At 34.5% G+C, this 288,358-nt stretch overlaps 1 protein-coding gene across 2 annotated transcripts; it reads left to right on the top strand.

Moving 5' to 3' along the window:
* Positions 1-64,066: 64,066 nt before the first annotated feature.
* On the top strand, positions 64,067-235,762 carry CDH10 (cadherin 10). Of its 2 annotated transcripts, none has more exons than XM_032861911.1 (12): positions 64,067-64,513; positions 126,874-127,229; positions 181,067-181,361; positions 182,856-182,975; positions 183,420-183,587; positions 208,506-208,693; positions 210,438-210,691; positions 215,124-215,260; positions 220,565-220,686; positions 225,481-225,589; positions 231,834-232,085; positions 234,696-235,762. In XM_032861911.1, exons 2-12 carry the CDS (start codon positions 126,999-127,001, stop codon positions 235,184-235,186), a joined length of 2,367 nt encoding a protein of 788 aa, XP_032717802.1. In that variant the 5' UTR covers positions 64,067-64,513; positions 126,874-126,998; the 3' UTR covers positions 235,187-235,762. The 2 variants fall into 2 exon arrangements, with proteins under 2 accessions (XP_032717802.1, XP_032717803.1); XM_032861912.1 differs by lacking the exon at positions 64,067-64,513 and adding an exon at positions 117,792-117,819.
* The last annotated feature ends 52,596 nt before the right edge of the window (positions 235,763-288,358 follow it).

Here is a 288,358-nt window from a genome sequence, read left to right as displayed (position 1 = left end):
TATGTGTAAAATATGTATGGCAAATATCTTAGATTTGTCATGTTATGAAGATGTCAACATAATGCTAAAATAATAAACATACCATTAAAGATATCAATTTCAAATAGCATTACACTATAGCTAGTGGCTCAGAGTGATAAATAAAACACAGTCCTTGCTTTCACTAAGCTTAGAGTCTGTCTTCAAATAATAGGTTTATTCATAATTACCAAGCCACATCTTCCTTCTCTTTTAATTAGCTGCAATGTGATGTTCATTATTAGAACTACCACTAAGTTCATTGAAACTGGTGTGTACCACCCTGACTTAAAAAGAAGAATTATATTTTGGGGTAGAGAATAGAGACAAACAATTAAGGTTAGAAACTCAAAGTCTCTGTTTAATTCAGTAAATATCTATTTAACAACTAACTCAGAACTCTGATTGCTTATATTAAAAAATTAAAACATTATCACTCCTATCAAGAAATTTACAAATTATTTCAGAGTTAAAGAACTTCACTTTGCTTATGAGTGATTTATGTTCATGTTGAATTAAAGTTTTTGTTATTTGATTTTGGTTTGAGTTTTTTTGTTTTTTTTTTTTTAATGATGGATAGTCTGATGTATTTGAATTTGAATGACAGATACTGGCCTAATGATTTAATAGTATTTTAAAGCTTTAAATCAAATAAATCATAAAATTTTCAAACTCTTCAGAAGGCATATCTGAATTTTAAATACACAATACTGCTTGGTCTTTTTCTATAAAATTTTTTAAAAAATGGTTATTGACAGAAAAGCTTTTAAATTGTTTTAGTCAAACTCAAATAATAAAAGGATTTAAAAAATAAAACATGAACTAAAAAGAGTTTTACCAGAATATTGAGCTCTCCTTGGTATTCATAGAAATCAACACAATGTCCATTAGTGCAGAATAAAAGACATAAAACAATTCAGTGTAAAAAAAATGCCCTGCATTAATGGAACATTAAAGTTATGATTTAAACCCACAAAATTCAGGAAATTCAGAATTAGAACTCCCAAGGTAACCTTAACTGTGACCTCTTGTGCATGTACACTGTTTAAAAAAGTGAGATTTTTGCCTTCCTGATCACATATCACTATGAAAAACAATTCTGAAGGGGGAAAAAGGGCACTTCATTTCCTCAGAACCACTATATATGTTTAAAGTTTTATACCCACTTAGAAAATCAAACCATCCATCTTTTGCTACCAGATGAGCTAATTATGAAATAAGAAGGAGTTTTTAAAACACACTATAGAAAGCTGTGATAGCTGTGACATAATGTACACACACTTGAATCATAGGAATCTGGGCTTTTCTTTTAAATGTGTCTACCTATAAAAACATATTTATATTACAGAATGACAGTGGGGAACATTATGAAAATTGAACAGTACGTAAGGAAGAAGGGAAATAATTGAACAGAGAGTCAAAACTATCATGCTTCATATTTTTAAAATCTATGCTTTTCTGTGTAGATATTTGCTTTCTACAAATATGGCTTCCTCACTTGTAAATTGAGAGGACAGAGCTAAGTGACATCATAGTTTCTTCTAGCTTTAAAAGTATATGATCCCGTGACTTCACATAAACTTAACTTCTAGATGAGAATCATAAATTTGACATCACATTAATCCTTAAGTAAATCATATCAGGGCTTAGTGAGAGATGCCAAGAAAGAAGTTGATGTTGATAAACCACTGGGCTTCTTTTAAGTATGACCAGCCTCTCTCATTGATATTGCCATTTCTTTTGGCTCTTTTAGTTAAAAAAAAAAAAAAGTTAACTCATCTATCTATCTGAACATTAGTCTCTGTGACTGGGGTTAGGGTAGGTGTATTTTAGCAAATTGAAAAACATTCATCAGCCCTCCTGGGATGTATTCCTCAATGTAATGGATATGAGGTTAAGGACTGGAGAGAAAGCCAATAGTGAAGGAAGTCCCTTTCAGTGTCACCGTAGTATAGAGCTCTGCCAAGCAAAGTCACCATGGACCATTTTTTTCCATAAGGAAATATATTTATTGAAAAGACAACTAAAAAAAGCATACACGCTCTCACGCATGCACACACACTTACGGAGGTGTGTCTATGAACTGTGGCACAGCAGAACTATCAAAACTATGTTCCTTTCCCAGCACCCGGTACTTGCACCTGTTTGTCAGAGGGCTGCCCCCCAGGCTGCCAAAACCTGTTTTGCCTACATGCACAGAGTGTGTGTAAAATCCCAGAAGCTTCTTGGATTTGACCGTTCGCATGGTGGCTGTTACGTCCTAACTGGTGCGTGCTTATCAATACTAGTGCTTCCTTGTTTCTCATGTTGTGACCTCCACTGCCTTTTCGGTTTCTCTGCAAGGCTGAGGCAAAGTTATCTACCCTTCAAAGGATCTTACTCAGCTTCACATCTCATGCTAATATATTGCTGGGTTGGTTTGGGGAATCCTAGCATGAAAAGAAGCCTAGTTTTTAAAGATGTGCATATTTGAGAATTGCCTTGAAAGGATGTTGAAGAAGGCAATCAAAAGGCTAGAAGAAGTGGACATGTGAAGAAAGACCTCTTGTATAAATGCGAAGCTTTCTGGCCAGTCAACTGAGGTAGAATGGTGGTCTACTAGCCCTGTTCTACCATGAGTGTTGTAGCCCCTTGCACCCACTCGCCACCAACTCTATCTTCTTCCCAGACCGCCTGAAGGCACTTGAACTGTTGCTGTGATCTGCGCCTGCTTCCAGGAGCTTGCTCAGGACATGGGCCACACGTTACGCCCTCGATCCACTTTAATACACCAGTTAGCCTGATGCCCAAACAAAGGCCTATTAACTAAGCTGTCAATTTCTAAAAGCAAGAAACCACCAAAAAAATCATGACTTTTAGTTTTAGTTAGATCAAAGGAAGCAATTATGCTTTGTTTTTAATTGCATGTGTTTGAACCTTTTGTTTGGGTGACAATACGATTTGTTGCAAATAATATAGAATGATACAAGCAACATAGGGATTCTGTCTCAGGGCAACTCAAGCCTAATAACCATCCGTGAAGCTGAAACTTCGTGCCCAACAATTGTTTCACCCAAGAGCTGAATTCAGTCTCCAGGAAAACTGAAATATCTTTGGATTTCCTGTGGTAAATAAAGAATCACTGAGATCACTCTTGAAATCCTGGAGGGAGAGGTTTTTATGGCCTATTTACATGAACAAAAATGTCACTTATTGATGAATATACTATGAAGAAAATAATATTACAATGTAACCTAAAAACTACTTATGAAAAGCCAAGAATCCTCTCTGTTACATGTGGTACAGATTTAATTACTGAAAATTTTTTACTAGCTTTTTTATATACAGTGGAATAAGTTGGAACAATAGCCACTAAGGAGCCTATGGTATATCCTCTTCTTATTGAAAAACAAAGTGAATTCTGGAGAAAATAAAATATCTTATAAATCAAAAACATATCTCAACTATTTTCATGTTTGCTTATTATCTTCTGAATACTGTCAATAGGGATACTCATGTTTTATGGTTGAAATAGTAATACCTGAATTGTTCCATTTCTGCCTTTTAATGGAACTTCATTTCTTGTTTATATGACACAAAAATTTGTATGATTATTTGAAAGACAATAATATCCTACCATGTTAATGCACTATAATTTACTTAATTTTTTATTGTAAGACATTTTAGCTATTAGAGAATACACCTCAGGGAATAACCATGTGCATATTGCTTTGTTTTTTTTCTCTTCTTGACAAATTTCCAACATGAAATATTTATGACAATATACAAAGTGACACTGTAACTAGTTGAAGGTGAGGAAAGGAGTGTTTAAAATTTAGACTGCAGTTTTAACGGAAGTGACTGTCAATGATAAATTAGCTACTGAGGTACAAGGACAGAAATCCTGTCTCCTAATGGGTATGCAGACATTTAAAAGTAAGTTCCCATAGATGTCTGTTATCTAGTCAGCAAACCAACCAGTGGTTCCTGAAAGAGTATTAGAAATGTCTTAGATTTAAACATCCATGCAGTGTCACAAAATACTTTTAAGTACCTATGAAACCATTTTTATCACCTTAACCTTCAGATTAAAATATTAGGGAACAAACACTAGTACTTTCACACAGAAATAAAAATATGGATGCTACACATTTTAGCAGGGTAAGCATTAAAATTTTTTGAGTGGGCACTTCGTTTTGCACACGTAATAGAGTTGGGGGATATTGTTTCCTTATACAAAACAAGTGTTCTTACTCTGAAATACCACTGCAATCAAGGCTAATCCCATTTTAACAAATACCCTTCCACCAGCCTGAATGCCTTGTGGTGCTCTCCTTCTCTTTCCTAATACAGCCACATTTCTCTATGGAGGAACCAACCCCTTATTAACTTTCCTTACAATCACTTCTCAGCCTTTGTGGTTACTGACCCTACCATTTGACTGAAACCTCTCTAACAATAGGCAGCAATAATCTGTGGTGAAATCTGAAGAACACTTTCCAGTCTCTTCTTATTTGACCTCCCTGCTATATCTGATATTTTTTGATTACTTGCTCCAGGAAATTTTATTTACCCATGGCTTCCATGTTGAAACTCTCTCCTCATTGTCCTATAACTTTGCTATCTTAGCTATTTTTTTCCCCAAACTTTTAAGGTTGAGGCTCCCCAAGGTAATATCCTATGGTATTGCCTTCTCATTTGACACTTATGCCTGCTGAAAGCCTATTCATTTTCATTACTCAAAAATTACCTTCTCTACACTGATTCCATAATTCATATTTCCCATCCAAACCTATGTAGAGGTAATAACATATTGTAAAGTCAATTTTCTTTGTACATCAATAGCTTGGGTTTGTTTAAAACTGGACCTATTTCCTCATCCCAAGACCAGCTATTCTTATTTCAATATTTGTTCTGATAAGAGACACCATCATCTACTTAAACAGCCAGAATAATGTCCCCCTCCTCATCACCACTACACCACCTTCCTCTCTCCACTTACACAGTCAGTTAATTACTATATACTGTTCTAAATATCTCTGTAATCTTTCTTTCACTTGATACTCTCTGCTCTTCTTCCATAATGCCCTCGTTCCTAAGCTATTAAAGTGTCCTCCCAACTCATATCCTAATAGTTTCACTCTAATCTTATCTCTTTCTATGTTTCTGCCTCTTGCTCAACAAAGAGAATTTTCTAAACCACAGTTTGGATCAAGTTACATCCTGTTTGATCCACTGAACTTAAATCACCCTTAATTTGTATTTTATTTCATTTAGCTGTCTATCCAATCATACATCCATTCTTTGGACTGAGCCAGCAGTAAAGAGAATACAAAGGTTCTGGTCTCATGGAGCTTATAGTTGAAGACAGAAGACTAAAATTCAGCTAGCAATGACATATGTACCATAAAAATGAAAGCAGAGTTCCTGCGGAACCCTGTAAATAAGGGATTAGCAAAGCTTCACAGTCAGCCAAGGGCCTTGTGATCAACTGTAACTTGGAAGTTGCATGTGAATTTCCAAATTGAAGGTGGAGAAAATGGAGGCATTGGGTCATAGAGAAAATTGCGTGGAATGATTGTCCCAAACAGAGGGAACAACTTTAACCAGACTCTGAGGCAAAAGAGAACATACAGTTTTAGAAGAGCCTGATGGGGGGGTGGAGCACAAGTGTGAAAAGGGTGAGGGAGAGTAGGTACAGATGGAATGTAGGGGGTTTATTGAGATAAAAGGATGGTGACTTGACTGTCGCACTAAAGAGGTGATGTAACCACATGTATATTTTAGGACAAATAAGCAAGCAAAAAACCAGCTAACAAATCATAAACTCGCTGGTTGCAGAAGATCTTCATAATCAAGTTCCTGCCCACAGACCCTGCCTCATCTTCCCCTCATTTCCAGCAGCTCCATTCCTCGAATCCCAATCGTCTTTTACCGATTTAACATGGCCTTTTCCTAGCATCTGTAGTTATGGGCCTCCACATCTAGGCAAATGTCTTTTTTTTTTTTTTTAAGATTTATTTATTTATTAGAGAGAGAGAGGGAAGGGGCAGAGGGAGAGGGGAGAGAGAATCCCAGGCAGGCTCTATAGTGAGCTCAGAGCCAGAAGTGGGCCTTGAGATCCCCTGAGATCACGACCTGAGCTGAAACCAAGAGTCTGCAGTCACTTAACCAACTTCACCACCCAGGCGCCCCTTGAAAATGCCTTTTTTAGCTTCTAAAATTTGCTTCCTCTTTTCTCAAACTATCCCAATCCACCTCACCCTGCAAAGGGAGTTCGAGAATTTTCTCCTCTATGAAGCCATCCTTAACTCCAGGGTGGGGGCAGGGGGTAGGAGAGAGAAATTTATTTGATCAACTTGTGGTATTTTTCTACTGTTTCCATTACAAGAGTGGAATGCTGAAGTAGTAAAAAGGCTTCCCATGAAAGTAAGTAATCTTCTCTACAGAATCCCTGACAGATGGTCATGCAGACTTTGCTTGAACATTCAGTAACTTGAAGCCCATTCTTTCTAATCCAGGCCATTGTTTAAAGTGTTGAATTTTTAAGACTGACATTTGCCTTATAATTTCTGTCCATCATAACTAGTTTCTTTTCCCTGAGAGTATGTGAAAAAAGTGAAAGAAAATGTTCCTAGTTACTTTATGTTATTCAGTGCACTTCTCTGGACAATTGCTGTTTGATAAAGCCCAGCATAAAACAAAGCATTGATGAAACAAAATAGGAAAGCCATATTTGCAGCTAATTTTGTCTGATTATTACATTCACTATCTGATCTTATTTGAAGCATCTGTATTTGCCCTTACTTCTTAAAGATTTTGGCCCTTAGTTTGCTGACATTCTTTCTAATATTTCTTTTGTTCTGAACTGTGAGGATTTTAATATCCTATAGATGATCTTTCTAATACCCTTTACTTAATATTCTCTACAACAATGAATTACAACATATACGTCTCTGGCATCCACACTAAGCACAGCCATACCTGAAACCTCATTACCAATAACATAATCCTCTACAAACACAAATTCAAGAATTCCCTTCTCATATCTACTTGCTCCTCTTATTTCTCTGGATGCTAACTTCAGATTTTTCTTTTTACTCCAGTTAAGATGAACAATCCATCCATTGTTAGCACTCTTATAAGAAGAAGTACCAGGAGGCTTTCTTTCTTTTTTTTCCTGCCATGTGAGACCATACTACAATGTTTACTGTCTGCAAGCCAAGAAAAGAGATCTCACCAGAATCTTACCATACTGACACCCTGGTCTTGGAATTTCTGCCTTCAACTGCAAGGAAATAAATGTGTGTTGTTTAAGCCACCCAGTCTATTGTATTTGTTGTGGTAGCCTGAGTTAAGACAGTATAATTCTTTAAATAATATGGGGAGAAGAAGGAAAAAAAAATGAAAAAAAAATATGTTATATAACAATGCATAATTTTTCTCTTATGACATTATGCCACTATTTTATTTTTAATTGAACTTTTTAAAACATTGTCTTTCTTTCTTTCTTTCTTTCTTTCTTTCTTTCTTTCTTTCTTTCTTTCTTTCTTTCTTTTTCCTTCCTTTCCTGGCCTACTTCCTCAAAGATTTTCTCCATTTTATCTGGAAATTCTTCTTCTTTTCTCAAAGACTAGAGCATATGGTTGCTTATTTTAAGAACTTACTATTTCTTATCTACCCATGTGATCATTCTGCTTTTATTGCTCACACAATTTTTGACAATATCAGACAGGAAAACAGAGATAGCTGATTGAAGTTTGTTTTATTGCTTTCATCAGAATCTATACTGCTTGGATCTCAAATTGAACAATATTTTTCTGGGTCCATTCTGAAAACATCAATTGTAAATTGCCACTCTAAATTATCTACATTTAATATTTATTTTTTAAGAAAGACATTGTGAAGGTAAATTATTATATTTATGGATGAGTCTATTATCTGATTCATTCAGCAAAAATATTTTAAAACTTAAACAGTAACTCACTAACTGAAATATTATCATTATTTCTTTATATAAAAATGTGATGTTTATCTATAAGCAAGAATAAGTAATTCACCTTTCTTTCTTTTAGTTCCATGTAATTAAGCAGCACTGTTCTTGGATTCTCTGCTTGTTCTGTCTTCATGTTTTCTGTACCTAAAAAATAAGATTCACTAAGAAATATATTTCACTATGAAAACAGATTTTTAAAGATTTTATTTATTTATTTGACAGAGATCACAAGTAGGCAGAGAGGCAGGCAGAGAGAGAGGAAGGGAAGCAGGCTCCCTGCTGAGCAGAAGGCCTGATGTAGGGCTCGATCCCAGGACCATGGGATCATGGGATCATGACCCAAGCTGAAGGCAGAGGCTTTAAGCCATTGAGCCACCCAGGCACTCCTGAAAACAGTTTTTTAAATGCAATTCACCAGGATGTTAACATTATTTTTTTAATTTTAATTATTTCATTAAACTATTGTATCCAGTGCTTAAAGATTAATGAATTAAAATTACAATGTAGAATATGAAAAACTGACTAGATGAGCTTACCAGCAAATTAGACACTGCAGAAGAAAAGATAAGTAAACTTCCACAGATTAATAGACATTATCAAATTTAAAGCATGCTCAGATAAAATGTTTGCAAGCAATTAACACTGTCTCATTTTGCAAAATATCAAACATTACAATATAAGTGTAATTGGAATCCCAGAAGTGAAATTATGCAGAAAAATATTTGAAAACATACTAACTAGAAACTTTAAACATTTTTTGATAAACCTATTTATCCTAAAGTTTGACTGATGCTAATGGTAAATCCAAAAAAAAAATAAATAAATAAATAAAAAAGATGTGTAGGTATGTAATAGTTAACATTCTGGAAGCCAACATGTCAAAAGAAAAAAAGAGAAAAGAAAAAAAAAGAAAAAAGAGAAGGTAACTAATGCATAAACTATCTTACGTGTAACAAACAACATATAATGATGGCTTCATTTTCATTGGAAACAGGTCAGGAAACAATGGGATAACATCTTTGAAGCTGGAAAAAGAAAAAAAAAAAGTAAATTTAGAATTCTATATCACACTAACTGTAAAGTTCAGTATAATTCCAATAAGGGAAACTCAAGGAAATGTTATACCTACCAACACACACAAGAAGAAGTGCAAAATTTAAAAAAAAATCAGGTTATACTCCAAAAAGGGGAAAGGAAATAATTAAGGTAAAAGAAAGAAAAAAAAAAAAAAGAAAAGAAAATGAGAAAGAAAATCAATGAAATGCTAAGATTATTTTTTTAAATTAAAATCAACACAGGTTTGGAGGTCAAACGGGGAAAAGAAGAATTCTGGGTAACAAATATTCTCATCCTACATAATCTAAAGTAAAAAGAAACAATCTTTTTGATATGACAAAATTTAAGAGAAGAAAACCTTGTATTTTAAGAAGAACTGGAATAGTATAGTTTTAGAAGATCTATTTATTTATTTTGAGAAAGAGACAGAGAGAGAATTCAAGTAGGTGGAGGGGTAGAGGGAAAAGGAGAAAATCCTCAAGCAGGCTCTGTGTTGAGCATGGAGCCCAACCCATCCCAAGACCTTGAGATAACAACCTGAGCCAAAATCAAGATTCGGTCACTTAACCAACTAAGCCATCCAGGCACCCCTGGAATAATATTTTATTTAGTTATATATCAGAAAAAAGAAAGTGTCAACTAGCAAGTGATGCCTAAAATTAATTCGAGGGTAATCAAAATAACATCAATAAGAATTAATAACTAACTGTTGAGTATATTTGCTTTTGGAGATTGTTTGAAGAGGAAGAACATTGAAATAATTTTTATGTGGAGTAAGATACTTGCTTCTTGGGGGCGGGGGTGGGATGCCTGTATTATTTTAAAGTTAAAGAAAACCATGCAACAGTATTTCAGTAAACCTAAAAAAAAAAAAAAAAAAGCTAGATGGTGGTAGAACTAGAAGATATGCCAACCAGCCAATAAATATTAGAGTAACAACTGTCTTTTATTTTCAAGAGTCCATGTTAAAAGAAAAAAAGCATACAAAAATTATATTGAAGAATTGTTTATTGAAGGTTGCAACCTAACCCAGCAGGACATACATGTGCACACATGCAATTACACATAGGCACATCCTCACAAACTACATACAGATTGAATATGTATTCTGCCCTCTGAGTATATTGCCTCAAACAGAACCAGATATGTTATAGTACCTTATGACTATGATATTCTCAATGTACAAAAGAACCCCAAAAGCTTTCTGTGGAAAAGCTGTATATTTTTAATAATACATCTAAATATTAATTTACATTTAAAATATTTGAATATAAACATTTAAATTGCTGCTTTAGATGACAATTGCTAAATAACCTGAAACTATTAGCTTTTCAATTTTCACAAATCCTCAAACAAAATGCATTTTGATTATGCCCCTCTTAGCCAACTGTACAAAAGTGTATTGATAAAAAGCTGTGTTTCGTTTTTATTATTTTTTTACTAAGTTTTAAGTTTTAATTCCAGTGTAGTTAACTGGAATTAAATATAGCACTACATTAGTTTAAGGTATACAATATCATGGCTCAGAAATTCTATACTCAGTGTTCATTATGACAAGTGCACTCCTGAATCCCCATGACCTATTTCACCCATCTTCCCACCCACCTCCCCTCTGGTAACCAACAGTTTGTTCTTTATAGTTAAGAGTCTATTTCTTGATTTCTCTCTCTCTCTCTTTTGCTTATTTATTTTGTTTCTTAAATTCCATAGGTGAGTGAAATCATGTAGTATTTTTCTTTCTCTAACTTATTTCACTTAGCTTTATTTTCTTTAGCTCTATCCACATCATTGCAAATGGCAAGATTTCAAGACTTTTATGGCTGAATAATGTTCAATTGTGTGTGTATATGTATATGTATGTGTATATATATGTATGTATACGTATACCACTTTTTCTTTATCTATTCATCCATTGCTGCAATAAACATAGGGGTGCATGTATCCTTTCAAATTAGCATTTTCGTATTCTGTGGGTAAATAGCCAGTAGTGCAATTACTGGATCATAAGGTTGTTTTATTTTTAACTTTTTGGGGAACTCCATACTCTTTCCAGACTGACTGTACCAGTTTGCATTCCCACCAACAGTGCAAGAGGGTTCCATTTTCTCCACATCCTTATGAACACTTGTTACTTGTGTTGTTGATTGTAGCCGTGCTGACAGGTGTGAGGTGGTATCTCATTGTGGTTTTGATTTGCATCTGCTGATGATGAGTGATGATGAACATCCTTTCATGTATCTGTTGTCTGTCTTCTTTGGAGAAATGTCTGTTCATGTCTTCTGCCCAGTTTTTAATTGGATTATTTGTTTTTTGGGTATTGAGTTTTATCCGGTTTTTAAAAACATTTTGGAATACTAACCCTACAAAGCTGTTTTTTAAAAATTGTGACTGGGATTTTTGTTCATTTTGGTCAGATCAATGCTCTGAAGATTTATTTTATTTTTTAAGGAAATCTCAGAATTTCGGTGGTGACTTGCAAGTCGCAGAAATCATTCCACAACTAGTGTCTGCTTTTTAAAGAGATTTTTTCAAAGGCAAAAAAGTAGCTGAATTTTAAACAAAAGCTAATATGTTTTACACTAGCTAAGATATGAATCAAGTACAAAATTTACAAAAACATGACCCATTATTACAAAAAAAAAAAATAGTGGCTCCTTTATACCTATTAGATTTCTTTAGATAGTTTTCCCTATTGCTAATGTTTTGAGTTTTGGAAAGCATTTCATGAAAATAAGGGTTATATTGTTTCCATGCCTATTTATCATACAACCAGAAGATCATTCCAATATGGTTCCTGTCTGTAGAGACTTCTAGAATGATTTTTCACATCAGTTCACATCAAGAATCCATGTCCATTCAGTGCCTCCTTTCAGCATCCAAGTTCATACTTTTAATATATGGCTGTGTGTACTTAATGATCTCCTACCTGCTTTTCATTTTCTTTCTTGTTTCCAGCCTTTCTTAATATGCCCTTTCTTCCATCTAGGAGAATCGCTGACTCTTTCCTATTCCTAAACCTGGTAACTATGTAGCTCCTCATATAACCTGGATGAAACCGTGAAATTTGGTTTAGATTGTAGATGAGTATGAATGTTGGGTCAGGTTCAGCAAAATTACTTTCTCTGTGTTTTTGCCATAATTAACAAACTAGGTGCCCAAATGGTGAATGAACAAGGATACAAAGGAAGAGACTGTCACCCTATGTTCTCTTACTAAGCTAAAACTTTTAGACGTTTGGTATGAAAACTAAACAGAGAGACAACAGGTTTGTTGTTCTTCAAGCCCTAATGACTTTTGTATGATCTGTTAAAACAAATCATTTATTTACTTCCCCAGAGAGAAATTCATTGAGACCCCAAACAATTCTCACTCAGTATTTTTTATAATAAAATGTTTAACTGCCCACTTTACTTAACTACTCTAAACTTACTGAGCAGAGGGTAAAAGGGCCTACATTGGTATCTAGCAGAGTAGATAGCATTAGCAGGCACTCTACCAATATTTATTTATGTGTCCTAATATTTCTCATGCGCTACTATGTATCAAGTTGTTAATGGAAAATGAATAGAGAGTAAGAGAGGCAATATTTTGGTGAAATATAATATGGAGGTTTATCCCTCCCTCCCAAAAAAATGAATCACCTTCCAGGAAATAACAACAGACATACAAGATTTTTTTTTTTTTTTTTTTTTTTTTTAGTGGCCTTCTCATCTTCAAAAATAGAAGGTGGAAGATGAAGGGAGAACATCTATTGACTACTGAGAAGTTCAGACTGTGATTCAACTATCATGTCCCTGACCAAAATTTCAAACCTACCTGGCATTTGTGAACAACAACAAAACTTGAAAGAATGTACCTTTTATGGATCTATTGGAAGGAAATCATCAAACAGTATTCTTAATGAAAATATATTTGAATTAAGAACATGGATTTTAACAGGGAAGTTAAAAGGAGAGGGGAAGCACTGGTGGTGACCAATGAGTCTTGAAATACATTTAGTTGAATATAAATGGATGAATGTGCAATATTAGTGGAAAGGAAAAACTTGTAAATACCCTGAAACAAAAATAAAATAAAATAAACTATCCCCACACAAAACAAGCAATTGGGAGGAAGGGTTCTAGGAGGTGGGTGAGATTATTAAGGTTTATTTTCCTATAGGAAAACGTTGTCTTATTTCACAGCATTGCCCCCAATAACTTTTGCTTCTCATTAGTCACGCATAACCTTCACTGCTTAGAATGTGAGCTGAGTATTCTTGACAGAGACAATAAAGCTGAATAGTAGACACAACTTCTGCCTGCTGAAAGGTTGTCAGATGATGGTGGGAAAAACACATTTTTAAATAGAAAATAGAAAAATGCTCAGGAAGCTGTGAACTTTAGAATTGACTTTATGCATGCAAAAGGGAGACCAGGAAGACAGATGTTTTCTGGGAAGGGTTCCGTAGGAAGGGGGAAGGGTAGGAAGTCGTTAATAGGATTGAGTTTGTATTGTTGCAGGTTAAGTTTCAGCTCTCTGCCGTTTCCTGGAAGCCTGGCCATCAGAGAAGAACTACCAGCTGCCACCGCAGACTCCTGGAGCAACTGTGGAATAGCAAATAGCTAGACTGTCCCTGAAAAAGTGCCAGTTTGCGTCTCTCTCCCCAACCACCCCTCACGCGCGTGTACACACACATTCCCTCTCTCTCTCACACACACGCGCGCACAGAACAGATTCACTGCACATTTTTTTAATTGAAAGCATGCAAATGTGTCTTTTTCTTACTATCTCAAAGTTGAATATGTATCTGCATAAGAAAAAAAATCCCCCTTTTTAACAGATAAACTGAAACCCATCTCTGTGTAGAGAAAGGATTTAGGTCTCAATGCCCTGCTGCAAACACAGTCATTAGAATACGAGGATAATTAAGCAGTTTTCAAATCCAATGGGAAAGAGTGGGATCAAATGTACCCCCAGCTGGCATGGGGAGCTGGGAACTGGCATCTGTGGTTTATAATTCCAACCCTTATGTTGTAAGGGAAAATTCTCATATTCTATTAGGGTCTATTTTCAATTGATCATTGTCTCTTTCAGTTGTTTCATTTAAAAGCCTTGTAATTAACCTTTACCTAGAGGTTTCATTTGCAGAAAGGGATGGCATATTTTTGGCTGTGTTGTTTGAGGAGCAGAATGAGATCAATGTAATCAATAAGATTAAAATAGAATGTATTCAAATTGTTCAATGCAATTGGACACATTTGACATATCTTAGCATATTAAAGATGAGATTGAGGAAATAAGTTAATTTCAATTTAAAATAATAATGAAAGAGCAAACTAAATGGAAAATAAGCTACCCAAGGGAAAAAATCTTGCAGAGTTTTCTTTTGCCTTACTAAATTGAGTTGACAACTGTGCTGAGATTTCTAGTCCACTTGTTATCACTACCATCACTATCATTGGGTCACCTTGTCATACATCACATTAGTTACACACACTTCTGTAGAAACTGCAATAATCAGTATACATCCAGACAGTTTTCACTGTCATCTCTCCAAAATATTATTGACCAAATGGAAGCAATTCAATGTATTAGCCAGGATTAGGACCTTCAAAGTTCAATCAACAATTTAAAAAAATTAAAAAACACACATACTTGATGCTCTAAATAAATTGAGATTTTTAAAAACAGCAACATTTTCACAAAGTCAGATTCACTTACCTATTGTTCTTGTTCTCTCCTTTCTCTATCACTTTGGGAAAAGGTGGCATCAGAAACGGCATAACAGCCAACAAATAATTTCATGAACTAATGTTATACCAATTCATTAATTTTGCTAAATAGTCTTCTCTCATTTGTAATTTGTATGATAGCATTAGGGATAATACAATGCGGAGAGAGAAATGGAGAAAAGAAACAAAGTTCTGGATATAATTTGCAAATAACTAGCTCCAAATGAAGAAGATATTTCCATACTCTTCATCATGTCATATATGTGTGTGTATATATATATATACCATTTTTCTTAATTTACAAAATAATGCTACAAATACAAAAAAGAAAAAATAAAGTAAAAGAAAGCATTATATTTTCCCTGCTATTAGAATGAACTGGTTTTGTGTTATTAATAGACCCAAACAGCTTTTACTAGTATCACTCCCATGTCACAATGTGTTGACACATTATGTATTTTCTAACACATTTGGAACGCTAGGTTTCCCTAGTGAATCTCAGTATCTCGGAGGATGAAAACAAAATCTGAACACTGTCAGCAACATCCAAATCTGCTCTAATTTAGAGACTCAATGGACTGCCCAATTGCCATGAGATGTTCATTATGTGAGAAGATATAAACCTTTTTCAAGTTTTTACTTATTTAATTATTTAACTTTCATTTTTGGCATTTCACTTTCTGCTATTGTACTTGCCATCATTCTTGTTTGCTAGGTCACATATCCAAAATAAATAACAGGAAACAGGAAACTTTAAAAAATACTGAAATTATAATATATATTTTATATATATTTATAATTTATATGTAATATAAATCAATATAACATATAATAATATAATATAATATCTAACTTAATATATTAATCACTGCCATTAGCCTTTATGAACTTCGCTCCATCATTATATATCTCATGTGTATGGAGAGAGAAAAAATTAATGTATGCATATATCATCAAATAATCTTTGAACTCCTGATTCTCAATACCTACATTCTAGCCAGTATTTGGATTTAATAATTCTCTACAGTTAGATATTCGAATTGCTTCTACTTTTTTGCAATCAGGGTTGCCCAGTACATTCACAAATACAATTTATTGTCTCCACTTATTATTATTTCCTCAGTAGATATCCTACAAATGAAATAACATGGTCTAAATTACTGAAATCATTACTATGTATACTCTAATTTTACTTTAGAGAAAGACAATCTGCCAAAGTGGAAAAGGCACAAAACTCCATGAGTTAGGAATTTAATACCCAGTTACACTGTTTAACAGTTACTTTGGAAATTTACATGAACTATTTGAGCCTTTTTCCTTGCCTAGTCCAAGAAGAACATACATTTTCCTCTAGAAATTACTTGAGATATCTATCTATCTATCTATCAATAGATAGATATCTACCATAATGTCTGGCAAAATAGTGTTTATAACTGGTAAATATTATTACTGAAACCTACAAGCACTGCATTATGGTTGAGAACTTGTCCTCTAGTGAAGAAATTTTGAAAATGAATACTGGCTTTGCCACTCCACTGATTATGAAAACTTAAACAAGTTTTGAATCTCTCTATGTCTATACTTATTAATAATAATAATTCTTATTTCATAAGGATTTTATGAGGTTTAATTTGTGGTACAATATAATTAAGGTCCCAGAAAAATGTCCTGCACATAAGGTATGCTCGATAAATATGTGCTACTACATTATTTTTAATACTGCCAAGTTCACTTATCACCTACTTAAGGCATATATATATATATATATATATATATTTTTTTTTTAAGACATATATAAATGTTTTACTTAAACATTTGAGAGAGAGAGAAGGAGAGCATGGGCAGGAGAGGGCAGAGGGAGAAGGAGAAGCAGGCTCCCCACTGAGCAGGAAGCCCAACATAGGGCTCCATCCCAGGACTCTGGAATCATGACCAGTCAAAGGCAGACACTTAACCAACTGAGCCACCTAGGCACCCCTTAAGGTTATATCTTATTTAAAAAATATATATTTTGGGATACCTGGGTGGCTCAGTTGTTTAAGCATCTGACTTCAGCTCAAGTCATTATCCCAAGGTCCTGGGATCAAGTCCCTCATCGGGCTCCCTCTGCAGGGAGAAAAAAATTAAAAAAAAAAAAAAAAAAGAATAAAAAAATAAGAAATACATTTTTTTTGCAATTGCCCTAGTTATGAAAAGGTAGTTTCTTTCTATTTGTCTTATTTTAGTTACTGTGTATTGAATATCTCATTTATATTCATGGAATCGACTAATACTACATATTTTTCTCTATGTGATAGGAATTAAGAATGTTGCCTTTCATATTTTCTTGCAATTCCTTCCTAGTTTTATGTGTTAACTTTGTTGATGCTTTGTTATTGTCATATTTCCTTTGTAGATTGTCAAATCCAGGAAGTATCTTTTGGTTTTGCTTTTCTTTTATCCAGGTAAATATTCAGTTTAGAAGGAGTTTATTTATTTTTAATAGCAGTTAGAACATTGTATTTTGTAATTTTATTGGCTACATTTAACTCTAACTAGCGTCCTTTATGCACTTTATGTATTTATTAATTTGATACTATGTGCTTCGGACTGAATGTTTGTTTCCCCCAAAACTCATGTTGAATCCCTAGTCCTCATTTGGAGGTGAGGGCTTTGGAAAGCAATTTATTCATGAGAGTGGAGCCCTCCAGATGGGATTAACATTCCTATAAGAAAACAGAGAGGAAAAATTAACTCTCTCTCCACCATGTGAAAATACAGCAAGAAAGTATTCATCTGCAAACCAAGAAGAAGATCATCACTAGAAACCAAATTGGTTGGCACATTGATCTTGGACTTTTCGGGGTTTCAAAATTGTGAGAAATAGATGTTGCTTAAGCCATATAGTCCATGGTATTTCTTGTAGCAACTTGAGCTTTTGAAGACACTGGAGAAAGCTCAATATAAAATTTATATTACAAAGAGTCAATTTGTATGGAACCACAAAGGGCCCAGAATAGTCCAAGCAACCTTGTAAAAGAAAAGCAAACCTGGAGGCATCACAACTCCAGACTTCAAGCTCTATTACAAAGCTGTAGTCATCAAAACAGTATGGTACTGGCACAAAAAAAGACACATAGATCAATAGAACCAAATAGAAAACTCAGAAATGAACCCACAACTATATGGCCAATTAATCTTGGACAAAACAGGAAAGAATATCCTTTGGGAAAAAGACAGTCTTTTCAAAAAATGGTGTTGGGAAAACTGGACAACAACAAACAGAAGAATGAAACTGGACCACTTTCTTACACCATACATAAAACTAAATTCAAAATGGATGAAAGACCTAAATTCGAGACTTGAAACCATAATAATCCTAGAGGAGAACACAGGCGGTATCTTTTTTGACATTAGGCATAGCAACTTCTTTCTAGATATGTCTCCAGAGGCAAAGGAAATAAAAGCAAAAATAAAGTATTGGGACAACATCAAAATAAAAAGCTTCTGTACAGTAAAGGAAATAATCAACACAACTAACTGGCAACCTATGGAATGTGAGAAAGTATTTTCAAATGACATCTGGTAAGGGTCAGTATACAAAATATATAAGGAACTTATAAAACTTAACATCCAAAAACCATATAATCCAATTGAAAATGGGCAAAAGACATGAATAGAAGTTTCTCCAAAGAAGGAGGAGGGGCCAACAAACACATGAAAAGATGCTCAGTATCACTCATCATCAGGGAAATGCAAGTCAAAACTGCAATGATATTTCACCTCACACCTGTCAGAATGGCTAAAATCAACAACACAAAAAGTAACAGGAGCTGGTGAGGATGTGGAGAAAGGGGAACCCTCCTGCAAAGTTGGTAGGAATGCAAACTGGTACAGCCACTCTGGAAAACAGTATGGAAGTTCCTCAAAAAGTTAAAAGTAGAACCACCTTTTGATCCGGCAATTGCACTACTAGGTATTTACCCAAAGAATAGAAAAACACTAATTCAGAGGGATTCATGCACCCCAGTGTATAGCAGCATTATCTACAATAGCCAAATTATGGGAGGAGCCCAATTGTCCATCAACTGATAAACATATATATATGACTTCTTCTCGTCATATGTATACACACATACATACACATATGTGTGTATGTATGTGTGTGTACATATATATGTTTGTATATATATATATATGGAATATTACCCAGCCATCAAAAAGAATGAAATCTTGCTATTTACAATGACACGGATAGAGCTAGAAAGTATAATGGTAAGCAGAATAAGTCAGTCATTGAAAAAAAAAATACCATGTGATTTCCCTCATATGTGGAATTTAAGAAAAAAAATGAGCAAAGGGCTGGGAGAGAGAGAGAGAAAGAGAAGCAAACTAAGAAACAGAGAGAAACAGAGTCTTAACTATAGAGAACAATCTGATCATTACCAGAAGAGAGACAGGTGGGGGGGATGGGTGAACTGGGTGACAGGGTCTAGAGATGCACCTGTTGTGGTGAGCATGAGCATTAGGGGTTATAGGAAAGTGTTGAATCACTATATTCTGCACCTAAACTCATATTATGCTGTTAACTAACTAGAATTTAAATAAAAGCTTAAAAAAAAACCCCAAAGAGTCAATTTAATAAAAGCCACTTTTAAATAGTTATCTTCCCATCATGTATTTGTGATGATTTTTAAATTATATTGGCCCATCTATCCCATTCCATTGATTTCTCATAATTAAACAGTGCCACACTATTTTGCTTTTGTGGGGTTTATGTTTTTTATAAGAAGACAAGTGTCATAATTTGTTCTTCTGCTGTGAGACATTTAAGATACCATATTCACTTTTTATAAAAATATAAAAATGTGTATGTATATAAGTATAAAAATATGGTTTTTAATTGCAATCTCAATATCTATTTTTTGTCTTTCTATGTAATGATATTTGTATTAATTTTAATAATTCTGGAGAACAGTACATTTAAACTTTTTTATTAGTAAAATTGAAATATTTATCAAACTTCCACAAATCTTAGAAAAAATATATAGTTTGGCTAAAATTACTGGATTACTGGTTATCTTATTATGGTTTGACTCTCAATATGAAGAGTGTATTTATAACTTATTATAGAAATCAGATACTCAGTGAGCAAAGCAGAGTAATTTGTACCTTCCAATCCAAAGTATTATGAAAGACCCTATTGGGTTAAAGGCCTACACACCTTCTATCCAACTAGGAAGACTGCTAACCCATTTAATTAGCCTCAGCAGAAATGATAAAAGTAGAAGGAAAACTTCAAATTTATTTAATCTTGGATAAAGAGGAGTGCATAAGTTTTGAAAAAAAATTATATCTAAACTCTCTTGATATCATTGAAGGCAAATAATTTAGTGGTCTCAAAATCTCTAAATAATTATCACTTATCCACTTTACCTAGGAAGAAATATACACGAGAGCACTACATCAGATATAAATGATTTTTAAGGTTATTCTTGGATCATCTCATGCACAATATTTTAAAAAACATAATCAACACATAAGACTTTTGCTCCAATTAGTGCTAATTTCTCACTGAGAAAATATAGAAAACAATTATCTGCATAATGTCTCTAGTTTAATATATGATAATATTTAATGAGAAGAGTGTATTCACTCAACACTCATGAAACATCAATAGTCTTTTAGTATTAATGAATGCAACTTCACACACACTAACTTAGTAGTGAACATATTCAATTTCCTTATTTATGTTATCTCAAAATGCATATACTATATATACCCAACAGTAACTTAATTATAAACAGTGATCATGGCATTACCTATAAATGAAATACGTTTAACTAGAGATAAATTTCCTTCCAGAAACAAAATACACATAGTCTTACTTGCAAAATGAAAATTTTAAATTTTAATTTCATCTTTTCATGATTTAAAAAAACAAGTCTATTTAACCCTGTATATAAACATTTATTCCAGCAAATCAATAATCACTTAGCTAGAAAAATTGAATATGTCAGATGAACATATTCTAAAGCTTTCTTTTCACTTTCATGTTCTCATTTGGATTATGAATTATGGTTGTTTTTGCTTTGTTTTTTAAGATTTATTTATTTATTTGACAGAGAGAGAGAGAGAGAGAGAGCGCGCACGCATGCACAAGCAGAGGGAGCGTCAGGAGGAGGGAGAGGGAGAAGCAGACTTCCTGCTGATCAGGGAGCCTGAAGCGGAACAGGATCCCAGGACCTTGCGATCATGACCTGAGCTGAAGGCAGATGCTTAACCGACTGAGCCACCCAGGTGCCCCTGAATCTGACATTTTAGAGACAACGTTTAATTTTCTGTGTAACCATTTGCCAAACAGTATAATAATTCTGAGTCTTAGTGTAGAGAACTTACTAACAATAGCCAAAATCATAGCTCACTGAATTTCTAGGATTACTCTTTTTATATAGTCAGTCTATGGATAACATTGCAATGTAGTCCAAAACAAGGTTAACAGAGGAAAACACACAGTTTTCAAAGAAGAAAAAAAATGCCACAGTATACAATGTTCTTAGATATGAAGCTTAGTTCTTATGAATTTCAAAAGTAGATTTATTTACTACCCAGCTCATAATAGTTTTAGCTAATAATCTAAGATTTAGAAAATAATTTGCTGAGTTCACCTATAACCATTTCCATAATCTGTAATCAGAACTTAAATATAAATCAGTCTATGGGACGGAAGTTTCAATCCTCCTGACCCTCAGCGGTCAGACACTAGGGCGGAGAAGAAAGTTTTCCTTTGTAATAAACCATTCCATTTAGAGCACAGTGGCAAAACAAGGCTCCCTACTCTAAAGCAGGCATCAGGGACAGAATCTGTTTCTGAGAAGTAAATGGAACAAGCTGCTGATTATCACTCCCTGAGGCTATGAATTATTTGGAGGTCCTGGAAGAGGTGGTGATTGAGGGAAACCACCATGATTGCTGGTGCTTGATTCTACAATATCCGCTCTCATCAAGTGACAAGGTCCCCAAGCTGCTTTTGCATTTCTACGGACTGGAGTTAGTTGAAGTCATTGCCAAAACTTCTAGACAGAGGAAGTAAAACACAGAAAAGAGATGCAAAAGGGAAAGTTAAGCTACATCTTGAATGAGTCACAATCACAAAAACACATGAGTAAATACAACATCATAAAACAAAGAAAACTAGTAGATACAATTTACTCCAAATTAGTTGACTTACTGACATAAAATTAGTTTTTATTAATTATAATTTTAATTGTCAAAAAGAAATGGATGAATAATGTCAAAAAACACAGGGACAAAAATTATAAAACAGGAAAAAAATTAAAGATATATGTATATAATGTGTATATGTATACAAAATGAATATAGAAGTTACAGAGATGTTATTGTGTGTGTGCGTGTTTAAAACAAAACTAAGGCTGTGAGGGGACATATCTGACTCTTGATTTCAACTCAGATCATGATCTCAAGGTCCTGGGATCTAGCCCCATTTTGGGCTCCACGCTCAGGGACATCTGCTCGAAATTCTCTTCCTCTACCCCTCTCTGTGCTTGCTCTCTCTCTCTCTCTCTCTCTCAAGTAAGGGCTATAAGATAAACATAATAAGAATTTAAAAGACTGACAGTTGAGTAGCAGTATTTCAGCAGGAATAACTACACAATTTTAGAATTAAGAAAGTACACCAGTTCTCAAGTTGAAAAAATATTCTAACTCACTCTATTATACTCATATTCTTCTATGAGCCCTAGACTGAGTCAAGGAAAAGTTTAAAATTATTATACAGAAATATCCAAATAGTGAGGCCTAAGCAAGTGTCCTAAATTTGAAATCTTCTGCAGCATACAAGTAGATCAGCTATCCTAAAATATTTTAAAAATCACAATCAATACTGTGTTGCAACCTATTCTGCTGTTTGCTTAAAGGGGATTCCATCTTCTCACATTCAGACCAAAGGGATTCTGAGAACATTAAACATGAGAATTAAATATGTCAAAGACCATTTCATCTGAATACAGTTATCATTAGATAGTGAAAGTGAGACTATTAGTGGCCCTGCTGGTTGAAATTTATCCTGTTCAAGGAAGAAGAAAATGTAGTCGGGGGCGCCTGGGTGGCTCAGTGGGTTAAGCCTCTGCCTTCAGCTCAGGTCATGATCTCAGGGTCCTGGGATTGAGTCCCACATCAGGCTCTCTGCTCAGCAGGGAGCCTGTTTCTCTCTCCTCTCTCTCTCTCTGCCTGCCTCTCTGCCTACTTGTGATCAAAAAATAAATAAATAAAATCTTTAAAAAAAAAAGAAAGAAAATGTAGTCAGAAAAAAAAATGTTCAATCTGAAAGAAAAAAAAAAAGGATGCTCACTGTAATTTGTCAAGCCACATCCTTTTTTTTTTTTTTAAATTTTATTTATTTATTTGACAGAGAGAGATCACAAGTAGGCACAGAGGCTGGCAGAGAGAGGGAACGACAGGCTCCCCACTGAGCAGAGAGCCCGATGCAGGGCTCGATCATGACCTGAGATGAAGACAGAGGCTTTAACTCACTGAGCCACCCAGGAGCCCCAAGCCACATCCTTTTTTGAGATAATTGAGATATCTCAATTAACTCTTTTCTTATACTTCAATAATTTAGGCATATTTCAAGGATTTGAATATGATTCAGGACCACTGGAAAGAAGTTTATAAGGAGAGCAGTAACCAACTCAAGAGTAAATAGGGCCCATGTGTCCTGAAGGAATTAATATAGCTTCCAACTTTGCAGAAGACAGTAAGGCTTTTAGAGCTTCTGACTTTTCTATCCTGATGAAGGCCAAAAATCCTATTAATGTTACCATTTACCTCATCTTACAGCTAGTTCAGATTATTTTCTCTGGACAAAAGGAGAAATAGGAAGAAAACACAACCAAAAAATCATCAAGTGACTATCCTAAAGCAATTTGTCTCAAATATATAATGTGCATTGTATCTTTCCCTTTACATGGATCTGTCTTCTTTGAAGATATATATGTTTTGAATATTGAAATTAAATGGAAGAAAAATTTTAAAGTATAACAATTGTAAGAGAATATATTCAACTTGTAATCAATCATATTGAAGTGTAAGATGCTCAATTCAGTGGGAAAAGGAAGGAGAATTTTTGAGAACTCACAGCTATGTCCTGTTACTTAAATTGCTGACAGGGCCAAAAATATACCTGGGAAAATTGCTTAGTACAGCTGGCAAGTCAAGGGAGCAGATATTTAAGTGGTAAATAGTAGAAGGTCACACGCTAGTGACTGCACACACATATGCTGAAAACCAACAGGGTATCAGGGGGAAGCATAAAGTTTAGTGGAGTTAATACCACAAAGAATCTATATACGAGCATATCATTCAGCCTAGATTATCAACACTAAGTATTTTCTGATCCCTGTCTTTAGTTGATCTGTCCTTGTAAGTAGTGAAATAAAATATTTGAAAAATGGCTTTTCCTGGTATGACATTATTTATAGTATACAAGGGTCATCCTACACTTAAGCTGTACACTTTTAACTTCCTCTCTGCCATCGAGGGGTATTTTTCATATACGTAAGAGTTTGCATAATAATTGTGCTGTTTTCAATCCATTAGCTTTCAGCCTTTTTAGTTAACCTGTGGAGAATACCGATTCTATGTTCTTCCCTGTAAACCAATCGAATCCACAAATGAAAAGAGAGAGTAAGGAGCAGGAGGAGGCAGAGAGACAGAGAGCTGAGGAAACAGTAAAAAGTTTACTATGATGATTCCTGGGGCAGAGACAGATATAAATTCTGAAGAAAAGGTGCTCAGCATTCAATGTGGTGCCAGCAAGTGGGGTTTTGATAGACACGTCAAGACCATGAGTTATTTGTTCCTTACGTAAAGATTCTCATCTATACCCAAATCTTGTTTTATATTTTATATTTATATTTATATATTTGATATATAAAATTCAACATCTGTGGAGTATATTATCAATATTGTCTTGCAATGTCTTGCAACAAAACGGAATTATTTTAAGCTAGAGGACAGCTTACCCTGAAGCAAGACTATTATCATCTTCTGGGATCTATATGTTTATACTCCATCACTGAGAAAAATCCTACACCAGCTTCTGTGAAGTAAATGGAAGGATCATTAAACCATTAGCTCCAGAGGGATGCCAGCCCCCTTCAAGCATAACATACAGGCCTCCATATCAGAACTCTTTCTCTCACTCCACTCATTCTTCCAGTACATCTGCTTCTCATCGCTACTGGATCATTTACTGGACCAGCGGAGGAAGATCTAGGACAAGACTCGGCAGACACTGTCGCTACTGTTACTGCTCTATGTGGAAACAGAGGCGCTCCACTGGCAATCTAACAGTATCCCAGCTGATGTACTCAAAGTAGGCTTTATTTGGGGGTTAAATGTATTATTAACTTAAGCACGTTTGAATATCAGTTGAGTGGCAAATAATTAGTGAACACATTTGGATTCTTCTGGCTCAGGAATCAGCTTCTTGCTGGACCTTTTGTATTTTTCTCACACTTCTTGAACTTGGATTATGTTTACATTTTTGCTGTTGTTCTATGCCCTTCCATATTTTTCTGAGTTTTCATAATAAAGAAATCTGTGGTGCTATATCAGGGACCAATAATGTATTAGGAGAAACCGCTGGTCTTTGTTACTCTCCTTTCCTACAAATAATAGGCATTCATTTTAAGGGCACCTGGGTGACTCAGTCGGTTAAGTGGCTGACTTCGGCTCAGGTCATGATCTCGGGGTCCTGGGATTGTACCCCGCGTTGGACTCTCCAGTCAGTGGGGAGTCTGCTTCTCTTCCTATCCCTCTGTCTCTCCCCCCACTCATGTGCACGCATGCTCTCTCTCTCTCACTCAAATAAATAAATAAATAAAATCTTTTTTAAAAATAGGCATGTATTTTAAGGAGAAGCTTATAAGGCCTCCAACTTTGCAGTTTAACAGACTGATATTGTCATGACAGAGTTATTGATTCAAGTATCTATGGTGGGAGCTGTTTCTGTGAGTGAGTCTTATAATATTCTTATCTCCTCTTCTTATCACAGGCCAGATCATACTGTATTCATGGATGCATACTGCTCTCACACAAAAGATGATTGGTTTCAATTATTTTCCAATTAATACATTCCAATTATGAACCAAATATGACTAGAACAAAGGCCCCAGACACGTAGTTAAAGGTTTATTAGAAACAAATTTGTTCATTTCTTCAAATCTGATTCAGCCAACGATCTTGTTCATTCATTCATTCATTTGATTTAAAAAATGCTTCTCACACCTACAAGGTGTTAAGTCGGCCTCTAAACAGTAGGTATCCTCTATAGAACAAACCCTAGTCTCTTCTCCTAGGGGCTTCTAACGAACTAGGGATGGTTGTGGGGGTAGATAATAAGGCAAGGTCAAACGAGTCAAAAGGGGATTTTAATAGTGTGGCGATTTCAATGATGCTAACTCAATTCATATCTCACAATCCATATTCCACCTAGTTCAAAATTGCCTTTGATATGAGCACACACAGAAATCCTATTTTGACACCTACTCTATTAAATAGCTCAGAAAGCTTAAAGGAACCATTTCTTCCTTGACTTTAATGTATGATCAAATCACATACTAGAGTCAAGTCAAACTTCTTTCTCTTTAACCGAGCTGGGTTTTTTGTTTTTTTGTTTTGTTTTGTTCTTCTTCCAGAACCTTCACAGTAGTTCAAGTGCCCTGAATTGGGGTATTGGTGCATTAGCAGGGACTGTGCCTGCACATTTGTCCCAACTGTCCACTCTGAACTATTCTATAGAGAGGGAAGGAAGTAATACCAACTATCCAGTCCTGCATTATCCAAGCCAGACAGGGATTGTTCCTGAGGAAGGAAGTCACTAATGGTGCATTTGCTACTTGCTCCTCTGGAACCACTGATTCAACCGTACAAGCCCCTACTTATTTTTCATCCAAAGAGAATCAGAGCAATTGATTTCAGTCTCACAATATTATATAAATTGTAGGAACTCAAGTTTGTCAAAGTCAGAGCAGAACAATCACCTCAGTGCTTATGTCTCAAAAAGATGGTTATATCAGAAGCCAGACTCCACATGTATTGGCTCATTTCCTTCTAAGTTCCAGTCATAGAAATCAAAGTGAATTATATGGGTGACGTTAGTAAATCATGTTTTTTCTATGCCACATATGCAGCACCATACTGTGATATTACTGATTTAGTTTGAATTTTAAATTAAGATATTCTCAAAAATTAAAATTAAGTTCACTAAAACAGAGGTTCTGTGAGGGCAGGGGATTTTTTTAAATTATCAGTCATTTGCTTTTACATCCTTAGTACCTAGAAAAATGTCAAGCACATGACAGGTGTTTAATATGTTGAGTGAAAAAATAATTCTAAGTATTTTTTCTCCTTTTCATTCCCCCTCCATGAGACCGACAGCAGATTCTGAAGGAAATTCTTTCTCACGAATTTCCACTTTATTTCATTTCTTCCCATGTACCTCAAAATGAGGAAATTAGGAACACTTTAGGGAACATGAGATAAAATTACTACCAGTATGGGTTTATAAAATCCACAATGCTTACGGACCCTTTCAGCTGTCAGTAACAAAAATCCAACTTCAAAGATTTAATATGCAAGTAAATGACTGTTTCACAAAGCTGACAAAAACCCAATGATATATTCTTCAGACATGGCTGAATAGAAGTTTCTATTATGTCCTCAGGGATCTGACTCTCTCTCTCTTTTTTTCCCCTATCTCTCTCTCAGTAATGTTTTTCTTTTCACTGACTTTCTTCTCCAGCAGACTTCTGCATATGGATTCAAGATGCCAGTGGCATATCCAGGCTTACATGACATTATAGCTTGAGTTTCCATAGAAAGAAAAAGTGTGCTTCCTGATACATTGCTCTGATAAATGTCCAAGAAGAAATAAGATGGTCTCAACAAAATTTACATGGACAGCCCTGAACCAACCACTGGACTGCTAAGCTTGGGACTCCTGCTGATTTCTGGGCTGGAGGGAAAGTTCAGTAAAAATAACTCTACCCATGAACTAGGTAGACAGAAAAACATTGCCAACCATTCATAGACCACAAGACACTGAAAAATTTCATTCTTGCTTTCTTCTCTGCCACACGTCAGCTCACTTTATTTCTTATTCCTCATTATCTTTGTTTCAAAAAGATTGCTCTTATTTTTTTCTTTCCTAAATGCATCAAAGTGCATTCAGTTATGAAAGATTTTACACATGCTGTTCTATCTTTCTGAATATTCTTCCTTTTTCCATGTTTTACATCCTGACCACTTCATATTTGTCTTGCAACACTCGATTTAGTGACTACTTTTTCATGGAAGCCATCAAAGGTATTCTAGTTTAGACAAGATCCCTTGATCCATGCTCCCTGTTAGAAAATGTATATGGTTCTTTTCAGAACTTGTCACTATTGTAATTACATATTTTCTAAATATCTGTTGGCATTTAATCCCTTTACCTGCAGGAGGACAGTGCTCCAGACCAGTGCCTCCCTCAGTGTTGCTCCAGCTTATGACACACTGGCACATGGTAGGCATGAAACATCTTTATTAATGAGTCAAAGAAAATGAGTTAAAGAAATGATTCGATTAATTAAATGTGGACTAACTGGCTAATGTAGCGGGAGAATGTTGTTGTTGTTTTTATAAAGGGTAGATAATAAATGTTTTGGCTTTTGTAGCACATGCAGTTTCTCTCAAATATTCTTCTTTGTATTTTGCTGGTATGTCTTTCTGTTTGCTTTTTTACAATAGTTTTTAAATGTAAAAAACATTCTTATTGCCAAACCATATTAAACACTGACCAGATTCGGCCTGTGGGTCATGGTTTGCCCACCTCTGCATCAGTATGCTAGTAGTTACAATTTGTTTTGTAATTGCATAATTATAGAAAGGTTCTAATTCTATTCCTAATAATAATAATAATAATAATAATAATTGCTTTGGCTTTGTTTCTGAGATGAACACTTAACTTTCTACTCTACATAAATTTTGCTTCTGTTCTCAGCAGTACCCAGGCTAGGACCATATTGTTGTGTTTTCTTTTCAAACTTATTTGCTACCAACTTTTTCTTCCTACAAAATGCCTGTGAATTTCTTCTAATCTCCTGCTATCTGTGCCACACTGTGCCTTTTCCATTCTTCAGCCAAGTGTACCTGCTGTCCTAGCTTCTTGTGGCTGTTTCCAGGTTTTATGCTGCATCATCATCCCTTCTGCTTTCTGCTGTATACGGTATAATATTTCAGTAGAAGGAAGAATGTTTATTTAAAATAAACTGAGTAAAACAGACATTCTGAGATACCAACACCAGGGAAATAGGCGTGCCATCTGCCCTCCATAAGGAGCTCTTTGCCTGAGGGACATAACTGTATCACCCAGGTAAGCTCTTGCTAATGTGTAAATAGTACAGCAACCTACAAATCATGGTTGTCATTCTAGACCTTCTGTTCTTTTTCTGCCCTCAGTTCTATAGTATATTTTCAATCCTTTTTTCCCCCCACTATATATATTTTGACATCTCTTCCCCTGGAATAAAACAACCACTAGTCTTGTGAATGGGGAACTCAGAACATCTCTACCATTATTTTCTCGTGCCTTCAGTTTCTCAGTAGGAATTGTAAGATTTATTTTTTTTAGAAAAAAAGTGGCATTTAAAGTACTGCTGTTACATAATTAGAGGGTAATAAGGTAAAACTCAAAACATATGCATGTGTAAGTATTTTAAAAGCTATCTCTTGGGAATACATATTTATAAAAATAAGCGAGCATGCTGTGTCTTGCAAACTTAAAAAAAAAAGAATCTGTCATCAACTTACTCAAAAAAGAATCAAACTGTGGCAAAAATAAATTACTTCCCAAAACTTACTATGGGCAGCTATAAACAACACATAGTTTAATAGCTCTTCATCCAATATGACAAATGTTATATTGAGATAAATTTTACATACAATAAACTGCAGAGAACTTAATTTAATGAGTTTCTGTAAATGCAGACACCCATGTAAGCACCAAAACAATTAAGATGAAACATGTTTCCATCCCTCCAGAAAGTTCCTTTACGCCCACTTCAAACTAATCCTCATCTACTCATAAGTAAACCCTATTCTTATTCCTATCTGCACAGAATTAGTTTTGCTTATTCTTGAAGCATAGAGTATGTATTATTTTGTTGCTGACTTTTTTATCATAATGTTTTGAGATTTGTCTGTGTTTTGCATTTTAAAGGTCCACTCCTTTCGTTGCAGAGGATTGTTCCATTGTGTAAATAAGGGGTCATGAATACATCCAAATAGCTCATCCATTACCCAATTGGAGGACTTTTGAGCTATCAGTTTTTATCCATTATGAATAAAGCTGCTATAAACTCTCATGAGCAAGTTTTCTTTGGTGGACGTAGGTGTTTATTTTACTTAGCTAAATATCTAGAACTACATTGGCTGCTTTATAGGGTAGGTATATCTTTAAGTTTTAAGATATTGCCAAACCCTTTTCCAAAGTGGTTGCACTGTTTTACATTCCCATCAGCAGTGTCTGTGAGAGTCGATTGCTCCAATCCTTGTAAAAATTTGGTGCATACAGTACTTTTAATTTTATCCATGTTATTAGGCAGGAGATAGTTTCATATGTATTTCTTTCTGCTGATTCATGATGTTGAGTACTTTGTTGCTTCTTGGCTTTTCATATGATTTCCTTTATAATTTTTAAGCTACTTCATTTGTTATTATATTACTGTTAATATTATTATCAGCCTATAGGAAGTCGATATATCCTGAATATAAATATCTGTTTTACGTATTCTTGTCTGACTTATTCATTTCCTTAAGTAAGTTTCAAAAAGCAGTGAAAATCTTTTCTAAATAGGCTTTTTATTTTACTTTATTTTATTTATTTATTTTTTAAGATTTTATTTATTTATTTGACAGACAGAGATCACAAGTAGAGAGGCAAGCAGAGAGAGAGAAGGAAGCAGGCTCCCTGCTGGGCAAGAGCCGGATGTGGGGCTGGATCCGAGAACCCTGGGATCATGACCTGAGCTGAAGGCAGAGGCTTTAACCCACTGAGCCACCCAGGTGCCCCAGGCTTTTTATTTTAAAACAATTTTGTATATACACAAAAATCTCGGATAGTACAGGAAACGCAATATATTCCACATCGAGTTTCTTTTAGTAATAAGATCTTATAATAATATGGTACATTTGTTACTGTTAATGAAGCAATATCAGTGCACTATTAGTAACTGAAGTTCATACTTTTTGAGATAAGTTTACTTTTTGCCCTAGTATCTTTTTTCTGCTGCAGGATCCCATTCAGGATAAATAGTATACATAGTAGCTTTGTCTTCTTAGGCTCCTACGGGTCATGACTGTTTCTTAAGCGTCTTTCATGATCGTAACTGTTTTAGGAAGTGCTGGTCAAGGATTTTGTAGAATGTCTCTCGAGTGGCATTTGTCTAGCATTTTTCTCACTATGAGACTGAAGTTCTATATATTTGAAAGGAACACAGTGAATATCAAGTGCCATTTCATCCCATCATCAGATACATACTATCAACCAAACTTACTATTGTTGCGGTTGACCTCGACCAACTGGCTGAGGAAATATTTGTGAGGTTTCGCCCCTGTAAAAGTTACACACATCCCCTTCCCCTTCTCATTCCTTAATCTATTATTTGGAAGAGAGAGATTCACTATACACAACCCAAACTTAAGGGTTAAAAAGCGAAGGGTGCCACCATGAGGGAAATATTTGAATAAATGGTTTGGAATCCTTTGGCACTGGAGATTTGGCTTTCCCCCCATTCTTTATTTCCCCCATTATTTATCGATTCAATAATTTTATCAGTATGAACTCGTGGGTGTATATTTAATACTTTGGGTTAAAATACAATGGTTTGTGAGTTTTTGTAGCTCAAAATGTTCTAGTTTTGGCTACTGGGGAATTTTTCAGTTGACTGCTGTGTCCCTTTAACATATGCCCTCATTTTCTTCAAGTGTATGTGTGTGTGTTTATGATTTATTGATTTATCTATAGTTAATCCTGTTTATTTCTAGAGCAGTTTTAGAGTTAACAGAAAAAATGAGCAGAAAACAGAGAGTTCTCACATTTCTCCTTTCCCCATACCCCTAATTCTTAATATTTTGCTTTAATGAGGCATATTGTTTTGATTGATGAGCCAATCTTGATACATTATTACCTATAGTCCATAGTTTACAACAGAGTTTCCTTTTTGTGTTGCATATTCTATGGGTTTTGACAATTATCTAATCATATGTATCTACCATTACAGTTTCATATACAATAATTTTACTACCATAAATATTCCCTGTGCTCCAACAGTTTATCCCTACCAGTATCTTAACTAAGCCCCCTGCAGATTTTCCTCTGCTCTCTGAAGTTTTACTTTTTCTAGAATGTCATTTAGTTGGAATCATACAGTATGTAGCCCTTTCAGACTCTCCTCTTTGTTTTTTGTTTGTTTGTTTAAGATTTATTTATTTATTTATTTGAGAGAGTGAGAGTGGGGGGATGGGCAGATAGAGAGAATCTTTCAGACTCCACATTGAGTGCACATCCCAACATGGGGCTTGATCGCATGACCCATGAGATCATGACCTGAGCCAAACCAAGAGTCTGATGCTTGATCAAGTGAGCCACCCTGGTGCCCCTGGACTCTTTTCTTTCAGTTAGCCATACGCATTTAAGATTTCTCTATGTCTTTTAAAGCTTGATAGCTCGTTTCTTTTTATCACTAAATAACATTCTGTTGAATGACTAAATAACATTCCACAGTTTATCCGTTCACTTATTGAAGAACATCTTGGTTGTTTCTAATTTGGGACAATTGTGAATAAATGTATTATAAGCTTTTTTATGCAGATTTCTGTGTGGACATACATTCTCAACTCATTTGAGTAAATACCTAGAAGAATGATTCCTGTATCATATGTTAAGCTTATATTTAGTTTTGTAAGGAACTGCAAACTACTCCTAACGTGGCTGTTAACATTTTGCTTTCTGACTGGTAATGAATGAGAATCCCTGCTGTTCTGTATTCTTGCCAGCATTTGGTGATAGGAAAGTTTAAGTAACCTGGCTCTCACAGTCTGTCAACAGTATACTTATTTGTTCACTTGCAGTGTACTGTAGAGTGTATTGGAATTATTAACCAATAACTCAGTGTGAAACAACATTATTAGCTAGAGTGCAGTGCTTGTGTACAGCTGTGTTTGCTTTTAGTCCGACAGAATCCACTCATTTCCAAAATTATTTGTCAGTACTTTTTTCCTGACTCCCTTAAGGGAGGCTGTTTCATTTATTTGTAGTGCAACTAGATGGTTTCATCACAGTTCAGATTCCATTCTCAGATGCCCAGAACTCCTAAATGATGTTTTAAAATTTTCATACAAAAACATTTTACTTTTTGTACTGTAAAATTCTTTGAGTTTTGAAAAACGTGTTATATCATGTACCCACCATTGCATACAGAATAGTTTCATTACTCTAAAAAATTCCCTGTGCTTCACTTATTCAATCCCACTTTCTCTTCAAACTTCTAGAAACCACCACTTTTTACTGTCCTTATAATTTTCCTTTTTCACAATGTCTTATAATTGGAATCATACAGACTATAATGTAGTCTTTGCTGTCTGACTTCTTTCACTTAACAATAAGGGTTTAAGACGCATCCAAGTCTTTTTGTAGTTTAACAGCTGATTTTTATTCACTAAATATTAGTCTTTTGTATTGAAGCATTACAGTTTGTTAGAAGAATGTGTATTCTGCTGTTTGTTAGAAGAATGTGTATTCTGCTGTTGTTGGGTAGAATATTCTACAAATGTCAGTTAAATCCAGTTGATTGATGGTGCTACTGTGGTCAATTATATCTTTACTGAGTTTCTGTCTATTTTATCTATCAATTACTGGAAGAAGGTTGTTAAAGTCTGATTATAATAGTGGATTTCTTTTTCTCTCAGTTCTATCAGATTTGACCTTGTGTATTTTGATGTTTTATTGTTAGTTGGATAGATGTTTGGGATTGTTATGCCATCTTGGAGAATCACCCCTTTTTCAAAATATAGTATTTCTTGTTTTTCTTAATAATATTTTCTGAAGTCTGCTTCACTTGAAATTAAAATAGCTTTTCCAAGGGTTTGTGTGTGTGTGTGTGTGTGTGTGTGTGTGTGTGTGTTTTGTTTCTTTAGAGTTAATATGGTACCTCTTTCTCTATCCCATTTCTTTAAGTTGTTTTCATCTTTGTATTTAGAATGAGTTATGGGCGCCTGGGTGGCTCAGTGGGTTAAGCTGCTGCCTTCGGCTCAGGTCATGATCTCAGGGTCCTGGGATCGAGTCCCGCATCGGGCTCTCTGCTCAGCAGGGAGCCTGCTTCCCTTCCTCTCTCTCTGCCTGACTCTCTGCCTACTTGTGATCTCTGTTTGTCAAATAGATAAATAAAATCTTTAAAAATAAATAAATAAATAAAAATAAAATGAGTTACATACAGAAAACAACTGGTTCGTTCTTATTATTGTTTTATGCCCTTTGACAACCTACCTTTTAATTGGTCTATTTAGATAATTCACATTTTCAATAATCGTTGACATGGTTGGACTAATATCTATCATGTTGTAACTGATCCCTATTCATTAGTTTTTTTTTTTTTTCTTTGCCTTCTGCCCCTTCATTTTCTCCTTTCTCTGGTTTTGAGAATTTTATGCAGCTTCATTGATCTCCCCTCTTTGAATTAAAATAAAGAAAGTATTTGCCTTAAAGTTTCGAATATACATTTTTAACTAATTTAAGTCTACCTTTAACTAGCACTATTCCACTTCATATATACTTTTTAACAGCAGATTCTTAATTCCTTCCTCTAATCTCTCATGTCATTACTGCCATTCGTTTCATATACATATGCTGTAATCACCCAATACTTTGTTGTTGTATTCCTTTAAATGAACCTTTATCTTTTATATAAAGTAAGAATAAGAAATATAAAAGATTTATTTAATCTTCATTTATTTCTTTCCTGACATTACTCCTCTTCTGATGAAAATTTGAGTCCCTGGCTTATATTTTTTACTTTCCCCCGAAGAACTTCTTTTAACATTTCTTGCATAACCATGACTTCTACTACTTTTTGTCTGAGAAAATGTATTTCTCCTTTGGTTTTGAAGGGAAATTCTCCTTGACATAGAATTCTAGGTTGGCACTTTTTTTTTGCTTTAGTTTTGTTTTGTTTGTTTGTTTTTCTAACAATTCAAGTGTATCAGGTGTTTTCTATTATTGTTTGCATAGTTTCTGAGGAGAGGCCCATTGTAATTCTTATTTTTGTTCTTCTTTACATAAGGTTTTGTTTATCTCTGGCTTTCAAAACCATTTTTCAATGCTTTCTGAATTTTAAAAACCTAGATGTGATTTTGTTTCTGTTTTCTTATTTATTTCATTTGATATTCTCTGAACTTCCTAAATCTGTACTTTGATGTCTATCTTTAATTTTAAAGAGTTCTTGATCGTCAGTTCTACAAATATTTCTTCTCCTCCACTCTCTTTTATCTCCTTTCAGTGTATCGATTATATGTTACACGTTTTAAAATTGTCCCACATACGCTGAATGCTCTCTAATGTTTTTTATCCCCCCATTTTTCATCTTTCATTTCAGTTTAGGAAGTTTCTATTGACTTATCTTCAAGCTACTGGTGCTTTCTTTGGCTATGTCTGGGCTACTGTTGAGTCTATCCAAAACATTCTTCAATCTGTTACAGTGTTTGTAATTTCTAGAGTGTTTTTCTGATTCTTTCTTAGTTTCTCTCTCTCTCTCTGCTTGTATTTGAATGTCTTCTCTTCTTTCCATTAGAGCCCTCAATACATCAATCATAGTTACTATAAATTCCCTGGCTGATAATCCCAACATCTGTGTCATATCCAAGACTTGTTCTGATACTTGTTCTGTGTCCTCAGATACTTTTTTATTTTTTTTTTCTTGCTTTCTTGGCATGCTTTCTGATGTTTGTTGAAAACCAGACATGTTCAAGAGGCTCTAGAACCTTAGGTAAATAGGCTTTAAGGGCAAGAATTTGTGGTATTCGGGCTAGGGTTAGGTTGGATTTCATGTTTGCTAAAGATGTAAGTGCCAGAAGCTTGGAACCCCTCTTGGGTTTTTGTTGCCAACTTAACATGCAGCTTCCCTCACAGAGCCTGCTTCTAGCCCTCCTTTCAGCAGCAGTGCATTCTTATTATGCCAACGTCCTGTTGGTTTGGGGGAAGGGAAGGGAAGCCTTTTAAAATCTTATGGCTACATCTCCATCTTTTAGTGGGCCTCTGTCCCTGGGTTTTCACTTTCACAGTGTTTTTGTTGTTGTTTTTTGCTTGCTTTGTTTTTTAAAGTGGTATTGTCCCCTCCCCTTATCTGAAAGTAAGACCTTAATGGGAGATGAAAGTGGAGGAAATTCTTCTCACTGGGATAAAAAGCTTTAGTAAAATATTGTTTCCCTGGAGACTAGGCCTTTGTAATGGAGAATGCTTTAGGCACTGCCAGAGCCTTGAGGGGAACTTTGAGAACCTGGTGAGTTTTCCGAAGATAAAGTTCACAAATTTAATAAAGATTAAAGTTCACCCTTATCCCCAAGGACATACCTTCAGAAGTTGTTCACTCTCAAGCTAGTCCACATTCAAACTCCAAAAATTCATAAAAATTACCTTTGAACGTCCTTCAAGTTTATAGATTCTGTGTTTGTATTCCAGGTAAGCAAATCTCAGATTTGAATCTCTGGATTCACCTGTTTCTCCAGATTTCAAAGTGGAGATTTGCTTTGCAACCTCAGGTCTTTGATGGGACCAAAAAAGTAATTAAATTTCATTTGGTTAAGTCAATTATTGATGTAAATACAGATATGATAACCTATAAGCTTTATACATATTGGGAATAAACTCAAAATCTAAATATTTTAATTTTGAAAAAGTCAAATTTATAAATTTTTCTTCTATTTTTTTTTTCTACGTTCCCTTTTTTCCCCCTTTATTCTAAGAAATCTTTATCTACCCCAAGGTCATGAAGATTGTTTCGTACATTTTCTTCTGGAAGTTTTATAATTTTAACATTTATGTTTAGGCTTGCCATTCATCTTAAATTAATTGTTGTCAATGGAATTAAGTGAGGATTTAAGAGTTTTTTTCCCCCTACGTTTATTGAAAAGATATTCATTTGTTGAAAATACATTCATTGTATAATAAGTTACAAAAATGATGTGTACAGCATAGGGAGTATAGTCAATGGTATTGTTAATAGCATTGTATGGTGACAGATGGTAGGTGGTGGGCATGATGTACTGTATAAAGAAATGGGATCACCATGTTGTACACCTGAAACTAATGTAGCATTGTGTATAAGTTATACTCAAATTATTATTATTATTATTTAAGATATTCTGGACACCTGGGTGGCACAGTCGGGTGGGCTACTGACTCTTGGTTTTGGTTCAGGTCTTGATCTCAAGGTCATGAGGTTGAACCCTGGATTGGACTCCATGCTGTGTATGGAGTCTGCTCAAGATTTGAGATTCTCTCTCCCCTCTCCCTCTGCCCCTCCTCTCTCAAATAAGTAAATAAATCTTAAAAAAGAAAAAGACATTCATTCTGAATTTCTTGCACTCTTATTGAAAATCAATTGTCCATATAAATGTGGGCTATTATCAGTTTCTGTCTTCGGCTTCATTGATCAAGTTTCTAAAACTTAGGTCACTACCACAGTGTCTTACTACTGAATCTTCATAATGTTTTAATGTTTGTATTAAACAGTCATTTATTTTTAAAAATAATTTAAAAGAAACACAGGTATTACCTTTTGTATTTCCTCATATACTTACTTTTTGGATACTTTTCATTCTATAGATTCAAGTTCCTATCTTGTGCTCTTGTGCAATTTTCCTATTATAATAGAAGAATTTTCTTTAGCATTGCTTGTAGTGGCATGAATTTTCTCAGTATTTGTTTTTTTCTAAATTGTTTTTATTTTGTGCTCTTTTTAAAAGGAGGTCTTCATTGGATATTGAATTCTCAAATGACAATTACTTTTTCTTTTTGTTGTACTAGTTTTTTAATGATAAAAAGTCTACTGTCTTTCCTGTCATTGTTTCCTGGATATAATGTACTATTTTTTAAGCCAATTTCAAGAATTTTTCTAGTTCTGATTTTCAATGGTTTGCTCATGTGGGCCTTTCTTCACCCAATATATGTTTTTTTTTTTTTGCTGAGTTTCTTAGATTTCTAATATACTGTTATCACTAAATTTGCAAGACTGTCAGTAAGTACTTTTTCAAATAAGTTTTTTCCTTTCCCATTCTTTTTCTCTATTCATTCTGTTCTTTTAGTTAGATATGTACTAGTCCGGTTCATAGTTCTCACAACTCACTGAGATTCTATTCCTTTTCATTTTTCACTTTTTGGTATGATTTTTTTTTTATTTCATATTGGATCTTCATTAAATTTTATATTCTGTACTTGTCTCCAATCTGCTATTAACTCCATGCATTTTCCTTAAATTTCAGATATAATAGCTTTCATATAGAATTTTTATTTGATTCTTTGGTGTAGTTTCTACTTCTTTTTTGAGATAGTCTCTTTGTTTATTATGACCGCATTTTTTGTGTAAGTCCATGAACTTAAGAATTTAGAATATCTGCTAAGGAATGCCTAGCTGGCTCAGTTGGTAGACCATGTGACTTTTAATCTCAGGCTTGTAAATTCAAGACTCACATTAACTGTAGAGATTACTTAAAAATAAAATTAAAAAAAGAGAGAATGTATAATATCTGCTTTATATTCTTTTTATTACTCCATAGCAAATGACATAAACTTCACTGCTTAAAATAATATCCATTCATTATCTCACACCTTTTAAGATCATTAATCATGGTACACTCTATTAGTGTCTGCTACATGCATAGGCTCCCACAAGTCTGAAATCAGAGTGTCAGCTGCTCTGGGCTCCTGTTTCCTGGCTCTGGGAAAGAATCCATTTCCAAGTTCATTCCTGTCTTTGGCAAATAAATTTATTTGTGGTTGTAGGACCAAAATAACCATTTTCTTTCTAGCTCATGGCCTAGGGCTACTTTCAGTTTTTAAAGAACTCTCATTCTAGAAGCCACTTCAGGTTTTGCATTTCATCCCTCCATCTTAAAAACCAGTACTAATGTTTCACAATTTTTGTAATCCAAATCAATAAGAGAGAAGATTATCTGCTTAAATGTTAGTCTCATTCAAACATATTCTCCAAGTTATCAAGCAATATTGATCACCACAAGTAGTAATCTTAATTTTATCTGCTTTATGTTTTCCCCTGTTACATGATATGATCACGGTTGTGATAGCTCATGGTATTATAGTCCCAGGAATTAGGACAGAAAATCTTGTTAAGTCATTTTAGGATTCTGCCCACCATGTTTTAAGGTGCTTTTCTGTTCATTTTAATACCCATGTTAACTCAACTTCTATTTATATGGGCTGCTTTTTCTCTTGATCTTTGGTCCGGTTTCCTGTTATTTCATGTCTAGTTATTTTTCACTGTAAACTGGATAATGAGTATGATGGTGTGTAGAAAATGAATTTTGTTATCATCCTTGAAAATATGTTTATCATTTTTTTTTTCTAGTACAAAATCTAATTACTGGCTGTCAGCTTAAATTTGTGGACGCTTGGTGTCATCCTTTCTTTTTTTCAAGGAAAACTTCTTTAGTCCTGCTATACAGTCTTAATTTTAAGGTGTGGTGATTTTAGGTCTTAAATGATACATCTGAAATGTTTACTATGTACCTGCTAATGTTTTGAGCTCACCCTTCATACATTGTTTCTCCTGTGGCTCAGCAGTTTTAGCTTTCCAATAGTTATTTTCTGGCAGATTTCTCAAATTCTCCCTTTTACATATGTAAGTCAGGATCCATTCAAGGACTTAAAGGGACTTAAATGCAAATTGTAGAATTGCCCCTTTGGGAAGCCTTCTTTCTTTGCAGGACTTCTTCCTCAACTTCCAGCCAGTCTGGTAACCAGAACTCTTTCAACACCTTAAATCAACAAGACTGCATCTTCCTACTTGAATTCTACTCAATTTATGCCCCAGAGACTGAGGATGTCACTCAGGTTATAGTATTATCAGAATTTCACTTCAAAAAAAAAAAAACAAAAAACAAAAAAACCCTTCGTAAATTTCCTTTTTTTTTAAGTTGGCATATACTCAAATTTCTATCTGATTTTTTCCCTTGTACTTTCCTTTTAGTAATTATTCTATTTCCTTTCTCCCAAATAGTTAAGTTTTATTTGTTTATTCATTTAGTTAATTTTATATTTTGTCCTCTCTGTGAGTTTTGTCTAACACTGAGCTGTGTTGTTATTACTGAACTAGAACCTCCTATTGACATTTTATTTACAATGCTAGCAAATATTTAGATGATGAAGATAATAATAGTAATGATAATAACTCCTTAATTTTGGTTTGTCCATAAAATTGGAAATTCATTTTAAATTTATTTAATTTTGTATGCAAACATATATACACATAAATTTGCACATGTGTTCATATACATATACATATACATGTTTAGTAAAAATGGGATTTTCTGTACTGTACTTGGAGGATGTATTCAAGTCATTATATGCCATTTAATTTGCACTATTCAAAATATGTAGCACTGTGCCTTGCCTAATCATGCATCTTCTTCAAATTGTTTATTTCTTTAAGATCTAATTCAATTTTCGTCTGCCAAATAAAGAATTCTTCCACAACCGTTAACACTCACTGATATTTAAAACATGATTTAGCACTACTTTTCATACTGACTTGGCTTTCTCACTTTTTGAGTCATATACATTACTCATGACTCCTCAACTTGAAAGCAAAATTCTTCCAGATAAGTACAAAGTTAAAGGCTCTTTTTAAAAATGATTCATAGGAAATTGAACTTAAGATCTATATTCAGATAGATGTAACTTGTAGCTCTGACCTAACACTTGGCTGTGTGACTTTGACACACTTCTTAAATTTTCTGGCCTCATTTCCCTCCTCTGAAGATTGTAATTGAGAGTGTTTTCTGAATTTTAATATGGTTTATGTTATTTTTTTTCTAGAGTCATACATTAATGTTTCAGACACACTTCGTTTTCAATAATCTTTGCTGATTGAATGATAATTCTACTATCTTATTTGACCCAGTGTGCTGGGTCAAATAGCTAATTAGATCTGTGTGCTTCTGCTATTGCAACACTTTCAACAAGTAAAATATAACACTTTTTGATAATAGTCCTAAATGATATATCCCTGATATCAACAATAAAGATTGCATAGCTATTTTAAAGCATGCAGAAGACATCAAATTGGATACACCACTGTGGCTGAAAATTTCCAATGTGAAATGAGTAGGATGGTGAGAAACAGAATTTCTAAAACTTTAACTTTGATTTGAAATGATACCAGGCTTATCAGTTTTGTGCTTTGCCTCAACTATCTGGGTGAAATGCCTGTCTTTTAGTAAACAGATTTAGCACTGGAAAATTTAGAAATTTTTCCTTGGGGGAAGGGGAAGAAAACCAGGCCTCTTCCCCCTCCCCTGAAAATATTAACTATTATGCAAATCTCACTTTAAGTTGTGAAATCTCTAACAACTGTAATAATTAGATTGAAATCAGAAAAAAATAAGAGGTGGTACTCTATTTAGTATACCATAATAAATAAGCTTATATATGATACATTTTATCCCTAGATGTCAAATCACTCAACATCTGAAAAGTGTGAAATAATTTGCACAAACATATATTACAGTTAGCCTATGATTTAAATGAGAAATCTAAGACACTCAATTGATTTAGTTATGCAGTTATATTATTCTTCTATATTTTAGAAGAATATTATAAGCTATATTATAGCTCTCTGTTCATTGCAGCCATCTTATTGATCTATTTTTAGGTGTAAACAAATCTGGAAAAATTTGTAAGCCATGTCTTGACAATTATAGAGAGATAAAACAGATTTTTCACAGTCATGTCTGTGCTTATTATAATGGGTTAATTAATTATATTTTTTGGATTACTGCACCTTTAATTCTGTGAAATTCTAATCAAACATATTTGCAAGGATCCAGAATAAAACTTCAGGTAGATGGTTTTGATCAATGCAATTTTAATTGCTAAAAAACAGGTAGGGGACAGCTGAAATGGTTAGAACAAGTTATAATTTGAAGTTGTTAAATATAGTAAGTTTATTTTCTTCTTAAAGGAAAAGGTGTACTAAAGATGAAAAATTGACTGGATTTTTTAAATTGTCTCCTTACTTTTTGTTCCCATTTTTGTGATAAATGTGATTTTTATCAGGTAACATACTTGAAGTGTGCTGCATGAGCTCTGGCATAGGTGGGGAACTATGTAAAGAAAGGGTCATATTGCCATTGCCATTATTCACTGGACAATAGATGACTAAAGTTACATTTGGAAAAGAAAGAAAATAAAAAATGTTGATGACATTAATAGATGAAAACAAATGTAATTATTTTAATTTTATTATATCTATGCTAAGTTTTCATCTTTGGTTTGTAATACTGGTAATTTTCACATTTTGCATATGATAAAAATGGATTTGCATATTTCCCTTCTACTTCCATTAATTACCTTATTCTGAAGTGTAAATTACCTCTTTTAATTCTTAAAACAAATCTATGAGTAGGTCTATTATGTTCTCTGTTTCACAGATGAGAAAAATGAGTTGTAGAAGGGATAAATGACTTTCCTAGCATTGCATAGCTAGTTGACAGCAAAGCCAATATTTGGACTCTGGAATTTTGCTTGCAGGATCCATGTTTTTAGCCACTTCACCATGCTTCTGACAGTCAACGAGTCTTTCATAGATAAGAGCTCCAAATATTACAGACAGACAGGAAGCTGAAAGCTAAAATGACCATGTTGTGTGGTATTGAAGAAACTATTGTTTTCCTACTCCTTTAGTCTGTCATAGACTTTTCAGCTGCTGAGCTCATTAAAGGAAAATAAAGACTGTTATTTGATTCTTTCTATGGGGACATGGGTTCCTAAAACTGCTAACCATTAAGATAGATAGATACATGGGTTTTGTTTGTTTTGTTTTTAACCTGGAAGGGTCCTGGTTAAGTGAGAACATATACACAGCTTACATTTTAAAAAAGGGAAAATGCACCAGCAATACACTTAGTTAAAATATAAGGAAGATATTTTGGGGTAGAGGTGGATTAAGGGAGTAATGAGAGCATAGAGGAGTAACTACAGAGGATAAGGGCAGTTCATGAAAGAGAGAAAAAATAATTTGACAAATATTTCTGTGGACTATAAGTTTACTTTAGTTTTGATACATATATTTAAAAGAATAGAGCTATTGATAAATTATTACCTATTTTATAAAGGCACTCTGATCTTGAACTGCATAAGAAACACACACATACACACATTTGCATACATACACACTGAGAGCCCTAACCCTCACTCAAAAAAACCTCTGTTTCTGCTTTAAGCTAACACTGAAGAGTATATCTTAGCATTTTTCTATATGAAACGCATTCTACATGGCATTACTGAAAAAATGTTGATTTGAGTGAATGTGTTATTGTGTACACTAGCAATAATTCTCTTACAACACAAGAGAGAATTTCCTATCTAAAATCCCATTTCAACATCTACTTCAAACCAGCTCTGTCTTGGGAACCTTCCTCTAAAGAGATTGAAATGGGAGTCTTTGCCTACATTGTTTATTCCCCATAGGGAGCAGTTTAGCTCATTCTTAACCCCCTCAGTCCTAGGCTTTGTTTGAAACACTAGATTGGAAACCTCTTTGAACTACTTTAAAATGATAATCATCCCAAAATTAACTCCCTCCCTGGAAAAAAAAAAAAAAACTGCATTCCTATTAAAAAATATATTACATTTGGCCATATTGATAGCTAAACATAACCTGAATGCATAAGTAAATACATAAAAATTATTTTTCAAGGAAATACATAAGTATACACTATTTTTTAACCTAAATAATTTAACAATAACTATTGTTAACTCTAAGAAACAAAGTTTTATGGTTATATATTCTTTAATTAAATATTTGATTCACTTCAATGTGACACAATGCTTGGAGTAATTCTACATAACCTTTATAAGATAAAGTGAGTCTAATCCTTTTTAAATACTAATAATTCATTTTCTCTGATTAAAGCTATGTTTGATTTACTGATGACTAATATTCATATAGTAATTTTTAAAATAAAAAATACAGTTATATATGTGTGTGTTTTCAAGGATAACAATAGTTAACTTTTATTTTCCAGACTTTCTGAAATGAACACAAAGATATTTAAAGTAAGCCAAAATATTAGAAAGCTTTTGCTGTATATCATTGAAACAGTTGATTTTAAGGAAGACTAAGCCAGATTTGGCAAAGCACATTATGAAAGCAACACTGTTTTGCATTTATAAGGGAGATTACCTGGCGTATTCCCATAAAACTTTTAATGATTTCAAATGTATTTCCAGGCTGCTGTAATTTGTTTAAGTCGTATTTTACTATGGCAAGAACACTTAGCTTGAGATCAACCCTCTTAATAAATTTTTCTGGGCACGAAATAGTATTGTTAATTATAGGTATAATGTTGTACAGCAGATCTCTAGACCTTATTCATCTTGTGTAAGTGAAACTTTATGCCTGTTGATTAGAAATTTCCCTTTTCCCCCTTCCCTTGCCCTGGCAACCACCATTCCACGTGTGGTTCTATCCATTTGACTAGTTAAGGAACCTCACATAAGTAATCGTCTTTCCATGACTGGATTGTTTCACTTACATAATATCCCCCAGCTTCATCTCTGTTGTCTCGTATGGCAGAATTTCCTCCTTTTTTAAGATGGAATAATATCCCATTGTATGTACATATTCCATTTTTAAATCCACTCATCCGTCAATGGACACTTGGAACGTTTCCACACCTTGGTTCTTGTGAATAGTGCTGTAATGAATATGGGGCTGCTAACACCACTTCGATATCTCGATTTCAATTTCTTTGGATATACACCCTCACGTGAGATTGTTGGGTCACATAGTAGTGCAACTTTTGATTTTTTGAGGAAACTGCATGCTGTTTTCTATAGCAGCAGTTGTATATTTAAAGTATTAACAATACTGAGAGTAATACAGAAGGAGATAAAGGCATTTCCTCCCCACCTCCATTTTGTAGATGAGGAAATGAAGGTAGAGAGAATTTAAGTCATCTACACAATACCACACAGCCACTGAATGATAGAGCCATGATGTTATGGCAAGAACTGCAGCACACATTCTCTAATGTAAAGTAATACAATGAAATATTTTGTCTCTCATCCCATTGACAACACAAATTCTAATCACCACTGTTACATCACTGTCACTGACCCCAAGACGAAAGAGAAAAAAGAGACAAGAAAAAATAACATTCAGGGCTCTGCCCAATACACCCAGCTCTACAAATATACTGAGACTGATATCTTACCTCCCCCAAAATATATCTCAGTTTAGACATTATCAATGAAGCACCAAAGACACATACAAATGCTTCACTTAGACTAGAAGTTTCTAAATGAAACCATGCCTATTCCTCTAGATAGACACAGTCAGTATCTACATTCAATTGAAATTTGCTTAACTCAGGACTAAAAATCAGTGGAGTTTTTCCAAAACCTACCAAAAATATTATTTAACATTTTAAAAACAAATTGACTGCATTTTCAAAAAATTCAAGTAGTTGTATTATTTTGTTGATACAGCCACAAATACAAAGGCTGGTATATTTTAAAGCAGCAAAATATAGCTTTATCTTGCATAACATTTTATACATACTGTGCTATTTTATATATTCTCTCAGTCCCCTAGATGTGTCATTGAGTCAGTGAATGATTGTTTGGCAGTTTTACATTTATAATTGACCAATAGTGAAAATGTAAATGAGAGAAAAAATATAAGATGTTGTCAGATGGTGATCAATTTATAGTACAATTTTTCCATGTAATGTTCTATAATTGAAATGATATTTGGAAGACATTATCTTAGAAGAACTTTTTCCTGAGGGCATACATATGGAGCATTTTCCAAAACTGCCTTTGTTAAAATTTTATTGAAAACAAATTATTTAAAAATTTTATTAATATTAACCCTTCAAAACAATTAGTAGTACTTTTTCTTTTTTAAGATTTTATTTATTTGACAGATAGAACACAAGTAGGCAGAGAGGCCAGCAGAGGGGGAGGGAGAAGCAGGCTCTCAGCTGAGCTGGGAGCCCAACGTGGGGCTCAGTCCCAGGAACCTGGGATCATGACCTGAGTTGAAGGCAGCCGCTTAATCGACTGAGCCACCCAGGTGCCCCAATTAAGTAGTACTTCTATGATGATAATAATATCGAGTACACAAGCAACTAGAAATAATTCAGTGCTTGAATACGATTTGCTGTTAAGAATATGGTAGTGAACAATGGTTTTACATAAGTCTCTTTAATTCAAGTCTGTGTGGATTTTATTTTTTTTTTTAAGATTTTATTTATTTGTTTGACAGAGAGAGAAAGACATCACAAGTAGGCAGAGAGGCAGGCATGGGGTGGGGGAAAGCAGGCTCCCTGCTAAGCAGAGAGCCTGATGTAGGACTCGATCCCAGGACCCTGAGATCATGACCTGAGCTGCAGGCAGAGGCTTAACCCACTGAGCCACCCAGGTGCCCATCTTAAGTCTGTGTGGATTTTAAAATCTGAAAATGGACAAAACAAACAAACAAAAATAAACATCCCCAAGCCTATAAAGCTTCAGCTAATAATCTCCCATAGGTCTTCATTATAGCTCCTACCTTCATTCAGTACCACAGATTAGAAACTTTTAGAACCTAGGTTTAGATGAGGTTTCTCAGGAAAGCCATGAAAATGAAAAGAACTGGAATTAAAAGCCCTCGGCTGCTTTCCAGTTTATACATGAAAAATAAAGACCATTGACCGTCTAAACTCTTCATTTGCTTTTGTTGTTCTGTGTGTATTTGGTTTTTGAAAAAATAGATATTACCTTAAGTTAAAACTCGATATTATTTTGGTTTCTTTATGGACTTATTATTCTGTGCTCTACTGTACTTTTTGCAGATAAGGAGATAAAAATTTCTTTGGGGAATTGAAACATACCCTGCACCAAAAGTAATAATATTTCAAAACTCTATTTCAGAGAAAATTTTCATGATGAAAGCTTCTTTGTAGTCTGCGTTGACCCATGTGCCTTGACCTTTGTCAAATAAGTTACAGCCCACAGAGCCGCAGTAATTCTACATCGGACATAAAAACTGGTTTTTCAATTGGTGAGGTCACGGTAAATCAAAACAAAACAGCTGAGGTCATCAGTTTGTTTTTCACTGTCCCATTAATTCCATCCATCAGCCATAGGTTGGTACCCTAACCTTGGAGAGTGGTCCTGAAAATGTAAATATTTATTTTCTCAAACTTGGGGAGTAGCCTAAGACAGTGTAAATGGAAATATGCAAATAGAGAATCAGTCTTTCATTTAAAAAAGAAAGGATAAAACTGCTAATTCTGCGAAGGGGGTTGATGAGCAGTGTGGCCCACATGACTCTACCATAAAGGGGCATTATTTGCATAAATGAGTATTGTTGTTGATTTAATCTTCTACTTCAAACATACAGCTTCACGTTAACAAGTGCCTTAGTCTCCAAAAGACATGTGATTCAGTGTGCTTCTAATTCTGTGACAATATGCACAAGAGTAAATAAATGTTTAAGTATTCATTTGTTTGACGGATCCCAATTTTGCTAAAAATCAGCTTGTTAACCCTGAGCGAGGATTAATATTTTTCTGACACATTTTATTCAACTTTCAAACAATGATTTTGGAAAAGCTTACTTCCAAGGTTCCAACCAGACCCAGGATTTTATGATTTAGTAAGTTAGTTAACAATCAGCATGTCATAAAAGAGGTCACATAATGTAGTCACAGACTAAAAGTTAGATCATGCGGCAACCAGAGAACACTATTAAATATCACAGTTCATCCTTTCTGAAGCCTTTGCTATAGGACATCAAAAAAGTTTTCATTAACATGATAGCCAAATACTAAGACATAATGACTGGTTATTTAAATTATTATTATTTTTTAAGATTTATTTATTTGCGAGAGCGAGAGAGTGCACAAGCCAAGGGAAGGGGCACAGGGAGGGGGAGAAGGAGACTCTCCACTGAGCAGGGAGTCCTAGGGCTCAATCCCAGGACTCTGAGATCATGAGCTAAGCCAAAAGCAGAGGGTTAATCAATTGAACCACCCAGGTTATAAGTTATTTAACTTATAACTAAAATGTCATATAGCAAATGAAAGGCATATGTTAAAATTAGTAACTTTATGATTTCATTTGGTGAGAAAAAATAAGACCTATACAGAACAATCATTAATTAAATGTTTGGAAAGCATAACTGAACATTTTTATCTTGACATTACTAAATTTTATGTGCAGGAAAGAAAATAACCTTGTTGATTAATGATGATTTTAACATGGATAAAGTTGTGGTTTCCCTTGCATGGCTATAGATCACACCTCACGTTAATTTTTTTAAAAAACAATGAGGTTAACGGAAGGCATTCTGCCTTGGTAATTTCAGATGGTTTCAATAAATTAACAGAATAATAATTTAATACTATTATTTTCAAAATTCTGAATTTTGTAGAATATACACATTTTATTGTGAAACAGAAAGAGCCATTATTTTAGCTTTAAATGATTTTTTTTATATTTAGACACAAATTAGTGAGCATATTTTATTATTATATTATTAATTCAATAACTAGGTCATGACTCAGTTGGTACTAATACTTATTACCAGCTACTTACTATTTAATACAACATTTTTTTTCTACCTATGTGGTGCTCTATGTACTTATAAGAATCCACCCAGATGTGTATGCCTACATGACAGCATCAAAGGTCAGTATTAACACAGTAAATCTTGTAGGAACACAAATTAACCTGTAGAAAGCTCACATGTCCAGGCAAGAAAGAACTTTTTTTTTTTCATTAAGAAATTCTAAACTTGTGGTAATACTTCAGATGTTTGATGATAATCTACAAAGTACATGATCAAAATAATTTCATTACTTGGCATTAAACTTATTTTTTAGTGGATGTTTTCTTGGGGGTTTATGCTGATCAGTAAAGGCTTAAAAATACTACTTTACTGTAATACAATAAGAGATATACATATTTAAGTTACATCAAACTAAATACTTTGTACAATTTTTGAATTTATGGTAAATGTAAATTTATATACATCATATGAATTTTGAGAGTTTATTATTGAGATCTACTTTTCAACAAGATGGCAGTTAATGTAAGTGTTTTAATTAAATACAAATTATCTTTGACTTTATTCTGATTCATTTGCTTTTTTTCTTTCCAAATCATTTATTTCTGATTTAATATTTATTCATTCTTTAATCTTACTGTTTTTGATTTATTATGCTTTTTTGTTTTTGTAATTATGTTCAATTAGCCAGCATATAGTACTCCATTAGTTTTTGATGTAGTGTTCAATGATTAATTAGTTGAGTATAACACCCAGTGCACCACATGTACCCTCCTTAATACCCATCACCCAGTTATCCCATCCCCCCAACCCCTCCCTTCTGTAACCCACAGTTTGATTCCCAGAGTCCAGAGTCTCTCCTGGTTTTTCTCCCTCTCTGATTTCTTCCCACTCAGTTTTCCCTCCCCTCCCTTATGGTCCTTTGTGCTATTCCTTATATCCCACATATGAGTGAAACTGTATGGTAACTGACTTTCTCTGCTTGACTTATTTCACTTAGAATAATCCCCTCCAGTTCCATCCATGTTGATGCAAATGGTGGATATTCATCCTTTCTGATGGCTGAGTAATATTCCATTGTATACATGAAGCACATCTTTATCCATTCATCTGTTGAAGGGCATCTCGGCTCCTTTCATAGTTTGGCTATCGTGGACATTCTGCTATGAACATTGGGGTGCATATGCCCCTTATTTTCATTACATCTGTATCTTTGAGGTAGATACCCAGCAGTGCAATCACTGGGTTGTAGGGTAGTCTTATTTCTAACATCTTGAGGAACCTCCATACTGGAGTGGCTGCACCAGCTTGCATTCTCACCAATAGTGTAAAAGGGTTCCCCTTTCTCCACATCCTCGCCAACACTTGTTTTCTGTCTTGTTAATCTTGGCCAATCTAACTGGTGTAAGGTGGTATCTCACTGTGGTTTTGATTTGTATTTCCATGATGGCTAGTGATGTTGGACATTTCTACATGTGTCTATTAGCCATGCGTAGGTTCATTCACTTTTTAATTTAATTTTAAGAATCCACACCTAGGCCTCCTCATTCCTAATACTGTATTCTTCCAAAATACAATGCTGTCATTTTTTTTAATTAATGAAAACAATAGTAGCCATTTTTTAATGTTAGAAACCTGTCACGTAATAGGTCAAAGGTCCTCATTCCCACTTAACATCACCTGGGAACCAATTGTCATTGCTTAGAAAATCAAAGAGCAGAATCTTACTATACTGAGATCTCATCTCAATGAATTTGCACGTACTTTCAAAATATTCTTATTTGGGTTATCAAATTAGTTTCATCTAAAAAAATCATTAACCAGAATTTACAAGTGAAAAATGTATAGTCTGCAAGTTGGTTAGGAAGACAGATTAGAAGATACTGAAGATAGGAGCTTCTGGGTGAGCAGCACTGAAGTGGGGCATTGAGCATGAAAATGGTCTCTTAACTATTTTTCTGAAGTTTTTCAGTCAATGAAAACAATAGTAGTCATGTATGATGATGAAGGCAGGGTGAAAGAGAGATAAATTCAACATATGGGAAGTGTGGAAATGTAAGAAATGTTGGAAATCAGAAATGGAATCCATTCCTTTGTGTCTTCCAGCTTTTAGAGACAGAGGGCATACTTGACTCATCCATCCTCAAGGTCAGTAACTTAGCCGGGTCCTTCTCATGCCACCATCCCACTGGTTCTCTTCCTCCGTTTCCATAACTCTTTTTGAACTGAAAAATGTTCTCTGCTTTTAAAGACTTATATGATTACATTGAGTCTGCCAGAATATTGCAGGATAAAATGAAATACAGTTGCAAACTGTAATTTTTGAAATACAGTTGCAAAGCATCTCTTAATATATAAGACAATATATTCACAAATTTCCAGGATTGGGGTGTGTACATAATTGGGGGCCATTCTTCTACCTACAACATGCACCTCCTTACCCTGCTTTATTTTTGCATGTAGAACTTACCACCATCTGTGGTATTTTATGCTTGTTCATTTGCTTACTGTTTTTCTCCACTTAGCTGAATGCAAACTTCTGGAGAACAAAGACTTTGTATATTTTCTTTATCGATATATCCCCAAGGCCTAGAAGAGTCCCTGGGACATGGGAGGCATTAAAGAAATATTTGTTAAATGATGGGGCACCTGGGTGGCTCAGTCTTTAAGCATCTGCCTTTGGCTCAAGATCCCAGAGTCCTGGGATCGAGCCCTGCATAGGGGACCCTGCTCTGCAGGAAGCCTGTTCTCCCTCTCCCATTTCCCCTGCTTGTGTTCCCTCTCTCTCTGTGTCTCTCTCTGTCAATAAAATAAATAATATCTTAAAAAAATAAATATTTGTTAGGTGAGTAAAAGAAGTCAGGTGTATTTAATAACTAAAATAAATATTCATGACCAGGAATAGTAGACTTAATATTGAAATTAAGAAATATTGCTAAAGGGGAACCTGGGTGGCTCAGCTGTTTAGGAGGTGGACTCAATTTCAGCTCAGGGCATGATTTCAACGTTGTGAGAGTGAATCCCATCTCAGGCTCTTCTGGGCACGGACCCTGCCTAATGTTCACTCTCCTTGTCTCCCTCTGCTCCTCCTCTCTCTTTTTAACAAAAAAGAAAGAAAAGAAATATTGCTCAAGAAATCTGTGACTTCATTTAAATATAAGAATAGACTTTACAGGTTTAATGAAATAATATATGTCATATTTTTTTTTATTATAGCAATCTGTTTGCAAACTAACACATCTCCAAACCCATCCAAGGAACTGTAGGGTTAAGTAGATAAAAATGAACAAATCCTATATTGAAAGTTTATAACCAGTGACACTTTTATTCTTTACGAAATACAAAGCACACAATAGCACATTGGCTGTTAAGCTAGATTTCCTCCCCAAAATTCCAAAGTGTATGTGGCAGGGAGAGTTGCTGGAGAAAACAAATGAAGTCCAAACATTTGGATAATGAGTATTGCACATCAATGTCTTCTTTTTTTTTTAAATTTAATTTAATTTAATTTTATTTTATTTTCATTTTTCCAACATTCATTGTTTATGCACCACACCCAGTGCTCCATGCAATATGTGCCCTCCGTAATACACACCACCAGGCTCACCCAACCGCTCGCCTCCAACACCCTCAGTTTGTTTCTCAGAGTCCACAGTCTCTCATAGTTCATCTCCCCCTCCGATTTTCCCCAACTCACTTCTCCTCTCCATCTCCCAATGTCTTCTGTGTTAGGAGAGAGAGTCAATTATCATAAGGTTTCACTTATTTGTGGAGCATAAGGAATAGAACATCAATGTCTTCTAATGAAAAGTGTTAAAACTCATTGAAATAATGATCATCTGAATTTAATTCCCTTTGTCTATGGTCATAAATCTATCCTGATTGCTATCATTTTAATTTTTCATTATACTTTATTTTTGAAGGATTGCACATAAAAAATAACATTATATTTTTGTTTGCATTCAAACAAAAATCTACATATTCATTTTTACTGACTTCAAAAATGAGCACATGCCATGTCACCTGTACAAGTGACTGTAAACAAGGAGATAACAAAAGCGAAAAGATCATAATATCATGATAAGGATTTTCAAAGTTCTATTAATTCATGTCTGCAATGTACTCCCCTTGATAATATCACATAGCTATTTGTGTATGACTGTATATTATGAAAAATTTAAATACCTCCACCTATTACATACAGCTCATACAGCTGTGTCAATACTGCTAATATACTAAAGACTTACATTTTCTGATCTGTATGTGCTTATCAATTTCACAAATTTTGCAATGGCTTCTATTTGTGTATAATTTCTTCTTTAAGAAGAAAATATAAAAATTAACTAAATGACACATTACACTAATTAGAGAGACAAAGACAGAGACACTTAAGAATGTATGTAGAGGGGCACCTGTGTGGCTCAGTGGGTTAAAGCCTCTGCCTTCTGCTCCGGTCATGATCCCAGAGTCCTGGGATCAAGCCCCACATCGGGCTCTCTGCTAGGTAAGGGAGCTTGCTTCCCCTCTCTCTGCCTACTTCTCTGCCTACCTGTGATCTCTGTCTGTCAAATAAATAAATAAAATCTTAAAAAAAAAAAAAGAATGTATGTAGAACTTTACTAGGATAGTGAATCATAGAGTCATATTTTAGCACAGTCCACTTTACCCTCCATCCTGTTTTTTTGGTGGGGAAACAGCCCACTCTTTGTGATGACACCACCTATCCCAAGCCAGGTCCATAAGCCTCCAATGATGAGGCTGAGCTAGGAGGCCTCCCTATCCTGGGGCTCTGATTCAAACTCAGTACTTTCCCACTTCCAAGTGCCCTAATATCTTCTTCAGTTGAGGCCTTCTCTCCTTGATACTGCCTCTCCCAACCCCAGTGCAAAATGTAAGAAACTAAAACATCTAGACTGATTAATACTGGAGTGAGCGTGAACTAATTAAAAAAAAAATGTAAAATAGGACTGGATGAGTTACAAAAGGAGACATGAGTGAGAGTGCAAGGCAGCTCAGGATTAAGATGGGAAAAGGAATTCTTCTTGAGAGAAAGGGAAGCAAACCATAAGAGACTTAACTATAGAGAACAAACTGAAGGTGCTAGAGGGAGGTGGGTGGGGGATGGGCTAGATGGGTGATGGGTATTAAGGAGGGCACTTGTTTTGATGAGCACTGGGTGATATATGTAAGTGATGAATCATTAACTTTTAAAAAAAGGAATTATTTTTAATAAACAAGTAATAAGGTATAAACTTACTTTGAGGATTGTCATACCGTGTCTAGACAAACACATTTGAAAGTTTGGGGCACCTGGGTGGTTCAGATGGTTGGGCATCTGCCTTCACCCCAGGTCATGATCTCAGGGTCCTAGAATTGAGCCCCGCATCAGGCTCTCTGCCCAGCGGGGAGCCTGCTTCCCCCTCTCTCTGCCTGCCTCTCTTGCTGGTTGTGATCTCTCTCTCTGTGTCAAATAAGTGAATAAAATATTAAAAAAATAATAAAATAAAGTGAAAGTTCTAGGGTTATGTTATATGATATGAGGTAACATTGAAAGTATTGAGAGTATTACAACTTAAGTGTTTCCTATAGTTTGGAATTTTTTTTTTTTTTTTTTTTTTTAGATAGAGAGAGAGCGAGCGAGCATGCATGAGCTAGGGGGAGCTACGCAGAGGGAGAGGGAGAGAGAATCTTAAGCAGACTCCCCATCCAGTGAGAAATCCAATGCAGGGCTCCATGTAGGGCTTGATCTAATCACCCTAACATCATGACCTGAGCTGAAATCAAGAATCATTCGTTGAATGGACTGAGCTACCCTTGCCCTCTTAATGTTTGGATTTCTATGTTTAGCTCTTGTTATATTGTTAAATGATGTTCTCTTGTTTTTCTTAAATATTGATCATTTTCTTTTTACTTTCGGGGAAGACCATTTTACTCTACTGGAATGATGGCAAATAATTTTTCTTAAAAGTCGATAAAAGAATACACTTAAAAAATTTCCACTGCTGGAACAGTATTTATAGAAATCAACTCAGGAATTTGACAAGTGATCATTCTTATTCTTGATTTACTTTTTTTCTTAAATTTAAATTTAACATTTTGTTTATTTATTTATTTATTTATTTATTCATAGTGAGTGCAAGCAGAGAGTAAAGGGGTAGAGAGAGGGAAAGAGAATCTTAAGCAGGCTCCATACTCAGTGCAAAGCCCAAAGCAGGGCTTGATCTCACAATCCTGAGATCATGACCTGAACTGAAATCAAGAGTCCAGAAGCTTAAGATAGTGAGTCTCCTACAAGCTCCAGATCTAATATTTTAAAACAGGCAGTAATTGAACTGGTAATAAATTTTAAAAATCACCTAAAATTTGTGCTTGATTGTGTATTTTTTATAAAAAACTTATTTTTTTAATTTTTAAAAAATGATTTTATTTATTTATTTGACAGAGAGGGAAAAAGAGAGAGAGTACACAAGCAGGGGGAGCAGCAGAGGGAGAGAGAGAAACTGGCTTCCCACAGAGCAGGGAGCCTGATGAGGAACTGGATCCCAGGACCCTGGGATCATGACCAGAGCTGAAAGCAGATGCTTAACTGACTGAGCCACACTGGTGTTGCTTTACAAAGACTTTAAATCCATTTGTATTAAATGAGTTAGGATAAGAAATGCAAAATGTTAAGTATTATACCCTACTTACTCTAAGATCTTGTATGTAACTGAATAGTTACTGTACGAATCAAACAATGAAACTTATGAAATGTAAATCTTTATCTATAAAAAGAGACTCTTCTAAGCAAAGTGAATTTATTTTGGCTCTTGGTTTAACCAAAGGCTGAATGAGATGGTGTTTAAAAAAAAAATCTAAATATTAAAAAAAAAAAAATTTGATAAACCTTGGTGACTTTTCATCCAAAGTGTACTTTGATGCAGGGACCATGGTATAAAACGAGTCAATAAATCTTTACATATTAATTAAATAATTAAATAAATTTAAATAATTAAATAATAAAATAATCTTTACATTATTAATTAAATATCATGGTTTACTATATAAATGAATTGTTCCAAAACAGATTTTTCTCTCCCATGATTTCCCTAAAATATGGTCTGTTACCAAAGAATTAACAAATGGATCAATATATGTTATCGTTTTGCTTTTTCTTGTGCTGAAATGTGGCTGAAAAGTTGGCAAAGATTAAAGTACTTCCTCAGGGGCTAGACAGATGTGACTTTGAGGCATTGTAGCAGCTGAAGTATGTTTTTGTGCTATTCCAGTGACAGAGAGCATAAGCAACATGATGTTCTTAGGGCAATAAAAGAGGTACATATATACATAACGTGTCTGATAAATTAGGAATCTGTTGTGGCAGGAGTTATAGATAATCTGCAGTAATGGAACTGCTTGGCCAATTAGGTGTCAGGAGAGCATGATTTAAGTACAGCCAGACAAAACAGGAAATGATTTCTTCTCAAAGTCACTGGAATAAAGGACATTCCATCATGTTTCTAATTTCATCTCAAGCCTCACTTCATCTAGGAAATTTCTGTGACCCTCTTACCAGCCCCTCATCCTGTTTGCCCCCCTCCCCCCACCCCCAGTTAGGTCAAGACTGCAGTAGAATCAAGTGCCTTCCTTCAGAGCACTGACCAAAGTGAATAATAATATAATAATTCGTGAGATTAAATAATTATTCTTTTCTCCTGCTAGAGAGGGAGCTCTATGCAGTTAGCTATTTGAGCTATTGATTACCGTCACACCCCCAGTGCTCACCAAAATTATGCACATTGTAGCAGCCCAACCAGTAGCTGGTGAATGAACAACTGAATATATGAATGAATGAAATTTTACCTGTTTTCATTGAGGCCTTATGCCAATGCCTTGACACCAGAGATCAAATGTTACAGAGTCAAGTCCAGCTTAACACGAGCCAAGCACACTTTATTGTCCTTGTTTACTAATGACCGATTTATCGATGTGTTTGTCTGTTAAATGTCAACATTGATTACTGTTCAAACATTTGTCTATGACAGGACCTTTTTAGTCCATGGGTGACATCATTCTGCATCAGGGTTGTCAGCGGGTTACAAAGCAGTTCTGCTACAAGATCATGCGCCCTGATGCGAAATGAAATACGGAGCCTCTTGTCCAAAAGTTATTAAGAAATTCCCAAGTGTACCCCAACACATTAATCCAAGGGTGACCCCTTTTTAAGCACGGAATTGTGTGTGACTATACAGGTTGCATTCCCATAAATAGAACCCTGTCTATAAGAAAAAAAGATATTTTTTGGTTTTCTTTAGTTTCAGAATCTAATTTTATGAAACTCTCCCCTTCCTGTCTCCTCTCATTGTTTTATTCCCACTTCCTCATCACTTCCAATAATGTCATCACATGATTACACAGGAGTGAGTGTAATCACAAGAGGGGTGAGGAAAGACATTTGTATGCAAAGCAAACTACCACCAGCACTGGAGATTACAAGAAAGGAGTTCAGAACTCCTCCTCCTTCTGGTCTGTTCTCTTGGCAACTGTGATAGGACTTTGTTTAATCAACAGGCTGCTAGGATGAAGCATCATGGCCAGGAATTTTCATGGCCATTCTTCTCCTAGCATGTTGATTGCTGAAATGAAAACCGAAACTGACATTCATCAGAGTTGTTAACATTGTATTTTGAGATCATGAGAGTAACTACTTCTACATTCACAACACACTTGGCAAGATTCCCTTCATTCTTCCCCTTCATTTACTTTCGTGTATCACTTGTCTTCATTTCTGTCTCTCTCATTAGATGGTTAAATCCTTATTTAGCCAGGACCATGGTTATAGCTCTCCCCCACAATTTCATAAATAGCATATGTTTTGCAGTGATTCTGCATATATATACACATATATATGTGTGTGTGTGTTAAAAATAATAAGTGATTGCATAAACAAATCTCTTATTTGTAAACCATGAGTTTTAAGTCTGGGTTTCTTTCCTTTCTAGATTGCTTTAAAGCTACTGCAGCCCACGGACTCTCAAATTTTACCTCTCAGAATCACTTAAAGACATTTGAAAACACAGAATGCTGACCACTCCCGTAGTTTAGAACTGACCCTCTGACTCAGTAGTTCTGAGACCCCTCATTCAGAACAAAGTCCCAGGTGATACTAACATTGGTCTGTAGACTGCATTTTGAGAACCACTGTTCCAGACATTAAAGAAAAAATTATTCAGTGACACTGCTAAAGCACCGTAAGGAAGACTTTGTCCAAGGCGGCCATGGTAATTGGTGTAGGGACCACTGCAATGGGGTCTCCCTGTGGGAAAGAGAGATTCAGCTCTGAACACAGCACAGGCAAGTGGGAATTTAGAGCCAAGGAGCATGGTGGGGGTCAGTGGATGGAAAATTACTAAGAGGAAACATCAGGCCTAACGTGGGGGCAGAAGGGTATTTCTGGCTAATGTGACTGTAGAGGATTCTTGCTGAAGGCAGAAAACAGGGATTGGATATCATATGAGGGGTGGTGAAACAGGAAGAACCTCCTCGAAAACTGAGGAGGCTCAGATATTATTCACGGTCCATTATATAAAAGGTGGGATTCCCTATGCTTGGTGTCCCGCAGTTATGCTGCAGAGACACTGCATGGGCAACAGTCGTGTGAGCCCACTGCAGGCTTGTTCAAATGAGATGTGGGAGACAAAGGAAACTGACACAAATATGACAACCGTGCTGCTTCCTACGCCTTTTGTCTCTGACTTAGAAGTCTCACATTTTTCTGCTGAGTATCTGTGAAGCTGGCAAACTAATTTTATAGCTTACGAGCAGGTTAAAATACCACAAAATTAAGTTATTGACAAATAATGAGGGAAAGAAAGGAGGAGGAAGAATGAAATATTTTAAGAAAAAAATAAATAAAACAATAGATATGACTTGTCTAATCTTTCTATAATGATTTATTTAAAAATACTATCTTTTCTTAAAAAGAGTCAAAGAATTCTTAGAATTTTTTTAATGAGTTTATTAATTAAAATGCTATTTGTACCACTCAGACCTAGTCTTTGCATTAACAATACAACTTAAAATATAAAGTTAAAGATCATATTTTTAGGGGTGCCTGGGGGGCTCAGTCAGTTAAGCATCTGATGATTTCAGCTTAGGTCCTGATTTCAGGGTCATGAGACTGAGCCCGGAGTCTGGTTCTGCACTGGGCATAGAGCCTGCTTAGGATTCTCTCTTTCCCTGTCAGTCTGCCCTTCCCCATTCACACACTCCCTTTCTCAAAAAAAAAAAAAAAAGAAAAAAAAAAAGAGAAAAGAAAAAAGAAAGGTTATATTTGTGTTCATTAAATGCAATTGTAGACACATTATATTTATGATTTATTGTTTGTCACTATTTTTTTGTTTGAAATACTTTTCTTTCATTCACTTTTTTAGGCATAAGCTGAAATCACAACCAGACAATGGAAAATTCATTCCTGATTACTTTCACTGCACCAATTTTTGAAAATTTAAAATAAGCCACTAACCTTACTCTGGGATGGATACAAGCAATCAGATTGCATAAGTATTTACTTTTCAATCAACATGAGAAGTATTCAAACTTTTTTTTTCCCCCCCGTTTGGCTAAGAAGATGGGATTCAATTTACTTATAAATCTTTTCATATGTAACCAAATTTTTTGCATTAAAAATGGAAGGGAAAAAAATCAAGCAGTGTGATTCATGTTTGATCTAAGAAAATTAGGAGAAAACCAGTCCTGACTTTTACACCCAAAGTACACAGAACATACACTTATAAAGGGGAAGGGGCAAGAAGACGAAAGTAAATTTAAGATCAAATGTTCTTTCATTTACTCTTGATTGTTTTTCAAAATAATTACATTTTTAAAAACATAACTGGCTGTTTGATAATTTAACTTTTCCCTGGCTCAATCCTCCATCTTCCCACTTCCAAGTAACTTGATCTAAGAAATGTTGAAATATGATTAAACAGTATCAGTAACAAAAGTTACTTCTGTAACAGTAACTTCTGTTACTGTTAGAAACAGAGGTTTCAGTTAACAGTTCACTTGCAGATAACAGAAACCACTCTAGCCACTTTAGGTGATAACAATAAAAGTAATAATAATAATAATTGCATTTTTAATGTAGATGGTAGTTTACAACACGAATAGCAAGAGAAGGGCCAGCTGATTAGCAAATGTACTTCCAGCCCCAGAATCACAGGTCCCTTGCTGTGGTGCAAACAGCTGTCAATACTGCCTCAGGTAAGGGTGACTGCAAAACCGGGCTCCCTCCATGGTGTCCAAATCAATGTCTTCCACCTTCTCTTTCTCCTTATTTGACGCAATTTCTAATTTAAGGATCATGAGGACATCTGAAAAACAGCATATGAATCACTCCCCACCCCCACCCCGAACACTCACTGCCAGAGGAATGTAATTTTTAGTTTTCCAGACTCTACAGTCCATAAGGCAGACTGGAAGGAAATAAGAAAAGAAAAATGTGTCAAAAAGCTACGCAAAATTGTTTTTCCTCCAATGTATTTATGGAGAAGGAAGCAATGTAGACATTCTTTACATTCATCTCATAGCCATGGAAAGAGAACTAGGTTGGGTTATTTCCTGTTACATTGGAAATTGATGTTCTCTCTAATACCATTAGAAGGAACCCAGGAAAGGTTGGCTCAGAAGCTATTGATTTTAACAGGTATGTAGCTCTTTAGTAAACGACACCCTAAAGATGGACAGTTATGGTTTAGCAACAGCATGACAACTTCTAGACATCCAATTCCACACTAAATAGAAGGTTGTTTTATTTAATTGGTTTTAACAAAATTGAGTATTTTATGCTTGCTGAAGGGGGTCAGCCTTCACAGAGTGCCATTATTATAATGACAGAATGCTCTTCAATTTCTTGAGTGTTTTATGATTATAGTAAGGCATCTTCTGTGCAACTTCTCATTTAGTTTTAAAAGTACAGAAATACGGGCACCTGGGTGGCTCAGTTGGTTAAGCATCTGACTGTTGATTTCTGCTCAGGTCATGGTCTCAGTGTTGTGAGATAAAGCTCCGAGTGGCACTCTGCACTGGGCACAGAGCCTTTTTAAGATTTTCTCTCTCTCTCTCGTTCTGCCCTCCCCATCCCTGGCAAAAATCTTAAAAAAAAAAAAAAACTATATATATATATATAGACTGATGACAGCTATATATTTTATTTTATTTTCTTATAATGGACATGTGATCTCTCCTTACAATGAAGGACACTCATGAGTCACTGAGTCATTCATCGCATTCATACAGACCTTACTGCCTGTTTTTCTGACTTTTCATGAGCTACTATTTCTTAATATTGGTGACTGTAAGAGTTTATTTAATTTGCAGAACTAGTTTACATAGTATTTCTAGAAAAATACAAAAGAAAGAAAGAAATTAGCAGAATCCCAAGTTAACCCATTTACAGAGTGAAAAAAAGAAGGAATTGAAGAATGATATTTAATAAAACAGAACTCCTTATCAAAGATTTTAATTTTTAGGTAATGCTCTGTTCTGTATTTTAATTTTTATTACTAAAGCTTATATTCAATAAGGTAGCATATGAGTCTCTCTTTTTAAAGGAATGCATTAAAAAAATAAAAGGAATGCAATAAGTAAAATGGGATAAGTTTTAATACATTCATAGTTTGAATGCTCTCTCTCTTTTTTATATCTGTAACTTCTGAATCTTGGAATACATAGTTGTCTTGCTTATCATTTACCAAATACATTACCTGGTCTTAAAACAAAATGCAATACCAGGCAAAACCACTGTTTCATATTTTAAAGTTTTAAAATATTATTACAATCATTTTTGCAGATACCATTCTCCAATATCATGACAAATTTTAATTGCATTTATTTACTTATTTATTTAAAAGATTGTGTTTATTTATTTGACAGAGAGACACAGTGAGAGAGGGAACACAAGCAGGGGGAGTTGAAGAGGGAGAACCAGGCTTCCTGCCAAGAAGGCGCCCTATGCAACGCTCTATCTGAGGACTCTGGGATCATGACCTGAGCTAAAAGCAGACACTTAATGACTGAGACACCCAGATGCCCCAACAAATTTTAATTTTAGACTAGAATAACATTTTCATTTTTTTCTCCAGAAATCCAGAAAATAAACTACTATAAGATATATTGATATGGTGGCATTGTCGCTATTTGTATCCAATTCTGTTACCTCCTTCTCTGATAATATCAGAGATATTTAGATAATTAGCTGGGCATATGGCTTTCCAGAAAAGATACTACATTTCCAAGTTCCTCTCACAACAAATTTGTGGCCGACTATCTTGTTTCCAGCCAATGAAATCATAGAAGAATCCAACGTAAGAGGGCATCCTTTCCTTCTTCGTTTTATACCTCTTTCTATAAAGCAGATGTGGTGGTCACCTCTCTTGGATCATATATATGAGTTCAACTCCTAAAATTATTTAAGCATAAAAACAGAAGAAACCCGAGTTTCTGATGACTACCCAGAGCACCACAATGATATCAACTCAGAGATTTAAGAGAAGAACAAACTTCCATCTTGTTAAGAAGTGATTATTTTAGGAATACATCATCACATCATGTATTTTCATGAATAAAATAGCATTTCACATCTGATCTCAGCCTTTGGTTAGTTTTTAAACTAGATCCATTTAAATGTAATCCAAATAGCTCCTCACATCATGCAACCATTTATCTTGAAACTAACAACAAATATACAAAATAGTTAATCTAGTAAAAGGCCATCATGTACATACACACCAGCACCCCCACATTTAATCAAACACTGTATAACATATAGAGAATATGAGATTCTATAATATCTCTTGAAACCAACTTTAATATGTCCACGGCAATAGTATATCAAACACACATGTATATTAATGTATATTAACAAAGACATTGCAGGAGAAAAATGGAATACTTATTTGCTTATTTATTTCTTTAGCTGACTCTAAACTTAGGGCACTCTGTTGAAGAAAAAGAAAAAAAAAACTACGGGTAAGCAATCCAGAGATATATTTAAGAATCCTAACTCTATTGTCACACATATTACAATTTTCCAGATTCTTGTGCCCTCATCTGTGAAATCAAGAGTTTCTAAAAGTCTCTTTCTCCTCTATCATTTTGTTGAGCAGAAATATTTGTTATTTTAAAATATAAAACTAGTTGGGGACATGGGTCATATAACATTTGTTATATTAAAACTTTTTTGAAATATAATTTAATATCTCCCGCTCGTTCTCTGCTGCCCCCAGATTGAGTTTCTTTCTTTCTCATTATGCTGACTATATAAAGAGGCTACTGATGTTGCAATAATCAAATACGTACTTAGGATGTGGTATGACATCTCAGAAACAGTACTAAACTGGAATTATAAATATATGTAAATATGTATGTCTTATATTTATGTAAATGTAAATTATCAACTCATTGTAGTTTAACTCTTACTAATTAGCACTGTCATCTTAAGCAAGTCATTTAACATTTCTGAGCAGTATTATCTGTTCTTATTAGAGCCTTGCTAGACAAGATTACCTTCATTCCTCCTCGAGTTTTAAAATTATTTTATAATATATTATTTCATTCTTTGTGTAAAAAATGTATTCACTTTAAAGAGAAATCTACGTGTAGCCAGAAAAATATAAATGTGTTCTTTATTTTCTGGAGCTATACTGACATCCTTTGGTAAGGTTTTGACCGAATACAACTTAATGTAGAGATAGAAGAACAGAGAAATGGACAATTAGATGGTTGATAAATAAATTAGATGGTTGATAAATAAGTAGAATCACCCAGATGTATTTACATCTACCTCCACACACATTTGGGCGTGAAACTCAAATTTCTGAGAAAAAAAAATATATATGCATATATATATATATATATATATATATATATATATATATATATATAAAGGAGACTGTGACAAGTCCAAAGTCTAAAGATTGTAATGGCATTAATTGCATATTTAAGTTATGAATAAAATATTTTATCTGCAGAATATAAAAATGCAATGCATGTAAGATTAAGGAGACAGGACTGCCTCACAGACATTCCAAAACGATCAGTAAGGTATGATCTCGTATGGCAATAAGTAATAAAAATAAGGTATCTGGAGAATCAAAAAAGAAAGTTCACTGCAAGCAAAAATAAATAAAAATCATAAACCTCCACCCAAATCACTCTGGTAACGTATCAGATCTGGCTGCAACGTGACTTGGCACTCCGTTAATACTTGTATTTCAGTAGTCTGGTGTGAGGATGGTGCAGGAATATATATGTCAGAAGAAGAAGTGTCTATTAAAGAAGAATTGCAAGAAGCGGTCCAGTTCCTGAGATTGCGTTAGGGACGCAGCCGGATTAGATTGGGTTGATTACCTTAGCCTCGAAACAGAGAGTCTTTCTGCCCTGCGGGGGAGGGGAAGCCTTTCATCCCCAGCCCTCGTCTCAGATGCGCCCTCCCCTTCGCATTCACTTGCAAATAGCTGTGTGCTAGCAAAAGCCAGCACTTCCCCAGTCTCTAACCTTCCCATGGCGAGTACTGCCGCTCTATCAGCAGAACCTTTCTCTCCGGGTGAGGAAGGGCTTTTTTCCCCTCCTCTCCTTTTTTCCCCCCTTAATCAGAAGCCCTGAATGAAAGCCAATCAGAGAGAGCTCGCCCCCGTGTTCTTCGGTTCCCTGCCGTCCAGAGTTGAAAGTGATGCTGAGAGAAAGCTTGAGTTAGATTGAAGTAGCATCAGTGATAGAAAATAACAGCCGAAAACAAACAAAAAGGGGACGTAGTGACAATTTCTCCAGGGTGATTTTGGCTGGAACCAACTTCCGTTATCCAGAAGCTGATAAAAAAGGTAGGAAGACTTCATCTCTCAATCCCCCCCCCCCCCCTTTTTTTCCCCCTAACCTCCTTAAGGTCTTTTATTTTCTTTCCCTGGGGGATGGGAAATGTTTGTTTTTAAGTTGTATTTAACAATTATTTCCAAATAATTATCTTTAACACATGATGAAATCAATAAGCATAAAACTCTCTATATTAGATTCTAGAAACAACTGCTTTGAATATCTCTAAGAGGTAATGTAAAACTAGATAAATTATATATTATGCTCAACAGTGGGTCATGATATTAGAGTTTGTGAATTCATTCACTCTGAACAAATGCCAAAAATATATCATGGAGTGTAATTTGTCATGCTTATACTTGTTCGTCTTTATTTTAAAAATCAGTTGAAGAGATAACCTTGTTGCTGTGAACTCTAGCATCATCTAACATTACTTTGCATTCCATATGAATGGATCCACTCTGCACTTATTTCTGGTCATAGTTCATCATACGTTCAATATAAAGAGAAATGACAGGCAGAAGACAGATTCTTTGAAACTGTCAATGGCCACTAAGCATCTACATAAATAAAATAGATTGGCATTCATCAGAAATAGAAGAGGCATAATTCCTACATTCACATTGTGTATCTGAGTCAGAAGTGAGAGGGGAAAGGGGACGAAGGGGTCTAAATGCATGTAGTCAGCAATTGCAGCATTTATTGTCTCTGCTGCAATAAAATCCATATTTTATGTGGTGTTAAATTAATGCAGCACATTGCATGTCCAAATGCATGTCCCCAACAAGTAACTACTGATAACACTGTAAGTATGGGCAAAAGCAGTAGTCCGAAAGTGTTTTTACGTCGCTATAATAAAAACCTACCACCTCCTTATCATTAAAAAGGGGAAGGGGGTCTACAGGTGCAATCAAAGACAAACATCATTTTAAAACTGACCTATCATCTTTTGCTTAAAAAAAAAAAACCAAAAAACAGAAACCTCTTTCCTATAATAGTGGTTCTTCATTCCAGTAAAAGCTTCTGTTATCCAAAACTGCACATCCATTACTCTCAGCTGCTGGGAAATGCATTATTTTTTCTTCTTTTTTCTTAAAGGATCTATATTAAAAATCATCTGTCCCTCTGATGCTGACAACTGTTATACTTCAATGCATATGTTAGTAGACTTTCTCCCTCTACACCATCCCCCTCTCTATCCTTCTTTAAAATGTAGCTACAAGAGCTTCTCTGTGGTGAATAACACTTGGCAAGAGTGTGCTCATTTTTTTAGGTCTGGTATGGTGAGGATTTTTAATTAGTAGAACTTTCATGAAAACATTATGTCATTGACAAGAGCTCTAGGTTCATTTTTAGTTAAAGAGATGAAGAAAAAAGGAAGAGGTTGTGTCATAGAGAAGTAGGTAAATAAGTTGCATAAATCATTCACCTTGTCCCTGTTCCCTGCGGGGTAGTAAATGAGGCACATATGTATTCAGTGTGTAATGCATAAGGAAATAGTAGTTTATGGGGCGGGGGGAGGACACACGTATAAGCAGAATGTGTCTGTCTTAGGGACCCTTCAAATACGAATCCATTCTGATGATAAAAACATAAAGAAATGCTTCTTTCATTTGCTTTCACTTTTTTTCAGCTGTTATTAAAGTATGAGACAATGTCTGTTTTCATGAAATCAGATACTTTTTTGGTTTCAAATACTTGCTACTAACAAATTGACTTTCCTGGTGAATGCATATGCCTTCCCTGACTCCAATCAAAGAATAGAATTCCGTGCACTTATATGTCTTGTGGAGGAGAGTGGAGGGGGGGAGCCAGGAGAATAGGAAGGAACATATAGTGTGTATAGCATCCACATACATATGCATGTATGTGAGGTCAGTGGTTAAATTCCCTGGTACCTGAACGGTGCTTTAGGTGATATTCCTAGATGTTTATAAAAGCTAGCTATTTGGTGATACCAGTACTAGACAGGTATTCAATTTAATTTTACACTATTAGATTTTTTTTTTTTTACTATATGGAGATTTTTCTTTAAAAAAGAAAAAAAAGGATAGAAAATTGATTTTTCTACCTAGGGAGATATAAATTTCTGGCACATTATTAAGAAAGTATAATATGAAAGAGGTATGATTTTTTTTTTCTTGAAAGTATAATATGAAAGAGGTATGATTTTTTTTTTCTTGAAAGAGTATACTTGAAACTGAAAGGTTAATTCCAAAATATATGAACCCTGTTCAGGCTCTAGGATTCATTTCATGATCTTCACTTAATTTCTCATATAAACAAATAACTGAGGCAGAGTATATATTATCTAAGGGATTTTTGGACATATGACTTCTTTTCTATGTCTTAACCTACTTTGCAGCAAGTGATAACACTGTGTCCTCCTGGAATATGTCATTTTTATACCAAATCATTCCGCTAGGCTGCAGCACACGAGCAGCATTAGCAGCAATGATGCTGATTCAGCAGCAAAGTGAACCATATTTTTGTTAAGTGTTATTATCAGTAAGAGTGTTGTATAGTAAGCAATTAATACAACTCATGGATATAAACCCAACTATCTCCAGTCTATCCCTTGGGTTTTAAAAGCACCAGCCATAATACATTGTGATTTCGACTATGCAAATTGCATTCTAATACTGTTGCCACATTAGAAATGCTTGTAAAATACTGAAATAAAGTAACAAAGTATGAGTAGAGAAATATAAGCATTATTTGTATCAACCATAAGTAATTTTATGCAGAGATTTGACCTCCAAACTTCAGGTCTATGTTTGAAAACTCTACTTTTGTTTAACCTAAAATATTATCTGGTTAGGGTTTCAGAAAAGCCACTTTACTAACCATATTATATTTAGCAGTCATGTCTGAAATAGGCTGAAGTTAAAAACCAAGTAGCAAGAAAGGTGCCCTAATTCTTGTTAGGCTAATACTGAACAATGGTGATATTGACGAAGCATTGTACTAAGTATATATGGTCCCTCTTATGAATATTTTGGAAAGGAAATCAGAGCCCAAGGAATATCATCATGAACACATATTTGAGAAATGAAAGCAAATATAGGAAAATATATTTTCCCTTTCTTGACACTTTGTTCAGACCAGTGAGTTCACTGAGAAAATTTTCTTTTGTCATAATTAAAATAATTTGAAATATGCAGGTAGAAAGAAATGCCCTAAATTTAAACATTTTAAAATCTGCCTTCTTTTTTTTCTAGTTGAAGCAATTGGGCTATGTCCACAGAGCACTAATATAACATTCCCTGCTTTTATCTCTAATAAGTTCAATACTCAAAATTACAGATTTCTTTTTTTCACGCCTAAGAACGAGAAAATTTCAATCAACAAGGAGTGCCTGTTTTCTAAGATAACAATATCAGCTCAGGGTCACCTCTCTTCACTTCTTCCTTTCTTGCTAAACAGCAGCCTCACTTCACTTGATATTTTAGTATGAGACTTGGAGCCCTTTCAAATCCAGTTGTGTTGTCTTTCGTAAGGATATCTAAAGCATGAGGCCATTTTTGCCTTTGCCATACCTCCTTTGTCACTGCTCACTTCAACTAACTCAAAAGGCAAACATTGTAAGAAAGCATCTATCACATTAAAGTTGCCGATTGCTGGGAATGCATTATCCTTAATGTTATATTAACATTGATCAGTTAAATAACCTGAGAGTTTCGTAAAAAAATTGTTTCAAAATAACTTTCACTTAACTCTTTACTATCAATGCAACTTCTTGCCAAAAAAAAGTAACTTGATCTTTTAAAGAATAAAGATGCTATGTTTTCACAAATGTCTTTATATTTTTATCCCATTTTTCTCTTGAAGTGCATGTGATGATCTAACCTCTCCAGTACTAAGAGATGTTTGTTAAACATTACCACATTGGTGGTGGATTTAAAGAAAGGGGAAACTGGAAATTGAGTAAGAGTGAATAAAATAAAATTAGATTTTACCTCATTTTAAGGACTCAGATAGAGCATTTCTTGAAAATAATGACTGCCTTTGGGAGTTGAAATGCCCTCATAGAACAATCCCTGGTAGCAGAGGGATATAGTAGAGAGTTTGTCAGTAACATTATAGAGCACTTTACCAAACCATGTGCTCTCTGTATGCTCCCCCTTCTTTTGGAAAGCAGCCTTGATTCTCCATACTCTCCATGATGCACAAATACATAAAGTTGAGTAACATTTTGACTTCAGGACAGAATTTAGCAATAGGCTACAAGGTATAATACAACATTGCTTCACAACAAGGAATTCAGCATTAAATGACATGTCTAAGCACTTCAGAGCCCTGCTGATGCTCAGAAATTTTGCAGTGCACTCTCTCTCTCTTTCTCTCTCTCATACCCCCTCCTTTTCCCCCTCTCTCTGTCTCCCTCCCCTCCCTCCCCTCCTTTATTTATGGCAATTACCAAGGTCCTTGAATGAGTGTTCCATATGCTTTTTAAAAATATTACCCTATATGAAATAATATTTCTCTAAATCTTGTATTTTTTATAGCCAGTATTCTATCATCAATCACATTTTACATTTGATTTATTACATTATTCTTTGCATTATAGCATAAAGCGTATGACAGCTCAGTTGGCTGGTTCATGTCCTTTAAAACAAAAGCAATTCTTTTAGATGTTCTAACACCGAGGCTTTTAAGGAATTGAAATTGGCATCAATGTAGTTTACTGCACTAGCAAGCAAAGTGTGGGAAATTCAGCATTTATTAATGGAATGACCTCTCCAAAGTATCAGAATGTAGAGTGCATAGACATGAGTTATTATGTTCAGTACATCAGTTTATTGATTGGGAATCTTTGTTGATTTACTGTAACAGAAGATATTGAGATAATTTGACAGTCCAGGTTTTAAAAATAGATTAAACGTAAATTTCACTTTCCAGGAAGCAGTCTTTCATTAGACATGTTGATTCTTCTTTGTTGCATGATGCAAATATTGCCAGTTTGTAATGTAAGAATGTATAACTGATACATAAGGAGCAAACGTCTATTGTAGATATTGTAAAGAACTATCATTGCTCCTTCTCATTTTCGGTAGAAAATTTGGGAGACATAAACTGTAACCATAATCAAGTTAAGCAGAATATATGGAAAATTAAAATAATAAATTGAGTAAAGTAGGTTTCTTAACTTGGGTTATTCTGGTTAATTCTCTGCAATGTTCACACAGTACTAACAAATACAAGACTCAAAGTTGAAATTTGACATGGTTGTATGAGTAGATCAAAGATAATCAATGTATTTGCCTAGGTTATTGAGAACTTTTCTGCATAATGCTAATATAAATTTTTAAAATGTGATTGATTCGCCGTTTGTGTGTAACTCTACACCCAATAAAACCAAGTTAAATCAACTCCACTTGAAACCATGGTAACTTCTGGGATTTCTCAAAGTAATGAATGTTTCCATAATTCTTGAATCAGACTTCAAATTTAGATGAAGGACATAATATTTCTGGATAATTTAACTTACAAGAATTGATTTTAAATTATTAATGTTTTATTTAGGTAGATTTGCATATACTTATACTATCTGAGGGACTTTACTGATTTTGTATTTACCATGTAAATCTAAATGTACAATATATTTATTATTTTATTTTAAATATTTGCTTTAAATAAACTAGAATATTCAAATTTTACTACCTCTAACTCATTGGTTTAAATCTAAATAATATGAATCACTCTACGTTTAATACCAACAGTATAGTATTTATTTGTTGTGCTTTTAAAGAAAAGGGAAGAAGCCATTGGAATAAAATAATATATGTTGACTTATTAAATCAAATAAGCAAAAATTAAGTACACAATGACTAAAAATTAGCTTAATCAAGTGTAAAATTTTCTTCTTTTCTTTCTTCTTTTTTCCTTTTTGGATTTCTTCCTAAATCATGGTAAGTTGGAGGTTGTTCTTTCTCTGTCGTCTTGAACAGTATTTTGTCACCAGAGTGACTTTTTGATGTTTAGTCTCTGAAGAGAGAAAACCACCAACATGCACATTTATTCCTCTCTACATCTAGTTTCCTAAGTTTGAGGACAGTGGTCCTCCTTATCCATGGTTTTGCTTTCCACAGCTTCAGTTACCCATAGTCCACTGTCATCTGAAAGCAGATGATCCTCTTTCTGACATATCCTCACAAGGTCACTAGTGGCCTCATGCTGTGACACAGTGCTTACATCATTCACCTCATTTTATCCCATCACATGGGCATTTTATCACCTCACATTATCTTGAGAAGAAGTATTAGTACCCATATTTTGAGAGAGAGAGAGACCACATTTGTGTAACTTTTATTATAGTATATTGTTACAATTGTCCTATTTTATTATTCAGTGTTAATCTCTTCATGTGCCTATATAAATTGGACTTTATTACAAATATGTATGTATCAGAAAAAAAAAAAGAACTTTATGTATGGTTTAGTACTGCCTGAAGTTTCAGCCATCCACTGGGGGTCTTGGAATGTATTTCCAGCAGATAAATGGGTACTGCTGTAAAAGCCTTTGCCTATAAATAAATACCTATGGAAAGTCTTTATTTCTTGATCAATTCCTTCTCCAAGGCTTCAGCTATTTTTTTGGAGATTTGTTCAACATAGCATCCTAAATACAGGCATGGATCTAGAGGCACTCTTCCCTCTTTCTCCTTGACATTTTCTTCGCGTGTGTGCATGTGTATAATTGTGTGTGTGTGTGTGTGTGTGTGTGTGTGTATTCCCACTGAAGTTAAGAGTGGAGATTTTCTATAGAATGTCTCTGTGAAACAAAGGAGGATTTTTTTTTTCCTACAGACATAAAACTTTCTGGGTGGATGCAAGTAAAAATAAGAGAACTCTCCATATTGTCTAAGAATCTCTTCTGTTCTAGCTACTATGCCTTTTAAAATTTATGCCCAAATTTTCCACATTTAATACCTAGTTATTTCTACATTTTGAAAATTAATTTGTAAAATTCACTATCTTGGGAATAGACACAAATATTCTTTCCAATACTAAAAAATAAATAAATGCTGGGGAAATGAATTAGGCTTACAATCTAAGTTAAAATGGATCATTTCTTTTTTATTTTATTTTATTTTATTTATTTATTTGACAGAGATCGCAAGTAGGCAGAGAGGCAGGCAGAGAGAGAGGAGGAAGCAGGCTCCCTGATGAGCAGAGAACCCGATGCAGGGCTTGATCCCAGGACCCTGGGATAATGACCTGAGCTGAAGGCAGAGGCTTTAACCCACTGAGCCACCCAGGCGCCCCACAATGGATCATTTCTTAACTAAATTTTTTTTTTCTTAGAATTGGACTAGTGTCCATCAGAATATGAAATTTGAACAAAGTGGGGGGAAACAGTGTTTTCTTTTTTAGGACAAAGCCATGTGACTGTTAGGTGTACAACCTGTACTTGGCATCCAGTACATAATCTTGACTTCCAGTACATAATCTTGACTTCAGAGCAAAGACATCAATTCACTTCATTTTGTAGGTGGGATCTGTATCAAACTCATTTCTGGGCAGGTTCAAGGTTAAAAAAAATGTGTGAATTAGAAGAGCCTTGTCCTTTGTAGAAGCCAACTAAGATGTCCGATATAAGCCATTGTCCTAAAAAAAAATCCTTGTGAGAACTGTCAATTTTTAATTGTGGCAGCAGGTGAAGTATCATGATTATCTAAAGTTCACAATCATTAATTTAACTCTCTTTGGTTTTAGGCTATGATATTCTTTTGCATGTTATATTTTTCATTTTCATCTTTATAAATTTAAATAGTTTCTTGGAATCTAAACAATAACTTGTTCAATTTTCCCTCAGCTTCTAATTGATTTTATTCATTTTGGAGGAAGTTTCTATGAGCCGGACCCTTAGTGCCACATCCAGAGATATAAAGATGAATCCAGTGCAAATCTTGTCCTTGAGGAGAGGTGGTTCTAATGTAACATAGTCACAATAAATATACTCACAGTAAATATTAAGAAATATTAGACAGATATGTTTTAAATATTTCAATTTTCATAGAATAGCAGTGAATTAGGTACCAGAACATCATTTAGGCATTCACCCATTTCTCCACCTAACACAAAATCTTCAGTTTTGATTTTCTGTTGTTTAAATCACTGGAAAAAACCTCTCAGTATCTGGCTTAATTCATTCATTCTCTCATTCCTCCATTTGGCACATATTCTTTAAGTGCCTACCATAAGCCAGACACACTGCAAGCATCCAGAGATACACACAAGGAGAGAGAGAGAGAGAGAAAAACCCAACTAAAACAAAGAAAACCTCTGCTATAGTGAGGCATGAGATGAATAAACACATGATTTATAATTATTGCCCAGTTTTGGTAAGAAAGATGAGTAGAGTAGTACTGCATACTTTTGAAATGAATAATATGGAGCTCTAATTCACCTATTTAAAAAAAAAATTGTATTCAGATCCACATGGTATCTTTCAAGAAAATGTCAGAATGCGTTAGATTAGTTCACAATCCATCTTTGTGTACCCTCAGATTCATTCAGTGGATTCTGAATTGGTGTTTCAGTTAGGAGCCGCCCTCTTGGCTGGTGATGTATGTTTGTTTGTTGTTTTTTTTTTTAAAGATTTTATTTATTCATTTGACAGACAGATCACAAGTAGGCAGAGAGGCAGGCAGAGAGAGAGGGGGAAGCAGGCTCCCCACCGAGCAGAGAGCCCGATGCGGGGCTTGATCCCAGGACCCTGAGATCATGACCTGAGCTGAAGGCAGAGGCTTTAACCCACTGAGCCACCCAGGTGCCCCTGGTGATGTGTGTTTTACTTCCTTTTGGCGGTAGCCAATTGTCATCTTGCATCAAGGACTCAAATTTGATACCAATATGTGCATCACAGACAAGAAGCCTAATAAAAAGGTTGTAACTGAAGACCAAGTAGACCCCCAAAATCTATTGCTGAAAATTGTTAACAGAAGCTCTCACATCCCCTCAACTAATTAAAATACTCACTGCCATGGAAGCCATTGAGTTTGCAACTTGGTCACTCTGAGAAAAAGTTTTCCTGATACGGTATTCTGTTTTTGCGAGGACACCTGATGAAGGTTATATATAACAGAGAGCCTACGCATTCATAAGGCAACATGCCAGATGCATCGAGATTGCCTTTCTTGGAATGATAAGACTGGCAAGAGTGCCTTTCCTAGAATTTCTTTGATGGATAAAAGCATGGAGGGTGGCACCAAGGTGTCTGGCTTCAAATCCTGTCACTTACTATGTATTTAATATTTAATATTCCAGATAGTTTTTCATCTGGAAAATGAGGTGAAGAATTGTACTTACATAATAGTGCATTTGTTATGATTTTTAGAAATTATAAATGTAAAATACAATACACCTGAAAATAGGTGTTCTAGTGCTACATGTTATTGTTACCTATTATTTTGATTGGTATTGTTATTACTATATATAAATTCATGTGATCTATGCTTTTTTTTGAAAAAAATTTTAAAGATTTAATTTGAGAGAGAGGAGGGAGAGAGAGAGAGAGCACAAGCGGGGGTGGGAGGGGCAAAAAGAGAGGGAGGCGCAGACTCCCCACTGGGCGGGGAGCCAGCTGCTGGGACTACATCTCAGGATCCCAGGATCTTGACTGGAACCAAAGGCAGACTCCTAACCAACTGAAATACCCAAGTGCTCTGGACCTATGCTTTTTAAAATTAATATTGAAGGTGCTTTATTTTGAAATAGCATACAATATGATTGGGCTACCAATTTTTCAAAATTTTTAAAAATTTTAACTTATACCATATAATAGTAATTTTGTGCTTGAATGGAAAGTTCTTGTTGTTTTCGGTCAGATTCTGTCACTAATTCTACTGATAACATCACAAACTCTTTATTTCAATTTTTGTTTGTTTGTGAAATGGAAGTTTGAATCATATAATTTCCAAAGACAGTTTATCTATGGTTAGAATTCGAAAGGGCTCATATGATCTCCTGCGGTAACTGACAAGGGCTCAGTATATAAGTGTTATATAACTGTTATGCTCATCCCCTAATGATTATGAAAATGTTGGCTGCATAAAGAAAGAGTGTAACCAGAAAACTTGAATTACATTCTCAGAATTACATATAGTAATTGCATGAACTAGGGAATTGATGGATATGAATTTTGAAAATGATGCTAAGGACCTAAAAAGGGGACAGAGGAGGGAAAAAGCATTAGAAAGATAGAGACTTACAGTTGTGAGTTCCATAAGCCACATAAACTCGCTCAGGTGAAACCTGAACCATTTCTGAATACATCGTAGTAATGGTTCTTTTTACAGATTCTCCTTCTTGAGGTCAGAGTAATGAGAATTAGAACAAGAATGATGAACAGAGGGAGTGTATTATAGAAATAATCCCATTAAAGTTTGGATACTCATAAATCTCAATAATTCTGCAGTCTGTATTACAAGCTGAAAGGTCAGTGGACTACCGCTTTCTTACACTAGGTTCCAGAAACTGTCTGATGAAGATGTAGAATCTGCAGCAAAATGTGGAAATTTTAACAGGTTTTATTTAGATAATTCTTTCTTTTCATCCTTCATATTTAAGGTGGTATGAAGATCAATTTAAAATCACTTTTTTCCCTTCCTGTCTTGGGGCTCTATATGGCAATTTAAAAAGCATCTGAAATGAATTTTGTTAATGAATTTTATGAAAAAATTTTTAAAGATTTAATTTGACAGAGAGGAGGGAAAGAGAGAGAGAGCACAAGCGGGGGTGGGAGGGGCAAAAAGAGAGGGAGACGCAGACTCCCCACTGGGCGGGGAGCCAGCTGCTGGGACTACATCTCAGGATCCCAGGATCTTGACTGGAACCAAAGGCAGACTCCTAACCAGCTGAAATACCCAAGTGCTCTGGACTTATGCTTTTTAAAATTAATATTGAAGGTGCTTTATTTTGAAATAGCATACAATATGACTTGGGCTAAACAAACCAAACCAAAACATTAAGGTCATAAAAATACATATTTCTGTTAGTCCATAAATATCTTTCATTCTAAAACTTCATTTTTAAAATCCAGCATTATATCACAGTTTTCATTTTTAAAATTTTATTTATAACCCAGGACTAATTAATATACTTATTTTAGAAGTTCACATATTGAATGAATATACTTAGTACTTTATTATCCAACCACAGGTGAAGGAGAGGTGAGTCATCGTAGAGACTACAAAACTTAGCCAACTGATATAATTCTCTGGACAGAGTAAAGTTAGTCATTTTTGTCATAGCTATAGATTTATACTTATTACATATTTATTTATTTATTTATCTAATCAAATTCACTGTCTTCTTATGTCATCTTTATTATATGCTGAGATTATTTAATAGCATTCATTTCCCCCCCAATTTTATTATAATATTTGGCTAAGTGATTTAATCTTATGGCTGATTAAGATGTCTAACTTAAAATATGTTATTGTTAGATATTTTAGTTTACTAGATTTTCTCAAATCATGTACTTTTAGAATTAAGCCTTCCAAAGATTAAAAATTAGACAAGATTTCTCTTTATTTTTAAAATTCTTTATGTTAGAGAAAAAGTTCATTAACTTGCAGGTATTTTCATTTAGTTGGAAATCAGGTGAGAATCAAATTATGCAAAATTAAAGGCAAAATTAATTATAAAAGCCTAAACAAAAGAGATGTTGTTGAATAATTAATTATGCAGGCTAAATAATCATTTCCCTTCAAAATTCTTCAAATTTTTCAAGGTTTTAAACCATTTGATGTGTTGTTTTGAATAGCTGCATTTTAAAATACTATCAATTATATTTCAAAAAATTAATTGGAAGGTTGAAATGAGTTTATATATTCTGAAGTATTGTCCCATTTATTATTGCTAATATTTCTGGTAAAATTCTATTCACCTTTTAAGAGGTAAAATAATAATCTGCGGTCTTTGGAGCCACCTTGTGGTCATATCATAGCATATTAGGGAATGCTCTGGTTTCAGGTTCTTTTCCAACTAAACACTTGGAAACATTGAAATCAATGTGAACTTAAGGGCTAAGAAATAGCATTAAAAATGGATCTTTTTCGATGAATTCAATTTAATTTTTACATGTATATGTACATGTAAAGGTTATTATTTTGTAAAATCTAAACAAAATATTTTAAACAACACTTTTGAAGCAAGATACAATTTTTAACTTAAAATATATTTTGCTGTGTAGCTTCAAGTCAACCCGAATGACTGCTTAAATGTTCAACTTTCTCAAGCAAAGTGTCTTCTAACATCTTCTAGTGTACGTCACAAAGAAATCAAGGGCTCCGTTATTGCAAAACTTAAATGTAAATATGAAGATGGCATGAAAAGCAAACAAATGATCGTTACTGAATGTGCTTTTCAGTTGAGCTCATTGAAAGTTTAGGAAGACAAATTTGTTTGCATTCATTTTTCCGTAAATACTAGAATAATTTTTAGTTTGTGAGGCATAACCTAACCTCCAAACATCAAACCTTTTTTTACTGTTTTCTTCTTCTTCTTTTTAAATTAACCAAATAACATACTTGCATCAGAGCAGGACTCACAGTTACCACATCTCTTATTTACAATGAAATACCTACACTTAAAAACAAAACAATAAAATTCTTTTCCAGAAACTAAAAATAAGCTCTTCTAGATTTTAAAATCTGGAACGGTCATCCCTTATATGGTTTTACTCCTCATTGTTTAATTTATTCTCTATAGGTAAAAATAAAGAAATTTGATTAGAATAAATTTTCTTCACTCATTGCCCATAGCAAAAGATGAGGAAAAAATTTCCTTTGATTTATTTCTATGTCTAGAGCTATATCTATAGTTATCTCTATTTTTCTATTTGTCCATACCACTGGGCACATTTATGTTACCATCCTGAAATAACACTGCTCATCAGCATATCTTCATCATCATCATCCTCGTCGTCATCGTCGTCGTTGTCGTCGTTGTCACCTGACTAAAACTTCAGTTCCAAGACTGGACATGGGTTAGCTTAATCCCAATTACACCCCACAATGTGATCAGCTCCTGAATTGTCTCTCTTTGGGTAGGTGGGATGATTGACTTCAATTAAAAGAATAGAGCTCACTGGGAACTGAAGATAAACTCATAAAATTACAAAAAAATCTTATGACGATTATTGCCACGTTCTGTGTGAAAGCTATAAGGTGTCCACCTTTATAGAGCAAATAGTTTTCTGTCTCAATTTTGAACACACCAGGTTGCCTCTTAATGTAAAACAAGTGGTCGGGGCATGTTATTTCTCATGCACAGCCCGATAGACTGACTGAAAACAAAGATTACCTTGCTTCCCATTAAGCTATGTTCCCTCTGTCAACAGAAGTGCTTCTATTCTAAGAGGTATTACTATTGATTTGCTTTTATTCTCAAAAGACTGCTAGGGCTCTTTTTAATTTTTTTTCTGCTGCACACTGTATTATTTCAAACAAACATATAAAGTATTTACTTCAACTCCAAAAGGGAGAGAGAAATTTAAATATTAATGTTTAAAGTTTAGATGAAACCTTTCGATGACATCATTCTCACATTTAGGGCTATTGCTTTGGGCAATGTTTTGTTGTTTTTTTTTTTTTTTTTTTTTTTTTTGCAGAATGGATGGTAGGCAGAGTCATAAATATGGAGAGAAACTTATTAAAAACACTTGCCCTGGTGAGTAGAAACTCAGAAACAACCCAAAACACTTTGAGTTAAAAAATTTCTAGTTCCTTCACAGTTTTAGTTTAAAACATAGCATACCTATTTAGCCTCAAGTGATAAGAGAGATGTCCATCATTAACCATCATTCCTAAGACCATATTTGAACATTCTATCATTTTTACTTAGGGCTAAAAATGCATTGTTTGTACATTTCAATTCTCCCCCCCAATATGATTATTTGATTAATCTTTTAAATTCTAACCCTATAAAATTATAAAATTGATCATTTTTCTGATTCCAACTCAATGCTACCGAAGAGGTTCAAATTACATCTTTCCTCCTCCGTTCAACCATATATATTTTTTAGAGTTTTTAATATGTTTTGTAGAGTTTGCTAGGAACTTAGGTAACGGTTATAATTTGGTCCTTTCCTCAATGAGATGAAATACAGTAGGAGAAAGCAACATTTAAAGGTAAGTACAGGGGTGCTTGGGTGGTGCAGTTGGTTAAGCATCTTACTCTTGGTTCCAGCTCAGGTTGTGATCTCAGGGTCCTGAGACTGAGGCCCCATGTTGGGCTCTGCACTCAAGGCAGAGACTGCTTAAGACTCTCTCTCCCTGTACCCTGCTCCCACCCTGTGCTTTCTCTATATATAAAATAAGTAAATAAATCTTAAAAAAACAAAAAGGTAAATACAGTTTAATTATTTAGTGTTTTGCTGGTAGGATAAATGAGGTTTTAGGGGAATGTAGATGAGGGAACATGGAAATTTAATCATGGAGGAGATGAAGGGGAACTTGAAATGTGTTATTTCATTATTATGATTCATTATTTAATTGGTTATTAAAGGTGAAACTAATGAAATAAGAGACATGAGTATGTGCAAATCCAAACCTCCTAGGTGATTTCTCTCTCCCTGCTGTAATCGTTCCTAAAGTATATTTTTCTTAATTCATTTTTCATATAATTGTTCAGTTACTTATTGATTTTTCATTGTGAAGAAAGCAATAAATTGGGTACCAAGATGTGATGGAAAATAAGTAATATTCAAATTTCTAACCTCAAATGCTTTCTGATATTTTCCAGGAGATAAGCAAAACAGAGATTACAATATGGTTTGATACTTGCCAGAAACCATATAAGCACAGGGTACCATGAAGTTAAAGAGGAGGGCATATCCCAATGTTAGAGTCTAAGAAAGGCTTCCTTCAGAAATGAAGATTAAAACTGAACCCATAAATCTGTGTCACTCATTAGCTTAAAATTTTCCTGCACATTTCCATTTTGACAGATACTACTACGGAGTGGTAAATTATTCTCATTCCAGAGTTGGGAGTTCTCACTTCCGAGTTCTCACTCCATGGTTTCACCTCTGCCACCAAGCAGTGTGTGAATCTTGGCCAAGGTATTTAACTAGCTAAGGCTCAGTGTCCTTGGCTAGAACATGGGACAATGATGGCTACTTCTTAAACCTACTAAAAGGTTTAAATGTAACTGAACTTTGTAAAACACTGGGAGATTTGTTTTGCAATTATAAATTCCTAGTAAATATTATCAATATTATTACTGTTTGCAGGGTGAAGTCCAAATTCTTTAATCTAACCTGATCTATTTCTCTCTTCTTTTAAATCATTGTAGGTCCTTCTCCATGCCTCCACCCTGCCCTCACTTAATAGTTTGTTTCATTAATACAGACAAATTGACCAACTCTCAGTTCTAGATTTCTCCTTGTCCTATATATTATTTAATTATTATTAGTTTCCATCACTCTGGCTTTATTTATATTGCCATTCTGCCCCAAGGTTCTCCTTATTAAAACTCTCACATTTAGGTAGGCTCCAAATGTTACTTTTTTCTTGAGACGCTCTTTCAGTTCTCCTGCTAGAAAGTCTCCCTAAGCTTTTAGAAAAGTCTTAACTCTTTGTTTACACTTCTTTGTTACCATGGGCCATCATCTGCCTTGAGTTTTTTTTGTTTTTTTTTTTTGTATATGACTTCCTTCTTTTTTATATATAATTACTTTTTTAAAACCAGGATCATTTTCATTTCTATCCACAACACCAGCACTGAGCTCAGTAACTCCCACATAGCAGCAAATGTGTGATAAGGAAATTCATGCATCAGAAAAGTAGAACATGTATTACGGATCATAATTTAAAGATCAATATACTACCAATAACTGAAAGACTAACTCATTGAAGATGCAAAAGGTGTTTTCCTTTCCGGTGGACAATAGTCACTATCTTTGCTTTAATCACAGGCAACTTTCTCTTTTAGAAGCAAGAACTCTAAAGCAGTTTTTTTTTTTTTTCCTCAAACTGATTATCTTATTCATTTAATATGCACAACTGACCCCATCCCAGACCTACTGCATCAGAATTTTTGGACTTATGGTATGGCTTTTTATATTTTAAAATTCTTGCTGAATAATTTGAATGTCCACACCAGATAAATAATTGTAACTAGAAAATACTGTGGTGCTTTTATGTCTGAGCCCATAAACGGATGACAAAATTGGTTTAAAAAGGGAAAGTTTTATAAATACATTGAAAATAACAAGTATTTTTTTTCTTGAAACTAACCACATCGAAGGGGATAGTACTCATTTAGAAATATACACACTTTTATTTGATTCATTTTAATTTGATTCTTTCTTTATAGCCATTTATTGTTTTAAGCACCTTACAGAGCCTTGTGTTATAACTGAGATAAATATAATAGAAAAAATAAGAGACATTGTATGTTACTGAGAAACAAAGTAGCACAGGCAATACTTGGTCATATATAATTAAGCATTAAAATGACTCTAAACTACCAAGTATTAGGAATCATTAGTATAATTTCGAAAGTTGAAGTAATGGGGGAGTTAGGTTTGTAATTTGACCTCTACTTGGAGGATGTATAGGAAATATGCAAAGGGCAGTCACTTCAAGATTTTTATCACTATGAGCGAAAACAGGAACGAATATGGAAAATTGGCTGGTTGCTAAGGAACAAAGCTGGGTTGATGCTGAGAATACTATATGTATAAAGAAACTTGCAAACAAGTTAAGGGGTTCAGCCATGATTAAGAAGTTCACAAAAGACGTACTATTTTAAATCTCTTTAAAAAAAGGTGTTGCTTTATCCTGAATTCATTAGGACAAATGAGGCTAAAAAAATAATCAAATGTTATTCTTGGCATTTTGCATGCCTCGTATGGTGGTGTTAATATCAATTAAGTGCCTCAAAGTCAACCAGAAAGTGTTCCCTGAGCTAAGCCAACCTGGTAGTGCCAATGGAATTTTGCTGTTAAAGAGTATGTCCAAGTCTATCTGCCCGTTCTCCACCACCAGCAGTTTTCTTGTATGTGCTCTTGAACACACGCATGCTCTGGGTTACCACATGGCGTCTGTGATTTTCTCCACTTCGTATGTAGTTCTTTATGGCTTGATTACTGTTTAGCCCCTTCTACCACTGATGGAAGTATAAGTTTCTCCACTCTGTGTGTGTGCTGATGGGATCTGGTATTCCAATGCTATTAAAACTACTCATGGTGACAGTAATGAGTTAACATCTTGGATGTGCTGATAGCTTTTTAAAAATTCTGCTTCATTTGAGGCCCATTTGTGTGTGTGTATGTGTTTCTCTTCAGAAAACAACTTGTTGGAGTGCCTGGGTGGCTCAGTGGGTTAAAACCTCTGCCTTTGGCTCGGGTCATGATCAAATAAATAAATAAAATCTTAAAAAAAAAAAAAAAAGAAAAGAAAACAACTTGTTCTTTTTTTTTTTTTTAAAGATTTTATTTATTTATTTGACAGACAGAGATCACAAGTAGGCAGAGAGGCAGGCAGAGAGAGAGGAGGAAGCAGGCCCCCTGCTGAGCAGAGAATCGGATGTGGGGTGAATCCCAGGACCCTGGGATCATGACCTGAGCTGAAGGCAGAGGCTTTAACCCACTGAGCCACCCAGGCGCCCCAAAACAACTTGTTCTTAATCTGATAGCCAGTTATTGGCAAAATACAAAGTAGAACTTATGTCTTAAAATTCCCATCCCTGTGTTATTTCTACCATGCTCTAAAAGTAGTTAAGGTTTTCCTCACTCTAAAATGGAAACTCAGACAAAATTGATTACATGTGCTTATTTATTTCATGTGCTTATAGTTAACTGAGGTAACACATGTAATATGCTACTGTTATAAGGCATAGTGCACACAGGACATATTCTTTACATAATAATTAAAGCTATCATTGCGCTTTTACTAACACTGATTATTCGTAGGAGATGCTAGATCTGTTGTTAAAAAGTGTTAAAGCAAATGGCCGAATACTGATAATCTTCGTAATAATAATAACTGTCACTTACTGAGAATTTTATAAGTGCCAGACATTGTTCATAGTGATTTATATCTAGGGTGTTTCTTAATCATCATTAAAATGATGAAAAATATTATCTCCATTTTTCAAAGGAGAGAACCAAGGCATAGAAAGGTTAGATGACTTTCACAAATCCCAAAGGTAGTATGTGAGAGAGCCAGAATGAAAACTCTAATAATATGGTCATTCTGTTCTTACCATCTACCTCATGTTTACATGTATGCATAGTTGACAGAGAAAATGTATGACCTATTTTTTCCTACTCCTATTTTATTTTTTGTAAAAGTTCTATCTACCCATGACTATTTTTGTTGTTTCCTTTCAATGAGAGAAAATTGGCCTAAAAATGAGTGGGGTTTAGCATGTAAAAGTATAACGAATGTGCCATATTTTTGGTACTGCTTTATTAGTAAGTACAATTGAGTTATCAAGATTTATGAGCGATGAAGAGAAGGAAAAATAGGTATGAAAAGTTTTGCTAAAACATCTAACCTAAAAAGTAGCCATAAATTTCTCATGGATGTCATGCCATTCTCTTAACATACTAGTTTTTAACGCCTCTAACTAGAGAAATAAGGCCTATACTGAGGTTTCTGACCATAGAATATTTTTGAAGTAGAAAGAAAAATAGCCACAGTGGTTGTTGCCTCTAGGTATGGGGTAAGGGATGCATGTGTCTACAGTTAGAGAACCATCTTCAATTGTAAATTGTACATTTTTTTTTTTTAATTTGACAGAGAGAGAAACAGTGAGAGAGGGAACAAAAGAGGGGGAGTCGGAGAGGGACTAGCAGGCCTCCTGCTGAGCAGTTGGGGGCTCGATCCCAGGACCCTGGATCATGACCTGAGCTACTGAGCCACCCAGGCACCCCTGTACATTGTACATTAATTAATACATTGTATATTGTTTTATTAGAAAGTGTTACGAATATGAGTTACTTTTCAAAACAGTATTTAATTAAAAAAAAAACTTGTCAATCATCATAAAGCTTACTGAGCAAAAGAGACATGAAAGATTCCAAACCCTTAAACTCATCTTTGTAACATAAATTGACTCACTGCTTGTCTCCTAATACAAAGAAAAAAAATCCTGATAAGTGAATGTACATACAGACACTACTTACTGAGCTTTAATAAATTGAACAGTTATCACCAGGAAAACACTCAATAACATTGTTTTTTCCCATGTGGCTCCAACCATAAGAGGAATTTTATATTTCTATAAAGAATAATCATTAGAAACCATGTTGAGATTGTGACATAAACCAGTGTTTCTTAAACCAGATTCAGGTTATACGAATTTTGAAAACCATGAGCTTTCATAGGATAGTATGGATATATTTAATAGAATCATATATTGAAGGTGAATAACTATCTTGGAACATATGTTATTCCAGGACCCCACTTCTCCATTGTGCTCATTGTTACTTTCATGCTTCTTTTAAGTTTCTGAAAAAAGAACAGAGGTGGAAGTATTATAAATCTTATGAGTTTTGCCAAGTGATCTGTAAATGTATTGCATTGGAAATGCTATTTGGTGTAAATTGCTATATGAATAATTTGAAAGTTTTGCCACATAGAAGAATGGGAACCAAGAACTTACTTTGTTCTATATATTCTATCTCTGAACAATTCCCATTTTAATTCTTTGTGCCATATTCATATTCAATCAATTGGATTTTGGGAACCAAAATAATCTGTTCCATAAAATTGGTATTAATTCGAATGCTATTAATTATATCATTTTTCTTTGCAATTGCTACTTTTTGTGTTATAAGTACAAATGTTTGTCATTTTACAAAAAAAAAAAAAAAAAAAAAGCTCTCTTGCTTAGTTTTTACACATTCCAGTAGTTCCAGTAAGAGTATTCTGCAAGTCATTTACATCAATGTAACAGCAGGAATTATAAGAGAACACAACTCAGTGTAAAAGCCCATGACAAATCCAGAATTATCTCTTGATATTTAGTAGTTGCAAATCACAATTACTAAGTGAGAGTGATATATAATGGTGATACTTTTTTTCTACAGCGAAGATTAACATTTTAAAATGGGATGGACTTCATGACTAGAAAAGCTCATAGATTTCTAACACCAAGAAACTCAGATGTTTCAAAAGAGAGCCTTCTGCGTACCAAAATCTAGAGTGCATGTCTGGTAGAAAAAGAGCCTTTGATATATTTTCATGTCTGTGGATTTGTGAATATATGTGTGTATCTATTCCAGACCACACAGCTCTTGCTGCTACAGGTAAAGATTTAATCCCAACATTCAAAGAGAGCACACCTTCAGAGAGAGTTCAGTAAATCTAATCATGTTGTGATCTTGGTGGTTTGGAAATCTTATCTTGACTATAGGAAATTGATTCAGTCAACAGTTAGCTATTGAGTAGTTGTTATGTAAACAGCTGTGCCACATCAACTCTTGCTACTTAGCCCAGTTACCAAGACACCTGGCTCCTTAATTTCAGCGTGAAAATGTTCAAGCTTGATTACTTCAAATATAACTAAAGAGCAAGAAGAGCCCTGTACTTGGACAAAGATAAAAGCAGTTTTAATGGTATATTGGGCCACTTCCCTTAAATAGTCTACGATTGATTTATTGTCTGTTTTTTATCTAAACCTTTTATGAACCTATTATATTTTCAGCCCGTGTTACTTCCGTAAGCACTCTATCTAATAAATAAAGTAGTATGGCGCTTCCCATTATTTGTCCTAAATTTATCTCTTTTAAACTTCAAAGGATGCCCTTAGACCTTGTATAATTGAAATTTGTGGATAGCTTGATATCAACCTTCTTCATGATTTAATAGATGTCAGAGTATCCAGATTGAAGATCCTAATCTGTAACGTCTTCCTAGACAAAGCCTCTCCATTTCTTCAACAATAGTTTAGTTGTCTTTCTGTAAGAATTTTCCAGCTTTACTATATTTCTTGGAGGCGATGCAGTCAGCATTACACAAGAACATTCAGGCAAGTGGGCCATAGAAGTTCATAATAAAAAGAGTGAGCATTTCAGAATACGAGTTCCTGTTTTGCCCTTTCCACCAATCAAAGGATCTTTAACCCATGCATTTATACCTGTTGGGTTTATCTTGCTTTCCCCCAAAATTGGGCATTTAGAAGAGTTGACTTCTAATTTCCTTTCTGAATATAGAATCTCAAAAATGAAATTACAAAATTGTTTTTTAAAACAGAAAAGAAAACCTACTTTTGTATATGGTTAATGAGGCTGGGAGTACAAACGAAATGATTTAGGTTTCACCTTTGTGTGGTGATTACTATGGAATTAGCCACATAATTTTATATACTGACATAGAAACCTCATACCCCCATGACCACCATTCCTGGTCTCGTGTCACCTCATTATAGCTTTCTTTAAATGTCTCAGAATGTTTTCCTCCTTTTTGTTTATGTTACCTACCCTCAATTTGATTGAATAATTTTCAGTAATATTTGGTAACTTTGTATTGATTCATTTATATATTGATTGAAGCAGTGGGACAAAAATCCATATATAAAAATCTATGACCTCGTGGAATTCACATTCCAGGGTGGGGATCACACGATACAAATCTAACAAAACTGTTTAATAGGGTGATGGTGATAAGTGCTATGGAGGAAACAGTGCAGAGGAAGGGGTGTATTGGTCTAACAGTGGTTCCTTCCTCACCATAGGATGCTGTTTCTTTGAAGGCTAGATTTTTGTCCCTACTATACCTTAGAGCACCTAGTGAGCTCTCTAAAAACCCGTTGCTGTGTGGGTATCTGGCTACTTCCTGTTTTTTGTTTTTTGGTTTTTTTCCCTCCAACCTGCTGTTACACTGTGATTGTGAAGAAATGTTATAGGAATGTATTTCATAGGGGAAAAAAAGAGAACTTTCATTTCTCATTAGATAAGGTACAGTTCCGAAAATGCAAAAAATAGTTTTGAGTGATACATTTTTCATTTTCATCACTGATATAGTTGACAGTTATGTGAAGGGGAAAAAAAAGGCACATGCTGTGAGACAAATCCCCAAAAACATATATGCGGTTATTTAAAAGTACAGCTCACCCTGCTGCTGCATTTGGAATTCAGCATTGCCTTCTGCTTGCTTTGTTTTTGATAGCTTTCCTTTTCTGCAAGGTAAGAGATACTCTGACCAGAGGGTTATTTGATTTCGTAAATATTTTTGTTCACATGTTGCTTAAATGCTATTGAAAAACTCCTACCGGACCTGCAAATCTCTCGGTTTGGGGTTTTCTTATTCTCTCTTGCTATCTTTGCATCATTTTCCTTTCATGTAGCTTTGCGGTATTTGAAAAGAGAGGTTCTCTGATTGTTTAAATTATTTCTGATTTGAAAGAAATACTCCACCATAAGAATGCACTTTGCAATGACACTCTCTTTTAAAATTTGTTATGCAATTTACATGTTTTGGGCTGTCACTGCCCATTTGTTCCGTTATATATTGCAATTACCTTTTATCTTCATCGCATGTCATATTTTATATGCAGTCATCAGACACTTTCATGCTCAAGTGGTCATTAGCTGTGTGCTCTCCAGCTGTTCAAGACTGTTAAATAAAACTAGTCCCCCAATAGGGAGTGTGCCTGACTAGCTGCCCGGCATCTGTGGGAACCGCTGGAATGGAATTGACTGTGAATGAGCATGAGGAGGCTGCCCTAATCCAGTAGGTTCATTTTCCCCAATCCTCTATCTTCCTCCTGTGTAACACCAAGGGAGGGTGAAATAGTACTCATTTCTGGCAGAGCCATACTGTCTTTTTTCCTTCTCTTCCACATAGTTGGCATTATAAGTACAGCACTCTTTGAAGCTACCTCACATTTTTACATGCCCTAGAAAGTGCCAGAACTAAGGTCAAATATGCAAGTTGCAGATCTTTATTTGGTCTCAGAATCCTCTTTTTGAAGTGAAAGAATTAAATTAGATGATTTCTGTATTTTTCCATTTTTTTTGAGTTTTACAAAGGGGAATGATGCTAAGGAAAGATTTATTTTAAAAAAATATGTGGATGTGGGTAAAATATAAATGTGACATTAGAAGGCTCCCCCCACCAAGCTACCTGTATTTTTCTTTGTAGTTAAAATACATGAAGTAATGGTTGGTGTCTCATAAATACTGAGAGATCCCATAACCACCACCACAATCACTACCACCACAAATAAATGCCTCCTTTATCCTAGAAATTTTAAGTACGGGAGACCTGAAGAAGAGTAAGACATACTGTGTATCTCAAAGTTTATATTAGCAGATTTCAAATGCGTCATGATTATCGCTTTCAAAACCGACAGGGATTAGGAACGGTGATCCATCTTCTCATTAGAAGCAAGAGGGATTTGGCTAAAACCCATATCTGATTCTGCACATTCTCATTCATCCTAATGCATTCCAAATTTTATAGCCTCTCAGAACAAATCTCCTAATATCAACAGAGATCAGGAATCTTCTATGGTTAGCTAGGAGAATGTCCCCTCTTCCCTCATGCCCCTATCTTCTTCCTCCTTGCAGGTTCTCACAGCCCACATATGACACATACGCTCTTCATGCGTCACTTGTACTCTTGCTTACAAGAATCAAAAGCTGAAAAAATTTCACCACATTCAATGAATATGCTTTAGTTAGCTCAGTCGGTTAGTGCGTGGTGCTAATAAATGAACATGTTTTGTCAAGAGTCAGCTGTTTTGTGTGAATTTGTTTATACTGACATTTTTCTGGAGTCTTCATTCTAACTAAGTTGAGTGGCCTTCAAAAGGATCTCCTTGTTTCCATGCTTGTCCCACCTAAACCTACTCTCAGCCCCAGTACATGAGCTTATGTTACTCCTCTGTGCAAATGCTTCACGTAGTACAAAAGCCAAAGACTTTGCAAGAGCTGGCAAGGCCCCTCTAGGATCTGGTCCCCGTTCTCTTTCCAAGCACATGTCCTCTTTCCCAGGGCTGACCACCACCTCTACCATTTGGCTTCTAGCAGAGCATGTAACATTTTATCACGCCCCTGCTTTGGGTAGAGCTTCTGTATTTTTATGTCCCTTCTGCATGGAAAGATTTTAGGGACATAAATATACATACACATACACACATATATAAATATATAAATATATATATATATATATATACACACACACATATATATATACATGCACATAACATATCTATTTTACATATATGTTTTTACACACATATTTTACATATATACATATACATGTACCTACATATGTGTGTATATATATGTATATGCCAATTCAGGCTCGCCTTCCTTTCCTTTCCTCCTTTCCTTTCCCCAAAGCAGTCTTTACTCAAACATGACCCCTTCAGAAAGATTTTCCCTGATATCTCTATTTAAAATAGAAATCCTTCGGGGCCCTGAGTGGCTCAGGTCATGATCTCAGGGTCCTGGGATCAGGATCCGCATCGGGCTCCCTGCTGACAGGGAGCCTGCTTCCTCCTCTCTCTCTCTACCTGCTTCTCTGCCTATTTGTGATCTCCCTCTGCCAAATAAATAAATAAAATCTTTAAAAAATAAATAAATAAAATAAAATAGAAATCCTTCAACACTTCCTGAGCCATTTATCCAGTTTTGGAGTTTCCTAACATCCAACATCCAACATACTATATATTTAACTTATCCCATTTGTTTGTTATTGGTATCCTCCCAGTGAAATCAACCTTCCTGATGACTGTGAATTTGCTTGTTTTGTTTCTGGTGCATTACGTATTTATTGTGTTTTTTTGTTTGAATGCTACCAATAAAAATGTAAGCTCAGTGCTGGCTGAGAATATTGTTTGATCTGTCCAGCTCTGTGTCTTCTCAGTTCATATGCATGGTTGAATGTTTAAATAAGTGAATGGATATGGAGGTTCTGTAGGGTTTTTAGGTGGTGAGCAATCCTGGAGATTGCAAGGAGACCAGATCACTTCTTTGGTTTTCTTTCTCCCCACTGATGCTCTCACAGTCCTCCGAATGGTGAGCAAGGGCTGAGAGGCAAGGGCACTTACAGACTCCAAAGCATGGCTCCCCTGACCTGGCAGTTCTGACTGTCCTCGAGTAGACAGCTGATGGAAGGGGGGGGTCCTTCCTGAATTAAACTGCATCAAAGCTACCGGTTCCCACTACATGTTGGCAGATATAGCCCAGTTTCAACTTCACAATATAAAGTCAGATGCTGATAGGTGGAAATGTCTCGTAGATTATGCCGACAGCCAGACCTTGACAATAAGATGAACCTAAAAAGAATTTTCCATAAACCTTCAAAAGTTAAAATAAACTGTCCAGAGCTAGTCAGTCAGGTAAATTGATTGCTGCTTTCTGGAATTTGTATATTTTGTCTGCACCTCTTCTGTCAACATTCTTTATGTCTAATATGAATACTGACTGGTATAGGCACCACTTACAAAACTGTGGCAATGAGAAGGAAAAAAAAACAACCCTGCTTTGCCCCATAACTGTGGTCATATATAACTAGCATATTCAGAGTTGACTGCCTAGAGTAATTCTAAACAATATATAAAGGTCAGAAAAGTAGAACTTTGACAGGTATATGTCCTGTCCTTACCACCCTCCTAGAAAAATAGTTGGATTTATATGATTTTAAATCAAATGCAGAGTTAATGTGCTGCTTCATTTTTAGGGACCTTCCTTTATTCAAAGGCCAGATTTTGAGAACAAAGAGCGCTCAATCACATTTTATATGTCTTCTATAATTTTTTTTTCTTATCTTAATTGATTCATAATGAAGTCTTGTTAATTCTACACAAAATGAAGAACTTAGCTTCTTAGTACTACTCTTTCTCAGTATATTTGGACGCCTAGTTATTGAGGAAGTTATGCACATCTTAAAAACAATATGGAATCTTCTTTTAATATATATATATAATTTTGTCAAAATGTAGCAAGTATAAATAATTAACTGCTTTATTTTGAGCTGTCTGTCAAAAGGACAACAGGGAAATATCTATGTTCAGGAATATTAAAAAAACCTATTGTTTTGTTTATACTGATCAAAATTGTAAATATCTGTGAGAGATTAGAGCTTTATGTCTGAGGTCAGTATGGGTAAAACTGAAAAGGAAAGAAGTTAACAGGATTTTTCAGAGAAGTGTCTAGGCCAGTACATGTGACTATACCACATTCATTATACTGCTAACAGTATTCCTTTTTATGAAATCTCAGTGTAGCAAAAATTAAAAAAAAAAGTCCAGTGCTATACTATAAGAGCAGAAACAATCCAAAATTAAATTATGTGTTATTTTTGGATACACAAATTTTGGAAAAAATAAGCATCAAAAATACACACATGAATTTTTATGGCAGTGTTATATTTGTAGAGGGAGAAGAAAGAGAAGTGCCAGAATGATGCTTTTTTTAAAGAGAGACATTTGAAACATTTGTGATGCTTATTAGCATATCTAAAATTTCATTTTTGGTTATTTGAATTTCTCTTGCAATATTTTTATATTTTAAAATACAGGCATTAATATAAACATAGTAAAAAGAATGGACAGAGAATATCAAATTACATTTGTAGAACTTACTAAAAAGTTTTGAAAGGTTTTCAAACATTTTGGCTTGTGTTTAATTTTCTCTTCATGCAGGCTATTGAGAAGAAGGGTTCCCATTTCCCAAGTACTTATGGTTCCATATTCAAATATATTATAAAATTTTATATCAACATGAAACATAATTTTCTTTCTATGTACCAATGCACATCCCATATTTCAATATACAATTTTATCAGTATGTAACCTCTATATTCTGTCTGATACACTTTCTAATAATAACACTTTTTTTTCCTATTTAAAGACATAAAGGGAGAAATATTTATAATTTTTAAAAGTCTTGGAAAATTTTTGATTAGGAAGAATTCCTGATGCTTAAAAATATCAATCCCCTCAGTGAGTACTTTTTGGGGGGATTAAGGTTAAAATGATTGATAATGGAAAATTGTACCCTTTGTATTTAGTGAAATTTATTTGAATTTAACATGCTCAGTCTTTTCTCTCTGGACGAGGGAGGAAAGAAAAATATCATTCACTGTGAATGTATATGAAAACAGCTCCAAGATACTGTATGCTATCTCTTCTTGGCCTTCTGGCTAAGATCAAGTGAAGATACTGTATTCTATACTTTTTTGTTTGTTTTTGTTTTCTTTGTTAGATGTGGTGAGGAGTGGTATGGAGGTGGATAAAAAGATAAATAAACTACAATTAATCTATAAACTACATAGAAATTTTAAAAGCATATTCATATAAAATTATATATAAAGATGTATATAATTGGGTACCTAATGTATAATTCAGACCACAGACAGATTTATTACTATTTTTCTTGATTTATTTATTATTTATTATTTTTAATTACCATATAATGTATTATTTATTTGTTTCAGTGGTACAGGTCTGTGATTCATCACTATTGCACAACAGTCAGCACTTACCACAACACATAACCTCCCCAATGTCCATCACCCAGGCACATCATCCCCCACCCTCCTCCCCTCCAGCATCCCTCAGTTTGTTTCCTAAGATTAAGAGTATCTTGTTTGTCTCCCTCTCTGGTTTTGTCTTTTCTCATTTTTTCTTCTCTTCCACTATGATCCTCTGCCTTGTTCTTAAATTCCACATATCAGTGCGATCATATGATAGTTGTCTTTCTCTGATTGACTTATTTCACTTAGCATCATAATACCCTCTAGTTCCAACCACATTGTTCCACGTGGCAAGATTTCAATTTTTTTTGATGGCTGTGTAATATTCCATTATAGATATATACCACTTCTTCTTTATCCATTCATCTATCAATGGATATCTGAGCTCTTTCCATAGGTTGGCTGTTGTGGACATTATTGCTATAAACATTGGGGTGCAGGTGCCCCTTCAAATCACTACATTTGTGTCTTTGGGGTAAGAAGGTTCATTAGGACATTACTTTATTTCATCATTTTCAATATACCTACAAATCTAGTTAGCCACCTTAAAATCGGTTCTTGGTAATAGAGCTATACAGTTTTAGAATTATAAGGGATCTGCTATAGATTGAGGCTTTTATCCTGTCAGGATTTATGTTGAAACCTAATCCTCAATGTGAGGGTATTTGTAGGTGGGGCCTTTCAGTGGTGATTAGATAAGGAAGGCATAGCCTTGAATGAGATTTGTACCCTTATAAGAGGGACCCAGTGGCCCCCCTTGCTCCTTCCATCATGTGAGAACACAGCAAGAAAATGGTGGCCTAGGAACCAGGAAGTGGATTCTCGGCAAACATAGAATCTTCTGGCACCTTGATCTTGGACTTCCCAGCATCCACAACTATGAAAAATAAATGTTTTTTATTTAAGTCACCAAGTCAATGGCATTTTTATACCATAACAGTCCAAAGAGACTAAGAGTTTTAGCCATTGGTGTGTCTCCGGCCTCATTTAATACACCATTGTCAAAAATGTTTTGTGATTTTTCTGTATCTCCTGCAGTTGTGAAAAAGGTAGATTATACCCCCCAATTCATCAATGTCCAGTCAATGTGCATTCGGCAGGAGTTCATTCCTCCCCTCATCCATTTTGTATAGATCACAAGATGATTTATCATTTGTTTGTTCAAGAACCCATCTCAGAAAAAATAAACTGTTATTATAAGTGTAGTTTTGGATGACATTGGGTTAAAATAACTTGACATGGGCATGATGGCAGGAATTTTTTGTTCCATGGAAACTCTTTTGGAGTTTTTACTCTTTGGAATGTTACTGAAGGCTAATTAGTTATAAAGCAAAAGTTCAAACCAGTTAAGGAGACAACTGTGGTTGAACCATACAAATCATGAAAATTTTGTAAAGCTGGTTGCTGAGTGCTTTATTGATAGCTATATTTTACATATTTTCAATTAACATAGTATTTACTTAATTTAAATGTCACTATTAAGATTCATTTGACTATACTACTTTAATGCACAAATATTAAGTGGATAAGCATGAAATCCTTTTTCTTTTTGAATTTTATATTTTTATTAAAGTTCTAAATATGTACTAACTATATCTTTTAAACACTGATCTTAATTATATTCTGACATAGTGATTTTAAGGAAGTACTGGTTCTATCTAACTGAGAACCATTTAACTGTTTAAAACTTATTTAAACATTAACTGATGTTGACCACTTTATAGAATTATAGAAAAAATTTATAATGTATAATTATCTAAGTAATGCTTGAGTATTATAACAGTTTAATCAAATGTTTATTCATGACCATGAAGTTTTTATCATAATCATTTACTTTAATTAGACTTCTCTTTCCTTTGTAGAGGTTATTTTATACTGAAATTAAATGATATATTGAGAAGTATCTAGAGGTATTGCATAGTGTCAGTAATAAATTTCCTATGTTCTTAATTATCCTCAATATATATTTAAAATTTTATTCTTGATTTTTAAAATTTCAGTTATTTGCAGATTTCAAGAGCTTCTGTCAAAATTTTTTTACGTATAATTATTTATTATTTTAGTGTGTTCTGTGGGACTGGTCAGTAATCTACTCTTAAAAATAACTCAAAACATGAGTTTATTTTTGAATTAGTAAGAGTATATACAACAGTAATGTGAATTTCCTAATCCTTAAATATTTATGCAAGTATTAACTTACATCTTTAAATTGAAAGGGCAAGAACACAGAAAGGGTAACTCTAAGCACCCATTTACACATTTCAGCAAGATGTAAATTAGTTTCTTGTCTATAAATTTGAATATAAATTACGTGTGAACATCTCAATTTTAGGAAGAAAATGTATGCATGTTATTTAACTTTAAATACCTGACATTGAATACTAAATTTATGAATTAAATTAGTGAAGTTATAGGTTTTAAACTATTCACTGGGTAAATTTATAGTTTAGACTTAAGACCCAAATGTTCAAAGTTTCAAATCCATATGTCTTTTTAGAAACTATTTTTAAAACTTTTAAATAACAGGTAAAATCTATGGTACAACATTCATGAGTAAGTCCATTGATAAATTTTAAACCCCTTATGAAATGTCTTAGTGGTCCTAATGAATAAAATATTACCTGTAGAAAAACATACTCTTAGGAATCCAAATGGCAAATTCTTGGGAAGTATAAATTGCACTGAAGTGATCATTAAACGTCTTCTTAACTGGAAATTTATTTAGAAATATCTCACATTTCCAAGTGAGTAATGGTGTCACAGTGTTTTTTCCACATATAATATTAAGATTGCCAGAATTATTCTTGTTTAATAAAAAAATTGCTTTCCCATCAAGAAAAAATTAAATACCTGGGCTAGCAAAATTTCATAATTAACATAATTATAGTACATTGTCCTATATAGAGAGCTAAACCAACAAATACCATTGTATTTCCAGGTATGCATCTACACTAGCTAGTCACAGAAAGTTAGGATGATTTTGTTTGCAAATTTTAGTGAACTTCCAGTTAGTGAATATAGTTCCATCTCTAAAATAATTTATTGGTTCAGTTAATTAGAAGGCCAGAAATGGGTCAAACTTATAGTTGACTGATATAGGGATCTCACGCTGCTCAAAAACCTAGTTTCTTCTGGATCTATTCTCTTTCATTCACAGTTTTGAATTCTTCCAGTGATAAGTCCCCTTATGGTTGTAAAATAATGGTAATCTAGGTTACATGCTTTCTTCTTCATAACTACCATGCACGAAAGAGAAGGAGTGAGACAGGTCTATCATAATAACTAAAGAGGTCCTCTTAGAATTCTGTCCTTGAAGCAATTAAGAACAAGGAACATGGGATTGCTGGAATTTGTAAAATCAGATATGGTTAAGTCTTTCCTTTACATACATGAGCTGACAAGGTGGGGGTGGAGCATAAAAATCTGAATATGAAATTAAATATTTAAGGAAGAGAAAAAAGGAATGAATGCTGGCTATTCCAGCTATTGGGAATTTTCTTCCAGTTTCTGAACACGTCCATTTCAGTAAAATTGCCTAGAAACTGTGTACCTTGATATTGGATAAGTTTGAGGCTTCACTGAACTGATCATGAGATAAAATTAGATCAAAAGTCCATTTTAATGCTCATTTGTCCCCATTCTCTGTAGTGGATCAGAAAATCTTGTAGGTCCCTGAGTATTTTTATAAGCTTGAAAATTTTATCAAAGTTCTCAAAATGTCTAGTTATTTCTGTCCTCCTAACCCAGTTAACCCAAAAAATCTCATTTGGAAAAGTTAAGGAGAAGATATTTCTGCTGTTATCATAGTTATTACCCACGTATGGTCAAAGACTCAGTAATTCACTTGTCTCTGAGTCTTTGAAGTGAAGCAATTCTGGAATTTGGCTGAAGAGACAAATCTCTGTTGTAGTTGGAGCATCGTTTTTTCTGTCTGACCAACCTAAAGTATTTTCAGGTATATAATTCTTGCAGACCTTGGAGTGTTATGCATCTGTTTCAGTCATAAAGACTGTATCAATTAGTCACTGAAAAATGGTCTTTTGAACTGCTATTAATTGCAGAAATTACATCTTGCATGTGATGATCCATTAGCATTATGTGCTCTCAAATACTCTCACATTTACTCTAAAATACCAATACTCAGGGTCCCCTCTTGCGCATAGAAATAGGGAAGATTTTTAACTGCATAATCTCTTAGCAGCATTCTTAGCTAACAGGGAAAAACCTCAACAATACTTTTTGAAGATGAAGCTTTGCCACCATATATGCATTTCTTAATATTTAGAAATAGTTTAGAAAATAGTTTTATCCTTTTTTAAGATATGTAAGGAGTAAATTGAGTGAATTACATACGATAAAACTGGTCTACCATTCTCATTTTCTTAATTAAATGAATGCCTTTACACAAAAAATAGCAGAGTTTTGGGCATCTCAGAGTCTTCATTAAGCCCATATTTTAATTAGCTAATAAAACAACAAAGCAAACCCCATTATCATGTGCTGAAGTTAGCACAATGATTCTAAAGTTCATAGGAAGGGCAATGATATTAATAAATGTTGCATCATAAAATTATGTTCTGTAATCCTGGGTTTGTTACTTTCAAAATTTAATCCTATCTGTATTTTCTAGATTTTTGCTGATACAAATCCAAAAATTCTTGCAATGTTTTTATGCTTAATTGTGACTTCTAGAATCTGAATTTGTAATTGTCTCCCTTGGGCACATTGGTTTCTGATCCTAATTTAGATCAGGAGGTAATTAGAAATGGTGGACAATGGACATAATAAGAATAGTTTTCCCTTGTAAAGTACTCAAATGAAGTCCTTATTGGATTTTAAGCAAAAGCAAAATAAAGGGCCTTATTGCACTTGGGAGGAAGGGGTGCTTTTGCTAAGAGTGAAGAGTCAGGGATATTTGGGATTTTGGGGGACACTGAGCCGTTCGGAGCCTACCATATTTCCCTACTCCAATATTCAGAATCTTACTTGTTCTAAATTAATTCACTAGTTTTTATGCTGTGGTAGTAATGGAATTGTGTATGCAATCAACTTAACATTTTATAATTGGCAGGATCAAATTTTCAATTTGATCGAAATTGAAAATGTTCAAACCTAAACTCTCTGCCTTAGGTTTACAGTTGTAGATGATACAAGATTATTCCCATGGTTTCTCTCAATTTGAAACAACCAGTTCTTTCACAATTCACACATTCCTCATGCCTTATATATTGTTCTCTTGGAAAAGCCACCTGATTCCTCAAAGCCTTGTGCTCAGTGAGCATTTTATTGTAGGTTACCATAGGTCATAATTTAATCAGTTATTTTGCTACAGCAGACCATGGGATGATAAAAATTCATATTTAATTTCAGCTGGATTTTTTTTTTTTTGGAACCATCAGCTAGACTAGGCCTGATATTAAAGTCAATATTACCTTATTGCCCTGAGGTTCTTTTGCCTGTAAATGGTTTTATCAATTTGTGCAACGAAATTCACATGTGGGTTTCCTAATTGCACAGAGGATGAGAAATCTATTTTTTGGAATTCTGTCTTGGGATTCAGGAATTAAAAAGCAGGTCATTCAATCAATATTGAAAAGGTATTTCAAATAGACTTGTCAGCAAAAATAATGACAAATATATAATATACTGATTCTTATCTTTTTTGGACACATTGTCTATTCATTTTTTACTCAATTTTTATTGTGGTTATCTTTTTTTGTTAATTTGTCAAAGTACTTTGTCCCTTTGAATTATTAAATCTTTCATCATATATGTTACATATAGTTTTTCCAAATATGCATGTTGTCCTTAAAAATGTGTAGGTTTGTTATTATTATAGCTTTTACATTAACTGTATTTTTATCTTATTTAATATAGTCAGTTTTTTCTTTAAAGACTTTTTAAAAGCTCCTGTCTATAATGGTGGTGTGATATTTTTATAATTACCTTTCAGTTCATTTTGATTTAGATTCCATCAGGATTCTAAGTTGTGCTTTTTTTTTTCCCTCCAATTCTTGCTCAAAAAGTATCCAAATTATCTTTTCCTACTGATATGAAATCAATGCATACTTGGAAATACGTAAGTCAAAGCTTCTATTTGTCTGCTATTTCTTTGATGTTCTTGTGTAAACAAAACAAAGTCTTGCAGTCTTCTTGAACTTGAGGCTGCCAATTAGCTGGCCTAACCAAGTTACACGACCAATGTGAAAGGGAATGGAGTAAGGATGTGGGTGTCATTCACTCAAGTAGGAGGCTCTTCTGTTCTCTTTAGAGGTGGCGTGGTAAGGAGTATAGATATATAATCCTAACAGAAAGAGCAAATGAAGACTTAGAAGTAGTTATTTCATTATTTCTTGCTAATACCTTCCTTAATTTGTGGATGGATATTTCTCTAGTCTTCTGTTTTCCTTATGAGATATGAAAGATATTAAATGTTAGCTTTGCTTTTATATTTCCTCTTTCAGTCATTTGGAATTTATGTTGACATACCTAGGCTATGAAAATTAAATTGCATTTCACATAATCAATATATTCATTGATAAATTTGGTTAAATATATGTTTTTTCCCATATTTTAAATTAGCGCCAACTGTTTCTTTTTAAATGTGGAACAGTACTATACCTATCAGATAAGCCAAGATCACTAAGTCATCAAAAATTTGGAGTGCCTGGGTGGCTCAGTGGGTTAAGTCTCTGCCTTTGGCTCGGGTCATGATCTCAGGATCCTGGGATTGAGCCCCTCATCGGGCTTTCTGCTTGGCGGGGAGCCTGCTTCCCCCTCTCTCTCTGCCTGCCTCTCTGCCTGCTTGTGATCTCTCTCTCTGTCAAATAAACAAATAAAATCTTAAAAAAAAAACCCCACAAATATTTTATTGTCATTATTGCCTCTAAACCAAAAATGAAGATTTTCTTTCAAAAAGATATGTTGAATTAATGCATTCTAATGAAAATTAAGGGAAGAATAAAGGTAGACGGTTAGACTTCTGGGATAAAAACTCTAACAAATATATACTGTATGCTGTTTCTTACGAAAAGTGACTTTTTGAGATTCTCTGAACCTAAGCATTCTTTCCTCTACCTTCGCCCATATTCCTCATTTGCCAATTTTTCAGCTAGTCTCTGTGCCAATTATTTCAGAATTTACTAAGCCACATTAATTACATACTTTAGCATATAGGAGCTTTTTGATATTTTCCTGAGTTTTGGTTCAGTGCGTTGCAGGGAAAGCCTAAGTGTTCGCCTGAGAACATACAGAATGTGTTTGGGAATTTGCTGTGACTGGAATCTAGAGTTTTGGATTATTGGATTAGCTATGCCAGTATGAACCCTTAGGGAAATAAGTTACCCCTATGATGACTCATTTTTTGCATTTATACAGTTACTGATTTGGATTAGATGAACTCAGGTCATTTTGAACTTCAGGCTTTTATAAAATTAGTTTTAGAAATGGTAACACAGAATGATATTCTATAAAAAAATTGACTTACATTCTAAGTTTGCATACAAATTAATTAGCAAACATATGCACAATGCTTTCCTCTTTTCAGGACTTAGCTTCTAATTTCAGCCCTCAATCTTCCTTTCCTTTTTAACATACACAGTTTATTTAGGGTTTGCTTTTAGTCCTTAATTAAGTTATTCATTTAAATATAAATATTTCAGTCTTTAATTAAGTTATTCATCTAAATACAAATATTACAGGTGATGTTACCATTGTGTAGTTCTTAACTGGGGACAGTTTTGCTTCTATTTCCCCAAGAAACATTTGGCAACATCTGGAGATATTTTGTCTGTCACAATTGAACACAATTGTCTGTCACAGTGGAGCAAGGTGACATCGTTCCTGGAATTGGGTGAATAGAGGCCAGGGATGCTGCTAAACGTCTTACCTTGCACAAGATGCTATCCTTTTTTTTTTTTTAAATATAGAGAGTATTAGTTATGTCTAGGGTTTCCAAAATAATTGCAATCTAGTAATAGCCCCCAACTTTGAATTAGCTTCATTCACATTTATCAATGACACCATTTGTTTTATACCTATTTATTTTATGCTTTCTTCTTTTTATTGTCTCTTAGCTTTAAGAAATACCCGGCTGTAGAGCCCATACTCCATGCTCTTCTCTAAAAATGCAAGAAATCTTGAAAACCATAATGCTAATTATAATCCAAATTTGTTGCTTAAAAATTGCTAATTCTCATTAGCTTTGGGAAACACATAAAAATCATTTTAATTTTCTTATGAATTAAGTAGTGAACACTTAAATAATACTTGGCCTTTGCAGCAGAAAAATGAAATAATTGGTCTACTTTTCTTTTTCTTTCTTTTTTTTTAACCAAACCTAGATACATCTTGAAGATTACTACACATTGACCCTCCCTCTTCTTTTTAACATGCTGAAAAGCACTATACACATGCAATGTCATGAAATACATATTTTCTTTCAAAACAGCATAAGAAAATTACTATAGGTAACATTGCATGAATAGAGTATGGTTCTTACTGAAATGATTTTAAGAAACAGAAGGCATGCCAGCTTGACAATGTGGAAAAATAAATTACAAAATGCTATAGTCAAAATCATAACCTCTAATTGCCAGCAGATTTGGGTAGTGAACATCTGCCATGGCTAATCACAGTAAGGACCACTTCATGCTCTAAGGCGTAATTTCCAGAAGACATGCCTTGATCACTTTATGGAATCCCGTATATGCATTACTATATGGCATCACCAGGATAAAAAAAAGTCGGTCTGATGGATAGCCTTGAAAATTAGAGTCTAAATTGTACCTGGAAGTCAAGTGAAAGTTGGAGAGGTATGTTTATATCATTTGGAGCTTCGTGCTCATGAGAAGAAGCACAATGCTTGATAGATATAGAACACTTTAGGGAGGCTCCCTAGATTTAGAAAAGACTTAAGTTATTCATTCATTCTTTGTTTCATTCGGTTTGTTGCTAACAGAATATTGTTCTGCCATGTACTCGGTAAGGCTCTGTGTTTGTGTATTTAACAAAGAACAACAAATACTAGTTCCCTGGAATCATGTATTATGATGTATTTTAGGAATAGATGACAAAGAGTTAAGTAACGGATAAAAATAGCACTAATATCACTGTGTGATAACAGTCTACAAAAGAAAAGAATGAGGTGAACAGGAATATCTTTGAGGCCTAGTTTTAAGTAAGACAGAGATTTCTGAGGAGGTGATATTTGAGTTGAGACTTGAGAGTTGTGAACTGTGTTATATGCAAAATGTGAGCAGAGAGCTTTCCACACAGGAGGAGCAGCGGGTATAAAGATACTGATGCAGAAATGACCTTGATGTATCGGTGGAAATAAATGGAGGGAGAAGAAAACCAACCAAGAGAAATATATGAAAGATGACATTAGAAAAATAGAGTTAGTTTATAATGTATTCTGCGTAACTTGGGCAACTGGAGACAACATGGGGAAGAGGAAATGGGGATTTGGCATTCATTGGGTACAAAGTTACAGTTGCAGGAGATGAATAAGTTCTAGAGATCTGTTGTGCAACATAGAGCCTATAGTTAATAATATTGTATTATACATTTAAAAATTTAAAAGGATAGATCTCATGCTAAGTGCTTTTACCATATGCAAAAACAAGGGATGCACATAATCTTTTGGAAGTGATGGACATGTTTATTACCTTGATTGTGGGGATGATGTCACAGGTGCATGCATATATATCCAAACTCATCAAAATGCATACATTAAATATGTGTATTTTTATATATAAAGTATACCTGAATTTAACTTAAAAAGAAAAAAAAAACATAGTTAAGAATGTACATAAGTGGATTGGGGTAATGGCCACACTCGCTGGAGGCATCAGAACATGTGAATGCCTCCAGGTGCTGAGCTCCTGCAGTTGAAGATGGTATTAGGGTTGAAGCCAAAGCCCACACATTTAGTCAGCTACTATTTTAGGCAACAGAAAAACAGTGAGGGTGGGGGGTACATTAAAAAAATAAGCCCTGTTCTCTTGGATGCAGCTGGTAAACAATGAGCAAGCAGGTGGCAAAATGAAGAAAACCGAGATAAATATGGATCTTGTGCTCTGCCTCAATTTCAGTAGTGTCCAGGTTTCATCCTCAAATATCATTTTAGTTGGCAGAGGTAATTATTGCAGACATCAGTAGCCTGATAGTTGTGCCTAGATCTCTGCTTCTCTTGTTTGAAAAACACAACAAAACTAGCTTCATCAGATGGTGGCCAGGGCAGTGGGAAGGTTGTCAAAGGCAATGGCAGAGAAAACATTGTAGGACTGATTCCTCACCCATTTTGCTGGCTTCTGTAGCGTCGTGCTGGATCCGTTACCAAAAACTTAACAACCCTCTATTATCCCAAATTTTAAAATATATGTGTCCATCCTTGATCGCAGCGAGATCAGCAAATACAATTTCATGACTCTTACTTTTTCTGTTCCATATTTATATTGTCTAAATTCTATGCCATCCAATCAGAAGGAAGTGTGTCTGTTGTTGAAAGGGGGCAAACCAGAACGAATTTCATGACAGTAGTAGATATTTTTCTATTTCTCTATGGGCTTAGAAGGGGAATATACTGCCCGTTGTGTTATGCCAGTTCCCATTGTTTGAACGTGCCTTTCATCTGTACTTCTTTACATTTTCCCACCTCGTAAATTATCATGGCAATGATGTGGTCTGTCCTCATATCCAGTGTTTGTCCTATCAAGATGAGTCATTATTTTTTTTAACACTTTCAGATCCACTGAGTTTGAATTACACCCATACACTAACACCAACCATACAACCGAACCAGAAAACACCTTATCAGAATGATAAGACTATGTGCCTTAGCTGTCTGATCTGACTTTAGTCATACTCTTTCAGAACACATATTTTTACTCTGAAGACCATCTGTTAGATTTGGCTGTTTAGGTATCCCTACAAATAAATAATTCCTCAGACTTCAGGTTGCATTTGTAATTTTTCTATTCTTAAATGCTTCACTCAACAAACACCTACTTACTGAATAGTGAAGTCAAGGTGTTTTCAGTGGCGATGGGAGAACAATAGAAGCCCATTCACAAAGACCTTTCTGTTAGAGGTCTTTCTACTCTAAAGATAATGAAAAGATTTCCTCTGTACTATATACTGTATCTTTGCAAGAGACTGGTTTTTAATGACCAATAAATCATGTGCCCCCAAATTAGTTCCTGTAAAGCTTGAGACAATTGCAGCATGTCCTATATTGCAACATGGTTCCAATTCCTACTTACTGAGAACATCTTCACAAGCTGCCTCAAAGACTTCCAAGGACTTCCTTTAATTTTTATAATAAATGAAAGCTATACTTCATTTTTTTCCAGTGAAAAGGATGCTTGCAATCCAAAGAATTGGGCAAAGAATACAGTGGAAACAATGAACAAAATTTCGAAAACTGCTATACAGGAAAGTAAGAGGATATGTAGAAAATAAAGGTGATTTAATCTCTTTTTTCTGCTAGCAAGGCTATAAAAGTGAATCATACTGCTGTAAAAATGAGTCTTATCAACCATCTAGTTATTTATACTTGCTCATTGATATATTTACAGCAGAGAGTACAAATGCATTGTTTTTCCTGAGTTTTTACTTTTACGGTACTTTTGTTCACCACAACTATAGTCAAAATATGAAATAATAATAGTTGAATGCTGATACCTAGGCCACTTTCCACACGTTCTCTACTGCTGATGTGCACCTCAATTTTCCATTTTCAATTTTAGGAAGCAGATACCTCTAGCAAAAGTAGAATGAAAAACATTACATTGCACTCTTGTGTTTTTTTCCCATGTCAAAGTGGTCAAGGATTATTCTAGATGACAATGATATTCCTAAAGTTTGCCTCAGAAACAAGAGATGGGACTTATATCTCTGAAGGGTGTATCCTCATGCTTTGCAAATAAGGTACTGTACAATACGAATTCAAAATTCAATCATCCTTTTAAAAAGACTCAAAAATATAATAGTAATATTCCATCAGAAGCTGTTATAAACATGTACATTTTTGATGAGTGGAAAAATTATCATGCATTCCCAAAGTTCAGTTAGAGTCATACCAATTTCACTGTATTGATTAAAAGCAATAAACTTGGGGCATCTGGGTGGCTCAGTGGGTTAAGCCTCTGCCTTCGGCTCAGGTTGTGATCTCAGGGTCCTGGGATGGAGCCCCATATCCAGCTCTCTGCTCAGCAGGGAGCCTGCTTCCCCCTGCCTCTCTACCTGCTGCTCTGCCTACTTGTGATCTCTTTCTCTCTGTCAAATAAATAAATAAAATCTTTAAAAAATAAAAAAATAAAAGCAATAAACTCAAACAAATGAAAAAATAACTTTTTAAACTATTGTAAGAAATATGTGTATAAATTTTAGGGCTGTATATTTTCTTAGGTGACTTCTTTGAATTTCTAAGGACCACTGTATTCATGAGTCAGATTTTTTAATCCATTATTACAGATAAAAAAAAAGAAAACTAAAATTTTATACCTTAACACATTCATAAATTATTATGGTTTATCAATTTTATTAACACTGTTATTTTATATCAGTAAGAGAATAAACTTCTTTTAATTCAGCTATGTCATTCATTGAAAGATGTTTTCTCCTTTCAAAGGTGCTAAAATGTGAAAAAACAATGTATCTTTGAGTTGTTAAGTTAAGGTCATAAGAACTGGTGTATCTATCTACAAAAAACAAATGACAATTTTTGAAAAAAATTCTTTTTGAAGTACCTTATTGTGATTGGAACCAGATAAAATATGGCATTTATTGTAGTTCAAGTAACTATGCTTTTTTTTTTTTTTTAATGTTCAGTTAGCCACTGTATGGTACATAATTAGTCCTTGATGCAGTGTTCAATGATTCATTAGTTAAATATAACAAGTAACTATTCTTACTTCCAAGAGGCTTTAGGCAGTGCCCCTTAACTACTTCTATTTGTATGATTATAAGCAACTGATACCTTTTTCAGGAATATATGATTTTTTTAATTAATCTTTTTGAACTTAATCATGTTAGTTATATATTAACATGTCACAAATTATTAGAAAATTTAGCTGCTTAAAACAACATACTTTGAATATATCACAGTGGCAGTGGGTCATGAATCCAGGCATAATTTGGCTGGGTCCAGTATAGTATCTTTCTCACAGGCTGCAGTCAAAGGAGCCATGAGAGGGACTGAATAGTTGGTTGTTGGCAGAACTTAGTTACTCATAAGTTGTTGGACAGAGGGCCTCAGTTCTTTAATGGCTCTTGGCCCCCGGCCAGAGTCAGCTGCTTGTCACATGATCCTCTCCAACATGGCAGCCTGTCATTCGATCATGTAAGCAGAGAAGGCAATAGAGAGTCTGCTAGCAAGATGTAAGTCACAATCTTTCGAATTATTCTCTCTCATGCTTCCTGTATTCTGTTGGTTAGAAGCAAGTCACTAGGTCAGCCCAATGTTAAAGAGGAAGGGATTACACACGACTGTGGACACCAGGAGGAAGAGATCACTGGGGACCATGTTAGACATATACCTACCAGTTAACAAAAACTTATTCTGAAAAACAGGTGATAGGAACTTTTAAACCACATTTCTAGTAATCCTGTTTCATATTCTCTTCTGTAACTATGTTTATTGCTGTTTTACAAGTTGAACAGTCTTATTTATTATATGAACTAGATCATATAATAATAAAGAGGAAAGCAAGAGACTGTTCTAAAATCTTAGTTTAGTCACTTACTAGCTATGCCACATGAGACATGTTGCATAATTCCTCAGACTTGTGAGATTTATCAGTTAAATGGTATTAACAGTTTGTATGATCTAGATGTGGGTATCCTGCCAAGGAAAAATAATATGTTACTTTCCAATAATTGTTTCCAATAATTTATTGAGTGACTGTATATACAAGGATCCATGCTAAGTCTAGGGATTAAAAAAACGAAGTAATAAAGTCCTTTTACGAGGTGCATGGGTGGCTCGGTTGGTTGAGTGACCAACTCTTGATTTCTGCTTAGGTCATAATCTTAGGGTTGTGAGACTGACTACCCAACCCCCACCCCACAACCCGGGGTCAGTCTCTGCACTTAGTGGGTAGTCTGCTAGAGTTTCCCGCCCTCTCCCAATTCTCTGCCTGCTCTCTCATTCTCTCTCTCAAATAAATACATCTTAAAAAAAAAAAAAAATCCTTTCCCAGAGCAGTAAATAATTTAAAATGGGAAACAGTATTTAAACTATATAGAAATATGTTTGGCCTATAATAGTCACTTAGCCAATGTTGAGCCTTTGGAGGTTTTTTTTTTTTTTTAATTGTCTTTTAATAAGTATTAATTATTGACCCTTCAGAGAAGCTAAGCGGGGAATTGTCTTCCTCTCAGGAGCTCAGTAAAAGGGGTGGCATCCCTATTTTGTTCCGTACTCTCACCTGTTTACATTTCTTTACCTCTTTATCATTTCCCATCTTTCTTCTGTACCCCCAAATGCACATAAGTACAGGCACTTAAAATATTCTTGAAGATTTGGACTGAGAAAAATAAAATTAAGAATGAGAATATTGCCAGGAAATATTTATTGATGTTAGTATGAAGATTTCACCAGAAGTAAATTAAATCAATATATAATCTCTATATTCAGGGATCATAATTCCATTTGGTAGAGCTATTTAACATTGCCATCCAAAGAAAATGTAATGTTTTAATTATAAGTGTTTTTTTGAAATGGAGGCCAAACATTCATATTTATAATATGAAAAATATTAATATTTAAATATCTATCTCTAAATTTAATCAACTACAATTAGCATAGTGGAAATAAAAATACAGATGACCCCAGTCAATGAAATTTTTAAATGGTCTGTAAAACTACTGTTTATTGAAATTAAGATTAAAGAATTCAATTTATATTTAAGAAGCTATTTAATAAAATGTTATTTTCTATAGTACAACACATGCATCTTAAGTGTTTTTGCCTTATTTTTCTCAATCATATAATTAGAAATCTAATTCACAGTATGTTAAGAAGTAACAGCATTTGCGAGAGTACTTTGCTCAGTGATTGGAATGTAATAATTGGTCATATATGAAAGTCAATTTTCCAGAACTGTCTCAAGATAAAATTAGGCCCTACCAAAAAAAAAAAAAATCAACTAGCTAAAAATGTCCAGTGTATGTATATCGATATGGAATATTTCGGAGTCCAGGAACCCCTTAAAATATGCCAATAACTTTTAATAGGTTTGCTTCCAGTGTCTTGGCTCTGCACCACTGTCTTGCATTATGGTACTTACCAGGTGTTATTGTCTGAATTCTGGAAAAGATGAACAGACATATGACAGCTAACAGCATCGTTAGTAATTCTGATGGGTGTCTGATCATGGACACAGAGTCAAATGACCAGGGGAATTAGGAGATGGTTAGCAGTAGTGAGGATGACTCCAGCCAAGCTGAACAATATGTGTGTAGAAAGAAGTCTAATAGGGAAGAACAGAAAGCAGAACATTGCAAGGAAGCTCTCATAGTCTTCTGGTGGCAATGCCTGGTCTCTTGGATACCTGTTGGTCTCTGTTGCAATGTAGCTAGTCCTTAAAAAGTACACTGTAATCATTTCAGGGATGATTATTTTGGTAGATTCCTCCAAGGTTTGCCGGCCTTTGGTGTAGTATGGTTGGCTTCATATCTTCTGGTAGTGTCCTGTTGTAATCTTGTGACTGAAGTCTGTGGTCCCACTTCCTTGTCTTTTCTTCTCCCCCTTCTAATACTTGTGCTGGCTCATGAATTGATTCTTCAGGATGGGCTTGATTGTATGAGACTCTGTCGGTCTGCTCTCTGACTCACCCACCTAGACACATTCATCAGCCATTTCTATCTATCCACCCAGTCTGTGCTTCTAGCTCTTCCCCCCACTTCCACCCCACCAAGCCTTAAAGATGTTGACTAGAGGCATAGAAGAGGAAGAAATGGTCAGCAGCCAAGAGACTAACCCTCTTTGACCACTTGCCATTCTGTCTGTTTTCCTGAGAGCCCTTCTTCAGAATTCCTAGTGGTTTCCTCCTTTCCAGTGGAGTGAGAATTCTAATTTTATCCTTACTTCTCTCCATACTGAGAAGTAAGTATCCTTACTTCTCTCCATACTTATTAAAGCTTTACAAATTCAACAATTACTGACTTTCTACAGATACACTAAAGAAAATATAATTTGAAACTCACTGTGAAATAATAACCATTTTATTCTATCTAAATCCTGGGAACCTAACACCCAAAATCTCCAGCCCAAAGAATGGTGTTAAATTAATTGGAGTGTAGCAACTATCAACATATGCCATGAGAAATTTTTTAAATGCACAAATCTTAATAACTTTAAAAATGCTGTTTATTCAGTGAACATTAAGTTTGTTTGGTTGTTTAAGGGAGTTTTGTTGTACCTTTAAATACTCATTATATATCACAGTATCTGGTTCATACTAAGAATTAAATAATTGTTCACTGAATGGATTGATTAAGTGATGGGATAATAAAAAATTTAATTTTTTTCACAAATATTGAGATAATGCAATTTCCGCTGATATTTTATATTTTGAAATCTTTTGTTAAAATATTTGGAACATAAATAAATCAAACCATTAAAGAGCAACATATATTGTGTTGACAGGTAAAGTAAGAAAAGTCAAGAAAGATGGCTCATCTTGCTAATAGAATCTATTATTATTCCATATCTTTTTTCATTACCGCTGATTTACAATGTGATAATTTAATTTGCAGTCTACTTATTTTATAAGACTATCTATGTAATTATTAAAAATACAAAATATTGCATCACATACACTGTTTAGTGTACTTCTTCCAAATATTAACTACTTCTTGTCAAGGATATATCAGTGGCAAACAAATAATTCAATTTGTCCGCAGCTGAAATGTCCAGGTTGATGTTATCAAATTAAAAAAAAGGGGGGGGGGTTGTTTTAAATATAAAATTACCTTTATAATAATACTGACTTGATAATTTTTTATCACAAGATAATCTCTAATATTTAGGTTAGAGTAGGAGATAAAATATTTAAAGCATTAATAAAACACTTTTATGAAAATCATCACAGCATATTTGCTTTTGCTTCAATATTAACAAAACTGCCAATTGTACAATCTCAGATGAAAAATCCTTCCTAGCTTTGTGAATGATACATAATTCAACTCCTTTTGAGAAATCATTAATTTGGTTTTTTTGGATATAATTTTGAAAGGTATAGCTAATAGGCATCCCTAGACAGTAAAGTGTAAAATACAATATATGGAATTCTAACTCATGGCTCTTGAATTTCTCTGGGATTTACAAGAGATTGTTAAAAAGTTTAACATGTAAGTCATAAAAATATTATTCCTTACTTATAATTTATGTTAGAAATTTGTGTGGGAATAAAGTGGGAACATTGGGAGCCTGGTGGTGTAGTTCATAACTTTTGTTCTCACTTATAATGCAACTCTGTCTATTTCGTTTCTCTAGCTGGCTCTTCCAAAAGTGTACCCTTCCCTATTTTTGTTCTGTTTCATCAGATACTCGAAAATCTAACTCCCTTTGAGAATAACTTTCCCACCTTTGTGTCTGGCTCCAAGGGAAAATGGGATCTTACTTCAGTCATCTAATTAGCAGTAGGAGTCTCTGTGCTGTAGCCTTGAGACCAACACAAGTGTGATGAGCTAGGGCGCTGACATCAATGAACACTTTATTAAATTACACACTCCCATAAGCAGGCATGGACTCTCAGAGCCCGGATAATGTATGCACCATTGCACTGACTCCCTGTTTTCTGAAACTGTGAGTGGCAGGCCAAACTCAGGTTGTAAAGTCTTGATGAGATTACGTAGATTTTAAAAAGATCCTTGGCACACTGCTAGGTAATAGGTTTAGTCTGTTGTTTTGACAACTGGTAAGTAGCTAGAATTAAAGAATAAGAGGAAATAAGTTGGGGCATAGAGCTTAGGGCATCTTTTTCTTTGGACCACCAGTGTCTCAGAGGAGAATAAAGGATCCACTGATTTGAATAAAATTTCAAAATAATAAACCTTTTCTGGATACTGCCTAATTAGATGTGTAAATACCATGTAGTAGTTCATTTTATGGGTAATTTACAAAAGCACACATTCTCAAATGTTTTTAAAATTATTAAAATTTTTAATATTTGATAAAGATAAGTACAATGAAGCTAAATATCCTTTTTGAGAAATGACAGTTATCCTTCTATGTAATAAGCACTCTGACTGTTGCAAGATGAGATTTCATTGTGGTTTTGATTTCCATGTTCCGTGATGGGTAGTGATGCTGAGCATTTCTTCATTACCTATTAGCCATCTGTATGAAGATATAATTTACATAGAGTAAATTCATCCTTTATAGTGTAAAGTTCTACGATTTTGAGAAATGTATACACTCTCATGGCCATCCTCGCAGAAAAGATAGAGAACATTTCCATCTCCCCCAGAAAGTTCCTTCATGTCACTCTGTGGTAATTAGGTCCCCGCAGCCACTAATCTTTTGTGGTTTGAGTCCCCATATTTCTATTCTTTCAAGAATGTCATATAAATGGAGTTATACACTATATATGATTTTTAAGTCTTTTTTTTTAATACTTTTGAGATTCACTCGTGTTGGTGTGTCAGTAGTTCATATGTTTCTACTGACAAGGAGCATATCAGTGAACATTTGTGAGCACCTTTACCCAGCACCCATTTGAGGACATTCAGATCCTTTCCAGGTTAATGAATTGCAAAAAATGTGGGTATGATCATTTACATATACTGTAGTTTCATGTGAACAAATGTCTTTAATTCTCCTGGACAAATACCTAGAATGAGAAAGTTACGTCAAATGATAAGTATATATGTAACATTTTAAGAAACCTCAATTATGGCTAGAATATTTTGCATTCCCACCTGCAAAGTATAGAAGTTTCATATGCTTTGCATCCTTCCCACACTTGTTAATGTCTTTTTTACATTTTATTTTAGCTATTTAATGTAGTATAATGGTAAATATTGTGGTTTTACTTTTCAGGTTTTTATTAATGGTGAATGATGTTGAGCATCTCTTTATGTAATTATTTGGCATAAGTATTCTTTGTTACTATTGAGATGCTTATTCAAGCCTGTGCCTATTTTCAATTGGGTTGTTTAATTATTGACTTTGGTATTTTTTAACATAATAAGGATAAATGCTTTACCACATATGTGTTTGTAATTATTTTCCCTAAGTTTATGATTTGTATTTTCAGTTTATTATGTCCCTAATAAAAGACATACTATATATATCATATCATTGTATATTAAATATATATATATTTATTATGTGTATATATATGCTTTTGTCTCCTTAAGGTTAATTCTCCTTTTAATAGTCTATTTAAAAAAGCTTAGATAATTGATTTGACTTATGTTTCCTTTTACTGCAATTGATATTCAATGCTATAAATATCCCTCAGAACACTTCTTTAACTATACTCTACAAATTGTAAAATACATCATTTTTTGAAATTTTATTCAAATTAAAATCAACAACACAAAAAACAGCAGGTGTTGGCAAGGATGGGAAAAAAAAGGAAATGTCTTGTACTCTTGGTGGGAATGCAAAGTGGTGTAGCCACTCTGGAAAACAATATGGAGGTTTTTTAAAAAATTAAAAATAGAACTACCTTATGATCCAGCAATTGCATTAATAGTTATTTACCCCCAAAATACAAAAATACTAATTCAAAGGGATATGTGTACTCCAATGTTTATAGCACCATTATCTGCAATAGCCAAATTATGGAAACAGCCCAAGTGTCCATCAACTGATGAATGGATAAAGAATAATGAAATATTATTCAGCCATAAAAAAGAATGCAATCTTGCCATTTGCGATGATGTGAGTATATACACTAACATTATTTTTTATTAACCTCCAATATTAATTTTTTCCAGATGCACAATTTCAATTATGATTTTGTAATCACACTTTGCAGTTGCAAACTTAGGGTACACATTTGCACTACATACCAGACATATTGAATATTTGGGGGGATGGAATTGGAAAGGACCATTATGAGCTTTGTGATCTTAAATGATATTTTGTTTTTTTGTGTCTTGTCATACAGTTTTATCATCCTTTTCCCGGTGCTATGGATTCTTCTTTTTTAGAGCTTTAAAGTATATTCAGCATTAGACATATGAGTCCACTGTTGTGTGTGTGTGTGTGTGAGTGTGTGCACGTGCATGCATTCCCGTATGTATCCTGCTTGGTTTGCTTTAGAATCCATAGACCAAGAGTACAGGTTGAACTGAACAGTCTTTATAACTAAAGCTGAGGAGGGCAGAAACTACTGATACTTTGACTTAGGCACAGTGCTATGTTTCCCATCACACTCTGCTCTCTGTTCCTTGGATGTACCACAGATGTTTTATTTCTTCCCTGGTAGTTGTCCTACTTCTATTTTTAAAATTAAAATCGGGGATGTCTGGGTGACTCAGCTGGTTAAGCGGCCCACTCTTGATTTTGGCTCAGTGGGTGATCTCAGGGTCCTGGGATCACGCCCCATGTCAGGCTCCATGCTCAGCAGGAAGTCTGCTTGTGGATTCCTTCTCTGCTCTCTTTTTCTCAAATAAATTAATCTAAAAAAGTAAAAATTGAAGTCAGCTCTGGTTTTAGAGTTTTAATATCAAATGAAACTGCTATAATTAGATAAATTATGGAAGTGATCAATGTATTGTGCTTAAAAAGGTGAATGTTCATGTTGACAAAAGAAATCAGGAGAGATCTTGAATGAATATAGGAGACTTCCATTTTAGAAATTAACACTTGAGGTATATGCCTTCTTTGTGACCACTTATTCTCATTCCATAGCTGACTTATGAGAAAAACAAAACAAAACAAAACGTGAAAATTTAATCTACATTGAACTTCTTTTCTATATCCCCTACTTATCTCCCCACCCCCAGGTATTTATGATTCTTTCTTGGTGGTTGTAGGAGGCAGGAAAATAAGTTAAAACTCCTTAAATACAATGCTTATGTTGTATATTTCCTTTGATTATCTCAGTCCATTAAAAGCCATTCATGCACAAGAACACAAACACATACACAAACACACAAAACAATAAAAATATGCTTTTTTCCAAGATGTAGAATTCACGTTTGGAGGAATAATCCAAAAGTTAGGATGTGAGGCCATATACTAAGAATCCCCATGCAGAAATTCAGAATGTATCATGCACACAGAAGGGGTTGTATGCAGAACATCTACCACCCATCTAAGGGAGCTAGGAAATGCTGAGCAATTTGCAGTTGACTTGAGTCAATGTGATTTTATAGATTGTGTCTCAATGGTCCAGAATTTAGATGTACTACTTTGTTTCTGGCACTGATCTTAACTCACTAAATTCTTATTAAAATGATGCATCTTTCTAGTTCCCACAGTGATTGTGGCTGAATATGGGTCAAGTATATAATTTTTTCAGGAACCAGTTGTTTCCTTTAATATCTGAAAGCTTACAAATGTTATTGCCTTCAATAGTGTGGGTTTTTGCGATAGTGACTTTTTTGTATTACACTGGATTTAGTCACTAAATGATTCAGTAAAACAGACATTAAACTATAATACTTTCAAATGGTTAAAAATAATGACAGACAGGTGATGATTCCTCCATTGATGTTTGCACTAAAAAAAAAAAAGTCAAATACACATGCATGGAACAAAACTTTTAAAAATAGGTGGTCGTAAAACTTATCTCATGAAAAACTGAACGCCCTATTTCCATTAGAATTCCAAAAGACATTGCTGAGAATTGACTGGTTGATAGTGATGAGGCCAAGATCAGGGAATGTAAGTTAGTCAGAGTAAAGGACAGAAACTACTATGTATATCTATGTTTTTTAAAGAAAATTTTTAATATTTTTAATTACCTAATTTTCTGTCTTAATTCTAACTTTCCTTCTTAAAACACAATTCTTTAAAAAGAAAGACTGCTACTGAAACTTTGTTCTCAAAGCGACTTGAATTACAAATTTGTACTTAAAATTCAGCATTTCAATGACGTCTTTTTGTTTGTTTTTATAACTTTATTTAATTATTTGAGAGAGAGAGAGAGAGAGAGAGCACAAGGCGAGGAACAGAGGGAGAGAGAGAAAGAGAGAATCTTCAGCAGACTCCTCTGCACTGAACACAGAGCCCAAAATGGGGGCTCGGTTCCACCCTGAGATCATGAGCTAAGCCGAAATCAGCAGTTGGCTGTTTAACCAACGGAGCCACCCAGGCACCCCTGTCAATGATGTTTTAAGTCAAAAACAATCTGTGGAGTTTATATGTCCAAACACATTCTCATTAACATTGTTAATAGATATTCTTTATCCAGTAACTTACTATATATATATGTCCAGATAGTTCATGATCTGTAGTTCACACACTTCTTGCGCTGTCAGATCTCCCACTTCAAGTAGATTCATCTTTTCTGTGCTCAGCAAACTGGAAGCTAGCCAGGATGTCTTCTCGCTAACAGTATTTAAGTGTTAAGTTTTAATCATGATAACATCTCTTCATTATTAAATTATGCAAGACATTTCAGAACAGTGCAAGGGAAATCTGGTGACCTGAGTTATATTTGTGGTTATGACACTATTTGAAACTGAGCACATCGTGTAACATTACTCTTGAAACTGTTTCCATATCCGTCAGATGAAATTATGGGTGAAAAAGTTATTTCTGAAGCTCAGTTCAAAAGTGTTTGATCATATGTTTGCTGCTACGGTCAGGACCAACTTCTCCATTAGGCAGAGTATGTATAGAACTTAGGGTTCCTAGTACTTTTAGGGGAGGAACCCATCAAAATGGGTTTATTTCTTTTAAAATCAGAGGTAAAAATTGAACTTTTAGGTCAAAGACAATGCTTTAATATGTAATATTAATATATGTGTCTTTATATGAATGCCATTATAAAATGTTTGTTATTATTATTATATCGAGGAAAAAGTCCACAAAGGTAAACTACATAGGGCCCATGAAAGTCATAATGAAGCAGGAGAGTGGGACTCTTGCCTCACAGAGTTGAAGAATGAATCTCACAGACAAAGGAGAGTAAGGAAAGTGATGAGAGTTTTATTAAGCTAGGATACCGAAGAAGCTCTCCAGAGTGAGAGAGGTCTCAACAGAGTTGCCTGCGTGGGCCTCCACTGACGGTCTTTTATTTAGAACTGACCGGGAGCTTGTGGCCTTAACAATCTTGTGACATCTTGGTTTGAGTAAGGACTGGTGATAACATCTTTAATGGTTTACTCCCTTTTTAGGGCCTGGTAATTCTTTATTGGTCACAGGTGACTGTTATAACAAGAGCCCAGCTAAGGCAGCATGGTGTGGTTTGTTCCCTTATCTCTGGTTTCCTCATACCTCTGCATTTTTTGGTATTTCTGTGAGCCTGATCCCTTAGCCCTCTACCTGTCACCCCCTACCTAGTCCTGCCTATCAGTCAGTGAGACTCTTCAGATGTATATCAGTGGGTCATATACTTTGGGGATGATTCCCAACATGTATCTTGGGGTGGGGGTGGGGGTAGAAATAAAGGAGGTTTCCAAAGAAATTTTTATGTGTTAGAGTAGACTTACAGGATCCTGGGGATCAGGCTAAGATTGCCTTTTGCCCTTAACAAAGAGTCAGATAAGTCCCTAGGGCAGTGTCTCTCTGCCTATTTCAAGGATTTGTCAATGGGTGATAAATTATAAGGAAGTTTTATTTTATTTACAGTCCTTCTACCTTTGTTTTCCACATCAGTATGGATGGATGGGTGATGTTAGGGCTCCAGGAAATTGAGTCTATGGGTCTCGGGAAGTTAGACTATTGATAAGATTGATTTTTTTTTTCCTTCGGTAAATCACTAAGACATTTGTAAACTGAGGAACACTCCTGTCTTGCAGGACTATAATCCCTGTAAATTATCCATTTGTTTTCCCTTCCCTTAGCTTTAGCTCAGGCAGGAGTGCCTGAGGAGTGTCACACATATCCCACCTGAGGGGTGGGGGAGATTGCGGGGTGTCGGCTTGTGCTTTGTCCTCAGCTTGCCTTCTGCTTCCTCCTTGATAAGACAGACCTGACTGAGAGAAAATTGTGGTTGAACAATCAGATGACTTGGACTCTGCATCTTAACTGGCCTGGACCTAAATTTAGGTTTGAGCTTAGGCATCTGAAGAATTGTGTTGTAAAATCAAAGTGAAGTGTTCCATTTTGTCCATGAACATCCTCCTTGCCCCACCCCCAGAGCTTTGCACATTGTTTTTCCTGTTTGTGACCCATTACATATTCATGACCCATTATTCCAATTCATGGGACACCAGTCCATCCCACTGGGTTGCCAGAACTCGGTTTAACAACCACGCTAGTTTGCATACATCATGCACACATGTATGCACAAGGACACTGTTTCCTCTTCCCTATGTGTCATGTAGGACATGATATTCTGAAGAAAGCTTTCTCAGACCATCCATGTTTGGATTTGGTGCTCATCAACACTTAGTTCTTAGACGGTGAGAATTGTTTCAGCTTTGTTCACATTTGACAGCTTCCATACAGCAAATTGTATGGTGCATAGAAAGTGCTCTATAAACATTGCTGAGAGAACAATTCTGAACCTCAGTGACCCCATCTACATAGTGAAAATTCTAAGCACACTCCACTGAGATTGTGAAAAACAAAACAAAACACACCACATACAGCTATTGGTACAACTAGCATATTAGGGTGCTCATTATAATCTGGTTTAATTTGAACTATTAAATTAAACTACTAAAGTATTAAATTATTAAATTATTAAACTTAATTTGAACTATTAAAGTAAACTATTAAAGTATTAAATTATTTAATTATTTAAACTATTAAACTATTAAAGTATCTACAAATCTCATGCAATGTTTTAGAGTCTAGAGTCTATACTTAAGCATTGATATCTTAAAGACTTAAAAATATGAATAAAAAATAGAAAATAAAGAAATAAACCATATACTGTCTTTTTAGTTCAGTTGAAAACTATGATGAAAGTACTATTTAACATTGAGCCAGGCATTATGAAAAATAGAAAATAAATTACAATCTAGTCCTTTCTGCCCTCAAGAAGATGAAATTAAACACAATGCTATTCCAATTTTATATTTCAGCTACAGATGCATAATTTAGAAGTTAATCCTTTTTTATGTAATGGGCCTCCACATAGAGATAAGATAGGCTATCTACAAATGGGCTTTTTAGTATTGTGCAAATATTGAAGCATAATTAGAATTAAAAATTAGTGCTGATAAAATTGTCTGCTTCTTTTATTTAAGCCTGACTGTCTCATAAATGCATGCCAGTAAAGATCTGTCTTATGATTACTGTGCTTATCCACATGTAATAACTATATTTATAAATGAAGTAGATATTTTATGACCGATAATGTATCTCCACATTTGTACTTTTGAATAATTTTACAAGTTAATGTCATGTCTTTCTGCACTTTTAGGTTGAACAGCAAGAACACAGTTTTCTGTTGGTTGACCCCAATTTCATGCCTTTGCTATAAATTCACATAGTAGAACCACAGTGAAGTGCGTAGTGATTGTTTGCATGTTATTTATTAGTACATGCACAGGTCTTCACATAAATAACTTCGAAAGGAAGTTATCTTTAAGTGTTGTTTTTTTTTTTTTTTCTTCTAGCTATGGAAATTTTTGCTTGATGACCTACAAAGAATGCATTATATGAGGAATTGTGCCCTCTCTTGGGAAGGAATTCCTAACAAAACTCTCAAGCCTTCTCTCCCCATCTTTTCATTTATTGTTTTTCAGAAGCAGTTCAAGTCCTGGATCAAAGAAAATTGGGTAGCAGATGGCTTTTCTCCTAACATCTTTAAGTCACCCTGAGAGCATTCTTGCTACCAATTTCCACATAGTGAAACAAATCCTAGCTACAATAGAATGAGACTTCCAGGAAGCAGCAGGTGTAATGTCACAGCTGTATTAGCACTGCTAACTTGAGTGAAGATCACGTTACCTCTGGGACTGTCACTTGCTACTGAAGTTAAAAAGGCTGCAGAGAGCAAAGCAAGAACTCTTGGGTGCTATATTTTTTTTAGCTTATTAGCGGGGACCTTAGAGAAAATGGCCACACCAACTTATATATCTCACTAAACAATGCTCTCTTGACTCCTGCCACATGCTCTATCCACACACTGCCCTAAATTTATGTGCATCCTATCTGGTTTTACTAATTATCACGTTAAAATGTTAGCACGTAGTAGAGAAGTGTATTGCTGGTTTGTGTGCAGGTCACATTCCTGGGGAATAAAATTAATTTCAAATGGTTTTGCTTGAAGGGGAATTTTAATCTGAGGAGAATAGCAAGGAATCGAGCTTCTTGGAATTCTGTCTGCATTGGTAAAAATCCTAGCAATGTTTGATAGTTTATCTGATACTAGCAAACCTTTGTGTTACGTATTTCATTCAAAAAGGATATATTGATTTCCAATTCGACTAATGTTATGTGTGAATTCTGTGATGTTATGTTTAAATAGGATGTGAGTATAAAATGCTCTAAAGGGCCCTTGATACGTTGTTGTGTTTTTTTTTTTAGAAAAATAAACCAAGTTTCCTTCTCATTGAAATGTTTTTGAAAGAACAATAATATTCAGTCCAGTTCCAAAAATGTTTAATACTTTGTGCAGTCCCTTTATTTTAACTTGTGATTCAAGACATGAGACCCTGTTTTAAACTTACAGTCTAAACAGAGATACATATGCAGACACATACTTAAGATAGAGTGATAAATATTCAACGTAGAATTATGCATTTCCTGTGACATTAGAGCACAGTAGGTAACGTGTAATGAACTCTTGGAAAATATGATCAAGCATATGGACTCGTATTATTTGAATCCTTAGTGTAGTACTTTGATTCAATTATCTCACATAGTGCTTTATACTAGATGCATAAAATGGTATCAGCTGCATAAAAAGGAAATATTTAGTATGCACTGGCTCATTTAAATTGTATAAACACACCTGAAAAATGTTCCTTTAGTTCTCGATCTTGAAATGTCATTAGGCTGTATTGGTGCTATGAAACTCTAAAAGGATTAAAATTGTTCATCCATAGAGGCTTGGATTTGGTGTTAATAATCTTTAGGATTTTCTATTATGATTATAAATGACAAAATTAAAGAAAAATTTAAAAGCTAGTACATTAAGATCTTAATCAACATACTCAACTGACTGAAGAATAACTAATTCCTTTTATTAGCCAAGGATGGATTATAGCTTAATTGATCATCTGTGATGTGTGGAGACCTAATTAATAATTGAGATGTGTCAAAATGTCTATTATACTATATTCTATAATCTGCCATTCTTGGCTTACTATTTATAAATAAAATTAGCATATTTTAGAGAAAACAATGGTTTTGATAAATATGTCAGAAGAATAATGAAAACTCTCTGGTTGTAAAAATGAAATAAAATTCAGACAAAGATTTGAAGGTGTACATATAAGGGAAAACAATTTCTAGTATGAGCAGATTAATTATTGTAGTGCGCTGACTTGAATCAAACAGTTTCTTCTGATTAAAAAAGAATCTGGAAAAAAGCTGATTATTTGGAAATAATAATGATCTTCCTGTAGTCACCTTATATTGTATTTTCCCATCATTGTAACATGCTACATTAAACAGGAAAAAGTCATGAACGTGTTCTGAAGATGATTTAGGTTTAGAGAGGTCTTTGGGTTTTTCTGTTCAAAGTCTGTGGTCCAGCCTCATTGGCATTACTGGGGAGCTTGTTAGAAATGCAGAAGCTTGTGCTCCACCCAGACTTACTAAATGAGAACACTGACATCTAACCAGAGTCCTAGGAGATGTGAATTTACATCAAATGTTGCCAAGCACTGATCTAAAGGAATGACAGGAATGCAGAATGCTAAGAGATGGTTCAAAAATTTTTAAACTTCATGTGATATTCATACTAAGTGATTTTTGAGATTAAAATAAGGTACTGTGGTGTTGAAAAGATTTCTTGAAAATAAATTTGTTAACTGGAAATGAATATAGAATTTCATTAATTTTTAACATTTTCATATCAGGAAATAGTTTAACGGTTGTCTCAACACACTTAATTGCTTCTAATTATAATTCTGTTTACAATTTCAAACTAGTATCACTCCCTTATATTATATTTTCATATTCTAAAATTTAGCTTTTATTTTTCACCATAAGTAATCTAACCTATTCAGAAAAACTCTTACATTTATTGCTTAATTCAAGAATGTTCGGTTATGCATGTAACAATTCACTAGTGAGGGAAATTCAACAGACTATAAATATCTAGACATGATTTGGAATTATGTATTAGTGAGGGAGTAGTTTATGTATGTAAAAAGTTACATGTCAGACTTTAAATGAAATAAACAATTGGAAATAATGTAATATATTTTTAAAAAAAAAATATCACCTGGTTCCAGACATTACAATGAACTGTAAAGTTCAGATGTTATCTTCCCGGTAGTTAGACATGTTAAAAATTTTAATTGATTTGAGTCTTGGTGAAGTGGGTTTTGGAAAATTAATTTAGCTAACACCCTGTAGGATATATTACAAAGTAAAAAAGATGAAGGTTAAGAAAATTTGTTAGTTTGATAGTATACCCTTTCTGCATGAAATAATGATGATTTAAATAGTGTGTTGGCATAGGGCGCCTGGGAGGCTCAGTGGGTTAAGCCTCTGCCTTCAGCTCAGGTCATGATCTCAGGGTCCTGGGACTGAAGCCTGTGGGGAGCCTGCTTCCCCCCCCCACCCCTCTCTGCCTGCCTCTCTGCCTACTTGAGATTTCTCTCTGTGTCAAATAAATAAATAAAATCTTAAAAAAACTATTTAAATAGTGTGCTGGCACATAGTATGGGGGTGGAAGAGCTGACAGCCAGGAAGAAAAAACAAAAGCAAGAGTGTATATTGACAGACCATGTTGGAGCTATACTTGATTTAATGAAAGTGTCAAAGATGCTCTGTATTTTGAACCAGGTTAGTGGAAGAGTAATTATTTGTGGCATCTATAATGAAGGAGCAATATTTTGAAAATGCTAATAACTGGGCTTGTAGCTACAAAGAACATACCTAGGAAGAATTAACATTGGGCAAATTAACTGTTGGTTTGTTTCCTATAATTTCCTATTTTTATTTTGTGTGTGTGTTTATAAGTTCTTTTTTTTTTTTCTTACAGTATTTTTAGGTTTCTAAGAAATTTAAGATGAAGGTACAGAGATTCTTCAAATACCCACTGCCACCACACATTCATAGCCTCTCCCATTCTCAACATCACTTACCTGTATGGTGGTTTGGGTTTTTTTTGTTTGTTTGTTTGTTGTTGTTTTTTTTGTTTTTTGTTTTTTGTTTTTTTTTTTACCAAAAATGTCCTTGGACATTAAACCATGTCCAATCTACTAATAAGCCTATCAAAGTCCTTTTTAATTTGCAGTACAGTGTTTTTTATCTCTTCTATTTCATTTTAGTCCTTAGGATTTCTATCTCTCTGCTTACATTACCCACCTGTTCTTGTATGCTATCTGCTTCATGCATCAGAACACCTAACATGTTAATCATAGTTGCTTTAAATTCCAACTCTGCCATGTCTGATTCTGATGCTTGCTATGTCCCTTCAGTTTGTGATTCTTTGCCTTTTTGCCTGCTTTATAATTATTTTTGGTCCTAAGTGGACACATACGGGGAAATGGAACTGCTATAAATAGTCCTATAGTAATGCGATGGGTTACGTGCAGGGTCAGGGGAAGCCTACTATAGCCTGTGGTTAGTACTCTCACTTAGTGAGCCTGTGAGCCTATGCCCTTGTATTGTGAACTTCACAAACATTTCTCATTTTTTTTCCTTCTGTAGGTGAAACGTGATGACTAGATAGAACTGAACCATATATTTCCCTTCCCCCAGGTCAATTAGGCTTTGATAATACTCCAGTAAATTAGGCTCTGGTTAACTAGTTTCACCTGAGGGCAGACCTTGTTAGGAAAAGAATGATCTAGGCATTTCAAAATGTTTTCTGCTCCTCCAGTTGAAAACATAGGGGATTTTTCCCAGATTTTACTGTAGGAAACTGGTCAAGCTGCTGCAGGTAAATCTCGTAATATTGAGGAGACCCGCCCCCATCCCTAGATGGCCCTGGAGGTTTTCAGTTTTAGAGTTGTGTGCCGTAAGCCTCCAGTAATTTGTCAGTTACAGTTCAGGTTTCCTGTATAATTACTGGTTCCAAAATGGTTTCTGCTCTTGAGTCTTTGCTGCTAAGTCTTGTTTCCTTTATTCATCCGTCTGTCTCTCCAATCTCAGGAGTATGAGTTTGCCCAGAGTCCTCCTGTGGATCTCACGGATCCAGAAGAGTTGATTTTTCAGTCTGTTCAGCTTTGTGTTGTTACGTTGGAGTGGTAACCTCAGGCTCCTTACTTGTGGAACAAAAAAGATTATTCTTTTTGATTGCTAAGTAACATTCTTTTGTACGGAAATACTATAATTTGCTTATCCATTCACCTGTAATGTTTGGTTTGTTTCTAGGTTTTTTGCTATTACCCATAAATTTCTATATACCTTCATATACAATGTTTTAAAGATCTATTTATTTATTTGAGAGGGGGGAGGGGCAGAGGGAGAGAATATTTGAGGGGACTCCCCACTGAGCTTGGAGCCCATCCTGGGGTGGGGGTTGGGGACTAGATCTCACAACCCATGAGGTCATGACCGAAACCAAAACCAAAAGTCGGACACTCAACTGACCTGAACCACCCAGGTTTTAGATGAGCACATACTTTCATTCCTCTTTTATAAATATCTGGGGGCAGACCAGATTATATTGTAGATGTATTTTTATGATTTAAGAATCTGCCAATCCTATTCCTGTGTAACAATTTAGCACAAACTGAGTGGCTTACCTCAACATAGATGTATCTATTGCATATCTAGAGGTGAAAGTCTAAAATTAAGTTGTCCAAGGGGCTATGCTCCATCTGGAGACTCTTAGGAGAATCCACAGGTTTCTTTTTTTTTTTTTTTTTAGCTTCTAGGCTTCTTGCATTCTGGCTACTGCCCTCTTGATCAAGACACTGACCTCTTCTTTGATCTTATCTCCTGCTCTTGACCCTGATCCTCCCGCCTTCCTCTTACAAGGATCCTTATGATACAACGATCCCACCTGAATAATCAGAGGACTCTGCTGAATCTCTACAACCTTGCAGTTACTACCATCTGCAAAGTCCCTTTCACCTTACAAAGTAATATATTCACAGGTTCCACAGGTTCCAGGGATTAGAATGTGAATATCTTTGAGGGGCCATTATTCAACCTACCACTTTATCTGCCAAGGACATTGTACTATTTTACATTCCCATGAGTAGTGTAGAATAGTTCTACTTTCTCCACATCCTCACTAACACTTGTTAATAGTTAATCATTTTAGTTTGCTTTTCTTAAATAATGAACAATGTTGGATATATTTTCATGTACTTTTTGTTTTTTATGTTTTTAGGTAAAGTATCAGCTTAGCTTTTTTCCCCATTTATTTATTGGGCTTTGTGCTTTTATTCTTGGATTTTGAGCATTCTTCGTATATTCTAGATATACCTATAGTCAATTATGATTTGCAATCTGTTATTAAATATTTCTGGCTTTTCCCCCCTAAAATATATTTTAGACATATTTTAATGATCTTAAATCAGTATTAAATAATGAATTTTATCATGTTCAACCTCATCACGTTGTATATGTTAAACATGTACAACTTTTTGCATCTCAGTCATACCTCAAGAAAGTGGTTTAAAAATAAAAATAATATAGCAACAAAAACATGAAAATATTAGTGTTATATTTCACAAAAAATGAGCAATATTTGTATACTGAAATCTAGAAAACATTACTGAGATGAACTCATCAATATAGAGATATACAGGGTTTATAGGTCAGAAGAATCATGTTGCTATGATGTCTGTTTTCCCCAAATTCATCTAAAGATTCAATGCAATCCCCATCAAAATCCCCACAGGCTTTTATATAAAAATTTCAAGGTAATTATGATTTTTTAAAGATTTTATTTATTTAGTTGCAAGAGAGAGAGCATGAGTACGGGCATGGGCAGAGGGTGAGGGAGAAGCAGACTTCTGGTGAGCAGGGAGCCCAGAGTGGGGCTTGATCCCAGGACCCCAAGATGATAACCCAAGCCAAAGACAGACGTTCAACTGTTTAACTGACTGAGCCACCCAGGTGCCCTCAGGTAATTACAAAATTTAAATATAAAAGGCAAAACAACTAAAATAACAAGTACACACACACACACACACACACACACACACACACATTAAAAGAGGGGCAAATTTGAAGCACTAACATTATCTGATTTCAAGATTTATAAATTACAGTAATCTGTGTGGCTCAGTCAGTTGAGTTTTTAGGCTCAGGTCATGATCCCAGGGCCCCATCAGCTTCTCCCTCTCCCTCAGCTACTTCCCCTGCTTGTGCTCTCTCTCACAGATAAATAAATAAAATCTTTAAAAAAACAAATTACAGTAATCAAGAATAGTATGCTATTGATATAAAGTTGGGCAAATAGATGAATGTAATGAACTAGAAAGCCTAAAAATAGACCCACACCTACGTAGACATACTGATTTTTGACTAAACCACAGAGGCGATTCAGTGGAGAAAGAATGGACTTTTCAACAAATGGAGCCTCCAGTAACTGGATATTCATAAACCAAACGAAGAACTTCAATTCATATCTCACACCATATACAAAACTTGATTTAAGTTGGATCATAGACTTAAATGTAGCAACTAAGACTATAAAACTTTGAAAAGAGAACATAAGAGATAAATTTTCTTGACCGTAAGTTAGGCAAAAATTTTAGATAGGGGACCCAAAGCCCAATGTACTGAAGAAAAAAAGTTCATAAATCAAAATAATCAAAATTAAAAACTGTTGTTTTTTAAAATTTTACTTAATCTTGTTATTGTTTGAAATGGCTTTATCAAATGATATTTATGTATAATATATTTTAAACATATTTTAATGATATTAAATCAGTATTAAATAATGCATTTCATGATAGACCCTTCAGGCATTCAAAGATAGAAACTAGAGCAATGATGAAAAAAAAAAAGATCCCATTCCTATGTGGAACTCCAATTATTTACCCACAGCTTTTATAGGTAGCCTCTCCACCTACTCCTTCCCCAAAATATTGGTGCTTAAGCTTTTAAAATTATAGATAATGTTATAATTGCATTAAGAATGTTCACCAGTATATCGTATAGTTGTTGAGATTTTTTTTTAATGAATAAAAGAGAGATGAGAATGATTGTTGCCTCAATAAATGTTAAAGCTTTGACAGAAAAGTGTAGGTAGTCTGAATGACACACTTTCTTCCAACTCTTAGGAGCAGTGTATGTTTCTGGAGAATACCACCTATCGTGCCCCATTATATAAAAAAACAGACATTGCTTTGGTAAATGTTCCTCTTACTTAGAATCCAATCAATTTAAGTTTCTGTAAAGTCAGTGCTTCATAATGTAAAATCATTTTATGTGTCAGATAATTTCTATACTCAAAGTGTAGCATGACATGTCGTTGCTTTAATAGTTTACATCTGTCCTGTCGAATGTTCCCCATGCTGTCAAGAGCTCCACTGTCATTTAATACACTCAAGGGAAATACTACTTCACCATTTATCTTATTTGTAAAAGCATGTTTGCATTAACCTTTAAATCTTCTTAATAAAACAAAACCAAAAAAAGTAAACAGATTGCTTACAGATCATCGTGGATGAGAGCATAAATGTCAGTGCCTATTCTGGATCCTTAGAATATGTTGCCATGTTAGAGAAGAGGAATTCAAGCCTTTTGGTCCCCAAATCACTTTTTTATAACAAATATTTTATCATGTGCTGAAATAAAATTCATGCCTAACAGAAAACAAACAAAAACAATCTATAGAGAAGATTTTGAAATAAAAATAATAATGTTAGGATTGGCAATAATGTAAATGAAGAATAAAATAACTATGATTTCAAAATGTGTGTTTCCACACATAATATAGAGGTATAGCCATTTAGAAAAGGGGATGGTACTTATATTTTTGAGTCAACTTACAGTGTATTCATTCATTCAATTCAAATGTTTATTGATCATCTTTGTGCAAGAGTCTGTTGAAGACACTTATTACAGTAGCAAAACAACCCATGTGATTATAGCAGGGAGACAGAATATATCCCCAATCAATAAATAAAGCACTTGTAGTATATTTCTGTGTATGGAATATGACAGGAGGTTTCAAGAAATTCCTGAAGGAGGCAGGAAATAGAAATACAGTAGCAAAATAAAACCAAATAAAATCACATGCCCCTACCTCTACTTCCAAACTTTCTCCCTCACCCCTGTCTAAAATAAATAAATAAATAAATATATAAAAATTTAAATACCCTTGCATTGCACAACAGATGCATGTTTTCTATAGTTTTTTAAGTCACTATTTTGTTTTCAGTGTTTTAATTTATGTAAAGTTACTCTGAAAAAATTGGCATGCAAAATTAACGACATCTCCACTTTATATTGGTATTATAATTCCTGAAAACAGTTATGACAAAAGACAAAATAAATGAAAGCCTAATATGTCCCTTCCTTAGAATTTGCTTGAAAGAAGTTATTTACCGTTATCTTTTCTTAAATTTAAGATGATACAAGACAAGTAACATCTCCCAAAAACTACTCAGTATTTTATATAAAAGAGGGAAAGTAAATATTTTGGTTGCTATTAGTTAATCTTTATCACTTTAAGGTTGAAGTGACAGGTAACATTCAAAATGTTGTCCACTGACTTTTTTTATTTGTTTGTTTGTTTGAAGCTTTTGGAAACATGTCCAAAACGTTGATGAGATGTTGGAAACCAGTTGAAACACAGTAAAATTCAACCCAATAAAATAAGACTGCTTTCTCTTCATCCACGTTGGAAGTTTTCAAGAAGTGAACTATGACAATATATCAATTTTTGGTACTATTTCTACTCTGGGTATGCCTGCCACATTTCTGTTCTCCAGAGATAATGTTCAGAAGGACTCCTGTGCCCCAGAAAAGAATTTTAGGTGCACGGGTGCCTAGGAGTGATGGCAAAATTCTGCATCGTCAAAAACGTGGTTGGATGTGGAATCAATTTTTCTTACTGGAGGAATATACAGGATCTGATTATCAATATGTGGGCAAGGTAAGTCTGCATTGAAATGGCAAATATTTAAATTCTTTTTTTATTGTGTCTTAGGAAAATTTGAGGGTTTTAAAATCATCATTCTCATGAATTTGATTCTCTAATCCTCAATTATTGTTTATAGAATAGAAATTATAATCTGAGAAACTAGAGGATACATAAATATAGCATGCTAGAATTAATTCTGTCCATTTCCTTATGGACTAAAGAAGTACTAAAAATTGCACTTTTAGAATTTGTAGTTAGATATCAATGATAGTGAGAAAACTATATGTCGATGTAGCCATTTAAAATGACTATATTTCACACTTCTCTTGATTTCAGCGAGGAAGAAAAGACATTTAGGAATTGTTTAATATTCTACAGAATGAAAAAGCAAATGTCATTAAAAGTATGACCAATGCCCCCCAAAATAGCTTTTTTATAAGGAAACTTATTTCAGATATGAGTATTATTTTTTTTTCTCAAGTGTCACTATGGGCACATTTATATAAAGGAAAAATAAGTAGAAGACAAGCAGGTAGAAGTAGCTTACCTATTGTGATATGTGCACAGAGACAAGTTTTCATCTTATTCAATTATAAAAATTAGTGAGGAAAATTAGTTGTGGTCGGGAGTGGAATGAAAAATAACAATGGATGCTTCTATATACTACATTGTATTCATTTTCAGTTTTCTTTTTTGGCTCTCTCTGAATGTCCTAGAAGTTAGATAATGTCTTAAGAAAGAATTCATGTCCATAGTCATGGTTACTTTTATGGACCATATGAAAATATATCAAAGAAAACAGAAAAATACACTAGCAAAATGAAATCAAATACAGTCACATGTTAACACATCATTTATTAACACTGTAAAAGTATGATCTATTACCATGAAGAAGAACTTTGTATTAACCTAAACTTTAATGGCTTTGTTCAAATAATTAAAATTGTGCTAAAAGTTTTTATCCTCTAAGAAAAACTACTTTTAAACTATTTTTAAAAACAATTTTGAAAGTATTTTTCATTGATTTTAAAACACTTGAATATGTTTTTTCATGTTCTAATTATTTCAGTCCTTTTTAAATGTCTGGCAATATGACAAAGATGACATTAAATGTTAAATGTTACGTTAACTAGAAGGAGAAGGAAAAGCACCAGCAATGTGACAATCTTATGAGAAAGGCCATCATAGCCAGACTTATCACAGGTCCCATCTGACAGGATGCCTAAAATGAGAGGGCTAAGGTACATTTTATGGTTGCTATGATAGGCAACTTTAAGTTTATGAAAACAATAATGTGAAAACGTAGTAACATAAATCTAGACCAAAGAAGCTATAAAGTAAATAGTTTCCTTTGGTTCTTCATGAACATAGGACTTACTTGGCATATTTGCATGTGTTTTCCATCATCCAGTTCATTTTCATGAGGATTTAGTAAGTGTTGATAAATTACCATTACATTATACACTCTCACATGACAGTCAGGTGACTTATGTCCTTTCATTTCTTCTCTCCCAGAAGAATGTCAACACCTTGAGATCAAAGACCTTTGCTTCATACTTCACTTTCTCTCTAGCTCTTTGAGTAGAGCTTAATATTTAGTTGGTTGAATTGATCTGAGTTGCACTGAATTGAATTCCCAGGATCATATGGTACTACTTGGCTCTTCGTTGGGGAAAACTAGTCTAGAATTTAAGTCCCTGTGGGCAATTAAAGCTGGTAAATACTTGAGATATATGCATCTTGATACACAACCCAAATTTTATTCTTCCTTGCTCTGCTTGATAAAAGCAAGTTAAAGACCTTAATTTAGATATAAACATACAGATCTGTATATGTCAAAAAGGCAATGTACAATACTATAATAAACATACATTAAAATGAATATAAAAAATTCAATTCCCCTAAATATTCTTTCTAACAGTACTTATAATATATTTATTATATATTCATTCTTTCTTTCAGAAATTTCACTGCCAGTTTTTACTACCTTTAAAGTAGGAATGTAATACTAATGCTAAAGTGATTCAGTGTCTAACTAGGTTAGTTTAGATGTAGTAGTAATGCATGTTCTAATTATTTGACATATGGGAAGACGATAGACACCCCATTGTAGTGGGGAATATTTGAGGAACTCAGAATAAGAAGAGAGAAGAATTATACTGATGGAGTGAAGACAAGACTGAAAGCACATATGTGAAAAGAAAGAACATTTTTTTAAATACTAAACAATCTGGGGCACCTGGGTGGCTCAGTCAGTTAAGCATCTGCCTTTGGCTCAGGCTCAGGTAGGTCATGATCCCAGGGTCCTGGGATCAAGCCACATCAGGATCCCTGCACAACAGGGATCCTGCTTCTCCCTCTCCTACTCCCCCTGTTTGTGCACACACTTTCTTTCTCTCTGTCAAATAAATAAGTAATCTTAAAAAATATATATTATACAATTTGACAACCAAATCCTATAAAGAATGGATGGCATATAATTTCTCATATAAAAGCCCATTACTACTTAAGGGGTTAAAACAGGGAAAAACCAATTGTTTCTCTCTGGGTAAAAGCAGAGGGAAGCTTAGGAAAAGCATGTAACCAACAGTCAGAGGAACTGAGATGTAACTTCATTTCTACCACTGTTTGTCTCAGAGTGATTAAGAAACCAAGCCAACCAAATCCAAAAATGAACTCAAAGCATTTCATCGTTCAGCTTTCAATGATCAAAATTTTCTTCTACATCATTCAGTCAAATGCACTTTAAACCAAAATATATTTGTTGTAAGTATTTTTACTTTTTATTTTCAGTGAGATAATCACAAAATTGTCTTTACCTTCCATAGCAAGGGGTTTAAAACTTGAACTTCAAGTAATCTACTTCGTGTACTATATTGCTTTCATTTTGCAACCTTCTATAGTTGTATTGCTGTTTTCCAACTTAATATTTGAAAAACATTGTGATTATAAATTATTTTTATTAGTTTAAGCACAACTTATAATCACAGCTTCTTATGGTCTGATTCAGTTGCTCTGGACAAATAATTTTGAATCTCTAGTTTTTAAATATTCAAATAAAATAAATAATGACATTAAACTAGATACTCTTGAATTTACTTTAAGCTGTAACAGATATATAGTTTTAAGAGAAATACTAATTTTATTTACTGCAAAAATTTTGTCTGCATTTTATATAATTATTCTTAAATGGAGAAGAGCATGTTAAAATTAGATTTTTAATCAAAACCAGATACAGAGAAAAATCCCCAAACACCAAAAATTTAATAACGTACTTGGTAACAATAAACCTGATTCTGAGTCAGCATAGTTAGTAAGGCAATTCACTCCCGGAAGTGAAAACACAATAATACTTTAAAAGTAATTAGAGTAACTGCCTACATTTCTTGATTTAATGAAAACAACCAGGTGGTGGCAGGTGAGGAGGGTGTGACTGGCATCTAGTTGGCAGAATCCAAGGTTACTGCTGAAAAATCCTTCAATGCACAGGACAGACCTCCATAGAATTTTCTAGTTTGAAACGTAAATAGTGACAAGATGGAGAAATCCTGTCCTAGTTTGCCAGTCATTTACATTTTCCTAAACAGCTCAATTTTTATTTTAGTTCTTTCTGGGTTCCTGCTTCTGGACCTACTCTCAGTTATAATTTTATTTCTTCCTTCCAGAGTTGCCATGAGTATTTGCTTTGTGAAACTTAGATTTCTTTCATGGTCTCCTCTCCTTCATGTCCTATCTAATCCTTAGGCACACATTTGGCTCCAGCTTCTTGATCATTCTTCTCCATAGACTTGTGGGCTCCACAAACCTACTAGGGATAAAGTATGCATTCATTATTTCAATAAATGTGTAGAAGGCATACTTCTCATGTACTCCTACTCTGTTACTGAGTACATGATGGCAAAAATAAGATTTCTCTGCTCACCAAGTATCCGTCTTTCAGAGAAGAGAAAATAATAAAGCTGACAGCATTTTATGGGGTCTTTTAATCTCTAATAAAGCAAAGAACCCAAAAGCCAAGAACAGAAAAATTAGTACCAAATATCGCCATGTTCTATGTCTGCAGGACTTGTAAGTAAAGTGGAAATAAAACAGTTTTGGGATTTACATGACATAAATCAATGTTATTAAAAGTTGAGATTGGAGAATCGAGGTATATACTTCTATTTTTTTTTGTTTATCTGTTTATTTTTTTGTACAATGCCTCATAAAAATTGATCACTGGAAATTTCTAGAAGAGAGATCTTCCAAAAACTGAAAAAATGTAATCCACGAAAGAATAACCCAACTTTAAACAGAATACCAGAAATGCCAACTGTGCCCACCATATCGGACCATGTTCCTTTTGCCATATACTTACAAATGAGTCAAACCTGGTTAAAATGGAGATAGAGTAGTAGGGACTAGGATAGAGACAAGAAGCTGCCCCACCCTCCCCACTGCAGTCTTTCTGGGGTGAACAGATCTGAATTGAGTATGTGGAAAAACTTAATGCTACATAGGAGTTCAGAGAATTGCAAACATTTTAATGGATTGAATGTTCTCTTCAGAGAGTTGGATATTCTAATAACTGTAATGATATTGTTCTTGAAACTAAAAATTTCAGGTGACTCCTTTTTTAAATTTAAACATGACCAAAAAGACCTTATATTAAAAACAAACAAAAACAACAACAGAAAACTGTTTAACTGTCATATATATATATATATATATATATATACCTGATTTTAGTGTGGGATGGGGGCTGGAGGAGTGTTGGTAGACAGTTCTTTTCTATTTGGACCTTATTAATTGCAGCCATTGAAAGAATGAGGCATAAAACAAATAGTAGTAATTTTAAACAGAAAAAGATCTGGAAGAAAATTAATCAGGATGAGTTGATAGACATTGGCATAGACTCCTTTAGATGACATGGCTATAGACCTTCCTGACGAAGACACATTTGGACTTTTGGATGAATAGAGACATTATTTCTCTGATACATAAAGACCACGAAATGAAACAAAAATGCAGTGGAGTTTTTAAGACCTTTTTATACTACTCCTCAAGCAAGAAGCAATAAAAGTATTTTTAAATAGAGGCATGCCCTGCAAAACATTGATAATGTTTTCCAGGCAGACCACCTCTTGGTTTTTAATTCTCAAAATGCATACAATATTTATATCTCTCAATACAATGATGTTTCAGCCAGCAGTTATATAAGGAAAATATGCTTACATTGTCAAAGCTCAGTATATTAACAAAGCAATATTTAGGAAGGTATTGAGTTGCATTCCAGATACACTTGCATTGAAGATAAAACTTCAAAATCACACATAGATGGTTTAAAGATGACAAAGGCTGTCAAAAAGAATGTATATTCAAGATTTATAAACACACAGAGAAGCTATGTTCATTCATATTAACCTTCAGATGATTAGGTAATACAGGTTTAAGTATTTTACATATTAACATTATAGCTTGTTATTCTTATTATACAGGTCTTTGGTTACTTTTTAGGAAACTGGTTTTGAGTTTAGGTGCCATGTGTGAGTATTCTGTTGCTATTGTTTTTCCCATTTAAAATAATAGGAAAAAGGATCCCTTTTAGCAGTTTCAAAATATAGCAAAAATAGCAAAATGTCAAGTGTCAAATGTTAAAAAAGAAAGAACAAGATAAATAGAATTAAGTGTGAGATACTCATATATAAATAACCATAATCATCCTTTCATTTATAAGTTCTTACTGATAGTAGTGAAAACATATTTTTACTACACTCTCCCATGAAGTTATTTACATGACGTGTTATCAAATATCAAGGTTACTCATGTAAACATGTCATGACTTCATTTTATAACCTTCATAAAACAACACACACACACACTTACACAGACACACCCACCACCTAAACACATGTTACCACACTCTGCTGCTCATACTGTCCTCGAGGGATTTGTGGGAAATCTACCCTCCCATTCTACTTTTTTTCCCATTTGAGTTACTAACCCCGAAATGCTATGAATGTTGTGATCTCTTCTCCCCCACCACAACCTTCCTTTTGTATATTCCTGTCTCATGTTCACCATTTTATTAATCCCTTCCCACAGAAGCTGCTGCTTCTCTTCCTGTTTCTTCAGCTAGTCACATAGCATCTTTTAAAATCTACCTCCCTATGTTATATCTCTTGAACTAACTTTTATTAGTATATGTTTTAGATAAAAGATAATTATGGATTTATTTTCTAAATCTTTTTTTTTCTGTGATGTTAGGCCAATGAATTCGTGAAGTCTAGTAATACTTAGAAGTAGATACAATTAGATATTATTCAAAACAATAATAGACTGATAATACAGAATGACTAAAAATTTGCCTGTCAAATAAATTTTGAAAAACTTTACCTATTATATAAAAATAGTCAAATTCAAATAAAAATTTAAATTACAATTTGACCTGTAATTTTTCAAATATAAACTTTTAAGAAACATAATTATTTTATAATGAAGATTATATGAGAATTGAGTCGATTACTTTTAGCAAAAACACGAGAGAAATCTCTGTAGATGAAAACATGTATTAAATCTCACATAAATCTGCTCAGCAGAAAGTATCTCAATGTAATTTATAAGTAGCAGGTGCGTGTGTAATGGTCATGAAGCATGGGAAATTATTATTATGGTATTATGAATTTCTACCAAAGCCCTTTCATTTTCTTTCTTGGAGACAATACATAATTATATATTCAATTAAATTTTGTCCCCATTGTACTGAAGAATAATGTTCTTTTCAGTAGAGAAAATGAAAAAGTGGGATGGTATGTTAATGTTTGCTCATCAGTGTCTCATACTCGGGTATACGTTCACATCCTCAAATTCTCAGTTGCTTCTTATTAAAGCATGAAAAGGAAGGGACACTTTAATAAATTTTCTGAACTGAATTCTTAAATTTTCACATACTATAGTTACATTTTTACATTCATTTTATTGAAGAATGTTATTTAACTTTAATATTTTGTTTTATTATTACTACTAATGCCATTATTATTATTGTGATGTTAATTGGGTAACTGTTCCATGGCTTCTCATAATTGTGACTAAAAGCTAAAATAAAGAACAGTATGAACAGTTAAGTTTCCATGTAGAGAGACTAAATTTAGAAAAGGGAGGAGAGGCCCTGGATGGCTCAGTTAGTTAAGGATCTGACTCTGCATTTCAGCTCTGGTTATGAGCTTGGGGTCCCTGGTCAAGCCACGTGTGTGTGGGACTATGGCTCAGCAAGGGTCTGCCTCTCTCCCTCTGCCGCCCTCCAACATGTGCACTCTCTCTCTCCCTCTCTCTCTAGCTTTGAAATAAATAAGTAAATCTTAAAAAAAAAAAAAAAAGAAAGAGAAAAGGGAGGAGTAATTTGCTGGGATATGATATGATATATACACCTTTGGTTCTCTCTTTAGAACCCTAATCTTTAATAGGCAAAGGGTATTTTATGTAAATTTCAGATTCCCTCTTTAGGTAAAATTCTTTAACTTCACATGCTAAACCATACTTTATGTGTCTATAGATTATATAAAACTATTAAATTTAGAATTTTAAATTAAGATGTTAACTCTCAGCCCAGTACTAAAATTATTTTACCAAGTAGGAAATTCTACCAAGTAAGAACATGTACTATTATAGACATTTTTCTCAAGGAACATATCCCATTTTGGCTGCTGTTTAGCATAAATTCCATCAGTGAACTTCTGAGTTCAGTGTTGTGTCTTCCAAGTGCCCCCAAAAAGCTCTGAGACCACTGAGTTTTCCAGTTTTCCTTGATACCAATTTTGTCACAAACCTGCATCAAATCTAGCACCAAATTTAGTTTGTACATATGTGTTTGACTATTCAGAGTCTAGCAGAGCAGAAGGATAGAGTTGTGAGTTGTGAATGACCCAAGCTTCTGCATCCTTGATGGTCAAATTGAAGGGAAACAATAAAGAGATAAAATAAAGATCAAGGACATGACTTTTGTTAAGAAATAAAGTAACATAGAGGTACAGGCAGAGGAGGAGAAGCTGGATGGTGGGGAAGAGAGGTAAGACTAGGATTATTATAAAGGCCAAAGGAGAGAAAAAGCTCCAAGGAACAGGTGACTAATCTTGTTGTGTAAAGCAAAAACAACCAAAAGACAAGTGTAGCAACTTAAAAACAGTGTGGACCGAGGAGAGAGTTACTCTCATAATCTGAGATGAATGGCAGTCCGATAGACAGCCTTGGTTTAGAAAGAAGAAGGCAACACACCGGTTTCTCATAGGCATATTATCAACGAGACAAAATATGTGAAGAGTGAGATATATTTTGAAATGAGGAAGAGCTGGAGATAAGATATTATGATGTGGACAGAAAGAGTGGGTGTGAATATGCACAACAGATACGCTCACTTCCCTTATTAAAAGTTAGGATTGAAGGGGCAGTAGGCTAAGCATCTGCCCTCTGCTTGGGTCACCATCCCTGGGCCCTGGAATCAAGTTCCACATTGGGAATCACTGCTCAGCAGGGGGTCTGTTCCTCCCACTCACTCTCCCTCTGTGCTCTCTCTCTCTCTCTAAATCTTAAAAAAATTTTAAAAGTTATAATTGAAAATATCTGTGAAACTGACAGCATCACACATAATCATAATCACCAACCAAAAAGAGTATTCTCACTTAAATCACCAACAGAAATGAAACAATTAAAAAAACCCACCTTTCTTGCCACTAATATCTAACACACTTCTGAAACCAAAAAAAAAAAGGTGTAAATGTTATCACATATTGTTTTATGATATAATTTATAATAATCTGAAAAATCCTAAAATATCCTGATAATGATAATTATAAAACTTATTTTATTTATGACTATTTAATATTCTAATAATCACATCAGGTAGTTTTTTTTATCTCTCACTTACAAGTAAGAAAAATATGTCCTTATTGTCTAAATAAGTTGCCTCAGGGCACCAATCAGGAAACTTGTAGAACTGAAGTTCTAACCCAGAAAGTATGACTCCAGACTATATGCTATCCCCTATTACACCTCATTACACCATTCTTGTTGTTATTAATATTATGTGTGTTACCTCGCCAAAAAAAAAAATGTATTCTTATTTAAGGAGTACAATGATGAGTGTGTTAGCTGAGTTTTCTGAATGATATCAACAGAAAACTACAATTGTGTATGTAACAGGGATATTCCTTTTTCTTTCTTTCTTATTGTAAGATTCTATTTATTTATTTATTTGAGAGAGAGAGAGTATAAGCAGGGGGAGGAGCAAAGGGAGAGGGAGAAGCAGACTCCTCACTGAGCAGGGAGCCCAACGTGGACCTGGATCCCAGGACCCTGCCAAACCAACTGAACCACCCAGGTGCCCAGGGATATTTCTACTATGTCATAGAGATGTCAAATTTATTTTGTCATGTGTTTATTATTTAATTTATGTATGGAATTGGTAATGCATTCACCTTGTATAAAATTTAAAGGGCAAAGTAGAGTATTCTGTTAAAACTAAGACTCCAACCATGATCCTTATACATCCATAGTTCTCTTCCTAAGAACCAATTTCATTTACCAGATGCTTTTTGGCAGTGGGTATATGTTTCAAGCAACATTATAGAATTTTATGTAAACACACATGTATGATGTATGTTTTTACATAAATGGTGATGTACTTTATGCAATCTTATATACTATGGGTTTTTTTAACTTAAAAATATGACTTGAGAAGTCTCAGTTTCAGTACATAATGCTTTGCTTCATTTAAAAAAATAAAACTTCAATTTCAGCATAGTATTCTTTCTTGTATATGTGTCTTAAGTCATCATTTTCCTTTTGATTGGTATTTAGTTATTTTTTAAAAATCATTTAGTAATAATATGAACTTATTTTAGACATTGCAGGTAAATCTTTGGGAATATGACTTAAAGTGGAGATGTTGAAGCAAAGTCTTGAGAAATTTTAAACATTTGTAGGTATTGCAAAATTGCTCTCCAATAATGTTTCAATTTATCATACCAACCACAATGGTAACTATTTCCCCACAATCATATGAAATATCTGAATTATCATTTTTAAATTTTTTCAGTCTTATGAATGAAAACATTTTTTCTCTTATTTTAAATAAGGATGAGTATTTCTTCATGGGTTTAAAGTGTTTTCCATTTATTGAAATGAGTGTTTATATATTTTACCAATTTTTCTACTGACAAGATAGGGTTTTTTTTTATTTCTAAGTTCTTCTTATTAACTGACCTTTATTTTTTAAAATTTTTCAATGTAATCCATACAGAAGATTAAATAAAACACATATCTACACTTTAATGAATAAATATAAGTCAATGGAAATGGAAAACTTCTAGCCTTATGAAACCCTGTCTATGGCTCTATTAACACCATTTCTCCCTTATGAAGGCGTCTATAAGCTTCATTTAGTGTCAGTAATGCCTTGCATTTCTTTACAGTTTGAACTTCTATGTAGCCATTCCTAAACCGAATAATAGAGCTTTAAATATTTCTGAAATTAGGTATAATCATTGTTCATATATTCTTCTGTGTCTTTCTTCTTTTACTCATATAGGTTTATGAAATTAACCCATACTGTTATGCAGAGGATCTCTTTATATGAATATGTTTGGATTTACTGATATATTATTAATAATGAAACTACAAGTTGTTCCTTCCTCCTAGCTTTGCATATTACTAGCAATGCTTCTTTAAACATCTGAACATGCATCCTGATACATATGTATATTGAATAAGTTTAGAGTATATAATTAGGGGTAAAGTTGCTGATCTATATACTATGTGTCTAGCTTCAATTTTTCCAGATGGTGCCATCTTAGTTTCCTAAATTTTAACCAATACACACTCCTACTGAGAGTATATGAGAGTTTCCATTACTCTAGACATACTTGTTATTTAACACCCCCACCTTGGGCGCCTGGGTGGCTCAGTAGGTTAAAGCCTCTGACTTCAGCTCAGGTCATGATCCAAGCGTCCTGGGATCAAGCCCCACATCGGGCTCTCTGCTCTCCGGGGAGCCTGCTTCCCCATCTCTCTTTCTGCAGGCCTCTCTGCCTACTTGTGATCTCTGTCTGTCAAATAAATAAATAAAAATCTTTTAAAAAACAATCCCCCCCAAAAAAATCTAGTGGTTTAACTTGCATTTTCCTAAATAATAGTGAGATTTCATTTCTGTGAAAATGTTTTTCAAGTGTTTTACCAATTATTTATTTAGGTCATCTATTCTTTTCCTAGGGATTGCTTCATCCCCAAATCCATAATGGGTGTGGAGCAGGCACCTAATTATTTCACTAGGTCACATCACTATGTCATGAAGCTCATATTTTTAGTGGAAATGTGGGAAAGTTAAAATAAACATAATAAATACATTACTCTGACAATATGTTAAAAGATGAAGAGCTATCAGAAGAGATAAAACAAGGGGTGAGGTAGAGGGTGAGACACAGCAAGTGGTGGTGGTCAGGTATTTCCTCACTGAGAAGGTGATGTCTGAGCAAAGGATTCGAAGGAAGTTAAAAAGGTAACTAAGCAGTTATCAGTGGAGATATATATATATATATATATATATATATATATATATATGCATATACATATATTTATTTATGTATTTTTGCATAAAGAAGAAATAGTTCTTGCAAACATGCCAGTCAGGAGGTTCCTTGTGAATATTCAATGAGGAGGACAAGAAAGTGAGTGTGGAACAAAAGAATCTAGAAACAGGTGGTGGAAAGGGAAGACTGAGAAGTAATGAGATGCCCAGATCTTGTAGAGGATGGTAGACAGAACAATGGCCCCCAAAGATATCCACATCTTAATTGTCAAAATTTGTGAATATGTTATTTTAAATAGCAAAACAACGCTACGCAGCTATAATGAGATAAAGGACATTGAAATTGGGAATGTAGTCTGCTTTATTCAGGTGATCCCAGTGTAATCATATGGAAAGAGGCAAGAGGGTCAAAGTCAAATAAAAAGTGTAACAGTGGAATTCGAGGTTAGGGTGATGAGCTTTGAACATGGAGGGAGTGGTGCAAACCAATGAGTGCAAAAAGCCTCCAGAATCTGGAAACTGTGAGAAAGTACCTGAAGACTCCAGTATGAATGGAGCCCTGCCAACACCTAGATTTTAAACTTCTGATTTCCAGATCTATAGGAGAATTACTTTGTGTGGTTTTGAGCTACTGAGATTGTGGGAATCTGTTACAGCTGCAATAGGTAACCGTGGGTGGACAGGACCCTGTAGGTATTCTGACTTTTATCCTGAATGAAATGGGAAGATCTTGTACAATTTTTATCAGAAGACTGTCATTACATGAGTTACATTTTAAAAATATCATTCTGGCTTCTGGCTTTAAAGTTGATACAAGAGACATTTCTGCAGTGTTTGTGATACATGGAGCGTTAGGGACTGTTCTGTATGACTCAAAAAAATTTGGCCCAAGCAACTAGAGAGATGGATTTTCTTTTACTTGAAGTAACAGAGCAGTAGGACTAAGAACTATGTTTATCTTTAGATGCATTGAAACAAATGGAGTTTGGGGAGTTTATATAAGTTCAGGAAAGAGTTTTAAGCTGGAACCTCTTAGGAGTCATCAGCCTATAGGTGATATTTAACAGAATGGGACTGTGATATCAAGAAAGTGAGTGTAATGAGAAGACAGAACATAGGGCTGTTTTCAGGGGCAAATCCACTTTGAGATGAATGTGAGGTAGAGGAGGACATGCGGAGAGGGATGAAGAACCAACAATACAATGGAGATGATTATTCCGTGAACCGGAAGGAACACTAAGAGCCTGGGGGGTCTTAGAATACACGTGAAGAAAATGTTTGGAGGAGAGAATATTTTAACTGTTGACAGTTGCTGGAATATCAAGTATGCTGAGAGTTTTGAATACTAACTTTGGAGATTATAGGTGAACTTGTGTTATGGTTTTGATGATATGGTTATTCCGAATTCTTATTGCAATGGATTAAAAAGGAATGAAGTGAGAAAATTGGAGTAAGTACATGCCAGCAACTCTAGAGAGTCTTTCGATAGAGGAGCAATGTGTGGAACAGTATCTGGCAGGAGAAGTGTTACTAGGATCAAGAAAAGAAGAAAGGAACTTTTCTTTTGTCTTTCTGCAAGAAACCTCTGATGATAGATTGAATAAATGATATGAAAGGGAGCATCTTTATTTTGTTCATGATGTTTTTTTAGAGTTCAACATTTTACTATTAATTGTGAAGTTTGTTAGGGTTGTTTTGCAAAATATTTTTATTATGCCAAAGACTGCTTTATGTTCCAGTATGATTTGTTTTTAAGTCATACATGAATATGAAATGCTATCAAATATATTTATATATCTATTGAATTGTTGATATTGTTGAATTGATATGATAGCTTTCCATTATTGTATTCCGTTTGCTCTTTTTTTTTTTTTAAATTCTACTATTATAAATCGTGTATTTTTAACTAAGATATCCTGTGAAATTTCTTTGGATCTATTCCTACCATATTTAGATATCAAAGTTATGATAATCACATAAAATGAGATGGGAAATACTATAATTTTCCATTACCTTAAATAATTTATGTGTGATTGAATTATTGTTTTCATGAATGTTAGCTAGAATTCATTAAAAATACCCTATGATAAGTAGTTTTATTGTAAAAAAAACCTGGACTCTTATTTTCCTTAACCCTCATAGGGATACTCAGTTTCTCTTTCCTTCTTAGTTTCTGTAAGTTGCACTTTTGCTATTAAATCTTTCTTGGAAGAAATAAAATAATGCAGGAAGGAGTCTCCAAAAGACTTTTAAAAATATATTGTTTTATTTAAAAACTATTTTAGTTTTACGGAAGAGTTGTGAAAGTGTAGAGAATTTCTATTAACTGCACACTCAGATTCTTCTATTGCTAAGATTTTAAATTACTATAGTATGTCATAAGTAACAAATAATATGTATACATTATTATTAACTACACTCAATACTTCATTAAGATTTCATTATGTCTTTCCTAATGACCATTTTCTTTTTCAGTATCCTAGGAGGAGACCCTATTTTATTTGATTATCTTGTATTAGGCTCCTCTGGACTGTGGAAGCTCTTATGTTTCTTTTGATTTGATGACTTTGACATTTTTGAGGTGTACTAATCAGGTATTTTAGGATGTCTGTAGAATGTCAGTAGAATGTCTAACAATTGAGTTATCCTGATATTTTTCTCAAGAGTGGACTCTGGTTATGGGTTTTGGAGATACTGATGACCACAGAGGTCAAGTGTCATTCTCAACACCATATCACAGCCTGGACAAATGCATAATTTATAAATTATTAATTCCAAAAAATAAAAAATAAAAATGTTTACAGAAATGCTATTTACAAAACAACATATGGGAGCCTATCCAAACCCCCAATGACTGTATAATGACTAAGTGATTAAGATATCTCAGCACCATATAGGTTTGAACAAGTCTTAACAAATATAAAGATTATAAAAGCACATGGAAATGTGGCTGGGAAACACTATTTCCATTGTGAAAAATAATGATGTAAAATAGAGTGCATGCACTATTTACAATTAAGTGAATATCTATGTCTGCTCATTCATAACCATTTATTCAATCATTTAATAAATGTGTACTTCCTTGAGCACCTACATTCTTCTCATCATATACATGATAGAGGGTGAGCATCTTTTATGCTGTCAGGTTCTCACACTCTTTCCTGTTTGTTGTTGTAAAATATCTTTAAGAATTTCTTTATTCTGTAAGTAAACTAGAGGCTGGTTGTACAAGTATCACAGAACACGTTAGTACTCTCCATCTCCAATGTGAATTATACTATCATTGTCTTTTATGTTCCTTCTTTGCTTTAGATTTATGTATTTTGCATTCTCTTCACTGTTTCTTCTTAGATCTCAGACATTCATTTAGGAATCAGTTGCCCTAATATGTATTAATACAAACAGTGGTGATGATATCTTCAGCTTTGTTTATCTGATGATACTTTTCTGGCCTTGTGCTAACAAGTCAGTTTTTGTGGGTATAGATTTTGAGAATGGCAACCACTTCAGGTAACATTTTTTCTGTCTCCTGCATTATTAATGAATTGTTGCTATTGAGAAGTCAGCTGACAGTCTGCCTCCCCTTTGAAGATAACTAAATTACTTTAGTCTGAGTGCTTTGAAGTTTTTACTCTGAGTTCTCTGGCTTACTTGCGTATTTTTAATCTGGCTCAGAATATTGGTGAGGACCAGCCTGTAGTCAAAGCTTCTCATGGTCAGTTGTTTTATCTTCACCTTTACTATTTATGCATTGACTTTCCTTTATTCCTAGAGCTTCATTTAAGATAAATATCTCTCCAGTTCCAAAGCATGAGCAGCTGTTCATAACTGTTTGTTTTTTGCATGTTATATCTATGTCTTTGGCCTTGAATGGTGTGCCTGTTACCCAAGGTGGGCCACAAAACTGAAAAGTGAGTTTTCATGTATAAACATATTCTCATAGAGAAAAGAGCTTTGTGATCTGTTGTTCTACTAATTGATCTAGGTTTCTACTTTCCATTAGATTTTGTTGCTACATCTTGTCTTCATTTCTTTTACTGAACTACTGTTTATATTCTCTCCAGCATTTTAAATCGTTTTCAACATGAGTTTTTCCAAGCAATTTCTCTACTTTTACCAGTATATATTGTATTTAGTCATTTGAATATGTATTTATACATCTGATTGATTTGATTACTTTTACAGAGTTAATGTATTTATTTGTTTTATCTAAAATTTCTCCCTGATTTTCTTCTTGGAAACAACTTCTTTTGTTCTTTTCCTTTTTTTTCTTTCAAAATCTTTTTATTCCACATTCAAAAATTTAGCAGTTCTTTTTTTTTTTTTTCAAACAAAAGCATTGTCTTACACAGTTTCCTTATTTTAGTGGTTGTGTTGTGATTAACACTACTACATTACAAACATCTACCTCAGGTCCCACTCAAATTTTGCCAGTTGTCCCAGTAACATCCTTTAAAACAAAATGATGCAGTTCACAGTTCTACATTGCATTTAGTTGTCATGCTTTTTTGGTTTCCTTCTGTCTTCTGACATAGCTCTCGATCTTTGACCTCATGACTTTGACACCTTTGAAAAATACAGACCAGTTACTTTGTAAAATGTCCTTCAGCTTGGGTTTGTTTGATATTTTCTCCTGATTGGATTTAGGCTATGCATCTTTGGCAGGAGATCATAGAAAGGATGTACCATCCTATCAGATGGTACAAGATTTCATCATGTCCCCTTACTGGTGATAACTGAAGATTGGATTAAAATGCATCTCCCCTACAAAGTTATTCTTGTTATTTATTCCCTTTCATATTTTAATTTTTAAGAGCAATTTTAGGTTCAAAGCCAAATTGAGAATACAGATATTTCTCATAGACACATACACAACTGCCCCATTATCAGAATGGTATGTTTGTTACAGTTGATGAACCTGTATCAACACATTATAATAATCCAAATTCATTGTTTACCTTATAGTTTACTCTTTATATTGTACATTTTATGGGTTTGGACAATGTGTAATGACATGTATCCACCATTATGGAATCCCAGGGACTATGTCACTGCCCTAAGAACCCTAGCGCTCCACTTATTTATCTCTCCCCATCCCCTAACACTGATAACCAATGATCTTTTCGTGATAGTTTTTACCTTTTCCAAACTGCTACATATTTGGAATAAAACAATATATAGTCGTTTCAGATTGGCTTCTTTTATTTTGTAATGTACATTTTTTAAAGTTTCACTATGTCTTTTCATAGCTTTACAGTTCATTTCTTTTTAGCACTGGGTGATATTTAATAGTCTGAGTATACCACAGCTTATTTATCCACTCATCTATGAAAGGCCATCTTGGTTGATTCTAAGTTTTGGCAACTATAAATAAAGCTGCTGTAAACATCTGTATATTGGGTGGACAGAAGTTTTCAACTCCTTTGGGTAAATACCAAGGAACATAATTTCTGGACCATCACATTAAGAATCTGTTGTACAGAAACACTAAATTGTCTTCCAAAGTGGCTATAACATTTTGCATTCTCACCAAAATTGTGAGAATTCCTATTGTTTCACATTTCACCAAACTTGGGTGTTGTCAGTGTTCTGCTGAGTTTTGGCCGCTTTAATAGATATATGCTGGTATCTCGTTGCTGTTTTAATTTGCATTTCCCTGATGGCATATGAGGTAGAGAATACTTTCATATGCTTATTTGCCATGTGTATATCTTCTTTGGTGAAGTATCTTTTAAGGTCTGTTGCACATTTTTATTTAGGTTGTTTGTTTTCTTAGAGCTCTTTGTATATTTTGGTTTTTTTTTTCAGAGCTCTTTGTATATTTTGGATATCATTCCTTTATTAGATGTGTCCATCTAATATTTCTAATTCATTTTGTTTGCTTTTCTTTGTCTAGACTTCTCTTTTGTTTACTGTTTATAGAAAGTTCTGTCTCTTTTGTTGTTTCCACTGTTACATTCTTTTTTTTAAATTTTATTTTTCCCATTTTTTCCTTAAATTTTGTTTATATTTTAACTTTCTTCTGTGTTATTGGAATATCTTCTATCAACTCTCATGTCAATGATTTGGACTTTTTTAATAGAGAAGCACATTTTCCTTCTTTCTTTCTTTCTTTTTTTTTTTTAAAGATTTTCTTTCTTTCTTATCTTTATTTATTTATCAATCAGAGAGAGAGAGAACACAAGCAGGCAGAGTGGCAGACAGAGGCAGAGAGAGAAGCAGGTTCCCTGCTGAGCAAGGAGCCGGATGCAGGACTCAATTCCAGGACCCTGGGATCACGATCTGAGCCGAAGACAGCGGCTTAACCACTGAGCCATCCAGGCGTCCCAAGAAGCACATTTTCTTGCTACAATTTTTAATAATTCACTCCTGTTATGCATGTTGTGCTTATCATTTTTATGTAGCTTTAAAAAACACTATATTAATTAGTTCCTGTATGATATTTTTTAATTCCATATAAATTATGTTACTCCATAAAAAAATTTCATGCTTCTTTCATCGTAATTTTCTGATGACATTTTTTGGGGGGATATATCTTTTTGTCCCTTTTTTTTTTTTTGGTTTTTTTTTTTTTTTGGTTTTTTTTTTTTTTTTTTTTTTTTTTTTCTTATTCTAGTATAATTAAATAGATTCTGAGCTGGTCCCTTTTAACTCCTTACTAAATAAAATGTTTTTTCTGGTCCGGTTATTTATATAAAATAAATGAATCGGAGGCAAGAATGCAAGGAATTCTCTGATTATGTGGATATAATGTGAGCTAGACATGAATGTGGTATAAATAAGAGGCTAGATTTTTGAAATCTTCTTTGGAGCCATTCAAGTTGGTTACTCTGGGACTGTTAAAAATGTAGATTTGTCTTATCTTTCAGTCTCATACTAACATAACTTCCTGCAAATATCACTCTTCTGTTTGATTCATTTTACCCTGCCATGCATGTGTCAAAACAGCTTCTTTACTCTTGCCATCAACCACATAACCATTCCTTTTTTTCTAAATAAGAGGGTGTTGATTTTTTTTCTTGTCATGTAATGTCAAATTCTTTGTCAAATTGAATTCTACCAGTGTTTTTATAGCTCTTCAGCTCCAGCCATTCTCTCTTGGTATTTTTTTCTCCTGCCATTTATAATTCACTGCATTTGGTTAGCTTTGGCATATCACTTGGTTTCTTCAAAGATGGGGCGGGTGTTTTTCCATCTACATCTCCTAAATTCCTTTAGATGTTTTGAGGATGAGGAAAAGGGAAATGCCTTTATGTATTGTTATTTTTTAACTGGAGTTAAGGCAAGTTTCAAAAACACCATTCTGGATGTGCAGAGAAAGATTAACTTCATTCCTTTAGCTCTGACCATTGGGTCCTTTTAAGTTCTAAATTAATTTTAGCTTCTGGCCCAGCCAGATCTCTGGAATTGTACTGACTCCTCCATAGCGACACAGACAACAAGGATTTTTTGTTTTTCCTTATGTCTGGTTTAGTAAAAATAGCATGGATTTTTGAACTAGAGAAGTCTATATAAATTTGAGTCTACCCTTTCCTGGACTTATTATTTGTATTAGTGTCTTTGTTTCTAGGCTATATATAGTGGCAGTGGTGTGGTAGAACCAGTTCATGCCTGCTTGCAAGAACCCATTATTAATTTTTCAGGATGTTTACATGTCAGTTGATGCCACGGTGGTAGTTTTGTTATTTTTGTTTTGTTTTGTGTTTTGTTTTGTTTTGCCGCAGTGGTAGTTTTAAACTAAGTATAATGTGGCATTTACACAACAGAAATTGGCAGGCACTACAAATCAGGCCTCCCGCCACTGGAGAGCTGGTTATTAAAAAAGAGTTGCCCATTCACCACTATATGGCAGCATTTTTCTTTTCCCCAGGAAGATGTCCCTGGAACTGAATATAATAATTTGTGGAATACATTAGGTAAGTTTTCTAGCATATTGCAAATACTCAGTAGATGTTAATAATCTCTTCCCCTTTTTGCCTTCTTGCTACTTTACTCTAGCCAGTTAGTTCTCATGGGCTCTTTTAATTACTTTACTATTCTTTTACTGATCTTGACTCAAAACTGAATGATAATACTTTTCCTGGCCTCTGACTTAAATTAATTTATTTTTTTGTCACATAATTCCTCACTTAGTCCTTTCTCTTAGGCATTTTCTTTCTGCTGACCCCTGCAGCTTATAGCATTAATAAATCTCTTCTTAGTTTGTCTGTTTATTCTTTTAGTTTAATTGAAGCCATTTCTATTATTTCTTACACCTTTTTTTTTTCTAACTTCTTAAAATCTTTCCCTTTGTCTCTGTAATCTTCAAGGTTCCTCATGAATCTCACTATTAAAATTCACTGAAGCATATAAATTATTAACATATTTACCCTGCATATAACATCCACAACTGACTACCAAAGACGCTGATTATGGTGGATGCCACATAAAGTGAGAGAGGATTGATTCTCTGTAAAAACTCTTAAATTGGATTTTAACTGATACAAAATTCTGAATAACACTCAGTATCTAAAAGAAGGAATGAGTTAATGGACTGTCTTTCTTTTCTTTCTTCATATCATGTAACAAATCTTTATTAAAATAGATTGTCGGCCAGCAGGACTTCAAACCAGCAGCTGCTAACACACTTGTCATCTCACGTAACTGTAAGCTTAATCAGGTCATAAATTTCTTTGGAAAAACCAAAGTGATTTCAAAGCATCTACAAAAGTAAGCTTATAATATTGGTAAAAAAAAAAAAAAGTTCCAGAACAAATTAAGTAAAAATTATGAAGCATAAATGTATTATGAGCAGAATTTTCTAGATTTCTCTAGAGGAGACTGGTTTTAAATCTTGAAGTCTGATGAGATAGAAATTCAGGGAGCATTTTACTACCATAAATTATTTGCAGGAGTGGATAACAAGCAAGTAGTGTGTTTGTTTTGTTTTGTTTTCAGGTCTGGATAATTCTATAACTTTGTTTGTTCCAAGTTTTTATATAAGCTCTACTCAATTACATATTGTGTAATATTGGTAGCAGGAGTAGAATTGGGTAATTCTTCATTTACATATGACATGCAGTGCTCATGACAAATGTCAAGTAGTATGTATTTCAAGTGTTGCATGATGTAGCCTTTTAGAATATGTATTAGCAAGTTCCTTGGCATAAACACCTATGAAAGAAGGTGCAAGAATTAGAATTGAACAAGGAGAGTTAGTCAGTGATGCATGCCTTACAGTCAGCTCACCTCGTCGGTGTCTGGAGCTTAAATATCCTGTCAGAATCTTCTTTCACTGAATGAAAATGGCCATATCCTTATACTTTTACCCATTTTCAGTTAAAACAAAATTGAGTAGAAATATTTTATCACTGCTAAGATCATCTGCAGATGTTTCTACAAATTAATATCTCTAAGAAAATAACAGATCCCCAATGTGATAGAAAACTGGAACATTTTCAGAAAAATATCTCAAGGAAAGCACACACTTGCTCATACAAATACACACAGAGATGACAGCTTTTTCCCAATGTAGAATAAAGATCTGAAAAAAACTGTATATATTTGAAATAAATTTACTAGGCCCACCAAAATTTTATAAAAACACGAAATAATTTAAAGTAGGAGAAAGTATAGAGTCATTTTAAATATAAATTTGCACAGATTACTTTAGATACGACCTTAATGACTCCAAGGAAAACCTGTGTTTTTGACAATAGAAATTATTCTGAAAATATTTAGTGAGTCTTCAGGGGCATGGATTTATTGAATTTCTTCTAGTATATGTATAAAAAGCATTACACGTCACATATATTAAAATTAGTATGCTAATAAAGTTCCTAAAATTATTTATTTTATTCATTCCCAGCAGCAATGTGAAAGTGTTACAGTTTCTCCACATCCTTGCCACAGCTTTATTTTACTTTGTTTTTTAATAGGCATCCTAATGGGATCTCACTGCAGTTTTGTTTTGTATGTCTCTCAAGACAAGTGACAGTGAATGTCTTTTCATCGGCTTATTGGCCATCCACATGTCTTTTTTTGAGAAATTGTCTATTAAGTGCTTTCCTCATTTTTTAATTGGGATTTTTTTTACAATTCTTTCATTTTAAATGATTTTGTAAAATGTGAATTAAGAATACATTTTCTATACCCAATATTCCTTTATAGAGGTAATATGTTCAACATATTAATGTTTTCCCTTTGATTCCCATTCTATAGTTATTTCTTTTAATAACAAGTCCACATAAAAAAAATGTTTGAAGTTCCTTATGCCTACATCTAAAACTAAAAATAAATAGTTAAGGCAAACAGTCTTATAGATATATTTTCTGGAGAGTAGATTACAGCACTTGTGTTGAATACCATGCTCTGCCTCTAATTCTGTTTATAATTACGAGCAAATATTGACTATCTTGGGTTTCTGGCTTGACTATCACTAAAAATCGAGTATTTGGGTGAGACCAAATTTGAGATACCATTGCATTTTATAATTCTATATTAACATAGCTGATAAAAGGCAAAGAGAAAATATACACACATTTACAAAGTTAGAGAGAGTGGATATACTATTTGTTGGCATAATTCAATTTTCTCAAATCTCTTCAAAAAAAGCATTTTTGAATGTTTGTACTATAATTTACCTATAACAAAACACACTGATCTTAGGTATAGTCTAATGTGTCTTGAAAAATGCGTATACCTCTGTCATCACATGAAGCCTAAAACATTTCCATCATCCTAGAAGTTCCTGTGTTCCTTCTCAGTCAACCCCTTGTTGTTGCCCAACAGGCAACCACTGTTCTCATCTCTTTCAACAGAGATTAGTATCTCTTCACTTAGAATTTTATAAATGAATTTATAGCAGACGCTCTTATGTGTGGTTTCTTTTTCTCAGAATATTTTTTGAGGATTTTGTGTGCTATTTTATTTATCAGTGGATCATTCCTAGTTATTGGTGAGTGGTGTTGTGTTGGATTAGTATGCCACAATTTGTTTATCCACTTTCCTGTTGATGGCGATTTGGGACCTTTTGTGTACATGTATTTCCTATCTTAATTCCTACTTTCCTTCCTTCCTGTAAATGCATAGATGCATAGAAATGAAACTTCTGGGTCATGAGCTATGTACATAGTAAACTTAATGAGGAAATTCTGGTTTTCCAAAGTAGTTATCTGTATCATTTGATACTCTTACTTAACATATGAGAGCTCCTGGTTGGTTGTTCATCATCTTGAATAATATTGAGGGTTAGTGTCTTAAAAACTGAGCCATTCCACAGAGTGCATAATGGTTTCACAATGTGGTTTTATTTGCATTTCCCTGATGACTAATGACATTGAGTATCTTTACTATAATTCCATAAAATAGCTAATGGCCATTTGTAGATATATCTTTATGAAGTATCTTTTTGAGTTTTGCCTAATATTTTATTGGGTTTGGGGGCTTCTATAATTGAGTCATAGGAGTTTTTTATGTATTTTGGATATAAATTCTTTATCAGATATATAGTTACTGTGAATGATTCCCCCCCCCCCCCCCTTTTTGGTTTTTTTATTCTTTTTTTTTTTTTTTTTTGGATTTTTTTTTTTTTTTTATAAATATTTTTTTATAGATATATTGTTTCTGTGAATTTTTCCCCCCCCCCCCCAGTTTTTGGTTTGCTCATTCATTTTCTTCATGTTGCATGGAAGGTTTTAATTTTAATAAAGACCATTTTATATATATATATTATTTTTTTTTCCTTTTATAGTGCTAACAGAGACTCTAGTCTAACAAATGTTTGTTTACCATAAGAGCATGAGGTTTTTCTTCCCCTTATTTCCTTCTGGAAATTTTAGAGTTTCATATTTTCTATTTAGACTCACACACATTTTTGTGTATGGTACAGTGTATGAATAGAGATTCCGTGGTTGGTGCTGCTGCCCTTGCTCTTCCATGTAGAGAATCAGTGGTTCCAGCACAATTTGTGAAAACGTTTTCCTATTCTCACTGAAATCCTGTCATGCCTTAGTCAAAAATCAGTTGACCCTGTCATTATAGTCTAATTATGAATGATTAATTCGTTCCATTGATCTACTTGTCTATTATTATGCCATTATGAGGTTATCCTGCTTACTGCAGATTTGAGGTAGGTTTTGAAATCAAGTAAGTGCAGCAACCTTGATTTTATTTATAGTATTTTTTTCTGAGTGGAGGGCAGAAGGGGAGGGAGAGAGAGATTCTCACGTAGGCTCCACACCCAGTACAGAGCCCTACCCAGGGCTTGATCTTAAGACATGGAGATCATGACCTGAACCAAAACCAAGAGTCAGATGCTTAATGTACTGAGCCACCCACCTGCCCCTATTTCAAGTATTTTTGACAATTCCATGGCACTTGTATTTTAAATATATTTTAACTTCACCAAAAATATATTTAATATATACTAAGTGTTATTTGGATATTAATTGGATTTATAAATAAAGTTATATAGAATTAACACCTTACATTAATCTGCTTGGAGTGCCATAGCAAAATAACATAGACTGTTGGCTTACACAACAGAAATTTATTTTCTCACCATTCTGGAGGCTAAAAGTCCCAAATCAAGGTCCAGCAGACTTATTTTCTGTTGAAAGGTCTCTCTTCCTGGCTTGCAGGTGATTGTTTTCTCACTATGTTCTCACATGGCCTTTCTTCAGGGTGTGTGCTCATGAAGGCAAAAAGATAGTGAGTTCTCTATGTCTCTTATTTATTTTATTTTATTTATTTATTTGACAGAGAGAGACACAGTGAGAAAGGGAACACAAACAGAGGAAGTGGGAGAGAGAGAAGCAGACTTCCTACTGAGCAGGCAGCCCCATGGGGGGCTCAATCCCAGGGTCCTAGGATCATGACCTGAGCCAAAGGCCAACACTTAATGGCTGAGCCACCCTATGTCTTTTAAAAAAGGGACTAATCTTGTAGGATCAGAGCCCCACACTTATGACATTTATGACCACAGTTACTACTCCTTAGAGGCCACATTGCCAAGTACAGCCAAACTGGGGATTAGGGTTTCAACATCATTGCAGGTATGGGAGATTTATTACAAACAGGTTTTATTAAATAAGGATAAATATTAAGGATTGTAGTGAATATATAAATCAAGTTGGGAGGAACTAACACATTAACAATATTAAGTTTTCCTGTCCATGAACTTGGATAGATCTTATATATATTGTAGTAAATTTCTACCTAAGTATGTTATTTTGGGAAGTGTCAATGTAAATGGTATTGGGTTTTTAATTAGAAATTAAATTTGTTTATTTCTCTAGGTAATTGATTGACTTTTATATTTTAACCTCATATCCAACAACTTTACTATATTTGTTTATTGTTTCCAATTTTTTGTTGATTCAGATTTTCTATGTGGATAATCATGTTATCTGTGAATAAAAACAACTTTTTCCTTCCTAATCAGGATACCTTTTATTTCCTTTTCCATTTCTTGTGTATTGAATTAGCTAGAGATTCCAGTGTGATGTTGAAAAGGAATGGTGAATGGGGATGTCCTTTCTACTAGGATACCTTTGAGTTTCTTATTATAAATAAAGTATGCATTTAGCTATAGTTTTTTGTAGATATTCTTTAACAAGTTGAAAAAAATTCCTCTATTTCTTGTTTACTGAGGGTTTTTAACATGAGTGGGTTTTGGATTTGTCAAATGGTTTTTGTCTTGATATGATTATGTGACTTTTTTCAGCTTGTTGATAAGATTGATTATTTAATTAAATTTTTGAGTGTTGGACCAGCCTTGCATACCTGGGATAAATAAATCACATTTGGTTGTGATGTATAATTCTTTTTATTCATTGGCTTCAGTCATAATATTTCATTGAGGTATCTTACATTTATGTTTTTGAGATATTGACCTGCAGTTTTCTTATGATGCCTTTGTCTAGTTTTGGTATTAAGGTAATGGTGGCTTCATAGATGAGGTACAAAGTGTTTCCTCTGCTTCTATCTTCTGGCAGAGATTGTAGAGAATTGATGAAATCTGTACCTTGAATTTTGATAGAATTTACCAGTGAAGCCAACTGTGCCTGACACTTTCTGCTTTGTAATGTGATTAATTATTCCATTTCTTTGAGATATATATATATATATATACACATATACCTATTGAGATTGTCTTTTGCTTGTGTGAGGTTTGGCTGATTATGTCTCAAGGAATTGAGCCATTACATCTTGGTTATCAAATTTGTGCACATAGAATTACTCATAGTTTCCTTTATTACACTTTGGTGTCCATGGGATCTGTATGATGGCCCCTCTTTCATTTATGATATTAGTAATTTGTGTCATCTTTTTTTTTTTCCTTTAGTTAACCTAGCTAGGAGCTTATCAATTTTATTGAATTTTTTCATAAAACCAACTATTTTTTAGTTGATTTTCTCTATTGACTTCCTGTTTTCAATATCACTCACTTCTGCTCTTTTTTCTCTTCTACTGCTTTATTTTGATTAATTTGCTTGCTCTTCTTTTTTTAAGTTCCTAATGTGGAAAATTAGATAATTAACTTTAGATATTTTTTTCTTTTCTACTTTGCTTTCAGTGTTATAAATTTCCAAGCATTGCTTTCCCTGCATCCCACTCATTTTGATAAGTTGTGTTTACATTTTCATTTAATTAAAAATACTTTTTAAAATTTATCATAATATTTTTATACACATGTGTCATTTAGAAGTAGGTTGTTTACTTACTGCTTACTTGGGAATATTCTGGTTATATTTCTGTTATTGATTCCTAGTTTGTTTGTTTGTTTGTTTTTTAAGATTTTATTTATTTACTTGACACAGAGAGAGAGAGAGATTAGAAGTAGGCAGAGAGGAAGGCAGAGAGAGAGGGGGAAACAGGATCCCTGCTGAGCAGAGAGCTCGATTTGGGGTTTGATCCTAGAACCCTGAGATCATGACCCAAGCAGAAGGCAGAGGCTTAACCCACTAAGCCACCTGGGTGCCCCAATTTCTAGTTTAATATCAATGTGTTCTGAGACCCAACATTGTATAATTCTATTCTATTAAAGATGTTAAACTTTTTTATAGTCCAGATTGTGGTCTATTTTGATGAATATTCCATGTGAGTCTAAGGAAACTATGTATTCTGCTGTTGTTGGATCAAATGGTCTATAGATAATCAGTTATATCCAATGGATTGATTGTGTTGTTGAATTCACTATGTCTGTATTGATTTTTTGCCTGCTGATCATGTCTATTTCTTGTTTTTTTTTTAATTTTTTATTTTTTATAAACATATAATATATTTTTATCCCCAGGGGTACAGGTCTGTGAATCACCAGGTTTACACACTTCACAGCACTCACCATAGCACATACCCTCCCCAATGTCCATAACCCCACCCCCCTCTTCCAACCCCCCTCCCCCCAGCAACCCTCAGTTTGCTTTGTGAGATTAAGTGTTATTTATGTTTTCTCTCCCTCCCAATCCCATCTTGTTTCATTTATTCTTCTCCTACCCCTTAACCCCCCATGTTGCATCTCCACTTCCTCATATCAGGGAGATCATATGATAGAAGAGTATTGAAGTCTCTCTGATAGGGGATTCATTCATTTCTCCTTGTAATTCTCTCAGTTTTTGCCTCCTGTAAGCTGATGCTCTCTTGTTAGGTATATACACATTATAAATTGTTCTGTCCTCTTGGAGAACTGACCCTTTTATCATTATGTAATGCCCTCTTTTATCCCTGGTAACTTCTCTTGCTTTGAAGTCTTCTCTGTCTGGAATTAATATAGCTACTCCTTTCTAATACAAACTAAAACTGCTTTCATTTGATTAGTGTTAGCCTGGTATATTTTTCCACACTTTTACTTTTAATCTATATGTGTCTTTATATTTAAAATGAGTTTCTTGTAGATAACATATACCTAGGTTTGGTCTTTTGATCTACTCTGATGGTCTCTATCTTTTAATTGGTCGATTTAGACCATTTATGTTCAGAGTGATTATTGATATAGATGCTATAGATACCATATTAATTACTATTTCCTATTTTCTACCATTGTTCTTTGGTCCTATTTTAATCTTCCACTCTTTTTCTGCCTTTTCTGGTTTTAACTGAGCATTTTAAATGATTCCATTTTCTCTCTTTTTCTTAGCATAATGGTTATACTTTTTTTGTTTGTTTCAAATTTTTTTCTTAGTGGTTGATGTAAAGTTTGCAATATACATTTACAGCTAATCCAAGTTCACTTTCAAATAACACTCTACCACTTTCCAAATAGTATGAGAATCTTATAATAACAGCATAATTTCCATTTCTCCCATGCTTCCTTCGTATAATTGCTGTTATTTATTTTACTTCAATATAAGTACATATAAACATTTACATAAGACACATGCATAATCATGCACAATCAAATACACTTTTGGTATTATTATTTTGAAAAAAAGTTATCAGATCAAATAAGAATAATAAAATCAAAAAGGTTTCATTTTACCTTCAAGTATTCCTTCTCCAGGGCTGTTGTTTACTTTATATAGACCTAAACCTATACTATTTTCCTTCTTTCTAAAGATATTCTCAACATTTCTTGTAAGGCAGGTCTACTGGCAACAAATTCCCTCAGTTTTCGTTTGAGAAAGTCTTTATTTCTGCTTCACTTTTGAAAAAATAATTTAAGAGTACAGAATTCGAGGTTAGTGATCTTTTTAAATTTTCTATCAGCACTTTATTTTTTATTTTATCTTTTTCTATCAGCACTTTAAATGTTTACTGCCACTACCTTCTTCTTGGATAATTCCATTCTTTTCCTTTCCTTTCCTTCGCTTTCCCTTTCTCTTTCCCTTCCCTTCCCTTCCCTTCCCTTCCTTTCCCTTCCCTTCCTGTCCTTTTCCTTTCCCTCCCTTTCCTGTAGCCTCCATGCCCAACATGGAGCTCCATGTAGGACTCAAAGCATGACCGTGAGATCAAGACTTGAGCTGAGATCAAGAGTCAGATGCTTAACTGGTTGAATCACCCAAGCACCCCTTTCTTCCATAATTTCTGAGGAGAAGCCAACATAAATCATAAAACTTATCTTTATTCCTCTATAGGTCAGATTCCTTCTCCTTTTGGTATTCTAATTAAATACACGTTACACCTTTTGTAGTTGCCTCACAGTCCTTGAATATTTTGTTCTGCTCATTAAAATCTTTGCCTTTGCTCTCCAGTTTTTGAGAATTCTGTTTTTGTATACTGTGACTCAGAGATTTTCTCCTCAGCCATGTACAGTCTGCTAATCAGCCCGTCAAAGGCAGTTTTCATATTTGTGACAATTTTTTATTTTTATTATCTCTAGCATTTCTTTTTGGTTCTTTCTTGAATTTTCCATCTGTCTGCCTACATTGCCCATCTGTTCTTGCATGCTGTCTACTTTCTCCATTAGAGCCCTTAACATATTAATCACAGCTGATCTAAATCTCCATTTTGATAATTCTTACATCTCTAATATGTCTAGTTCTGATGGCTGTTCTCTCTCTTCATATTGTGATTTTGTTCATATTGTTTGTTGCCTTTTAATATGCCCTGTATCTTTTTTTTTTTTTTTTCTTGATAGCTGGACCTGATTTACTGGATAAATAGTCCTTTGTTAATGTGATGGTGAGGTTTGAGGGGAAGGGAAGCATTCTATAAGTGATCCTTTACCTCTGATCTGTGAACCTTACAAGTGTTTCTCAGTTTTTTTCTCTACTACCCAAATGGATAGAATGGCTAGAGGATCCTGGAGTTGAGTGATTAAACTCTCCCAAGTGGAAGATTAGAGTGGCTTGGAGTTGGGTATTTCCCTTTCCTAGGAAAGTTAGGTTCTGTTAATACCCAAGCAGGTTAGGCTGTACTTAACTAGTTTCTCTGGAGGACAGGCTTTATTAAGAAGAATGCAGTTCTTTGGCATATTTCAAAATGGTTCCTTTTCCTCTCCCTCTCCTGGGAGCCTGAGAGGACTTTTCTCAAATATTTACTGTGGAAACCTGTTCAAGCTCCTGGAAATAAGTTTCACAGTATTATATAGTACCACCTATAACTGAGTCCCTTGGTGTTTTTAACTCAGAGTGGTCTTCACTGTGAAGACCCTGGCATAGTTTCCTGTGTTGGTTTCAGCTCATGAATCTCTGGTTTGTTAAGCTGAATCCCTGTGATTGCCTTTCTGCCTCTAATCTTGTGGATAGTATTTTGCCCTGTGTCTTTCCCTCACTTATGGACCCAAGAAGAGCTGTTGATTCTTCAAACTGTTCAGCTTTCTACTTCTAGTTAAGATGGAGGGAACCTGTAAGATTTTCATAGGCTGAACTGTAAACCAGAAGTTCATTTTTAAATTTATATTTAAAATATTTTTTTATTATGAAATAAATGCAAATTTATACCAAGCACATATTTATGAAGTAAATAGTAAATAGTATGAAATTTATGTTGAAACCTCTGATATTTCTGCTTTCAAATTCCGTACATATTCTGTTGCATTTGTATATTTTACTATCTATAAATTTAAATATTAAATGATAAAAATAATACCGGTTACTATTTATTAGAAGCATAATGTATGCCAGTTATTGTTGGGTCCTTTAAATGCTAAATTTACATAGCACTTTGCAACACAAGGATTGCTATTTCTACTTTGCCAAGCAGAAAGTGAGGCTTACAGAAGCTAAGTATTAAAGCTACTTATTTAGCTAGTAAATTATATAGCTAGAATTCAAATGTAGTACTCTATTACCAGGAAACTTGGATTATTTAACTATAGTGTATTAGTCAATTATGTAAAACATCACAGAGAAAACATAACTTTTTATTTTATTTTTTGTGGATAGGGTTTTTATTGAATATGTAAGTTTATAAGCATTAAATAGTCAACCTGAAATTGCTTTACTCTCAAAATACTGACAACTACTTATAGACGAAAAACTCCTGAGTTTCAACTTCAGTGCACATTAGCAGCCAAGATTCCTTGAAAACATGATCTAATCTCCTAGAGAGCAGTTTTCATATTTTTAAAGGAAATAACAACATCTGTTTATGCAAGATGTAATTTTGAAAGTCAAAATTAGGTAACGAATATGCAAACTTTTAAAAATCTATCAAACCCTCTCCAAATGTCCAACATTATTACAATTTAGGGCACACATCAGTGACAAAACACAATAGCTTATTTAACTCAATGCAAGTTTAATTACATAAATGAAAAGAAGTCTCTAAAGGAACTATTCAGAAATGGAAGGGGAAGTATAAGTAAAGATTACATGCCGGGATGTGCTATGTTGGTGGTAGGGCTTCTTTCCTAACATATTTTCCTATTGGCCTGTTTAATATGCCAGAAATATGTAAGCCAAAGGGAATTGTGGAAATTATTGCACACAGATACGCACAAACAGACACACACAGGGAACTGGAAATATTTCTAAAGGAAACATAACTATCTTATTTTAATTTAATCAAAAAGCTAAAGAAAATCTTGCTCTTATTTTTATTTTTCAAAGATTTTAGGGAGTTATTCCTGTAGGAATAACGGTGTTATTAGGTTGTTAACGGTGTTAATAGGGTGTTATCTCTACACCCAATGTCAGCTTCAACCTCACACCCCCAAGACTGAGCCAGTCAGGCATCCTTAAGAAAATCTTGCCTTTAGGGGCACCTGGGTGGCTCAGTGGGTTAAGCCTCTGCTTTCGACTCAGGTCATGATCTCAAGGTCCTTGGATCAAGCCCCACAACGGGCTCTCTGCTCAGCAGGGAGCCTGCTTCCCCCTCTCTCTCTGTCTGCCTCTCTGTTTACTTGTGATCTCTCTTTCCCTCTGTCAAATAATTAAAAAAAAAAAAAAGAAAGAAAGAAAAGAAAATCTTGCCTTTAGCTGAGCAGCTGGAATCCTCGTTTGCTAAAGTATAATCATCAAAAAATGTTAAGTTAAAGAAACAAATAGATGTACACAATTTGGAGATATATTAATGGAAACTGATAAGTAATTTAAGGGCAATGATATGGAAGTATCAAAATATTTTTAAAAATCACACTTTAAAACATGGGAAGTATAATCACACATTTAATTTATTCTCTGGCCTAAAAGAATATTAAAACTGAAATCTGGCCTAGTGAATAAACGGATTTTTTTTCCATTTTAATCAGTTAAATAGTTCTAAAAGAAAATTTTCAAACTTTGTTTTCTGAATAATGATATTAAACTAGGCTATAACATTTCTCTCTTAGGAAATTTGATCTATGTCCTCAAAGTGTCATTTTGCAACTAGTTTTTTTTTCTTCTTCTTTAAAAACTATCAGTTACTGTTATAACTTGTTCCATCGTCAGATGTATCCATTTCTGGTAATATTTTCACCACAGATTTTCTTGTATTAGAACAGACTGTTTTTCTCTTCCTTACCCATGATATATTTTCAGTAGACCAGAAATTTTGAATTTTCTCTTCCAATAAACACATTTCTCAAAACAGAGTACTGCAGTATAAATCAGTCCAATAGTGAAATGTTTAAAGAAAGTGTTGATTGGATATTGATCTAGGGTCAGTTTATGTATATTATAACTATGCATTCATTGGTTATAAAAAGTAATTCATTAAGAATATTTCTTTTATGTGTCTAGATATACATTTGTATATGCAGATTCATAGCTAAAAAATGTCAGAACCAAATAATAAATTTCAACAGATGTCTATTCATTACTAAAGTTGGCTGTGGTATGCCACTTGGCTAAAGAGTTTGTAAAATGATTTTCTTGAAGAGTAAAATAACCACAGTTTATTTTCTTTATCTGTTTATTTCTATTAAACAAGGGGAGAATAATTGCTTTGATATTTATTTCCTAACAGTATGTTTATTTGTGTGGGCTAATAAAACAAAATAAGGAATCAAGTGAATGTTTTTACAGGAATAACTCTCTAAAGGGACCAGTTAAAATAAGTAATTCATACTATGCAATACTCTCTCCTTCCTCCTCCTTCCTCTCCCCACTAAGTCACCCTAAGCAAATGTGTGTTTAAGGGATAGGATACAAAAAAAATTCAAAAATTTAAAAATCAGGACACTGAATGATATAGGATTAGGCATATGCAAAAAGACACCAAATCTTAAAACACATTAATGTAAAATATTTCAGTAACTAATATGATACATTACATTTCATATCAGCAGGTCACAGCAGGGTAAAAATCAAGACTTCTTCAATAATGAACCCCAGATTCTAACATAGTGTATATACTTGTAAGTGTATGTTGAACCAAACTCATTTAAATTATAATAATCTGGATGCCCCTCCTTATAAATTTTCTTTAACTTTTTCTTCTCTGTTCCTTTTTCTCTTTGTATTTCTATGCTGACCTCTTCATTTCTTGACTTTGACTATTTTCTTTGTTCAAACTCAAAAGCATACCCTGAGAATGGTCATGCATTTTAATATATCTTAAAATATATACTTTCTCCTTTTGAGGACTGGATAGTTTTCATCCAGTAGGCCACTGATTGTGTGGTCAACTAAAATAAAAAATGTAATATTCTAAATTAGCTCTCCAGACTAATTAGGATTTTTAAAATTTTCATTCCAATAGATTTTATTACTTTACTTATTTTCTTATATTATTTTGTCATAGTTTACTTGCTAAACATAAATAATAGTTTGGGAGAATATTTGAAACTATGAATGTTCTAGAAAATTCAGAATCCCAATCATAGCTTATAATGAATTACTAAAGAATTATAGTTACCTAAATTCTCTATGCAATTTCTAAATAACCAAATTTTCTGAGGTGATAAAATATGCTGGCATTCTATTAAACAAGTTCAATTACAGAAAATTTGCCCCAAAACATAGTAACTTTCAACATTACTTAGGGAAAGTCTTACAGATTTACAACATTTAAATGGTCTCTGTTTTAAAATATCCTTATTTTATTATTCTTAATTTAAAGCATACATTTTGCCTTTTCTTTCTATGCTAATGTTGTTTAATATTTCATAAAACTATAATAAGCATACAAATGTTCTTGAATTCTAGGGTTATTAAACATTTTAAGCAAAATGTAAAATTTCTGTCATGATTTCTCAAAAGAGTTAAAAACAATAAATTCGATTCTTGCTTGAGAAAACTGCTATGCATCATTAGTTACATCTTCAATCCATTCCATTCATCTTATTTTGTTTCATGACTATGCCAGTTTTAAAGTAATTGTCAAATTCAGCACAGTGCTTTTTGGAACATCATCAGTTGCTAAAGAAGCTGAAGTAGTTATTTGTTCTTGTGGACAGAGATACGTCTAGGCGCCCTCAGGCCATTGCCATCACTATCGTCGTTGTCTTCTTCTTCTGCTTCTTCTTCTGCGTCTTTTTTTTTTCTTCTTCTAACTGACTGGAAATTCATTTCATTTTCTTTTTCCTTGACTAATGACTGAAGAATGCAAGCAGACAACTTAGTTGAAAAATGAAATTAAACTATGAAACATTAACGGTGTGTTATCTTTATTTTTATGTGGAGAGGATTCCAATTGAAATTAAGCATGGAATTATATGGAAATATATTGGACCTTTTTTTCCAGCCAGCAATAGGTTCTATTTTACTACAAACAGAGAGATACTAAAGTAATTACAAAATAAAAAAAAGAGATTTTAATAACCCCACTTTTAGCTGTCTTCAAAGATGTAGAATACAGTACTAATAACAGAAATCATCAACACCCCCCTTCCCACATTGCCACCACACACACACACACACACATTAATGTTTTTCAAAGAATTTAGGCAAAGGAAATGAGGTGGTCTAACAAACTTGAGAAGAAGAATACCTTAAGTTATAATTTATAGTTATAATTTATATAGAAGAAGCATGAAAAATCTGTGATTCAAATTTATCAGTTTGGTTTTAAGTAATTTCAAATGCATGAAAATATATGCAAAAATATTTTTGTGAACAACTTTCGAATACAAGTGAATGTTAATAGTCATCAGTGTGTAATAAGAAGGATAAAAATTATGTGCAATTAATTTTTGCTGTTATAGGCTGTCATATATACTGTCATACATTGGTCTCTATTATAGACCAGAGGACTGCTTCTTAATAGAGATGTATTAAATATTTTATTAAATTTTATTAATATTTTAAACTTATTCCTTATAGTTTTCTAGTCATTACATTTAAAAAGTCATCCAAGAAATTACTGTTTAATGGTTAGTTCAATCAAAAATTTTGTTTAATCATTAAAGGTAAGAGAACCCTTAATGGATTTTTCAGTAAGAATGGAGCTTTGACTTAATCATTTTAATTAAGCCTTATAAAGAAGGCCTACTGAGCTCATTAATCCTAGAGAATAGCTACATTTTATAGACTTTATTTATTTTTTAAGTTTTTATTTTAATTCCAGTTAGTTAACTTATATTAGTTTCAGGCATATACTATAGTAATTCAGTGCTTCAATACATCACCTGTGCTCATCACAAGTGCACTCCTTAATCCCCATCACCTTTTAACCGATTCCTGACCCACCTCCTCTCTGGTAACCATCAGTTCTCTATCATTAAGGGTCTGTTTGTTGGTTTGTCTCTCTCTTGCACTACTAATTATTTACTCAAAGAATATGAAAACACTAATTCAAAGGGATCCATGTACCCCAGTGTTTATAACAGTAATAAGGGTCAAACTACAGAAACAGTCCAATTGTCCATTCACTTACTTGCGGAGCATAAGGAATAACATGGAGGACATTGGGAGATGGAGAGAAGTGAGTTGGGGGAAATCAGAGTGGGAGATAAACCATGAGAGACTGTGGACTCTGAGAAACAAACTGAGGGTTTGGAGGGGAGGGGAGGGAAGTGGAGGGTTGGGTGAGCCCGGTGGTGGGTATTAAAGAGGGCACTGGGTGTGATGCAGAAACAATGAATGCTGGAACACTGAAAAGAAATAAAATAAAATGAAAAAAAAAAAAAAGAAGTGGTATATATACGTGGAGTATTATTCAGCCATAGAAAGGAATGAAATTTTTCCATTTGCAACAATATGGGTGGAACGAGAGTATTATGCTAAGTGAAATAAGTCAGAGAAAAACAAGTACTATATGATTTCATTCATATGTGGAATTTAAGAAACAAATGAGCAAAGGGAAACATTTTATAGATTTTAAATATTCTAGAAATCTGGACATTCTACAGCAAAAAATTAAAATTAGCACAACCTCCCCAACCTGTTATATTTTATTATATTATATATTGTATTATATTAATTATTATTTAATGGATTTATTATATTTTATTTAATAATGTAATTTAAACCACACTTGTTTATAGAGCAGTGAGAGCCTACAGTTTCAATATGACCCAATACAATTGCACTATTGTTTTTTTGAAGGTAGGTTTTGTTCAACATAGTAACCTGGTCACTATTTGTTACTTCCTTTCCCACCTAAAAAAGAAGAAAATGAGAAGATGTGTACAGATTAAAAACAGGGAATGAATGAGACTTCAGTTGAACAAAAATTGTGAAAACTTTATGGGCAACTAAAAGTGGATTGGGTCCACAGTGATAGCTACACCCTTCACCAGAATAGAAGTAAACTTTTAATGAGAGTAGTAGAAAAGAAAGCTCAGATGGAAGTATTAATTTCAACTTTAATTTGTACTCATTGGCTATTTAGTTTAATTCCTCCTTGACAGTCAGCTGTATTAATTGACTTTTCCTTCCTACTGCCCCTCCTCCTACCTCTACCAGCATAAGCAAAACTGTCAATCAGGTATCCTCCTAGAAGTGGTTACGGCTCTCAAGAGGGTATCACTAATACCCAAAATTTGTGCATGGTATAGGCGGTGGGAGCTTCACTTCCTGTTTCCCATTTGCACAGTTCATTTTGAAGTTCTTAATCCCGATAGAAATATTCTATCATTGTTGGAAAACAACTTTTCATAAATCTCCTACTTTTCTGCACTTCTAGGTATTAACAGCCAATTTGCCTATATTAATTTACACTACAGAATAGTACAAATAGAAAATAACTCACTCCCCAGTGGTATTTCAGAATAGTAGGTAGAAAACTGTCTGTCTCTCTTTTGCTTATTCCAGGGCAATAAAGGTAATGCTAGAAATTTCGTTGGGGATTTCCTGGGCTGGTGTCTTTCAGCTGTGATACAAATCCACTCTGATTCTGCATCACCTCCTAGGAACTGGGGAGCAAGGGAAACCAGAACAAACATGAAGTTTAGTCAGGCTGCTCTGCTTCAGAGTAATAAACTGTCTAAATCTGTTGGCCTCAGTTTACCTTTAATGGCCACATCTGCAGAAGCATGGCAGGCTAACCAACAGCTGCCACCAAGCTTTGCTTAGGAACTGCTCTGCTGCTTGAGGACCTTATTCAGACAGGCTGCTCTCCTCATGCTCATTTAACAGTCAGCCTTGTAAGGAAGGAGAAAAGCCATTTAAAGCCTCTAATGAACCTTTTACACCAACGTAGAAGAATAACAAAATGTCACTAACACTTTAGGATTTCCTGTAGCACAAAAAAGGAAGCACCTTTTTAATAAATAGAGCATCACTCTCTAAGAGTAAACGTAGAGTAAACAAGAAATAAGTCATAGAACAGTTAGGAACTTTAGAATAATTAAACTGTATCTCCTAAGAGAATGGGAAAAATGTAGGACTTTTTTTATAAAAAGAATCATTTGAAACAAGTTTTATAATAAAGCAAATTTTAAAAGGGGGTCATAGGGATAATACAGTCAAGGATAAATTCTAAAGATCTAATAAGCTATTACAAACCTAGAAAAAGATGAACAGGTAAAGGTGAGAGAGAAAAAGAACACACACACACACACACACACACACACACAATGAGAATAAAGATCAGAAAATGCAGAGATAATCAAATATTAAACAATACATTTTTTTCCCCAAAGCTGAGGTCAGACATCAGTGATTAAGTTGAAAAGACTCCATAAAGGATTAAAATGAAGGCACTTAATTTCTAGAACTATTATGATGAGATTTTAAAACTGTGAGGACAAGAATTTAGGATTAAATACACCCAGAATATCTTTTTAAAATTATTTTATTATAATCAAATAAAAAGCAGATTCTGTTGATTTCTTCCACAGCCAAAAATGGGTGTTAGATAAAAATGGCACATTTCTAAAATTTTCTGAGGAAAAAGTTATTTGGGACATAACATTATATATCTAGTTAAACTATCAAGACATTTGAAGAGAGCTGTTAGTGTAAGTCATAGTGAAAAAATACAAAAAGCAATTTGAAGGAATTAGAGAATATGTGCAGAAAAACCATAAAAAAACTTCTTCATTTATTTAAGATTAACATATATTTATATATAATGTATATATAATACAATGTTAATATGTATAAGTGCATATATGTTAACATTAAAAAAAATTAAAAAAATAAAAGATTATTCTATGGTTAGCCATTGCTGCCTAACACCACAAAATGTAATGACTTGTCACAACAAGAATATTTTTATTTGTCATGGTTCTTGTCTCTGTTTGTTGGTCTGTCTCTTTGTCTGTCTCTGTGCTTCTCTTCCTGTGGTTTCTCCACGTGTAGTAGGGATTCCTTAGAGCCCCATGGCTCCACAACTGGATTGCTTACACAGTGACTCAGGGTCATAGTCCACGTGTTACATTTAGAAGGCAGTACATTTTTCACTTTTTATCCCCCACTTTTTCTAACACAGTCTAGAAAATTATGCAGCACTATCTTAACTACATTCTGTTCATTACAAGAGATTCAAGGGAAAGGGATTAGACTCTGCTTCTTGATGGGGATTCCAAAGAGGAGTGTGGAGTTATTTTTCTTGGTTATGCAGTGGCAAGGTTTCAGAAGGGGAAAAAGTCTAGAAATATTGTTGCAACCACCAGTGGAAAATGTTATGTGCTACATGTATATAATTTTTAGAAGTGAATTCACATAGAAAAAAAAAGTTGTTTTCAGAATGTAAAGATATCATATCAGCTGTAAAAATTTCAATAGATGGCATAGAGAAAAATATTAAGAATATAGCAGTAGAGCAACAAGACCGCAAATTGGAAAATCAGAAAGGAGTCACAATAAAAGTAAAAGAAAAAACAATGTAGACGATATCCAAATAAAAGGAGTTCCAGAACAGAGAAAATGGAGTGAGAGGGGATATCAGTGAAAAGTTTATTAGAATCTCCCAGAACAGAGCGATAGCAGAATGAAAACACTTGGTAAGAATCCTGTGATTTTGATAGAAATATATAAATACCAAAGAACAATACCATGCATTTTTAGAAATCTAGACAAACAACAGATTTAAAGTTTCCAGAGAAAAATTAGATCAGATATCAAAAAGACTTCAGATTTTTTTTTAAGAATCAATTTTTTTTTTTTTTATCTGTACGTGAGAAAGAACAAGCTGGGCGGGGGGGCAGGGGCAGAGGGAGAAGCAGACTCCCCACTGAGCAGGGAGCCTAATGCAGGCTCAATCCCAGGATCCTAAGATCATGACCTGAGCCTAAGGCAGATGCTTAACCAACTGAGCCACCTAGGCATCCCTAGACTTCAGATTTCTTAATAGCAATATTGCTAATAAGTTGTTGATGGAGTCATGTATTTCATATTCTCAAGAAAAATAATAGCCAGCTTTGCCTTCTTTGCCCAACAAGAAAAATCCATGTACATCCAGTATTTGGATGTCACCTCAAAATCGTATAGTAACAACAACAAAAAAAGAGGGACGCATACAGGAGATTGGAAAGGCAACGAATTCTGGTGAAGAAAGATCTGAGGTTAACAGCTGTAAAGAAAGTGAATCTCAAACAGTCCCTTTTGGAACCTGGCAGGGACTCTGGGGGATTGTCTTCAGAAGGATGAAAACTGTTTTAGCCTTAGCAGCTTGAGAGGAAATTCACACAGTTGTGGAAGAGTTTGTGGTTGAATTAAAAGAAAACACACACACACACAGAAAACTAAGGATTTCAGCAAATTCTATTTGTGAGGAAAAGAGAAAAATATGAGTGGTAACAAAGATAATATGTTGGAAAGTAAAATTAATCATCATGCTGGAAGAATACACCTGAAATCAACTCAGTGTTTTAAGAGTCGATCTTAATTATATTAACAAAGAGAGGTTGAATATAATGCGTGGAAAAGTGCTAACAAAATACAGAATGATTAACAGTATGACAATAGAAAAAAGAATTGCTAAAGATACAGTGAGATGGTGTAATCAGATTGTAAGACAGACAAAAAAATTATGAAATAGGGTTCAGTAGAAAACTTATTATATTGCTTAAAAGTGATTGTTGCTGAGCTGCATATATAATGAATTTTCTTCAAATTACTATAATTCAAAATAACAGTTTTGGACACAAGGAGGAACTACATGAATTTAAAAAGTACATCGAATGATCTCACTTGATAGTCTCTGGAAACTTCAAAAGAAGTCTCATGAATTCAGATGGCAAAAATGAGCTAAATGTCAAAACAAAATGTAAAATTATAATGAAGGGCATCACTATGCCATTAATGTATGCAGATAAAAACAATATTTGAGAATAGGAAGTGTTCTTATGTTTAAGATTACACTGTCTCCAATTTAACCTATAAATTGCAAACCCAAACAAATACTTACCAAGGTTTCATGTTTTTTTTTTTAATTTTGTGTTTTTTTTTTAAATAGAAAGGAACATGCTAATGTAAAAGTATATGTGGTGAAGACCAAGAATCCCAAGACAATTTTTTTTTAAATGGATAATAAAGGGTACTTATTTAAACAGATATCAATCTTTATAAACCTTCGGAAATCGAGTGTGTTTTTAAGTACTTATTCTATAATGGTGACAATAGACAAATAGAACAACCTACTTGTGGTTATCTAGAAAAACGTTTTTTTCAGAGAATCATTGGCTCTGTTGGTCATTTGTGCTTGGAAAGGTGGAGGCTTTCATACCTGAGGAGGGTGTTGGGGCTCTTTCTAGTCACTGCTGGTGGAGGGCCCAAAACCAACCAGCCGGTTTCCTCATGATGTTCAAGAACAGGGGCGAGGCCCTAACTATGACCAGGGTGGCCTGACTGCGTCCAGCTGCACATGCTCAGCGGGTTTATTGCCGGTTGTACTTCTCCAAGAAGGTGAGCAGCAACCCCATGCAGAGCTGCAGCGAAGGGGAAGCCTTCTAGCTTCTAGCTAGAGGGCATTAACCCTCTGTAGCTTGATGTCCAGCAAGCCCTCGGAGGTGCTCTTCTTGTTAGAAAAAGGGTAAAAATAAATAAATAAAAAGCAAAACATACACGTCATTATATAGAATAACTTTAGGTGATAGAATTAAAATCAATGATTTATGATATCTACTGTAAATCCTTACTAGAAAAAAAACAGATTTATTACTAACACCACACACGCGCACGCGCTCACACACACACACACACACACACACACACAGTATTCAGATGATAAAAGTGAGCTAAAATTGTCCAAAAAAAAGCTTTAAAAATATTAAAAATGAAGAGAGAAGAGACCGTATGAGGCCATTACGTGACTTTGGGTTAGAAAAATGTTTCTTGAGTAAGACACAAGAAGAAATTACCGTGAAAGGAATGACTGATAAATTTGACTCCCTTAAAATTAAACATTTTCCAGGACAAAAGAAACTATAACCAATGTTAAAAGAAGCACTAGAAGAAGACATTTGTGATGGCTTAAGAACAAATTACTAATATTCACATATATAAAGAATTTCTTACAAATTGAGAATATGACACACTGTGCAAGAGAAGCAAAGGAAAAAAGGTATGAAAACACAAGAGATTAACTGAATGGTCTATAAAATTTAAAGGAGGAAGTGTGTCTCATTCAAAGCAACAACAAGTGCAGAAGCCTGAGGTAGAAATAAACTTACCGTGTTCAAGAAACAGGAAGGTTAGTATGAGTTCAAGTGGCTAAAGGGAAAATGGAAAGAGATGAGATCAGCATGACAGGCAAGGGCTCCATCGTTAGGAATATTGTAAATTAGGGTGTGGTGTTTAGTGTTCTAAACGGAATGGGAAGCCATTGCTGAATTTTGGCCAGAGTTGTTATATGAATCAATTTGCATTTTTCAATAATCACTGGCTAGAGGGGGAGAGTGGTAACCTTGAAAGGACAGAAATAGAGTTGGGAGATGGTGTGGAAGCATCGTGGCAGAGTAAGGTGATTTTTATTGAGATAGCAGCTGTGGAGGCCGTGCGAAGCAGTCGGAGATAGAGTTTGAAGTCAGAAAGGATTTGCTTATGGAATAAATGAGTAGTTGGGAGGAAAATCAATGACCCCTAGATTTTTAGTTTGAACAACTGGTTTGGTAATTATGCAGTTTCCTAAAATGAGAAGAGTTGAAGTGTTGGGAGGGTGGAAAGAAAACATTCTATTGAGGACAAGCACTATTACTCAAATTGTAGACATAAAACGTGGAAGAAAAAAGGTTCTTCAGGGTGGTGGCATGGGTGAGGATATAAGGAAAGGAGCAAAATGACACAGAATTCTTCAATTGTAGGAACTAGAGTTTATTTTTTTTTTCTGCTTAAAGCAAAAACGATCTGACATAATTTGGCAAAATATTGACATTAATGGAATCCTGGCACTCATGTGTTTGGTTTATTATTCTCTATACTTTTCTTTATATTGTACTGAGGTGGATCAGATGGAAGGTGGGAAGACATCAAAATAAATTATGCTAACTCTGTATTGAAGTATAATAATCAGGAAGAAAAGTGTGCATATCAAAACTTCACAATTCAATGTATTGTCACGAACTGATTTAAATTTAGAATACTCTAAAATCCATCCCCTCTTCTTTATTTCTATTATGTTATTGTCATGTGTTTTATTTCTACATCCAAAGACATTACTATTTGTACTTTGTAAATTCAGTTAATCGTTATATTTACCATATAATTCCAGTTCTGGTGTTTTCATTCCCTTCAGAAGTTTTATTTGAGATCATTTTCTTCCATCTTGAAAACTTTGGTTTTGTATTCCTATTACTGAATGCCCGGTGGGATAAATACCTTCGGTTTTGTTTTTTGTTTTGTTTTATTTTGTTTTTCTTAACCTGAAAACATACTTATTTCACTTTCCTTTGTGAAGCCTATTTTTGGACAGTGTAGAATTTAGGTTGCTAGGTATTGCCTATCAATGCTCTAAGATGTCATTCTGTTGTGTTTTGGCTTCCATCATTTCTATTAAGAAAACAGCACTTGGGACTACAGCTTGCTGCTTTGAAGTTAATGCATCTTTTTTTTTTCCCCCTGAATACTTTCATAGTTTTCTCTACTTTTTAATTTGAAAATGTGACTATAATGGGATTCGTTTGCTTTTACTTTTATTTGTCCCATTAGAGTTTCTCAGATCTTACTGTACCTATTAGTAGATATCTTACTCAGTTTTAAAAAATTCTTCACCATTTTCTCTTCAAACATAATTTGTGCTGCATTTCTCTCTTCTCTCTCTTTCTGGGAATCCAGTTTCATGTGTGTTGTAACTTTTGATTTTATTTCACAAGCATCCAATGATCTTATCTATTTTTTCTCATATATTTTCTCTCTGCATTTCAGTTTCTATATACCTAACTCCAAGTTGACAACCTCTATTTACCTTTGAAAAGACTAATCTTGTGTTTTACTATACCCAATCTGTTGTAAAAACTCTCTATTGATTTATGAAAGCCAGACATTTTACTTTCATTTTAGAATGCTCTTTTGATTCTTGTTCATTTACATTTTTCACCTGTTTTTTCCATCTTTCCCTTTCATTTTCAAAGGTACATAATTACCTTTCAATTTGTCTGTTAAGTATGTTAATTCTTTGTAGTCTCTATTCTGTTTTTACTCTTGCGTAAGTCATATGATCTTACCTTTCTGCATGTAGAATAACTTTTATTCTTATTACATTTTATATATAAAGAATTTGAAGCCTCCAGAATGGGTTATTTTTCACTGGAAAGTCTTCTGTGTTTATTGGATTATTTGGTTATCATCCATGATCATTGATTTTATGTATTAACTTGACTAAAACATGATGCTCAGTTGTTTGGTCAAACACCAGTCTAGACGTTTCTAGGAAAGTAATTTTTTAATGTAATTAACCTTTACAATCAACAAACTCTAATTAAATCAAATTATTCTCCATGATATGGGCAGGCCTCATCCAATCAGCTGGAAGCCTTAAGAGCAAAAACTGAACCTTTTATAAAAAACTTAAAATTGTAACATAGAAACCTTGCCCAGTTCCTACCTGCTGGCGTGACTGAAGATTACATCGACTCTTACATAAATTTTGAGACTTCTATCCTTCCTTAGCAATGTTAGATTTTCTGGCTTTCATTCCCATGAGCCAATGCCTTATTCTCTCTCTGGATAGAAAAGATAAGATAGAGAGGTTCCTGCATGGCTTAGTCAGTTAAGCGGCTGCCTTGGGCTCAGTCATTGATGCCAGGGTCCTGGGATCTAGCCCCGCATTGGGCTCCCTGCTCAGCAGAGATCCTGCTTCCTCCTCTCCCTCTGCCTGCTGCTCTGCCTGCTTGTACTCTCTATCTCTCCATCAAATAAATAAATGAAATCTTTAAAAAAAAAAAAGATAAGATAGAAAAATTTATAGATATATATCTTGTATTGGTTCTGTTTTTTGGAGAACCTTAATACATGACCACAATTCAATCAGGGATTGAGGAAGATCAGGCTAGAATAGCCATTTGGTAAGACTATTTCTACTACAGTTTATTTCTTTTATGAGAGGGTGAACCCTTCAAGTAAGAGTGGCTCCTAACTCCTCCACCACAGAATTCCACAGTTCTACACTTCAAAAAAAATTTGATCATTTGCTTGAAGCTGCTTCAACAATTGACAGAAATCTCTAGGAGAATAAGCTATATTTTGCCACTTAAGCTTTGCATGAAAAACAATACGTGTCCTGTTTTCTTTTCTCCCTGTTTGTCAAGGATTCAATCCGCACTTTTAGCCTGTAGAGGCACTGAGAATTACTGTATGCCCCAAAATGAAAAATTCCTGCATTTCCTCGGGTTCAATTTGACATTCCCTGGGAGAACTTCTTTTCACCTAATCACTGTTGTTTTTCCTTTCAAGTCTTAGAACCTCAAGTCTCTAGGAATGTGGACAATTATATTTTGGCTCTGAGGCTTTCAGCCTGGACGTTCAGCTATCTACAGACCCACAATTCAACAAATGTCTTACAGGAAGTCATTTGAGGACCTCCATTTCTCCAATGTTCTTACTCCCGTTACCACAGGAACTCTAAACTCTTTTTTGTTTTCTTCTTACCCCAGAGGTATCCTCTTTGGACAATCACAGATATTTGCCTCCAAATCCAGCTCAGAGTAGGCAAATTCCCACAGGGAAAAAGCAGCTGCCCGTCCCCAGTTCACTTTTCTACTATTTTCTCCTCCCAAGTTTTAGGCCATTCAGTTCTTGTTTACACAGCATCTTGGCCTTGGCAATCCATTTTCTTTGTAATTTACCTGGTTGTTCTATATACACTGTCAGTGGGAATATTGTCCTGTTATTATTACCTAACTACCTCATCCTACTTTTAAGATAAATTACAGGTGTTTACAATGACTTACCATACAGTTTCAGAGACAAATTTGGTTTTACATTTCTATCCTGGCTCTTCTCTGAAAAGCTTAAATTTGTCCCCTGGTAATCTGTGTATAGATCTTATATCACTGATCCAATCTCATAGTTAACTGGAATTTCTACTAGCTTACAGCTCTAACCTTTTTCAATATAAAGAATGCAATTTTCTTTATGGGCACTGATAATGTGGAGTTTTCATTATGGACTTCTACTTCCATTTCACTCCATTCAGAATATTTAGCCTTTCCAAGAAAGTAGTACAAAATGAACTCTTTATTCCTCATGACTGTGGCATTTGGTGCTGATGTTCATTTTCTTCCACAAGTAAATAATTATGTATTATGTTCTGTGAAATGTTAAGAGTCCAAAGGAATAAAAACTTGGTTTTTATCCTCAAAATAAATATATTTGTAGTATATTTAGTTCCATAAAGACTTATAAAAATAATAGTTGGAAATTTCTATAGATGTTATGAAATTTCACACACACACGTATAAAATACATATATCCACATATATCCACATATATATATATATACACACACACATAACATATACATACAAATTATAATTGGAGCACAAAGGAAAAAGAGGTTAATTCAGGCTTACAAAGGAATTTGAAATGACTATGAATCAAAGAAGTAGGGGAGGAAACAGTTATAGAGGCATGATATTGTCTGGGAACTAGGTTTCCTCATTTGATGAAATCGAAGTCTTTCAATCAAGTGAGCAATCCCCTTTCTTGAAGAGAACATCCATACTGATTTCTCAGTTCCTTTTTCTGTGTGTGAAAAACATAGAAAGTTGACCTAAAATAGGAGTTTTTAACTTAGTGATCTGTGGCCATATTTTAGAGGATATTTGCACTCTCTGATACTGCATATAACATTGTTTTTGTATTTTACACACATACACAGACGCATGTATCTAATTTCTTTTATAAGATAGCACTCATAACCTTTTTAAGACTCTCACTTAAGCCAATGCTTCAAAAAATCCAATGCATGTAAAGATCCAAACCCCTTTTCATTTTTCTTGACCATAGCTCCTAGAGACAGCAGGCAGCTGCCTGGTCCCTCTCCTTTGGGCATCCAATCATGTACTTGTTACTCTATAGCTTTCAAGATGAAAGTACCTTTACAAGTCTTAGAAACCCAATAGCTTCAAATACTGCCTCTGTAGCAAAATCTCCAAAATTTCTAAGTCCTATAATATCACACTTATAATTCTCATCATTTCCTTCAATTTACATTAGTTCAATCCAGTTCAAGAAATACTTATTTAAATAAACATATTTGATGCATAACTATGCCTAACCCTTTCCTTACTTTACACCTCCTATTTTCAACCCTTTTTTGGTGAAAAGGAGGCAGGAAGATTTCTCAGCTGCCCATGTAGCCCAGAGAAAAGAAGTGATTGTCCTTTATTAATTCTTCTCTAATTTCTTTTCACCTTATTGATTGAAAATGAAAATCTCTTAGTTTTAATTATTTTACATTTCCTTAACAACTGTTTAGACATGTGTTTATATATATTCCTATATTATAAATCCACGGTGTTTAAGAAGACTTCTCCAAGTTTCAGGGGAAAATGAGGTGTAAAATGTTTCACATAATTTTCACACCACAAGGGGATACATTGTGTAATTTCGTGATTTTCAAAACTATAAGCAGGAAGATGCCAGGCTTCTAAAAGAATATGAACCTCTTCAGGGCGCCTGGGTGGCTCAGTGGGTTAAAGCCTCTGCCTTCGGCTCAGATCATGATCTCAGGGTCCTGGGATCAAACCCCACATCAGGGTCTCTGCTCCGTGGGGAGCCTGCTTCCCTTCCTCTCTCTCTCTGCCTGCCTCTCTGCCTACTTGTGATCTCTGTCGAATAAATAAATAAAAATCTTAAAAAAAAAAGAATATGAATCTCTTCTAAAATATTTCCCCAATAATTCTCTTTAGAAAGAATAAACTAATACATCAGAAATAATATGATTACTGTGTATTATACATATCATTTAAAGTCCTGAAGCAGATAATATCCTGTAAAATTATGTTTGTGGAAAACTTAAATAAATCCCTTCAGCATAATCTTGGTATCTTTACAGTACTAGTAAAGCAATGCACCCAAGTTGAGATGTTTTAAGATGTGAGTTAGCAGTAGTTCTAACTGATGTCTTCTTGAATTTTAAAACTCTCTCTGCTAGAAATCTGACCTGTGGCAGGCTCTTGACTAATTTCTAATGGCTTCAAAGAGTGCCCCAAAACTATAGGATGATGCCAGATTAGACTCACCAGTTAGGGTGGTCCATAAGCAAAAATAACAAAACACAACAACAACCACCCCACACAACTTTCGACAGGCTGAACCCTTGGAAGACCAAATGGGAAAAAGAATCCCTAGTTATTGACTCTAGACCCCGGTTGGGATTTTCTTCTTAGAGGACACTCTCTAGAGAACTCTCTCAAATGTGGAAAATAAACCACTTTTCTTTTTTTTTAACCAGACCCAACGCTAAGCAGACATCATTATCCATCCATCATTTAATCCTCTGTGCTTGCCTCTGGCCCCAGAATAAGATTGTTCAAAAAGTATTTGCCAATCTAAATCATATATTTGGGGTATTTTAAAATGATCATAATTTTTTTTTTTACAATCCATTTCATTGATAAGCTTTAATTTCTCCTCTCCATTTCTGTTTTTGAAGAGAAAATTGTTTCGTTGGGATTCATAAATATTGGCTTTATTTTTCTATATCATTAATATTAAAATAATGCCCGGTCTCAATCCGTAAGCTTCACATCCTCCAGTTCAAGATTTACCACTCCTCTTTCCTTTTTTTACCCATTCTCAACAAAATGAGTAACTATTTCTGACCAGACTGTGTTTACTTGCTTTAACATGCTTTCAGCTGCTTTCTGATGCTAGCCCATCTTTACTAATATTTTTTTTATTGGATACAAATTTGTAGTATTTGATTCAATGTCTTATTTTCCATTTGATATTATATTACAAGAGCAATTTGAGCAAATTGCTGATGATGATCCTGCCAGAACACCCCAGCATATTTGCCACATTCTGGATTTATTTAAATAAATATAGACTAAATCGGCTGTTTGAAAGAATAATGGTCATAAAATTATCACTGTGCATTAGAACATCTATTCAACAGTTTCTGATATTTTAAAGTTAATGTACACACACAAAAAATTCTTAAACTCAGGTGGTGAATGTTATAGACCTTGTGACTTGTTCATCAAAATGTATCCTTCAAAGAACTATTCTAGGGATGCCTGGGTGGCTCCGAAGGTTAAGCAGCTGCCTATCCCAGAGTCCGGAGACCAAGCCCCGCCCCCCGCCCCAGGCTCTCCGCTCAGAGGCAAGCCTGCTTCCCCGCTCCCTCTGCCGCTCCTCCAGCTTGTGCTCTCTCTTGCTCATTCTCTGTCTCTCAATAAATAAATAAAATCTTAAAAAAAAAAAAAAAGAACTAGTCTAGGGGCGCCTGGGTGGCTCAGTTGGTTAAATGTCTGCCTTTGGCTCAGGCCATGATCCCAGTGTCCTGGCAACAAGCTCAGCCTTAGGCTCCCTGCTCAGTATGGAGTCTGCTATTCCTCTCCCTCTGCCTGTCCCCCATCCCCGCCCCCCTGCCCTCTTGCTCTCTCTCTCAAATAAAAAAGTAAAATAAAAAAAAAAAAAAAGACCTAGTCTATTATGAATAAAATTATGAATGATTTTATAAACATAATTCAAATGTTCTCTTCTGCCTTTTTCCAGTTTTTGGAATGGAATTAAATATTAACAATTACCAACATCCAAAAAGATATCAATATTCTGAATAAGAAAGAATCTCATACAGCAATACAGATTCCTCTGAGCAAGTAGTAATTAGTTTTCTTGGCAGTTTTTTACTTTTTTAAAACTTGTTCTTCATTTTCTTGCAGCCACAGGTGAAAACACAAGGTAAAATCTTTTATCAGTTATTCTTTTGGTAATGTTATTTAAATTTCCTGTACTTTACAGATAGATTCTTTGATTTTTTTAGATAATATTTCTTAATGTGAGGAACTGAAAAATTTAAAAAAAGAACTAATATTGAGAGATAAAGATTCCACCAACCTAACAGCTGTCCTGAGGTATAATTTTAATTTAACTTCTGTGTCATAAAACAAACAAAAAAACAAAACTGATCATATCTCGGTTTTTTCATCTTAAAAAAAAAAAAAAAAGATGGCCTTAAACTAGATAAGCTATGAGACCTCGATTAGGTTACAAACTTTGTTTTGGACAAATATCTTAAGATGACACTTTACATGAAATGTAAATTTATCAGAAATTTGTCACACTCAAAATTAACAGGCTTTCATTAAGTAATTTGTGGTTCAAGCATTTCTTTAAAATCAATGGGTTATTTAGTTTTAATTATTAAGCAAGCTACTCACTACAAGCAAATGGGTAATATAATTAACCACATCTAAATAGAAAAGTTAAATAATAGGAAAATGACTTTTAAATGTGCAGCACAGGACCAAGTTGTTCTATTTTCATTAATTGTCATGTATCTTGCCATGTCCTTTATCTGCTTGTGAATTTACAAGGAACACAGCAGGTTGTGAATTTTTAATAGGCTTTCCTCAAGGAAAGAAAAGGTCAGTATTAACATAAAATTCTTCTTAAAGATTTGTGGCACAAATGTTTCACACTGGAGAACAGGTGTTACTGAGGAACTAAAGCCACAATATTCTGACAATTTTTTCTCTGTTTAAAGAAAACTTAATGTCTCACATAATAAAATAGCACAAGGTCAAATCAATACAAAAGTTATTTCAAAGTGGATGCTGTAAGATACTTGGCACATGATCCATAATCGTATTTCTCGGTAACATAAACAACTGGTTTTGTTCAATTAAGGATTAATAAATCCAAGTATTGGTACCTAACACCCAAATTTAAAAGAGAGAGAGAGAGAGAGAAGAGTAATGAGAAAGCTATTATTAGAAGGACTAACGAACCCTGGTCTGATCTTTACTTACTTAGTAAATGAGTCAGAAGTGAAATAAAATTTTATCACGCATATAAGGAATGAGGAGCAGAAATATTGTACCAGGGTAAGGGTGGGAAAAATATACAAAAGAAGAGATAATTAAAATAATAAAGAGCAAGTTAAAAAGAAGAGAGAACACTTAAGCTGGAGAATATAATTCAAGAATTTTGTCCAGTGGTCTTGTTCTGTAACCCTTAAGAAATCAGTATTATCCGCATACCTGCTGAGTTAGCTCTTGTCTTGGGACAGTTTCAATCAGAGTTTCAACTCCCCAGGTCTCGGGGGTCTAGAAATACATCTTTCTGCCTCATAGTAAATACCTGTTGCAGTTTCTTTACCTGTCTAGTTCCCAAACATGTTTATTTAAATAATATTTTAATAAACACAGGGCAGTGGTAAGTCCCCAAATGTGGTCCTTTGGGTCCCTTATTCTAGAATTAGTGCTCCGTGAGAAAGGAAGACATGTTTGTTTTGTTTTGTTTTAAATTTTACACAAGCTCTAATGGTTTAAGAAAAATGCATTATACATTTTTCTTTATTGCATTATACATTTTTCTAATGGCTTCCCCCCCTTTTTTTTTATTATGTTATGTTAGTCACTATACAGTTTTAGTTTTGATGTAGTGCTCCATGATTCTTTGCATATAACATCCAGATCTCATTTTCAAGACCAAAGCTTATAAACGTGTATGTCTCATTTGTTTCCCTTAATTATAAGGAAGTAGAAATCCTTTCATTTCTTAGTTGGCCTATAACACCTAGCGCTCATCATAACACGTGGCCCTCCTTAAGACTCATTTCTGGTTCCCCACAGCCCAGATTTTAACCCTCATCTCTCTGATTTCGTTCCCCCATGTGCAACTTTCTAATCTCACGGAAACTTCCACAATTACACGACGCAAGGTTCTCTTGCTGTGTATAAGTGAGGGTAAAAATCCTGCTGTGATTCATATTTCAAAACTAAACTTTATAATAGTTAGATCTCACCATTCTAGCGATTTTTTTATTTGCATGTCTAACTGTTTAGAATAGCAGAACTGGTCTTCATGATTCCCATCTTTCTCTGTATCCTTCCCCACTCCAAATCTACATTCTGTATTCATCTAGTGGTCTGTATGATTTGTAAAATGCAAAAATTTCCCAAGTTTAAACCTCTACATATTCTTTATCTGGTAGTTTAAGTGTTATGTACTGTAGGAAAGCCGCGCATTCTGCTGTGAACTAGCTTTAGAGATGTCCTGTGAATTTCTATTACACACAGCACTTAATTTTCCATAGCAGAGGAATGGAATTGTTGATTTACTTTTAGAACTACTTGATTCTTATGAGAATAAACACACATTTCTCAATTAAAATTGTTGAATGAATAAACAATAAAAGTCATAACTGTTTACTACAAACCACAGTTATCTGATCAAATGATTGATAATATCAATAATCTTTTCTTGAATTATTTTGATTCCCTGACAGAATAAGAAATATGCAGTGCTTATTATATTTGCCATTTGGAAAATTGCCACAGTTGCACATTCATGTAATTGGAAAGTTTCCTGGCAACTATGTGTATTTTCAATAACTAAAAAGCATCAATCTTATGACTTTTTTAAAGTGGTTCCCTGGACAACACAGTCATATGTTTCTTCTGAGCACTTTTAAGCTAAAAGCAGAGAGTTCTGGAGTTTCTCAACCTTATCTTGTTGTTTATGAATAGCTAAAAATGCAGTAAAAAGCTACTTGTTACGTGACTTCTCTTTTTCTTTAAAGAACATATCCAGTGGGTTTTTTTTTTTTGCCCCTCATTATATCTGTAATAGTGAGTTATTTGTCCAGAAATCAGAAAAATTGAGTTTGATCCAAATTGGATGGCTTCATGCTAAGTATTAAAAAACCATTAACTAAAGAGTAGACTGCTTTTATAGACCCAACAATAACCAATAATACAACATCTTAGTCATAGGTGTGTATTTCTAACATGTATTTATTTTAAACAGTTTCATGTTCATGTAAAAATGTTTCCATAGCCAAGTTCACTGACATAAGCTTCAAAAAAGAAAAAGAAATTTTAAATAAAGAAGTAAAATTCTGTATTAAATAGAAAGTAATCAGTTTAAATTTCTATATGCAATTAGATGAAAATGTCTGTTGATGAAAATAATCTAAAGCAAAACACCAAACCTTATTTAGATGAATATCTAATTCTGTATTTTTTTGTATAATTGAAGGATATTGTCTTCAATTTTTAATTTTTAATTATGCATCAGTGTGCCCATTCTGATTTGTGACTACATTTTACATGAATTATTTAAAAAAAGTTTTCATTGATGTCTAACTTATAATAAATGCCTTACAGAAGTTTAGAAAATCTACACATTGTTTTCATATTTCTTATCTGATAAAAACCCTCAAATTTTAAAGACATAATCTCTTATTGCAAATAATTAAACTATGATCCCAACATAGAAAATGTTTATTGGTTGGATGGTACAATTAAAGAAAAACTTACAATCTTTGTATTTTACAAAGCCGTGCTCTGTCACTCCAACCCCTAAGCCCCACTGTTCAGGGTAAGAATTCCATGGAGTGCAGGGGATATTCATATCTGGAATCTACACATCAGTTTCCAGATCATACTCAAGATACTTGGGACCCATTATTCCCTGCCCAGAAATCCTTGAGCTTACTTTTAGGTCCAAGGAGGCTCTCTTCTACATGTCAGTTGCCCAAAGGCCAGACATAACCACTGTTATATACATCCTTAATCCTGGGGGCAGGCCTAGTGAACATCTGTTAAAATACAACATAGATAGAATTTGCCCGTGAAAACATGGAATCCTGGGTAGCATTTGCACTGGGATGGGTGACACACTGGGCTGAGGTGTCCACATGAATGCTTGCAAAGCTCTTCGACATGATGAGTGAATTCTGGAAGATTAGTGTTGTGGGCATAGGCAAAGGGCAAGAAACCGACATGCTTTGTATTTCCTTTTTTCTGTACAAAACTTGCTTAAGGTTATTAAGAAGATAGACTTCACAAGGTAAATAGGAGCCTATATAGAGCACATTTTATTGTAGAATTTATTAACTTGATTTATAATTTTAAAATATAGACATCTGTTTGTACTCTTTCCCTGAGTCCCAGATATATCTGTGGGGCCATCAGTTTTGTGGTATGTGTGTGTCCGTGTGAACCAAAAATTAATACATAGTGTTTCTAACATAGGAGCTATGTCTCTTACATCTTTGCCTGTCTTACAGTTAAGACATCACCAATTCTCCAATGGAAATGCAATAACAAGTTTATAAGAATTTCCTCAAAATATAAAAGAATTTTTCACTCACCAAAAGAGATGAGAGAAGTAATGTTTACACAAGCATGTCAAGACTGATGACATACGTCTTTGTCAGGAGTTAATTGCCTATGAGAATGGTTACCAAGCAAAGCAAAGAAGGGAACTGTGTTTATTTTTATTACTTTTTCCCATTTAGAGTAAAAATCATACTGATATGTGAGATGCTAGTCTCATTGTTTAAGATATATGGATGAGTGTGTTCGTACTTATTCAACTCTCATTTCAGGAACTAAGATAACTGACCCCATTATTCAGTGATGGGACACTAGAGACTTTGAATTCTTTCAGCATTATGTACCTTTAGACATTATCATGGATGTGCTCTTTTTTATTTCCCCTAGCTTCATTCAGACCAAGATAAAGGAGATGGATCACTCAAATATATTTTATCTGGAGATGGAGCAGGTACTCTTTTTATTATTGATGAAAAAACAGGTGACATTCATGCCACAAGAAGAATTGATAGGGAAGAAAAGGCCTTTTATACTCTGCGTGCACAAGCTATTAACAGAAGAACTTTGAGACCAGTAGAACCAGAGTCTGAGTTTGTGATCAAAATCCATGATATCAATGACAATGAGCCTACGTTCCCAGAAGAAATTTATACAGCTAGTGTTCCAGAAATGTCCGTTGTGGGTAAGTTCATTTATAAAATTTATCATGGTATCCCAAAAGTATAAAAAATGATTATCAAGAAATTGTTAAAATACTATCAGTCAATTGACATTTTCTTTGATCCCCTCCAAAAGTACTTACTTAATTTCCTCATGTAGAAAATGAGTGAGAAAAAAAGATTAATAATTTCTTACATGCTATGGACTTCTAAGTCTTTACAAATAAGTAGATACTTCCCTCAAAAACCCAAGAAAATATCATTGAACTTCAGTAAAAAAACTATGGAAATATATCCTTGTCACACAGATTTGTATAGCAGCTGTATAAAAATCTGACTTCAAATACAAACATTCAGAACACTATAGTTGTAGTCTTTGCATCCACAGCCTAGTTATAATTTATCTAAAGAATTTGTTATCTAGATAATACAAAAGGTGGAATTGATTAGATTATCTGATTCTTTCATACTAAGTATCTTGAAACATCTTTTAATTATAATCGTTATATGTAAAACTCTGCTGCTATAAATCTGTTATTCAAATAACCCAATTGAAATTCCACAATCACATACTGATACAGAATTTAAAAAATTAGGTTGTAGAATCTGTAAAACAGAAGGCGTGAAAAACCTGTAAGTATAACGTTCGAGATAATGGAATTTTCTTTTTTATTGGAAATAAATGAAAGTTGTATTTGTAAGCAAAAAAAGTTCAGACTGCTTTTTTTTTATTAAATAGAGATTGACAAAAAGAGTAAATATCAGGAAACAATGATAACATTTTTTAGAGATGTATATTTAGACTTAGTAAATAGATATATTTCTCAAACGTGGGAGAGGTCATATAAACCGATGAAATAATTCTGATACTTTTCTTTTAACAGTTGTAGCAGCACATTTTCAACTCTGCATTTCTCAAAAGCATTGTTCTGGGATTATTATTTAATATTTACTTCACTAAATCCCAAGGACTTTGGCAATTGCTTTATTGTAAAGCCCTTTTATATTTCTTGAACTTTATTAAATAGCTTTTAATAGTTCATGGAACTTGGGATCATCTTGGATTGTTTCTAAATTTAGAATTTAATCTATTCATAAAATTGTATTCTAGAGCAGATGTTAATTATTTTTATAGTTAATTAGTGGAGAGGAGGAAAGAGGAGCACACCTACTCCCTTGTGATCAGATATGCCCTTTACACTAAACAAATCTATTATGTGAAAATGAATTTAAATATCAAACCTTAGCATTTGTAAAGTAACTGCATTTATTATAATCTGATATATTGTAGCATTATCTATGCGTGCATGAAAATATACCTGCTGGCTAACTCTGTAGCTGAATTCACAGTTTTCCTGTAATAACAGTATAAACATGATTTTCATGTCAATTATACATAAATATTTCTTTAAGAGGTCATTATTAAAGCCAAAATCATTCCAGTCTTCCATGAAAACCAGTGCTTTTGCTCCTCCTTCTGGTACTGTGCAGAACTAAGCTGAATTTGGATACTTCAGGTACTTCTGTGGTGCAAGTCACAGCTACAGATGCCGATGACCCTTCCTACGGAAACAGTGCCAGAGTCATTTACAGCATCCTTCAAGGGCAGCCATATTTCTCTGTGGAGCCTGAAACAGGTCAGGAGTCATGAATCAGTGTTTGTTAATTTAAATCTTTATGATCTTTATAAGTAGAAAAAAGGTGGGAAAATAAGAACAAAACATTAACTGTAATACTTCCAGAAGAGTGATGATGCCACAGTTAAAGATTTAAGAATTTGAAGTTGAATGACTGAGGTGATGGAAATATACCTGTTTTTATGTTTTTTAATCTATGGGTTTAGGTCACTATATAGCGCTTATGGCCCTCTTCAGGTGATAGAAAACACACACACACACACACCCCCAAAGGGTAAAATATTTACATTGAACCACTTTTGCAATTTCTAGACAATTAAAATTAATAGCAAAAAATATATACTTTGTCTTTCAAAAATCACTATATAGATAATTTGTGGTCTTAGTCAGCTACTAGCTGAGATTTTAATGATGATAACAAAAGTTTTTTATATTTTCTTCAAGGTATCATCAGGACTGCTTTACCAAACATGAACAGAGAAAATAGGGAGCAATATCAAGTGGTAATCCAGGCCAAAGATATGGGTGGCCAGATGGGAGGCTTATCGGGGACTACCACGGTGAACATCACGCTGACAGATGTAAATGACAACCCGCCTCGCTTCCCCCAGAGTAAGCTGCCTTTCATGGTCTTTCCACAGGGCAGAAGCTTTGAACTGAGAAGAGAAAGTAAAAAGAAATTGTCAATCATTTAATTTTAAAAGCATTGAAAATGGGCTACAAATGTGAAGGAAAAGTGTATCTACTGATGAATTCACTGTTACTAAAATATAAAAATTAAACATTGCCGACATATTTCATTTGGAAGCAGGGGATCTGTGATCACAAAACCCGCATCTATGACTGTAATCCAAGAACTATTTCTTCTAGTTAGTAAAAGGAAATAATGTGTTTGTTTGTTTTTTTTAAACAAAGCCATACTTCTACTATGAATGTGTTTATTTCTACTTAGAATTTAATAAGAAAGATTCTAACCTGAGGGTAAAATTTTTCAATAAAATGTCTAATTTGTCGTAATATGAGGACTCAGCCAGAAATGGCAATATAAGCCAGAACTTAACAAACTAATCAGACTTGTATTTAATATCAGTGGGTCAGACTTGAAGTTACTATTTCTGTGTTTGGAATGGTAATGATACTAAAACATTTTTTTTTAAATATTGAAACATTTTGTATTCCTGACATATTTAGTTCTAAAACACTGAATCTATTCAGTGTTACTGTTTTCTATTTAGATCTATTTTTGTTATAAAATGAACTCTTCAAATTCTCAAAGTAGATCAACAATAGTTAAGAACCATTAGCTTCTGACCATATAATACATGTATTTATTCTCCCTTTTTATACAAATTTGGTAGATATGCAACCTGAGAGGGTGATGTTGGATCTCAGACCCTTGGGAGTAGAGAATCTCTCACTCCCAAGAATCAGACAATTTCCTACTAACCTGAAAGATCCTACACTTCAGGGTAGAATTATATGTTGTTAGAAATGTAGCATAATATAAAGGCTGTAGTAGGTTATAAGTCCTTAAGTTTAAACATTTGCTGTGTATTAACTTCTAAATAGACCCTTCAATTTTAGTTTGGTTTTAGCTTACTTTTGTTATATCATACTAAAATATAGCTTTTTTGTGATATTTGTATTTTTATACTAAAGACTACAAAGCAGAAGAAATTAGGGTTATTTTGACTGTTTAAAAGTATTTTACCTCTCTTTTATGCTATTTTTATCTAACTTTGATTATTAATAATAGTGATAATTTCAATTGAATTGTTTAAAATCATGTGTGTAGATCAATTATAAAATTCATATGGAATGTTTTTGAGCACACTAATTTTTTGCTTATTATTTATGATGATCCTTTTGTTAGATATTAAGTTATATGTCCATTAGGTCTGCTATTATGGTGGTTGGCCCCAAAACACAGAGAAGAGTATTCATTTATGCTCTTTTCAAATAACTAGATTACAGCTCCAGATTACCTATAGCGTGGGCAGGGAAAAGAAAGCCAATAATAATCTTTAATAGTTCTTTTAGAATACATCTCAAGACCAGGATTAATCTCAAGACTAATAAATCTCATGCTTAGTTGCTTTAAAATTCAAATTTCACATTGTGCGTGAATGTGTGTGTCATATTTCTGACCACCTCTTAGCATGAACTTATTACGAGGAGAATGAACCATAACTAATTAATCTCATTATTCACAATAATAAAGGTATTTCTCAAAAAAGTACTTTGTCAATAGTAAATGACCATTAAGAGCAGTATTATATTTTAAATGCTCAGGAACAAAAATGCAGTTTATCTAAAAATGGCTCATCCAATTAAGCAAATTAGTAACTCTAATTAAAAGCAAAGATTAGATATTTGAAAAATAATAATGTCCAATGAAAATTATATATTATTTCATATACTACAATACATTTATTAATTCATTTCATAATTATTTCCTTTACTTTTGTGAACTCAGAATTTATGATTGATAGCTGATAGGAACATTACACAAGCCCTGACATAATTATAATAGTCGTAGCTCTGGTAATAATAATAGTAATATAATGATGATAATGAAAGGAAACAGCAACATAACTTATTTTCTGAATAACATTTTTTGGGAGACATTGTACCAAGTTATTTATTGACCTATTGTATTTAATCCCAATAACTAATTCAGCTCAGTGTTATGATCTCCATTTTAGAAATGAGGAAACCAAGGTTGTAGATGTTAAGGCCAAACTATAAGTAATGAAAGAGGTGGGTTGAAATCCATGTCCAACTCCAGATGTACAGTACAGTACATTTAGAGGGATTTTAGAGTACCTTGTATCTTGTCTCATTATTTTTTAATTATAGACAGAAACATAATTTGTGGATTTTTATTTTCTCAATTATCTTTTCTGCTATGAATATTTGCATCCATACCTTACTATTGGGAACACTCGGTCATCACAATTAGAATGTTACTTGATAGTCTAACATCCCAAGAACTAGTTTTTAATTTCTAATCATTTTATTAAAAAACCAATGTTTGGAGAGAGTTCCACAGTTTATGAAGACCATATGCAGGATAACATTGAGAACTCAGTACTAACCTGTATAGACTCCTTGTTATTATTATTATTATTATTATTATACCCAATGTATGGAAAAAGTGAAGGGGATTCAGAGTGGAAATGATAAGGACAACAAACCAGTGCTGCCTAATAGAAATACAATGTAAACCAAAAAAGTGCATGCCACGTATGTAATTATTATTTTTTTATCGACCATATAAAAAAGTTAAAAGAAGCAGAAGATATGTATTTTAACCATCTATTTTCTTTAGCAATATTGTCCTTTCTACATATCAATATGAAACTTATTCAGATATTTTGATAATCTTTTTTCCGTGTAATTCTTTGGAATACCCACTGACATCAAGTATTTTCTAGTTGGATCAAGTCTCAGTTCAGACTAACCCCATTTCCTGTCAATAGCTACATGAGGGGGAGTGGCTTGACCAGTGGCTGCCATGTAATAGGACCTTGACAGAGCAGACTGTGGGGTCATTCTGCATGAGTCCCAGTGCTGTCCTCTTCACTTAGTAGCTTTTTCCCATTGGTCAGTTCGATTGAACCCTCTGTTTTTCAATGCCATTCAGTAAACCTGGATAGCAGTGCACACTCCATGGAACAGTGTAAGACTAAATCACTTGATATCTATGAAGCACTTGGCTCAGTGGCTGGCACTAGCGTGTTTATGGGTTCGGTAGTGTTGATTTGTGCAAGTGCTGCTCTATTACTATTGTTAGTCAATATTATAAAAGTAGCCTCAGAACTTAAGTTTCCATGTAGATTGGCTGATCCAAACTCAGCATTTCCCAGAATGCTCATCTGTGGAAGATAAAAATCTCAGTCATTTGGAACAACAGCTAGAGGTAGAAACTCAGATGTCTTGCCTCGTTGTTGACCTTATATTATTGTCTGGATCTGTAGCAGTCATTCTCGGTCAGGGACAATTTTGCCACCCAGAGAACATTTAGCAATGTCTTGAGACATTTTTGCTTGTCTCAACTAGTGGCTACTCCTAGCATCTACTGGGTAGAAGATAGGAATGCTACTAAACATCCTTATAATTCACATGAGAAAGAATAACTTGGCCCAAAATGTCAATAGTGCTGTGACTGGGAAACTTTGATATGTTATATGAGGATCTGTTCAAGTGAAATCATGAATTCATTTACCTAAAAATATTTTTTAAAAACATGCTTGTACCAAACACTACTATAGAAATGAGATATATGAATTTTGTCAAAAAAAAAAAAAAAAGAAAGTCCTGGTTTTTGTCACTATGACCTTTCATTACAGTAGGGGAGGCAGATCAGACATAAGTAAAGACAATACGTACATAGAAGGTCTTGGCTCAGTCATGAATAAAAAGACAAACCTGTGTGTGCCAAGGGAAGAAAAAGGGAAGGTCTTGTTCAAGAGGTAATATTTTATCCAAACTTGGCAAGGTGGAATAGACCCAGCCATAGAAAGAGATGGGAAGGGGCGCCTGGGTCGCTCAGTGGGTTAAAGCCTCTGCCTTCAGCTCAGGTCATGATCCCAGAGTCCTGGGATCGAGCCTCACATGGGGCTCTCTGCTCAGCAGGGAGCCTGCTTCCTCCTCTCTCTGCCTGCCTCTCTGCCTACTTGTGATCTCTGTCTGTCAAATAAATAAATAAAAATCTTTAAAAAAAAAAAAAAAAAGAAAGAGATGGGGAAATCCACCAAGCAGAGGTAAAGGCATGTGAGAAACGCTAAGATTAGAAACTGAGGGATGTATGTCAAGAACTAAAGACGTTGTGGCTGAACCTGCAAACACCAGGAGGTTGGTGAGGGATTAGACCAAAGAGCTCTATACTCACAGGGACTTTGACAATAGTAAATTTTTATTGGTATTAACAAACTTAGGTCAGGACTGCCTGATGTAAGTTAACATCACGGTTTTGTGCTTTTGGGGGTGTATGGACAGGTGACATTAATATAACATGGGCACCCACCTTTAGTATGATTCCAAAAGAGAGACAATGCATTAGAAGCTTAGGGAGCACCTGAAAACTGAAGTCCCCAAAGCATTTTCTGCTGTTTTGCTCTAGATACTAACTTTGTATTTTTCAGTCTCAAAAAAGTACCTCTGTTGAGGTTGCTTCATAGTCCTGGGTTACTTCAAGTGACATAATTTATTTTTAAAACAGTAAGTAAAGAACAAAAATCTATTGCTTACCTTCCACTGGTAAGCACTGTGTTTGCACCTAAGCACATCAAGATTAATGTCGGGATTCCTGATTATGAGTGGCTTATTGTCTAACAGGAGAGAGAATATTTCAATAGAAAATCATGTGTGATAAACGAAGCTTGCAGACAATGCAATAGTTGGAACACAAGAGCAGCACTTATCCAAATAGAGGGGCGAGGGTCTGAGTGCATCATTTACAGTGGAAGCTTTTCTGGAGAGCTTTTTTACCTCTCTTTTATTGAAAGGTTTGTTTATTTTAGAGAGGGAGAGAGAGAGAGAGAGAGAGCACAGGCAGGGGGACGGGCGGAGGAAGGGAAGGAACCTCAAGCCGACTCCACATTGACTGTGGATCCCAATGTGAGGCTCGATCCCAGGACCCCAAGAGTATGACCTGAGCCTAAACCAAGAATCAGATGCTTAACGGGGTGAGCCACCCAGGAGCCCTTGGAGAACTTACCTTCCGATTTAATTATTTTCTTAAAACTCCTGAATGCCATAAAGAGAGGTAAAGAAGAATTCACAAAGTTGGAAATTAGCAAATTTCTGATTTATGAAAGGGCTTATTCTGTTCAGGGGAAAAAAAAAGATAAATGCTTCAAGGTGGTTTTGGAGATTTTTTGGTGATGAAATAGTAGATGGTTTTAATGTTTGCTTTTCTGTATTTTTTATTTTTATATATTTTGTAACTTAATGCTAAAAAGCCCACAGAAAAATAGAATGGGAAGGACAAAAGTGACAGTTGTCTCCAAGAAGTCCAAGTAAATGAGCACAGGATAGCCGCTATTGGAATTTACATAATGGGAGTAATCGTGGATAATCTTTTCCAATTGGTTTTAGTTGCAATCATTTGGAAGAAACTGGAGGATATTAAGTTGAGGAATAAAAGAAAAGCAGGAAAAAGGATTGAAGAAATAACGCCTATACTTTAAGAAGCTAAGATGAATAAGAAAATAATATGGAAAAAGAATATATTGTAGTAGTTAGAAAAAAATCTTGAATTAAGGGTGGCTTAGTAGGTAATTTCTGAACGCCTCCTTTCCGCCAGCCCCTGAGTGGGAATTAGGCTACAGTGGTGAACAAGAGACCTGAGCTCCTGGTTGAAGGTTTAGCCAATAAAGTGATAAGGACATGAATATAGTGTGAGGGCCGGTGGTGTGGTAAGTGCTGTGAGGAACATAAAGCAGTTAAGGGGCTAGAGAATGGCAGGTGTACTCTTTTAAGGGGTATTATGTTGGGGGGGGGGGCTTGTCCTGCATAATTTCAGAAACCAGGTGTCCTGCATAATTTCAGAAACTAGGTGTCCTGCATAATTTCAGAAACAAGGTGTCCTGCATAATTTCAGAAACTAAAAATGCATAAAATTAAGTAATTTGGCTTTTCTAGACCTTAGGTCTGTACAATACTGAGAGTGTCGCAGTTAAGAAATAAGGTCACATATGTAAAACATCTTCGGTAGTAAAGGCAATATATAATAGGTTCTTGATAAAAATGGATTTCCTCCCCTTCCCTTTTCCTTCTCCAGGAGTATATCTAATATTTCTGATCTTACTATTTTCCTGTCTCTGCTGCTGTGCTGCTGTTCTCTTGTGGCCAAAGATTAAATAGAAACACCTTAAGCCTGGAGAGACCTATAACCTCACTGGCCACAACAAAACGAATGTGCTTGCCTCACAAGAACAAATAAATACTTGCATGAATGCGGACTCCAGAACACCTTTTCCCACTTGTCAACCAGTCAAATGTTCAGTGGTCCTTGAGTGTTGCTGTGTCACCGTGCTAACACAGAGAATGTCACACTTCCTCACCTGCAATCTGAGCTCGTGGTATCCTGCTTGAATAGTTGAGTGCCTTTCGTCCCATCTCCTTTCTTCTTCCCCTAAAATTGGAAAAAATAGGCTTCATGGAACAGGTCTATGAAAAGATTTAAGTTGCTGAAACTTGATCACCATTGGGCTTGGCAAAAACAACTGGGATGAGATTTGTGTCCAATGGCTTTTTTGTTTTTTTAAAGATTTATTTATATATTAGAGAGAGAGAGAGAACGAGCAAGAAGAGGAGCAGAGGGAGAGGGAGACAGAATCTCTGTAGACTCCCCCGTGAGGGCAGAACCTGACCTGGTGCTGGGGATGAAGGATCTCATGACCCTGAGATCATGACCCCATCGTGCCTGCAGCTGCAACCAAGAGTTGGACACTTAACTGATTGAGCCACCCAGGTGCCCTGTTTTTGTTTGTTTGTTTGTTTGTTTGTTTTGTTTTGTTTTCTTTAAGCATCTCTTGGAAAATGTTATGATAACTGACTTTCATCCCACCAGAGTAAGTGATTAAGGAATATCTGATCTGCAGAGGCCAGGCTGATCCCACTAACTTTGCCTTAATAGAGCAGAGAATGCTGTCGGATAAGACTCTCAAATCCATTAAAAACAACAAAAGAGACATCAAGAAGGAAGATCCAGGCTTAGAGAAAAAGTATTTACAAAAGCACTTATGCAGATGGCCAGGGTCCTATCCTGCAAGTTGGTACCTAGGTCTTGGCTCTAGTTTTTTGATGGGCGATATTTTATTGGGATTCAAGAAGAAGGAAGGAAACTAAATATCTGATACCCTGGCAAGAAGCTCCAAACCACAAATGAGCCGGCTCAAGGGCATAGTTCAAGACCACAGCTCTTTACTCACATTTAGATGATTTCCCACACATCCTATCACAAACAAACGACAGAGAGAGTAGATTATTTTCTCATCATCTTAACTGTGGGTATGGGCTCCTGAGAAAACCAACTGTCATAGAAACATGCCCCTCTTCCACTCAGTATTGAGTCACAGACATGTTTGTACCAAACTTAGGTGGACAGGTGGGAGTGAGGGAGCAGTAGCTGTATATTTATATAATGTCAGCTAAGCTGAGACTTTATGGGGGGGGGGATTTATTAAAATGCAAGTAAACTGAGTGATAGTTTTATTTGTGTTTATTTATCATTGACTCTCTTAAGATAAGTTTTAGGACATTATGTATGTAGATAATCATCAAATATATGAGACTTTGACATAATATTTATTACATAATTTTTCAGAGCTATCCCAAGTGAATTCATTGCTGTCTATGGTATTTTTGCCATGAATTATTAAGAATAGTAACAAAAATCAGTCCTTCATAGGTTATTAGTTCTGAAAATTAACACAGATTTTCCCCTTTATAGGACAGTTTCTATGAATATAAATTACAGGTAATGGGACACTTTGGGTGTGCAAATAAACTTAATGAAACTCTAATTTTCTGACTATTTTAATACTATCTCTTTATATTCCCATCAAAGTGTATCTAAAGATTATATGTAACTATACCTAATTTAGAAGCAATAGTAAACAATTCCAGAATCACTCAGAGTCTACAAAAAGATTTCATATGTATATTTGCGTGTTTTATCTGAATGACCTAGATTAGTCACTAACCTTATTTCACATATTAAATTATATAAATATGGGTTACCTGGTTTGCCTAAATTTAAATAAAATAAAGCAGCATTGTAAAAATAATAGTAATAGAAACAGTATTACAGCATTTACTAAACACTATAAAATATAATACAAATATTAATTCACTAAAACTGCCCATTTTTGTAATTATAATAACAATATAATTGCCCATGCCATTTTATTAGTTTAAAAAAAAAAAAACAGAAACATGTCAACTTAAGTTACTTGTTCAAAGTTCTACAACTGGGAAATAAAAGTTAGATTGGGGATCAAGCTTCTTTGGTTCAAAAACTGCTACACCAAGAAAGAAGTTGGTACAGCAAAGATTCTCTTTATCCTCCCTGGAGCATTTTGCTTTTCATTAATTCCATGATTCACTACTTATATATAGATTATACAGACAACTTTAGATAGGGTATACTAAATTCTTAAAATGTCTATGCATTTTACACAAACAGGGAAATGAAACCTTTCTTGATTGGTGCATTTGCAATACTCAGGGACCACACATGACTGACTTTTTGCTGGGATCCTTCTACTCCTTGGACAGATAAATAAACAAGTTTGCATGAGACAAGGTCTTTCAAGGAAATGTCTATATGATATACATAGGGATTTAAGGCCCGTAGATTCAGTGAGCTGTGAGACTACCATAATCCCTGCCTCGTACAAGAGAGATTTGATTTAATAAGTGCTGATTTTCGCTTTGTAAATAGAGTCAACCTCTCCTCCACTGGGGATTCCAAGGTAATGTAGGCCTCGGGCTGATCTGTGTATTTTAAAATTATCAAGCACACTTCAACTAGAGCAAGAGTCAGGTATGTCCCAAGAAAGATGCTCTAGCATGAGAAAGAAGGAATGAAATTGAAAATGCTTCTTTTTCCCTTTTTTATTGTCTAGAAAAAATTGAATATCTTTATATTCAAAAGATACATAATTTATATTGTTCTGTAATTTATATTGGTTAGATATACCTGTGATTTTTACTGGGACCACCAAAATATTTGTAGGATTCTTCCCCATGGTCCTAATATCTATAGTTTATAAGATTACAAAGAAATTATATTATAAAAGCATTCCTTGATTTATAAAACACCAACTGAAGCTCTCTAGTGTGGGCAAGAACTATGCTAGGAAATATTAATAAATGAATAAAGAGGGATATGAGATACAGGATACATCCATAAATTGTTTGTATTTTGAAAGGTTGTATAGACACAAATTCTCTCTTTCCCTTCTCTCTCTCTCACACACACATACATACATATACCCCCTTGTTTGTTACGTTGTAGTTTCTCTCACACCCATTGTCTTCTTCACTTCTCTTCTTGCTTTCGTGGTAGACATAGATTATGTGTATATACATATGCATGAGTATACGTATATATACACAAGTATGTGTTCATATGTATATGTTATGTGCACACATATTATTGGGGAACGATGCAGTAAGATTCATGCTATAATTGCCGATTCAAGTCTAAATCATAAAATGATGAACTCTTTAGATGTAAGTGGATCAGGAAAGAGACAATTATTTAGGAGTTTTCTAGATGGGAAAACAAGGGGCATTGAGGGGAGGGCATTTTTGTTAGGAAGGACAAGAAGAAAAAAAGGTCGTATCAGGAAAATGAGTACAATTTGGTGTGTCTGGACCCCAGGGTTAGCAGCGGGGATGGGGAGATGAGAAGGCAGGGTTAGCATCATGAAAAGGGATGGATATAAAAATAAAATGCCGTATATATTAGCCGAAAGAATATTTTTTGAGAGAGCCCCAGGCACAGTTCTTTCTTTTGGCTAATTATTCTGGTAGCAATTAAGCTCACTGCTTGGATCACAGAAGCAAGCGTGGATGAGGGTCTGAACCAATGCTGAGAGAGGAGGGATTAGAGATCTATCTAAGTGGGCAAGCCACAGGACTTAGTAATTAGGTTGATAAAAGGTCTGAGGGAGAGAGGAGAGCAAAGGAAAAAGCTATTTTCTAGCTTTCTACCACAAGAACTTCTTTGAAGAGAGAGAGTGATTTCATTTTGATTTGAACATTTTGAATTACGATGCCTGTGGAAAGACAGTAGGTTTTAAATATCTAGGAGTAGTGAGATAATGCGGATCTGAGGTACAGGCGTGACATTCAAGTGAGAACAGACATGTTTCATCTCAGCTAAGCTCAGTGTTTAGAGTGACGGAACTGGGGAAATGCACAATATTCCAGATGAGATCGGGCGTGTCCAGGGTGGTATGGCTGCAGACAGTGCACAGTATTCTTGGTGTGCTGAGATATATAAATCCTTCAGAGAAATAATGTGCATGGAAAGTATACAAAAATTCACTTGAAACTCTCCTGTTATTCCGTGGAAAGTTGCCTTAGACTAAGCTACTTGGCATTTTGCAAAATGGGATTCAAAGTTCCTTTGGATCCTCCAGAGCGAAGCTGAAAAATATCCCTTAATAGGTATAGATATACTTAGATACACACTAGCTGTGCAAATATGTTTAGCTGTTACAGAGTTTTATTATGCCTTCTGGGAAACACATTGCAAACAGAGGGAGTATCTGATACAATGTAATCTGTTTATGAATGACTAATTTAAGGTTATCTTAACCTCCCCAAGTCCTATATACATTCTTGTTTCTATACATTGCAATTGTGTGCATCTATGGATGCCAGGTACCTTGGAGACAATTTCCAAGATATGTATCAAGATGGATTTCCTACACTTTCGGGATCAATGGCAGCTTCTCTGAAAGCTTTGTCCTGTGGCTTTCCTCAATGAACAGGAAACTAAGACATCACCCAGCATCTCGTTTTGCTCTAATTTAACTTCAATGCCCTAAGTGAAGTTGGTGATCACGTCTCCAGCGCTCACAAATTTAGGTTTCCGTCTTTCCTCTGGTGAGGATCTTCAGTTGCAAAGCCTCATTCCTTTGTCAGTCTCCAGTGTGACTTTCAGCTCTCCTCTCCTTTCTCCTAAATGCCCATTTAGCATTGCATAATTTCCTTAACTACTGTGCAGTTTCCTCCAAGGAGCTTTATCTTGTTTTTAATTTCTTCCTGTTAAGCTCATTAAAAAGCATCTTTTAAACATTATACAATGGAATGGTTTATAAACGTGCATAATTGTGTCATTTTTCTTAAAGCAAGTATTGTTTGAGATTATTATGCAGCATAGAGATATTACAATAAGATTACACACAAAGCAAATAAAAAAATTAAACTAATGTTAAATTATTTTGTTGATTCATATATATGGTGCTTTTTTTATCACAATGCTGGGAATGTAGAGAGTTCTTATGTAAATGTGAATAGAAACAAGGGCAGGAAACAGAGGAAAAGATAAATTATATCTCTTTGAACCTTACTGTTTTTTTATCAACAAAACAAAACAGCAGCTCTTTGTTGCCAAGCTCAAAACCCAACTTTGTCCTTTTCACCCTCCTAATGTTTCCTGGCACCTCTTCTGTGGTTTCTAAGGATGTCACCTTGTCACAGCTCTTACTTTGCCTGTCTTATGTCTTTCCTCCAAAGGTTCTCACATCGAGCCATCAATTATTTCTAATTCTAGTACACAAATCTTCAGTGTCTTTAATATTCAAATGCAAAGGTCCTATTGATCAAAATTTTGGTAAAATAAGTGACCTGAAATGTTTAGACTCGAATCCTAGAAAACCAGAAATACATTGAAATTGTTTGAAATCTTTAATAGTGAAAATTCAGGCGTTGTGTGAGGTTGTCAATAATGGTCTCAAAGTGCACTTACTGTGTATTTTTGCCCAGTCCTTGGGAAGTCTTTGCTGCAATACTACCTTTTAGGTTGTACTTCTAAATGTGACTTCCCCTATGTGTTACAGAAATGGCAGCTCCTCCTTGCATTCTGCCTTTGTGTTTAAGTCGATAACCAAACTAAGAGCATACTCACCAGGAAGAAGCATTTATCTGCTCTAAACATTAAAAGAGAAGCAAATGATTCAATCTGACACCTGGGAATGATTTTAAAACAACTATAAATTGGAATTGATAGGAAAGCGTACCACATAATTAAAGCTCCATCAACTGTAAGATAAAAAATAAGGAGCATGCAAATAGATGTCTTTAAGGAAAAATGAAACGTGAGATGGGTGACAGGAGCTACTTTGCTTTTGTAACTGTATGCATAACAATCTGTCTCCTTTCCGATGCCCCTTCCGCTGCTCCCCCTACCTGGTAAACACCCTTGCAGGCTCTTCCTAGTGAAAGTAAGTAATTTCAGTTTGTTTGACAAACTAGGATACTTGCGTTCAATACACCACTCTTGGACATGAATTAGGAAATGTGAATGAATAGCTCTTTCATACATTTAAAAAATAGAAATGTAGTCTATTAACTTTAAAATAGACCAGATCAATTTCCCTAAATAGGTTTATGAGCATTAACATAATTCCAGAGAAAGCATTATCAAATTATATATGTTGGGCACTGAATAAATAGTTCTTTTTTTAAATTTCTTTTTCTTTAGTGTTCCAAAATTCATCGTTTATGCACCACACCCAGTGCTCCATGCTATATGAGTCCTCCATAATACCCACCACCAGACTCACCCACACCCCTACCCCCCTCCCCTGCAAAACCCTCTGTTTGTTTCTCAGAGTCCACAGTCTCTCATGGTTTGTCTCCCCCTCTGATTTCCTCCAACTCACTTCTCCTCTCCATCTCTCAATGTCCTCCATGTTATTCCTTATGCTCTACCAGTTGAATAAATAGTTCTTGAACAAATTAATTACTTAAGTTGCCATATAATTAAAATAATCATGAGTGTGCATATTTTATGTGTGTATACAACATATCTATCTTTATAATACAGCTGTTGAATTACTTAACAGAGAATTAAATATATACTATTTTGATGAATGGGCTTGATCTTTATCGTGACCTCTTTGGAAAGTATGAGACACCTTGAAAACACTTTTATTAATATTTCTGGGATAAAAAAAATATATATGTATGTGCATGTATGTTACACACACATTCACAACTCACCTATATGTTTGTGTGAGTGTGTGTTTGTGTGTCTCTTCCAACAAATTATTGTGGAAGAGAACTGATATACGTATGCATATATGCATATATATGTAATATATAATTTAGGCTTATGATAATGTGAATCAATGGAACGTGATTGCTTACCCTGTAAGTCTCAGAAGGTACTGAAAATTAACACAGATAATGCCTACTCTCTTCAAAAGGAAATAAACTTTGCGGTGGAGATAAATCCTGCACCAACTAAGAAATAAAATGAAATGATAAATAATTTTGGATCCTTGACCAGAACTATAATGACAAGTTTAAAGCAGACGGATTTTCAGAATCTAAGCATGTGCCTAAAAATGCAAGCAATCTCAAAAATGTCCAAGCTAAAAATAAAAAGTGGGAGAACAAATTCCCAGAGACAATACTCAGTAAAATCTATGTGACAGTAAAATTAATGAAACAATAAAACCTTTTGTTCTTTTGTTCTTTCTCTATTTGTTGAAAGAAGATCCATGATATGGAAACCTTTCACCAGAACCGGATAATCCCTAATATCAGGAACATTTCCTACTGAATTTTTAAAAAAAAATATTTTGCATCAAAGTATTGCTTATAGATTTAAAAAAAAAAAGGAAAATGAGACACCTCTTCCATTCTTCCTTACGTATAGCTCTAATCCTTACAGAAAACAACTTTAAACTTACTTTTTAGTTCATCTAGGTTAAGCTGCAATTATGTAAGCAATATTGTATTATTTGATGAAATATTTTTATATATATCGTCTGTGACTTCCTTTCAGCTCTGATGAAAACGAAGCTCAGCAACATTTCAATCTATTTCCCCCAGTTATAAATATATCAGTGGGTTTTTTTTCCCATTTCTCTATCAGTTATTTTAGCAAATTTAAATAATATGTAATTAATTATTTTTATTTCCGCCATTCTCACTCTCTCTTTTATCTGTCCCAACAGCATTTTCATGGAAGCACTAGCTATATATAGATTTTTTAATTGTCTAAAAAAATCCCTGCGATTTTCACGATGATCCTATCAGAATATGATGCTATTAACTATGTAAAATTTTGGTCTTGTGCGCCAACATGTTTGATAGAGGATGCACTAGCTCTCAGGTGTCTCAGGCAAAGCCAGACATTTGATTTCCCATGTAATAATTTCAACTATTGAATATTAGAGATCCTCTTGAACAACGTTTTATTTTTCCAAGATACTACAACTTGTCTTTTCAATGTGCTGTGTGGACAGCTGCTCAGAATTTGTCGGTGAGCAGCTTTTGCATTTAGCTTCCTTTTGCCAGCAGTCAGGGTTGCACACCTAGGGCCCTTGTATTCTCATTCCAACACGGGCGGCTAATCTTTAGAACTCAGAAAATCCTGCCATCCCAGACTCCTTGCTTCTGTAATTTGGATACAAAGCCATCTAGTTCTCATGTATTCCCATATCTCGATTTAGCCTCTTATTTTCCTGGAATACATTCTTCATTAGGTTTTTTGAAAAGACTCAAAGACAGAGAAAGTTGCTGAGTCTGAAAGTATCCTTATCAGGTTATCACACTTGATTAATAGGCTGGCGAGGTACAAAATAATTTCATCATCAAATTTTGATGACATTGCTCAATATTTTTCTAGCATCAGGGGTTAGCTTGTAAGGTCCATTGACATTTTAATCCATATCTTTTTTTTTTCCCCCAACCTCACGGTTACATCTTTGTTTCCAATGGCGTATACGTGCTTCCATTTATCCTCTTGCTCACAAAGTCCCCTTTGGATGATCATGATCTTCAGTTTAGCTCATCCATTAATTTTTAACTTCAACTATTATACTGTAAATATCTATTTCTTGTATTTGGCTCTATAACAGCAAAGCCCAGCCACTTTTTATAGTTATTATATGGTGAGATTTTTATAACCACTTTTACTTCTTAAGGCACATCGAATATACTTTAAAATGTCCACATTAATTGTTTTGTTATCTGATTTAACTACAGGATTTTATTTGTTTCATTTTCTTGCTTTCAGAATTTTTTATTGTTGTTACTTTTTAGTGCTTTTCTTTTGTTTTCCTGTGATACTCATGTTTCTTTGTATTGTTTTTTATACACACACACACACACACACACTTACACATATTATTGTTACTATATATAATATTTATATTACTTAAATTAATTAATTTATATTAATATCATATAGTACTATACAACTTAATATATAATTAATATTTATAAAATATTATATAATTATATGGATAATATATAATTCTCAAATATATTTTTAAATATATGACATGACATAAAATGATATGTTATTATATAATATATTATTTTAATAATATGTAATATATACAATATATAATTTATAGATCTGGGATATATAGTTGAAATTTGTGAAGCTTGCTGTTCAATCCTAAAAGGGTGTCTGCATCTGTCAAGTGCTAGGAACACTACCAATACTTCTAAGTGCTGCTTGACTTGACTATTTGTGGTGTGTATGGGTTTGCTTGTTTGTTTTAAATTTTCACATAGTGTATAATAACTACAAGAGAATATAAGTAGTACCACTTTAAATCATTCAAGGACTTTAAAAATAGATGGCATTAACATGTATGATGCTCAGATTTAATGTTGTTTGATATATATATTTATAGAGAGAGATTATAAATATACATATAGCATCTATATATCACTGAACATACTGTTTTCTGATTGTTTATGGTTTACGAAAATGATATCACACTGTTTATAATTTTCTGATACATTCCTATTTCCACTTATTATGTATCTAAGATTCATCTGTATTTTTCCCACGTAACTGTAGCTCACAGTTTTCACTTTTGAATTATGTAGGAATGTGAGTTATGTAAAAAGTTTATTTACCTATTCTCATGCTCTCTGATATTTGGGTTCTCTTCTCTCTCTTTCTCTTTCTCTCTCTTTTTTTTTTCATTTTATAAATAGTAATTCCATATGGCATTTCTGCAACTATTCTCATATGCACTGCTGGATTTTGTTTATGCTATTATTTAACTTCACATTATGTAATCCCATATTGTTTCCTGTTATGGGTTGAATTGCATCCCCTAAAATTTTTTTCCCTTTCTTTAAACATTTATTTATTTATTTGAGAGAGAGAGAGAGAGAGAGAGAGAGACTCAAGTTGGGTAGGGACAGAAGGAGAAGGAGAGACAGAGAATCTCAAGCAGATTCCCTGCTGAGTGTGGACCCTGACACAGGTCATAGGGCAGGGTCTCACAAACCTGGTCATGACCTGAGCTGAAACCAGGAGTCAGACACTCCACCAACTGTGCCACCTAGGTGTCCCTAAAAATTATATTTTTAAGTGTAAAATCTCAGTATATCAGAATGTGCCTTTATATAAAAATAGGGTCTATAAAGAGGTAATCAACTTAAAAGGAGGTCTTTAGGGTTAGGCCTTTAATCCAATATGACTGGTGTGCATATAAAAAAAGGCAATTTGGGCATAGAAATATTCACACAGGAAAGACAATGTGAACAAACAGGCAGAAAATAGCCATGTAACTGGACTGATGTACTTATAAGTCAATGAACACCAAAGATTGTTCTCAAACACCAGAAGCTAGAAGACGGAAAGAAGGATTCTTCCCATAGCCATGATGGAAAGCATGGCCATGCCAGATACCTGGACTTCAGACTTCTAGACTCCAGAACCATAAGACAAATACTTATTGTTTTAAGCCACCTACTCTTTTGTACTTTGCTAAAGCAGCCCTAGCTAATTAATACATTTCCTAAAGTCATTGCACCAAATTTAACACCCATCAGCTCTGCATAATAGTTCCCATTATACCACGCACTTTTAATACTTGGTTTTGTCAGCTTTAATTTTTTCCAGCTTAGTAGGTATAAAATGGTAGCACATCATGGCCTTAATTTGCATTTGTTTGATTAAAATCCAGTGTATTTTTATTTGTCTTTTTGTTTCCTCTATTATAAACTGTTCATTGATCATATCCTTGACTAATTTTTCTGGTGGCTTATCTGTCTTTTCTTATGACTCTTTAGAGATACTATGTTTGTCAATATGAAATTATTCTTTTTTTTAATATGTTTCACTATCTCTATATTGTCTTTTATTTATAGAGATTGTTAATTAGGACATAGATTGATTTACAACCTTTTATTTTATGCTTTGTTAATCATTTGTCTTATTTTAGAAATATTTCCCTTACTAAAGATTGCTAAATTATTGGCCTACATTTACTTGTAAATTAAAGTTTTAGAAGCAGTGTGTGTGTGTGTGTGTGTGTGTGTGTGTGTGTGTTTTGAGGATTGTTGTGGAAAACCAAAAAGATCTGGCTCAGAATTTTTACTAAAACTTTTGCATATGTGAAGGAAATTAAAGAACAACCTTTGCAGGATAAAGTTGGAACTAAACACATCTCCATGTCATCACCCTTCGATGTAGGTTAAAGCTGTCTTTAGCAATAAAATAATTTAATTAATATGCAGGTATGACTTAATATTTTATAGTTCAAGAATTATTCTGAAACATGAAGGAAGAAGAGAAGAAACTTACGATGTTAATTCAAAGAAGTAATCTTGTCATAATCAAGGCAATAATTCCTGCAACCCTCTGACAGGGCTGAATTAATTTTCATTAGGAAATTTCAAAAGCTTATTTGTAAAGACTGCTGATAAAATATTCCATTAAAATGTTAAAGAACTATTTTTTTGCTAAGAATATGTATATTCATATAAGTACATATGGAGACACATATCCATATGTATATGTTTGTATATCTATATGTATTTGTGTGTGTGTGTGTGTGTGTGTGTGTGTGTGTGTCTCAGGAGACATTTGAGGCATTTGATATGTTGTCCTCTATGTTATGGCATCTAACTCCATCATTTTCCTTCCTTTGTATCTTTATGAGCCAAGTATTTATAACTATATTTTCATGGAGCTATGACATATCTTTTGTCTTAATGTCTCTCCCTTTTCTAAAAAGCACTTGAAAAAGAAAGAGATGGCAAGAGGCAGTGAAGAAGTGTCCTCCCACGTAGCATAATTTCAGTGCTTTTCTCATCCATACACTGAGTCTCCTTGAAGTCATTGCAGACTGCCTGATGACCCTCTCCCTTCGTGTTAATGGAGGCCATGGTGTCAGCTGTCTCCCCTAGTGGTGAAAGCTCTTATGTCTGTAAAAATATAGTTCTTTAGGGCCATTTGAACCCATAGTATGAATGTAAAAGTTTGTAAGGGTGGTTTGTGCCTAGACCATGTTTCCATGCAAAACACGAGTCTTACATTATTGCGGAGACTAGTTGCTGTTGTATAACTAGTCTGTGGATGACTTGGAGGGTGATATATGTCCTCCCTATTTCAAGAGGCCATAAAAATAATGATCAATTTTATGGAAATAGCAAATATCCTCAGGTGAAAAGGTGACTTCAGTTTTCTATTTACTTTTGTAGGTTTTTATTTTCTGTCAGTTTGGGGCTTATACATTTTTAATAACTTCAAATGTATATTTCTATCTCAATTTATGATCCATAGTTACTGTTTATCAGTCGAACTGAGTTACTTAGCTTGCATTGCCAGGAGCCTGATTTAATGTTTTTTAATCAACTAAATTATTATATTATTGATGATCAAATTTTCAAAATGATGGACAGTAGTAACAAGTTGATTTTCGTGTTTTTCTATGATCCCATTAATCTGATATCTCAATTTCTGTCTGAGGAAATCCTAATCTCACTTTCCTTTCCATTCCTCCAATTTGGAACAGCAAGTCTCCAAGAAAATTTAGCTCATACTATAGAAAACTCTTGTGACCAGCATTTGCGCATTAGGATTGTGTTTCATGCTGGTGAAATAAAATTCTAGACCTTTTCAGAGACAACAATTAAAATAAAAATAAAAATACAGCTAGTTTCTAAGTGTGAATTTATAAAATCAGTTTTAATATTATAACAATATTATAATAACAATATGAAATTTTTTATTCTATTATAATACAGGATTTTCCTTTAGGCTGTAAAAGCTTAATGCTAATATTATAAATCATAGCATCTAAATTCCTTTTGAAGGATATGGATGTTTTATTTTTAAAACAAAGATCAATTAGCAAGTTGCAAGACAATAGCTTATTGTTATTTCTATTTTTATATCAAAGGTATAATTAGGTTTCTTATTTCAAATACAAATAGTTACCTTCCTTTTGGCTTTTTGACACATTTCACATTATGAATCAAGACTTATTCCATTTATTATAAGTCTTTGAATACCACATAATACCCAAATTATGGTTCTATTTCTATTAAATGGAGCAAGGACTTTGAGATATAGCTGATTTTAGGGTTTGGTTAAAGAAAATATAAGATGAACCTGTAACATTTTGTGATGCCAGATATTAAGGGAAATACTAAAAAAAAAAAAAAAAAAAAAAAGAAAGAAAGAAAAGAAAAAGAAAAAGAAAAGGAAAAAAAAAGTGATGGGGCACCTGGTTGGCTAAGTTGGTAGAGCATTTGACTCCTGACTTGGAGTTGTGATTTCTTCCCCATATTGAGTGTTGAAATTAGTTTTTAAAAAAAGTGATGGAGCTATGTTGGAAAGACATCATAAACAACCTAAAAGATCACCCACTGAAGAAACCTGTAAGAATTTACACAAAGCAATATATAGGATATTATTGGATTAAAATACACAGTATAAAATAAAATGTCTTTGAGTCTATACTGATTGAAATGTATACTAATATTAATAAATACAAGTGGAGAAGGAGCATATCTTCCTTTCAGGAGAATTCCAAGTAGTAAATGTGAAAAGAATCAAAAAAATAGAAAATCACCATTAGAAAATCACAGTATTAATTACTGCAGAGGAGATCACTGATCAGTACTAAAATTGATGGGCAGATTTTTGAGGAGAAACAGAACATTTGCATAATCTTACAGTATATCTCCTAAGATATACATTAATTATTTTAAAAATTGCTTATTAATAATGGTGGAAACTGACAGAAATACCTTCTTAACCAACAGACTGACATCATTTCTCCCTGATATATGATACACTGAGCGTTGAGGTCATTTCTGTGTACTGTTGACAAAAATGCAAAAACTCAATCTAATCATGAGAAAATATAAGACAGACCCATATTGAAAGACATTTTACAGAGTAACTGACCAGTATTCCTCAAAAGCGTCAAGATATAGAAGATACTGAAGACAAGGAAAGACTGAAAAGTTCTCACAGATTTGAGGGAGTAAGAAAACATGACCACCAAATGCAAAGTGAGATCTCTGAAAGGCTTTATCTATCTATCTATCTATCATCTATCTATCTATCGATCGATCTATTTATTTTGAGGGGATTTGAGAGAGGCAGATGGAGAGGGGAAGAACAAATCTCAAGCAGATTCCATGCTGAGTACAGAGCCAAATGCAGGGCTTGACTTCATGACTCTGAGATCATGACTTGACTCTAACTCAAGAGTCAGATGCTCAATCAACTGAGCCACCCACACACTCCTCTGAAAAGGCTTTAATGGAAAAGCCGGTGAAATCCAAATTGGAATTAGTTAATAGTAAAGTGATTAAAATAACATTTGCCAAAAACTGAACTCAAGTATGTTGGTGAAAACGAACTCAAAATGTTGGCAAATGTTGGTGGGTCAAAAATTTAAAAAATGAACTTGCTAAATGTTATTCAATTAGGTGTGGTGGATCTTGAATCTTAGTCCACACTATATAACCATTGACTCTTGTCTGGTGTTGGTATCAGGGTTATATTGATCTCAAAATGAGCTCGGAAAGAGTCCTCATTTTTCTTTTATATAGGAAAATTTACATAAGAACTGATAATAAGGAATTTTCGGCTCCATGAATGTTCCTTAAAAATATTTGAGCTGATAAAGGCGTTTGGGTGGTTCAGGAGGTTAATCCTCTGCTTTTGGCTCAGGTCATAATCCCAGGGTACTGGGATCTAGTCCTGCATCAGGCTTTCAGCTCAATGGGCAAAGACTGCTTCTCCCTTTGCCCCACCTCCCTGCTCATGTGTGCATGCTCTCTCTCTCTCTCTCTCTCTCAAAAATAAATAAATAAAATCTTTAAAAAAATATTTGAGCTGCTAGTATTTAGAAGGACAGATCATTTAAAATCACATATCATATATTAAATGATATTTAATCATGTATTAAGTTGTATTTAAAATCATACTTTATTTCCTCTTTGGTAGCATTGGTATATTTTTAATTATCTTTAGGAATTTTATTAGTTTAGCTAACTAGTTAATTTTATTGACATATAAGTGTTCATAATACTCTCTAATCTTTTAAATCACTACATTTTCTGTAGTTGCATTTCTTTAAAATAATTCTTAATACTTTTTTTTGCCCAATCTCCCCTTTCTATGAACCAATTTTGTCATATATATTTATTTTGAGAGTTCTTTAAAAAACTAACTTTTGACATTTTTATACTCTTTTTTCTGTATTTGTTTTTTCATTCATTTTTCAATTATTTTTTGGTCTCTGTATTTGTTTCTTATTTGAACCATTAGTTACATAGGAATTACTTTTAGTTTTCTTTTAACTTTTCAGGACTATAAGTATTTAGGAGTGCTCTTCTTCATATTAACCTCTGCTTTAATTGTAGCATGGTCAGAGAGTTGGTACTGATTTGTTAAAATTTATTCAAACATATCTAATAATTTAATTCTTCATCAAATAAGATTCAGTGCTTAATGTTCACTTTAAAAAAATCTATATTCTCTAGATGGTTTGTGGAGATTTCATATGTATATCAATCAAATCATTCATATTATTTTTATTTATTTTGTTAAATATTCCATATATTCCGTATTCTTGGTCTAGTTAACTAATCACTAATTGAAAAAAATTATGGCTATATTTCACATACACTCTAGATCTGAGAATAGATAATCAAGATACTGAAGATTTTATCAGAAGGCAACTTTTAGGGGCACCTGGGTGGCTCAGTGGGTTAAAGTCTCTGCCTTCAGCTCAAGTCATGATCCAGAGTCCTGGAATCGAGCCCCACATCAGGCTCTCTGCTCAGCGGGGAGTCTGCTTCCTCCCCTCTCTCTCTCTGCCTGCCTCTCTGCCTACTTGTGATCTCTGTCTGTCAAGCAAATAAATAAAATCTTTAAAAAAAAATAAAAGCAACTTTTATAGACATTATAAACTAAATAATGAAATTTTTAAAAATTATCCCAACATCAATACTAAGTGCTTTCAGTAGAGAAGTGATATTATTTTTGTATTTTAGAGAAGTTATTTCTGCTACAATATAATAAATTTATTTATCGAAGTGCTGCTTCTATAAAATTTAATTTTTTTAAAGAAAGTTCTTGCAGTAAATAGGTTGAGTTGATGACGTTCTGCGATAGAGGCATAATAAAATAGATATTTTCAAAAGAAAGAGTCAGAGGAAGCCAGGCAAACAGTTGAAAATCTTAAAGTCAAAATGAGAAAAGTCAAAATAAGAAAAGCATAGTGTTTCGAGAAACCTAAACCTAAAAAAGACCAGCGTTGTAGAGAATATTAATTAAGAGAAAGGATGACAAGACAGAGAAGCCAATTTATGGAGGACAAGCTTATGTATGCTTTATTTTAAGTATAATGGGACCAATCAAAGAAGTTTGAAGCTCTGAATAAATATCCATAAGAGCATTGTTTTCAAAATGATACTATGGCCACAGTGTGTGATGAGAGTATCTGAGATTTGACTGGATTTAGTCGAGTAAAGCTGGGGGTAGGTAATTTAGAAAGCTTCTCATTTATCCAATACACAAATCAGTATATAGTGGCTACTACATTCAAAGAAATAGAAAGAGAAAATAATGGCAGAAAAATACCAAGTCCCTGTTTTGCATTACATCTTCATGGTACATATAAATAAATAAGTAAATAATATAACAACTAACTGTTGCAAGTATTAGGAAGAAAATAGGATTTTTTCAATACGGTTGCTTTTTTCAGTAAGGTTATTGATGAAAGCTTCTGAGAAGGTCACAGTTGAGTGGTCATCTGCACGAAGGGAGTGAGAGCCATCTGAATATTTAGGGACAGGGACTTCTAGAGGAAACAGCAAAGGTAGAGAGCCAATAAGACACTAGCCAAGGAATGAGTCGGGAGTTGCTTTTAGTAACATGTTACCAAAAATAGATGGAGAGGAAAATGTTAAAACAAACAAAAAAAGAACAGGCTGAGACTAATTGGGGTGTAGCGGAAGCCACGTCTTACTGATGTCTCCTAGGAAACAACTTCCCAAACTGAGCAGATAGAGAGATGTGCCTGTGTGAGGTTGTTAGGGCCGCCATAACAAGGTGCTCCAGATTGGGTGGCTTGAACAACAGAAGTTTGTTTTCCCACAGATCTGGAAGCTAAAAGTCCAAGATTGAGGTTCAAGAGCAACAGGGTCAATTTCTTCTGAGGCCTCTGCCTGGCTTCTAGATGGCCATCTTTTCCCTGTGTCTTTGCACGGTCTCTGCTCTGTGCCTGTGTCCAGATCTCCTACTCTTGTAAGGACACCAGCCATATTGGATTAGAGCCTACCCTAATGACCCTATTTAATCTTAATTACCTTTTTAAAGACCCTGTCTCCTAATGCAGTCACATTTTGTGGTACTGAATGGGGGTTCTAGCATCAGTATATGAGTTTTGAGGAGCACAACCCCCAAACACTTACTGAACACTCTAACAGCCATTTCCTAAGATCTGATAAATTGTATTGTGATTACGAGAGGATAGTGGGGGAAGAATTTTACGTGAGTGAAGTAGCATGTGAAAAACATAGAGATTTAGGAAATTAAGTTTTGACTAGCACACTTTGAAAAATCCAGCATGGTGCAAATCTTTCAGAGAAGTGACTAAAGGAAAATACACTGGGAAAGATATACTCAGGTGAGAGCATGACTAGGTAAGAGGTCTGGGCTTTATTGTGTATATTAAGGAGAATTACTTAGGGTTTATGAGCATGAACGTGCTATAATCAGAAGTGTGCTTCAGGTCGATTAATCTGTCAGTAATATGTAGTTTATGATCAGGTGTTAGAACATAAATCTCATTAGCGGTAGAGGTTGTTCCCACTGGAAGCACATCTAGGTGCACTAGAGGCTTAGCTAAATTCTCGTTTTGCTGTGGAACAGAGAGGAGTTTGTCAGAATTGAGTGTTTTCACAGTGACACCGTGAAGGGCCTCCTTGTATTTCTCCTACAGACTATCCTTTGTTTCTTCTGTCACAACTGGAAAATAGGCTTCCTCTCCATTACAGCTCAATTCATGGAATTTTGTAATGTTCTGTCCTTCAGCTCAAATAACCTAAGGGTAGTTAATAACTAAATACAACAAAAGGGAAATAATGAAATTTAAATATTCACTGTATATCCTGGGATTTGTTGTGATGGTATAAGCAAACATAGATACCTCCCCGCACTCAAAGCTGATCTCTAGTTATTTGTGCAAATGCAAAAAAAAAAAAAAAAAAGACAATGTGCTCATTTTCAAACCAGAATTCTTAACACTCTTAGAGATTGGTACTCAGTATTTGTAATATGCACAGACCCAAGACTCCCAAATTCCACTTTTTCCATTCCTAAACCTTAATTTAATGTTATCCATACTGTGTGTATTCAACTCATTAATCAGTCAACATTGATGTAGAGCTCTAGATTTGGAATGTTTTCTCATACACAGTTTACTCTTGAATATTCTATTGACATATCTCAATCTCTCTCCCCCTCTCCCTTTTCTATATATTTTGCAGACACCATCCACCTCCGAGTTCTCGAATCTTCCCCAGTTGGCACAGCTATTGGGAGCGTAAAAGCAACGGATGCTGACACGGGGAAAAATGCAGAAGTAGAGTACCGAATCATTGATGGCGATGGGACTGATATGTTTGACATCATAACTGAAAAGGACACACAGGAAGGCATCATAACTGTGAAAAAGGTGCCCAACCTCAGTATAAATAAGCACCTGCCCATTTAGTAAATAAAGATTTCATTATGCGCTGTCCACTCGCACATTATCCATTAGGAGACGTCAGGATCAGTCCCAATGTGATGTATGTCGTGCACAAGTATGAGAAACATAAAGCCAAAGATCTTGGACATTTTGACCAAATACTTTTGTTGGTTGAAGCGCGAAACCTGAGTTCTTACAAAGTTTAAAAGGCAAATTAATAGATGCGTGACTCTATTTCTGAGTCACCTGAATAAACCCCCCCCATAACAACATTATATTCTAAAGCAAAAAGCAGTTAATAGCTAATAACGGCAATATATCATCACAGTTGGAGGCATAAAAAGTAGCATGCCATCTATGCAGATGTATGAAGCAATACTTAGAGTTGCTAATAAAAAGAGACAGCGTATTCTGGAAGATAATTTAATTGTTCACATTTTCCCTTCTGCTACATAAATTAAACTTTTCTGCTAACATATGCTCAGTGATACAGTTTAAAGGTAACTAGTTGTTTTTTTTTTTTTTTTTTTATGGTAGAGTCAATACCACCATTATAAGGAAAAAATAAGGCCCAGGGAAAGATCCCAAAGAAATGTGCTAGAAATTCTATTGCATGAAATAACCACTGAGAACACTGAATAATGGCAAAGCTATCTGGAGATTCTGTTGCAAAAGCCAAGATACACAACCAAAGGGTTTTAAATGGACAGTGACCAACAAAGGACGATGCGGCTTCTTTGTTGTTTTTCATGCCTGGAAAGTAATAGTAATGCAAATAGAATCTACAGTTTATCAGATTAAAAAAAAAAGAAGAAGGTTGAAGGACTGTGAATCAACAATGTCTTTTTTTCTGTTAACAAAACGTACCTTTTAGAGACGTGAGGGGGAGGCGCTTGATTTTTATATTTGTGACGGTTAAACTACATCAATATTTAAGTTCCAGAATTTTGTTTCATAATGTAACCTAATTACTAAGTTTTTCTCTGTTCTCTTTACTCAAGGTTTACCTTATCTTCGGTGTTTCATACAACTGTTGAGAGTTTTTTTTTGTTTTTTATTTTATTTTATTTTATTTATTTGACAGAGATCTCAAGTAGGTAGAGAGACTGGCAGAGAGAGAAGGAAGCAGGCTCCCTGCTGAGCAGAGAGCCCAATGCAGGGCTCGATTCCAGGACTCTGGGATCATGACTTGAGCCGAAGGCAGAGGCTTTAACCCACCGAGCCACCCAGGCACCCCAACTGTTGAGAGTTTTATATTAGTTTTCAAAATTTTATAATTTATGTAGTACCATGTCATTAAACTGAATGGAAATATCACAACATAAACATAAAAAGATAACTGAATTTTTTGCTTACAAACATTAAGCAATAGCCAACACCTCAGCCCACACACATGCACACGTAAAACAACACGGTGTCGCAGTTCATTTTTTTATAACTAGTCACCACATTATAAGATGGGTTTTAATATCCTTTCCAATGGGTCCAAGATTTAAAATCTAATTTTCCTATGTTCTGAAGAATTACACATTGAATCCATAAAAAGTAAAAATTGAACCCTATCCAATATGTAAAGGTTATATTACTATTTTTTATTGCTTTTAATTATTTACACTTAATGAACAACCTGACAGAACTCAACCAGGCTTTAAAAATCACACTGTGACTTGAAAGGAACATATAATCCAATTTCCCTCACTCTAATTTGATGATTTACTTATTTATACAGCCTCTTGACTATGAGAGCAGAAGACTTTACACTCTGAAGGTCGAAGCAGAAAATACCCATGTGGATCCACGTTTTTATTACCTGGGACCATTTAAAGATACAACAATTGTAAAAATCTCTGTAGAAGATGTGGATGAACCTCCTATTTTTAGCCGATCGTCCTACCTGTTTGAAGTTCATGAAGATATTGAAGTAGGGACGATCATTGGAACTGTAATGGCAAGGGACCCAGATTCTGCTTCTAGCCCCATTAGGTAACTATGTCTTTGTTTCAGATGAAAGGATGGGAATTAAAATAAACCTAGAGATCATGAAATTCTATTTATATCATTTAATGCAGTGATATACATGAATCTCTCCTTAGCTGTACATGAATTTGAGGAGCACAGGTGTTTGAAGTAAATTGTCTCTGAATGTTTTGGGGCAAGGCATGCATAGCTTTGTCATCTGGTCCAGTTTAAATCATGAATTTTAGCCTAAAACCTAGCTGGCTTCATCTGTCTCTTTAAGGAAGGTATTTGTTCTGACCCCGGTAGAGATAAAAGGCTCTGTGTCAGCTGTGCATTTACAATGTAACCAATTCACTTTATCTGTGCTTTCAGTTAAATGAATGAAACTTAAATGATAAGTTCAGAGTCGTAACAGTTAAAAGAATATAATTACAGCACTGTCATAATGCAGTTGAATTACATTTTAGAGACTCATCTATACTCCTACCATCAAAGAAGGGAAGGTTTTGTTCACTTGTTTCTGTTTTGGCTGTATCAAAAAATATTTTTAAAAAATCAGAGCATGCCAGAAAGATCACAGTAATTTCAGTTTTGTGTGTGTGTGTGTGTGTGGTTTTTTTCTTTTGTTTTTTGATTTGCTTTCTTATGGCAGCTTAAAAATGTATGAGATATGAATAAATATACAAATGAGAAAGACTGAAAAGTTTTTATTGACATCTGTTCTATCATTTTAAAGAAATACAGAGATCTATATATAATACTGACCATCAAAATGACTGTTCATTTTAAACTGTTAGTACATCACATGTTTTGGATTTCATTCCCTTCCCTATTCTCAACAGGTTAATTTTGTCTCCTCCTTGTTCCACATGGACCAGTCAAGTAAGAGTTTAAATGATGTTTAACAATTTCCAAGCACACTCTTCTCTGATTTCTAAGAATACAGCAGCAGGATGTAGAGAATCTCTAATTTTGTATGCCTCGCGACTCTAACTCAAGTTAAAGTTAAAAGTGCTATAGTTTCTACCACGTCTTCAAGTGAAGTTATATCTTCTATATATTAAAATTACTATTTGACTTATATAATTTTATCTAAATATTTTCTTTTTGTTCACTTTTATGTGTTTTTTTTTTTTTTAATTCCAGTGCGGTTAACATACAGTGTTATATGTTTCAGATGTACAATATAGTGATTCAACAGTTCCGTATGTTAGTCAGTGCTCATCAAGACAAGTGTATTCTCAGTCTCATCACCTGTTTCACCCAATCCCCAACCAGCTCCCCTCTGGTAACCATCTGTTTGTTCTCTGTAGTTTAGAGTCTGTTTTTTTTGGTTTTTGTCTTTGTTTTTGTTTTGTTTTTTGTTTTGTTTTTTGGTTTCTCTCTGTCTCTGTCTCTCTCCTTTTCTTTGCCCATTTGTTTTGTCTCTTAAAGTCCACATATGAGTGAAATCATATGGTGTTTGTCTTCCTCTGACTTACTTTGTCTAACATTATGCTCTCTAGGTCCATCCATCCACGTAGAGCATCACAGGTTACATATATGGTAATGATATACAGCTCCCAGCTGCCAGCATGACTTCCCCATAATTGCCTCTTCCCCAGTCCATTTGTCTTCATTGAAATTGCTGTATTGCTTGGATTTTTTTTTCCCTTTGGATCTTTTATAGAACCAATATACATGTTTAATTTTACCTATTCAATACTTACCAAACATTTTCCTGGCATAGCTCCTAAAAAACTTTAGCAGGCTGTGTGCTGTGTTCCTGGTTTTAAAGTGGCCTTTTTTTGGTGAAATATAATATTTTTTAAAAAAAGAGTTCAATTTAAATCCAGTGGTGTTATAAAGTGGCAATACAAAGATACTCTTCACACAATGAAATAGATTTTACATCCTCTTATAGACTGGTGGTTATTATATGTCAAAATATGTCTGTGGATTTTTGAAACAAAAATAAAATGTTTAATCAGAATACAAATCTAAGGGAAGAATTCATTTACCTATACTATATGGAAACAGAATTAATGCTTACTAATGACAAAATCTATGCCAAAAATGTTGTCATATAATTGAATTTATGCTGACTTGATGTAGAAAATGCAATTGAATATTTTTAGGTGTTAATAATGATAAAATCAACTGATATAAAATCAGGGATAAAATAGCTTTACCAATGCAAGTATTTATGGGATAGATAATATAATACTGGGCATATTATAAATTATTTAGGTCATATTATGGATGTTAATGCGATAATCAAAGGAATTTACTTAAGTGCTTGTTCTGGAAATGATCTAAAAAGGAAAATAAAAATTAGCACACATAATTTGCCAACAGAGAATTGGAAAATATAATTACATCATGTTTGTAAAAGAACCGGGGTCTGTCTTTATCTTTAATATAATTTTGCATAATCCTCTAAATGGTGTCATTAGTTTTTAAACTAAAGTATAAGAAATAAGACAAAACACATATAAGATGATTTGACAAGGACAATAATGCTTTATATTGATTTATATATTGCAACTTCACATCAAGTTTCTGTAGAAATGAAAAAACTTATTTGCCAAAATACCAAAGAATTCAGTTGTTCTTTCTTTCATTTAACAAATATTTGTGGATCACCATATCAGATATTAACATATTTCTCAAGAAGTTCTCAGTCTGTTAGGGAAGATGACCCAGTATGAGAAATAATATTCATTGAGTGCTTAATATACTTCAAGAATGTTACTTGTTTTTTTCATGCTTGATTTCCTGGTTGAAATGTAACTCACATTTTGATATTGAAATGAATTCCTAATACAATGTGGTAAATGGTACACTTCGATACTACATTTAGAGATGAGTGGTAAAAGGTACTTTGGGGGAAGGAGACAAATAAGCTTCTATGCTAGGTAATCAGGAAACACTCAAAGGAGAAGGTAAATTTATGTTGAGTCTTTCAGAAGTAAAATAATTTTGTCAACTTGAAAGAGAATTTGTGAATTATTCCAGAGATTGTATTTTGGAAGCTTATGTGTGAAGGGTAAGACATGCAGTTTAAATGCAAAACTGAGTTTATATTGTATTAATAGAGAGGGCTAGGGCTTATTAAGGTAATTCGTTAATTACTGGTCTGTTCCAGTTAAAACTGATTTAAAATAAAAATCTAAATTAAGCAGTCCTTCAAAGTAGAATCACATTAGCTGTATTGATGGCTTAAGTTGTTCTTCTAATGCAATTTATTCAAAACCCAGCATAAGGATTATACATTTCAACTGATTTTTAGAACAGGTTTGGAACATTAAAAGAGAAAAGAGTTTTATGGCACTTAAACATTATTTTGTATTATTATTCAAAACCACAATTTAAAAATAGTATTTCATGAAGTTTTCCTAATGTAAGTGACAGTTGGGGCTTGGGAAAAGATATGCCATTACTGGATGTTACTCCCAGACTTGTCATCTTTGTTTTGCGTTACTTTTTTTTTTTTAATGGAACATTAAATATTACTTGAGGATTATGCTTGCTAACCCAAGGACTATAAAGCATTTGTAAGCCACCAGGACTGTGAAGTGGCAGGAACTGATGAGGGATATAACTATTTTAAACCTTGCCTGACAATCTCCCAAATAATGGGATTTTATCCCAACTTTAGCAACCTGATTGATAAACCTGACTTTAGAATGATATCCAACACAATGACTTTGATTTGCAGCATAGCTGGTTTCTTATACATATGCTAAGACTTTATTTTTTTTACTAAGACTTTACTTGGCACAAATGTATGAAAACTCTAACATCAACTTTTCTGTTTTTAAAACATCTTTAGTTAAAATGTATACATTTTTAAATGATATATATGGTTAATAAACTGAAGCTACATGAGTATCATACCATGGAGTTACTAAACAGCATCATAAATTGATAACATACTAGTCTGTTGTAACTAATGTTGGCTCCAATTGTATAACTATGAAAAAGACTTTGCTTCTGGGAATGCTTTTTTGCATTTGATCCTTATAGTAAATCCTTAACAGAATTTTCAGCTTCTAGGTAAGGTCAGTTGGTAATGTAACCATCTGTAATGCCAACTACTTTGTGAGAAAAAAAAAATACTTCCCAGTCAGTTGAATATGGCAATAGATAGTGATTTAATAAAGCAAATATTCAGAAGGCCATCATTTTAAATGCTGAACAAAGTGCCAGCTCATGCCTTGGGAAGAGGAGGAAGGTAGAGATTTTGGGCGGTGGGGGGGTAGGGGAGTTGGAGGAGTAGGAGGGGGTGTATCTTGTGTGTGTGTGTGTGTGTGTGTGTGTGTGATAAATCGATGAAATAGTCTTCATTCTACATCAGTATTGTATATATTCCTATGAAATTATTACATGTTACGATGTGTGTGTTTACAGTACACCATTTTCTCCTACAAACCGGTAATATTGCTATGTATTTTTCTTCTCTTTCTATGTCCAGATTTTCCTTGGATCGCCATACAGACCTTGACAGGATCTTTAACATACATTCTGGAAATGGATCCCTTTATACATCAAAGCCACTTGACCGTGAACTATCTCAATGGCACAATCTTACTGTTATAGCTGCTGAAATCAGTAAGATGAACTTTATGTATATAATATTTAACATATATTAGGTTTTATTTCATATTAAAAATAATTTCTTCTCAGCACATCTGGGTGGCTCAGTGGGTTAAAGCCTCTGCCTTCTGCTCGGGTCATGATCCCAGGCTCCTTGGGATTGAGCCCCGCATTGGGCTCTCTGCTCGACAGGGAGCCTGCTTTCTCCTCTCTCTCTCTGCCTGCCTCTGTGCCTACTTGTGATCTCTGTCTGTCAAATAAATAAATAAAATCTTTAAAAATAATAATAATAATAATTTCTTCTCATTATACACATGACTTGTAATTTTAATCTAAGGTTTTAAAAGGCTTCAAACTAATACTACACTACATATTAACTAACTTGAATTTAAGTAAAATCTTGATTAAAAAAAGAATAAAGCATTGATTTTAAGCAAAAAAAAAAAAACAAAAAAGACTTCTCAACATCTATAATTCTTTTCAATAGTTGCCCAATGTACTGAGGGATAGTTATAGGTAGACCAAATCAACATTTAATATTGACTAATAAAAATTATCTAGAATTGGACCCAAAGATATCCTCTTTTGGGGGGAAATATATGAATTAGATTTATTACATAGACACTATAAATATTGACTAATAAAAATTATCTAGAATCGGACCTAAAGATATCCTCTTTTGGGGGAAAATATATGAATTAGATTTATTACATAGACACTATAAATTAAAATGTGTGCTAAATGCGGGTGTGTACCATTTAACAACAAACATGTAGTTAAGTATTATTTCTTCCTCTTTACAGATGAGGAAACCAAGGTATTGGCAATAATAGCTAACATTAAGCACTCTATGCCAGGTATTATTCTAGGAATTTTATATTAATTTCCTTCTAGTAATATTCTTACTGACCTTTTTTCACAGAGAAGGAACTAAGGATCCAGAGGTCTTGGTACCTTGCCCAAAGTCACCATGCCAGAAGTAGTAAAACTGAGATTTAAAACTAATCCTTCTGTTTCCAGATCCAATACTTAATTCTACACCTAATTTACAGAATTTTATCCAAGCAATAACAGTCAGATCCAGGATTCAAAATCATATCTGTCTCTAATTGCAAAGGTTCTTGCCCATTCACAGGACTTGATGCATAATTTGTGGGGGTCATTATAAAACAAAACGTCAGACGTCTTGCTCAAAAATGACTAAGACATTTGACATGGGAATAGCAGAGTCTTAAGCATGGGGCCCTTCTTAGAGTGAAGCCCTGTACAGTGACACAGGCCTGTGCAGCCACTTTGTCCACTCAGGCAAACTTGTTCAGTCTCTACTTCCTGGGCTGTGATTTACTGGAATGAAGCAACTCTTTATTTTAAAAAGAAGCATTAATAAGGGACTGAATGATGGTGAAAAACTAAGCCTATCAATTCCAGACCTGAAATACGAAGCCGAATTCACAAACACGTATCAAGGTCAAGTTATTTGAAGCCACCGTTCCAGGATTTGGAAGGCAGAGCAATGGGGCCAAATTGCCAAAAGTCTCAGAAAAATGGAACGAGGCTGGACGGATCATTAACAATGAATTCAAAGCTTCAGGATAAAATGGTAGATTTAGCTTTCTCCTTAAATCTGGCTCTGAAATACTGATTAATTCCACCATCCAAATGACCCAGTTTTTCCATAGTGAGATATAAATAGCTGTGTCTTTTAAAGGTGACTGAAGAATTTTTTTTGTTTTTCTGTTAAGGAAGGCTTTTTTCTTTTCTTTCTTTCTTTCTTTCTTTCTTTCTTTCTTTCTTTCTTTCTTTCTTTCTTTCTTTCTTTCTCCCTATTATCTATCTCCATGTCACCACAGTTAGATGTGTCCAACAGGGTCCAATCTGATCATTCCAGCATCATGGTTGTCTGTGCTCTCTGCTTGATTCAAGATCCTAATTCAAGCCTAATGAGTTAGGAATTGCATTTTCCATTTCAGATACTTTGAGAAATTTAAGTTCTAAAGCTAGTTGAAGTAATTACAGTTCTGTAAAAAGCTAAGCCAATTATGTTCTTCTTTTTAAGAACTAAACCTATTTTTTGCCCTTAAGTGAAATCAATTTATGGAGTAACTGCTGGAAATGCCTACCTGCCAAGCCACAAGCAGTCAGAAGCCCATTATGCTGTTCTGGGCATTAAATGGATAAGGGAGAGAGGGAAACAGCATATAGGAAGTTGTTTTTACTAGATTTTAAGCACTGGGTTTGTGGTAAGTGTGCATTACACCAAGCCCTAAGCAGGGCAGAATGACGTTTAAATGTACTTCTTACCAGTGCATTTTCTACCCCTGCCTCTAACAGTTTAATTCTACCTTCCACAGCATGTATCACATCCTATGGCAAGTGCCACCTCAGGTGAATATTTTGTGCGTTACACCATGAAATAACTTCTCTTTTCCTTCTTCAAAAATATTTTTTAAATGCCATTTGGAGAATCTAAAATTAAGGTCACAATTGGATCGTAGAAATCCGTAATGAGTTCCTCTCGCCACATCTGAAAACTTGACTATAATCATTGCAATACATTCTGAGAACAGTAGAGCAAAGTTTATGACCAAAGACTCCATTATCTATGCCTAGTTCTTTGAGAGTGGAAATTCTTGCCCTAAGCAGGTAGAAAAGATTCATCTTTCCAAAGGCTGGGATTTCTAGATAATGATTTAAGCTTTTGTTTTCTTGGATAGGGCTAAGACCGTGAATAGATTGGAATGCTTTCAAGTTCTAAGGTCCTTTATTGCTGATACATTCTTTCTAGAGTAGAGTGTGCCTGCATGACTCTGAAAGAGAATCAGGTGGTACATATTCCAACTACCGTTCCCTATGATGCTTCGTGGAATGCTTTATGTTTTTACTGCAATATACCAGTAAAAAGATTAGGGTGAGCACTGTTGTTTGAACAGGTAATTCTAAGCCTAATGTTTTACACACACATTTATCCTTTAGCTTTTGATTTGAAGAGACTTTTTGAGTGATCTGTAAAGCGGGACAATCGTCATTTTGTGTCAGGGAAAGGCCTGACAGTGCAGTTTTCAGATCTGACATTGATCTGCCTCTCTTGACTTCTAGCAAGTGTTACATTGATGTCAAGACAATTGAAAGAAAATATTTTGTTTGTTTTCACTAACTCTATTAGGTGAAAAAACACATGCTAGAAAATATGGAAGAATCATACCTTCCCACTCATACCCATAGCAACGCCATAGCTCTAGTAGGTTGTGAATTCATTTGTGATGAACACTTTGTAGGTGAACCCTGGCTATTTGCAAATGGTTTAGGACTAGGTGGGTTAGAAAAAAAATGTAATAGAATTTTTCTTCTTTTTTTTTTTCTCCTTTCTCCACTGCTCCCCAAATGTATGAACTGTAGGGAAACTAGTTAACATATTTTTTTATTGTGTGAGTGCTTTGTGTAAACTGACATAGCATAAACTCTCAAGCAATGTAAGAAGATCAAAGAGGTATCACAGTGATAATAAAGATGATTTTAATAGTTGACATATGTTGAGTGTTTACCAAGGAACTAATACTTTGATAATAGCATTTGATAGTTTTCATACATTAATTGACTTAATTTTTCAAATAACGCCATAGATTAGAAGTTCTATTTTAGTTTCTAACTGGGTAAATTGAGGCATTTGAGAGATGGAGTAAATTGACTGAAGGCACACAATGAGTGAGTGGTGAATCTGGGATTTCAAGCAGCTCTGTTCTGCACCAGGGTCTGGACTCTCCAACCACCTGATGTGCTAAGAAGTAAACAATAGGCACTACATTAGCAAATGGGAAATCAGAACCTAAGAATGGAATGCACGAGGGTGATAAGACTGGAAAGGAGTGTTAGAGGATGCCTTTCCAAGATTCTCTTGAAAAAAAGAAGGCAGATAAAGACACTTCACAGGGATTTAGAATTCTGTCTGCCTTCTTCATAACGACTCAACCTTGTAACGTCCCTGCTGAGTAATCAGTTCTTCCACATTTTTAAAAGTGCTGACTTCATTATTTTACTAACAGTGTAATTACATGGAGAGAAAGGAGGAGAAATAAATTATTTTGCATGGTAATAACCTCCCTATCTCTACAAGACAATGCTTTCTTACCCTTGTATATGAAAACTCTATAGATAAAATTAGCAAGTCAGATACATTTCACAAAGGTAAATAGTACGATCCCTAACCCATGTTAGTAGAGGCTGTTTAATAAGATTGCTATTATCCCTCACTCATCTGTTATTTGTTTTGTTTTGCTTTGCTTTTAGCTACTTACCTCCTTTCTCCTTTTCCATTGATCTTCAGTTTGACTTTGCTGAAGTCCACACAGAAGCTGAACTGCACCCAAAGACTGAGCTTCGGATATCACAAAGGCTGATAAATATAACCTGAATTTACGATGTCAGGACACTCTCAGATACCAATACTAGTGCCTAGAAAAGCCCATTTGTGGAGATAATAAAATTCTGACTAATACAAGGGTGTTACCCAAGGCTAAGCTAAATAGACATTCATATTTTAAAATTCCATTTACAGATCAAGACAATTTTTAATGCATATTTTTATGTGAACACTTGGATGCTTTTGATTTCAATATTTGTAGCAAAAAAAATCATGATTATTATACTTCATGTCACTATTGAGCTAATTTTGTTATACAAAATTGAGCCTGGATTATTGAAGTGGTACAGGTTACAATTAATGAAACATTCAAGTGCTTATATTTCCTGTGAATTTCCACCGAACTTGTAAAATTATTATATATTAAAATTTCCAAAAGGGGAGTTTGGAGTAGCCATTGGACCACATTTTCGTGATTAAAGTAGTGATTTCGTGATTAAAGTAGTCAGGAGGTTAAGTTGTAATATAACAACTCCCACTTAGGAGCTAATGAGCATGGGCGAGTTAATAGTTTATTTAAAATTATTTCTTCATCCAAAAACTTTATTAAGTAAAGCTTAATATAATACTGCGAGACAAATATTTAATAAATACTTGTTCTTATTTTACATATTTGGACAGTAAAGCCACAAATACAAAATGAACTCAGTTACACTGGATTGTGCTTTTTAAAAGATTTTCCAAAATAATACTAGTTCTCTTGAGGCCAATAATAACTGAATTTACGACTCCTTAATTAGGCTCTGTAGTAATTTTCTTTATTGTATTTGCTCATTATGTTGGCAGAATGAACACAATGCTTATTTTTATGTGAGCACTTAATATCCACAAGATGCTTATATAAATTAAACCTGGTGCACAAATGGGTCTTCCTAAACAAATTTTTCTTTTCCCTTTTCTAGACAATCCCAAAGAGATGACTCGCGTGGCTGTTTTTGTGAGAATTTTGGACGTTAACGACAACGCCCCACAATTTGCTGTGTTCTATGACACTTTTGTATGTGAAAACGCGAGACCAGGGCAGGTGAGCACCCATAAGACTAAAAGCTTCGGAAGATTTTAATGGCTTATTAAATGTTTTCCATTCCCAATCTTAAGAAGAATGAGTAAACAGAGATAAAAACGCTCATATAAATCCCAGTAATATTTAAAAAAAAAAAAAAAAGGATGATATTTTTAGGGTTCCAAATGACCATATAGCTTGTTTCACATTTGTTTCGTGAAGTTCAAATGAAAGTTTAAGATATCATTGTTGCCACAAAAATCAAGATGTAGGAAGAAATAACTTTCACTTTGTAAATTTTCACAAACAAAACCAGGAAAAAAAAAAAAAAAACCCTCTGCTATTTCTCTAGGTAAATATTGATAACCACTAGAAGAGATGGGAGATGGAAGTTAGGAGAACACAGACAGATACAGGGGATCAGCAAAACATTGCATCAATATTCCAATGTATGCAAATGATTTCAAAGCAGGGCTGCAGGATTCACTCCTTAAATTTATACTTGTACTTCATCATTATAGCAACACTTAGAGTGCTTAATGACTTAGTTTTCCTCCTTTAGAACATTCTTCCTACATCAGCTTTGTTTATAACTCTTTAAGTCTTTTCCTCAGTGGACTCATTTTGTTGTTTGAAAAGCACCAGTGTATATGGCTGAAAAGAAATGCTCTTAATTGGTTTGAGTGCTATCTTCACAGAAGGGAGCTGCATGTTATAAATAATCATTGGGAATCAAATGTGTTTTATTAAAGAAAGAGGAGCCATCACAAAACTACATTGTGTTTTGACATCATTTGAAGCTCCCTATAACCATCAATGTCATTGTTACATTTTTATGCAAATTACGTTGTGGGATAACACGAATTCTTCCTTCTGAAGATTCTAACAGGAATTCAATAGCCTGTCTATTGTTTGAAATGGTGAAATTGCTGCAATTGGATTCATTTTTTTTATTTGAAAATGTTATGGAAATGTTTAATTTGGAATATTTAAATGACAAAGCTACTTCCAACCTACTTCGTAATGAAACAGTGTTTGCCCTGAAAATACCATTCCAAATAGTCCTCTGCTTGGCAGGCTCAGCATGATATAAGTTGAAGCCTTTTCTCTAAGAGATAAATTACCCACTTTACAACTGCCACATGCATTGCTCCCTCTATGGTTATTCCATTTGATTTTCAAGAGATATCTTTTCAGAGCATTTGAGTCATTTAAAATACTGATTTCCAAATGTATTCAAAGTATACAAAATAAGGGATTGTGTTTTGTTGTTTTTTTTTTTTCCCTTATGCGTCTTTAAAAAATAAAAACTAAATCTGGTTCAGTAACTTTATAATTTGGGGATTTTAGAAACCAGTTGGCATATTGCAGGAAAATAATAAAATCAAAGACAATTTTAATTTAAAAAGTAACCTATTTGGACTAACTTGATAAGAATAACATGATTAGTAATTTTTGTCTAATCGGCTGAATGTGCTATAGCTTCCCATAGTACTTATTTTTAATAAGATCAGTTTGTTAAATGTCATTTTGGTCTCCTGGCTGATAAATGGTTGCTTGAACTAAACCATTATGTACTTAGTGATGGAATTCTAGGTTGCAACAGCCTAGCAGACAAAACCAAGTGGGTTATTTGGAAAAGTCCTTCACCGAACCTTCCTTGAAATTTACGTTAACTCTGTCTCCTCTCCTTCTAGGGATGTTGTAGCTTGTTAGAACTCGTGGGTGTACTTTAGTTATTTATAGAGTATTTCAACTCACCTAATTCTCCTCTGAATTAAGTACTGTTTTATTAAAGTGGCACTTTGAGGACAGCATAGGAAATGATTCCCTCTATTTGGTGTGTGGACAAAATGAGAAGACAGATATAGTTGCCATTCCCTCTTCCTTTTCTGTCTATTATTTGCTCTAAGGGTAGGAGACTTTCCGCTTTGGAAAAGATGCAACTTAAAACTAATGTAAATTCATAGTCCCCTCTTGCGCCTGAACTAGGCTACCTAACTCCCTGTCTTTTCCACCTCAGAAAGAGCATCTTGGGAAAGGAGGGGCAGGAAGACTAGCTGTTTCATTTTTCTTTCATTTTCCCTCACGCATGTCTCACTCCTTCAGTCAATAAATTTTACTCCTTCAGTCAATATATTTCAATAATTTTTCATCTTTATGGGAAGAAAGCATGTCAGTCTCCCAGGTTTTGCAGTCTCCCCAGGGAGGACTGCTGCTTACACTTACCCACAGATTGTATCTAAGCTCTAGGCCTTTGTCAGACCCCAAATATCCTATTACATATTTCCATGGAACAATGTTTACTTACTTCCCTAACTGGTACTCTTTTCACTGAAAAAGCTAAAACATTAAAACTTAGGGACCAGTTTTCTTACTTAAATATCTTAAAATCCCATCATCATCCCACACTCCATTATGGTATGATCACTGAAAAAACCCTCAAGTTTATTTGAGATTATTTTAGAATAGCCTAGTAAAAATGCAAACCATTTATATAAGAGCTAAGGAGATTAAATATAAATGATTTATCTGTGTCTATTCTTCATATGCTCAAAATGAATACTGGACATCACCAGTGTTTTTATTTTTCCCTCATAATTGTGGCAACCTATTATATTGGAAATGAGTTAAAATGAACTTGACTCCAGGAGGATAACTTGCAAGTGTTTCTATAAAAAGACCAGGTGGTTTTATCTCCTTCATGTTGCCAACTTTTGAATTCTATTTTAGCACATACTTACATGTATATACATACACATATATGTACATATGCCTATGTATATGTTATACCCATGTATATATGGTACATATACTGAAATAAACAAATATACGCCAAAACAAAATATATTTGATCCTTGAACAACTCAGGGGCTAGTTCCTTAATAACATTTAAGAAAATATATCAGGGAATTACTAATTTTGAAACCAACAATGTTATCATCTTTTATTCAAATAACATATTAATTAAGAATTTTTGTGTAAACCATTATAACTTCTTACAGATATATGTACAGATATTTCCATTTTGTTCTCTGAAATGTATTATTTTGGTATAAATATAAACTGAAATTGTAATTTTTAATCACAGTTGAAAATGCATATTTATTATGAGACATTTTTTTTGTTTTAAAAGACCGTTAGCTCTACTTTTAAATTTCTATCATTTTGTATCTATATATGTGCTGAAATATTAATCTTAATGATATATATATAAACATAGAAATTTTATTAAGTCTACTACCTTACTTGATGTTGTCTCATTTATGTCATTTTTTCCCTTCAGCTTATTCTTAAATCACTAAAAATAAAATCTTTTAGACTGCTTGACAACAAGTCAATCAAGAATGATTTTGTAACTGAATTGAAACCTCTTAAAGGGTATTAGCTAATACTTTTTATACATTTTTCTCTTTAATTCCTTCACATATGTACCATTTTTGGTCTTGTATTGGATAGGTAAGCTATTAGCAATAAATCCTTGCTTTCTACTTAATCTTAAATTACCATTAAAACTTCATTAAATAAGTTATGTTACATTTTAAAATCTATTTTAAAATTACTCAAAGTTTAAATGATTTTTTGGGCTGCTTATTCCTAGATGATAAACATTTATCTTTGTTTGATCTAATTATATTTCTTGTATTATTTTGAAATCAGTGGCTAGAGTTGTAATTAAATAGGGAACAGCTAAAATTTATCACATTTTTATTTTTATAAGGTAATTTAAAAGAAAATTAATTGAATATAGAAAGGTTAAAATAATTCCTTATTTTTTACAATTATATAATATTTTAAACTTGAAATCTCTTTTTACAGCAACAAAACATCAGCAACAAATATTTTCATCAAGTATTGACACCCTGTTAAATAAGTCAATGTGGTAAAGCACATTCTTTTCAGTTAAGCATAAATTTCACCATTTATATATGGTATACAAATTTAGCAACTTCTGATGCTCTCTTGCAAAATTAAGATATGCAAAAAATTATATAAAATGTTGTTATACATATAAGTTAAGGACAAATTCTATATATATGAAAAAAAGTACATTAGCCATATGGTACATATATATTTATATAATATTAATCATACATGTTCAAAGTGATCTAATTATAGTAAAAGGTGTTACATCTTATGCTTTGTTACCAGATAGCTCCTTATATTGTATCTTATCCTAAAGTAAATCAGAGATGATTATAAAATAACCATTTTGCATGTTTTACATATATTGAATTAAAAATGTAATTTTATTGACAATGCAAATAAAGTAAACCGTTACTATTAAAATAGATCATAATCTTTAAGTCTTTCCTTTAAACAGTTTTGCATGATATTATCTATGAAATCTGTACATTCTTTGAATAGTTTTCACTTTTGATAAGGAGAAAAGCCATAATCACAATAGTTTTCTAAATTTTTCCTCCGTTAGATAAGCTTTTCCAGATCATTGTTTAAATACATATGTAATAACCTACTCACGTCAAATACTATATCTAAGTTAATAAGACTGCAAAGAATATAATATTGCCATTTATTATTTTGAAGAAATGGATAATATTTGGGAGAAATTGAGAAGGAAGGAGAGAGAAATAGAGACAGAAAAAAGCAGAGAGGAAGAGAGAGAGAGAGATAGAGACTTTGTTAAAGTCAAAGTAATAATTAAAAAGATGGAATAAAATAAAGATTCATGCACAAGGAAGAAAATCAATTGCCTTTAAATTTAGACAAAAGTAAATGTTAAAGAATTACATATTATAAAGCAGATTATAACCATAGATGTTTGATAAATATGCATTTTTCTTTTTTCTGCAGCTAATACAGACTATAAGCGCAGTAGACAAAGATGACCCTTTAGGTGGACAGAAATTTTTCTTCAGTTTAGCTGCTGTCAATCCAAACTTCACAGTACAAGATAATGAAGGTAAATTTTAGAACGTCATCATTATGATTTCAGATGACATTAGCAAGACCTTTTCTCCAAAGTAACAATCATTTTATGTATTAATGTACTGATCTATGTTACAAAATGTTGTTTTCATCAGACATTTAATGAGATATTAATTTCTTTCTTGACCATGTTCATTCTCTTAAATTTCAATACAATAAAGACATGAAAGAAGGTTCAATATGAGTACTAGTCAAAAGTCTGAATCTTGAAAACATTAGAAAGGCTGGAAATAATCAGACACATGGGGTAGAGAAATGAATGATTCAGTGAGATCCTTATGCAAATTTCAATGAGATTTGGCGGCAACATATTCACAAAGCCAAAAAGGCATGGGATATGAGTGAGAAGAAGTATCCATATTAGTCTGTGAGGGGTTTCACTACAAAAGCAGTTGCAAAGGTAAGATACACTATTCTTCTGTGCAATATATAAATTTTATAATATCTCTGTGATTAAAATGTACTGCTTATATTTCTTATATTCCCCAAGAGGACAAAAACATATTTAAGAGGAAAAAATATGAAAATGGTTACTATTTTTAAAAAGCTGAGCAGCTTTATTCTTTGAAAAATATACATGGCAATTATTCTAGTCTAAACAAAAGTATATAGTTAGAGCCTGTTTCCCCTTAATAAATTTATGTTAAACTAATTATATCAGCTAATCTTCCTTTAAAAAGGCATACTTATCTTAGATGAGGGTAGATATAGTTATTCTTAAAATACATTTAATAACTACTTTGGCATATTTATAATACCTCTGTAACAATATATATCCACTGGCAGAACCAGATTGCTCTATCACCTCTCGGTGGCTTTCAGAATATCAGAAAGAAGTGTAAGATAATGGATAGTTTTCCATTAACCCAGTTATTGTTTGAGGTATTTGATATGGCCGAAACTACACAATTCAGTTGAAAAGAGGGCATCCACTGGTAACATCTGTTTATTAAATCGTAGTTTCTGAAATGTCTCTTTTCCATCTGAACATCTTTTCCATCTGAACATCTGATGTTCCTCTGAACATCTAAAATAATTGCGATGTGAAAAATTGTCATAGAGTTGGCAGATAAGATACAAGATGTCCAGTTCCATTTGAATATCAGCAAAACAGCACCCATCATTTTATTTGCTCAATCTGGCATCCTAAATATAGAATTTAGATTAGACATCCCTGGTACTGATTTGACAATATTATATCTCTTTCTAAGTGCATTTTAATTTGTTTTATGTTTCTGTTAAACTGAGTCATGGATCCCAACAAACCATCTCTCAATTTTAAAAAGTAATAGAGGGGCACCTGGGTGGCTCAGTGGGTTAAAGCCTCTGCCTTCGGCTCAGGTCATGATCCCAGGATCCTGGGATCAAGCCCCACATTGGGCTTTCTGCCAAGCAGGGAGCCTGCTTCCTTTCCTCTCTCTCTGCCTGCCTCTTTGCCTACTTGTGATATCTGTCAAATAAATAAATAAAATCTTTTAAAAAAATAAAAAAATAAAATAAAAAATAATAGAGACTTGAAATAGTGTTATCTTATCACAGCATCTCACAGTTACCAAGTAAGCACCTTAAGACACATCTTAATTTATTTTTAACAAGTAGGGCCATCTTTCTATATTCAGAAGAGTTCCTGATCTTATATAAGTTACTCAAAACAAGAATCGAAGCCATATGAATATATATTTGAACTTGTCATTATATAGAGTACCACTAAAGTCAGATGGAATGAACTCACTATTGCATAACTCACTATTCCAAAGTGCATAAACTCACTGTTTTTTTTTTTTTAATTGAGTGCATTTTGAAAGAAATTCCAATGATACAGACATCACCTCATGGCTCTTCTTAAGAAAATGCCCTTGTATTTGTCTAAATGTTCATATTAGAAAACTTTAATTTTATGTTATCATTTTTAAAAATTAATTCCCTGTTTCTGTGATACCACACTTGGAGCTTTTGATTCTTAAAATTCCCATTCCTTAACTTATAGGTCAAAAGCATAACTGTATGATGACCTTCTGAATGTTTAATAAAATGATTTGAATAGGATGGTTAGTTTAGGGTAAAACTTCATTTTATTCTTCAATGTATTAAAAGTATTGTAGGCAAAAATAAGATTTAGAACCTTTTGAAAAGTTAAAAAAGAATAAGACAAGAAGATCCTAAATATACCAATATGCTAACATCTGTTGTTTCTTCTGTTGTTGATTTTAGTCATTCTGACATGTGTGAGGTGATGTCTCATTATAGTTTTGATTTGTATTTTCCTGATGATCAGTGATATTGAGCACCTTTTCATGTCTCTGTTGGCCATCTGTATGTTTCCTTTGGGAAAATATCTATTCATATCTTCTGCCCACTTTTTAATTGGTTTAGTTGGGTTTTTTGTTTTTGTTTTTGTTTTGGGGGGTTATTTGTTTCTTGGCTATTGAGTTTTGTAAATTCTTTATATATTTTAGATAACCCTTTATGTCATTTGCAAATATGTTGTCCCATTCCTTAGAAAGCTTTTTAGTTTTCTAAATTTAGATTAGATATCCCTGGTACTGTGTAGAAGATTTTAATTTTGATGAATTCCCAATAGTTTATCTTTGGTTTTGTTTCCCTGGCCTCCAGAGAAATATCTAGAAAGAAGTTGCTATGGCCAAGTTAAAGAGGTTACTGCCTGTGTTCTCCTCTAGGATTTTTATGGTTTCAGGTCTAAATAACATTTAGGTCATTTAGGTCTTTAGTCCATTTGGAATTTATTTTGGTGCTTGACATTAAAAAAAAAAAAAAAAAAGTGCTCCACTTCCATTCTTTTGCATGTCATTGTCCGGTTTTTCCAACACCATTTGTTGAAGAAACTGTCTTCTCCTCCTTGGATATTCTTTTTTTTTTTTTTTTTTTTTAAAGATTTTATTTACTTATTTGACAGAGATCACAAGTAGGCAGAGAAGCAGGCAGAGGTGGGGGGGGGGAAGCAGACTCCCTGCTGAGCAGAGAGCCTGATGCGGGGCTCGATCCCAGGACCCTGGGATCATGACCTGAGCCGAAGGCAGAGGCTTTAACTCACTGAGCCACCCAGGCACCCCCTCCTTGGATACTCTTTACTACTTTGTTACACATTAGTTGACCATATAGTTACGGTTTCATTTCTGGGTTTTCTATTCTGTTCTGTTGATGGATGTGTCTGTCTTTATGCCAGTACTGTTTGGATCACTATAGCCTTGTAATAGAAGCTGAAGTCTGGAACTATTGCATCCAGCTTTTCTTTGCCTTTTCAAGTTTGCTTTAGCTATTCGGGGTTCCATACAATTTTAGAATTGTTTGTTCTAGAGTTGTGGAAAAATGTTGGTAGTATTTTGGTAGGGATTGTATTAAATGCGCAGACTGTTTTGGGTAGTATAGACATTTTAACAATATTTGTCCTTCCAATCCATGAGCATGGAGTGTCTTTCCACTTCCTTGTGTCATCTTCAGTTTCTTTCATCAGTGTTTTATACTTTCCAGAGTACAGATCTTTCATCCTTTAGTTAGGTTTATTCCTAGGTATCTTTTGGTTTTTGAGGATTGATTCCTTAATTTAATTTTCATTATTGGTATATAGAAATGCAACAGATTTCTCTACATTGATTTTGTATCCTGCGACTTCACTAAATTCCATTATCAGTTCTAGTGGTTTTTGGGTGGAGTCTTTAGGTTTCCTTATGGAGTCTCATGCCATCTGGAAACAGTGCGAACTTTAATTCTTCCCTGCTGATTCTGATGTCTTTTATTTCTTTTGGTTGTCTGATTGCTGAGGCTTGGACTTCCAGTATTTTGTTAAATAACAGTGGTGAGAGGTGACATCCCTGTCTTGTTCTTGACCTTGGAGAAAAAGATTTCAGTTTTTCCCCATTGAGGATGATATTAGTTGTGGGCTTTTCATGTATGGCCTTCATGATATTGAGATATAGTCCCTCTAAACCTACTTTGTTGAGGGTTGTTATCAAGAGTGAGTGTTGACAAGGATGTGGAGAAAGGAGAAGCCTCTCGCACTGTTGGTGGGAATGCAAACTGCTGCACCCACCCTGGAAAACAGTATGGAGGTTCTCAGAAAGTTAAAAATAGAAGCACCCTGTGGTATAGTAATTGCGCTACTAGTTACTTATCCAAAGAACATAAAAGTACTAATTCAAAGGGATATATGCACCCCAGTGTTTATAGCGGCATTATCTACAATAGCCAAATTATGGGAACAGTCCTAGTGTCCATCAACTAATGAATGGATAAAGAGGAAATGCTATATATATATATATATATATATATATATATATATATATATATTTAGCCACCAAAAAAGAATGAAATCTTGGCCATTTGATATGACATGGGGGGAGCTTCAGAGTATTATGCTAAGCTAAATAGGTCAGTCAGAGAAAGACAAATACCGTATGATTTCACTCAGTTGTGGAATTAATAAAAAACAACACAAAGGTATAAAGGGAAAAAGAGAGAGAGGGGGGCAAACCAAGAAATAAACTCTTAACTGTTGAGAACAATCTGATGGTTATCAGAGGGGAGGTGGGTGGGTGAACAGGTCCAGTAGGTGATGGAGATTAAGGAGTGCACTTATGATGAGTACCAGGTGTTGTGTAGAAGTGATAAATTACTAAATTCTACACCTGAAATTAATATGACATTGTATGCTAACTAAAATCTAAACAAAACTTAAAGAAAATGGGAAAAACATATACCCACCATATGCATATAAATATTTATTTTAGTGTAGGTTTGAGAACGGAAGAATTATACCCTAATACTTTTTGGAAGATAAGTCAAATTTGCAAAATGCCAGGATTAAATTTATTTTTTAAATTTGCTTACGTACGTCTTATATTTTGGTAATCTTCTTTCCTAGCCTTTATAGTTAACTGATGTAGTAGAAATGACTTCTTACTAATAATTTAGGAAATTACTGCTTTATGTTCAACAACTCTACCTGCAAGAAATTTTCACCTTTTTTCCCCTGTCATATTTGATTTAACAACTGGCTGACTCACTCCTTTCCCTACATTAGCATTTTGAGCAGGCTTACCGGATTGGCTAAAGAAGACTAAGTGCATTGGACAAACAGAATAGGAAATTATCATCCATGTACATATTGATTTTTTTTTTTAAATATTGATTATAGAGGGTTAGGTGAAATCTTTTTTGTTAAAAGCACAACCTCAAAAAAATAAAAAAGTAAAAGCACAACCTCCATTGAAGGATACTAGATGTTATCAGATAAAGAAAATATCCGTAGCAATATACTATTTAGTAGGATGCTCGGGTTTTTTAAATCCTTACATCTGCCTGTGCATTTATCTAGTAGTCCGCATCAGTCGCCAGATGGGTTATAGATTGTATTCGTTTTAATGAGTAGAAATCAAAAGTTCAGAAACTTAAATAACTTGCTGGGGCACCTGGGTGTCTTGGTTGAGCGTCCCACTCTTGATTTAGGCTCAGGTCAGGATCTCGGGGTCATGGGATCGAGCCCTGCAGCAGGTCTGTGCTCAGTGTGGAGTCTGCCTGGGATTCTGTCTCTCGCTTTCCCTGCGCCCCTTCACACTCTCTCTTTCTCTCTCTGTCTGAAATAAATAAATACATAATAAATAAATAAAATACATAAATAAATAATAAATAAAATCTTTAAAAGAAATAAAGAAAAAAACTTGTTCACCATTGTTCATATATTGTGACTCTTGAAGGATTTCGAGTGTGCGATTGATTTTAAAAGTGCAACTATCTGTAAAATTTACTCATTCATATTTTTCTTCATGAGTATTGGGTTAATGTGTGTATTCTGTGTGCGTGTGTGTATGTATAAATGTATATGCATATATAAATAGAAAACATTCACTGTGATTTTTTTTCTTGGTATGCTTATTTGTGTTCTCTGAAAACTCTGAAAAACAGTATGCCATTATCCTTGCTATCCTGATAAAATGTTTACTTATAAAAATTCACCATCTTAAAAGCCTTATCTGCCGAAAACTTGGAAATCAAATAAATAAACATAGTCTGAGACTCCTCAAATTACCTCATTTATCTTATCTGTATTTTAAAATGTTGCCCTGTAGGCATGTTACAGGAAAACCGATCTTCATTTTATATTTTACATAAACATCTCTTTACTTGTCTATCAAACCACGGGGATCAGCATGAGAGAAATTGACGATCCCAAGCCATCTGTAATATGTTAAAATTTATTTTAGATAATACTGCCAGAATTTTAACCAGAAAAAATGGATTCAATAGACACGAAATAAGTACGTATCTCTTGCCTGTGGTGATCTCGGACAACGATTACCCGATTCAGAGCAGCACAGGCACGCTGACCATCCGCGTGTGCGCCTGTGACAGCCAAGGCAACATGCAGTCCTGCAGCGCAGAAGCCTTGCTCCTCCCCGCTGGCCTCAGCACGGGCGCCCTCATCGCCATTCTCCTCTGTATCATTATTCTGCTGGGTAAGCGACCTCATGGAAAACGTGATTATTTCCTGGACTGTTTGCGTTAGTGTATTTGTGGATAAGAGATTCTGTGATGAAAATAACTCCTCCCCCATTAACTCCATCAGCTAAGATAGACCTACATGAATGATGGGGTGTTGTTTATATTAAAATAGTTTATCTGATCAGATATGTATTGCCTTTCTTAAATCACGAGACTGAAAATTAGAGCTATCCAAAACATTTTTCAAGGTTACACAATTTCTGAGTGGCTCAACCAAGGCAAGGTACTTTGCTGTCCGTTATAGCTAGGTTTTCAGGAAATGTCAAGTTTATTTCCAGCTTTTTACTGGTATGATGGCTGGATGGAGCTTTTCCACTGAAATCATGTTAAAATAGCCCTTTACCTGGTTCACCTTTCCCTGAAACAATAATACTTGATTTTATAACCTGCAGCAAATTGCTTTTTAACTGCTTTTGAATGAAAAATCAGATTAAGTTTATTCTCCAGTTGCATTATCTTAAAACTATTGTGTATATTCCTATGACCCTAATCAAAAAACATTGTATCTGACATTTTAAGAAGCAGTAAAATGAACTTGGGTTTGGAGCCAATCTTAGTAAGTTTCATTAACCTCATTATTAGAACATTTTTTACTGGGTAAGATTGTTTGGCTGACAATGAACAATCTAAGGTTTAAAATCTTTACATTATGAGTTTATGTGTGTGCATGAATATATGAATTTAAGCAAATTTTTCTGAAAGACTTGAGAATAAATGTATTTTTTTTTAATGTCTTAGGGGTGGCCTATTTATTTTTTAACCACTTTGAAGGTCAAGAATACTTACCAGTTGATTAAAGCCTTATTATTATTATTAATTTTTTTTTTTTTTTGCATTAAAAATTTCCCTTGTTTGCCCTTTCACAGAAGCTTGAAGGCAGGTAGTCTGACTGTCCTGTGTTAATAAAAAAGAAAAGAAAAGCAAAGCTAAGAGCCCTCCCCATACTAATGTAATTCTCTTAGTTCAGTCCGCTGTAACCATACCATAGACTGGATGGTTTTAACCACAGAAATGTATTTCTCATAATTTTGGAGGCTGGAAAGTCCAAAATCAAGGCACTGGCGGATTCCAGATTTGGTGGGGGCATACTTCCTGGTTTCGATGTGGCTGTCTATGCTGTATCCCCATAGGACAGACAGCAATCCTCTTGTTTCTTTTCAAAGAACCACCTAATCCAATCATGACAGCTCCACGCTTTGACTTAATTACCCCCTAAGCACTCCACCACTTCCAAATACCATCACTTTGGGGATCTGGGCTTTAACATGAATTTTGAAAGGACACATTCAGTTCATAATAATAATAAATCCCATATCTTTTAAATGTTTCTTCTAAAGAAGCTAAATAAATATAACTATTTCATCATACATATACCTGTAAAATATTTTCCCTCTCTTTTCTTATTTAATTGAATTCAGATCTGTTTCCTTGAAAATTATTCTTTTCAAGGATCGTGTCCAAAATGTTTGGAAATAGTGAATGAGAGTGGGAAACTAATACAGCCAGAGAGAATTTAACATTCTCCTATCTTTTATGCTACTATCATCATGATTAGTAAAATCATTATGTTGCTATTAGTGATACCTTCTTAGGTATCAGTAGTAAGGATGTGCCATTCTTTTTCTTTTTTAAAAAAGAATTTATTTATTCATTTGACAGACAGAGATCACAAGTAGGCAGAGAGGCAGGCAGAGAGAGAGGGGGAATCAGGCTCCCCACTGAGCAGAGAGCCTGATGGGGGGCTCAATCCCAGGACCCTGAGATCATGACCTGAGCCGAAGGCAGAGGTTTAACCCACTGAGCCACCGAGGCGTCCAAGAGATGCCCTTTCTGAATGATATACATTTCTATTTGTAGATCTCCTGTTGTTTGAGATATAGCTAGCTAAGTTCCTACATGCTTTCTATAGGTAATTTAATGTAGAAATTGAAATTTACTCTTTGCAGTTACGTGACTGGGTAACTTTCTTTTTGGTCTCATGTGTGATATATATTTCTACGTAATACCCCAGAGATGGCTACACCGGTGGTGTAAATCCATCAGCAAAGCTATTTAACCAAAACCAACACTGTATTTTGTGAAGCTTGTTGCCTTTTTAATATTATACAAGGATATGCAAAATATGAGCATATTTTCATCCTCCTTAATTGTTTTACTTGAAGCCGAATTCAATTTGTGTCTATTTTTTATGTAACACCTTATGTCACTATTCAATGCAAAGTATAAATAATGTCTGTACAATAAGGAACTCACTTCAAACAGTTCTTAGAAAAATAGACAAAATATCTCGCTGCCTTTGAGCAATATCCCAGATGGCTTTAAAAATGCATTAGAAACACGGCTTGCATACCCCACCCACCCTGGCTAAGCCCTCAGCTGCCTCCGTCCTTTCCCCCCCAGCGCTGATGGAAGTACATTAACCTGAAATCCTCGCCTGTCTGGAAAACCTCAATCACTTCAATTCCTCCCCAGTACTTCCGCTTGTTATTTATGCAGTGTTTTAGACGGCTCGCTAATGAATCTCCTTTTCTTTTTTTTTTTTTTTTCTTCTTCTTTTTTTTAAGTTATAGTAGTCCTGTTTGCAGCCCTGAAAAGACAGCGAAAAAAGGAGCCTCTGATCCTGTCTAAAGAAGACATCAGAGACAACATCGTGAGCTATAACGACGAAGGTGGCGGAGAGGAGGACACGCAGGCCTTTGATATCGGCACCCTGCGGAACCCCGCGGCGATCGAGGACAAGAAGCTCCGGCGAGACATCATTCCGGAAACTTTATTTATCCCTCGGAGGACTCCCACCGCGCCGGATAACACGGACGTCCGGGATTTCATTAACGAAAGGCTCAAAGAGCACGATCTCGACCCCACAGCGCCCCCCTACGACTCCCTCGCAACCTACGCCTACGAAGGAAACGATTCGGTGGCAGAGTCTCTGAGCTCCCTGGAATCAGGTACTACGGACGGAGACCAAAACTACGATTACCTCCGGGAGTGGGGCCCTCGGTTTAATAAGCTGGCGGAGATGTACGGTGGCGGGGAGAGTGACAAGGACTCGTAACCGAGGATCTGCATTATCTATTCTATTCAAGCAAGAGGAAGTAACTTGACAGACGCCGTCTCCACTACACAATATTTGATATTCAGGAGAATTTTCCTGCCACGCAGCACAATTTTTTCCCATTTCCTTTTTAATTTGTTCATTAATTACATTAATTTTTTTTTTCCTGTAGGATGTCTCATGGAATATATACGAAATTTTATTTAATCACTTCCAAGAGCCAAAGCTATGGAAATTCAGTGTTGTCCATCTTAGAAATAAAAGATAATTTCAGAAACACGAACAGGATAGTTCTTCCTTAAGCAACCTCACGAACAAGCCGCTTCTGTTAGATACATGTCCTGCCCTTGCCAATGAAGCTTTTAAAAAGGTGAAGAAAAAAATTTAAGGCATATCCTGTTCTGTACATTAAATTAAAAAGAAAAAAAAAAGTACATGTGGTGTTAGTAGGTGTGATTTGCAACCTGGTGTACAAACGTTTGTGCAATTTCATTTCATCAAATTCTATCTGCTAATGTTTTATATTTATATTTTTGTATTTATTTTTAAAAAAAAATAAACAAGTTTTTACAACTACCTTGGCTCCAGCTTCATTTTTTTCCCTAGGAAGAAAAAAAAAAAATTTTTTTTTTAATTTGTTTGTCAGAGAGAGAGGGAGAAAGACAGCATGAACAAGGGGAACAGCAGACAGAGGGAGAAGCAAGTTCCTCAGTGAGCAAGGAACCTGATGTTGGACTCAATCCCAGGACCCTGGGATCACTGCCTAAGCCAAAGGCAGACGATTAACTGACTGAGCCACCCAGCTGTCCCATCCCTAGGAAGAAAACGTTTCTTCGTGGACTCACTATCTTGGAACAAAATGACAATGAATGCAGGTGAGGACACAAAATCATTATAATTACTATGCAGACCTCTCGCCAAATTAACAAAATCTAGGTAGAATTATTTCTCCAGTGAATTTTTGTTATGTTCTGACTTGTGGAATAATTGCCATATTAAAAGTAATAGTCATATATAGACCACTTAAAATTTATCCCGTAAGCCAATTTAAAACATGGCCATCTTTATGCTAATTATCCCAAAACATCAGCAATATAGTAATTTCATTTTTTCTACTCACTTAAGTAATAACTGAAAAAATATAACATTTTCTTATTTTTGTATGACATTTGTGCTACTGAGGGTTATAGGTAATAATAGTTTAGACAGATTTCAGACTGAAATAATCCTTTAATGGAAAATATACGTACCTCCCATGGTGACTTTGAAAATGCCTAGTAATGACAGTAATAATGCTGAATATGCCATTAAGATATAGCAATGTGATTATGTCACATTTTCAAAAATGCATTACATATTTATTTGTAATTAACTCTGTTTTTCTGTCGATGAATGATTCGATAGAGGAGGAAAAAAAATACTGGTAGTTAATTATCTGGAGTTCCTGAGATTCACAGAGGCCAACTGCCACCAACTGATCTCTTGTTTCTCAAGCTCCAAATATGATTTATTTATAAATGGAGCACTCTGTTGGGCCTGTGCTAGGAAGTCACATTCCCTGCTGAGTAATAAGCAATACCCAAGATTTGTACTTTCCAATTAGTGAAAATGCTATGCTTTTGGAGGGAGAGTACAATATTGACATATCCTTAATGCAGAATTATTTATTTCAGTCTTCTTGAATGATGTGTTTTTGCCCCGCACCTTACAGAGTGAAAAGGCACAAATTCCTCTGACTACAGACATTTTAGTTTGCATGGTAATATATTTATAAAAGAAAAACAAGGCATGTGGTCTAGTTAAAATTAGTCACATTAGAAGGACTGTCAAATCAAATTATAGTAAAACTTGACTTGTCTGACTTCTTATATTCCAAGAACCCATTCATACAACTAGAAGGCTGACTGTTAAAAGGACGGAATTTAAAGGACGGGGGGGGTGGGGGGGAAATGAAGTGAAGGGAGAGAAAACCCTCAATAGCCTAGGATAATCCATTCAAATAAAATCAACAAAAAGCGGAAAAGTTAAAAGAATGTATATCTTATGAACATTTCACATTAATTATGATTCAAAATATAATATTCATTTGATTGAAAATTAGTTTAAAAATTTCCAGTGTTAGCTATTTTTATAAATATTGCATATCAGTAATTGGAATTCTTATTTGAATATTTTTAATTATTCTCATTCAGATAATTTCAAACTGATATTAACTTGCCCTGTCACTTATTTCATCACCCACTTTAAATAAATTTAAAAATTACGGTGACAGTCTTCTCTAGTATCGTCAAATCAGGTCTCCAAAAATTATCCTGAAGGAGACTGATTAGCAAGTTTCTTTGGCAATAGAGGAACTATGTTGTATAGAAATCATTTTTTTTCTGAGTTCTGAAGCAGTCCTCAGTTACAGATATCCTATTATTTTTTTATAATGAAGGTCATATGTTAAAGTTCTTAGAGATCCTGAAAATAGAAAGTGTCCCTACAATGATTCTCATTGTTCAAACTCTCTCAGTAATCTCCCTTGTATGATTCTTTCCCAAAGAATGCCCAATACACAGATTATTCTATGTCCAATTTTTTTAATATTGGAAATGTGGAAAATGTCTCTCAGTATTGTGTCATTGATTATATCAAAACACTGTGGGCCTTTCATTTATTCATCCATTTATTCCTTCATTGATCAAATATTCCAAGCACCTATTATAAAAATCAAAGGGTGTTCTAGACCCTAGAGATGTAATAAAAAATTGTGTATAAATTTTATATGTTAATAATTCTTAGTGAAAATGGAAAAAATTGTGAAATAGTTATAAAAACACTCAGAATTTATAAAAAAAACCTAACTTCTACTGTAATTAATTTTTTAAACACAGAAGAAAATTATTGTCATTGTTTTTCATGTTTTATTCAGATAAGTGAAATAAATTGATTTATAACCTTTGGTCATTAGAAATGGTGATTAAGTCAATCAATTCTCATTGGTTTTATTTTCAACAAAATATCAAAGAAAGTTTATGGAAAGATAAATTAATGCTTTTATGCTAAGTTTTCTCTCTATATGTCAAGTAGGTACTATCACACAAATGCAGAAGTTCCAGAAATCTATTGGTAGACTTAAACATATAAATTATGAGTAATTAGATGTCTAAAATAGTCTAAAATAAAAAATGTAAAATCCCCTAAGATTTATGATTGAGAATTAGGAATATCTCGGTTCAGTGACAAATACATCTACCCAAGTATCTATATGTAATCGCTTCATTATGCCTTCACCAGCTATTACCCCGCCCCCTACTGGCCATCTGTTGCCAGACACCCGCTAACCAAAAGCTGCAGCTCCCTTGTCCCAGGAACTTGAGCCTGGGGGGCACCCATATGCAGCACTGCAACACCTGGGCAGTCTCCCTGGTAGCCACAAAGGAATCTCCCTGACTCAGATCTGCCGGAAGTGAAGCCTATTACTGAGTTTGAAATAAAGGGAACCGTTGGTCTCCTTGTGTGATCTCTCCAGCTGCTGGGACTCTCCCACTGCTTTGAAAGAATGCAGTATTGGCTCACCGAGAGCAGTTCAGAGCTTCCACTTGGTCACCGAGTTATCCTGCAGGTTGTAAATAGTATAAGACAGTAGCATCTAGTTGCAAGGGCTGTCTTCTCCCTTTTACTACAACGTTACGCCCAAGGTCAAGACTTTGCGATCTTTCTGGACCCTACTTTTTCTTGTAAATCCCACACTCAAGAAGTTGAATTCATTTCATTTTTAAAACATACACAGGATTCCACCACTTCTCACCATTACCATTATTCTGCACTAAACCTCCAAACTCTCAATTACTAGAGCAATTAACTTCCTACTTGGTCTCTCTGTTGTCACCTTCCCCACTCACACTCCCCTGTCAGCACTGAGGTCTACAAAATATTTTCAAAATAAATTTCACATTTGGTTGCTCCCTGGTTCTAAACTCTACTCTTCCCTCATCTTAACTCAGAGTCAAAGGCAAAATTCTTATAATATCTTTAAAGCCTCTGCAAAGCCCTTTGATCTCTACTCCCATTTATTCACTGACTCTTTGCTCTTTCTTCTCGTCTTCATGAGTTTGCTCCGGGGATTTCTCCTCCATAGCTTGTGTCCCTACCTTTTTCAAGTTCTTTACCAAGTCACAATTTTAAAAATCTTTATTAAATGTTATTTTTAAATTGAGGTATTCCCCTATCCAAACTACTTGAGAGTTGTAGACTGTCCTATTGCTTATATTGCACGTGTTCTCCCTAACACTACTACGTTTTTAACATGTTCTATGACTTACTTGTTAAGTATGATTACATTCTATCTATCTCAAATAGAACGTAAAATTCATGAAAGCATGGATTTTGTGTTTTATTCATTACGATGCTCAATAGACAGAATTATGTCTGTTTAGGTGCTCAATTAACATTTGTTGGAAGGATTAATAAATATTGTACTATTTGGATTTATCACACATTATACTTAATTTTACATGTACGTATATAGATATACACATTCTTTGCATCTGATATTTCTTCCTTCTTTAGATAGTGAACTTCTTAAAATTATAAGCGGAATCTCAGTGACTTTCTCGATCATTTACTAGAAAACTTTTTGTTTCCAGACTCGTTCTATACTGGGCCATCATTTTTTTTTTTAAGATTTATTTTTTATTTATTTGACAGAGAGAGAAATCAGAAGTAGGCAGAGAGGCAGGCAGAGAGAGAGAGGAGGAAGCAGGCTCCCTGCCCAGCAGAAAGCCCGATGCGGGGCTCGATCCCAGAACCCTGAGATCATGACCCGAGCCAAAGGCAGAGGCTCAACCCACTGAGCCACTCAGGTGCCCCTGGGCCATCATTTTAAAGATAAATGTTAATTAGCCAATGATTATTTTGGCTAATTGCTTTAGGAAAGCAGAGACAAATCTTCAAGGACACACAAATCTGAGAAAGGCAAAACATTGTTTCAAATGAAGTCACATTGCAAATGTATTTGGAACATTTGTGAAGTACCAAAAATTATGATAGTGGGAATTGACATAAAATAAAATAAGTGCTAGAAACACAGATGACTACTTTTTCAGGTTTTGTTTTGATATCATTGGGGTCCGTGTCACAATTTGGGGGACTTTAATAGTGCTGTGAAAAAGACAAAGGGACTGTTGATCAGGGAAGGTTTTGAGGAAGATTATGATGAAAAAGAATGTTGAAGTGGAACAGAAGACTCTATTTTCTTGATCACTTTTAGAAAATTTCACATGTTGGAATTGCCAAAAACATATGGAGTTACTCATATGCAATGAGGACAGCCTTCAAACTTACTTGAGTGGGGGCTCTAGACACAACCTTGAATCAGGAACCCACAACAAAACCAAGGAAACAATCCAAAAGAACTGATATGAATGAGTAAAAATGCTTGGAAGCAAAGTGCCCTGATGGTTAAAAAAAAAAAAAAAAAGGTATGCACATATATACCTTTTTATATAATATTCCAAACCAAAGCCAGCAAAACAATATATGTAATATATAGTTTATATCTATCTATCTAATTATATATACATTTTTTTATTTTAGTCTACTGAAACATTTATTATACATACTATAGTTTGCATTCAATACCTCTGATAATTTCACTATTTCTTTAAGGCTACAAATATAGTATTTATCTCTATGCTGAATGAACTATTTCATTTTCAGACATGGAACTCAACTAAGGAAAAGAAGAGGGGGAAAAAAGCGCTTTTCACAATTCTAATTAGTAAGAGTAAAACCAAAAAAAAGGCAAATAAAGATAATTTGTTCAACCCTATTTTCTACTATTATTATAAATGGGATTATTTTAAAGTATGCATAAAGTAGCACAATGAGCAGTCTTTATTAAATTAAGGGATTTGTATAAGAAAGGATTAACAATCACTAAGAGCATAATAGGAAACTGGTAGACAGTTTGCAAAAACTCTTTTCCAGCTGTGGAATTATCCTGAATTTGGAACATGACATTTACAACTCCACAGGAAGGATTGCACGGCAACTTCATTCCCAAATTTATCTGAATAAACCTCCTACACAATGTGAAATATTTAGAAGCCTTCCTAAGACTTTTGCCATGATCTTTGCCTCTCTCCTTTCATAGTCAAAAGGATTTTAAATGAGTTTATTAAACCAATGGGTAAAATCCATGCCATTGTGTTACTGTTTATATTTATTTCCACTATCCTTATTACTAATATAGCCTAAAATAAGTCTTTCCTAAATAGTTTTGTTAATGTCAATGCATCTTTGTAAAGAACAGCCAAGCTTAGTGGTTGATTTTACTTCTGGCATACTTTCCTTTTAGAAAAGCAAGACTTTAGTATTGCAAATTATTTGTTTGAAATTATTATTTTTTTCCAGCTTTCTTGAAACATAATTGACATATAACATTGTATAAGATTAAGGTGTACAATGTAATGATTTGAGATATACATATATATACACATCTTAGCTGCATAGATTTCGTATTTCTATTTCTTCAAAGAAATTTTATTATAGGCAGAATTTGATTCTACATTTATAATAATCCTGAGCATAGAAAAGTTTCATTCAAAAGTGTGTAGGTACTTCAGTAGCCAACGCGTGGAACATTCTCTTGGCAGATCTATATAATTTAAGTTAAAGCAATTCCTTGATTTTTCGGTTTCATTTGATTAAACACTTATACCTGATAAAATGCAAGTCCTGAACAGTACAGGGGACACCTAAGCAGGTACTACACAAATACTTGTTGAGTGATTGATTAATCTTGGCATTCTAATACTTTGTTTTCTAATTTTGGCACTATGGAAAATGTCAGGTTCCATGCCTTCCCTACCCTCAACCAAAAAGGCAACATGTTTCATTCATATTTGAAAAAGCATATTCTAGAAATGTCACAGTAACCTTTTCAGATGACAGTCTCTGCCTAGGAATTCTTGACAGCAGCTATGCACAATTATGCCAACCATATATTGAAACGTTCTTACATCATCTTCCTAAAAGTGATAGCTTGAGCAGACAGCATTTAGATAACTGGATGGAAGGAAACCCAAACTTGATGCACTCTTTTATAAACTTTATTTTTGAGACAGGAACGGAAAAAAAGTGAAATTCAATTTTTAGTTTATTTTTTGGCAAAGAGGTTAACTTAAGTTATTTAAAGATAATCACGTTGTATCTCAGGTTCCCTATCTGTGAAGCTAAAATCTCAGTGCATTACTAATACAGAATATCAAACACAGTTAATTTTAATCTTTTTTTAAAATTTTGTATCTTGATACATTCATCAGAATGGACTTTATTTTTCTTTTTATTTTTTTAAGATTTTATTTCTTATTTATTTGATCGAGAGAGAGAGAAAATACACAAGAACCAGATGGGGGAGGGGCAGAGGGAGAAGCAGGCTATCCGCTGAACAAGGAGCCTGATATGATGCAGGGCTCAACCCCAGGACCCTGGGATCACAGTTTGAGCCAAAAGCAGATGCTTAAATGACTAAGCCCCCCAGGCGCCCCTAGTATATACTTTAAAATTTTGTTGAAAAGTAGGAAAAATAAGGACAAATAGAAAGGCTAGTCTCCGAATCACTTAAAACGCAATGGTGCATTTTTACAATGGTAAATTAAGTACTAACTGGTAAATTAAGTACATAAAATGTACTTAAAATGTCAGTGATTAACAGTATCTTTGATGTGTATGCTTGGAAAACTTGTACATAGAATTGTAAGGCTGTGTCCCATTTACCGTAATAGTAATGATCACGATGACAGAGATGATGATGATGATGATAGCTTACGTACACATATGCCTATTAAAATGTCAAGAACTGCTCCAAGTGTCTAACATATACTAACACATTTAATCGTCATAATGACTCCGTGAGGTGATTACAGTTAGTATCTCCATTTGACATATTAGAAAAATATAAGTGAGAATTACGTAAAACTGTTCAAGGTTGTACGTTTTTTACAAAGTGGAGCGGGGGACACATGTGACTGGACTCTTGAGGTAGTCCTTTTAAACCCAAGTTTACTATTGGTGAAGATGAAATAATCAACCTTGATATCTTACGTAGTGATGATAGTAAGATTTCTTTCAGCAGGGTTATGGAGAATAAACTTTCTAATAACAGGAAAATGTAGTAGTTTGTAACCACACCCATTTGGCCTGAAATTCACTGCTGAATTGTCTGGGCCCGTAAAGTCTGTATGATCATGCTTTCCAAGCAATTTCATGGGGCTTTGTCCCCTTGCACTCTCTGATATGAGAGCTGTATTGTACAATACATCTTCAAGTGTGTGGCCAGTGTGTGGAAAAAATCAAGATGGTGAGGGGAGCAGTTTTCGGTAAGAGGATGTGAACGATGTCCGTTCTAATGTCAAAGACGTTAAGGTTCCCTGTAAGTACGGGGAGACTGGTAGTTGGTGTGGGAGGTTGGAAAATCTGAGGACCAGATCTGTGTTAAAGCTTGGGATAAAATATCTCTCCATTTGGGGGACACTGATTGTTTAAAAACTTAAGGAGCATATCTTGGAGTAGACGGTTATGCCTCTCTGTAAATCCAGCTGTTTGGGGCTGGTGAGCTCGATGGAAATGCCATGAGATTCCCTATGCTACAGCCCACGATGGAACAACTTGGAGAGGAAGTAAGAACTTTAACCTAGATGTGTAGCATCTAGTGGGCCTAAACAGAAGAGCACATATCTGATTAAGAAAGAGTTTACATGATGGGAAGCAGCGTTTCTGGAGGACGCTGTCCCAGGAATCCCAGCGAAGTATAAATGATTGTAGCTGCATACCTACTCATTGCACTGGAGGGTGCAGTGGTCCAATAAAATCAGTAAGCCTTGTAGCATAAGGTCTGTTGCCTAGGGGCACGTGTCCCTACCTGGGAGCCTTCTAGAATTTTATTTGGGACCAAAAGGGGGGATAATTTCACTACTTTGGCTAGAGCCAGGGTGAGGAGGTGATATACCCCTGTATGCCCAGTCAGTGAGTGCTGTTACTCCACGTTACCTGATGCAACGTGGGTCTGCTAATAGAGAATGGCATCTTGGGGTGGGGCCTGGGGGTGAGGATTGTTCTGTATCTGGAGTTGTGACTGATACTCTAGGCGGTGGCTCATGTGGGGCCTTGAACAGGCATGCAATTTGAATCAGTCTGCAATGTTAACATAATGTGCTTCCGGTGTTTGTTGGCGTGTGTGCACAAACAGGAGTGATCATAGTCAACATATGTGAGTTGTCTATCTCTTTGCAAATGGAGACACCCCAGAGAGACTTTCTTTGAATCATGACATTATTATTTTGTCATTGTCCAGACCAAACTGTGAGCCTATTGGCTACCATCCATGAATCAATAAAAATGCCTGCCCTTTGCAGCTTTAATTTTATGGCCTGTTATAGAGCCAAGCCCACTGCCACTGATCTATCAGATGGACCCAGACAGGAGAGGCCTCCTGGACTAGGGATATGCCACTAGCAGGATGAAATGATGCACCCTTCTAGCATGCTGCACTGTGGACAACGGTGGTGCTGCCATTTTTGAAGAATACTGACTCCCCTCCCATGTCAGTCAGTTGGTCCCCAGGAGTCCTCCTGTCTGCCAGTGGGGCCATTCCTGAGGGTACCAGTAGATGCACCTTAATGTCAGTGGGCAGGAACCTGAGCATGGGGGATGCTACATTGTTGCATTATCTAGAAAGGCCCTTGATATCCAATTTCACCCTTTCCTGAAGGTACCCCATCCCCTTTGAACAGTGAGACCTCAGTTGCCAGGCTAAGACTGTCAAGGCAGAATGGGGACTTGTGTGAAGCAGTATGAGCTGTGAGCCTGAGAGTGCCTCTGCCTCTTAAAGGGTCCAGGGAGCTCTCACACTTTGCTGCTTGAGTGGCATGTACTTGGCTGCTCTCTGGGGCAGGCGTTGGATCCCAAACCCCATGGGCAGCCAGATGGAATCACACATCTCCATGAGATGTCACCTGTGACTCAACTCAGAAATCTGAGCCCCAAGGGCCTAGAGCAGTGCCTGCTGAGTGACTCGCTGGGCTATCTTCAAGGGAGTTCATTGAAATTCTCTCCAATGGCAAGACACTGATTTGCATATAAGAGCAGAAGTAGCCTGAAGTGGACTGGACAAGTGTGGAACTTGATGCCTCTGAACAGTAAAGGGACCTAATATGTGCCGTGCCTACTGCACAGCTTGATTGTGAGCTGATGTCTTACAGGGACAGGAATCGCAGGCCTGAGCTCAATGAGTCCCTTGAAGTCAAGAGGACCTCAGCAGCTGGTCCTTTGATCTTATGTGGGGCAGTGGCTGTAACTTTTGTGTTGCTCAGAGATGGACTGGAATGTCTCAAGACACTGGTTTGACTCAGACTCAGCTGATTTCCTCTCCAGGGTGCCCCTGTCGACCTCACTGGGATTGGGGTCCTAGTGTCATGGCGACAGGATCTTGAGGACTGGCCCCTAGGCCTTAAGAATGTAGAACCAGAGTGTTGGCGCATTGTTCTGCTGTGGCACAGAGGAATGCCCAGTCCTTCCATGGGCATTTTCGGTTTAGTAAGAAGCTTTTTAATTCCTGGAGAGCCTTAGGGGGAGCTGTGGCTATGTGCTTCAGCCATTTGTATTTAGCCATTCGAATCATTTGCAGCAGGGCACCTGGGTGGCTCAGTGGGTTAAGCCTCTGCCTTCATGTCAGGTCATGATCTCAGGGTCCTGGGATCATGAGTCCTGCATCGGGCTCTCTGCTCAGCAGGGAGCCTGCTTCCCTCTCTCTCTCTGCCTGCCTCTCTGCCTGCTTGTGATCTCTCTCTGTCAAATAAATAAATAAAATTTTTTAAAAAAGTCTTAAAAAAAAAAAAGAATCATTTGCATTTAAAAGACATGCCCCCAACCCCCATCCCCCGCCAAGGTCTATCCCAATTGTGACTCCATCTATCCAATTCTGTTGGTGAAGCCAATTGTTGTGACTTTGTAAACTAAATAACATTTGTTAAGTAAAGTCTTGAAGTCTTGAAGTGTCCAGTCAGGGTACAACAAGGGAGAGTGAAATAAAGAAGTTTAATTCATGGGTTCTGGAGGAGGTACACAGCCTGCCTTGAGGGGCCATAAAAGGTCAAGACAGGGTATAGGCAGAAGGAATGGGGCAGGATCCCAGATATATGCTTTTAGTTGGGTCCACAAAGCAAGTGCTTTGTGGTTCCTGGGCTAAGACCAGATTGGTCAACTCAGATCAAAGGAATCAGGTCTCGTTGAGCTTCTTGGGTGCCCTATACAGGGGGCACATGAGGGGAAGACCCTGGAGAGAGAGAAAAAAAAAAAATGCTTATCACAGGTAGTTCGGAGTGTCATAGCAGGAACTTGCATACACTTGTGACTCATGGGCGGGGCTGGGGTAGTTCAAGGCCCCTTCAGGCTATACAAACTAGATGCCAAGGCAGTAATCTTATGGAGTAGACCAGTTACCCTCTCAACCAGGGGCACTACCTGAGTTTTTGTCTTTTTAAAATGTTGCTTCTGAATCTATTTTTGGTGGAATATAAAATCCTTGGCGTTTGTTTCCTGAGTTTCTTGAAAGTCTGCTATCTCATTGCCCAGTTTTATTATGTAGCATTTAAAAAAATCTAACGCCATTGGAATTTCACTGATTTCTATGTAGTTCGGTATTTTTAGTGTTTTCACAGATCGTTTTTCTTTGTTTTAAGGTCTAAAACTTTAACTAAAATATATCTTAGGGTTGATTTTTTGCAGCCTTGTTTTTCCAAGGTATGTGGTAGGCAATATTTCAATATTTCAAATTTCAATAGATATATTTAAAGTTTTAAAAACCATTTCCAGGGATGCCTGGGTGGCTCAGTGGGTTCAAGCCTTTGCCTTCGGCTCAGGTCATGATCCCAGGGTCCTCAGATCCAGCCCTAGGTCAGGCTTTCTGCTCAGCAGGGCCCCTGCTTCCCTTCTCTTTCTGCCTGACTCTCTGCCTACTTGTGATCTCTGTCTGTCAAATACATAAATAAAATCTTTAAAAAATAATAATAAAAACCATTTCCACAATATTTTTTGACGTTGTGGTTTTTTTGTATTCCTTGCTTGTTTTGCTTTCTTCATCAAGAACTTCAAGTACATGGATAATGGACTTTATTTGCCTGTCCTCTATTTCAATCACTTTTACTTCTGACACTTCCACTTCTTTATTTCATTTTTATTTCTATTTGTTTCCTTTCATAACTTTGCTTTATTAGATATCATCCTAATCTATTTTAATTTGTCATATTTGTATACTATCTTTTATTTTTGACATATATTTTTTCTTTTTCTTGACTTATTGAATCCAATCAAATCTCTTTGCATCTATCTTTCTTTTTGTGTATTTTTCATAATTTGAATATTTTATTTTGTGGGATTTTTGTTACTTTTTAAAAACTCAGAATGTTTATTTTGGGTATTTATGTAGATGTTTGATTTGGATATTAGTATTAGTAAAATTTACTATTGGGGTGTGTGTGTGTGTGTGTGTGTGTGTGTGTGCGCGCACACTCATGTATTGTTGGGTGTGTACAGGTTTTCCTATAGCCTCAAATAATTTCTCAATCACTACGGTTTTAGGCACTATACAAACTTTAGCCTGCAATTGTCTGTTGTAGTCGATAAGCATTTTGAAAATGATGCATGCTGGGAAGTAGCTTCGGAAAAACAAGAAGGAACACACTGATATACTTTGCTTTACACATTGCTGGTACCTAATTATCCATATGAACTCCAGGACTCTCTCATTCTGTACTAGTCTTAGTGAGCCAACTGTAGGATAAGATACCTCTTGGTCAGTTTGCAAAAGAACGATAACACAGGTAATATAATTTTCCCAGGCTGTTCTATCATAATGTGTGTCCTCTTGTCTTCACCCACACAAAGGTAGTGGCTTCTCCAATGTTGGGTTCCATTCCTCCCATTCCTTCAAGAAAGGCTCTTTATATATTCCTACAAAGTTTTCAGCATTTTGTGGTATTGGTAAAGCCAGTTCTATCAATCTTAGTCCCTCTTGTGGGTTGAAGGTAGAGTCTGGGAGCCAAAGTGTGTTTTTCCCTTGGTCAAAAGCTTGGTTTTTGGCTCAAGTCTTTCTTAACACTCTATTGTCTTATGTCTTAGTTTATATATCTTCTCAATTACTTGAGAAAAGAGGATTTGAAATTATAGGTAAAGAATAAAATTAAAGGAAATATTAGTTAATACTCTTTCTTTTTTTGTTATGAAAAAAAAGAAGCAGACTTATATTTACTTACTAAGGCTTTAAGTATGTTTATAATTAAGACTGCAATTATTAAGAATATTTTAGGATTGTCTCACAAGGAAGGCAGAAAAGCCCCAACTTTATTCTGTTATTATAAATAGCAAAAAAACCCCCAAACAAACCAAAAACAAACAACTGCTCTTTAAGAAATAATATGTTAAGAATACAAACAAAATTTATCTGCTTAAAATGATCTGCATGAATCACCAACATATTAAAAATAAGCTTTACCTTGGTGTGACAATAATGATGATAATATCTAAGTATGTAAACATGCTTTTTAAGATGATATTCAAATGAACTTTTCAAAATATGGTTGACTAACTAAAGAAGATCAAGCTTTAAAATGTATTTAAATGTATATTGAATTTTCTTGCTTGTTCTTAACCATCTTTTTAAATATTTACTGGTGTATCCTGGGAGACATAACACCTATGTTACATATATACACCCACCTGTATATGTGTATACACAGTCATACAAATATATATGCATATCGCCGTATAATGTTGTTATATGTATAGATAATAAAACTGTCATATACTACATGTAATTTTATATTCATATAAGTATATAGATATTATTATATTTTTATATATAATATTTCCTTGTAGCTGTTTTTTATTATAGTTCAGTAGTTATAGATTAAATTATTTTGTTTTCAGGTGGACTCTTGTTTTTTGTTTTTTGGTTGTTTTTTTTTTTAATAAGATGTGTTTTAAGTATAGAATTTGGGGGGTTTTGCCAAATACGTGAAGATGCAGTCTCCATCCCAATTAACCTTAAAACATTTTCATTACTACTGTATGTTTCTCAGGTCCTATGTCAGTAAATACACACTCTCAAGTCCTCCAGTGCAAAACAAATTTCTGACTTCTCACCATTACTTAGTTCTGCCTGTCTAGAACTTAATATAAATGGAATCGTGCTATATGTACTATGTTGTAACTGGCTTCTTTCACTTACCACAGAGTTTTGAAATTCATCGATGTCTCTGCATATATCAGTTGCTTGTCCATTTTATTACTGGATATGAATTGTTTGAACGCCTCAATTTCTTTATCCATTAGTGGATAAAGACATTAATGGATATTAGTGTCATTTCCCTTTTGGTTACTATGAATGAAGCTTTGGGAATAATCTCTTGGGAGTAATTGCTGAGTCATATGCTTAGTGGATTGGAATTGATGCATCATATTATAGGTCTTCTTTACAAGAAACTGCCAAACTATGTTCTGCTGTGACTGTAATATCTTATACTCCCAGCAGAAATGTGTATGGAATTCAATAGCACTCATTCTCACTAACATGGTAGCATCAGACTTTAATTTTTATCATTAAAGTGAATATAAAGTGCTTTTTCACGATGGTTTTAATTTGCATCCCTGATGACAAATATTTTGAGTATCCTTTCATGGGATTCAGAAGACTTTTGCTCATCTTATAAACTGTTACTCTTTATAATTGAATTATAGATGTGCACACATGTGCAAACACAGACATAGATAATTCTGGATTCAAGTATGTTGACAGCTTCACATCTATTAAGTGTTTCCTGCTAATTAGTCGATTACCCTTCCATTTTATCAATATTTTGAGCAGCAGAAGTGTATAATTTTGATAAAGTCAATTTATTCTCTTTTTCTTCCATATTTAATTATTTTTGTATTTTTATAAATCTTTACCTACTTAGAGGTTGCAAAGATAACATCCGAAGTTTGCTTCTGAAGCTTATAGATTGAACTTTTACACTCAGCTCAATTACCCATTTCAACTTAATTTTTATGAATCATTTGAGGTAGGGATGTTGATTTATTTTCCCTGATATGTATTTTCAGTTGTTTCAGAACATCTGTTGAAGAGAAAAACCTTTTGCCAGTTAATTACCTTTGTACTTGCATTAAAATTTAATTGATTATGTCTGTTTATGTCTATTTCTGGACTCTGTTCTATTGATCTATTTGCTACCACTACATTCTAACTATTTATACTAACTATGGTGTTAAAATTAAGCACCATAACTCTTCTCTTTTGGTACTTTACATTTGTGTGTCCATTTTAGAATCAATTTGTCAATTTCTGTAAGAAAGCCTCTTGAGTTATTTACAGGGAAGGATATTGAATTTGTATATTGTTTTTGAGAAGATTATGTATTAATAGTATTTAAATCCCTTAAATTTGTGATATAAAACTATCTCTCCATTTATTTAGATTTTCTTTAATTTCTCTCTGCTCTATTTTATAGTTTTCATTATAATGGGATTATCATATTTATTGCCAGATAATATATTTTTTAGTTTAAAAATTAAGTTAAATTATTTTTGTTAAGATTTTATTTATTTATTTGACAGGGAAGAGATCAGAAGTAGGCAGAGAGGCAGGCAGAGAGAGAGGGAATCAGGCTCCCTGCTGAGCAGAGAGCCTGATGCGGGCTCTATCCCAGGACCCTAAGATCATAACCTGAGCCAAAGGCAGAGGCTTAACTCACTGAGCCACCCAGGTACCCCTCAAATTAAGTTAAATTAAAATTAAATTGTTGTGAGTGCTGTTGTTTTTCAACTGATAATTTCCAATAGTTTACTTGTATACTAAAATATAATTAACTTTCATATTGATTTGAAGCCTATGATCTTGATAAATTTGCTTATTAATAATCTTAATTTTCCCCCAGATTAACTAGTATTTTATATAAATGTAATTATGTTTTCTGCCAAATTTTTAAAATTCTGTTCTTATCAGAACTATTTTTTTCTTTCTTTTTTGCACAATATTGAATAGAAATGAGAGCAGACAGCCTTGCTTTGTTTTCAATCAGCTTAAGGAAATTATAGTCTGTTTACTAAGTATTATGCTAGCTATAGGTTTTCCATGGAATATTTTATCATGTTAAAGATGTTTCCTTCGTAACTATGTCACTGAAAGTGTTTATTACAACTGGGTATTGCATTTTGTTAAATGTCTTGTCTACATCTATTAAGATGATCATATCGATTTTATTCTTTATTCTGTTAATATGGTAAATTACACTGACTTATTTTAAATGTTGAACACATTATTCTAAATCATTTACAGATGTCAACTTATTCAATCCCCCTACCATCTCAGTGAAAAAGGCACTGTTAATTTATCCAAGGTCACTGAGATAATAATAATTTGCCAAAATAAGATTTGACACTGTAAATTTAACACTGTAAGTTGAATCTATGCTCTTAACCACTACCATATTTATCAATCTTTCCTAATCAGTCAAATACATACTATAATTTAGTACTCTCACAGAAAATATATACAATTCAAATCTATATTACATGTAAATTTGTATAAACATTTTGCAACTTTCGAATAATACAAAAACTTTTTTTCTAAAATCTCTAAGTTGAGTATTCAGTGAATCAAAGTGTCTAATCTCTATTACCTTCTTGAACAAGAAATAACAAATGTTTCTCCTTGGCAGATATCCTTGTTTCTGTCAATGTCACTTGGTTTAATGATAAGACAAACATTAATATTTGAAGACTCACTGCCTGTTTGGCAAGCATTTAAACATTCATTAAAAATGAATACATTTTTAAAACCTAATGATGGTCATTTTTTCAATGTGGAAATTTAAAAATTGTAACAGGTTATCCTCCTGAGATTTGTATTGAATTTTTTAGATCCTCAGGCCTGTTACGTACTATATTATGTGAACTCATTTTTTTTCTTTGATAATAGTAATGTCAAAAATGCCAGAAGAATTTATAAAATAAAAAACTGAAACAAGTAATATATTTGTATTTTCATACTGAATGAAAAAATTTTTAAGGCTTTCTCCTATATTAATCTTAACCATTCAGGGATATTAACTGCAGTAGTATGTAGTTATTTTAAGGGTTTTTAAAATACAATTAAAGTATATTTATTTCTATAATAAATGATATTTTACCTTGTATAGAATGTTATTTCAAAGTAAAACAATATGCATTATTTTATTTGCTCTCTAATCATTCCTATAACTGGTAGATTCTGTCGCATACTTATTTCGTTAGCAATATTTCACAGGCACTGGCCTTCTGCTGATTTTGAGGTATTCCCTACTGATTCCCTTTCCTGAGTAATTTTTATCAGTCCTAAACCCTTAAGGATGAGTTACAAATCAACTGATTTTTGGACGTCACCAAGTGTTGGTCCCAATTTCCTTAAGAATTCTGTTCACAGGTCATGGTTTCAAAGACAGAATAAACCCGTGACCAGGCAGTCCCTACCTCCAGTCAAATTCTCCTGCTGACTTCTGCCATCCTGCAGCTGTTCCCAATAGGAAGCACCCTGGACGAGGGCACTGTGCTGCTCCCCATCTGCCAAGTACTACTTCAATGTTGAGGGTCGGAAGTCTCTCTTCCCGTGTGGTGCTCAGATAAGAGCTTCTGCCAAACTAGATCAGGGCTCCCACATCAGAAGTCATAAGCAAACTGTAATTTCATTCACTGGTATCCAGCCATAGACTAGCGTGGTGGACTCTAAAAAGATACTGGCAATACTCATATATTATATGTTCCTGGGACTACGTGTGTGTGTGTGTGTGTGTGCATGCGCGTGCATACACACATATATATATACATTCCCCCCCCCCCAGGAACAAGAGTTCTGTAGTAACTCAGTTTTGATATTTGACATAAGTCACCATCCTATACCAAAACCTTTCTCAGGTGAGTGGACCTTTGCAAGGACACTTGTTCTCTTTTTCTAGATGTGACTTCATTTGGGGTCTACTTAACATCTGCTTTAAGAAAACAATATTTCTGGTGGATTAGAGATCAAAATGCCTGGTTTTACCTGGAGATTGTGAAAGTTTCATTAGAAAAGAGAAAGAGAGAGAGGGAAGTGGGCTCTAGCTGAATAGTGTATGAGAGTTCTCCTAGCTAACAAAAGTGGTGAAGCCTGATGAAAATTCATAATGACATCACTATTTTAGAAGGCAGTTTGGTCTTTTTTTTTTTTTAATAAAACTAAATATACTCTTAGCATCCTGCAATCATGCCCTTGGTATTTATTCAAGCAAGCTGAAACACATGTCCATACAAAAACCTGCATATGGATGCTTATAGAAGCTTTATTCAAAATTGCCAAAACTTGTAAACAACTAGGATGTCTTTCAGTAGATGAAGGTGTAAATAAGTATGGTTCAACACTAAAAAGAAATGAGTCATGAAAAAACATAGACAAGTTTTAAATTGATCCTACTAAGTGAAAGAAGCTAATCAGAAAAGACGGTATATTCTATGATTCCAACTATATGACATTTTGGAAAAGGCAAAACCATGGAGATGTAAGATCAGTGGATGCCAGGAATTGGGATAAGAGAGGAAAGGTTGGATAGGTGGAGCAGAGAGGACTTTCTACGAGGTGAAACTATTCTGTTTGACACCACAATGGCGAATGCTTGTCATTATGCATTCATCACAACCCATAGAATGTACAAGACCAACAGTTAACTCAACGTAAGCTAAGGATTTGGGGCACTTATGATGTGCCAGTGTAATACTATTGATTGCAACAAATGCCCCACTCTGGTTAGGGGATATTGGCAGTAGGGGAGACTGTCCTATGTGGGACAGAGGGTAAATGGAAACTTTGTACTTTCCACTCTATTATGTTGTGAACTTAAAACTGTTCTAAGAAATAAAGTCTATCTTTTTTAAAAAGTGCTAGAGCCATTTCAGCCAGAAAAAATATCTTACCTGAATTAAATAACTTTAAGAGGTAGATCAGCATGTGAGGTGTCTGATAGACCAAACTCTGAGCAGTACCATATCATCACTGGAAATGTAACGAGGTAGAGACACTAATTTTTGCTAATATTTTGTAGAATGTAATACTGTACATACTCGGTTAAATCACCTAACATTGGCAAAATGTGACATTTTTGACTAAGAAAAAACTGCTAATTTCATATGGTTTAATCTGATATTAGAAAGTTAACTCTGAGGCACCAACGGAATTTCTCACGTTGGTGGTGAATAAAATGAGTCAAAAAAGTTTAAGACCAGTGGACTATTCATGCTTTTCTGAGAGAGTTTTTGTTGTTGTTGTTGTCTTTTCCTTTCTTTGGTTCCTGAGAAGTGTACAGAAGCCAGCGGTGAAAATCCATAGAAAACAAGAGAGGGAGAGTTTTAATAATGGCACCAAGAGTTCACCTGCTCCACATTTAGTGTCTATAATCAATAGGTATTCAAGAAATTAAGAGACTTTTTCTGAAGAGATGTCCGTTTGTACGCTAGTATGACTAGACTTCTCAGCTGAGATCTACGCACAGTCAAGGATATTAAAAAGTGGAGAACCAGAGAAAAGAACTCCAAATTTAATGGATGCCAGGAATCAATCAGAGAGATATGAGCTGAAAATCATGAAGGACTTTGTGCTCCATTTAGGATGATAGGTCATTCTCCAGAGGCATTGGAGATTCATGGGAAAATGAGATCTGATTTACACTTTAGGAATAATTTTATCTGCTGTAAAATAAATTAGCTGGGCACATTAAAGAAGGCAATGACCACTGATCTGAATGCAATAGGCCAGTCAAGAAACAGTAGCTGTGGAACCAAATAGTGGGAGTGAAAAATGGAAGTGAAGGAAATTTTGACAACATTTAATATAAAGTATTAGAGAAAAAAGAACCCAGTTACAGCTAACAGATTAAACCTCACTGAATAGTTTAAATGGAAGGGATAGGATTGAAGAGGAAACAAGACTTTAAAGTTTTGTGTAGGTATAGTGAGGGAATATTGTTGTCATCCCCTGAGGAAAGGAAACAAAGAATCAAAGAAACCCATTTTCAAATAAAAAACTCTTTATTAAAGCAACAAATTGTGTTGGGAAGAGTACAGTGTTCAGGGTATTGAAAGATAAATATAAGTTTGCAACATGGAACAAAATAATAAAATAAGAAATATGTACACTTTATCTCTCTCACTTAACATTCCATTAAATGAACCCAAAAAAGTATTTCACAAGTAAGAATAAACCTATGGATGTCTAACAAAACAACAAAAAGTGATGTCACTTTACAGAAATACTGAGGGGATCCTAACATTTTAGAAAGTAGACATGTTCATATCTCAAATTTGAAGAAACCACTTCCCAGCACAAGTATAGCAGATAATTACTGCAAAAGTAGGACCAGCATCAGAGAGTGCCAAACTGACTCCATGCATGTAAGATGCAACAATGAACTTAGAAACACTGGTTGTCAAGGCGACTAATGGGGGAAATAGATTTGGAATGGGCAGACCATTTGAGTTCTTCCCATTTTTCTCAGAACTCAACAGTAGTGGTACTTGATCATGAGCTGGAGCAGTGTCAGTCCTGAGAATGAAGAGATAGAGAAATATTCTTAGAAGGTAATTACACTCTGAAAGGAAGGAACAGATCCTATCCAAAGGAAATGACCCTGGCACGTACCTCTCAGTAGAAACAGTATCTTCTGTCCAACTTATGCAATATCTAGGAACAAAACACAAAAACTTAGAACTGGAATAGGATTTCCAAATAATAATGTTATTATTATTAATAATTATATAATATATTCATAATAATGTTGTTGTTATTAAATTAAGTAAGAGTCATCCAATATTGGGGAAAAAAAGTTTTTAGAGTGAGACTAAAGCAATGAATTAAAACAATAAAATTAAATGATAAACATAGGAAATAGAACATTTTAAAATAGATATAAAAAATCTAAGATATGTCTTTGGATATTGCATATATGAAAAAGAATCAACTGAGGCCAGCTCTTGATTTCAACTCAGGTCATGATCTCAGTATCATGCGATGGAGCAACCCCCAACCTCCGCCCCCACAAGAGGGCTCTGAGTTCCGTGGGGAGTCTGCTTAGGATTCCCTTTCTCTCTCTCTCCATTCCTTTGCCCATCCCCCTTCACTTCTGCACTCTCTCTCTAAAACAAACAAATGAATCTTTAAAAGAATAAACAAGAATCAACCAATGAACTTGTAGATTACATTACTTCAGCATAATGTAGATTATCATATATAGCATATTGAATTTAAAATACAGTTTGAAATAATCATCTTCTTTTAATGTAGAAATCTGTAAATTCCCTTAGAATGTGAATGCCCTTACCTTATAGTTTTTTCTTTTTTTTTTTTTAAAGATTTTATTTATTTATTTGACAGATAGAGATCGCAAGTAGGCAGAGAGGCAGGCAGAGAGAGAGGAGGAAGCAGGCTCCCTGCTGAGCAGAGAGCCTGATGTGGGGCTCAATCCCGGGACCCTGGGACTGTGACCTGAGAGGAAGGCAGAGGCTTTAACCCACTGAGCCACCCAGGCGCCCCTACCTTATAGTTTCTTAAAGCCTCTTTTTAGTTTGGAGCATGCCTAAGTATTTTCAAAATAATATTTATTGAATAAGAAAAAGAAATGGACCTCTTTTGCAATATAATATCAAGACATGCAACATGTTTTTTTTTAAATTTGAACTTTTATTTTCTTTTAAGACTGCTTATCTTTAGTTAAAATGAATAAAGTCTTATTCATGTCATAGATTTTTTTTTTAATGTGAAAATTGCCCAAAGGTATAAGAATGGAATTAAGTTTTATATTGGTACCTAAATTCTGTCTTTGTTAATTGAACATGTAAAGTTCACATTCCAACTTGCATTTCTGAATATTATTATATTAATTTCTCTCTCACTAGGTTTGAGTAAGCACCATTTTTTATTATGTTTTCTTCACAGAAACTGTGAATAGGACCTCCAACAATGATTTGTGAATAAATGAAAAAATACATTATTTACAAACTTCTTTAAAATATTTTCTGCATGAACAATGCAGCATCTTCTACAAATAAGTCTCTAAAATAGTAACTATGTTATTGTGCTAATTTGTTACACAAAACCATTTTTTTTTTATAATTTTATTTTTTTATAAACATATATATATATATATATATATTTTTTTTTCCCCCCCAGGGGTACAGGTCTGTGAATCTCCACGTTTACAAATTTCACAGCACTCACCATAGCACATACCCTACCCAATGTCCATAACCCCCCCCAACCCCCCTCCCCCCAGCAACCCTCAGTTTGTTTTGTGAGATTAAGAGTCGCTTATGGTTTGTCTCCCTCCCAATCCCAACTTGTTTCATTTACTCTTCTCCTACCACATTAACCCCCCATGTTGCATCTCCTCTCCCTCATATCAGGGAAATCATATGATAGTTGTCTTTCTCCGATTGACTTATTTCGCTAAGCATGATACCCTCTAGTTCCATCCACGTTGTCGCAAATGGCAAGATTTCATTTCTTTTGATGGCTGCATAGTATTCCATTGTATATATATACCACATCTTCTTTATCCATTCGTCTGTTGATGGACATCTAGGTTCTTTCCATAGTTTGGCTATTGTAGACATTGCTGCTATAAACATTCGGGTGCACGTGCCCCTTTGGATCACTACGTTTGTATCTTTAGGGTAAATACCCAGTAGTGCAATTGCTGGGTCATAGGGTAGTTCTATTTTCAACATTTTGAGGAACCTCCATGCTGTTTTCCAGAGTGGTTGCACCAGCTTGCATTCCCACCAACAGTGTAGGAGGGTTCCCCTTTCTCCGCATCCTCGCCAGCATCTGTCATTTCCTTACTTGTTAATTTTAGCCATTCTGACTGGTGTGAGGTGGTATCTCATTGTGGTTTTGATTTGTATTTCCCTGATGCCGAGTGATGTGGAGCACTTTTTCACGTGTCTGTTGGCCATCTGGATGTCTTCTTTGCAGAAATGTCTGTTCATGTCCTCTGCCCATTTCTTGATTGGATTCTTTGTTCTTTGGGTGTTGAGTTTGCTAAGTTCTTTATAGATTTTGGACACTAGCCCTTTATCTGATATGTCGTTTGCAAATATCTTCTCCCATTCTGTCAGTTGTCTTTTGGTTTTGTGAACTGTTTCCTTTGCTGTGCAAAAGCTTTTGATCTGGATAAAATCCCAATAGTTCATTTTTGCCCTTGCTTCCCTTGCCTTTGGCGATGTTCCTAGGAAGATGTTGCTGTGGCTGAGGTCAAAGAGGTTGCTGCCTGTGTTCTCCTCAAGGATGTTGATGGATTCCTTTCTCACATTGAGGTCCTTCATCCATTTTGAGTCTATTTTCATGTGTGGTGTAAGGAAATGATCCAATTTCATTTTTCTGCATGTGGCTGTCCAATTTTCCCAACACCATTTATTGAAGAGGCTGTCTTTTTTCCATTGGACATTCTTTCCTGCTTTGTCGAAGATTAGTTGACCATAGAGTTGAGGGTCTATTTCTGGGCTCTCTATTCTGTTCCATTGATCTATGTGTCTGTTTTTGTGCCAGTACCATGCTGTCTTGATGATGACAGCTTTGTAATAGAGCTTGAAGTCCGGAATTGTGATGCCACCAACTCTGGCTTTCTTTTTCAATATTTCTTTGGCTATTCGCGGTCTTTTCTGGTTCCATATAAATTTTAGGATTATTTGTTCCATTTCTTTGAAAAAAATGGATGGTACTTTGATAGGAATTGCATTAAATGTGTAGATTGCTCTAGGTAGCATAGACATTTTCACAATATTTATTCTTCCAATCCAGGAGCATGGAACATTTTTCCATTTCTTTGTGTCTTCCTCAATTTCTTTCATGAGTACTTTATAGTTTTCTGTGTATAGATTCTTAGTCTCTTTGGTTAGGTTTATTCCTAGGTATCTTATAGTTTTGGGTGCAATTGTAAATGGGATGGACTCCTTAATTTCTCTTTCTTCTGTCTTGTTGTTGGTGTAGAGAAATGCGACTGATTTCTGTGCATTGATTTTATATCCTGACACGTTACTGAATTCCTGTACAAGTTCTAGCAGTTTTGGAGTGGAGTCTTTTGGGTTTTCCACATATAGTATCATATCATCTGCGAAGAGTGATAGTTTGACTTCTTCTTTGCCGATTTGGATGCCTTTAATTTCTTTTTGTTGTCTGATTGCTGAGGCTAGGACTTCTAGTACTATGTTGAATAGCAGTGGTGATAACGGACATCCCTGCCGTGTTCCTGACCTTAGCGGAAAAGCTTTCAGTTTTTCTCCATTGAGAATGATATTTGCGATGGGTTTTTCATAGATGGCTTTGATTACATTGAGGTATGTGCCCTCTATCCCTACACTTTGAAGAGTTTTGATCAGGAAGGGACACAAAACCATTTTTTAAAGATATAGTGTTATAATCCAATCAATTGTAAAACCAGCTCCAGTTGGAAAATGTTCAGAAAGCAGGCTACTTCCTCATTTTCAAAGAGAAAATAACAGAAAATTACTTCTTCCTCACATTGTGCTTTTTTTTTTTTTCTAAGATTTTATTTATGTATTTGACAGACAGAGATCACAAGCAGGCAGAGAGGCAGGCAGAGAGGATGAAGCAGGCTCCCTGCTGAGCAGAAAGCCCTATGTGTGGCTTGATCCCAGGACCCTGGGATCATGACCTGAGCGGAAGGCAGAGACTTTAACCCACTGAGCCACCCAGGCACCCCACATTGTGCTCTTTCTTGTCTCATTCTTTCTACATATGTGAAGATATCAAGAAAAGTTTTCCTTCTTTCTTTCTTCTTCTTTCTTTTTTAATTACTAGGAGATTGTCTGACACCTAGTGGGCATTCTAAATGTTTGTTGAATTACTACAAGAGAGAAAGTTAAAAAAAAAAAAAAAATACAAGAAAGAAATGAGGACAATGTCCTTTACGTAAAGCATCTTAAAATGACTTAAAACTATAGGTGAGATAGGAAGAAGGGGCTGGCACCTGAGAAGCTCCCTGGAGGCACTTTCAGAATGTTCTAGAGGCTAATACATTCTCCTGAAATTTTGAAAATAAGGGGAGTTTCAGAATAAGACATGCTAATCCAAATATGCAGATTCATTTTAAGAGTAGGATACATTTATAAAAGAAACATATATTTAGGATGGAGTAAAATAACCTAATTACAACTTGTTATTTATCCACATAATTTAATAGTAAAGGAAATGTAAAGTTTTGATCTAAATAGGATATATTTTGTATTCTACATACTATTGAGTTAGCAATTCTATGTTTATTCAGAGGCTTAAAATTAAGAATAGATAATACTGAACAGCCAATCAGTTAAAGAATAGGAGAATGAAGAAAGAAACATTTCACCTAGAACAGACTAGGTCTAGTGTAACTCAGTCAACAAAGGTTCTGACATTAGAATATGCTGCATACTAAAAACATCCTTTTATCTAAAAAAGGTGTATTTTCTATGCTTCTTTAATGTTGATGGTTGTAGATATCCTTATTTGTGCATCTCTATTATTTACAATAGAATTATTTTCTCATGAAAGTGAGTGGACATTCTGTTTTTCTTTCTGGAATTTTATATGCCAATATTACACAAATTTAAGTCTTTACAAAAGAAAGACCCATGTATGTAGCCAATGTGCTGCTCCAAGTTGCTGCTAATCCATTCATTTTTGGCCTAAAACCATATACAGATGCAAAAATGAATCCAAAAGTGGCTCCCACTGAGAGGGGAGATCTTGTGCTCAGCCACTGATGGGTTCACCCGCTACGCAAGCTACCAAGCACAATTTCACTGGACACCTGTGTGTCCCGGAAAGACTGACCCACTTCCGCTGTGGTCCAATGTTGCAAAGACAGACAAAACTCCAGGGCTTGAAAGTGAATATATAGATCAGAATATAAAGCAGAATATAAATTACAATATATAAATATAAATACATAAATCCACACTTGCTCCTCCTTCCAAATAAATTCACGTGTATTATCATTTGAGCAGAATATGTACTTCTAAAGTTGCTATTATTAACGAAATGTTAGTCATTAGACTTGGAATCAATTATCTGATTATAAAGTTTTAAGTTGTAGTGCAATGTTATATAACTATATCAAAATGTTAGAGAGCCCCCTTATTTTCCTGAGTTAAAAAAATAAAATAAAGAAATACCTGGGTGAGATTCCAAAAAAAAAAAAATACAAAAGACTAATTTGTGGGGCACCTGGGTGGCTCAATGGGTTAAAGCCTCTGCCTTCGGCTCAGGTCATGATCCCAGGGTCCTGGGATCAAGCCCCGCATCAGGCTCTCTGCTTTGCAGGGAGCCTGCTTCCTCCTCTCTCTGCCTGCCTGTGCCTACTTGTGATCTCTATCTGTCAAATAAATAAATACAAATCTTAAAAAAAAAGAAAAAGACTAATTTGTTTGCCCCTTTCAATATGAAAGGAAGTAAAGCCTTTTTCTAAAGCTGAATTTATTCAGTGAGCCAATATATATTAATTCCTTCCCCTCTTTAATTATTTATTTTTAGACTTAGTTCAAGTTAGACCATAATAAGCAGTGACATATCAATGGTATTTTTTTTCTAGTACACTTAATCACGAGAACATAGAGGCATAAGAATGCTATATAATTTGGGATCAACCCTGAGACAAACTAAACACAGGGAGGTGTGAATGAGTTCAGGGACAACATTTTAATTTACAGTTATGGTTCCACTTTATAGAGCAGCGAACCTATTACTTCATACTTAAGCCAGATATTTAAAAGGATTTATAAATCTGTCGTAATATTTTAGAATCCTGACCAACCATACGCGTACTTACATTAATAAAATGAGGAGATTAATCTTTATTCGTTCAGGAGTGGCTTTTTGCCCAGTGTTGGGGACCAAACACTCTGTGAGCTGTGAGTATACAAAGCTGGGTCAGACGTGCAGGAGGCTGCTGGCGAGTGTGACAGCATTGGCAAAGTTGTGCCTATGGAGGCAAAGGAAAGATGACTAAGTGTGCCTGGAGACTCACGGAAGACTTCACAACGAAGACACTCGTCTATCCAAAACTTGGAGGAGTGGGGAGCTGGTTGTGGATAAATGTGGAAAGACATTTCACGCAGCAGGGATGATATTTGGAAAGGAAGGAGGCAAGGAACAATGATTTTTTTTTTTTAATCCAAGTTTTTTACTCGGGGAGGTAACAGGTTGATCTTCGCAGGACTCACACTTCTGTGATTCATAACATACCATTTCTTCATCCCCCACATTCGCTCCTTTTCAGACTCTCTCTACCAGTCACCTAATCATTAAAAATTAACTACAGGAAACAATTTTATGCTCCCTCTGCTTTCTCATTTCCCTCATGTAGACACAGTTTTCACATGGATCCCCTTTTCTCCATATCTACTCTTACTAGGAGACAAGATAGCAGATGGGACACATTCTGAGTATGAAGTCAGATAGTCAGGGCCTGGGCTATTACCTCTCAAACATCTCACATATTATCAGTTAAGGGTACTACACCTTGGTTTCATCAGCCCTGTTGTGAAGGTTAATCTTATGTATCAAATTGGCGAGTTTTTGGTGTCTAGTGGTTTGGTCAAACACCAATCTAGATATTGCTGTGAATATATATATATATATATATATGTGTGTATATATATATATATATATATATATATATATATATATATATAAAGATTTTATTTATTCATCAGAGAGAGAGAGCGCACAGGCAGGAGGATGGGCAAAGGCAGAGGGAGAAGCATGCTGCCCGCTGAGCAGGGAACCAGATATGGGACTTGATCCCAGGATTGTGGAATCATGACCCAAGCTGGAGGCAGACACTCAGCCAACTGAGCCACCCAGGCATCCCAGTTATCTAGATTTTTCAGATGTGATTAACATTTACAGCCAGTAGAACTGAGTAAAGGAGATTATCTTCCCTAATGTGAAGGCCAACCAGTTAAGGCTTTAAGAGCAAAAATTGAGGTTTCTGGAAGGAGAAGGAATTCTGCCAAAATGACTGTAACATAGAAATTATGTCTGCATTTCCAGCCTGCCACCTAGCTCTCAGATTTCAGTTTCTAGCCCCCACAATCACGAGAGCCAATTCCTTAATATAAATCTATCTCTACCTCTTTGCTTTCTCAACTCTGTCTCTGTCTTCTGTTTGTCTCTTTTTATCTCTCTGTCTGTGTGTGTGTGTGTGTGTGTGTGTGTGTATAAAATACTGGTTCTATTTCCCTGTACAAGGCACTAAATGATTTGATATAGTGTTTTTGTTGCTATTATCAATATTGTTATTCTGCTTTGTTCAGTAGACTGGGTGGTTGTAATACTCTATAAAGAGACTCCCTAGCCTGCAGTATTTTCCTCTACCGATGAGTCCTCTACAGAGCTGCTGGAATGATCTTCCTATGGAATAAAGCCCTAATAATGTGGTAGTAATAAAAATAGGAACCACATTGATAGTTGAAATCTGAGTAGAATTCAGCACTATGTTTGCCACATGAATTTTAGCATTTTATTTAAATCCGAAAAACCTATAAATTCACCCACATAGTTCAAGTATGAAAACCAAGACATAGCTCTCAAGCAATTTGTCCAAGGCAAGGCAGTTGTTATGGTGTAGAAGGAGGATTCAAGCCAAGTTCTGCCTTTTCCATTATCTATAATTCAACCATATTTTAATGTCCCTTTCAAATTGAATATTTAAAAGTTGTTTTCTCCCTAAGACACTCACCCAATATGCTTCACCATCCTTTTCCCCAAACAATATTTTGCTCAATCTGCTTGAAATATACATGCACTTTAAGATGCCTGTTTTGTCTTATGTGTGTCTTTTTCCTATATCCTGCCTAATATATCCAGCAAACTACTCCAGACTCTAGGATTCTGATTAAAAGCAGCCTTTTCCGACAAAGCTTCCCTGACAGCCAATCTACCTGCAGACCACATGTGTCTTCCTCTTCCTCTTTGTTACTGAAGTAACACATACAACCCTCTGTTAGAGTATCTCTTACATTCTACTTTGGCTATTTTTGCCTACTCCTTTAGAATATGTAATATATAAAGTCAAAACAAGGACATGCCCTATTTGTTTTTCTATTTAATTACCTGAGTATCTGACACATAAAATACGTAGCTGATAAATGAATGCATGACTGAAGTAAGTGTGGGAGCAAATGGTGTAAAATTAAGAAAAAAGTCTTGGTTTTTTAAAATACCAGCAATGTAGTGATTAAAATAAAATGTTAATTAATTATTTTTTAGTGTATAGGCTAGGAATGTTGATAATAAAAAGTTGGCTAGGCAAAGTGAAATAAAATGTGATTTCTTAATTTAATTACATCTGAAAGGCTTTATATTTCCCTGAATTCACAGATTTTGAAAAAAAAAGAGAAAAAAACTATCTAATCACTTAAATTGGTTAGACATTCTAGAACTTTTGAAATCCACAGGATAATTATACAAATTTCTACTTAGCTTTATATCTCTGACCCAAGAGTCAAAAAGGAAGAAAAAGGAAAATTTCTAACTTCAGGCAGAAATGAGCATCCCACTAATTACTATGAGTCAATTATATTATATGAGCATGAAATTCTGATAGTAATGAACTACATTATGTATGCCTAATGATTCCAAAAATGGAAATGAATTTGCACAAATACAAGAGCTCCATAGCAGTTATATAAGAAAGTACAAACACAGGTTGTTATCAAACAGAACACCAGCATGTGAAGTCTGACAGCTTCAGTTATTTCTTCATGTGATACAAATTAAAGAACTCTTACATGGAAAAACCACAAGAATTTTTAAATGTGAATATGCATAATGATTTGAGATTATTCAAGCAAATAAATGTCTAATTTCCTTTTAACTCCAAATGATTAGTCAAAACATAAATTCATGGAACACCTAATAATAAAGGAAAGCTCTGTGAGATATTGTCAATGGTATGCTTTTCTCTCTTTTTTTAAGTTTTAATTAAAAAAGAAAAAAAAAACCCAGGTTCAGTCTCTGACCTTTTCTTTCAGTATTGCTAGGCTTAAGGATATACCATGTCCTTAATATGCCTCAGTTTTCACATCTGTAATATGAAGATGAGAATTATTTTCAGATCTCAGAGAGCTGACATAAATGTCAAGTATATTAATAATTCTTATCAAAGTACTTTGACACTAGTAAAGTATATTTATATTGCTATTTTTAACATTATTATTTCTCTTTCTATGATTTTGACCAAAAGAAATGTGATATGATCCCAGAGTATAAAGCAAAGTAGTAGGAGGGGAAAATGAGGGAAAAAAGAACATTTCATGTATGTTCCTGGAAAATGTATTTTTAAACTTGGACTTAGAAGTATAATCCATGCTAAAATTTAAGAATGCTATTGTGAAAAGTACACTTGTAGGAAAAAAAAAATTTGAAAGGAGAATAAGTCATGAATTTCTTAGATTGGTTGATGTAGTCCAAAGATCACTAAATGACTGCAGAAAGTTGAAGCTGAAGTGGTACATTTCAGAGGTATCTGATAAAGGATTAAGATTTAGAGAAGGCGTGCAAGCCATTTGTGCTGGAGAAAGTCAATATCTGAATTCAAGCCTTCTTACCAACTTCAGGGACAAGAGAGAAGACTGAGTTTGATGTCCAAGATGATTCTTGAATAAAACTGAAGAATGGAGGCACTGAGAAACATCTTTCTCTGACATTTTCCTTCAATCTCTTAAAGCACAGTCTGGTCCAATGTGTCATTCAAATCTCTTGTTTCTTGATCTTCTGCTTAGATGATCTGTCCATGGCTGTGAATGGAGTGTTGAAGTCTCCTACTATTAATGTATTATTATCAATAGGTTTCTTTATTTTGGTTGTTAATTGGTTTATATAATTGACTGCTTCCCTGTTGGGGGTATAGATATTTACAATTGTTAGATTTTCTTGTTGGATAGACCCTTTAAGTATGATATAGTGTCCCTCTACATCTCTTACTACTGTCTTTGTTTTAAAATACAATTTTTCTGATATGAAGGTTGTGACCACAGCTTTTTTGGGGATGAATTGTCATGGTAAATTGTTCTCCATCCCCTCATTTTCAATCTGGAGGTGACTTTAGATTCAAAATGAGTCTTTTGTAGACAGCATATGGATTGGTCTTGCTTTTTTATCCAATCTGAAACCCTGTGTATTTTGATGGGAACATTCAGCCCATTTACATTGAGAGTAACTATTGAAAGATAAGAATTTAGGGCCATTGCATTGTCTGTAAAGTGCCTGTTTCTATAGATTGTTAATTTCTGATCTATATTACTCTTGGGGTCTTTCTTCATTTCTAGAATTACTCTTAATATTTCTTGTAGGGCTGGCTTGGCGGTCACATATTCTTTCAATTTCTGCCTATCCTGGAAACTCTTTATCTCTCCTTCCATTCTGAATGACAACCTTGCTAGATAAAGTATTCTTAGCTGCATGTTCTTCTCATTTAGTACCTTCAGTATGTCCTGCCAGACCTTTCTGGCTTGCCAGGTCTCTGTGGATAGGTCTGATGTTATTCTGATGTTCTGCCTCTGTATCTAAGAAATCTCTTCTCTCTAGCTGCTCTCAGGATGGTTTCCTTGGCTCTAAGATTTGCAAGGTTGACTATTATATGTTAGGGTGTTGATCTATTTTTATTGATTTTGGGAGGGGTCCTCTCTGCCTCAGGCAGGAATGCTTGTTTCCTTCCCTAGATTAGGGAAGTTCTCAGCTATGGTTTGCTCAAATGTACCGTCTAGTCTTCATTCTCCACCTCCTCAGGGATCCCAATAATTCTGACATTGGAACATTTTATGGCAGCATTGATCTCTCTATTTTCATTGGCTACTAGCTGCCTATACCTATTTTCCTCAGCTTCCTTCCTTCCTATCAGCTTATCTTCTGGATTACTGATTTACTTTTCTGCCTCATTTTACCTTGGCTGTTAGAGTATCCAGCTTAGACTGCTTCTCATTCATAGCATTTTTAAGTTTGGCCTGATTAGATCTCATTTCTGCCCTTAGAGATTCTATGCCCTTAGAGATTCTATATTGTCACTAATGCTTTTTCAAGCCTAGCTATTGACTTCATGATTGCTATCCTGAATTATACCTCTGACATCTTGCTTATATCCATATGCATTAGTTCTGTGGTAGAGAACATTGTCTCTGGTTCTTTTCTTTGTTGAGAGTTCCTCCTCCTAGTCCTTCTGTCAATGGATGGCTGAGTGAGTAAACAGAGTCCAAAATATCAACCACAGCCCAAGCAAAATGCATCCTAGAAAAAATCCAAAGTGGTCAGAAGCTTCCACAGACATGCAACCAAACCCAAGATGATCTAAAACAATAAAAAAAGGGGGGGGGGATTATAATCTCTAAAGGTGGACAAAGCAGGGTGATCTGCCTGTTCCTGATTGATTTTTGGTCTCTGTATTAGAAGACACTATGTCCTAAAATTGCAAAGAAATTCATATATATATATATATATATATATATATACATACATATATAGATATGTATACATATGTATATTCAAGATAAAATTGAACAGAGTGAAAAACAGGCTAGTAGGAGCATAAATCTATAAAATGTAGATGTGAAAAACTAAAAGTTAAAAACCAGCTTAAAAACATAAGTTGGGAAATAAGAATCTATTTGAAATGGGAGCAGAGTTCAAAAAAAATAAAATAAAATAAAATAAGAAAAGAACAAAAAGAAATGTAAAATTTTAGCCTGAGGTATAAACAAGTCATGAGGGAACACCTGAAGCTCCCTATATTATTTTCCTCTGGCACTGGAGTTTTACAGTCCTGTGGGAAATAAGCTTATCATTAACCTGTTTTTCTAGTATGTCTTCTGGGGGAAGAGCCTGCTGCTCTACTTCTCAGGGGTCTTTGCCTGGGTAGAGTTGCCCCACCCCTTGTCAGGGGGATGGACTTAATGTGAACTAGTTGTTTGGGTTTTTGTTCTCTAGTGGCTTTCAGTGCCTCTTTAGAGAGTCAGGACGAATATGGCCATATGGAAATCTGTGGCCCAGAGCCACAGGGTCCAGTTTCCCTTTCTCCATTAAACTCTCCAGGTCAAACCTCCACATTTGTGTGTACCAAACTCCACAGACTCACTATGTTCATGCCCACTGCAGCCCCCTACCCTTTGGGAAGTTACAGGGACCCATGAACATCTCTGTGCTTTGTGACTTTGCAATTGCTAGCAGCAGTGGGCTCATGCATGCTCCCTCTTCCGTGGATCCCAGTTCAAGGCTAGGTGTTGCCCGAGTGTCCTTTCATGGGCCACACTGCCCTGAGACACCCTGTCGTGGGTGAGCTATTTTATATACCCCCTAGGAAATTAAACAACCCAAACCTTCTAGACCTTTTCAGGGTGGTCAGGCAGAGGGTGGTCTCCCTACGGGCCTGCCCCTTGGTTTATGGTGACCAGAGCTGAGAGTCTCTTCTGGGTTCACTGACCATAACCAGTCTCCCCACTCTGCTGTTTGGGCAGTCTATCAGTTCAGGCTCTCCTGTTCTTTCTGAGTCTCCTGGATTCCTGAGACCACAATGATGCACCCAGAATTCCGCCCTATTCATCCCCTGTGCTATTCTCAGAAATGGGTGTCTTTTACTAGAGCATATTTCCAGGTGTCCTGATTTTTTGCTCTGGTCTTATATCACTTTCTGGTAGCCAGCTTATGGAGGCTCCCTCTTCCCTGTGTTTATCTTCTGATGTTTTCCCTGAGGATTCAAGGTTCTGCACCCCCTACCTTGCAAAAAGTAGTTTTTCTGCTTTTAGAGATAAGATACATTTTCTTACATCTCAGTTTGAATTTGTGTGTGCTCAGAATGGCTTGGTAGCTATCCAACTAAATTTAAGGGACCAGATGACAGCTTTGGAATATAAGTTAAAGTCTGGAGTTGTGATACCTCTAGCTTTTCTTTTCTTTTTCTAGGTTGCTTTGGCTATGTGAGATCTTTCGTGGTTCCATACACATTTTAGGATTGTTTGTTCTAGCTCTAGTGATATTTTGATAGGGATTGCATAAAATGTATACAGTGTTTCATCTAGTATCGACATTTTAACAATATTTGTTCTTCCAATCCATGAGTATGGGCTGTCTTTCCATTTCTTTGTGTCATTTTCAATTTCTTTTATCAGTGTATTATAGTTTTCAGAGTACAGGTCTCCTTTACCCTTTTGGTTAGATTTATTCCAATGTATCTTATTGTTTTTGGTGTGACTGTTTATGAGATTGATTCTTAACTTCTCTTTTTGTTGCTTCATTTTTGATGTATATAAATGCAACAGGTCCCTATGTTGATTTTGTATCCTGCAAATTTACTGCATTTGTTTATCAATTCTAGCAGTGTTTTTGTTGGGTCTTTTGGTTTTCTTAAAGATTTTATTTATTTGACAGAGAGAGATCACAAGTAGGCAGAGAGGCAGTCAGAGAGAGGTGGGAAGCAGGCTCCCTACTGAGCAGAGAGCTCACTGCAGGGCTCAATCCCAGGACCCTAAGACCAAGACCTGAGCTAAAGGCAGAGGCTTTAACCCACTGAGCCACCCAGGCACCCTGGAGTTTCTTAGATAGAGTATCATGTCATCTGCATATAGTGAAAGTTTGACTTCTTCCTTGCTGATTTGGATGCATTTATTTCTTTTTGTTTTCTGATTGTGAGACTAGGACTTCCAGTTGTATGTTAAATAGCAGTGGTGATGGTGGTCAACCCTGTCTTGTTCCCAACTGTAGAGGAAAAAATTCTGTTTTTTCCCACTGAGGGTTATATTAGTAGTGGGTTTGTTATATATGGCCTTTAGTATGTTGAGGTATGTTCCCTCTAAACCTACTTTGTTGGGGGTTTTTATTATGAATGAATACTTTGTCAAGTGCTTTTTCTGTATCTATTAAAATGATCATATGGTTCTTATCCTCTCTTTTACTAATATGGTATATCAAGCTGATTGAATTGCGAATACAGAACCCTCCTTGCAACCCAGGAATAAATCCTATTTGATCTTGGTGAATGATTCTTTTAATGTATTTTTGGATTCAGTTTGCTAGTATTTTATTAGGAATTTTTTTTTTACATCTATTTTGATTAGGTATACTGTCCTATAGTTCTCTTTTTTAAGTGAAGTTTTTATTTAGTTTTGGTATCGAGGCAATGCTAGTCTCATAGAATGAATTTGAAAGTTTTCCTTCCTTTTCAATTTTTTGGAATAGTTTGAGAAGAGTATTAACTCTTCTTTAAATGTTTGATAAAATTTGCCTGTGAAGCCATCTGGCCCTGGACTTTTGTTTGTTGGGAGATTTTTTTTTTCTTTTTTTAAATACTGATTCAATTTCCTTGCTGGTTATCGGTCTTTTCAAGTTCTTGTTTCTTACCTCTTCAGTTTTGGTAGTTCATATGTTTTTAAGAATTTATCTATTTCCTCTAAGTTGTCCAATTTGTTGGCACAGTTTTTTATAATATTCCCTTACAATTGTTTGCATTTCTGTGGTCTGTGTTGTTATTTCTCTCCTTCCACTTGTGAGTTTATTTATTTGGATTTTTTTTTTTATACATCTGGCTAGAGGCTTATTGATTAAAAAATGGGCAGAAGACATGAATAAATATTTTTCCAAAGAAGACATGACAGTGGCCAACAGTCAAATGAAAGGATGCTCAACATCACTCATCATCAGGGAACTACAAATCAAAACTATGATGAGATATCACCTCCCATCTGTCAGTATGGCTAAAATCAACAACACAAGAAATAGCAAGTTTTGGCAAGCACGTGGAGAAGTGGAAACTCTCTTGCACTGTTGGTGGGAATGCAAACTGGTGCAGCCACTCTGGAACACAGTATGGAGGTTCCTGAGAAGATTAAAAATAGAACTACCCTATGATCCAGGAGTTACACTGCTAGGAATTTACCCGAAGAATACAAAAATACTAATTCGAAGGGATATATGCATCCCAATGCTGATAGTAGCATTATCTACAATAGCCAAATTATGGAAACAGCCCAAATGTCCATTGACTAATGAATAAATGGATAAAGAAGAGGTGGTTCGTGTGGCATATATATATATATATATATATATATATATATACTCAGCCATAAAGAAAGTTAAATCTTGCCATTTGCAACTATGTGGGTAGAAAATATATATACTAGAGAGTATTGTGCTAAGGAAAATAAGTCAATCAGAGAGGCAAATACCATATTTCACTCATATGTGGAATTTAAGAAATAAAACACAACCAGTATAAGAAAAAAAAAAAGAGGCAAACCAGGAAACAGGGTCTTAACTATAGAGGACTAACTCATGATTATCAGAGGGAAGGTCGGTGGGGTGAAGGTGAAATAGTTGATGGAGATTAAGTAATGCATTTGCGATGAGCACCAGGTGATGTATGGAAGCGTTGAATCACTAAATTGTACACCTGACACTAATATTACACTGTATATTAACTAATTGGAATTTGAATAAATCTTAAAAAAAATAAGGGGAGAAATAGCTTGTACTAAATGTAAAAATAAATGAAGTACTATAATTTATTTATAAGAACATACTATGAAATACAAAGCAAATGTTTTTCTTTTTCTCATTATATAGTCAATTAAAAAACAATGAGTAGAATATTGTTAATGAAATGTTGCCCAGTGGTGGTGAGAAACTTGAAACTAGAGGAACTTTCATATCAATTAGTCATGAGCTGCCTGAGAAGTCTTGCTTGATTGGAACAATGGATTTGTCTCACTTTAGGTCTGTACAGTTAGGTAATAGGAATTACTATTTGAGATATTGTATACTGTGCCAATTCCAATACACCAAGAGCAGAGTGGCTATAAATTTCAGGAAATCTATTCTCTGGCATCATGGGGAAAAGTTACAATAAGGCTGATGAAGGTTAAACAGACCATATATTTCAGTTGAGGCTACAAATCTATAGTAAGCTTCAGCCAATAAAAACAGGTAATGTCTCCAGTTGAAAAGAAAAAAAAAATAGAAAAGCCTGTTTAGGGCTATTGTAAAAGAGAAAATCCTTTTAAGAAGTGATGAAATCTTAGCATAATAATTTACTTTCTTTGCATTTATTGTATCTTGATCCCTTTTATTTTGTGTAAATTCTTTAATGTTTATATTATCTACCTGTAACTGTTTTATTTTTTTAAGGAAAATAAAGACCCTTTGAAAAATGATTGAACTTAGTGTTTCCTGGGTTTATAACATCTATACCAGTCGTTTACATGTAGTGGTCACAAAATATCTCAAGGTCATTAAGTGGCAGCTACTGAAAAATACGATTACTAAATTCTAAAAAAGGTCAACAGTGCAGAAGAAACTTCCCTTGAATATTCTGGCAATGGAAAAGAAGCAAGAGCACTTACAAAAAAAAAAAAAAAAAAAAAAAAAAAAGCACTGTAGAAGGAACCTGCTACAGAGAAGATACTGATTATCATTAAGTTTTTTTAAGGTTTTATTTATTTATTTGACAGAGATCACAAGTAGGCAGAGAGGCAGGCAGAGAGAGAGGGGGAAGCAGGCTCCCTGCTGAGCAGAGAACCCGATGTGGGGCTCCATCCCAGGAACCTGGGATCATGACCTGAGCTGAAACAACCCACTGAGCCACCCAGGTGCCCCAATCATCATTAAGTTTTCATTAATGGACACATGTAATGTTAAAGAAGGATTAGACTTCCTATTCTATTTGATTCATATATTTTACTCAGGATGTCATCTCAACTTCTGCTTTCTCTTAGTTGATTCTTAAATATTTTGATTTATAGTTTGTATTTGAAGGTCATCTTCCAAGTATTTTTTACATGTCTTGTGATAGCTTTTGTTGCCACCTCTATTTTCAAGAATGTTTGCATAACAAAATCCTTGAATGATAGAAATCATGTCTTCTTTTGAGGGGAGAGGACAGGTATGTTTCCTGACAAGTCTGATAAAAATGATGTCTCCTGGGGCAAATTTTGATCAGGTTTGGTAGCAACCCCTTCATAAGATATGGTTTTCTTAATGTTGGAGTTCCTTAGCTATTCCATAAATCCACTGTATGTTCTTTGTACAGTTGGCCCACTTCCGGATTACCTCAGTGAGTCTTGGGGGTGGGGGGCAAGAGGAATCCAATGCAAATACAGAATCATGCTGCCTAATTCTGAGTGAATAATACAGGTCTTTATTTTTGACCCAAGGGACTCTGCCTTCTGCCAGTATCTGTGGAGCTGTGTAGATTAACTTCATAGTTCTCTACACTTGTAATGGTATATTCTTTTTGTGAGGAATGGCAAAAAGAGAGCACATGCAGAGCGTATTAATGGCCTGCAAACCCAATGATAAAAAGCAGAAGTAAGGGGCGCCTGGGTGGCTCAGTGGGTTAAGCCGCTGCCTTCGGCTCAGGTCATGATCTCAGGGTCCTGGGATCGAGTCCCACATCGGGCTCTCTGCTCAGCAGGGAGCCTGCTTCCCTCTCTCTCTTTCTCTCTGCCTGCCTCTCTGTCTACTTGTGATTTCTCTCTGTCAAATAAATTAAAAAAAAAAAAGCAGAAGTAATAACCTCTTGAATGTGACAGGAGAAATAAGTTTATTTTAAATATTTCAAAAATTTGTGGGTAAGAAGAGTTCTTATTTTTAAACAAGTAGTTATTTTGGATAAAATAGCTAATCAAAATATCTCCTTTTGTTGGGGGCAAAGCTTGTCAATGGCCAAAGATGAGTAGACCTCTATTTTTGTGATAAGGGGAGGAATGTTTTTTATATAGGAGATGTACACTTAAAATAAATTGCGATCCTTTTCAGGGGTTGCTGTAGAATCCGCTATTTCAGATAACATCTTAAAAGCAAAATTTCCCACTTCTCCCTTTTAAGCAACTGGGAAAAGTTTCCAGTGTTGGCCAAAACTACTATTAAGTATTAGTCATTCACATCTCCTCTGTTCCTAGCCACATTCATCATGAAGGTGAATGTCCAGATCATAAAAGTCTTCTGCCCTGCAGAAGCTCATCATCATTTAGTTGGATGTCAGCTTTAATTCCCTCTTTAGGTGTGGCACACAGTAAAAAATTCTAGCCACATCATATGGTTTCACTCATATGTGGAATGTAAGGAATAGCATGGAGGACCACAAGGCAAGGGAGGGAAAACTGAATGAGAAGAAATCAAAGAGGGAGACAAACTGTGAGAGACTCTGGACTCTGGGAACCAAACTGAGGGCTACAGAAGGAATGGGGGTGGTAAGATGGGTAGCCAGGTGATGGGTATTAAGGAGGGCACATGTTGTGATGAGCACTGGGTGCTATAGGCAACTAATGAATCATTGAATACTACATGAAAACCTAATGATATGCTGTATGTTGGCTATACTGAACATAATAAAAAAAATGCAGATGGGATAAAAATAAAATTTCAGCCCCTCCATTTTTTTTAGAACCTGGTATTGAGTAATCATTCCTATTGGCATGTTTTGGCCATTGAGGAAAGTTCCTCAAGATGATTCTGTATATAATAAATATTAGATAAACTAAAATATTTCATGAATGTTTCTGAGTATTAATTCTGTCTCATTTACCTCCTTTTTTTCTGATTTACTTATTAAAAAAATACTGGGGACATTATATATGAAAGGATCATATGTGTAATTAAAAATATAGAAATTTTCTTATAAAGTCTAAGTTCACAGTAATTTATGAGGAGCAACAGCTTATGCTTTGTTGTGTATTGTAGTCAGTAGGACCCAGTGATTTTAATTTTTTTATATATCACCTTGTCTTGTCTACTCTATATACAGCATGATATATATTGAAAGGACCTAGAACACTATGTATACTTCCTTATGATCATGGTTCCCCTTCTTGGCTGTCTCTCATAATTACACAAACAGATGATTGCCCTATAACTCATCTTCACACATTAATCTGATTTATCCCCATAATCCAAGAAGTCTTCTATTTACCTAAACACAAATATACAAGGCAGTCGACAACTCGTTTTTGTACAGTGAAGCTAAGTGAAGATTCTGTGACAGAATTTCTAGCTCTTTTTAACTTATCTTGAGTATTTAAAGTTGTTTCTCAACCTTAAATATATTTCTTTCCTCTCCAATCAAAATGAGATAAATGTCAGACTTTGGATTTGATTTAAATTTACACCAACCTCTTTCATCTCAAATGCACACATCTCATCTGCGGCTGCTTATCATTGAGATGACTGAAAGCAATTGCTCTAAGTGCCTAACTCAATATATCTACATCCATCTGTATAACTTCAGTGCCACACTCACATATATCACCTTGCTCCATGTTTCTGTGATTCTTTGTAGAGAGTATAAGTCTCATGAGATGTGCATTTGGCACTTGTCTTGAATCACTATATTAACTTAACCCCAATGCCTTACAAGACTGGATGAAAAAATTATAGTCAAGGGTCAAAATTGAAGACTCAGGAAAAGAATAATGAAATATGTAGTATTTGTTATGTGAATGAAAGCTAATATACACTTTGAAAGAAAAAATAACTTTTGAGCAGTTTATTCCCTTAACTATTAAAATTTTTTTTCCTTGTCCACTAATCAACTTTCTTGTTCTTCAACCACAACGGTCCAATATATTTTACACACTTAACTTTTATCTATGAAAATAGAAGATGGAGAGAATGAAAAAAAATAATGATCAAAATCCTCTTAGAATAATATCAATTTTAATATGTGAAATTTAATTTTGAATGCCTAAAATAGTTTTCACCTTAACAGTATTATGAATTAACATTGCCATAGTAAACTGGAAGTGTTTTTGTCTAATGTGACCATATCAAATTTAAACTTGTCAAATTTCTCCCTATCCATAAAAATTCCATAATACACTGAGTGGTCTACAGAATAATTATAGATTTTGATTCAAACTAGAAATAAGCAAAATAGGTTCTTTAAAAAAAATTATCTTTTTTCCTCAGTAAATTCCAGTACTCTATGAAAAGGTTGCCTAATAGCTTGAAAAGACTATACAAACTAATGTCATACTTGTTCTTTTAACAAGAATTAGATTAGCTTAATATCCATTGCAGCAAACCAAATACTAGGTAATTTCAAAGTAGGAGAGTTCTTTCATAAGTTTCACTCTTTAAAATTACTTTTATATGACTGAATTGAGTGTAAACATATGTCCCTAAATCTTCCAAGAAAGGTAGCATTTACTGTTTTGTTGAACTATTTCCAAACATGATCTATCACCAAAGTATCATTAAGCCATATTCTGGTACATTTCTTCATTAAATGTAACAATATCTTTTACCCTCAAGTGCAGGCCCAAGACTGCACTTATGCCCAAGTGGTATAAGAGGAGGAGGGAAATCCAGTGACTACATGCAAGTCTAGGAGCAGTTCTGCCTTGTACTCCCCAGGAAGGTTGAGAAAACTCCCTCTAGCACCCCACTTCTTGAGTTCAGGAAAGGCCTATGTATGAGCCTTTAGTCCTGATTTGGAAATTAGTGTGGATCTGCAAGTGCCTGCCAGATATGGTTAGGGCAACTTCAATTCACAAGCAGTGAACTTGCTTCTGTACTCCTTTCTTCCAGCCATGCAATGTTTTCATCAGTAAAATTCACAGAAGTTATTCTCAAGTCACCTGTTTGGTTAAGACTCTGCTTCTTAATCTTAAATTAATTGACCTGCAACAGCTCTAAAGGAAATGATGTTCTGAGCAGAACCATGATTTAAGTAGAACTATACCTTAGGAAGTAGTGCTTGTGATGGACTGAAGAGAATAAAAGAAGACTAGAGGAGTGAATGAAACTATTATAGGAATCCAGGTAAGAAAAGAAGAGGCATCTGAACACATAAATTGATGGGAAAATGCAGAGGAAAGGATTCTTTGAGAGGATACTGACTTCTTTAGGGTTTGCTGTGGAATAAAGAATGTACCAGAAAGATACACTGCTTTTAAATCAATATGTACATAATAACAATACTTCAAAATTATAAAGCATTAATTGATATAAATGAAAAGAAAATAATCTGATCCATGATAATAACAGGAGACATTAATTCAATTTAACTTGTAGCTCCAACAGAGAAAAATAATCAGTAATAACATAGATTTTCACAATACAGATAATAAACTTGAGCTGCATTTTAGATGTAAAACATTGTACCCAACATCAACAGAATGCACATTATTTTCATGTAAAAGTGAAATATTTCCCCAAACTGATCATATGATAGTTTATTATACATTTGTTTTTTATATTCAATATATTGCAAAGATGTACAATCACTTAGAAGATGTTCTTTAATCACTGTGGATTTAATAATTACTAGATATTTTCTGTTTGAAAATGAAGTTTTGGACCAAAGTAGGAATCATAAAGAAACTGAAAATAATTTGAACTGCCCAATCAGAAAGAAATGACAGGGGATGTAGGTAAAGTAGTGTTTAAGTAGAAGTTAATAGCCATAAATGCATATTAAAAAAGGAGAAAGACTAAAATCCAATGATTAAATATTCTTTTATAAAAGTAGAAAAAAATAAATCAAACTCAAAGTAGAAAGAAAAAATTTAAAATAATCAAATAACATATATATATATACAGTATATATATACACACATATATATGTATATACATACATATATACATATATATATATATACAGATGTACAGTAGAGAAAAGTCAAAACCAAAAATCAATTCTCTGAAAAAATTTAAAAACTTGATAAATCTCACATACTGCTGTCAGTTAGCTCAGTCTACTAAAGCTGAGCCTAGTTTCTCAAAAATTCTATTTTTAGTGTAATATTTGTATATGTACTCCACTGTATACATATAGTTAGTATTCATATTCACTTGAAACCCATAGTATTAATTTTCTGGCTATGTCTGTTTTGTCTTTTGAAGTGATATTTGCCTCCAGAATAAAAGCAAGCACAACCTTTAAGAGCGTTATAATATGAAGTTCTTACTACATTCTCATACTATGGAGCACAGCTTTTTATTAGATAAGCAAAATAAAGACAGTTTAGTGCTAAAAACAAATCCAAGTATGAAAGATTATTTGATGTAGGTAAAAAATGAGAGAAAAATGGGCAAAAAATGAGAGAAAAGACTTGCAATTTTAAAGTAGTTTATTCTTAAAAGGCAGCACTTTTACGTTTGAAATCTTTATTCATCTCATAGTGCTGATATGGACATACACCTTCAAATAATGCTTATTAATTTTTTTAGCCCTGTTGGATTTAACATGTTAATATTAATTTGGTAAAATATTATTTGAGGGTATATATTTATACCATCACTGTGAGATAAATAAAAACTCCTAAAAAAAAAAAAAGTACTTCTTTAAAACAAGAGAGGAGGGCCAACATGTGGCCCTTCACATGGAACTATTCTTTACAAGTCCAACCATCCAGAAAAAAAAAAAGCCCACAGGAGCCATGAAAGAATGGCTCCCTGAACTTGTACGGAGAAGTAAGCTGTATGCACAATGGAATCCATGAAAATGCTCTGCTCAACTCTCATGTTGGAGAATCCTAAGTGACTGCTAACCCTCTGTTTCCATAACTCTGTTTGGGGCCACGGCCACATTTCCTGTAGACCCCATGGACAACAATGGCAAGAATGTTAAGGTTAGTCTATTAGAAGGAGAAGCAGGGTAACTTCAATGAGCAACCTTGGTGGGGAACTAATAGTCCATCAATGTTTGCCAGTAAGTCTTACCCCAAAATGATGGTAGATACATTTTACAAATTGAAGCAAGGTCTATGGAGGTTAGGCTTTTATCTTTCCTCAGATTGACAGGGGGATTATCTTCCTTCCTTCCTTCATGATCACATTTCAAAGTGATGGTTCCTAGGTCTTTGAGGAACACAGGCTAGGGTTGTAAAACAGGCAGAAGGCTATTAAAAAGGTTTACATCTCAAAAGAGCAAACAAAGAAATTACAAAGACTTGTTTTCTAAGGAAAAGGGAGGAAAAGGACCTCTATTTTTTTTTAAGATTTGTTTAATTTATTCATTTGACAGACAGAGATCACGAATAGGCAGAGAGGCAGGCAGAGAGAGAGAGAGAGAGAGTGGGAAGCAGGCTCCCCGCTGAGCAGGGGGCTGGATGAGGGGCTCCATCCCAGGACCCTGGGATCACGGCCTGAGCCGAAGGCAGAAGCTTAAATCCACTGAGCCACCCAGGCGCCCCAGGACCTCTATTTTTAAGTGATTTGAGTTTTGTGAGGGCCTTGGCAGTCTATAGGAAATGGGGCCATGACCTGAACATAATTGTGACAACAGAGGAGGGTCAGGGACCTAGAGGCCAGTCTAAAGTTTAGTATAACTGAGAGGAATGTCAAGGGCATTTTGTTTACCTCCCAGGACTTGTCTCCCCTTCTCCTGCTCCCTCTCTCATTCCTTGTGTATGTACATCCCATGTTGAATTCTTTTCAGTGGACCTAAATCAACACAGCATGGTACTACATGCATCTCTAAGTAGTTTACTTAAAATAATATCTGCCATGTGCAATATAAGAATATCAGAGATTTTGCTGACACACAAATACCTCTTTTGAATAAAAAAAAAAAAAAATACTCCAGACTGACACAGTTAAATCTCCAAGGCTTGAGCTTGTTGGACACAGGGTACCAGATTTCAGTGCCCCCATAGTCCCCTGATCATGGATCTCATGGTTAGGACAAAAGTCATTAGCTTTGGCTGTTAAGGTTCTGTGTTGCCACTAGTCCACATCACTATCTGGTCTTGTCAATTGCAGTGCTCTTATCTTCCAACTTGATTCTTCTTATCTTCGGAATAAACACACCCCCCACACACAGCTCTCAAAGGGGCACAAACATCCTCTTCTAACATCATCACTGTATATACTTCTTTAAAGTTTTATTGGATTTAAACAAAGGTGATTCTAAAGATACAGTACATACAATAATTGTATGTACTGTAAAGGATAGATATTATATATACTTTGTTGATTATATATTACTATGTGAGCAATATAGATATGAAAAATGATAACTTCTCTCAATATTTATATCATTTTGTAGATTTCATTTTTAAGAACTTCATTTAACCTACCATGATATTAATAATGACTTACATTAACTGCTAAACCTTTAGTTAATCACTGGTATGCTTTCAATTATTTGAATATATTGGGCATGAATAATTAACTTTTTCAGTACTCATTTTAATATTTTTCATTACGGAGCCTGCAGAAATTCTCCACCTTCACCCATGACACACATGCACAGACACACATGCACGTGCACACACACAGGAGTAAAGACATTTCTATCATACTTTCTTTTCCCTTTCACTGTTTTATGTAGTGTTAGAGGAAACTTGAAGTTACTCCTTTTATTTGGGACCTATGATAGGCTAGTAAGTAGCCTAGAAATCTCACATGTCATCTCATATACGTCATCTCAGTTATTTTTTCTAATGATATTAACATACATTGTGTGGTTAGCATTGCCATTCATAGTTGTAAAGAGATTTAAATCTAAATCTGGGAAGAAAAAAATGTTTAGGTTCTTCACAGGAAAACTGTAGAGCCAGGAATTAAGGTCAGGCCTATGAGACTGCAAAGCCCGTAATTCCACTCTACTACCTATCTCCATTTTCATTATACTATTAAAGTCATCAACCAATGAACGCACATAAACTTAGCAGTATATAGTACAGTGACATGTTTATATATTTTATTAGCATTAAAATAAGCTAATGGGTATGGCCATATTACTGAGATCTATGTTTCATAGTCTTAATGGTTATTACAATATTAATAAGATATGAAAGAGAATTTTTGTAGTGGTGATGGCAATTTTAAGAAGATATATGAGGGAGTTTATAGGCTACAAAAAATAAATATGTTGAAGGAAAACACTAATGCACATTCCAAGGGTAGCACTGCTTGAATGGTTATGGATTACAAAAGTAACTTCACTTGGAAAGTTTTAATGTCTGCTGAATGTAAAGTTAAAATGATAATAGAGAAGATAGACATAAATGATCTTCCTGTCTTCAGTCTCTCCCTGCTTCAGTCCATCTGCTACAGTTGTCTTCTTCCTAAAATATAACCTTGTTTTTATTAAATCAGTTTTTCAAGTTACACCAGTTTCATTGCCATCAGCATTGACAGGAGAATAAAGGTCTGTATACTGAGATAATAAGCCATTCATGACCTGAGTTTCACCCAAATTTTTCCTGTTCAACCCTACATTGTTTCTTTCTTTAAAACTTTTTTTTAAGATTTTATTTATTTATTTGACAGACAGAGATCACAAGTAGGCAGAGAGGCAGGCCGAGAGAGAGGAGGAAGCAGGCTCCCCACTGAGCAGAGAGCCCGATGTGGGGCTTGATCCTAGGACTCTGGGATCATGACCTGAGCTGAAGGCAGGGGCTTTAACCCGCTGAGCCACCCAGGTGCCCCCACATTGTTTCTTTCTTGAGCAAATTTTATTTACTTGCCGTGCATAAGCCTTCATTACATATCTCTTCTCTTAAGCTATCAATGATAGCCTAAACTTAAAAAGTCCTTCTATGTGCTTTTAGCCTGTTCAAATTATACGACATGTTAACATTCTAACATCCTATCTCTCTCCAATAAGCATATGTTAGAAATATTTTCTAAGTACTATTTGAAGTAGTATTTTTTTCCAGCACAGGTTTTAATTGTGTATTGCTTAGGTATAGAAACAATTGATATTCTGAAATAAATACATATAGGACTCTTTGGCTATATCTTATGGTTTGCAGATTGTATCCAACATGTTGGTGACAGAAACTGCAAAGAAGTTAGCTTTGTTTATTTCTTCTAACCCTCAGGTGTTATCATTAGGATATACAGGCAGACCTCATTTCATCGTGCTTTGAGATATTGAGTTGTTCACAAATTGACATTCTATGGCAATTCTGTGTGCAGCAAGTCTATGGACACCATTTTCCCAATAGCATTTGCTCACTTCATGTCCGTAGCACATTTTGGTAACTCTCACAATATTCCAAACCTTTTCATTATTATTTAATTTGTTATGGTGATCGATGATCAATGATTTCAACTCCCTGAATGCTCAGTTGATGTTAGCATTTTTTAGCAGTAAAGTGTTTTTAAATTAAGGTATGAAACATTTTTTTTTTAGATGTGGCGCCATTGTACACTTAGTAGACTGCAGTGGAGTGCAAGCATAAGTTTCACATCTACTGGGAAGCCAAAAAAACACATTTGACTCACTTTATTGTCATCTTCACATTACTGCCACAGTCTGGAACCAAGCCACCTTCTGTCTGAGGTAAGCCTGTGTGTGAGTATGTGTGGGAGGAGCCTCATAAGGAAGCACAGGCGCAGGTGACCGCATGCGGCTCTTTGCTTCCACTGCCAAGATGCTCATCACAGTAGCAAACACAAGTGATGCGAGAGGGTACCTGGAAAGTGGTGTTGAGTATTCTAAAAAGTGAAAAACTTACAAAGGTTCACCATTAATGTGGCTGCTGCAAGGTTTGGTAGATTCTATTATTAAGGTAATTCGTTTCCCTTCTATTTCCAGTCAATAAGATATTTTCATTTAAATCCTGATTGAATATCTTTAATGACATCTCTACGTATTTTGAAGTGATCTTACTTTTTCCTGCGGTCTGTTAATATGGTCATTTGCATCACTAGCTTGTTCAGTGTTAAATTGTTCCTGCATTTCTGCAAATAAATACAGTAAGATCCTGTTTGCTTTTTAACTGCTGCTAATTTATTTACGCCTTTTGTATCAAGATTCATAAGTGAGTATAAATTCATTGTTTTTCTTTCCCATTCCTGTTCTGGTCCAGTTTATGGATAGAATAATAACACTCTTGATGCCTAATAAGGCTTTTTAAAGTAATTAAACAAGGAGACCATTAGACTGAAGTAGCGCCAATGCCTTGGTTGCCCACATAAGCAAATGAAACCTAAGCCAAAACAATACACTCAAATATGAGGAAGTGAAACTCAAGAACAACTAGTCACGGGAATACCTTGGCCACTCAGTCAGTTAAGCATCTGACTTCAGCTCAGGTCATGATCTCAGGGGCCTGGGATCAAGCCCCATGTGGAGCTCAAGTTAGTGGGGAGCTCCTCAGTTAGTGGAGAGGAGTCTGCTTCTGCCTCTGACCTTCTCCTTACTTGTGCATACTCTCTCTCAAATAAATAAAATCATAAATAAATAAATACATAAGTAAATAAATAAAAGCAATTAATCACAGTCAAATAGGTTTTTTGATATAAAGCAATTGCTGAAGCAATAGACAAGCAAATTATATATACATGTATATATACAGCTGTATATATGTACATACAATTTGCTTTACTTCAACATCTTCTCCATAAAAGCCTTCCGTTCGTGGAGTGCTCCTAACCAGTCTTGGTTTGGCTTTATCTCACTGAAGTTGATGTTTGTTCAAATAAATTTTTGTAAATGCAATGTGCCTCAGTTTATCTCTTATCAGACTTTTGCTTTAAAGTTATTTTTTCTATTGATATTATAACAACCACAGTTTTCCTTTACTTAGAATTTTCCTAATATAATATTCATAAAACACATCTACCTTGTATGTAGCAAGTTAGGCTGTTTTGATTATGATTTTCAGTATGTTAGGACTAATTTCTACCATTATAATTTGTGTGTTCCTTTCCTTAATCTTTTTATCTTTTTTTTTTCCCTGATATATTTGGACTTTGGGTGTTTCTTTATTTTCTCACCTCTCCACACACTGGTTTAAAATTTGTACATCGTTATTCTTTTCCTTAAAAGGCTACTTTTGAAATTTTATCATGTATCCTAGACTAACAAATTTTATTTATTTATTTGACTTTAAAAGTTTTAAAAATAATATGTACAACCTTAAAATAATCTGTTCTAGGGTAGCATAGATTTGTCTATGATACAATTGGTGACTAATTGTTTTTCTCAGTAATCCTTAAGATACTATATTAATGTTTTAATAACTTACTCTACATATTGATATGCCAAGATCTAATTGCTTTAAAAACTTGTCATCACATTTAGTTCCCTGAAGTTTTATTGAGATATTCTGATATTCAGATTTATCCTACTTAAAACTGCCTTTTGAATCTGAGAAATCATTTCTTTCACAAAATTATTCCTTTGCCATCTCTCCATCCCTTCTATTTCCTTCCATGGGAATACCTACTATGCATGCTAAGTAACCTCCTGATTCATTATATTCCCTTTTATATTTTTCCTTCTTTCTATCTAAACTATAATGTGTATCTTAATTTTAGGTTTTTCTATGTTTTCAGGCCAGTTGAATTTGCCAATTAAAATTCAATAAGCTTTTATGATTCAAACTTAATATCAGTCTTAGAGATCCCATTTAAATAATTTTAAAATCATCTTGTCTCTTTGTATTTTTATATGTTTGAATTTCCTATATGTTTAATTTCTTTAACTCAATGTAATATTGTTACCTAAAAATCTATTAAATATTTCTATAATCTTTAGTTCTTGGGAGTTTACTTTACTAAGATATCACTCATGATACGTTTTCTTTTTTTGTTTGGCTTAGATAGTAATACCTTGTCAATATTATATAGCTACAAATTATTTCTTTCAAAATGTTATTTTTAAATCATTGTCTATTTTTTTAAAGATTTTAGTTATTTGTTTGAGAGAAAGAGAGACTGAGAGAGAGCATAAGAAGGGGGATGGTCAGAGGGAGAAGCAATGTGGTACTTGATTCTGGGACTCCAAGGATCATGACCTGAGCTGAAGGCAGTTGCTTAACTAAGCCACCCAGGTGCCCCAAATCATTTTCTGTCTTTAATGTTGATATTATTATATCAACATAGTTAATTTTTGGATGTTGTTTATAAAATCTATTTCTTAGTTATAAATGCGTTTTTCCAATACTTTTTGTTTTTCTATTTATGACTAGTTCTCTAATTTCCATTAATTTCTTTATATGCAAACTATAAACCTAAATTTAATTTCCTATATGCAGAAGCCATTATCCAACATAATTTTTGAATAGTTAATATTTACCTCGCAGATTTTAAATGTCAAATTTATGACATAATAAATTTCCAGATTGGGGGGAAAAAAAAAGGGATAACCAGCATGAGCTGTTGGCTTTCTTCCAAAAATGGGGATGCTTCTTCAGAAGTGAGAGGAGAGAGAGAAGTATGTGGATCTGGAAAACTGACATAAAAAATTTGTGTGAAAATCTTCTGGAAATAGAAGACATTTAAGAAAAAAATGTCGTCAGGATATAGTGTGTGTCTTGGGGGATTATCAGAAAAGAGTAATAGTTAATGGGAAATCTTTCTATGCACTGCAAAGCTTTGTTTAAATCTTGGACTGTTTTATTGCCAGTATTTCATTTGTAATCTACTTTGCATTTTGCTATTGCAGAGGTAATATCAATAGATTCAGAAAAACATTTTGATAAATTCGTTTTACATGTGTGATTTAAAAAAACACACTCCATATGAAGGAATAAATGGGAACATTCTAAACTTATGATGTTTATATTACGTGAACTTAAAGCAATCATTAAAATCTGTGGAGTAACTAACATGCGTTTCTTTTAAAGTTGGATAAAGAATTTATAAAAGCATGTCTGCCATTACTGGTATCATTCAAGTTGAACCTTGCAAATATTTTTAAATAGGAAATAATGCTGTGAGAAAATGTATGATATCTGTTAAGGTGAGAAAAGGTTTTTAAAAATTATTTGCAGATTTTATCAGGCACATTAAAAAGATCTATCATTCTCAGTAAGTTATTTTATGGATATTGACAAACTGATTCCAAAGTTTATATGGAAAAGGAAAAGATTCAGAATAACCAACATAATATTGAAGGAGAAGAATGAAATAGGAGGACAGAAGCTACTCAACTTCAAGACTTACTATAAAGCTAAAATAATCAAGACAGTGTTTCATGGGTGAGGGAATAGACAAATAGATCAATGTAAAGAAATATAAAGCCCAGAAATAGACCTCCACAAATACAGTCAACTGATTTTTGCCAATGTAGCAAGGCGATGAGATAGAACAAAGATATTCTCTCAAACAAATAGTACTGGGATAACTGAACAACTGCACACAAAGAAATGAATCTAGAACAGAGGTTACATCCTCCACAAATTAACTCAAAATGGATCATAGACCTAAATGTAAACACAAAACTATAAAACCCTTAGGAGATAATAATATAGGAGAAAAGCAGTATGACTTGGATATGATGCCTTTTTAGATATAGTATTGAAGGCATCACCCATGAAAGAAATGACTGATAAGCTGAACTTCATTAAAATTGAAAGCTTTTGCTCTGTGAAAAACAGTATCAAAAAATGAGAAGTCAAGCCACAGAGGGGGAGAAATAATTTGTAAAAGACACATGTGATAAAGAACTATTATCCAAAATATACAAAGAACTCTTAAAAACCAACAATATGAGAACAGAGTTTTAAAATATAGGCTAAATATCAATAATTATATCAGCAAAGAAGATGTAAGCACATGAAAAGATGCTCCACATTATGTATCAGGGAAATGCAAATTAAAACAACAATAAGAAAATACTGCATACCTATTAGAATCGTCTAAGTACAGAAGACTCGGAATGCCAAATCTGGTGATGAAGAAAAGCAACAGAAACTCCCGTAATTCACTGCTGGGAATGCAAAATGGCATAGCTACTTGGGAAAACAGTTTGGTGGTTTCTTGAAAAATTAAACAGACTTGTCAAAGAATTGAGCATTCATGCTTCTTGATATGTACCCAAAGGAAGTGAAAATGTATGTCCATACAAAAAGCTACACATGGATGTTATAGCAGCTTTATTCATAATTGTTCAAACTTGGAAGCATCCAGTATGTCCTTCAATGGTTAGATGAATAAGTAAATTGTAGTATAACCAGACAATGGAATATTATTTAGCACAAACAAGAAATGAGCTATCAACTCATGGAAAGACATGGAGGGGCTTTATGTATATTACTAAATGAAAGAGTTCAATCTGAAAACCCCATATATAGTATGCTTCTGACTATAAGACATTTTGAAAAAGACAAAACTCTGAATATGATTAAATAATCTATGATTGCCAGAGTTGGAAACAGGAGGAATGATTAGGCAGAACACAGAGAACATTTAGGTCAGTGAAAATACTCTGTTTGGTGTTATAATAATAGGTATATGTCCTACTATATTTACCTAAGCCTGTAGAATGTACAACACCAACCTTGAACTCTAATGTTCTTAGGGTGATTATGATGTGTCAATGTAGTTTTATCCTTGTTATAAAAAAATCAACATTCTTGTGAGTAATGTTGATGATGGGAAGGCTATGCATGTGTGGAGGTAGAAGGTATTGGGAAATTTCTGTACCTTCCTTGTAATTTTGTTGTAAACTTGAAGTTCTCTAAAAAAAAAAAAATCTTAAAAAATGGATCAGAATCTGAAAATAAGAATTGATCAGAGTTCATTATAATTGTAAAATATAAGTCAGCTTGTAAACTTTAATCTTATGTAGAATAGCATTAATTATATAAAACAAAATGGAGATTGATATTATTAGAAACCAAAAAAGTAAATTATTTAAGTATTAATACATAAAGAAAAGGCACAAGACAATAAGAAAACATATGTCAGTAAGCAATATAAAGAAGATTTGAATAAAAAAATATGCAAACTAGTTCATGGGTTACACATTTTTTCATTGTAAAGTTTTTGATTACCCACCCTCCCAGTAACAGAAAAATACATTCAATTATGTATTTTTAACAACTCTACACACTTATATTTTTTAAAAAGTAGAAGTCCATTACAAATTAATTTCTTTTTTTTTTTTTAAGATTTTATTTATTTGACAGAGAACACAAGTAGACAGAGAGGCAGGCAGAGAGAGAGAGAGGAGGAAGCAGGCTCCCTGCCAAGTAGAGAGCCCAATGTGGGGCTCAATCCCAGAGTCCTGGGATCACGACCTGAGCCAAAGGCAGAGGCCTTAACCCACTGAGCCACCCAGGTGCCCCACAAATTAATTTCTTAAGAGCAAAGAAGTATGTATAAAATCAAGTTTTTATTTTAATTCC

This window comes from Lontra canadensis, unplaced genomic scaffold (genome assembly GCF_010015895.1).
Source record: "Lontra canadensis isolate GAN:19392208 unplaced genomic scaffold, GSC_riverotter_1.0 scaffold22, whole genome shotgun sequence".
NCBI classification, from domain to species: Eukaryota; Metazoa; Chordata; class Mammalia; order Carnivora; family Mustelidae; genus Lontra; species Lontra canadensis.
This window is presented reverse-complemented; position numbering and strand designations above follow the sequence as displayed.

Coding starts and splice junctions, on each gene's coding strand:
- CDH10 (XM_032861911.1), top strand. CDS start 126,999: ATGACAATATATCAATTTTTGGTACTATTTCTACTCTGGGTATGCCTG. Junction 208,694..210,437: donor GCATCATAACTGTGAAAAAG/GTGCCCAACCTC, acceptor TTATTTATACAG/CCTCTTGACTATGAGAGCAG. Junction 232,086..234,695: donor CTGTATCATTATTCTGCTGG/GTAAGCGACCTC, acceptor CTTTTTTTTAAG/TTATAGTAGTCCTGTTTGCA.